The sequence below is a fragment of the Bufo gargarizans genome, chromosome 4 (genome assembly GCF_014858855.1).
Source record: "Bufo gargarizans isolate SCDJY-AF-19 chromosome 4, ASM1485885v1, whole genome shotgun sequence".
Taxonomy (NCBI): domain Eukaryota; kingdom Metazoa; phylum Chordata; class Amphibia; order Anura; family Bufonidae; genus Bufo; species Bufo gargarizans.
In genome coordinates this window covers 88,796,449-89,084,806 of record NC_058083.1, presented here as the reverse complement: position 1 = coordinate 89,084,806, position 288,358 = coordinate 88,796,449, and the positions used below count along the sequence as shown (strand labels likewise).

General features: G+C 45.9%; 1 protein-coding gene across 1 annotated transcript; it reads right to left on the bottom strand.

The window, feature by feature from the left end:
- Positions 1-48,243: 48,243 nt before the first annotated feature.
- On the bottom strand, positions 48,244-173,697 carry LOC122935235 (alpha-1,4-N-acetylglucosaminyltransferase-like). Its single transcript, XM_044290998.1, has 2 exons — positions 173,278-173,697; positions 48,244-48,807 (listed from the first exon to the last, which is right to left on the bottom strand). The coding sequence occupies exons 1-2, from the start codon at positions 173,695-173,697 to the stop codon at positions 48,244-48,246; spliced, it is 984 nt and encodes a 327-aa protein (XP_044146933.1).
- Between the last annotated feature and the right edge of the window lie 114,661 nt (positions 173,698-288,358).

Sequence of the window (288,358 nt, the reverse complement as noted above, 5' to 3'; positions counted from 1 at the left end):
AAACGATCGCTAACTACCTAACCAAGGGGCCTAAACTATCCTAAAACTATCAGTCAATACACTGATCACTTTTTTTCCCTTTCACTAGGTGATTGACAGGGGCGATCAAGGGGTGATCAAGGGGTTAATTGGGGTTATGGGGGGGTGATCTGGGGGCTAAGTGTTGTGTCTGGTGTACTCACTGTGATCTGTGCTCCTCTGCTGAGACCAACTGACGAAAAGGATCAGCAGAGGAGCAGAGAAGCCATTTAACACATTATATTTATAAATATAATGTGTTAACTGGCTTCTGATTCGTTTTTTTGAAAATCATCAGCCTGCCAGCGATGATCATTGGCTGGCAGGCTGATGACGAACTTGTCCTTTAACTTTTGCCGGCCCGCGATACGCATGCGTCTCGGGAGATGACACATAGATGCGTGACTGTACTTATTCCTATATCAGCAATAAACTAAGATATGTAAATCAATACCAATAAGATGGAATCCTTTATTATTCCAGTGCCAGCGTGCCAACCAATACCACCCAGTCTGCACCACTTAGGGTGCCAGATCTTAATGATGACCATCCTCATCTTTGGCTGGCTTTACTTCTTCCAAATTCCCACAAGTCTCCATGTCCTAGAAAAGACAGCAAGATGCAGAGAGAGGAGGAACTGGATGTTCCTGATGACATATTCTCAACAATATTAGATGATCTGGAAAAATAGGAAAATCAGATGGCAGAAGAAGGGCTCCCACCTATAGGGCAGGTTAGCGCTTGGGTTGGAGAAATGTGCTGCATGGCCATAACAATTAAGACCGACTATACAGTGCGGCCTTTATTATTAAATTAAATGGAGCTGCAAGCTAATTGGCCTTGTGGTTCTTCACCTCAGCATAGCCGCAACCCACACACAGCATGGCCTCTCCGTGTTGCCTTACCTTAAGGCAGGCATGTCCAAACTGCGGCCCTCCAGCTGTTCCAAAACTACAACTCCCAGCATGCCTGGATAGCTTACAGCTATTAGGGCATGCTGGGAGTTGTAGTTTTGCAACAGCTGGAGGGCCACAGTTTGGACATGCCTGCCTTAAGGCCTCTTTTACACAGGTGTGTGTGCCCCGTGGTCGTGCTGCGGACCGCAAAATGCTGGCCGCAATGTATGAGCACAGTCCGTGGGGCAGTCACAGAGGATCGCGGACCTATTCACTTTAATGGGTCCGCGATCCAGCCTTCCGCAAAAAGATAATACATGTTCTATCTTTTTGCGGAAGGGAAGTACGGGACGAAACCCCATGGAAGCACTCCGTAGTGCTTCCATAGTGATCCCTGCCGTGCTTCCGTTCCGCACCATTCCGCATCTACGGATTTGCCGGACCCATTGAAGTGAATGGGTCCGCATTCGTGATGTTGACTGCCCACGGAACGGCACCCGTGTATTGCAGATTCGCAAATGTGGTCCGCATTTCACGCCCGTGTGAAAGAGGCCTAAGGCAGAGTGGTCTGGGTAGAATTGATTGAGGCTACTTTCACACTAGCGTTCGATCGGATCCGTTCTGAACGGATCCGATCATAATAATGCAGACGGAGGCTCCGTTCAGAACGGATCGGTCTGCATTATTTTAGCATATAAAAGCTAAGTGTGAAAATAGCCTCGTACGGATCCGTCCAGACTTTCAATGTAAAGTCAATAGGGGACGGATCCGCCTGAAGATTGAGCCATATTGTGTCATCTTCAAACGGATCCGTCCCCATTGACTTACATTGTAAGTCTGGACGGATCCGCACGGATCCGCACGCCTCCGCACGGCCAGGTGGACACCCGAACGCTGCAAGCAGCGTTCAGCTGTCCGCCTGTCCGTGCGGAGGCGAGCGGAGCGGAGGCTGAACGCCGCCAGACTGATGCAGTCTGAGCGGATCCGCATCCATTCAGACTGCATCAGGGCTGGACAGAGGCGTTCGGGTCCGCTCGTGAGCCCCTTCAAACGGAGCTCACGAGCGGACCGACGAACGCTAGTGTGAAAGTAGCCTTATAGTGATAGATGACAAATTAATTTGGAACAAATCAAATTTCTTGGTGAAATTTGGTGACATTTTTCAAAACTTCACTCATCTCTATTAATGATCATCCCTGTGATGCCTGTGGCAGTAGTTTTGGCAGGAAGATTATCCAGAAAGTATTGGAGGTTATTTTTAATAAGGTCAGGCAGGTTGGGGTTAAGGGGTTTTGATTGGTAAAGAGTTTAACCCATGGAAGTGCTATATTGTTTTAGTGAGGAAGTGTGAGGGGGCACATATACTGTGAAGTTATTTAGTGTAGGTTCCTGTTGTAAAGAGATCTCCTTGCCACTGGCACAAATAATTTTGTACAAAATGTATTTGCCAAGAATCTCACATTTATAACGTAACCTTAGCACTAGTACATTGTCTATAGTATGTATGACACTATTGTATTTACTATAATGATCACAGGTCGGCACTGCTTGTTTGAAGTCGCGGTGCACGAGTCTATGGGATGGCGTCCCAATGTAAAATTAGTAGAAAAGACCAGCACTCGCTGTAGACGAATCTTTGTATTTATTCAGTCACATATACAGGCAATGAGTGACGCGTTTCGGTGCTACCGCACCTTCATCAGACTTATCATCATACAAGGAACATCTCATGTTTAAATAAAGCGCCCAAACACAGGGAAATGACATCACACAGAAAACCACACCCACCAATCAGTGTTAAATCAAAAACATATGAACAAAACGAAAACACACTATATAGTGACATTTCTCTGAATTCACTTTATATTATTTCTTCCTTCTTCTTTCCTTAAGTCCGCTGTAAAAAATATATAAGAAAAAAAGACGATCTGTTTTATTTTTATTTTCCCAAAAATATTTTTGTTTTTCCCCCCCAAAAAATTATTAAAAAAAAAAAAATTTCAGTTGCACAATTAAAATATTTATAAAGATTGTTATTACTTATTTTCCAAAAGTAAAATTTTGGAAATTTTTATCAATAAAAAATTATATTTTATTAGTGTTTTTAACAAGGTGATCTATCAAAGGAAGCTTTGTACATTATATTCACGGTTAAGTCCGCGGGGCTCAATCGTTTGTAGTCGGTGTATCCAATAAGCCTCCCTTTGAAGCAATAATTTGTTTCTATCCCACCCCGACGTGGAAGGGGTACACTTTCAATGATCTGATAACGCAACTGTGCCACTGTGTGTCTATGTTCGTGAAAGTGAAATGGTACAGGGAATAATACATTTTGCTTTCTAATGGTAGATTTATGGTTGCTTAATCTATCTTTCATCCTCGTGGAAGTTTCACCCACGTACAATAGACCACAGGGGCACTTCAAGATGTATACAATGAAACGGCTGTCACATGTGAAAAAGCCTTTAATAGGTATGCGTTCACCAGATTGTGGGTGTGTGAAATGTGTGCCCTTAATTACGCTGGAACAGTATACACAGTTTAAACAGGGAAAAGTTCCCATTTTAGGGGTAGCCAATACTCTCTGTACAGGTCCAGTTCTATTGCTGCCAATATCTGCCCGTACTATCCTATCACGTATATTGCTAGCTCTTTTAAAGCACATCATGGGTGGTTGTCTAAATTCCACCACTTGTGGGTAAGATCTTGATACCACATGCCAGTGTTTATTTATGATCCCTCTCAATCTCTGGGTCCATGGATGATACTTGACTACAAGTTGGGTCCGTGGTTGTTTCAAAGGTTTATCCTGCTGTATTGCCTCAACTCTGTTCCTTTGTTCCTGTAGTAAATGATCGGGATAGCCTTTATCCCTAAATTTATGAGTCATCTCATCTAGTCTTACCTTGCATAATTCAGTCTCGCCCACTATGTGTTTAACCCTTTGAAACTGGGAGTAGGAGAGAGATTTTTTTGTAGCTACTGGATGGTTACTCGTGTAGATAAGTAAACTGTTCCTATCTGTGCTTTTTGTGAATTGTATATTCACTATTGTATTTACTTCATTATTCGTATTTGCAGAGTGCTGTTAAATTATTTCTTTTTGCTTTCGTGGTCCCAGCCATGGGGATGTGCACCTGTGCACTGGGATGTGCTGACTAAGCCCAATTTATTATATTTTTTTTCTGTAACCCCTCATATCCAATGGTCATGTGGATCATGACACCTAGCGGTAAGTGTTTTAAAAGAGAGAGGATTCTCCCTTTGCAAATCCATCTGTGCCCCTAGGAGGTGAATGTGTGGTGCTATAGGTTGTCATGGCAGCCATTGTCTTAACAAAGGCCCCAGGTCTTCCATGTACAAGAGCATTTTAGGTTGGTGTGTACCTAAAAATAAAAACTGTTTGTAGTGCTACAAAAAAAGAAATCATAATACAGCTAAGTAAAAAAAAAATTTAGGGAACTTGAAGAATCTTTTTTTATGCAAGGGCAGTAAAACATAAAAAAGCTATAAATGTATTGTTAACAAAAATATACCTTATCAGTACATATTATCAGTATAAAGTTATACTGTAGACCAAGAGTCAGCAACTTGTTGCAATCCAGCTGTGGTGCAACTACAATTCCCAGCATGCTCCATTAACTTCTATAGGAGTTCTAAAAACAGCCAAGCAAGTGTACATGCTGGGAGTCATAGCTTCACCACAACTGCAGGTTGCTGATTCCTGCTGTAGACAAAGCATTAAGCCAACCGTCTGGTCTTCATTGTCTAGCAGGAACATAATCCAGTCAGACAAGGTTCTATATAAAGAGGACCATGTGAACCTCTAAAGCAGGGATGTCAAACTTGTGGCCCTCCAGCTGTTGCAAAACTACAACTCCCATCATGCCTGGGCATACTACAGCTATCAGGGAATGATGGGAGTTGTAGTTTTGCAACATCTGGAGGGCTATAAGTTTGACATCCATGCTCTAAAGGGTCCTTCAGACAATCTGCTCCTAACAGGCTTAGGCCTCATGCACACGACCGTATGTATTTTGCAGTCCGCAAAAAATACAGATGACATCCGTGTGCATTCCATATTTTGTGGAAAGGAACAGCTGATTTTCTGAGACTCGTGTTTTGTTTTGTTTTTTTTATATATCTGTGAATAGTCTTCTGTGAGAGATTATTCGCAGGATGAGTTAAGGTTTTTTATTGGTGTACATACAACTTTTCAACCGCTTGATATTATGTTTTTTTGGGAGGCAAAGTGACAAAATTTCCAGGGCATCTCCTATCAGTGGTCTGATAAGCACAGCACAAGTGCCCACCTGATAATATTAAAGCGCTAGTGAGGAACACATACATGTACGGCACCGGTTCAGATTAAAGGAAAGTGTGATCCCTTTGCCTGCATCACGGTCCATATACGGAACCATTCATTTCAACGGGTCCGCAAGAAAAACTGAATGTACTCCGTATGCATTCTGCTTCCGTGTTTCCGTATCTCCGTTCCATGCAAAGCTAGAACATGTCCAATATTTAGCCGCAAATCACGTTCCGTCGCTCCATTAAAGTCAATGGGTCCGCAAAATAAACAATGCATACGGAAATGCATCCGTATGTTTTCCGTATCCATTCCGTTTTATGCCTAGCCCAATTTGTTCTATGTAATTACTGTATACTGTATATGCCATACGGAAAAACGAAACCGAAACGGAAACACAACGGAAACAAAAAATGGAACAATGGATCTGTGAAAAATGGACCACAAAACACTGAAATAGCCATATGGTAGTGTGAAAGAGGACTAACCGGTAAGTGAATGGAACAACAGCCCGACACCGAATGGGTGTCGGGCAGCACAGTGGCTCAGTGGTTAGCACTGGTGCCTAGCAGCGCTGGGGTCCTAGGTTCGAATCTGACCAAGGGCAACATCTGCATGGAGTTTGTATGTTCTCCCCGTGTTTGCGTGGGTTTCCTCCCACACTCCAAAGACATACTCCATTGGGGACAGTTGGATGATAATGTCTGTAAAGCGCTGCGGAATATAGTAGCGTTATAATAAATAAATAGCTCATGGTACATTTGATATGCCCTTGGTTATGAGGCCCTATGAGATATGGGTAGTTCTCTGATGGATATTCTACATATTTATTTTTCAAAGGGTTTGTCTTATGTAAATGCAGTTTCTTCCGTAGAATGTAGCACATCAGTATAAGTGGTCTGTAATACTGATGCAATATCAACCATAGGACATCTATATAAGACAAGATCTCTGAGAGGTTGCTTATGGAGAAGAGAAGTTCTAAGGCTGGGTTCACATGGGCGTCACGTTTGGCTCAGGATGCGGCCCGGGTGCATTGCGGCAAACCCGCGCGAGTAGGTACCCAATTGCAGTAAGTTTTGACTGCAATTGCGTTTCGTTCTTCAGTTTTTATTGTGCTGGTGCAATGCGTTTTGCACGCGCGTGATAAAAAACTGACTGTGGTACCCAGACCCGAACTTCTTCACTGAAGTTCAGGTTTGGGTTTGGTGTTGTGTAGATGTAATTATTTTCCCTTATAACGTGGTTATAAGGGAAAATAATAGCATTCTTTAATGCAGAATGCTTAGTACAAGGTGTCATGGAACCATGAACCAGACGTACAACAAGAGATAAGTGGAAATAAGAAGGCTTTATTGAAAATCAAGCTGTAAGGCAAAAGTCCAAACGGATGGCTAAACCGAAACAGGGTCTTGCGAAGCCAGAGGTCAGGAACCAGAAGGGTAGTCAGACGAAGCCTGGATCAGGAACCAGCAGGGTAGTCAGACGAAGCCTGGATCAGGAACCAGCAGGGTAGTCAGACGAAGCCAGGATCAGGAACCAGAAGCAGCAGCAGTCTTAGAAGCATGTGAACACAGGAGGACCAAGCAAGGAACTGAAGCCACAGACCTCCTATATATATGAGCTAGGCATCCAGCTCCTCCCAGTGGGAAGGAGAAGCCGCAGGGTGGGAGGCTACAAGAAACCCAGAAACCAAGATGGCCGCCAGCACATGTCAAACGAAGGAGAACAGCAAGAAGGTAAGACCATGACAGTACCTCCCCCTCAAGGGCCCCTCCTCCGCGGAGTAAAGAACGGTTTCTGAGGGAAGCGTGCGTGGAAGGCTCGGAGCAAGGCAGGAGCATGGACATCTGCGGAGGGAACCCAGGAACGCTCCTCTGGACCATAACCACGCCAATGGACCAAAAACTGCACCCGACCGCGGACCAGGCGTGAGTCCAGGATATTGCTCACCTCATACTCCTCACGATTGCCCACTTGGACCGGACGAGGCCGAGGAACCGAGGAAGTGAAACGATTACACACCAGTGGCTTCAACAGGGAGACATGAAACACGTTGGAGATCCGCATGCCAGGAGGAAGCGCAAGGGCATAGGCTACCGGGTTTACCCTGCGAAGCACTCGGAAGGGACCAACAAAGCGAGGCGCCAGATTGGGAGTGGGCACTCGAAGGTTGAGGTTGCGGGTGGACAACCATACGCGGTCTCCGACCTGGTAGGAAGGAGCGGGCGCTCGTCTGCGATCAGCCTGGAGTCTCTGGCGCTGCGCAGAGACCTCAAGGGACCTCTGGATCTGTACCCAAGAAGCACGTAGGACGGAAAGGTGATCCTCCACAGCCGGAATATCCTGGGGAGAGAATACCTCCGGTAACACGGCAGGTTGGAACCCATAATTGGCCATGAAGGGAGACGTCCCAGAGGAAGAGTTCACCGCCGTGTTCCTGGCAAACTCAGCCCAAGGCAGGAGGTCAACCCAATTGTCTTGGTGATCGGAGACATAGCAACGAAGGAATTGCTCCAAGGCCTGATTGGATCGTTCTGCGGCCCCATTGGACTGAGGGTGGTAGGCCGAGGAGAAAGAGAGATGAATCCCCAACTGGGAGCAAAAGGAGCGCCAGAACCTGGACACAAACTGACTCCCCCGATCCGACACAATCTCCTTGGGCAAACCGTGCAACCGGAAGACCTCCCTGGCAAAAATCGTGGCCAACTCTTGTGCAGAGGGTAACTTCTTGAGAGGAACACAGTGGCACATTTTGGAAAACCGATCCACAATCATGAGAATGACCTTATGGCCTCGGGATGCAGGGAGGTCCACAATGAAATCCATCCCCAGGTGTCACCATGGACGCTCCCCGGTGGCTATGGGTTGCAAAAGGCCCAACGGACGGTGCCGAGGGGACTTACTCTGGGCACAAACGGAGCATGCCGCTACATATGCGGCGATGTCGGAACGTAGAGAAGGCCACCAGAACAGACGTGAAACAGCCCAGGACAGCTGATTCTTTCCAGGATGCCCCGCGGCCTTGGAGTTATGGTAGGTTCGCAACAACCGAGTGCGCAACTCCTCAGGCACAAAACATCTGCCGTTGGGTCTCCCAGAGGGAGCACCAGATTGAGCTGCCAAAATCTGCTCACCCAGGGGAGAGGTCAGGCTGGTGCGAATGGCGGCCAGGATCTGATTCGGAGGTATGACCGAAGTCGGAATCGACTCCTCCCCGGGACAGCTCGGAGTACTGCCGTGATAAGGCATCTGCTCTGATGTTCTTGGAACCGGGTAGGTAGGAGACCACGTAATTAAAACGTGACAATAACAGAGCCCCTGGCCTGACGTGGTGTCAATCTCTTGGCCTCAGAGAGGTAGGTCAGATTCTTGTGGTCCATCAGGATGAGAACCGGAACCACCGAGCCCTCGAGCAAGTGCCTCCATTCTTTAAGGGCCTGCACGATGGCCAATAACTCCCTGTCACCAATCTGATAGTTGCTCTCCGCGGAAGACAGTTTCCGGGAGTAAAACCCACAAGGAAGCAGAGGACCCTCTGGTGTTCTACGCTGAGACAGAAGGGCGCCTACTCCCGTCTCAGACGTGTCCACCTCGAGGACAAAAGGCAACCCAGGGTTGGGATGCGACAGAATCGGAGCCGACACAAAGGCGGACTTTAGAGCCTCAAAAGCTCGGATGGCCTCGAGCGGCCAGACCTGGGGATTACTGCCCTTCCTGGTCAGATCCGTGAGAGGCTTGGCTAGCATGAAAAAGTCCCTGATGAACTTCCGATAATAATTGGCGAAGCCCAAAAAGCGCTGCAGGGCACGAAGACCACTGGGCTGGGGCCACTGTAAGACCACCGAAACCTTCTCAGGATCCATGGAGAACCCCTCAGCGGAAATGATGTAACCTAAGAAGGTTACCTGGGATCGGTGAAATTCGCATTTCTCAAGCTTACCGAACAGCTTGTTCTCTCGTAACCGTTGCAACACTCGTCTGACATCCAGAATGTGGGCCTCCATGGATTCAGAATATACCAAGATGTCATCCAAATAGACCACCACACACTGCTGCAACAGGTCACGGAAAACATCGTTGATGAATTCCTGGAAGACTGCGGGCGCATTGCACAACCCAAAGGGCATAACCAAGGATTCATAATGACCGGTCCTGGTGTTAAACGCGGTCTTCCACTCATCGCCCGCCTTGATCCTTACCAGGTTATATGCCGCCCTCAGGTCGAGTTTGGTAAAGACCGTGGCCCCTTTGAGGCGATCGAACAGCTCGGAAATCAAGGGTATCGGGTAAGCGTTCTTGATCGTGATGCGATTGAGACCCCTGTAATCGATGCAAGGCCTCAACTCACCGCCCTTCTTTTTCACAAAGAAAAATCCAGCCCCTGCCGGGGACGAGGATTTGCGAATGTGTCCGCGTGAAAGCGCCTCCCTCACGTACTCCTCCATGGCCTCATTCTCCGCTACCGACAGTGGATAGACTTTGCCACGAGGAGGAACGGCACCAGATTGTAACTCTATGGCACAATCGTATGGGCGGTGCGGAGGTAGGGCAACCGCACGCACCTTATCGAATACATCCCGGTACTCCTCGTATTCAGGAGGCAACAGAGAGTCCGAGGAAGTACACAGCAACTTGACAGACCCATGGATGCAACTAGCCCCACACTGCGGTTACCACGAGAGGATCTCCGCCGATCTCCAATCGAAAGTCGGATTATGCTTCTGGAGCCAGGGGTACCCCAAGACCACCGAGTAGTGTGGAGACGAAATAACCTGGAGACAGACCGACTCTCTGTGAACGGCACCAATGGCCATCCCCACTGGAAGGGTCTCATGAGTCACGTGTGGCGGCAGAAGGGGTCTGCCGTCTATCGCCTCAAGAGCCAGTGGGGAACCTCGAGGCTGCAGAGGAATGGAATTGGCGGCAGCGAACACACTATCAATGAACAAACCACCAGCACCAGAGTCCACCAACGCCTGGGTCGTCACCGAGCCCCCGACCCAGGAGAGCACAACAGTAATCAGTGGTTTGTCAACACGGGAAACCGGGGACGAGGAGACTCCACCCAAGATCTGCCCCCGACAGGATCTCAGGTGCGAGCGTTTCCCGGACGGTTCGGGCATGCCAACCGAAAATGCCCACTGAGACCACAGTACATGCATCGGCCCTCGCGTCTCCGGAGTGCCCTCTCCCCCTCGGACAGGCGAGCAAACCCCAGCTGCATGGGTTCACCCCCAGACAAGTCATCCCCAGGAGGTGTGGGAGGAGAGGGAGGCACGGGTGGGACAGCAAACGTAGGCGCCAATCTGTTAGAAGACCTCCGCAGGTTCTCCTTAAAGGAAGGTCTCTCCCTGAGTCTGGTGTCAATCAAAATCAGGAAAGAAATAAGAGACTCGAGCTCCACTGGTAGGTCCTTAGCTGCAACCTCATCCTTCAAGGCATCCGAGAGACCATGAGAGAAAGCAGCGACCAGAGCCTCATTATTCCAGCCCACCTCTGCTGCCAGGGTACGAAACTCAATGGCGTATTCAGCTACGGATCGTGAACCCTGTCTGATGGACATAAGGAGCTTCGCAGCAGAGGCAGCACGAGCCGGCACATCGAATACCTTCCGAAGAGAAGCAACAAAACTGGAAAACTCGGCAACCACCGGATTGTTGTTCTCCCATAAAGGGCTGGCCCAGGCCAAGGCCTTGTCCGAGAGCAACGAGATCAAGAAGCCCACCTTTGATCTCTCAGTAGGAAAGGCATGTGGCAGCAACTCGAAATAAATGCCCACCTGGTTAAGGAAACCTCGGCACTGAGTTGGCTCTCCCCCAAAGCGCTGTGGAAGGGGGGCAGAACCGGTCATACCCCGAAACACCGCAGGCGCAGCAACAGGTGTCGGGGTAGACTCTGGTGCAACAACCGGAGCGGCAGTAGTAGCGGGCCCAGGAGCGACAACCGACCCATCGGCAACGGAAGCTAAATGAGCCGTGCGTTCAAGCAGGGTTTGCAACGCCACAGCGAACCGACCCAACAGGTGATCCTGCTGATCAAGTCTGGCAACCAGCGTAGGTAGCGAGGATGGCCCTGTACCGTCAGAATTCATGGCTTGGTCCTAATGTCATGGAACCATGAACCAGACGTACAACAAGAGATAAGTGGAAATAAGAAGGCTTTATTGAAAATCAAGCTGTAAGGCAAAAGTACAAACGGATGGCTAAACCGAAGCAGGGTCTTGCGAAGCCAGAGGTCAGGAACCAGAAGGGTAGTCAGACGAAGCCTGGATCAGGAACCAGCAGGGTAGTCAGACGAAGCCTGGATCAGGAACCAGCAGGGTAGTCAGACGAAGCCAGGATCAGGAACCAGAAGCAGCAGCAGTCTTAGAAGCATGTGAACGCAGGAGGACCAAGCAAGGAACTGAAGCCACAGACCTCCTATATATATGAGCTAGGCATCCAGCTCCTCCCAGTGGGAAGGAGAAGCCGCAGGGTGGGAGGCTACAAGAAACCTAGAAACCAAGATGGCCGCCAGCACATGTCAAACGAAGGAGAACAGCAAGAAGGTAAGACCATGACACAAGGTCAATTGAGGGTTATAAAAAAATAAAAAAATAACTCACCTCCTCCAATTGATCGCGTAGCTGACGGTCTCCTGTTCTTTCTTCAGGACCTGTCAAAGGACCCGTGGTGACGTCACTGAGCTAATCACATGGTCCAATCACATGGTCCATCACCACGGTGATGGACCATGTGATTGGACCATGTGATGTGACGTCACCACAGGTCCTTTAGCGGACAGCTCATGATTAAAGAAGTAAGAAGAGATCGACAACTACGCGATCAAGAGGAGGAGGTGAGTTATTTTTTATTTATTTTTTTAACCCTCAATTAACCTTCGACTAAGCATTCTGTATTAAAGAATGCTATTATTTTCCCTTATAACCATGTTATAAGGGAAAATAATACAGTGAATAGACTGTCTTCTTAGCAACCGTGCGTGAAAATCGCACCGCATCCGCACTTGCTTGCGGATGCTTGTGATTTTCACGCAGCCCCATTCACTTCTATGGGGCCTGCGTTGCATGATAAACGCATAATATAGAGCATGATGCGATTTTCACGCTACGCACAAGTGATGCGTGAAAATCACTGCTCATGTGCACATCTCCATAGAAGTGAATGGGTCCGGATGGGTTCACCTCACACATTGCACTTGCGTGGAAATCTCACCCGTGTGAACCCAGCCTAAGGAAGAGTAGATGCCTATTGTATGTGAAAGCAGTATGAGCAGAAAGTCAATGGGGGAGAATTTTCAAAATTTGTGTGAAGGCAAACTGGCTTAGGCCGTGTTCACATCGGCATTATTGAATACCGTTATAGGTTCCGTTATGACAGAGTTATAACAGAATATAACAGAATTCTAGGACGGAATGGAAAACAGAAGCCTTTAAGAGGCATTCCATTTTGCTCCGTCCTAATACATGTCTATGGGGGCTGATAACGGTTCAGTTTGTTTCTATTATACATGATGGAAATAATATTCCTGTCGATAGGAGATCCAAAATGTGGTGAGTACAGAGCCCGGGGAGCGCTGCATTCACTGCTTCCCGGTCCTCCTGTACTAATGAGTGGAATGGAAGCACTCATTGGTATTCGCTCCAAAAGACGCACTGACATTTTACCCCCACTTTGGGGGGATGGGGGGAAAAGGGCGAAAAATACAGTACTTATTCCTATATCAGCCATAAACTAAGATATACTGTATAAACTAAGTGTAGGTTCCTGTTGTAAAGAGATCTCCTTGACACTGGCACAAATAATCTTATAGAAAATGTATAACTAGTACATTGTCTATAGTATGTATGACACTATTGTATTTACTTTATTCATATTTGTAGATTGCTGTTGAATCATTTCTTTTTGCTTTCGTGGTCCCAGCCATGGCGACGTGCACCTGTGCACTGGGATGTTCTGACTAACCCCAATATATTTTTTTTTTTCTGTAACCCCTCATATGCAATGGTCATGTCGATCATGACACCTAGCGGTAAGTGTTTAAAAAGAGAGAGGATTCTCCCTTTGCAAACCCATCTGTGCCCTTAGGAGGTGAATGTGTGGTGCTATAGGTTGTCATGGCAGCCATTGTCTTAACAAAGGCCCCAGGTCTGCCATGTACAAGAGCATTTTAGGTTGGTGGGTACCTTCAAATAAAAACTGTTTGTTTGTAGTGCTACAAAAAAAGAAATCTTAATACAGCTAAGTAAAAAGAAAAATGTTAGGGAATTTGAAGAGTTTTTTTATGCAAGAGCAGTAAAACATAAAAAAGCTATAAATGTATTACCAAAAATATACCTTATCAGGATAAAGGTATACTGTAGACCAAGGGTCAGCAACTTGTTGCAATCCAGCTGTGGTGCAACTACAATTCCTAGCATGCTACATTAACTTCTATAGGAGTTCTAAAAACAGCCAAGCAAGTGTACATGCTGGGAGTCATAGCTTCACCACAACTGCAGGTTGCTGATGCCTGCTGTAGACAAAGCATTAAAGAGGACCTTTCACTTGTATAAACTATGTGAACTGAGTATGCTGCCATATAGAGCGGCGCCCGGGGATCTCACTGCACTTACTATTATCCCCAGGCGCCGCTCCGTTCTCCCGTTATAGGCTCCGGTACCTTTGCTCCTTAAGTTATAGTAGGCAGGTCTTCCCTTGTCCTGTGGGCATCGCCTTCTCCTAGGCTGCAGCGCACAGCTCACAGCCTGGGAGAAGGAGACGCCCACAGGACAAGGGAAGACCCGCCTACTATAACTTAAGGGGCAAAGGTACCGGACCCTATAACGGGAGAACTGGGCAGCGCCTGGGGATAATAGTAAGTGCAGTGAGATCCCCGGGCGCCACTCTATATGGCAGCATACTCAGTTCACATAGTTTATACAAGTGAAAGCTCCTCTTTAAGCCAACCGTCTGGTCTTCATTGTCTAGCAGGAACATAATCCAGTCAGGCAAGGTTCTATATAAAGAGGACCATGTAAACCTCTAAGTGTCCTTCGGATATTCTGCTCCTACAGGCTTAGGCCTCATGTACACTACCGTATGTATTTTGCAGTCCGCAAAAAATACGGATGACATCTGTGTGCCTTCCATATTTTGGGGAATGGAACAGCTGGCCCCTAATAGAACAGTCCTATCCTTTTAGGGATTATCATGAGACAATAGAATGAGGAGCTCCATGGAAATCAGATACTCCACATAGGGGACAAACTGAATGGCTCTAGTTTGTAAGCAATTTGGTTTCTAAGATGATTTGGTAAAGATTTTATTTAGTGGTTTCTGGATCAGCAAATTTTTACATTTTTTTTTTTTTATTTATTTTTTTCAACTTATCAATTTCTGTTATTCAGACAACCAATGTTCGTGTTTGTGTGTTGCCAGAGTGTTTAACGAACAGCATATGGAATAAAAATGAAAACATTATAGTCAAGGGGCTAGTGGAGAGAAACTTGCATCATGCTCTACTTTGGTTTAATTCTCACAGTAGACTCAACCAATGAACTCTATGGGTCCATAAAAATAAAAAAAAAATCACCAGAAGACCAATGTAGAAAACAGATGACATACTGATGCCATATGGACAGAAAAAATGGACACGTGGGATGCAGTCGGAGGCAATGCTGATTACACATGGATGAAAAATTGTCTTGTTTTTAGAGGACAGAACAAAGACCCGTTTTACAATGCTCGTGTGAATAGGCCCTTGTCTGCAGAACAGGTCTTCTAACAATCTCACATGTAAAATCTTTACAGCTCTACAAATGCTTTCATCAAGCCCCATAAATCTGTACACTTCAATTGCAGTAGTGTGCATTTATTCACATTTGTTCACTAAGAGCTGTTCCTAAGGCCTCATGCACACGACCGTTGTGTGCATCGGTGGCCGTTGTTCCGTTTTCCGTTTTTTTCCGTGGACCCATTTACTTTCAATGGGTCCGCGGAAAAATCAGAAAATGCTCCGTTTGGCATCCGCGTCCGTGATCCCTGTTTCCAGTCCGTGAAAAAAATAGGACCTGTCCTATTTTTTTCACGGACAATGGTTCACGGACCCATTCAAGTCAATGGGTCCGTAAAAAATCACGGCTGCACACAAGATTGTCATCCGCGTCCGTGATCCATGTCCGTTTTTTCCTATCATTTCAAAGGCAAACTTGACTTAGGTTTTATTTTCATTTTTTTCATGTCCGTAAATACTCCAAAAATCAAGGAAGACCCACGGAAGAAAAAACGTACACGGATCACGGGACAATGGAAACCGGTTTTGCGGACCGAAAAAAAAAAACGTCTGTGTGCATAAGGCCTAATATAGATATCCTATAATTCAATGTTAAACCTTTTAACTAGGCCTTGAGACACGACTTGGATAATAGAGAAGCCAATACCTCATCTGCAGACAGTTATATCGGGGTGATTGCCCCCTCATCATTACAGAGAGTACTAGCTTCACTGCTGAGAGGCCTAAGTCAGGATTTGGGGGATACTATTTCTCCTTGCGGAGAGAGTGCCCTAATCTGCATGAGGAGACATACAGGCCATACATTCTCCTCTGGAATTCTGGGAAAAATTGGATGCAAATGAGCTCTCAACAAACTCTGCCTCTAATGCCACCAAATGTAAAGCAGCTTTCCTATAAGTCAATGTTCGACCCTTGAAACAGGCCTTGAGTCATGACTTGGATATTAAGTAAGTCAGCACCTCATCTCAAGAGAGCTGTTTCGGGGTGATTGCCCCTCATCAGTGCAGAGAGTACTATCTTAAAGGGGTTATCCGAGTTATGGGGGGGGAATTAAAACCTCATAAAATTTGTCATACATAAACATTGGTTAAACGTAATTTCTTAAGAGCGAAACCCATACTTACACCTTTTCATGGTTCTGTCATTGCTGAGTTTACATGCTTAAGTACATGCTGAGGGGGCGTGTAACAACAATGCCTGAGCTCTGCCTCATGAATATTTGTGGGCGTGAACAATCTGACCTTCCCCCCACCCTGCTCTGTACAACCTAAGTTTGCATTAAAAAAACATGATCATCTCCTAGCTGACACAGGCAGAAGATCTTCCTGTCACATTGCAGATGCAGCTACAGCTCAGATACAGCAACGGCTCTTTCTATAAGATGGACATATAGCTGTATCTAAGCTATCACTGTATCCAAGCTATATCTGTATCTAAGCTATCTCTGTATCTAAGCTATATCTGTATCTAAGCTATCTCTGTACCTAAGCTATCTCTGTATCTAAGCTATAGATTAGATAAAGATATATCTTGGATGCAGATATAGCTTAGATATAGCTATAGCTATAGCTATATCTATATGATGGACAATTATTTCCTTTTTTTCCCCCAGGCCATGACCCAAATGTGAAATGGCAAAATAGCTAATGTAAGTGATTTACAAAATAGTTTACTATAACACTATAAGACTAATTAGCATACATTGATTTATCTCGGATAACCCCTTTAACTGGGTTAGAGGCCTAAGTCAGGATTTGGGGGGGTGGGGGGGGGTACTATTTCTCCTTAGGGAGAAAGATTATTAATAAGAAGCACCCAAGAAGACATAGTACCCCACAAATCCATTCTCTGGGCTGACATAATTACAGTGAAAACTTATAGTTTTATTCTATGGATTAATACAATTAGAGTAATAGAAATGTACCGTATATTATTTTTTAGTTTTACCACATTTACACAATAAAAACAATACTAATGTTGCTCTGTTGCTGCATTAGACAATGTCCACATATGCGGTAGGCATTTTGGAAGTCCGCATGCAGCATATTTTGTACCAGCAGAATGTAGTGTTTAATGCTAGAAACCCAACGCACCATGTTATTGTGAATGGGATCTGGCAATGTTCAGCAATGCTGTATGAAAAATGACAGTGCCCTTTCCTTCTGCCAGAGCAGAATACTGGAATACCGGCTGTCTATGTGAACGTAGCCTTACAAGACCCATTCCATTCATGCCTTTGAGTTGATGGGTTTGTAGGTGGGCCTATTTTTTGAGGGACAATTTGAACTTTTCAGTGCCATTTTATTTTTTTACCTTGTTTTTCGGGAAGCGGGATGAAAATACATTTTGAAGCTTTTTTCACAATAGTTAAAAAAAAAAGTTAATAGCATAATAATGTACAGTTTGGATATCTATGGATACTATTGTATATGAGTGAATTGAAGCATCTGAAGTGGGATTCGATCCAAAGTTTAGGAAAAATTTGATTCGGAACAAATTGTTTTTTTCCTAAATGGCGTCTGTTTGTGGCATGTCCATATTGAATAATAGATAAGCAATTCTATTAGGCCCTGATTCACAAATTGGGGTGATACATCTGTCTCATTCTACTGTTTGTGGTGTGTCCACAATGATTAATAGACGGGGGGGGGGGGGGGGTAGCGTGATCCTGAATCGTTACCTGCAAGGGTGCAGGAAAGCCTAGCTACACCTCTGGAGCAGGGTAATGTGCTGCCGTTACTTGCACAGTGGGTGACTGTGAATATCAATGTCCAAGGAAAACTGTAAATTCTGTGAGAGGGGTCTAATACCTGCCCCAATATTTGGAAGATTTCTTGGGGTCCTGGCAGTCAGAAGTTACCACATCAATCAGATTCTGGAGGTATGTCATTACTTCTAATGGTAAAATAATAATATTCTAAAATTACTAGTAAATACTGATTATGACTTGCCTACTTACTAAGACTGAGCTCACATGTTGTGATAGTACAGTGTTCCGTAAAACTGTTACTAAATCTTGAATATTCAAGTTTTCTGATCCAATGATTTGCTGCATATTTTTAAACAGATTACATATGTTTTAACCCCTTCAAGACCAAGCCAGTTTTCACCATAAGGACCAAGCCACATTTTCTAAATCTGATATGTTTAACTTTATGTAGTAATAACTCTGGAACGCTTTGACTTATATAAGTGATTCTGAGATTGTTTTCTTGTGACAGATTGTACTTCATGTTAGTGGTATATTTGAGTCAATATGCTTCACATTTTTTTATAAAAAAAATCTCATATTTACAGAAAATGGGAAAAATTCACAATTTTTGAAATTTGAATAACTCATATTTTAAATTAGATTGTGATACCTCATAAACAAATTGTTACTGTACATTTCCGAGATGTCTACTTCATGTTGGCATCATTTTGTAAACGTCATTTAATTTTTTTCAGGACGTTAGAAGGCTTAGAATTTTAGAAGAAAATCCACTTTTTAAGGACCAGTTCAGTTATGAAGTCACTTTCTGGGGCTTACATAGTAGAATAAACCCATAAATTACCCCATTTTAGAAACTACACCCTTCAAGTTATGCAATACTGATTTTGCAAACTTTGTTAACCCTTTAGGTGGTCCACAAGAATGAAAGGAAAATGGAGGTGACATTTCTAAATTTCACTTTTTGTGCAGATGTTCCATTTTAATCTATTTTTCCCTGTAACACAGCAAATTTTAGCAGCCAAAGAAAACTCAATATTTGTTAGGGTCCATTCACACGTCCGTAAGTGTTTTGCAGATACGCAAATTGCGGATCCGCAAAACACGGACATCTGCAATGTGCTATCCACAATTTGCGGACAGCACAACACAGACACTATAATAGAAAATGCCTTTTCTGGTCCGCAATTGCGGACAAGAATAGGACATGTTCTATTTTCCGTTCCAGCCCCATTGAAAGTGAATGGGTCCGCAAATTGCAGAACGAATGCGGACCCAAATTACGGACGTGTGAATGAACCCTTACCCTGAATCTGCAGTTTACTGAAACACCCCATTTGTGATCGTAAACTGCTTTATGGGTACATGGCAGGGAGCAGATTTTGGAGGGCAGATTTAACTGGGATAATTTTAGGTTGCCATGTCACATTTGAAGACCCCCTCAATCACCCCTAGAGTAGAAACTCCCAAAAAGTGACTCTTTTGTAAACTACGTGATTAGGTGACATTTTCATTGGTACTATTTTAGAGTACATATGATTTTTGATTGCTCGATATTAACCTTTTTGTGAGGCAAGGTAACCAAAAAATGGATGTTGTGGCCCTTTTTTTTTTTTTTTTTTTTTTTTTTTTACTGAGTTGCTTTTATAGTGCAGGTTGACATATACATAACAATACCAAATATGTGTATTTTATGTTGTTTTCCTGTTTCAATTCAGTACATCAGATGTATTGGATTGAATTGAACTGTCAACCCTCAGGCTGGATCTCCTAGGCTTGTGTTTTTGGCTATCAGTCCCTTGTCAGTGCAGCCCGGGGGTCGATGGAATCAGAGAGAGCCCCCTCTCTCTGTAAACCCTGCACGTGCCACATAATAAAGCATTTTTGAAAAAAAAATTAAAAATGTTTTTGTGTCTTCATTTTCTGAAAGCTACATTTCTTTTATTTTTCTGCTGATCGTCTTGTGCAGGGCCTCTTTATCTATATTGGCACCATCGTTGGGTACATATGAATTTTTGACCATTCAATATGACACTTTTTTGGGGCAAGGTGACCAAATAATTGCTATTTTGGCTTTTTTTTTTTAACAGCATTCAACTGAGGGGGTAGATCATGTGATATTTTTAAAGAGCACATTTTTATGGATGCAGCGATACCTATTATGTCTACTTTTTTACATTTATTTCAGTTTTACACAATAAAAGCATTTTTTAAGAAAAAAAATATGTTTTAGTGTTCTCCATCTTCTGAAAGCCATTTTTTTAAATCGTTTGGGCGATTGTCCTATATAGGGGCAAATTTTTTGTGAGCAGAGATAATGGTTTGATTGGTACTATATTGGGGTATGTATGTCTTTTTGATCACTTGGAATTACATCACGTATGGTGACAAAAAAATTTAATTTTTGGTTCAGTTTTTATTTTTTTATGGTGTTCACCTGAGGAGTTAGGCCATGTGATATTTTTATAGAGATGGTTGTTATGGATGTGGCGATACCTAATATTATACTTTTTTTTTTTATGTATTTCAGTTTTACACTACAAAAGCATTTTTAAAGGAAAAATAAAAAATAAAGCCATATTTTATTTTTATCTTTTGAGCAATTGTCTTAGATAGAATCTAATTTTTTGAGGAAATAAATTACAGTTTTATTTGTACCATCTTGGGGTGTGTATGACTTTTTGCTTGGAATTACACTTTTTGGGATGAAGGTGACAAAAAAAAAAAAATCTTTTTGGCATAGTTGTTATTTTTTATGGCGTTCACCTGAGGGGTTAGATCATGTTATAGCTTCATAAAGCTAGATGATTACAGACGTGGTGATACCTAATATGTCTATGTGTTCCGCGGCCGAGAGCGGTCTGTGGTATGCCGGCTGGATTCCTGTTCAGAGCAGGAGTGCACTGCGTCATTGATTGCTATGACGCCATGTGCTTCATGCCGCCGCTGCACTACAGTAATACACTTGTGTAGTGTATTACTGTAGTGCAGCGGCGGCATGAAGCGCACGGTGTCATAGCAACCAATGACGCCAATGCTGACAGTAATCCAGCCCAGGATACCATGGACCGCTCTCGGCCGCGAAACACGGCCGTGTGCATTCGGCCTAAAAGCATTTTTGAAAAAAATAAAAATAATGTTTTAGTGTCTGTCATATTCTGAAAGCCATATTTTTTTTTTTATCTTTTGGGCATTTATCTTAGGTAGGTTCTCATTTGTTGCGGGAAGAGATGATGTTTTCATTGGCACTATTTTGTGGTACATACAGTTTGTCTTTTTGATTGCTTGGAATTACACTTTTTGTGATGTAAGGTGACCCAAAAATTTTTTTTTTTTTACGGCGTTCACCTGAGGTGGTAGGTTATATGACATTTTTATAGAGCACAGCGTTACGGACGTGGTGATACATAATATGTCTGTTTTTTATTTTATTTTTATTTTTTAAACACTATTTTATGGTGAGGGGGCTTTTTATTATTTGAAACTTTAATATTTTTTTCAATTCAGTACAATTGATTATGTATTGTACTGAAATGAACTGTCAACCCTCAGGCTGGATCTCCTAGGCTTCTGTTGCTGGCAGGCTATGATGCCTGTAGAAGGCATCAGGAATGCCTTGGCAACCATCAGTCCCCTGTCAGCGCAGTGCGGGGGTCGAGGGAATCAGAGGGAGTCCCCTCTCTCTGTAAACCCTGCACGTGCCACGGTCAGCGCTGACGGTGGCATGTGAAAGGGTTAACCCGCCGGCATCACCGCATACAGCAAAGCCTGTGGGTGCAGCAGTGGCCCGGCTATCAGTAACAGCCGGGCCGGTGCTGTGGATCAGGCGTGTGCAGCTCCTTCACTCGCCTGATTACATTACGTACATGCACGTGAGGATGCGGCATGAAGCCGCATTCCCTCACGTACATGTACGTGAAAAAGTGGTTAAAACATTTATAATACCTGTAAAAAAATATATAGCCAATAACCAAACTTCAAAACTATGACAATACATGGTAAAACGTATCTGGTTTGGTTGCACGGTAATTGGTTGCGCAGTGTAATTGCAAATTGTGAACCCAACCTTGTAATAATTTATTTCTAGTCATAGAAAATGTACTTACATTACTTGTTTATAATATGATCCACTTACACAATTACAGAAGAACAGTTACACATTTAAATAGTATTTATTAATATACTAGATACATGTGTTCTAACAATTACACCAGCACTACTTATCAGGCACTGCACATAGAACATAAGTTGCACTTATCTACAACTAGCTTTATAGAAGACAATATTTAAGCACAGATTTACCGAATTTGTTTGCTCCTCTGGTCAAAGTTCAAGGTGAACGGCCTACAGCAATAAATCCACTCGGTGTCTTTTTCACCTTCCAACAAATGTTACCCCTCTATAGAAAGCTTCAACAATTGTCTTTGCTTCTTCCTATGTAACTGAAGAATATAACTGAAACTCAGCTATACTGTCGATTAGCTGGACATTCTCTGGGGTTGTGTTTGACAAACATGCCAAAACTTTGGTTGTCCTACTTAATTTTCTTCATTGTCCACTGATCTGGTCTGACGTCTATTATGGTTCATCCCATTCTTACTATAGCAACCCTCTTTTAAACATTTAGTCACCAGCCTGTTTTGCACATTCGTGACCAAGCTTTTTTTTTTTCATTGTCACTTTCCAAAAGCTATAACTTTTCATTTTTATTTTTTTCGTGGATGTAGCCATATAAGTGCTTGCCGTACCAAGTTGGGGTATCATTTTGGCATAAACATAACTCATTAGGGTAGTTTTACATTAACATTAAATCACTGTCGTTTGGAACGCTATATTTCTGTTAAAACTGTTACTTTATTAATCAGAAAAACAAAGGGAAAGGGGACTAACCTATATTAAAATTCTAGGACGCCATCCACTCAGTATAGGGTCGATAATGAGGACCTATAAACCGCATAAACGGTAAATACAACCGCGGATGGGGTCACCAGAAGTGCCGCAGGCTAGTGCTGTACTGCAGGTTAAAGCAGAGGGCCATGGGGCCGTGCTAATTAGATCCACAGAAGTAAGCACTATGGCGCGGTCAGAGTGCTCTGAATCACTACCAGCTGATGTATCCCTCGACTAAAGTTACGGATAGACTAATCCAGTGATAAACATCTGCCTGCAGAAGCCGATCTCAATTGAATCCATCCGTTCATGTAAAACGGATGTCTGAGAGACGGCCCTGCAAACACGAATCACTGGATCTAAGCTAAGCTGGGTGAAACAGACAGAACTGGATTGCCATTGCTCATTAACTTGCAGAGGGCTGAGAACCGCAGACCTCAACTGCAGTATGAGCGCAATGCAGATGCATATGAACATTAATTCATCCCCACACCACACTCGACGCGTTTCGCCATAAGGCTCGTCAGGAGCGTGTATCTGTGGTAAGCAGGATAAATATTCAAAGCTGCTGAGCCTCCGTTACAGAGACTGCAGCTGTAAGTACGAGGTGGCCGAACGCGGCCGCTCAGGTGCACAGAATATGAGGAGAGTCCTCCTCCCCTCTACTGGGCCCCGCCTACAGAACGGCCAATGAGGATGCAGGAGGCGCGACTTCGCCGCATCATCCATCCCGCCCCCATTGTGCCGCCCCCTCCATGAGACCGGCCCAGATGAATGTAATAACATTCTGCATTAAAGTTAGAGTAAATATACGCGGCGACTTACTATCCTGGCGATATTTCTATAGCACCGATCGGGACGGGGATCATACAGTGGTATGAACTGTTTTATTTCATACCACATGAATGATCCTCTGGATATCCAACTACTGGTATCCCTCATGGAAGAAGGGAGTAGGGAGATTGGTGAGGGTCCATTTACGGACCTCAAATTGTCCTCTACTAAAAACCCGCCCCTTAGTGATGGTACACCACCTGACATCTTTCTTAAGGTCGTCACAGACCAACTGAGAAAGCTCGACACATTGAAGGGGACTGAGTCCAATCTCCGGAAAAGGGAGATTGAGGCCCTAATCTCATTGGAACGCGACAACTCCCTTGTCATTAAACCATCGGACAAGGGAGGGAATATTGTCGTAATGAATTGTGACCAATATAAGACCATGTGTTTGAACATTCTCAGTGATAAATCATGTTATCGTGTGCTGGAATCAAATCCCACTGAGATGTTCAGGAGGCAATTGAAGGACCTCTTGGACACAGCACACGACCATGCCCTTATCAGTAGGTCTGAATTTGAGTTTTTGTTTCCCAAATATCCCCAGACCCCTTGTTTCTATGGGCTACCCAAGGTGCACAAGGGACTTACCCCTCTTAAGGGACGTCCCATTGTGTCAGGGACTGGGAGTTTGACACATCCAATCAGTACATACGTGGATAGGATTTTACGACCATTTGCGGTGTCCCTATCCTCGTATGTACGTGATTCTATGGATGTTATCAAAAAATTGGAAGGTATACATCTTGGTGAGAACGTTATGCTGGCCAGCCTGGACGTTGAGGCCCTGTACAGCTCGATACCCCACGATAGGGGGTGTGGAGTTGTGGCCTCATTTCTCAGTCAACGTGGCACCCACTGCTGGCAGCATAACGAGTTTATCCTTGAACTAATGAAATTTATCCTTGAGCACAACTGCTTTACCTTTGACCACCGCATGTACCACCAGCTCAGGGGAGTGGCGATGGGGAGCCCTTGTGCCCCGACCTTCGCCAATCTCTACCTGGGCTGGTGGGAACGTGAAGTTGTGTTCGCGGATAATCAAAGATGGGCTGACCACATTAATTTGTGGTTACGCTTCATCGATGATGTATTGATTTTATGGTCTGGGAGTGTAGAGGACTTTAATCGGTTTGTTGCAGACCTGAACATAAACACTATGGGATTATTCTTTACATCAGAGATCCAGGAATCTCAAATCAACTTTCTGGATTTGACCATCTTCAGGGACAGGATGGGCAATATTGGCACACGACTGTTCCGCAAGGAGACTGCGACAAACAGCCTCCTTAGTTGGGACAGCTGCCACCCCCTGCCCCTGAAGAGGGGAATTCCAAAAGGGCAATACCTTCGGGTAAGGCGTAACTGCTCCAGTATGTCGGATTTCAGAACGGCATCCAGTGATCTACGAACCAGATTTAGGAGTAGGGGGTACCCACAACACGTACTAACTAAGGCGTACCAGCACTCGCTGGCACAAAACCGGGATGCCCTCCTTACCCCTAGGTCGGGATCGGCTGGAATGGACCAGTTGCGCATCATAGCCACATATGATGAAGCACACAACACAGTGCGTGACCTGCTTAAGACCTACTGGGGTATTCTTAAATCAGACCCAGATATTGGGGATATGATAGGCGATGTACCTCTAATTACATACAGACGTGGACGTAGTTTGAGAGATCGCCTGGTCCACAGCTTCTTTCAGGGCCCGACTACATCTACATGGCTGAGTACCAGCCTTAAAGGGACCTTCCGCTGTGGCAGCTGCGTGGCTTGCCCTGCAATCCAGACTGGCGCCACATTTACTTGTAGCGTCACTGAACAGAGATTTACGATCAGATCATTTGTTAATTGCAAAACAAGAGGCCTGGTATATTTGGCCACATGTGTTTGCGGAAAGCAATATGTGGGTAAAACCACAAGAGAATTCCGTAGAAGAGTAGCAGAACATCTAAATGACATCCGCAAAGGGGCGGATACTCCTATTGCCAGACACATATCGACCATGCACAATGGTGATGTGGATGTCATTAAATTTCAGGCTGTGGAGGTGGTCAGAAGATCACCTAGAGGAGGCGACTTTGATAGGCGTTTATTACAAAAGGAGACACAATGGATTTACCGCCTATGTGCGCTCCAGCCCCAGGGACTGAATGAGTATAATTCCTTTGTGTGTTTCCTCTAGATCCCTGGAGCTGAGGTGCAACAGGGGAACATTAGGGGTGATGACATACAGCCCACGATCCATGTGTCCCAGCGGGATTGACCAGTAATGATCTCATGTTATCAGATCACCTAGGCCAGTGATGGGGCCAGGAGATACCAGGGGGCATGATAGTGCATTTATTGGTTGTGAATATTTATACCACATTATATCACGCACTGCCCCTTTAATTTATGAAGTGATCGTCATGCACATCAACCTGATCACAGTATCGCCATCCAGTAACAAAATGCTGCTGGGTCTTTTTTGATCCCTCTGTGTCGTCTCTACCACTACCGATTGATGTCCTCAATCAATTAAATAAAACAAATAAAATAAAACAGTTCATACCACTGTATGATCCCCGTCCCGATCGGTGCTATAGAAATATCGCCAGGATAGTAAGTCGCCGCGTATATTTACTCTAACTTTAATGCAGAATGTTATTACATTCATCTGGGCCGGTCTCATGGAGGGGGCGGCACAATGGGGGCGGGATGGATGATGCGGCGAAGTCGCGCCTCCTGCATCCTCATTGGCCGTTCTGTAGGCGGGGCCCAGTAGAGGGGAGGAGGACTCTCCTCATATTCTGTGCACCTGAGCGGCCGCGTTCGGCCACCTCGTACTTACAGCTGCAGTCTCTGTAACGGAGGCTCAGCAGCTTTGAATATTTATCCTGCTTACCACAGATACACGCTCCTGACGAGCCTTATGGCGAAACGCGTCGAGTGTGGTGTGGGGATGAATTAATGTTCATATGCATCTGCATTGCGCTCATACTGCAGTTGAGGTCTGCGGTTCTCAGCCCTCTGCAAGTTAATGAGCAATGGCAATCCAGTTCTGTCTGTTTCACCCAGCTTAGCTTAGATCCAGTGATTCGTGTTTGCAGGGCCGTCTCTCAGACATCCGTTTTACATGAACGGATGGATTCAATTGAGATCGGCTTCTGCAGGCAGATGTTTATCACTGGATTAGTCTATCCGTAACTTTAGTCGAGGGATACATCAGCTGGTAGTGATTCAGAGCACTCTGACCGCGCCATAGTGCTTACTTCTGTGGATCTAATTAGCACAGCCCCATGGCCCTCTGCTTTAACCTGCAGTACAGCACTAGCCTGCGGCACTTCTGGTGACCCCATCCGCGGTTGTATTTACCGTTTATGCGGTTTATAGGTCCTCATTATCGACCCTATACTGAGTGGATGGCGTCCTAGAATTTTAATATAGGTTAGTCCCCTTTCCCTTTGTTTTTCTGATTAATAAAGTAACAGTTTTAACAGAAATATAGCGTTCCAAACGACAGTGATTTAATTTTGATAGGTGGAACGTATACCATACATCAGTTATACCAGTGAAATTTTAGTTTTACATTAACTTTCGGGAATATGCAGGACACATAACACTGAGAGGTAACTTTATCCTCTGTGTCAATACTATTATATATATTAACCCGTAGGATACCAGCGCCATACATGTACGGTGCTGGAAAGTGGGTCAGAAATCCCAACGCCATACAGCTATGGCGCTGTGTACACCCGGTCCCTTAGCGAAATCGGTTGGTGACCGGGGTACGATGGCTGCTCTGCACGGCAGGCAGGCAGCCATCTTTCCTATGGGCACAAGGAGTCGTACAGTGGTGACAGGTGTTGAACCAGCCAGCACCTGTTTCCCCCAAGGTGAAGCAGGGGACACCTGTGTTGTAGAGGATTTAAATGGGTGCATTATCACATATTAAAACATATTTAAACTTTGGTTTCTAAGATGATTTGGTAAAGATTTTATTTTGTGGTTTCTGGATCAGCAAGTTTTTTTATTTATTTTTTCAATTTATCAATTTCTGTTATTCAGACAACCAATGTTCGCGTCCGTGTGTTGCCAGAGTGTTTAACGAACAGCATATGGAATAAAAATGAAAACATTATAGTCATGGGGCTAGTGCAGAGAAACTTGCATCATGCTCTACTTTGGTTTAATTCTCACAGTAGACTCAACCAATGAACTCCATGGGTCCATTAAAAAAAAAAAAAAAAAATTGCCAATGGTTACCAGATCACCAACGTAGAAAACAGATGACATACTGATGCCGTATAGACAGAAAAATGGACACGTGGGATGCAGTCGGATGCAATGCTGATTACACATGGATGAAAAATTGTCTTGTTTTTAGAGGACAGAACAAAGACCCGTTTTACAATGCTCGTGTGAATAGACCCTTATCTGCAGAACAGGTCTTCTAACAATCTCACATGTAAAATCTTTGCAGCTCTACAAACGCTTTCATCAAGCCCAATAAATCTGTACACTTCAATTGCAGTAGTGTGCATTTATTCACATTTGTTCACTAAGAGCTGTTTCTAATATAGATATTAAATAGTCATGAAAAAAGTAATACAAATTACCAGTGAAAAATCATAATTTTTTTCCCCCCAATTTTCCCTTAATGTAGCCTTGTGATGGCATGTTTGTTGTGGGATGAGTTGTATTTTTAATAGCACCATTTATTCAGATTTTTTTTTTTTTTTACGGGATGCAATTGAGCTTTTAACAAGCTTTGTCTCTGATGCCACCAGATGTAAGACAGCTAGCCTATAATTCAATGTTAATCCTTTTAAATAGGCCTTGAGACACGACTTGGACAATAAATAAGCCAGTGCCTCATCTGTAGACAGCTATATCGGGTAATTGCCCCTCATCAGTACAGAGAATACTATCTTCACTGCTGAAAGGCCTAAGTCAGGATTTGGGGGATACTATTTCTCCTTGCGGAGAGAGTGACCTAATAGGCGTGAGGAGACATACAGGCCATACATTCTCCTCTTGAATTCTGGGAAAAAAGGACTGCAAATGAGCTCTGCCTCTAATGCCACCAGATGTAAGACAGCTTTCTTATAAGTCAATGTTCGACCCTTGAAACAGGCCTTGAGAGTTGACTCAGATATTAAATGCAAACCAAATTCCCAAAAAGTTGGGACACTATACAAATCATTAATAAAAACTGAATGCAATGATGTGGAGATGGCAAATGTCAATATTTTATTTGCAATAGAACGTAGATGACAGATCAAACGTTTAACCCGAGCAAATGTATCATTTTAAAGGAAAAATATGTTTATTCAAAATTTCACGGTGTCAACAAATCCCCAAAAATTTGGAACAAGTAAGGGTCAAGGCCGTAAAACCATACTGGATGCCCGTGATCTCCAGGCCCTTAAACGACACTGTACCACAAACAGGAATGTTACTGTAAAGCCTCATGCACACGACCGTTGTGTGCATCCGTGGCCGTTGTGCCGTTTTCCGTTTTTTTTCACGGACCCATTGACTTTCAATGGGTCCGTGGAAAAATCGGAAAATGCACCGTTTGGCAGCCGCATCCGTGAGCCGTGTTTCCTGGCCGTGAAAAAAATATGACCTGTCCTATTTTTTTCACGGCCAACGGTTCACGGGCCCATTCAAGTCAATGGGTCCGTGAAAGAACACGGATGCACACAAGATTGGCATCCGTGTCCGTGATCCGTGGCCGTAGGTTTTAGTTTCATACAGACGGATCCGAAGATCCGTCTGCATAAAAGCTTTTTCAGAGCTGAGTTTTCACTTCGTGAAAACTCAGATCCGACAGTATATTCTAACACAGAAGCGTTCCCATGGTGATGGGACGCTTCTAGTTAGAATACACTACAAACTGTGTACAAGACTGCCCCCTGCTGCCTGGCAGCACCCGATCTCTTACAGGGGGATATGATAGTGCGGCACCTGAAGGGGTTAATTGTACTATCATATCCCCCTGTAAGAGATCAGGGCTGCCAGGCAGCAGGGGGCAGACCCCCCCCTCCCCAGTTTGAATATCATTGTGCGGCCCCCCCCCCTCCCCTGTTGTTAACTCGTTGGTGGCCAGTGTGCGCACCCCCCTCCCTCCCTCCCTCTATTGTTTTAATACATTGGGGCCAGTGTGCGCGCGCCCCCCCAACCCCCCCCTCCCTCCCTCTATTGTTTTAATACATTGGGGCCAGTGTGCGCACCCCCCCAACCCCCCCCCCCTCCCTCCCTCTATTGTAATAATAGCATTGGGGCCAGTGTGCGCACAACCCCCCCCCCCCCCCCCGATCATCGGTGGCAGCGGAGTAGAAGATTTTCATACTTACCTGGCTGCTGGCTGCTGCGATGTCTGCGTCCGGCCGGGAGCTCCTCCTACTGGTAAGTGACAGCAATGCGCCGCACAGACCTGTCACTTACCAGTAGGAGGAGCTCCCGGCCGGACACAGAGATCGCAGCAGCCAGCAGCCAGGTAAGTATGAATCTTCTACTCCGCTGCCACCGATGATCGGGGGGGGGGGGGGGCACACTGGCCCCAATGCTATTATTACAATAGAGGGAGGGAGGGGGGGGGGGGTTGGGGGGGCGCGCACACTGGCCCCAATGCTATTATTACAATAGAGGGAGGGAGGGGGGTGCGCACACTGGCCACCAACGAGTTAACAACAGGGGAGGGGGGGCCCACTGGCCACCAATGAGTTAAAAACAGGGGGGGGGGGGGGTCTGCCCCCTGCTGCCTGGCAGCACCTGCCAGGCAGCAGGGGACAGTCATGTACACAGTTTTTTTGTATATTCTAACCTGAAGCGTCTCCATCACCATGGGAACGCCTCTGTGTTAGAATATACTGTCGGAAATGAGTTTCACGATGTAGCTCATGTCCGACAGTATATTCTAACATAGAGGCATTCCCATGGTGATGGGGACGCTACAAGTTAAAATATACCATCGGATTGGAGAAAAATCCAATCCGATGGTATAACAGAACTCCAGACTTTACATTGAAAGTCAATGGGGACAGATCCGTTTGAAATGGCACCATATTGTGTCAACATCAAACGGATCCGTCCCCATTGACTTGCATTGTAATTCAGGACGGATCCGTTTGGCTCCGCACGGCCAGGCGGACACCAAAATGACTTTTTTTTCATGTCCGTGGATCCTCCAAAAATCAAGGAAGACCCACGGACGGAAAAACGGTCACGGATCACGGACCAACGGAACCCCGTTTTGCGGACCGTGAAAAAAAACGTCCGTGTGCATGAGGCCTAAAGGAAATCACAGAATGGGCTCAGGAATACTTCCAGAAACCATTGTCAGTGAACACAATCCACCGTGCCATCCGCCGTTGCCAGCTGAAACTCTACAGTGCAAAGAAGAAGCCATTTCTAAGCAAGATCCACAAGCTCAGGCATTTTCACTGGGCCAGGGATTATTTAAAATGGAGTGTGGCAAAATGGAAGACTGTTCTGTGGTCAGACGAGTCACGATTCAAAGTTCTTTTTGGAAATCTGGGACGCCATGTCATCCGCACTAAAGAGGACAAGGACAACCCAAGTTGTTATCAACGCTCAGTTCAGAAGCCTACATCTCTGATGGTATGGGGTTGCATGAGTGCGTGTGGCAGCTTGCATGTCTGGAAAGGCACCATCCATGCAGAAAAATATTTTCAGGTTCTAGAACAACATATGCTCCCATCCAGACGTCATCTCTTTCAGGGAAAACCCTGCATTTTTCAACAAGATAATGCCAGACCACATTGTGCATCAATCACAACATCATGGCTGCGTAGGAGAAGGATCCGGGTACTGAAATGGTCAGTCTGCAGTCCAGATCTTTCACCTATAGAGAACATTTGGCGCATCATAAAGAGGAAGGTGCAACAAAGAAGGCCCAAGACGATTGAACAGTTAGAGGCCTGTATTAGACAAGAATGCGAGAGCATTCCTATTTCTAAACCTGAGAAACTGGTCTCCTCGGTCCCCAGACATCTGTTGAGTGTTGTAAGAAGAAGGGGAGATGCCACACAGTGGTGAAAATTGCCTTGTCCCAACTTTTTGGGGATTTGTTGACACCATGAAATTCTGATTCAACATATTTTTTACTTAAAATGGTACATTTTCTCAGTTTAAACTTTTGTTCCGTGATTTATGTTCTATTCTGAATAAAATATTAGAAGTTGGCACCTCCACATCATTGCATTCAGTATTTATTCACGATTTGTATAGTGTCCCAACTTTTTGGGAATCAGCACCTCATCTCCAGAGAGCTGTTTCGGGGTGATTGCCCCTCATCAGTGCAGAGAGTACTGGCTTAAAGGGGTTGTCCGAGTTATGAGAAAAAAAACTTAAAACCTCATAAAATTCGTCAGGACATATATATTCATTGGTTAAGCTCAATTTCTTAAGAGAGAAAACCATACTTACACCTTTTCATGGTTCTGTTATTGCTGTGTTTACATGCTGAGGGGGCGTATAAAAACAATGCCTGAGCTCTGCCTCATAAATATTTGTGGGCGTGAACAATCTGACCTTCCCCTCACCCTGCTCTGCACAACCTAAGTTTGCATAAAAAAACTGTCACATGATCATCTCCTAGCTAACATAGGCAGAAGATCTTCCTGTCACATTGCAGATACAGATACGACTCAGATACAGCTACGGCTCAGATACAGCTACAGCTCTATCTATAAGATGGACATATAGCTGTATCTAAGCTATAGATGTATCTAAGCCATCGCTGACTCTAAGCTATCGCTGTACATATTGTTCTGTTGCAGGAAACCCATTTCAAAACAAATCATATCCCACGTTTACGTTCGAGGTCCTATAATATTTGGTATTACAGCACTAATCCTGAGACTAAAGCTAGAGGTGTCTCCACTGCTTTGCATAAATCCTTTTCTTGCTCTGTTTTGGATTTCAGATCTTGTGACAAAGGAAGATTTGTATTCGTCAAGCTAGCAATCCATGGGAGAACGTACACAATTGGTAACATTTATCTGCCAAACTCGGGACAGGGTAAGGCCTTTGCCTCGATAATGTCTGGATTGGACTCCTTCGTTGAGGGGGTTCTCCTCCTTAGGGGCGACTTCAATCTGACGCTAAACCCTAAGATGGACACATCCCTGGGCAGGTCCTTGGTGCCATACTCGGCAATAACCAGGATACGCACTATTCTACACAATAGAAGACTGGTAGATGTATGGAGAACGCTACACCCAAATGATAGAGACTACACATACTTTTCTCTAGCCTACCGCACTTACAGCAGGATTGATTTATTCGCCACCTCTCACCATGCCTTAATGTTCCAACCTAAAGCTAACATTGGCACAGCTTTGTGGTCAGATCATGCACCAATTTTCCTTACTCTGGAGCTGCCTGATTTGGTAGCCAGCCAGGGAGTGGACATGGCGACTTAATGAAACCCTGTTGAGAGATACGGTGTACAATAAGGCGATTGAGGATACGATTCAAGATTTTTTGGTGAACCATGCTTCCGACACCACAGCTCTCCCTTTGCAGTAGGAAGCACTTAAATGTGTAATACGAGGCACAATCATACAACACAGATCTAGACTGAAAAAGGAAGGTGAATCTCATATTAAGAGGTTAACAGAAAACTTACAGGATTTAGAATCACTACACAAGCGACTCCTTACCCCTGCTCTCCTAGTGGAACTAACAACAATAAGAGATAATCTTAAAATAGCTATAGATAAACGCACCACCTTCTATAGGGAAAGGTTTCAGAGTTTCCTATATGGCAAGGCCAACAAATGTTGTAGCGCGTTTGCCAAGCTGTTACACCCTATACCGTCGCAAACATATATCCCTATGATTAAGGACCTTAGGGGTCAATCAGTACATCACCCCTCTCACATTGCCAATACCTTTTGGACATACTATGAATCCTTGTATAATATTAGAACCAGTTTGCAGATACAAACCGGATTCCCAAAAAGTTGGGACACTAAACAAATTGTGAATAAAAACTGAATGCAATGATGTGGAAATGGCAAATGTCAATATTTTATTTGTAATAGAACGTAGATGACAGATCAAACGTTTAATCCGAGTAAATGTATCATTTTAAAGGAAAAATACGTTGATTCAAATTTTCACGGTGTCAACAAATCCCCAAAAAGTTGGGACAAGTAGCAATAAGAGGCTGGAAAAAGTAAATTTGAGCATAACGAAGAGCTGGAAGACCAATTAACACTAATTAGGTCAATTGGCAACATGATTGGGTATAAAAAGAGCTTCTCAGAGTGGCAGTGTCTCTCAGAAGCCAAGATGGGTAGAGGATCACCAATTCCCACAATGTTGCGCAGAAAGATAGTGGAGCAATATCAGAAAGGTGTTACCCAGCGAAAAATTGCAAAGACTTTGCATCTATCATCATCAACTGTGCATAACATCATCCGAAGATTCAGAGAATCTGGAACAATCTCTTTGCGTAAGGGTCAAGGCCGTAAAACCATACTGGATGCCCGTGATCTCCGGGCCCTTAAACGACACTGCACCACAAACAGGAATGCTACTGTAAAGGAAATCACAGAATGGGCTCAGGAATACTTCCAGAAACCATTGTCAGTGAACACAATCCACCATGCCATCCGCCGTTGCCAGCTGAAACTCTACAGTGCAAAGAAGAAGCCATTTCTAAGCAAGATCCACAAGCTCAGGCGTTTTCACTGGGCCAGGGATCATTTAAATGGAGTGTGGCAAAATGGAAGACTGTTCTGTGGTCAGACTAGTCACGATTCAAAGTTATTTTTGGAAATCTGGGACGCCATGTCATCCGGACCAAAGAGGCCAAGGACAATCCAAGTTGTTATCAACGCTCAGTTCAGAAGCCTGCATCTCTGATGGTATGGGGTTGCATGAGTGTGTGTGGCATGAGCAGCTTGCATGTCTAGAAAGGCACCATCAATGCAGAAAAATATATTCAGGTTCTAGAACAACATATGCTCCCATCCAGACGTCATCTCTTTCAGGGAAGACCCTTCATTTTTCAACAAGATAATGCCAGACCACATTGTGCATCAATCACAACATCATGGCTGCGTAGGAGAAGGATCCGGGTACTGAAATGGCCAGTCTGCAGTCCAGATCTTTCACCTATAGAGAACATTTGGCGCATCATAAAGAGGAAGGTGCAACAAAGAAGGCCCAAGACGATTGAACAGTTAGAGGCCTGTATAAGACAAGAATGGGAGAGCATTCCTATTTCTAAACTTGAGAAACTGGTCTCCTCGGTCCCCAGACGTCTATTGAGTGTTGTAAGAAGAAGGGAAGATGCCACACAGTGGTTAAAATTGACTTGTCCCAACTTTTTTAGGATTTGTTGACACCATGAAATTCTGATTCAACATATTTTTCCCTTAAAATGGTAGATTTTCTCAGTTTAAACTTTTGTTCCGTGATTTATGTTCTATTCTGAATAAAATATTAGAAGTTGGCACCTTCACATCATTGCATTCAGTTTTTATTCACGATTTGTATAGTGTCCCAACTTTTTGGGAATCCGGTTTGTATATCCCAACAAGATCTTGACAGCCGTACAGTATATCTACTTACATGTCAGAAACAGCTCTACCAGAGATTTCGGCTGGGCAGAGTACAGATTTGGACCAGCCTTTCACAGAATCAGAAGTTAAAACAGCAATCTCATCTCTTAAAGGGAAGAAAAGTCCTGTCCCAAAAGGTTTTACAGCCATTTTCTTTAAAAGATACCAGGAATCTCTGCTTCCCTTTCTTACTACGACATATAACAGTATATCCCCTTCATGTCCCTTCCCTAAGCAATCCTTAGAAGCTCACATAGTGGTTTTAACTAAACCAAAGATGGAACTACAATACAGATCAAAAGTTTGGACACACCTTCTCATTCAAAGAGTTTTCTTTATTTTCATGACTATGAAAATTGTAGATTCATACTGAAGGCATCAAAACTATGAATTAACGCATGTGGAATTATATACATAACAAAATAGTGTGAAACAACTGAAAATATGTCATATTCTAGGTTCTTCAAAGTAGCCACCATTTGCTTTGATTACTGCTTTGCACACTCTTGGCATTCTCTTGATGAGCTTCAAGAGGTAGTCACCTGAAATGGTCTTCCAACAGTCTTGAAGGAGTTCCCAGAGATGCTTAGCACTTCTTGGCCCTTTTGCCTTCACTCTGTGATCCAGCTCACCCCAAACCATCTCCCTTGGGTTCAGGTCCGGTGACTGTGGAGGCCAGGTCATCTGGCGCAGCACCCCATCACTCTTCTTCATGGTCAAATAGCCCTTACACAGCCTGGAGGTGTGTTTGTGGTCATTGTCCTGTTGAAAAATAAATGATGGTCCAACTAAACGCAAACCGGATGGAATAGCATGCCGCTGCAAGATGCTGTCGTAGCCATACTGGTTCAGTATGCCTTCAATTTTGAATAAATCCCCAACAGTGTCACCAGCAAAGCACCCCCACACCATCACACCTCCTCCTCCATGCTTCACGGTGGGAACCAGGCATGTAGAGTCCATCCGTTCACCTTTTCTGCATTGCACAAAGACACGGTTGTTGGAACCAAAGATCTCAAATTTGAACTCATCAGACCAAAGCACAGATTTCCACTGGTCTAATGTCCATTCCTTGTGTTCTTTAGCCCAAACAAGTCTCTTCTGCTTGTTGCCTGTCCTTAGCAGTGGTTTCCTAGCAGATATTCTACCATGAAGGCCTGATTCACACAGTCTCCTCTTAACAGTTGTGTCTGCTGCTAGAACTCTGTGTGGCATTGACCTGGTCTCTAATCTGAGCTGCTGCTAACCTGCGATTTCTGAGTCTGGTGACTCGGATGAACTTATCCTCCGCAGCAGAGGTGACTCTTGGTCTTCCTTTCCTGGGGACACTTTCCTGGGGACACTTTCAAAGTTTTCCCAATTTTTCGGACTGACTGACCTTCATTTCTTAACGTAATGATGGCCACTCGTTTTTCTTTACTTAGCTGCTTTTTTCTTGCCATAATACAAATTCTAAGTCTATTCAGTAGGACTATCAGCTGTGTATCCACCTGACTTCTCCACAAGGCAACTGATGGTCCCAAACCCATTTTTAAGGCAAGAAATCCCACTTATTAAACCTGACAGGGCACACCTGTGAAGTGAAAACCCTTTCAGGTGACTACCTCTTGAAGCTCAACAAGAGAATGCAAAGAGTGTGCAAAGCAGTAATCAAAGCAAAAGGTGGCTACTTTGAAGAACCTAGAATATGACATATTTTCAGTTGTTTCACACTTTTTTGTTATGTATATAATCCCACATGTGTTAATTCATAGTTTTGATGCCTTCAGTGTGAATCTACAATTTTCATAGTCATGAAAATAAAGAAAACTCTTTGAATGAGAAGGTGTGTCCAAACTTTTGGTCTGTACTGTATATACACTCACCTAAAGAATTATTAGGAACACCTGTTCTATTTCTCATTAATGCGATTATCTAGTCAACCAATCACATGGCAGTTGCTTCAATCCATGTAGGGTTGTGGTCCTGGTCAAGACAATCTCCTGAACTCCAAACTGAATGTCAGAATGGAAAAGAAAGGTGATTTGTGCAATTTTAAGCGTGGCATGGTTGTTGGTGCCAGACGGGCCGGTCTGAGTAGTTCACAATCTGCTCAGTTACTTGGATTTTCACGCACAACCATTTCTAGGGTTTACAAAGAATGGTGTGAAAAGGGAAAAACATCCAGTATGCGGCAGTCTTGTGGGCGAAAATGCCTTGTTGATGCTAGAGGTCAGAGGAGAATGGGCCGACTGATTCAAGCTGATAGAAGAGAGTTGACTGAAATAACCACTCGTTACACTACAAATAGGAAAAAGAGGCTACAATTTGCACGAGCTCACCAAAATTGGACTGTTGAAGACTGGAAAAATGGTTTCTTGAACATGACAATGAGTTCACTGTACTAAAATGGCCCCCACAGTCTCCAGATCTTAACCCAATAGAGAATCTTTGGGATGTGGTGGAACGGGAGCTTCATGCCCTGGATGTGCATTCCTCAAATCTCCTTCAACTGTAAGATGCTATCCTATCAACATGGGCCAACATTTCTAAAGAATGCTATCAGCACCTTGTTGAATCAATGCCACATAGAATTAAGGCAGTTCTGAAGGCAAAAGGGGGTCCAACGCCGTATTAGTGTGGTGTTCCTAATAATTCTTTAGGTGAGTGTATATGTATATATATATATATATATATATATATATGTGTGTGTGTGTGTGTGTGTGTGTGACACATGAAGACACTAAAGACTATGAACAAGATTAAAAAAAAAACTTCTGTGTAATTTGGTGCACAGTAGGGAAAAAATCTCCTGCATAGTGAAAAGAGAGAGAAGAAAGAAAAGTAAGAAAAAAAACACAAAACATAAGGCATGCAAACTCTACACATAGATAGGATATTCGGGTTAGACCTTTTACTGGGCTAACCCCGCCCTCCATGGAACATGACTGCCCAGTAATATTACAGATAGTCAGGTACATTCCACCTCATGCCTTGACCAATAGAAATACTTTTTTAGAACTGGGAGGTACACATTCACACATTTCCTGAGAGTGCCGGTGGGTGGCGCTCAAACAATCACCATCTACTACCACACCCAGAACATGCACAAATTCTCGCAAATGAATAAGCTTTTTTTTAAACAAATGTGGCCCTAATCAGACAACATCTATTTAATCTGGTACAAATATGCTACTGACCCACAGTGAACCTCTGTTAGACATGGTTCGGAAAGGAGGGATCAGTCCCTGAGGAAGGTCTTTTAAAACAGGGTCGACCAAGAAAGGTGATATAGCATTCACATGGACACCAGTCCCACCAACCAATGTTTTATGTTGGGGCACCCATGGTTCAGTGAGATGGCATCAGCGTGCTATACCCCACCGTTGCTGATGAGGACCCGCTGGTAGCCTTCACTAAAAACATTGCTCTCAGAGAAAGCAGCCATTGGATCCCTCTCAAATCAACGGTGGCGGCTTTCACATGGGAAGTAGGGACCAAAGTGCCGATTTATTGAATTTCCCTTGCAACGACCTGACCCGATCACGCTCTCATAACCGTAATCAGGTCAGACCTTACACAGGGAGGCATATACAAAATAAACCTACATACCATTCCTATGCTAAAAAAAAAAGTCTACTATAGTCATCCTATGCTTAATAAAACTTTACACGACAGTTCCTTCTTTTGTAATATGTCCTCTATGTTCTTTGAGTCTCTTGCTGAATCTTCGGTTTCCTCAGCTTGCCCTTGTCGATTGTGATACTCCTTGGGTATCATTGCCTCCATGATGATGCTCCATTCTTTGGTTTGATTCTTTGGGGAGTTGACTCTGAGCGAGGTCCTGATGTGGTAAGGTGTGGTGTGGCGATGAACGTTTAGTTGGACATCCTTTCCATCAAAGACATAGGTTGATCCGTGGTGTATCTGGGAACTGCCATGAGGATGTGATTATCTGCACGTGACTGGGCGATCCGATCGATCAAACAGCAGGAGCATCTCATCAGGATATATGGGATAAAGAGAAAAACAACAACATGAGGATATATACTCCTATTTCCTTAAAACCAGTTACCTATGGAAAACAGGGAATCTAAAAAAAAACACCCAAAGCTGCGAAAGGATTCTATCACTCATTAGTAATTGCCCTAGCTCTGCACTTAAGTACAGTGATCTTATCCATATGGCCTGGACTTTATCACTGGTATCCAAGCACAGCAGTCCTCTCCTATAAACTCACAGAACCCCCCCCCCAGAAGCTAAAAGATAATCCAGCGCCATCTTTTCCTCTAAGATGAGGGTTGGGTTGATGCACCTGTTGGCAAAGGAAACAAGAGAGAAATATCATCAATGTTTAATTTCTCAATCAGTTTTGCCAGATATTCCTCTTGTATCTGCTGCAAGTCTCTAGGCATCAGAATTAATGGCCTCATTGTCCATGGGGTTGGGAAGGGTCTCCTCATCCAAATACTCCTCCTCCTTTTGACCGTAGACCTTTAGCGTCTTTGGTCAACCCTTGAATATTTGGTGCCCTTGCATATATTGTTCTACTGGGCTGTGCAGACTGTACAATAGGCTGATTAGCATGCTCAGACAAAACCTGTTCCTTAGGTTCTGTGAAGCCAGGAACCTGTGGTAGAGTCAAGTGTGTGCATATCTCATCATCTGATTCTGTTGTTAATTTAGTTACTACAAGGTAAAATGGCACATATGGGGGTGGGACAGGAGTTGGAGTCCACAAGTTTTCACATACATTTTATTCCAGTGAGGGTCTCTTTGTACCATGGAAAAGTGTCTATGTCATTCAGACATAGGTCCTTGATCATGGCCATATGAAAGTCTGAAAAAGACCCTTCTTTTGGGAACGGGTCAGTACATTTAATTCCTTCTGTCCATTTACACATGTTATCAACCCAAGGATCAGTCTAAAATGAACCTAAACACCTCTGGACAAACATTTTTGGACTTTATCCCAATTTTTTTTTGTTAGGAGACAGTTTTACCATGCAGTGATTTGCAGCAGATTTAGGGTACATGATTTTCAGGTCTAAATTTAAAATTCAGTTTCTTTTTGGAATTCTTCTTACCATAAGAATTGCCCATCTTAATTTGCTCAAATATACAGAGAAATTAGCTGAATTTATAGGTTTATCAAAGGATGATTATCTTTGTGTTTAGTGCAAAAATACTTACTGGCAAACCTTATGCTTATCAGTTTATGTGTTTTTTTATCCTATTTCTCCTAATTCAGGTTCATAACTACTCCTGAATTTATGGCAGACTTTAAACTATTCTGGATGGCATTACTTCTAATACAGGCTCAAATTACTCCTGAATTTATGGCAGATTTTAAACTATTGATGGCCAATTTTATACCTTCACTTTCAGCATGAACTTGCATACAATCTATACATAATCTATACACAGTCTATACAGTCAAATTTAACCATATATATTTATAATGACTAAAAATGCTTAAGCAACTATACAGACATATACAGGTTTAGCAAAGGATATTCGTTGCACACAATACTGTTTTTCAGATTAGGGGACTGCAGACCCCATTTTTTTTCTTCAGTAATATCAGATTCCTGCGGGACTTCAGATCCCTCTATTTCTTTAGGAATATCAGATTCCTCGGGGAGACGCTTATCAGAAGCGCTTACAGGATTCAAATAATCCACTATTACAGTATAGGGCAGTAATAATATATATAAAAAAATATAGAATCACTTACCCGATACAGTTTTTTGGGTGGATCCCACCTTCTGACACCAAACTGTTAGCGGTTTTTCTCTGGCAGGTTTATGATGGTTATATGATGAGGCATCAGACCTCCAACCCGTGAATATTTCCCTGTTCAATGAATATCCCATATGTGGCGCATATTGTCTCTCAAGATCCAATTGGAACAATCCTGGTAGTTCTTAGGAGGCCTTGGGAAACATGTTTGTCAAGATACAGTTGAAACTTTGTTAAACAATACTGGTATCTGCTATATACAATACATTAAAATGGTTATTTTAAATTGAACAGGTTTACTCTACATGCTAATAAGTTGAATGACTTATCATAGGTTGCTGTCATTGTATGTGCGGTGAGATGTTAAATAGCCTTTTGTTAAGGGAGGCTGCTATTGTGTCCAGCAACTGGCGAAGGATGTGAGATGTGCTAATTCGGGGTACTGTATTCCACAAGAGATGAGGCTTGTATAATCTATGTCTAATCTGTGATATATCAAAAGTAAGATTATGAAAAATCCCTTTCAGGTAACATTTAATTATTTGTGTGTTACTAGTTTAAGCAGATTGTGATTGTCTATTGTTGTGACTTAGATGAAGATCAGATCACATTTTATGACCAATTTGTGCAGAAATCCATATCATCCCAAAGGGTTCACATACTTTTTCTTGCAACTGTACAGTATATTGGTGTGATAGATACATAACACCAATAGGAACACACCTACCAACATCACAATAGTCTATTGCTGAAAGGACGAGTATAATTTTAAGTCATCAACTGTCTAAAGCGGCAACACGTGTAAACATATACTATTTCCTCTGAAGTCCCTGTCGAACCACAGACAGTTGATAATACAACTTGACCAGCTTCTCGGGACAAGGGCTTATATGGTCTTGTGTCCAGATGGACAGCCGTTCCACCCACTGCACAGAGCGGAGGAACAGAAGGGTTATTAGGTAAGATAACTAGTTTTCTTACCTTTCTCGGAGCTGAGCAGTCTCCTCCCTCGGATACGTCCAACCCACCAGTGGATGATTCATGATGCTGCTCAGTCTGAATGATTTCACCCTTGTCCCACTTTGGGCTGTGCTATCTTATCAACTGTCTGCTCCAAATTACAAGCTGTTATTTAGTCGTTCACAACGGACAACATCACACTGACACCTCTTCAAGGATCAAAGCAAAATTCTCTCCTTTATTAGAGGAAGTTAAGCAGTATATATGTACATCAGAGCCTCCCTGAGGCTCGTGGCATTGTTCCATTGGTCATTATACAAAAATACATTTTCACTTTTGAGCAATTAGTATAGCTAAGGAATGTAAACTATAGATAAGTGGGGAGTAGTCCTGCATGCCAGTGCCATCTTGTAATGGCTTCAGATCTTTCAGTCTCATATCCACAACAATAGTAATGCACAGTCATTCCACAGCTGACAGAAGAGATTCAAAAGCATGTGTTTGGAAGATTACAACATGAATTAAAAGAACCTTTTTTATCTTCACTACTTTATTGGAGCTGGTTCCTTATTTTTCTCCACTAAGTAGTCATTGGGAGACAGCTCCTGCAGGGGTGAACAGTATTTTATTTGCTTTACTTTAGGCTGCTGTATGCTTTTCATTTGGTTTAGCTAGGACTGTTGTTGGCCAGCACGATGATGCACATGTCCTTGGTTGAACTTGATGGACTTATGTTTTTTTTCAACCATATTAACTATGTAATTTATGGGACCTGCCTGTAATTCTGACGCACATAGCCTCCAGAATGGACTACGGATGGAGCAAACACTCATGTTTTCTGAGATTTCTGAGCTGTGTTATATAATCTAAGCCAACACCTTCAATTGCTTTTCAATGGCTTTTGTCTCAAGATAACGCAAAGAGTTAAGAAATTTGAGTTAAGAGCTGGTCTTGCTGCACGGTGCAGTGATGTACACCAAGATACATTATCCCTATATTTTACCTGTAGGCCAGGATAGGCCTGATTTAATCAGTGTCATGATGAATTGATTCATAATGAAGTGAATTTCTTGGCAAATTTTGGCAAAGTGACCAAATAGATTTTTGAAAACTTCTCTCATCTCTATTTGCTGGCTTTTGTCTGTAATTTCTTTCTGCCTGAGACACCCCACACACCTCCTCTCACATCACAAGCTAAGCTTATAATGGTGTCTGTGGCTTCTGAGTAGTGATTAGCTGCAGGGGCGTAATTCGAATTTGCGATATTTCATGAATATTTGGGCGAATATTCATCATATATTCGAAAATTCAAGATTATTTTCTTGATTGCGAAAAATAGTTACTGTAATATTTGCTTAATGCGCGCAAAATACATGTGTGTGTCACTTTTGCTACATTTTCCAAGCTACTAGAAGTTTCCTGAGACTAGAGAAAATGGTTGGCATGGCAGAACATTAAAAATGGCTTTATATGCAGTTAGAATGCTCCAATATATTCACGATTGCGCTATTTGGCACTAATGAAGCAAATATTTTGGCGCAATACGTGAAACTTTACATTTCAGCAGGTCTGCATGTATGTATGGACAGCAGAACCTATCACACTGCCTAACACACTGCACTGCAACAGCTACACTATATCAGGAGATAAGCTACACTGACTATCTCCCACTAACTATCTGTATTATATATTAAGGCCCTTAATCATACCCAGTGTCACCCATAGCCAGTCTCCTGCCCCCCTTAATCATACTTTGTCACCTTTGCCCAGTCCCCTGCCCCCCTTAATCCTACCCAGTGTCACCCAGAGCCAGTCCCCTGCCCCCTTAATCATACCCTGTCACCTTTACCTAGTGCCCTGCCCTTTTTAATCATACCCAGTGTCACCCTTACCCAGTCCCTTGCCCCCTCAATTATACCCTGCCCCCCTTAATCATACCCAGTGTCACCCATAGCCGGTCCCGTGTCCCCCTTAATCATACCCTGTCACCTTTACCCAGTCCCCTGCCCCCTTTATCATACCCAGTGTCAACCAAAGCCAGTCCAATGCCCCTTAATCATACCCAGTGACACCCTTATCCAGTCCACTGCCCCCTTAATCATACCCAGTGTCTGTCACCCTTCATTTAAGGGGGCAGGGTCTAATTGAGGGGACAGGGGACTGGGTAAAGGTGACACTGGGTATGATTAAGAAGGGCAGGGGACTGGGTGAAGGTGACAGGTTATGATTAAGGAGGGCAGGAGACTGGCTATGGGTGACACTGGGTATGATTGTACTTGTTTGCACTTAAATTATCTGTAATTAAAAAAAACTGTTACAAAGATTGTTTTTCTCTTTGCGTATGTTTAGGTGAACCGGGGGGGGGGGGGGGGGCACAAGATTAGCTCGCACAGGGCGCCTAAACACCTAAGGCCAGCCCTGATTGCAGCCTTTGCAGCATCTGTCATTGTGAGATACACGCGTTAGATACTGCTGTTCTATTCTGCTATTAAAAAACACCTACTGTATTTTGGGCAAAAGACTTAATTTGCAGCCTTTGCTGCATCTGTCAGTGTGAGATACACACGTTAGATACTGCTGTTCAATTCTGTTATTCTGTTATAAAAAAAACACCTATTTTGAGCAAAGTACTTAATATTGCAGTGCTGATAACGCCGCTCTCAGCGTTACTATCCCATTTCTATGCCTCCTTAAAAAAAACACTTCAGGCAATGTTGGAAGAGGATGTGGCACAGAAGGAGGAGGAGGAAGAGGGATAATTTCATAGGGTTTCCGGCCAGTCAATCGCAAGTGGCTCAGAGGATGGATTCCTGCACCCACAAATGCCAGGTACCCAATTGTCCAGCCAAGGCACAGTTCTGGAGGATGAGGAGATGGAGGCGGAGGAACCGTGTTCACAGCAGGGTGGCACCCAAACCAGCTTATCGCCATCACTGGGGGGATACAGAGTACACAGATGATACACCTCCCACAGAGGACAGATTTTCGTTGCCTCTGGGCAGCCTGGCACACATGAGCGATAACATGCTGCAGTGTCTCCGCAATGACCGCTGAGTTGCCCACATTCTAACTTGTGCTGATTACTGGGTGGTCATGCTGCTGGATCCCAGTTACAAGGACAACGTACCGCACTTAATTCCATCACTGGAGCGTGATCGTAAGTTGCGCAAGTACAGGTGCATGCTGGTAGACGTGCTGTTTGTGGCATTCCCACCTGACAGCGTGGTGACAGTGGAAGCACAAGGCGGAGGTAGAGGAGGAGGAAGAGGTTGCCAACGCACTGGGGCACCGCCACCACTTCAGAAGGCAGAATTAGCATGGCCGAAATGTGGAAAAGCTTTGTCACCACACCTCAACAACCAGCACCCCCAGCTGATATGGAACATTTTAGCAGGAGGCAGCATTTCAGCAACATGGTGGAGCAGTATGTGTGCACAGGCCTACACGTACTGAATGAAAGGTCGGCCCCCTTCAACTTCTGGGTCTCCAAATTGGGCACATGGCCTGAGCTTGCCCTTTACGCCTTGGAGGTGCTGGCCTGCCCTGCAGCCAGTGTATTGTCTGAACGTGTGTTTAGCACGGCAGTGGGCGTCATCACAGATAAGCACAGCCGCCTGTCCACAGCCAATTCATTAAAATGGACCAGGCATGGATCCCACAGGACTTGTCAGTACCATGTTCAGAATAGACATGTATACTGGCCTTACCCAGCCATTGGTATACTACAGCGCCATTGCTCATTGTTGTATTTTGGATATTTCACACTCTTTTGGGGTGTACCCTAATAAAAATTATAATTTAAATTAAAACAAAAAAACAGTGTTGGCTACTTCATCCTCCTCCACCTTTGCTTCCACCTACACCACTGCGTCCACCACGTCCTCAAACTCCTACTCCATATGGACCTCCACCTCATAAATCCATTTTTTTGTTTGTTTGTTTTTTGTACGTATTTTTTTTTAATGTCATTTCACTAATTTGTCTGTTACATATTCGGGTGAAATTAACCAATTTTTGGGTGTGATATACACCTGTTCTACCTAATAGACAGGTAACATTTCACTAATTTGTCTGTAGCATTTTCAGGTAAAATTCACCAATTTTTGGGTGTGATATACCCCAGCTGTACCTAATACACAGGTAAAAACATTTCACTAATTTGTATGTTACATTTTCGGGTGAAATTCACCAATTTTTGGGTGTGATATACCACAGCTATACCTAGTAGACATTTCACTAACTTGTCTGTTACATTCTTGGGTGACATTTGACCATTTTTGCTGTTATTAAACCCCTGCTCTGCATAGGTGATAGTGACATAAATTTCAAAAATTCTTCTTTAGTTGAAGTGCACCCCCTCCTTTCATTTAATGCTTAAACTTTAACAACTTGTCCCACATTTGTGCTTCAATAATTTGTCCCACTTTTCCGCTCGATCATATTTAATTTAAAAAAAATAACCTCCCTTGGATGTGGTATCTCTTTCTCACGCTCCCTCTCTGGCGTGGAACCCTGATTCGCCGATAACCATGATCAACATGGTAGGCTCAGAAAAGAACGACATCGAGGTGGTGGAGAAGGAGGAGGTAGTCTACACTGCTTTTTGGTTTTAAAGTTATTATTTTTTTTTTTTAATTAGGGTACACCCCAAAACATTTGGAAATATAACCTGTGATAACCCCCTCCAGTCGTGCTAAACACACATTCAGACAATTCAGATTTCCACCTACACCGCCACATCCACTGCCTCCTCAACCTCCTACTCCATATGGACCTTGTCCTCTTAGATCAAGATTATTATTTTGTATTACATATTTTATGTTATTTAAAGTCATTTCCCTATCCACATTTGTTTGCAAGGGCACTTGCCATGCTCTTAACCACATTTTGCTGGCATTTGCAGCCATCTTGCCCTTTCCATTACATTTTTAGAGCCATTTTAGTGCTCAAAAGTTCTGTTCCCCATTGACTTCAATGAGGTTTGGGTTCGGGGTCAAGTACGGGTCCTGAACTCGAACATTTTTGTGAAGTTCATCCGAACCCGTCGAACCCGAACATCCAGGTGTCCGCTAAACTCTATATATAAGCTATCTAACTATCTATCTAATGTAGTGTGGAAAGCACAAAGCACAGCAATGAAACTGCTGTTTCGCTCAGAACTTTAAAAAAATGGTAGAAAATGGCTGCTGGGGAGGTTCTTATATAGTAAGGGGTAGGCAACTTTCCTATTGGTTTCTATGTATGTTGCTAAGTTCAGACCAAGACATTGCAGCCATCTCATTGGCCCACAAGAAAAAAAAAAAATCTAGAATATTCTAAATTATGAATATATATATTCTAAATATTAGCAAATTCTCGAAGTGCTGATATTCACGATTAATATTCGCGATTCGAATATCGCGCCCAGCACTACTTTTGAGTAAACCCAGAGACACAAGAACCTTCAAAAATTCTGCCATGTGATTGGTTTACATGCTGTCTGTTACCCCCTGAGCCAATTAAGCTAAAAATTCATGTGATTCTCCATCTTCATTCTCCCTGCTTCGTTTATGCTAATTTTCATAGTAAAATGTTGCCGGCACTGTTTTGAGTAATTTGTCCAATCAAATCACTAAATCTTTGGATTTATCAAATTAATAACTAATCTGATTTGTTTAGAATAGATTTGCTAATCTCTAGTAATAGATAAAGGTGGACATGCAAGATACACATAAGTGTTACAGATGTAGCAAATGTTTACTTGACACTTAAAACATAAAATACATAGTTGCAGTAAACTTATAATGACAATTAACACAATAAAAGCCATAAAAAAAGTCACCATCTTGCAACCACTTTTTTTTAGAAGCATCAGGAAGAAAAAAAAAATGAAAGAAGCCTAGTCTGATACGGTGTAGAATTGTGCTAAGAATTTTAAAAAAAGTAAATTTAGAAGAGACAAATATTCATTGAAACAAATGTTGTAATCATCTGTATCCAATGAATTATCATCTGTAATCTAGTAAGAGTATCTGGAATAGACTTGCTATCAAAGAGCAAAGGTAAATTGTTTCATTTTAGATCAACTTTTTTTAAAGTGTTTTTGCTTTTTGTTGTCCTTCGGCTAGTTTCATATCTGCAGAAAAAGCCTCCATCACTAATTCTGGTAAAAAAAAAGGCTGAAAGGCTGTCTAATAGAATGCCAGTTTTCCTTCTGGAAATGAGACAGACCCCTTTATAGCAAAATGGATTGGTCAGGTTCAGGTAGCATCCTGCACATGCCTGATCTGGAAGCATTTTAGCATTTGAGTTCATATGTAAATCTAGCCTAACATCTTTGTGATAGCCTTTCCTAGAAGGGTTTTATTCCTCAGACCAGGGGCGTTGCTATAGGGGAAGCAGGGGAAGCGGCTGTTTTGGGGCTAGGAGGAAAGAGGAAGAATGAAAGATTTTATTGTCAGGACCTCCTCAACATTATTAAACAATGGCATTATATACAATGACATGTTCAAAAATTTGCTGTGGGGCCGAGTCAGTTCTAGTTATGCCACTGCCTTAGACTGCTCCATAAGACGAAGGGCAGTATTGTTGATAAAGATGTTCTACTAGTGTGTTACTTCCAACCATCATGAACTTTCCCTCTTTATTCATGAAGTTCCATAGGTGAAGAGCATAAGAATTATTGAAAGTTGGCAAATCTTTCCAAACTTTAAAGTAGTCTCTCCAAGATTGGTATGGAATGGGGTAGAAGCGTTCAGGGTGAAAGTAGGAAACATTCGCACAATCAACATGATCCACAGATTTGAACTGAGGAACTCCACAATATTTGGCCACTACACGTGAGAAAACTCCTGGTCCTTGGTGTCCCCATATTTCTCCTCTATAATTTTGGACAAAGTTTTCCATAAACTCCCATGATAATTTATGATGTGGAGATAAACCAAATACACCACCGCTGGTAGATGTAAAGGATTGTGCTGATAGAAAATGGTCTTCAGGAATGGGTTTGATTGAAATGACGTCAGTATCCATGTAAATGCCTCCATACTTCCACATCATTGCAAATCTGCATGCGTCCGATTTAACATGAGTCCAGTACATTTCTTTTGCGGGGTTTACCTAAAGGTTAAGAAAAAATACATAATTGAAAAATATCAACAGTGTATGCTTTGCCATAATTGTAAGCCCATAAATTCATAAATTGTGCTTAGAGTTGAGCGAACACCTGGATGTTCGGGTTCAAGAAGTTCTGCCGAACTTCCCGGAAATGTTCGGGTTCGGGATCCGAACTCGACCCGAACTTCGCCCCGAACCCGAACCCCATTGAAGTCAATGAGGACCCAAACTTTTCAGCAGTAAAAAGGCTGTAAAATAGCCCAGGAAAGGGCTAGAGGGCTGCAAAAGGCAGCAAAATAGAGGTAAATCCCCTGCAAACAAATGTGGATAGGGAAATGAATTGAAAAATAAATATAAAATGAATTCAAATTAACCAATATCAATTGGAGAGAGGTCTCATGGCAGAGAATCAGGCTTCATGTCACACAACACTGGAACAGGCCACTGTCAGATATTTAGGACCCGGCACCCAGACAGAGGAGAGAGGACCCATAGCAGAGATTCAGGCTTCATGTCATAGCAGAGAATCAGGCTTCATATCATAGCAGAGAATCAGGCTTCATGTCATAGCAGAAAATCAGGCTTCACGTCACCCACCACTGGAAGAGGCCATTGTCAGATATTTAGGCCCCGTCACCCAGACAGAGGAGAGAGGGCCCATAGCAGAGAATCAGGCTTCATGTCACAGCAGAGAATCAGGCTTCATGTCAAAGAAGAGAATCAGGCTTCACGTCACCCACCACTGGAACAGGCCATTGTCAGATATTTAGGCCCCGGCACCCAGACAGAGGAGAGAGGTCCCATTGCAGAGAATCAGGCTTCATGTCATAGCAGAGAATCAGGTTTCACGTCACCCACCACTAGAACAGGCCATTGTCAGATATTTAGGCCCCGACAACCAGACAGAGGAGAGAGGTCCCATTGCAGAGAATCAGGCTTCATGTCATAGCAGAGAATCAGGCTTCACATCACCCACCACTGGAACAGGCCACTGTCAGATATTTTTAGGCCCTGGCATACAGACAGAGGAGAGAGGTCCCATAGCAGAGATTCAGGCTTCATGTCATAGCAGAGAATCAGGCTTCATATCATAGCAGAGAATCAGGCTTCACGTCACCCACCACTGGAACAGGCCATTGTCAGATATTTAGGCCCCAGCACCCAGACAGAGGAGAGAGGTCCCATAGCAGAGAATCAGGCTTCATGTCATAGCAGAGAATCAGGCTTCATGTCATAGCAGAGAATCAGGCTTCATGTCACAGCAGAGAATCAGGCTTCATGTCAAAGAAGAGAATCAGGCTTCACGTCACCCACCACTGGAACAGGCCATTGTCAGATATTTAGGCCCCGACACCCAGACAGAGGAGAGAGGTCCCATTGCAGAGAATCAGGCTTCATGTCATAGCAGAGAATCAGGTTTCACGTCACCCACCACTAGAACAGGCCATTGTCAGATATTTAGGCCCCGACAACCAGACAGAGGAGAGAGGTCCCATTGCAGAGAATCAGGCTTCATGTCATAGCAGAGAATCAGGCTTCACATCACCCACCACTGGAACAGGCCACTGTCAGATATTTTTAGGCCCTGGCATACAGACAGAGGAGAGAGGTCCCATAGCAGAGATTCAGGCTTCATGTCATAGCAGAGAATCAGGCTTCATATCATAGCAGAGAATCAGGCTTCACGTCACCCACCACTTGAACAGGCCATTGTCAGATATTTAGGCCCCAGCACCCAGACAGAGGAGAGAGGTCCCATAGCAGAGAATCAGGCTTCATGTCATAGCAGAGAATCAGGCTTCATGTCATAGCAGAGAATCAGGCTTCACGGCACCCACCACTGGAACAGGCCATTGTCAGATATTTAGGCACCGGCACCCAGACAGAGGAGAGAGGTCCCATAGCAGAGAAACAGGCTTCATGTCATAGCAGAGAATCAGGCTTCATGTCATAGCAGAGAATCAGGCTTGAAGTCATAGCAGAGAATCAGGCTTCATGTCATAGCAGAGAATCAGGCTTCATGTCACCCACCACTGGAACAGGCCATTGTCAGATATTTAGGCCCCGGCACCCAGACAGAGGAGAGAGGTCCCATAGCAGAGAATGAGGCTTCATGTCATAGCAGAGAATGAGGCTTCATGTCATAGCAGAGAATCAGGCTTCATGTCATAGCAGAGAATCAGGCTTCGAGTCATAGCAGAGAATCAGGCTTCACGTCACCCACCACTAGTACAGGCCATTGTCAGATATTTAGGCCCCGGCACCCAGACAAAGGAGAGAGGTCCCATTGCAGAGAATTAGGCTTCATGTCATAGCAGAGAATCAGGCTTCATATCATAGCAGAGAATCAGGCTTCACGTCATAGCAGAGTATCAGGCTTCATGTCATAGCAGAGAATCAGGTTTCACGTCACACACCAATGGAACAGGCTATTGTCAGATATTTCGGCCCCGACACCCAGACAGAGGAGAGAGGTCCCATAGCAGAGAATCAGGCTTTATGTCATAGCAGAGAATCAGGCTTCAAGTCATAGCAGAGAATCAGGCTTCAAGTCATAGCAGAGAATCAGGCTTCACGTCACCCACCACTGGAACAGGCCATTGTCAGATATTTAGGCCCCGACACCCAGAGAGATGAGAGAGGTCCCATTGCAGAGAATCAGGCTTCATGTCTTAGCAGAGAATCAGGCTTCATGTCATAGCAGAGAATCAGGCTTCATGTCACCCACCACTAGAACAGGCCATTGTCAGATATTTAGGCCCCGGCAACCAGACAGAGGAGAGAGCTCCTATTGCAGAGAATCAGGCTTCATGTCATAGCAGAGAATCAGGCTTCAAGTTACCCACCACTGGAACAGGCCATTGTCAGATATTGTTCGGCCACGGCAAACAGACAGAGGAGTGATGTCCCATAGTAGAGATTCAGGCTTCATGTCATAGCAGAGAATCAGGCTTCATGTCATAGCAGAGAATCAGGCTTCACGTCACCCACCACTGGAACAGGCCATTGTCAGATATTTAAGCCCCAGCACCCAGACAGAGGACAAAGGTCCCTTAGCAGAAAATCAGGCTTCATGTCATAGCAGAAAATCAGGCTTCATGTCAAAGCAGAGAATCAGGCTTCACATCACCCACCGCTGGAACAGGCCATTGTCAGATATTTAGACCCCGGCACCCAGACAGAGGAGAGAGGTCCCATTGCAGAGAATCAGGCTTCATGTCATAGCAGAGAATCAGGCTTTACGTCACCCACCACTAGAACAGGCCATTGCCAGATATTTAGGCCCCGGCAACCAGACAGAGGAGAGAGGTCCCATTGCAGAGAATCAGGCTTCATGTCATAGAAGAGAATCAGGCTTCACGTCACCCACCACTGGAACAGGCCACTGTCAGATATTTTTAGGCCCCGGCATACAGACAGAGGAGAAAGGTCCCATAGTAGAGATTCAGGCTTCATGTCATAGCAGAGAATCAGGCTTCATGTCATAGCAGAGAATCAGGCTTCTCATCACCCACCACTGGAACAGGCCATTGTCAGATATTTAGGCCCCAGCACCCAGACAGAGGAGAGAGGTCCCATAACAGAGAATCAGGCTTCATGTCATAGCAGAGAATCAGGCTTCACGTCACCCACCACTGGAACAGGCCATTGTCCGATATTTAGGCCCCGGCCCCCAGACAGAGGAGGCACCCAGACAAAGGAGAGAGGTCTCATTGCAGAGAATCAGGCTTCATGTCATAGCAGAGAATCAGGCTTCAAGTCATAGCAGAGAATCAGGCTTCAAGTCATAGCAGAGAATCAGGATTCAAGTCATAGCAGAGAATCAGGCTTCAAGTCACCCACCACTGGAACAGGCCATTGTCAGATATTTAGGCCCCGACACCCAGACAGAGGAGAGAGGTCCCATAGCAGAGAATCAGACTTCATGTCATAGCAGAGAATCAGGCTTCAAGTTATAGCAGAGAATCAGGCTTCAAGTCACCCACCACTGGAACAGGCCATTGTCAGATATTGAGGCCCCGGCACCCAGACAGAGGAGAGAGGTCCCATAGCAGAGAATCAGGCTTCATGTCATAGCAGAGAATCAGGCTTCATGTCATAGCAGAGAATCAGGCTTCACTTCATAGCAGACAATCAGGCTTCACGTCATAGCAGACAATCAGGCTTCACGTCACCCACCACTAGAACAGGCCATTGTCAGATTTTTAGGCCCCGGGACCCAGACAGAGGAGAGAGGTCCCATTGCAGAGAATCAGGCTTCATGTCATAGCAGAGAATCAGGTTTCACGTCACCCACCACTGGAACAGGCTATTGTCAGGTATTTCGGCCTCGGCACCCAGACAGAGGAGAGAGGTCCTATAGCAGAGAATCAGGCTTTATGTCATAGCAGAGAATCAGGCTTCAAGTCATAGCAGAGAATCAGGCTTCAACTCATAGCAGAGAATCAGGCTTCACGTCACCCACCACTGGAACAGGCCAATTATTAGATATTTAGGCCCCAGCACTCAAATAGAGGAGAGAGGTCCCATTGCAGAGAATCAGGCTTCATGGCATAGCAGAGAATCAGGCTTCACGTCACCCACTACAGGAACAGGCCATTTTCAGATATTTAGGCCCCAGCACCCAGGCAGAGGAGAATGGTTCCATAGCAGAGAATCAGGCTTCATGTCATAGCAGAGAATCAGGCTTCATGTCATAGCAGAGAATCAGGCTTCATGTCATAGCAGAGAATTAGGCTTCACGTCACTCAACACTGGAACAGGCCATTGTCAGATATTTAGGCCCCGGCACCCAGACAGAGGAGAGAGGTCCCATAGCAGAGAATCAGGCTTCATATCATAGCAGAGAATCAGGCTTCACGTCACCCAATACTGGAACAGGCCATTGTCAGATATTTAGGCCCTGGCACCCAGACAGAGGAGAGAGGTCCCATAGCAGAGAATCAGGCTTTATGTCATAGCAGTGAATCAGGCTTCATGTCACCCACCACTGGAACAGGCCATTGTCAGATATTTTTAGGCCCCGGCATCCAGACAGAGGAGAGAGGTTCCATAGCAGAGATTCAGGCTTCATGTCATAGTAGAGAATCAGGCTTCACGTCACCCACCACTAGAACAGGCCATTGCCAGATATTTAGGCCCCGGCAACCAGACAGAGGAGAGAGGTCCCATAGTAGAGATTTAGGCTTCATGTCATAGCAGAGAATCAGGCTTCATGTCATAGCAGAGAATAAGGCTTCACGTCACCCACCACTGGAACAGGCCATTGTCAGATATTTAGGCCCCAGCACCAAGACAGAGGAGAGAGGTCCCAAAGCAGAGAATCAGGTTTCATGTCATAGCAGAGAATCAGGCTTCAGTTCACCCACCACTGCAACAGGCCATTGTCAGATATTTAGGCCCCGGCACCCAGACAGAGGAGAGAGGTCCCATTGCAGAGAATCAGGCTTCATGTCATAGCAGAGAATCAGGCTTCACGTCACCCACCACTAGAACAGTCCATTGTCAGATATTTAGGCCCCGGCAACCAGACAGAGGAGAGAGGTCCCATAGCAGAGAATCAGGCTTCATGTCATAGCAGAGAATCAGGCTTCAAGTTACCCACCACTGGAACAGGCCATTGTCAGATATTTTTAGGCCCTGACACACAGACAGAGGAGTGAGGTCCTATAGCAGAGATTCAGGCTTCATGTCATAGCAGAGAATCAGGCTTCATGTCATAGCAGAGAATCAGGCTTCACGTCACCCACCACTGGAACAGGCCATTGTCAGATATTTAAGCCCCGGCACCCAGACAGAGGACAGAGGTCCCTTAGCAGAGAATCAGGCTTCATGTCATAGCAGAGAATCAGGCTTCAAGCCATAGCAGAGAATCAGGCTTCATGTCATAGCAGAGAATCAGGCTTCAAGTTACCCACCACTGGAACAGGCCATTGTCAGATATTTTTAGGCCCCGGCACACAGACAGAGGAGTAAGGTCCCATAGCAGAGATTCAGGCTTCATGTCATAGCAGAGAATCAGGCTTCATGTCATAACAGAGAATCAGGCTTTATGTCATAGCAGAGAATCAGGCTTCACGTCACCCACCACTGGAACAGGCCATTGTCAGATATTTAAGCCCCGGCACTTAGACAGAGGACAGGGGTCCCTTAGCAGAGAATCAGGTTTCATGTCATAGCAGAGAATCAGGCTTCAAGCCATAGCAGAGAATCAGGCTTCATGTCATAGCAGAGAATCAGGCTTCACGTCACCCACCACAGGAACAGGCCATTGTCAGATATTTAGGCCCCGGCACCCAGACAGAGGAGGCACCCAGACAAAGGAGAGAGGTCTTATTGCAGAGATTAAGGCTTCATGTCATAGCAGAGAATCAGGTTTCAATTCAAACACCACTGGAACAGGATATTGTCCGATATTTAGGCCCCGGCACCCAGACAGAGGAGAGAGGTCCCATAGCAGAGAATAAGACTTCATGTCATAGAAGAGAATCAGACTTCATGTCACCCACCACTAGAACAGGCCATTGTCAGATATTTAGGCCCCGGCAACCAGACAGAGGAGAGAGGTCCCATTGCAGAGAATCAGGCTTCATGTCATAGCAGAGAATCAGGCTTCAAGTTACCCACCACTGGAACAGGCCATTGTCAGATATTTTTAGGCCCCGGCACACAGACAGAGGAGTGAGGTCCCATAGCAGAGATTCAGGCTTCATGACATAGCAGAGAATCAGGCTTCATGTCATAGCAGAGAATCAGGCTTCATGTCATAGCAGAGAATCAGGCTTCACCTCACCCACAACTGGAACAGGCCATTTTCAGATATTTTGGCCCCGGCACCCAGACAGAGGAGAGAGGTCCCATAGCAGAGAATCAGGCTTCATGTCATAGCAGAGAATCAGGCTTCATGTCATAGCAGAGAATCAGGCTTCATGTCATAGCAGAGAATCAGGCTTCATGTCATAGCAGAGACTCAGGCTTCATGCCATAGCAGAGAATCAGGCTTCATGTCATAGCAGAGAATCAGGCTTCATGTCATAGCAGAGACTCAGGCTTGAAGTCATAGCAGAGAATCAGGCTTCAAGTCATAGCAGAGAATCAGGCTTCACATCATCCACCACATGAACAGGCCATTGTCAGATATTTAGGCCCTGGCACCCAGACAGAGGAGAGAGGTCTCATTGCAGAGAATCAGGCTTCATGTCATAGCAGAGAATCAGGCTTCATGTCATAGCAGAGAATCAGGCTTGAAGTCATAGCAGAGAATCAGGCTTCATATCATAGCAGAGAATCAGGATTCATGTCACCCACCACTGGAACAGGCCATTGTCAGATATTTAGGCCCCGGCACCCAGACAGAGGAGAGAGGTCCCATAGAAGAGAATCAGGCTTCATGTCATAGCAGAGAATCAGGCTTCATGTCATAGCAGAGAATCAGGCTTGAAGTCATAGCAGAGAATCAGGCTTCATATCATAGCAGAGAATCAGGATTCATGTCACCCACCACTGGAACAGGCCATTGTCAGATATTTAGGCCCCGGCACCCAGACAGAGGAGAGAGGTCCCATAGCAGAGAATCAGGCTTCATGTCATAGCAGAGAATCAGGCTTCATGTCATAGCAGAGAATCAGGCTTCATGTCATAGCAGAGAATCAGGCTTCACGTCATAGCAGAGAATCAGGCTTCAAGTCACCCACCACTAGAACAGGCCATTGTCAGATATTTAGGCCCCGGCACTCAGACAAAGGAGAGAGGTCCCATTGCAGAGAATCAGGCTTCATGTCATAGCAGAGAATCAGGCTTCATATCATAGCAGAGAATCAGGCTTCACGTCATAGCAGAGAATCAGGCTTCACGTCATAGCAGAGAATCAGGCTTCATGTCATAGCAGAGAATCAGGCTTCAAGTCATAGCAGAGAATCAGGCTTCAAGTCATAGCAGAGAATCAGGCTTCATGTCACCCACCACTGGAACAGGCCATTGTCAGATATTTCGGCCTCGGCACCCAGACAGAGGAGAGAGGTCCCATAGCAGAGAATCAGGCTTTATGTCATAGCAGAGAATCAGGCTTCAAGTCATAGCAGAGAATCAGGCTTCATGTCACCCACCACTGGAACAGGCCATTGTCAAATATTTAGGCCCCAGCACCCATACAGAGGAGAGAGGTCCCATTGCAGAGAATCAGGCTTCATGTCATAGCAGAGAATCAGGCTTCATGTCATAGCAGAGAATCAGGCTTCACGTCACCCACCACTGGAACAGGCCATTGTCAGATATTTAGGCCTCGGCACCCAGACAGAGGAGAGAGGTCCCATTGCAGAGAATCAGGCTTCATGTCTTAGCAGAGAATCAGGCTTCATGTCATAGCAGAGAATCAGGCTTCATGTCACCCACCACTAGAACAGGCCATTGTCAGATATTTAGGCCCCGGCAACCAGACAGAGGAGAGAGGTCCCATAGCAGAGAATCAGGTTTCATGTCATAGCAGAGAATCAGACCTCACGTCACCCACCACTGGAATAGGCCATTGTCAGATATTTAAGCCCCGGCACCCAGACAGAGGATAGAGGTCACTTAGCAGAGAATCAGGCTTCATGTCATAGCAGAAAATCAGGCTTCATGTCAAAGCAGAGAATCAGGCTTCACGTCACCCATCGCTGGAACAGGCCATTGTCAGATATTTAGACCCCGGCACCCAGACAGAGGAGAGAGGTCCCATTGCAGAGAATCAGGCTTCATGTCATAGCAGAGAATCAGGCTTCACGTCACCCACCACTAGAACAGGCCATTGCCAGATATTTAGGCCCCGGCAACCAGACAAAGGAGAGGGGTCCCATTGCAGAGAATCAGGCTTCATGTCAAAGCAGAGAATCAGGCTTCACGTCACCCACCACTGGAACAGGCCACTGTCAGATATTTTTAGGCCCCGGCATACAGACAGAGGAGAAAGGTCCCATAGTAGAGATTCAGGCTTCATGTCATAGCAGAGAATCAGGCTTCATGTCATAGCAGAGAATCAGGCTTTACGTCACCCACCACTGGAACAGGCCATTGTCAGATATTTAGGCCCCACCACCCAGACAGAGGAGAGAGGTCCCATAGCAGAGAATCAGGCTTCATGTCATAGCAGAGAATCAGGCTTCACGTCACCCACCACTGGAACAGGCCATTGTCTGATATTTAAGCCCCGGCACCCAGACAGAGGACAGAGGTCCCTTAGCAGAGAATCAGGCTTCATGTCATAGCAGAGAATCAGGCTTCAAGCCATAGCAGAGAATCAGGCTTCATGTCATAGCAGAGAATCAGGCTTCAAGTTGCCCACCACTGGAACAGGCCATTGTCAGATATTTTTAGGCCCCGGCACACAGACAGAGGAGTAAGGTCCCATAGCAGAGATTCAGGCTTCATATCATAGCAGAGAATCAGGCTTCAAGTCATAACAGAGAATCAGGCTTCATGTCATAGCAGAGAATCAGGCTTCACGTCACCCACCACTGGAACAGGCCATTGTCAGATATTTAAGCCCCGGCACCCAGAAAGAGGACAGAGGTCCCTTAGCAGAGAGTCAGGTTTCATGTCATAGTAGAGAATCAGGCTTCATGTCATAGCAGAGAATCAGGCTTTACGTCACCCACCACAGGAACAGGCCATTGTCAGATATTTAGGCCCCGGCACCCAGACAGAGGAGAGAGAGGTCCCATTGCAGAGAATCAGGTTTCACGTCATAGCAGAGAATTAGGTTTCACGTCACCCACCACTGGAACAGGCCATTGTCCGATATTTAGGCCCCAGCACCCAGACAGAGGAGAGAGGTTACCATAGCAGAGAATCAGGCTTCAAGTCATAGCAGAGAATCTGGCTTCAAGTCATAGCAGAGAATCAGGCATCACGTCACCCACCACTGGAACAGGCCATTGTCAGATATTTAGGCCCCAGCACCCAAACAGAGGAGAGAGGTCCCATAGCAGAGAATCAGGCTTCATGTCATAGCAGAGAATCAGGCTTCATGTCATAGCAGAGAATCAGGCTTCACATCACCCAATACTGGAACAGGCCATTGTCAGATATTTAGGCCCCGGCACCCAGATAGAGGAGAGAGGTCCCATAGCAGAGAATCAGGCTTCATGTCATAGCAGTGAATCAGGCCTCATGTCACCCACCACTGGAACAGGCCACTGTCAGATATTTTTAGGCCCCGGCACCCAGACAGTGGAGAGGTTCATTCAACTTTGGGTTGCCCTGCAATATAATGGTAAAATGAAAATAAAAAAAGGATTGAATGAGGTGCCCTGGAGTTCAATAATATATGGTTAAGGGGAGGTTGTTATAAATGTCTAATCTGCAGGGATTGGACAGGTCCTGTGGGATCCATGCCTGGTTCTTTTTTTCTGAACGTCAGCTTGTCCACATTGGCTGTAGACAGGCGGCTGCGTTTGTCTGTAATGACGCCCCCTGCCGTGCTGAATACACGTTCAGACAAAACGCTGGCCGCCGGGCAGGCCAGCACCTCCAAGGCATAAAAGGCTAGCTCTGGCCACGTTGACAATTTGGAGACCCAGAATTTGAATGGTGCCGAACCATCAGTCAGTACGTTTAGGGGGGTGCACATGTACTGTTCCACCATGTTAGTGAAATCTTGCCTCCTGCTAACACGTTCCGTATGAGGTGGTGGTGCAGTTAGCTGTGGTGTGTTGACAAAACGTTTCAACATCTCTGCCATGCTAACCCTGCCCTCAGAGGAGCTGGCCGTGACACAGCTGCGTTGGCGACCTCTTGCTCCTCCTCTGCCTTGGCCTTGGGCTTCCACTTGTTCCCCTGTGACATTTGGGAATGCTCTCAGTAGCGCGTCTACCAATGTGCGCTTGTACTCGCGCATCTTCCTAACACGCTCCAGTGCAGGAAGTAAGTTTTGTCTTTGCACCGGGGATCCAGCAGGGTGGCAACCCAGTAGTCCGCACACGTTAAAATGTGGGCAACTCTGCTGTCGTTGCGCAGGCACTGCAGCATGTAGTCGCTCATGTGTGCCAGGCTGCCCAGAGGTAAGGACAAGCTGTGGGAGGCGTATCGTCATCGTCCTCCGTTTCCCCCCAGCCATGCACCAGTGATGGGCCCAAGCAGCATTGGGTGCCACCCCACTGTGAACATGCTTCATCCTCAGCCTCATCCTCCTCCACCTCCTCCTCATCCTCATCCTCCTTGTCCTCCATTAGTGGGCCCTGGCTGGCCTCATTTGTACCTGGCCTCTGCTGTTGCAAAAAACCTCCCTCTGAGTCACTTCGAAGAGACTGGCCTGAAAGTGCTGAAAATGACCCCTCTTCCACCTCCTCCTCCTCCTCCTGGGCCACCTCCTCTTCCATCATCGCCCTAAGTGTTTTCTCAAGGAGACATAGAAGTGGTATTGTTAAGCTGATAACAGCGTCATCGCCACTGGCCATGTTGGTGGAGTACTCGAAACAGCGCAACAGAGGACACAGGTCTCGCATGGAGGCCCAGTCATTGGTGGTGAAGTGGTGCTTTTCCGCAGTGCGACTGACCTGTGCGTGCTGCGGCTGAAACTCCACTATGGCCTGCTGCTTGCACAGTCTGTCCAGCATGTGCAAGATGGAGTTCCACCTGGTGGGCACGTCGCATATGAGGCGGTGAGCGGGAAGGCCGAAGTTACGCTGTAGCGCAGACAGGCGAGCAGCAGCAGGATGTGAACGCCGGAAGCACACACAGATGGCCCGCACTTTTTGCAGCAGCTCTGACATGTTGGGGTAGTTGTGAATTAACTTCTGCACCACCAAATTCAGCACATGCGCCAGGCAAGGGATGTGCGTCAAACCGGCTAGTCCCAGAGCTGCAACAAGATTTCGCACATTATCGCACACCACCAGGTCGGGCTTGAGGCTCACCGGCAGCAACCACTCGTCCGTCTGTTGTTCTATGCCCCGCCATAACTCCTGTGTGGTGTGGGGCCTGTCCCCCAAACATATGAGTGTCAGAATGGCCTGCTGACGTTTACCCCGGGCTGTGCTGAAGTTGGTGGTGAAGGTGTGTGGCTGACTGGATGAGGAGGTAGAAGAAGAGGAGGAGGAAGCCGAGTAGGAGGAGAAGGCAATAGGAGGCAAAGAATGTTGCCCTGTGATCCTTGGCGGCGAAGGATGTGCACCAAACAGCTCTCCGCCTGGGGCCCAGCCGCCACTACATTTACCCAGTGTGCAGTTAGGGAGATATAGCGTCCCTGGCCGTGCTTACTGGTCCTCGTATCTGTGGTTAGGTGGACCTTGCCACAGATGGCGTTGCGCAGTGCACACTTGATTTTATCGGATACTTGGTTGTGCAGGGAAGGCACGGCTCTCTTGGAGAAGTAGTGGCGGCTGGGAGCAACATACTGTGGGACAGCAAGCGACATGAGCTGATTCAAGCCTTCTGTGTCCACCAGCCTGAATGACAGCATTTCATAGGCCAGTAGTATAGAAATGCTGGCATTCCGGGCCAGGGATCGAGGGTGGCTAGGTGGGAATTTACGCTTTCTCTCAAATGTTTGTGAGATGGAGAGCTGAACGCTGCCGCGTGACATCGTTGAGATGCTTGGTGACGGAGGTGGGGGTGTTGGTGTTACATCCTCTGTTTGCTGGGCGGCAGGTGCCAACGTTCCTCCAGAGGCGGAGGAAGAGGCCGAGGCGGCAGTAGCCGAAGAGGTAGCAGGGGGAGCCTGAGTGAGTTCCTTGTTTTTAAGGTGTTTACTCAACTGCAGTTCATGCTTTGCATGCAGGTGCCTGGTCATGCAGGTTGTGCTAAGGTTCAGAACGTTAATGCCTCGCTTCAGACGCTGATGGCACAGAGTGCAAACCACTCAGGTCTTGTCGTCAGCACATTGTTTGAAGAACTGACACGCCAGGGAACTCCTTGAAGCTGCCTTTGGGGTGCTCGGTCCCAGATGGCGGTGGCCAGTAGCAGACGGACTCTCTTGGCGGTGGGTGTGCTGCTTTTGCCTACTGCTCCCTCTTTTGCTACGCTGTTGGCTCGGTCTCACCACTGCCTCTTCCTCCGAACTGTGAAAGTCAGTGGCACGACCTTCATTCCTTGTGGGGTCTAGGACCTCATCGTCCCCGGCATCGTCTTCCACCCAGTCTTCCTCCCTGACCTCCTGTTCAGTCTGCACACTGCAGAAAGACACAGCAGTTGGCACCTGTGTTTCGTCATCATCAGAGACGTGCTGAGGTGGTATTCCCATGTCCTCATCATCAGGAAACATAAGTGGTTGTGCGTCAGTGCATTCAGTGTCTTCCACAGCTGGGGAAGGGCTAGGTGGAAAACCCTGCCAGCAGAGTCTTCAAACAGCATAAGAGACTGCTGCATAATTTGAGGCTCAGACAGTTTCCCTGATATGCATGGGGGTAATGTGACAGACTGATGAGCTTGGTTTTCAGGCGCCATCTGTGCGCTTTCTGCAGAAGACTGGGTGGGAGAAAATGTGAACGTGCTGGATCCACTGTCGGCCACCCAATTGACTAATGCCTGTACCTGCTCAGGCCTTACCACCCTTAGAACGGCATTGGGCTCCACCAAATATTGCTGTAAATTCTGCCGGCTACTGAGACCTGAGGTAGTTGGTTCACTAGGACGTGTGGCTGTGGCAGAACGGCCACGTCCTCCCCCAGCACCAGAGGGTCCACTATCACCACCACGACCATGACCGCGTCCCTTACTAGATGTTTTCCTCATTGTTACAATTCACCACAATAAGAAAAAAATTATTTGGCTCAATGTATTGAATTCAAATTCAGGCCTTTTTATACAGGCACCTAAGACTATCTGGCTATCTGTTTAGGTACCTAATTACACTAATACAGGCACAGCAGCAACAACAGATTTAGCTGACTATAAATTGCAGGACTAGTATTTAGGCCCTGGATGACAGGTATCCCTTTTACGGACAGAATTTGACTTGGAAATGCACGGTAGCGTGTAAAGTTATTGAGGATGACCCTATCCGCACCTTCAATCTAATATACCCTTTTATGGATAGATTTAAACTTGGCCTGATACAGCAGAAACCACTGATTTAGGGAATTGCTAAGTTGGGAATTTTATTTCAACCCAGAACAAAAACTGTGCTTTGGCGGACACTAAATAAATTGACCAACCACAGCAATAACCACAGATTTAGCTGAATATAAATTGTAGGCCTATTATTTAGGAGCTGGTTGACAGGTATACGTTTACGGACAGAATTAGACTTCGAAATGCGTGGTAGCGTGTAAAGTTATTGAGGATGACCCTATCAGCACCTTCAATGTAATATACCCTTTTATGGATAGATTTAAACTTAGCCTGATACAGCAGAAACCACTGATTTAGGGAATTGCTAAGTTGGGAATTTTATTTCAACCCAGAACAAAAACTGTGCTTTGACGGACACTAAATAACTTGACCAGCCACAGCAATAACCACAGATTTAGCTGAATATAAATTGTAGGCCTAGTATTTAGGCCCTGGATGACAGGTATCCCTTTTAGGGACAGAATTTGACTTGGAAATGCACAGTAGCGTGTGAAGTTATTGAAGATGACCCTATCAGCACCTTCAATGTAATATACCTTATTATGGATAGATTTAAACTTGGCCTGATACAGCAGAAACCACTGATTTAGGGAATTGCTAAGTTGGGAATTGTATTTCAACCCAGAACAAAAACTGTGCTTTGGCGGACACTAAATAAATTGACCAGCCACAGCAGTAACAACAGATTTAGCTGAATATAAATTTTAGGCCTATTATTTAGGCCCTGGATGACAGGTATACCTTTGCGGACAGAATTAAACTTGGAAATGTACGGTAGCGTGTGAAGTTATTGAGGATGGCCCTATCAGCACCTTCAATGTAATATACCCTTTTATGGATAGATTTAAACTTAGCCTGATACAGCAGAAACCACTGATTTAGGGAATTGCTAAGTTGGGAATTGTATTTCAACCCAGAACAAAAATATATCCTTTGCCAGACAGCAGACAGTATTACAATTGGCTGGCCACAGCTGAAACACCAGATTTAGGGTACTGCTATTTTGGCAATTGTATTTCACCCCTCAATAAAATAGCAAGCACAGCCAAGCACCTGACGTAGGATATAAAAAAAACACACTATTGATGGTTAAATGTATTTGTTGGCAGCTTGTGCTGGTGCACCACAAGACACAAAATGGCCGCCGATCACCCCAGAAAAAAGTGACTGAAAAACACTCTGGGCAGCCTAAAAACAGTGAGCAATTAAATAGCAGAAGTTGAATGATTCACAGCTGTAGATCGATCACTTCATTCAAGTGTTTTTGCTGAGTAAATCCCTGCCTAATCTCGCCCAAACAGCAGCAGCTGCATCCGCTCCCTACACTGATCAGAGCAGAGTGACGTACGGCGCTACGTGACTCCAGCTTAAAAAGAGGCTGGGTCACATGCTGCACTGGCCAATTACAGCCATGCCAATAGTAGGCATGGCTGTGATGGCCTCTTGGGGCAAGTAGTATGACACTTGTTGATTGGCTGCTTTTCAGCCTTTCAAAAAGCACCAAGAAAGCGCCGAACACCGAATCCGAACCCGGACTTTTACGAAAATGTTCGGGTTCGGGTCCGTGTCACGGACACCTCAAAATTCGGGTTCGTTCATCCCTAATTGTGCATAAATTGTGCCAATTCTCCCAACCACCTACTCTATCTACACCTGCCCCCTTTCCCTGATGACCATTTATTCTAAATACTATATATACTGTGAATAACAATGGTGTTTATCAAACAATTTTCATGAATTTGCCTATTTTGGCAGAAAAACCCCAAAGTCTTAATTCATACAAAAAAATGATGTTTATTCATAAAATAACAGAAGTCAATATAACTGTTTTTCTAATTTGCACAATTTTCAACTTTAATTTCTAAATAACTTATGATCATTTGTCCTTTTTGTCTTTTAGTCTGGGCATCCTGCACTAATGAAATGTAGAATCAGTCTCTGTGAAGACGTGGTGATAGATTTTAAAACTGGAGCTTACATCACAGACATCGCAGATATTTTTCACCACAGACTGTGAATTTGCCACAAATCCTCAACAAATCCATGGTAAATTCAGCATGAAACATGGAATTTGTAGAGGTGGCTGCTTTCCCGAATTTTACAAAAATATTTGTTTTGTGATGAACTACATCACTGCGTACGTCATTTCATCTGAGATCTTGAAGCAAGATGGCAGTGGTCCATCTGGGAAGGTGGGATCACCCATAATGCCATGCATGCAGTCAATCAGCAGCCAGCCAGCCCTGTGATGTCACAGTCCTATAAATAGCGGCAGCCATCTTAGATTCTGCCATTTACCAGTGTACTTAGTGCAGTATGTGCCTGCAGGCGCTAGGGGAAGTGATAGGAAAGACTTGATTGTGGAAAATAAATTATTTATAAGTGCAGGGAAAGAATAGGGAGGAATCGTTCCTCAGCATTTGTGTAGAACAGGGTTCAGTAGGGGAGGTTACTGACTGGGTAATAGGAACAATCATATTACACCTTGCTGCACTGACTGGGGATCCAGATTGCCATTATACAGCTCTGTCATCACAGCAAACCGTTTTTGTAATTGGGGTGCCAGTGCTGTTTGATACAGCCATTTTATAGGGTTTATTACAAGGACATTTTTTGACAGTATGTCTTATTTGCCTTTGTGCTGTGAAGTTATATGTTGTAAAGCCCTTTTTGCCATTTATTAGTAGCAAAAGACAAATATATTATCAGCGTTGCACTTATCTGTTGAAAAGCTTTTTGTGTAAAATTAGAAAAAAATTAGGGCCTAATTGCAGTTCTGCGGTGCGGTGATATATTCTAAAGCTCTGTTTGCCGTGTATTAGTTGCGAAATAAAAATATATTTGCCATACATCGTTGCACTCATCTGTTGAAAAGCCTTCTGTGTTGTGTAAAAGCAGAAAAAAAATAAGGGCTTGATTGCCGTTCTGTGGTGCAGTGATATATTCTGAAGCCCTGTTTGCCGTGTATTAGTGGTGAAATAAAAATATATTTGACGGTCATCGTTGCACTTATCTGTTAAATAACCTTTTGTGTTCTGTAAAAGTATATAAAAATTAGGGCCTAATTGCCAGTCAGCGGTGCATAGTCATGGACGAACATCTGCTGGGATGGTTCGCGAACGCGATCGTGCGAATGTGATCAAATGTTCACGAACCGCAAGTTCACGGCGGGTCCCATTAATTTTAATGGCAGAAGAACCTGAAAAACCTTCAGCTCATATTTGCAGCCAATAAATAACTACTAGAAGTGCACAAATACTCCCACAACATGGACACTGACATTCCAGATGTATTATTAGAATTAGTGATCTCCATAAAAAAAAAATTCAATGCAAAATATCGGCAATATAATTTTTGCGTACGCGCATGCGCAAATGCACTATACAGTACCCAAATGCACTATAAAGATAGTGCATATTGGTATATAACACCCCGCTTCAATCAGTCTTTTGGGGGGACCACTGAAATATTACACCAGTAGAAATTAATTGTTCCAATAACGCTTGTCCCTCTATATACCTGCAGTATCGCAGCAGAACCGCACACAACTGCCGCACAATACAAATGGACTATAATATACTTTCTAACATAGAAAGTATATTACAACATTGTACAAATAAGGCAATCCATTAGACTATACAGTACAGACCAAAAGTGTGGACACACCTTCTCATTCAAAGAGTTTTCTTTATTTTCATGACTATGAAAATTGTAGATTCACACTGAAGGCATCAAAACTATGAATTAACACATGTGGAATTATATACATAACAAAAAAGTGGGAAACAACTGAAAATATGTCATATTCAAGGTTCTTCAAAGTAGCCACCTTTTGCTTTGATTACTGCTTTGCACACTCTTGGCATTCTCTTGATGAGCTTCAAGAGGTAGTCACCTGAAATGGTTTTCACTTCACAGGTGTGCCCTGTCAGGTTTAATAAGTGGGATTTCTTGCCTTATAAATGGGGTTGGGACCATCAGTTGCGTTGTGGAGAAGTCAGGTGGATACACAGCTGATGTCATCAGAGCACCGACAGTGGGGGTACATCAGGGGGTTCCGGTTTTAGGTGGAGGTATTTATATTATTTTATTTCATTTCTCTTGACAGTGTATTCAGGTGGTATTTAACCACTGCATTGTTGCATATAATGGCCATATACTATGGCATAGATGAAACATCATTGCTTTTATAGGGTCTCAATTCAGGGGGCTGTAGGTAGGACATAGAACATAGAAGGCTTGTGTTTGTTACTATAATTGGTCCCGTATCGAATAACCGTTTATTTGCGCTAACCCCTTTAATCTCCACAGGCTCTTATCACGTTTTCACCTGTATTCACGCTTTCACAGACACGGTTTGGGTATTTCTGTTTCTACTATCCTCTCACTTCCACATCAGTGGTCTTATCACGTTGGTCTCATCTTATCACAAATTTTATTTGCTCCCTTTTATTATTTTTTAGGTCCTCATTAGATCGTTGATCACATATCAGGTTCATTTATTATCATGCACGTATGTTTCTCAACATACGTGTATGTTATTGTTCACATTATTTGAATGTCTATGCCTCTGTGGGGATATGTATTGGGATTGCTGACAGCACCACGTATATAGGTGTGTGTCTCAGATATGCTTAATATATCTGTATATGTATTTTTATATGAGTCAATTGTATATTTTATATATTACCTGTATTTATGTCCTCTTCATATATTGCACATTTGAATTTTGCATATTATGCAGGTATATGTCCAATCCTCTGTTATGCATCTGTCATATTATATTATTATTATTGTTGTTGAACATGACCAGTATGTATGCATATATTAGTGGCTACACATCTACTACTGCAGCTATCGATTGCTGTTCTGTATATTTTCATCACTCCACCCCCATCCTCCTTGTGTGTGCCTCCCCTGTGCCTTTCAGTATGCTGCCGTGCCTCTGGGCATGTGCTGGACGCATCGTGCGCTCCACCATTCATAGTGGAGCGCACTATGCGTTCCACCATGCGTTCCACAGCGGCACGTCACTTCCGGTTTTGCGATCTACTTCCGGTTTGTAAATATCGTCCGGATCATTCACCAGCTTAGGCTACTTTCACACTAGCGTTCGGGCGGATCCGTTCTGAACGGATCCGCCCATAATAATGCAGACGGAGGCTCCGTTCAGAACGGATCCGTCTGCATTATATTAGCTAAAAAAAGCTAAGTGTGAAAATAGCCTGGGACGGATCCGTCCAGACTTTCAATGTAAAGTCAATGGGGGACGGATCCGCTTGAAGATTGAGCCACATTGTGGCATCTTCAAACGGATCCGTCCCCATTGACTTACATTGTAAGTCTGGACGGATCCGCACGCCTCCGCACGGCCAGGCGGACACCCGAACGCTGCAAGCAGCGTTCAGCTGTCCGCCTGTCCGTGCGGAGGCGAGCGGAGCAGAGGCTGAACGCCGCCAGACTGATGCAGTCTGAGCGGATCCGCCTCCATTCAGACTGCATCAGGGCTGGACGGCTGCGTTCGGGTCCGCTCGTGAGCTCCTTCAAACGGAGCTCACGAACGGAAACCCGAACGCTAGTGTGAAAGCAGCCTTACCTGGCACTGCCTATGTTGCTCTAAATAGCTACATTTGTTCATTTGCCCCATTATCTTCTAATGTTGAGTACAAATATGTTTGTCTTCAATGTCTCTTGTGTTATGTGGCTGTTTTTTGGCTGGTGGAGCGCAAACACTTCCGGTTCCTTGTTTTGACTGGAATCTGATATGCTCACGCACTGACCACAGCTCCTGCTGCACAGGTGAACGCAATTATAGTTTATTCAATACCCTATATTAACTGACGCTCCAACACACAGTCCTTTACCCCTGAGGAAGCCGGATTGCTCCGGCGACACGCGTTGGACGCTTGCTATGTTTCCAGGTCCACTGTACCAGCTGGCTATGTAGGTTCGGCTCTTGATATTTGACCCTATGTCTGTCTTATTGCACCTTTAATTCTAGTGGTCTTACCTTACCTTACATTTGCTATATGTGATTTATTGTATTGCTTTATATGCTGGTTGATAACGCATACATTTTCATGTGATAATTCAGTGGACCTGTGTGTGTCGGTTACATATATTTATTGCATACCGCACTTTGTTCTACATTGTATACAATGTTTTAATGCGTGTGTGTTGTTGTGTCCAATAAACTTAAAAAAAATATTTTTTATCCTTCAATAGTTGGATGTGCATTCATGGGGTGGCTCTTTTGACTCTCTCTTGGGTTAGACTATTTGTCATATGTAGTTTTACCACCCCTTGCACTCCTTTAAGCATTTGGTGGCACACTAATACACAGCTGATAGTCCTACTGATAGTCCTACTAATACACAGCTGATAGTCCTACTGAATAGACTGTTAGAATTTGTATTATGGCAAGAAAAAAGCAACTAAGTAAAGAAAAACAAGTGGCCATCATTACCTTAAGAAAAAAATTTCAGTCTGAAAAATTGGGAAAACTTTGAAAGTGTCCCCAAGTGCAGTCACAAAAACCATCAAGCACTACAAAGAAACTGGCTCACATGCGGACCGCCCCAGGAAAGGAAGACCAAGAGTCACCTCTGCTGCGGAGGATAAGTTCATCCGAGTCACCAGCCTCAGAATTTGCAGGTTAACAGCAGCTCAGATTATAGACCAGGTCAATGCCACACAGAGTTCTAGCAGCAGACACATCTCTAGAACAACTGTTAAGAGGAGACTGTGTGAATCAAGCCTTCATGGTAGAATATCTGCTAGGAAACCACTGCTAAGGACAGGCAACAAGCAGAAGAGACTTGTTTGGGCTAAAGAACACAAGGAATGGACATTAGACAAGTGGAAATCTGTGCTTTGGTCTGATGAGTCCAAATTTGAGATCTTTGGTTCCAACCACCGTGTCTTTGTGCGACGCAGAAAAGGTGAACTTATAGACTCTACATGCCTGGTTCCCACCGGGAAGCATGGAGGAGGAGGTGTGATGGTGTGGGGGTGCTTTGCTGGTGACACTGTTGGGGATTTATTCAAAATTGAAAGCATACTGAACCAGCCTGGCTACCACAGCATCTTACAGTGGCATGCTATTCCATCCGGTTTGCGTTTAGTTGGACCATCATTAATTTTTCAACAGGACAATGACCCCAAACACACCTCCAGCACATTCCGGCCCCATTGAAAATGAATGGGTCTGCACCCGTTCCGCAAAATTGCAGAATGCATGCGGACCCATTTTGTGGATGTGTGAATGGAAAAGATATCCCTCAAAATGAAAATAAATTAAATTATTAAAGTTAAGCAAAAGGCATAGATTTGGTAGGCAATAACAAGTGCTCGGCGGCACTAAATCAGGTGCTCGGCTGCACCAAAACAGAAACCATATGTCCTACCACAATCCGGGGGGTTCCAGTGCACATCGATGAATGCAGGAGGGAAAGCAAAAAAACATCCATCCCTGGGCTAGATGATGATGTGGTATTGGAGGACAGGGTGGGCAAAGAACTGTCCCTGGTATTGCCCTACAGGGGGGTGCTATTCTGGCCCTGATAGCCTAACCACAGTCCCACATGCCCTGATAAGAGTGACCCCGTCCGGAAACTTACCCTATATAAAAATGGCCCTAGTAAGCCCCTAGCCCCTAGGCCCCTGACTTCCAGGTGATCACTATATAGATCTAATTGTTTTTGACTCATTATAAAAGTATATTATAAGTATATTGCACCCCTCTGTGTATCACACCTATCAATAGCACACCTATACTAGTGCTTAAAAGGACTTTTGTGGCCCTATTAGCTAGCGTTTGGTGTCCCTAACAGCCTGTCCCTGCTCCACACAGCAACCTCTCTCTACACTGGCAAAACACTGAATGTAAAATGGCGGCCAGATTAGGTTTATTTATAAGGTAGGGGGTATGTCCATGTGCTGAAATGTCTCAATTGGATGTGTTATGGGTCAAAGTTCTTCACAATGTAAAAGAATATGGCGGACACAAATTTCTAGATATGTTCGCATGTTCAGCGAATCGCGAACACGCAAAGTTCGCCGCGAAATGACCGCCGGGAGAACCGCAAGGCCATCTCTAGCGGTGAAGTGATCAGGGCCGGACTGGGGATAAAAAACAGCCCTGAAAAATTTGCATGCCAGCCCCACAGCATTGCATCATTATTTAAATGTTTATAAAAGGGGAAAGCATTTATTTTAAAACACATGTGTAAACAGGAATATGAACTTTGCCCCAGGATAGCTCTTTTGTAGAACTCCCATTGTTCATATTATCACAGTAGACCAGCTTTTCCCAATCAGGATGCCTCCAGCAGTTGCAAAACTACAACTCTCAGCATACCCAGACAGGTGTAGTTTTGCAACAGCTGAAGGTATCATGGTAAGCTGAACATACAGTTGCAAGAAAAAGTATGTGAACCCTTTGGAATGATATGGATTTCTGCACAAATTGGTCATAAAATGTGATCTGATCTTCATCTAAGTCACAACAATAGACAATCACAGTCTGCTTAAACTAATAACAAAATGCAACACTGCGCGCAAAAAATGCGAATAAATAGACCACCAAACGAAACAAACACCTTCCTCCTTATCACGCAAGTACATAAGATCGCTTCCACATATATATCTGTGTCTCCGTCCTACCTTAACCCAAGTATGCGCGTTGCGATAATGTGTCATGCGGCGATCCTCATATCTCTTCTGTGTGTGATGCAGAAAGCAGGGAGAGCGGATCCAAGGGAGGATGGCTGTAGCATAGGCTGTCTAATGTTATTGAAGTATTGGGAGTTCGCCCCGGCCGGTGGCGGTTTGCTCCCGTTACCTGTTTAACTGGCGCTCAAGTCTGAGCGGGTGACGTCACCGCAGGTGAGCTAACAGATAGCAGTGAAGGACAAACTTCCTACGCATTGCGAGTACAAACGGTACTCTTCTTCAGGGAATGTTACACTCACTGCGTTTATTCTCACCATTTATAGTCTATGTTGTCCATCTCTTTATGTACCTCAGTAAAATGTCTAGATAAAGGGTTTCCTATTGATTTTTTCTTTAGATTGCTCATATGTTCACTCATGCGTTTTTTTTTTTTGTTTTTTCTTTGTACGCCCAATATAAAGTTTATTACAGGGGCATTTAATCGTATAGATTACCCCTTCTGTATTACAAGAAATATGTCCCCTTATCTTTTGTTCAAAGCTGCCTTCATGATTTTTTATATGCTGTATTTTTACAGTATTTTTTGCTGTACTTCTAAATGGGGCACAACTTTTACATGGGGAAAAACCTTGTGGGAGGTTTCCTTTAGTATTGTTCTTCTTTTTTACTATTAATCCTGCTTTTTTACTGGTTGAAGTGATCTTATTACCTATATTAGGTGCCTTCTTATATACAGGTCCTTCTAAAAAAATTAGCATATTGTGATAAAGTTCATTATTTTCTGTAATGTACTGATAAACATTAGACTTTCATATATTCTAGATTCATTACACACCAACTGAAGTAGTTCAAGCCTTCTAATGTTTTAATATTGATGATTTTGGCATACAGCTCATGAAAACCCCAAATTCCTATCTAAAAAAATTAGCATATTATGAAAAGGTTCTCTAAACGAGCTATTAACCTAATCATTTGAATCAACTAATTAACTCTAAACACCTGCAAAAGATTCCTGAGGCTTTTAAAAACTCCCAGCCTGGTTCATTACTCAAAACCGCAATCATGGGTAAGACTGCCGACCTGACTGCTGTCCAGAAGGCCATCATTGACACCCTCAAGCAAGAGGCTAAGACACAGAAAGAAATTTCTGAACGAATAGGCTGTTCCCAGAGTGTTGTATCAAGGCACCTCAGTGGGAAGTCTGTGGGAAGGAAAAAGTGTGGCAGAAAACGCTGCACAACGAGAAGAGGTGACCGGACCCTGAGGAAGATTGTGGAGAAGGACCGATTCCAGACCTTGGGGGACCTGCGGAAGCAGTGGACTGAGTCTGGAGTAGAAACATCCAGAGCCACCGTGTACAGGAGTGTGCAGGAAATGGGCTACAGGTGCCGCATTCCCCAGGTCAAGCCACTTTTGAACCAGAAACAGCGGCAGAAGCGCCTGACCTGGGCTACAGAGAAGCAGCACTGGACTGTTGCTCAGTGGTCCATCGTACAAGCAAATTTTGCATGTCATTCGGAAATCAAGGTGCCAGAGTCTGGAGGAAAACTGGGGAGAGGGAAATGCCAAAATGCCTGAAGTCCAGTGTCAAGTACCCACAGTCAGTGATGGTCTGGGGTGCCATGTCAGCTGCTGGTGTTGGTCCAATGTGTTTTATCAAGGGCAGGGTCAATGCAGCTAGCTATCAGGAGATTTTGGAGCACTTCATGCTTCCATCTGCTGAAAAGCTTTATGGAGATGAAGTTTTCATTTTTCAGCATGACCTGGCACCTGCTCACAGTGCCAAAACCACTGGTAAATGGTTTACTGACCATGGTATTACTGTGCTCAATTGGCCTGCCAACTCTCCTGACCTGAACCCCATAGAGAATCTGTGGGATATTGGGAAGAGAAAGTTGAGAGACGCAAGACCCAACACTCTGGATGAGCTTAAGGCCGCTATTGAAGCATCCTGGGCCTCCATAACACCTCAGCAGTGCACAGGCTGATTGCCTCCATGCCACGCCGCATTGAAGCAGTCATTTCTGCAAAAGGATTCCCGACCAAGTATTGAGTGCATAACTGAACATAATTATTTGAAGGTTGACTTTTTTTGTATTAAAAACACTTTTCTTTTATTGGTCGGATGAAATATGCAAATTTTTTGAGATAGGAAATTTGGGTTTTCATGAGCTGTATGCCAAAATCATCAATATTAAAACAATAAAAGGCTTGAACTACTTCAGTTGGTGTGTAATGAATCTAAAATATATGAAAGTCTAATGTTTATCAGTACATTACAGAAAATAATGAACTTTATCTCAATTATTTGAGAAGGACCTGTATAAAAACTGGTGCTGCTGGTATGAGGTTACCTACAATCCTATCTTCCTTCAGTATATCCCAATATTTCCTTACAATTTTTCAAAGGATATAGGTTTGTGTATTATACGGGACTATAATGGGTGGCATTTTATCTTTCATTTCTACATCTTTTAAATTTTTGTTTTCTTTTTTCTGTGTTTTTAATTTTTCTCTTTCTATCATTTTTACTTCTTTATGCTGAGCTTCTACTGTATCCTCATTATATCCCTTTGCTGTAAACTTTTTTCCTAATGTTTCTGCCTCTTTCTCATATTCATTGGTTTCAGTACAGTTTCTTCATAGGCCTCTTTCACACTTGCATTGTCCGGATCCGGCGTGTACTCCACTTGCCGGAATTACACGCCGGATCTGGAAAAACGCAAGTGTACTGAAAGCATTTGAAGACGGATCCGTCTTCAAAATGCTTTCAGTGTTACTATGGCAGCCAGGATGCTATTAAAGTCCTGGTTGCCATAGTAGGAGCGGGGAGCGGGGGAGCGGTATACTTACAGTCCGTGCGGCTCCCGGGGCGCTCCAGAGTGACGTCAGAGCTCCCCATGCGCATGGATCATGTGATCCATGCGATCACGTGATCCATGCGCTTGGGGCGCCCTGACGTCACTCTGGAGCGCCCCGGGAGCCGCACGGACGGTAAGTATACTGCTCCCCCGCTCCCCGCTACACTTTACCATGGCTGCCAGGACTTTAGCGTCCCGGCAGCCATGGTAACCATTGAGAAAAAGCTAACCGTCGCATCCGGCAATGCGCCGAAACGACGTTTAGCTTAAGGCCGGCTCCGGATCAATGCCTTTCAATGGGCATTCATTCCGGATCCGGCCTTGCGGCAAGTGTTCCGGATTTTTGGCCGGAGCAAAAAGCGCAGCATGCTGCGCTATTTGCTGCAGCCAAAAAACATTCCGTTCCGGAACTGAAGACATCCTAATGCATCCTGAAGGACGGACTGTCCATTCAGAATGCATTAGGATAATCCTGATCAGTATTCTTCCGGCATAGAGCCCCGACGACGGAACTCTATGCCGGAAGAAAAGAACGCAGATGTGAAAGAGCCCTTAGGCGGAGGAATTGGCTTCTAGGTATGTTGTCTAACCATCTGGGCAAATGGCAGCTTTCTCTATTAATGTAACTATTTGAATCTGTGGGTTTAGAATAGGTTTTAGTACTGATGCGGTCCCCTGTAGCATAAATATTGAGGTCTAAAAAGTTTATTTCATTTTTACTGTGAACCAAAGTAAAATCCAGATAAAATTTTTATTAGTATCCTCTAAAAATAATTTTAGTGCATGTTCCCTTTATCCCAAATAAAAATAACATCAACAATGAAACGCCGCCAGAGGACGAGGCCTGCCCGGAGCTCGCCGTTGGGGTGTATGTGATCCGCCTCCCACCGACCAACGTATAGATTAGCGAACCCCGTTGCGAACCTCGTCCCCATCACGGCCCCTATGTCTGTAAATAAAACTCATCCTTATATTTAATATAGTTATTTTCTAATATAAATAAAATACATTCCCCTATATACTCAATCTGAACGCTATTTAGTTCCCCTTTTTGGTATAAAAAATATTTCGCTGCTGCGCATCCTTTTTGGTTTTCAATAATAGAATATAAAGATTTCACATCTAGTGTTCCCATTATATATCCATCTTTCCACTCTATATTCTTTCAAATCTGCAGTACATGGTTAGTGTCTTTTATGAATGATGTTAACGTCTGAGAGCATGGTTGTAGAAACTGATCAATATATTTTGATAGTGTGCTGGTCAGGCACTCGATCCCAGACAGTATTGGTCTACCTGGAGGTCTCTGCATATCTTAATGAATTTTTTGGTTTTGATTTAAAAAAAAACGCTATTTGGGGATTTTTTATGTCTATATATGTACTTTCGTTTTTATTTAGAATACCTTCCATTTTTCCTTTTTGTATCAATTGTTTTAGGTCTTTTTTGTATTCTTCTGTGGGGTCCTTCTTTAAAAATGTAGCAAAAATTTTTTTATACCAAAAAGGGGAACTAAATAGCTTTTAGATTGAGTATATAGGGGAATGTATTTTATTTATATTAGAAAATAACTATTTTAAATATAAGGATGAGTTTTATTTACAGACATGGGGGGCAGTGATGAGGAAGAGGTTCGCACCGGGGTTTGCTAATCTATACGTTGGTCATGGGAGGCAGATCACATACACCCCAACGGCGAGCTCCGGGCGGGCCTCGTCCTCTGGCGGTGTTTCATTGATGATGTTATTTTTATTTGGGATAAAGGGGAACATGCGCTAAAATTATTTTTAGAGGATATTAATAAAAATGAATTTTATCTGGATTTTACTTTGGTTCACAGTGAAAATTAAATAAACTTTTTAGACCTCAATATTTATGCTACAGGGGACCGCATCAGTACTAAAACCTATTCTAAACCCACAGATTCAAATAGTTACATTAATAGAGAAAGCTGCCATTTGCCCAGATGGTTAGACAACATACCTAGAAGCCAATTCCTCCGCCTAAGAAGAAACTGTACTGAAAGCAATGAATATGAGAAAGAGGCAGAAACATTAGGAAAAAAGTTTACAGCAAAGGGATATAATGAGGATACAGTAGAAGCTCAGAAAAAAGAAGTAAAAATGATAGAAAGAGAAAAATTAATAACACAGAAAAAAAGAGAACAAAAAACAAAAAGAAGTAGAAATGAAAGATAAAATACCACCCATTATAGTCCCGTATAATACACAAACCTATATCCTTAGAAAAATTGTAAGGAAATATTGGGATATACTGAAGGAAGATAGGATTGTAGGTAACCTCATACCAGCAGCATCAGTTTTTATATATAAGAAGGCACCTAATATAGGTAATAAGATCGCTTCAACCAGTAAAGGAGCAAGATTAATAGTAAAAAAGAAGAACAATACTAAAGGAAACCTCCCACAAGGTTTTTTCCCATGTAAAAGATGTGCCCCATGTAGAAATACAGCAAAAAATACAGTAAAAATGCAGCATATAAAAAATCATGAAGGCAGCTTTGAACAAAAGATTAGGGGACATATTTCTTGTAATACAGAAGGGGTAATCTATGCGATTAAATGCCCCTGTAATAAACTTTATATTGGGCGTACAAAGAGAAAACAAAAAAAAAAAAACGCATGAGTGAACATATGAGCAATATAAAAGAAAAAATCAATAGGACACCCCTTATCTAGACATTTTACTGAGGTACAGAAAGGACAACTAGAAGAAATGGCATTTATGGGTATTGAAAAGGTAGAAATGGATGCCCGGGGTGGAGATTATATAAAGAAACAATCTAAAAAAGAGACAGAGTGGATATTTAATTTAGACACATTGTTGCCAAGAGGCTTGAACTCGGAAATAGAACTATTTGGCTTTGAATAGTAACAATAAAGACAGGGGGAGGGAGAGATGGATAACATAGACTATAAATGGTGAGAATACACGCAGTGAGTGTGACATTCCCTGACGAAGAGTACCGTTTATACTCGAAACGCGTAGGAAGTTTGTCCCTCACTGCTATTCGTTAGCTCGTCACCCGCTCAGACGTGAGCGTCAGTTAAACAGGTAACGGGAGCAAACCGCCACCGGCCGGAGCGAACTCGCACTACTTCAATAACATTAGACAGCCTATGCTACAGCCATCCTCCCTTGGATCCGCTCTCCCTGCTTTCTGCATCACACACAGAAGAGATACGAGGATCGCCGCATGACACAGATATATATGTGGAAGCGATCTTATGTACTTGCGTGATAAGGAGGAGGTGTTTGTTTAGTTTGGTGGTCTATTTATTCACATTTTTAGCACGCAGTGTTGCATTTTGTTATATATTTGTGTCTTGTACAGCTGGTCTGTACATAATCCAGTATAGCAGGATACGGGACTGCTAGAACACTGCTGCGATTTTCATGTGGTGAAGCGCCAGTTGAGAATATTGCATGTATTAAACTAATAACACACAAAGAAGTAAATGTTACCATGTTTTTATTGAACGCACCATGTAAATATTCTCAGTGCAGGTGGAAAAAGTATGTAAACCCCTAGACTAATGACATCTCCAAGAGTTAATTGGAGTGAGGTGTCAGCCAACTGGGGTCCAATCAATGAGATGAGATTGGAGGTGTTGGTTACAGCTGCCCTGCCCTATAAAAAACACACCAGTTCTGGGTTTGCTTTTCACAAGAAGCATTGCCTGATGTGAATGATGCCTCGCACAAAAGAGCTCTCAGAAGACCTACAATTAGGAATTGTTGACTTGCATAAAGCTGGAAAGGGTTATAAAAGTATATCCACAAGCCTTGCTGTTCATCAGTCCACAGTAAGACAAATTGTCTATAAATGGAGAAAGTTCAGCACTGCTGCTACTCTCCCTAGGAGTGTCTGTCCTGTAAAGATGACTGCAAGAGCACAGCGCAGACTGCTCAATGAGGTGAAGAAGAATTCTAGAGTGTCAGCTAAAGACTTACAAAAGTCTCTGGCATATGCTAACATCCCTGTTAGCGAATCTACGATACGTAAAACACTAAACAAGAATTGATTACATGGGAGGATACCACAGAGAAAGCCACTGCTGTCCTAAAAAAACATTGCTGCACGTTTACAGTTTGCACAAGAGCACCTGGATGTTCCACAGCAGTACTGGCAAAATATTTTGTGGACAGATGAAACCAATTGTGAGTTGTTTGGAAGAAACACACAACACTATGTGTGGAGAAAAAGAGGCACAGCACACCAACATCAAAACCTCCTCCCAACTGTGAAGTATGGTGATGAGGGCATCATGGTTTGGGGCTGCTTTGCTGCATCAGGGCCTGGACGGATTGCTATTATCAAAGGGAAAATGAATTCCAAAGTTTATCAAGACATTTTGCAGGAGAACTTAAGGCCATCTGTCCACCAGCTGAGGCTCAATAGAAGATGGGTGTTGCAACATGACAACGACCCAAAGCATAGAAGTAAATCAACAACAGAATGGCTTAAACAGAAGAAAATACGCCTTCTGGAGTGGCCCAGTCAGAGTCCTGACCTCAACCCAATTGAGAAAGCGATTTCTTGAGCATGACCTCAAGAAAGCGATTCACACCAGACATCCGAAGAATATTGCTGAACTGAAACAGTTCTGTAAAGAGGAATGGTCAAGAATTACCCCTGACCGTTGTGCACGTCTGATCTTCAACTACAGGAAACGTTTGGTTGAAGTTATTGCTGCCAAAGGAGGTTCAACCAGTTATTAAATCCAAGGGTTCACATACTTTTCCCGCCTGTACTGTGCATGTTTACATGGTGTGTTCAATAAAAACATAGTAACATTTAATTCTTTGTGTGTTATTAGTTTAAGCAGACTGTGATTGTCTATTGTTGTGATTTAGATTCAAGATCAGATCACATTTTATGACCAATTTGTGCAGAAATCCATATAATTCCAAAGGGTTCACATACTTTTTCTTGCAACTGTATATTATTATATACATGAGGTACCCAGGTTATACCAGCATGGTCCATTAAAGATTTATAATATATACCAGCTGTCAGCTGTACATTTATAATGATGCCTAGGTTATTCCAACATAGTATATTTAAAGGGAATCTTTCACCTAATCAGAGCGTTTTAGACCACTCAGATCAGGTTATAGACTCTTTGACCCTCATTACAATGGTACCTTTGTTTTCTGTGTCCCTCGTCCAGATCATGAAAAGAAAGCACTTTTTAAATGTATGCAAATTAGCTTCTGAAGGTGCCCAGGGGCAGCGTTACTAGGCGATTTGTCCAGAAAAACATACCTCTTTCAGCCCTCTGGCCCGCCCTTCTGTCCTATTACCTCCTCCGCTTCCAGACGGTGAAAGTCACGAGCGGCACCAGAGGCCAGCGGGCCAGTTCCCAGCCTGACTTCTTCTCTTGCCGCTCGTGACGTCCGCCGGCTGGAGGCAGAGGAGGAGGTAATAATAGGACAGAAGGGCGGGCTAGAGGGCTGAAAGAGGTATGTTTTTCTGGGCACATCGCCCAGTAACGCCGCCCCTGGGCACCTTCAGCTCATTTGCATACGTTGAAAATTAGTTTCAGCACGGCCTGTTGCCGCTTCACCACTGCAGTGCTACACTGCTTCCAGCTACTGACTGATAGCTTACTGGTGCTGCAAGATGAGAATTCGGAGATGGAAGTGGAGGAGGAGTTGGAGGAGGAGAAGAGGGGGTTGCAGCCACTAATGTAGGTGGCTGCAGAAATCCTGCTAGAAATAGGGTCCGCAATCCTTGACGGCAGTAGCACCTGTGCCATCCCAGGGTACGACTCGCTCCCAGCCTCCTTCAGGGAAATGTAGCGTTCTTGGCCAAAAGCACTTGTCCATGTGTCAGTCGTTATGTGGACCTTCCCAATAACTGCTTTGGTCAGGGCACGGGTAATGTTACGGGACACATGCTGGTATAAGGCGGGGATGGCACATCGAGAAAAAAAAGTAGCGGCTGGGGACTGAGTAACGAGGGACGACCGAAGCCATCTGGCTGCGGAAGGCCTCAGTTTCCACAAGCCTAAATGGCAACATTTCCAGGGCCAGCAATATGGAAAGTGCGCATTTAGTGCTATAACCTGTGGGTAGGTGGCTAGGTATTTGCGCTTTTGGGGAACAGTTGCGGGCCTGTTTGGTGTGGCCCACCTTTTCCCTTTTTCCACCCCACTGCCTCTTCCAGCCTGTTGCGGTGCTGCGGATCCTTCCCCCTCTGTATTGCTCGGCTTGCCACCTTCCCAGGTCAGTGATTTTAGCATCCACCACCTCCTATTCCACTTCCTCACCCTGGTCATCCTACTGGCCTGTTGACCTAACAAGAACCTCACTTTTTGACATCTGCGTCTCATCCTCATCATTAACCTTTTGAGACACTGATTGCCGTTGACTTATTGGCAACTGTGTCTCATCATCATCATCCACCTTGTGAAACACTAATTGCCGTTCCCCACCGTCCTCTTTTTCTGACTGTGGATGCTCAAGAGTTTGGGAATCAGCGCACAAATTCTCATGTCCCTCCTCAAGCGGGCTTGGCGAGAGGCCCAAATCAAGGAAAGGCGCTGAAAAGAGCTCCTCGGAATATCTGAGTGTGGTATCACTTGCTTGCCAAGATTCTCCATGGTGGGAGCAAGGAGTATCAGACTGCTCTCAAGTTACCACAATCCCGCCCGCAACCACCACCACAACCACCACAGCCAACACAGCTGCTTCACTTGATCCCTCAGAGGAGTTATTTACACATTTGTTGGATGAAATTAGTGATGCACAACCATTATTGCCAGGGGATGTAGATAACAGGGATATGTCTCAGTCAGGCAGCATTACACACATGGACGTACAGTGTGATGATGATGATATTGTACCCGCTGCTGCTTCCTTTGCTGAGGTGTCAGATACAAGTGAAGTGGTTGATGATGACGATGTGTCCGTGGATACCACGTGGGTGCCTGCTCGAAGAGAAGAAGAACAGGGGAATAGTTCAGAAGGGGAGACAGAGAGAAGGAGGAGACGAGTTGGAAGCTGGGGGAGGTCGTCGCAAGGAGCTAGTGGCACAGTCAGACAGCATGTATCGGCACCCGGGGTCAGCCAAACAGCACGCCAAACAACGCATGTTGTTGCCACCACCAGAATGCCGTCATTGAAATGCTCAGCAGTGTGGCATTTTTTTTGTGTGTCTGCCTCTGACAACAGCGATGCCATTTGCAACCTGTGCCAAAAGAAACTGAGTCGTGGGAAATCCAACACCCACCTAGGTACAACTGCTTTGCGAAGGCACATGATTGCACATCACAAACGCCTATGGGATCAACACATGATGACGAGTAGAAGCAGCACACAAGCTCAAAGCCACCATCCTCCTCCTGGTCCAGCATCTTCAGCCACGTCAACCACTGCTGTCCTTCTTGCCTCCTCTCAACCACCCGCCACTCCGCCTCTCACCTTCAGCTGTTCCATCTCATCTGCCCACAGTCAGGTGTCTGTAAAGGAAATGTTTGAGCGTAAGAAGCCAATGTCACAGAGTCACCCCCTTGCCCGGCGTCTGACAGCTGGCTTGACAGAACTCTTAGCCCACCAGCTTTTTCCATACCAGCTGATGGAGTCTGAGGCCTTCAAAAAATTTGTCGCTATTGGGACACCACAGTGGAAAGTACCCGGACAAAATGTTTTTTTCAAATAAGGCAATCCCAAACCTCTACTCAGTAATTGAAAAGGAAGTCATGGCATCTCTGGCATACAGTGTTGGGGCAAGGGTCCATCTGACCACTGATACCTGGTCTGCAAAGCACGGTCAGGGCAGGTATATCTCTACACTGCGCATTGGGACAACCTGCTGACGTCTGCCAAGCATGGAATGTGTGGCTCTGCAGCGGAGTTGGTGACACCGCCGCGACTTGCAGGCAGGCCTACTGCCACCTCCTCTACTCCTCCTACTCCATCCTCTTCCATAACCTCCTCGACTGAGTCCTCTTCTGCTGTGGCGTCTGGCTGCACATCAACTGAATTCCCCCAGCTCCCCAGGAGCTATTCCACATCCCGGATACGACAGTGTCACGCTGTCTTGCGGTTGACTTGCCTGAAAGCAGAGAGCCACACCGAACCAGCACTCCTGTCCGCCCTGAACGCACAGGTGGATCAGTGGCTGACCCCACACAAACTGGAGATTGGCAAAGTGGTGTGTGACAATGGAAGCAATTTGTTGGCGGCATTGAATTTGGGCAAGTTGTAACATGTGTCGAGCATGGCACATGTGTTGAATCTCATCGTACAACGCTTTGTGTCTAAGTACCCAGGCTTACAGGATGTCCTCAAGCAGGCCAGGAAGGTGTGTGGCCATTTCAGGCGTTCCTAAACGGCCATGGCGCACTTTTCAGACATTCAGCGCTGAAACAACATGCCAGTGAGGCGCTTTATTTGCGACAGCCCGACAGGTTGGAATTCAACACTCCTAATGTTCGACCACCTGCTCCAACAAGAAAAAGCCGTCAACGAGTATTTGTATGACCGGGGTGCTAGGACAGCCTCTGCGGAGCTGGGAATTTTTTTGCCACGTTACTGGACGCTCATGCGCAATGCCTGTAGGCTCATGCGTCCTTTTGAGGAGGTGACAAACCTAGTCAGTCGCACCGAAGGCACCATCAGCGACCTCATCCAATTTCTTTTCTTCCTGGAGCGTACCCTGCGAAGAGTGCTGGATCAGGCTGTAGATGAGCATGAAGAGGAAGAGGAAGAGTTGTGGTCACCATCACCACTAGAAACAGCCTTGTCATCATCGCTTGCCGGACCTGGACTGGAAGAGGAGTATGAGGAAGACGAGTCAAAGGAGGAATGTGGCTTTGAGGAGGAGGAAGACCAACCACAGCAGGCATTCCAGGGTGCTCGTTGTTGTCACCTATATGGGACCCGTGTTCTTGTACGTGGCTGGGGGGAAGAACAGACCGTCAATGACATCAGTGAGGATGAGGAACGGGAAATGAGTAGCTCGGCATCCAACCTTGTGCAAATGGAGTTTTTCATGCTGTCATGTCTGTTGAGGGATCCTCGTATAAAAAGGATGAACGAGAACGACCTGGACTGGGTGGCCACGCTACTAGACCCCCGGTATAAGCAGAAAGTGGCGGAAATGTTACCAAATTACCGGAAGTCAGAAAGGATGCAGCAGTTCAAAACCAAACTAAAAAATATGCTTTACACATAAGAGGGATGACACATTCCAGCCAATCAGCATACCCTCCCTCCCAGACCCTCCCACCTCCTATCAAACAGCAAGGACAGCATCCATCTTAGGGACAGCATCCATCTTAGATTCATTCTGAAGCTGCAGTATCACAAATTTGACTAAGTTGTAATTGCAATGCGATTAATACAGGTTATATTAATCGCATTGCGAATTCAACTTAGAGCTGGGTTCCAAATGGTTACAGTGGCGTTGCTATGGCTGGTGTTTTCTCAATGATGATGTATAGGGGCGGGCCGAACATCGCATATGTTCGCCCACCGTGGCAAACGCGAACAAGCTATGTTCGCCGGGAACTATTCGCCGGCGAATAGTTCGGGACATCTCTACTGATGACATGCCTCAGGCTTCAAAATGGTCCCCACGCTGCTGTATTTAATGTCTGCATACCGGATGACTTTCGTGAATTCTCCGCCAGCAACTAGGGTTCAAGCCGCAATGTTTTAGTCACCCTTTTGCCTGGAAAACATCAATTTTTACATCCGCTGCTACAGCAGCGGCTGCAACAACTCCTAATTTTTCAGGCATGTGTACATGCCTAATTTTTCTGGCCTCTAGTACTGCACTGTGGCTGCAAAACAAAACAAAAAAAAGGCACATACATGTGTCAATTCCCCTTTGTGATCGGTACCTTGTTGTGGTGAAGGGGCTTGCGTATCACAATGAAGCGATTATCACCTCTATGAGTGTGTTGGCAATGTTGCCACACCCCAGATAAGGCCGTTGCTTCATTATGATCAGACTAAAAGCGATCGGCTGGATAATTTTTCTAAGAAAAAACATTATTTTATTTTATTTTTTTAAAGTTGTATGGGTTTTTAATACATAAAATAAACTATTAAGAGACTTTATTATGATTTTTTTATTAGAAATAATGCAGACAATTAAAAAAATCCCCATCAATCCAAATACAAAGCAAGTACAGAGCTCAGAACAAAATTATTTCAGGATGTCGTTAATTCGACAATGATTAATCAATTCGACACACGTCCCCGGATAGGGGACGTAACAGGGATTAAACTGATGAGAATAGTACTACAGAAAATACCACTCATTTCGGGGGTGACAGTAAATTGCACGGCGCAGACGCAGTGACCGTGGCGTGGATTCAAACAAAGGGGAGGGAGCCAGCGTTTTTTTAACCATCTCCCCGTTCAAAAAATCAATTTAATAAATGGACCCCAGATTGGGGACGTCACGTAGCAGGGATTAAACTGATGAGAATAGTACTACAGAAAATACCACTCATATCGGGTGTGACAGTAAATTGCACGGCGCAGACGCAGTGACCGTGGCATGGATTCAAACAAAGGGGAGGGAGCAAGCATTTTTTTAACCATCTCCGCGTTTGAAAAATCAATTCAATTCAATTTTCGGGGACCCTTGGTGTTGTACGTAGCTGGGTGGAGGAAGAAACCTTCAATGACATCAACGAGACATGGCTAGCTTGGTATCCAACCTTGTGCAAATGGGAAGTTTGCGGTTGGGCAAATGGACTGTTTGCGGTGCATTAAAAGGGGAGTTTGGTCTGTCAATGTCTGTGAAGCGGGCGTAACCCTTACACTACCTAATCGATACAACATCATACCTGATCGTATACACACACTGGATGTTTTAAACCATGTTGTTCAAAAAAATTTAGGATTGTTAGGTGATTTATACCCTTTATGGATTAAATTCCAACTCTGTGTCAACTATGTAATTTTCCATGGGAGTTTTGCCATGGATCTCCCTCTGGCATGCCACAGTCCAGGTGTTAGTCCCCTTGAAACAACTTTTCCATCACTACTGTGGCTAGAAAGAGTCCCTGCGGGTTTCAAAATTCGCCTGCCTATTGAAGTCAATGTTGGTTCGCCTGGTTCGCCCCTTCGCGAACATTTGCAGAAATCCGCGACATCTCTACTGACCAAATGCTGACCGAATGAAGGCAGTTGCTCCACAGACAGGATCCGTTTATGGTGGGTTATTGTTCTGACGGATCAGAGGAAGGGCAAAATAATCAGTGACATTGACACAAACTTACTGCTGACATGCTTGCCACTCTGTCGTGGGGGCTCTACTTGTTTAAGCGTTTAATAGAACAAGTTCTGTAGACATCTATATGGAATCAGCTGATGATGTTGTAAAAGGAGTGAGCTTCTTCTTGGTGCTAACATCAACCTGTAAGGCTGAGTTCATACTTAAGTTATTTGGTCAGTTGTGGCCCTGTGACTGCCCAAATAAGTGAAGTGTGCATTGATCCTAAGAGCGACGCCTGTCATCTGCATGTCATACAGACTCACAGTATAATTTCACAAAGCAGACTCCATATGCATGTTACTGCAAGGCACAGTGTTCTACACCACTATAAAAGCTCTTTTTCCCCCAAAAATTGTCAAATCAGCGAATCGAATTTTTGAAAAATTTGCTCATCTCTAACCATAATTTTGTGCAGTCAATCCATAGATAGCCATCCCATGTGATGTCACAGCACTATAAAACCCTCATCAAGCGCAAGTCCCATTCATTTGGGAATAAGTATTCCCTTATACTAGGCAAGTCCCATTGTTCTGTAAGAATATAGGAGAGAGGGAGAGTGCAGGGAGAGTGCAGGGAGAGTGTAGGGAGAGTGTAGGGAGACTGCAGGGAGACTTATTCTGCATTTGTTTTATTTATTTATACATTTATGTATTCACCACAATGATTTTTGCCCATTGCTCCTTGCAAAACTGCTCTAGCTCATTCAAGTTGGATGGTTTGCGCTTGTAAACAGCAATCTTTAAGTCTGACCACAGATTTTCCATTGGATTAAGATCTGGGCTTTGACTAGGCCATGCCAACACATTTATATGTTTCACCTTAAACCAGTCAAGTGTTGCTTTAGCAGTGTGTTTGGGGTCATTGTCCTGCTGGAAGGTGAACCTCCGTCCTAGCCTCAATTCACGCACAGAGTGGTACAGGTTTTGCTCAAGAATATCTCTGTATTTAGCACCATCCATCTTTCAACCAACTCTGACCAGTTTCCCAGTCCCGACTGCTGAAAAACATCCCCACATCATGATGCTGCCACCACCATGTTTCACTGTCAGGATGGTGTTTTTTGGGTGATGTAATGTGTTGGGTTTGCTCCAGATATAGCGTTTTCTTTGATGGCCGAAAAAATTATTTTATTCTCATCCGACCAGAGCACCTTCCTCCATACATTTTGGGAGTCTCCCACATGCCTTTTTGAAAACTCACAATGTGCCTTTTTGTTTTTTTGCTGAAAGTAATGGCTTTCTTCTGGTAACTCTGCCATAAAGCCAAACTCTATGAAGTGTACGGCTTATTGTTGTCCTATGTACAGATACTCCAGTCTCTGCTGTGGAACTCTGCAGCTCCTCCAGGGTTATCTTAGGTCTCTGTGCTGCCTCTCTGATTAATGCCGTCCTTGCTCGGTCCATGAGTTTTGGTGGGCATCAGTCTCTTGGCAGGTTTGCTGTTGTGCCATGTTCTTTCCATTTGGTTATGATATATTTGATGGTGCTACTGGGGATCATCAAAGATTTGGATATTTTATTTATAACCTAACCCTGACTTGTACTTCTCAACAACATTGTCCCTTACTTGTTTGGAGAGTTCCTTGGTCTTCATGGCAGTGTTTGGTTAGTGATGCCTATTGCTTAGGTGTTGCAGCCTCTGGAGCCTTTAAAAAAAAGGTGTGTATATGTAATAACAAATCATGTGACAGTTAGACTGCACACAGGTGGACAACATTTCACTAATGATGTGACTACTGAAGGTAATTGGTTGCAGCAGAGCTTTTTATGGGCTTCCTAACAAAGGGGGTGAATACATACGCACATGCCATTTTTTGGTTTTCTATTTCTGAACAATAGTTTTATTTATATATTTTTCTCATTTCAATTCACCAACTTTACTTTACCAACTGAACTTAAGGCTGTAATTTAACAGAATACGAAAAAAAGTCAAGGGGGTGAATACTTTTGCAAGGCACATCCTGTGCAATAGGCCGCTGCGGACAGTTAAATTATACTTGCCACATCTCCTCTCCTTTTTTTTGTTTTTTTACTGAAATTTTTTTATTCTTTCTTTTTACAAATAGATCTTACAAAATCTTGAACAATCCTTAGTCTTAGTTTACATTATAATCGATTTACATACATGTCATTTGCATTCCCCTTCCCTCCCTCCACCCACTGCATGTTTTCCCTCAGGGCCCACAAAGCCAAATCCAATAAGAGACTGGCTATTGTTTTAAAAAACTTTTTAGGAATTATAACAGGTGTGGAATACAATTCAGAGAAAGCAATAAGCACATTTTCACCAAAGAAATACGACCTGCCATCGAGACATAAAATCTTTTCCATACATCTATTTTTGTTCTTAATTTCCTGTATTTTAGGAATCAAATTCATCTGGACATAGTCCTTAGGGTTTGAGGTTATTTGAACTCCTAAGTACTTAACAGGTTAATTTATCGTCTTTATTTCAAGTAGCCTCGGTATTAAGTCCCTCAGAGGATCAATTGGAATGCAGGCCGATTTAGACGAATTTATATTAAGTCCGGCATATTCACTATAATAATCAAAGATCTGAAAGATCCTAGTAAGTGATCCATGGGATCCCACAAACAACATAATATCATCTGCATAAAGAGAAATTTTTTCCTCATGGTCACCAAACCCGAAGCCCACAATTTCTGCATCTTGCCTAATCATATTCGCTAGTCCCCTGTCTGACCCCTCTACCCATATGTATATTCCCGGAATATTCTCCATTCACTATCACCCTTGCTGATATTTCATTATATAATAGCTTGATCCACGAGACAAATTTGTCTCCAAAACCCATTTTTTTCATTGTTGTAATTAAAAATGGCCATTCTATAGTATCAAACGCCCTTGAGACATCTATGGTTATAATCGGTCGTTCGCCACAGTTTGTGGGTTCAAGTTGGGTGTTCATAAAGTATCTCATAATATTATCCGTTTTAGTTTTACCCGGCAAAAATCCCCTCATGGACAAGCACCGGAACCACCCTCCTATGCCTAACTGCCAATGTCTTTACTAATATTTTATTGTAAGTATTGATCAATGAAATGGGGCGGTATGATTCTGGAAAAATTGGATCTTTCCCGGGTTTTAAGATAAGTGTAATCAAAGCTTCTCGCAAAGTTTCTGGCAATTTTCCTGATTCCCCCGAAGCATCCCACATTGCCATTCATTTGGGAATAAGTATTCCCTTATACTAGGCATATACTTCAAACGGGATGCTGTCTGATCCTGGAGTCTTATTCTTAGCAACATTTGATATTATATTTTCTACCTCCAAGGAATTTAAGGGGGTTTCCAGACTTTCCCTTTTGTCTGAGGTTAACTTAGTAATATTAATTTTGTCTAGGAACTGTTGTATTTGCACCAAATTTTATCTTACTAATATATATATCTTCAAGATGTTCCTTAAACACATCCAATTTAGCCGCTTGTTCAACCGTTTTATTTCCTAGTTTGCCCACTAAACAGTGGATATAGTTTTTTTTTTGTCTGAACTGCCACCAGGGCAGCTAACTTTTTACCAGGTATATGTGCGTTAATGTAGTTATCCCTCACGTAATTCTCTTTTTGTTGTTCTGCAGATAAATACAATTCATCTTCCAATTTAGAGACCCTATCTATCCACTCATTATAATTTTGCTCTGTTGGATTTTTAGTATATATATTTTTTTTCACATTTTTCCACCTGTTGTTCTAACGCCAGGATTTTTTCCCTTAACCCTCTCTTATGAATTATTGTGTATTTTGTAAGAATCCCTCTAATATCGGCCTTTGCAGCTTCCCATAACATTTTAACTTCTGCTGATCCATTATTTATCTCAAAATATTCACTTATCTCTTTCATTATCTTATTGTGTATACCCATCATGTTTATCCATCCTAAACTAACATTTTTTTTGTGTGTGTTTATTATAATTGGGTTATTATCCGAGATTCCACGTTGGCCATATCTAGCCCCTTCAATATCAAGTGAACTTGTATTACTTGTAAAAACTATATCAATTTGTGATAAACTCCTGTGCATTTTAGAAAAACATGAGTATTTGTTAGCCTTTGGGTGCATTACCCTCCAAATATCAATCCAACCCAGTTCTTCTGTGATGTTCTTTAATTTGGATACAGCACAGAATTCCAGGGTATTTCCTAATTTAAATCAATCTAATCTACCATCCATAAAATTATTAAAATCTCCTATAACTAAAAGTGATTTATCCCCCGCATTAAGCACAAACTCGTGAATTTTTATTAAAGCTTCTGTCTTAAAGGGTGGCGGTATATAGACATTTGCAATTATCCATGGTCTACTTTCTAATATACAGTCCATCAGGACATACCGTCCTTCTCTATCCATGACCATTTTTTCAACTTTCATGTCTATATCGCAATATATTAATATACTTACTACTCGCGCATATGATGAGTGGACTGAGTGGAAAGAGTGCCGCCACCATGGTCTCATAACCCCGGCTATCGTCTCACTGGTGAGTTTCTTGTGAACAAATTATAGAAGGGAGAAACCTTTGTAATGCATCAAAAACAATGACTCTTTAGACCCCTACTCATATTCTCATAAAGACCTTTTAGACCAGAGAAACCCCTCAAGGTGTTCCTAAAGGCCCAGGGAGGAAAGGGGAGAAGGGGACAAGAGAGGAAAAAGGGAGAGAAGAAATATATATATTTTTTTCGTACCAGAGATCAACATGACAACAAAATAAACCCCCATTACCCCTCCATTGAGTATTTTACATTCTTTAAACGCAGTTTTTTTTTTTCACCGCACTACATTGGTTTCTTTCCTTTGCCGTTTCCTTTGCATAGTCAGAGAATAGCATCACTGTTGTGCCTAAGTACTCTAGCTTCCCTCTCTTCCTTGACCTGCATAGTATCTCCTCCTTGTCTCTAGCTGACAGCAAATTAAGGATTATTGGTCTCGGTCTCGTTCCAGGAGGGGGCAGCTTTGACAATCTATGGGTCCATTCCACAAAATTTTTATGATCAGTGATATCTTGGCCCAGTTGCTCCTTCAGCCAAGTTTGTATAAACACACAAGGGTCTCGCCCCTACGCTTCCTCTGAAATCCCCAAGCATCTCAGATTAGCCCTTCTGGACCTATTTTCTAAATCTACCAATTTATTTTTTAGCTCTCTATTTTCTTCCCTTAAAGTATTATTTTTTTCTTTGACTATTGTCTGTAGGAGATCCTCAGAGTCTGATGTTCTTTTCTCTACCTCAGTCAGCCTATCTTTATAGTTTAGTAGATCCACCCTAAGAAGCCCCACCGACTCCCTAATATTTCCAGTCTGGAGAGAGAGAGGTCTTGTATTGCCGAGCTGCACTTTTTTATTTCTTGGAATATATCCTGCAGGCTGGGCACCTGCTCCTCATATTTTCTTCCACATCTTTTAGCTGTTTACTACCTCTCTCCCCCGACTGGACACCCTCCTTAATTGTTTTTAGTTCAATATTCTCTGCCGAGCAGAAAGACTTGCCCTCCTGGTCCTGAAGTATATCCTCTTTTCTTTTCTTAGGGGGGCTAGTCTGTCCACGCATATTAGTCAGGAATTTTTGTATTAATCCTAAAAAAAGTTACTGACACGAAAAGTCAATGGGGATTATTCAGTTAATCATAGTCGTTCAAACTCCAGCTATTAGTTCTTGCATCCATCTCCATTGTCACTTCATATATTAACAGTTCTCACAGACTATAGCAGGCTCTTATTCCAGTTAACATAGTCAGTACTGTTTTAGTTTATCCCAGTTTTGTCCACAATTGATAGAAGGGCACCAGTCTATCAATCATATGTCTGCCAAAGATCTTCCGGAACAGCAAAGTCCAATATACAGGGTCAAAGTTATAGGGAGAAGGGGAATTTTACCCCAATCCTCAGCCTCCCAATTTGCAGCTCTCCTCTCAGGGAGGCCGTTCTTCTTTGCTTCCCTATCGTCCCAGAAATATTGGGCCAGGGTAGTACTATGTCCAAAATTAATGCCGCAGTAGTATCTTTTAATCCGCAGCCAGCCACCCCCCCCCCCCCCTCTCCAACTACCATAATCAAACTCCTCCATTCTAGATGTAATTTGTCTGGGGAGGTGCTACCTAGTTTCCTTATATATATTCTTTAGGACCAGTTAACGTAGCCGCTTTACTTCTTCTTCACACTGCACCAACCTATTCCACAGTTGGATCCCGAGTGATATACAAACACTATGCATCTCACTTCCGCTTTGAATCTTGCCGGGGAGGAAGGTAGGAGGGGAGAGGGGGGGGGGGCTCACTCAGCTCCACAACAATCTTCCTCCTAGGCTTCCATCCCACACTCAGGGTCCGATCAGCTCCCAGTTCCCCCAGCATCAAGGAGCCATCTGGAAGTATCACAAGAGCCAGGCTGCCACTTGATGTATCAGCGGCGGCACGGCATCGGGAGAGCAGGGCGAGCAATGCAACCAGGCAGAAGCTGAAGCGGCGTCACATCAGGCTAGAAGCGCAGTGCTGGGAGCTCGCAGCCGAGAGGGAGGTGCGCACGTCACCCACGTGCATCCACACGCAAGCCCATCCTCCCCTTGCCACATCTCCTGTTTGAAGTGTGCGCATTCCTAAAATATCAGTGAAATCCAGTGCAGTTTTCTGTAGACAGTTTCTGCTTTGGACTGTTAAATTATCCACGCCACATCTCCTGTCTAAAGTGTGCGCATTCCTAAAATATCAGTGACATCCAGTGCAGTTTTTCTGTAGACACTGTATCCTCATCACAAATACTGTTGTACATTTTTTTGCACATACACTTCCAAATCCTACGCTACTGTGTGTGACATACTTTCAAGAATATATCACATTTAAAATGAAGAAGGCGAGCAGTAGGGGGTGGAGAAGTGGCCATGATTCTGATGGTGCACGCAGAGGCCGTGGCCCTGGGTGCAGAGAAACTGTGCCTGCTGCCAGAGCACAAGAAAAACAATATTCCAAGAAATATAGCTAGCTTCATGTCCTAGTTTGCAGGGGGGCACAGGACACCACTCTTGAAGTCAGTACAGTGCAAGCAGGTGGTCGGTTGGATTGCAGCAGATAATGCTTGCAGACGGTTAAGCACAACCCTGTCTTCCACCAAGTCCAGTCTCAGTAGCCAGGAGTCTGGTCCACACAATCCTCACCCTGATCCTCATTCCTACCACCATTTACAGTCTGGCCAAAGAAGTGATCCCACACTCGAATATTCCGAGGAGCTCTTTTCAGCGAAATTACTTGATTTGGCCCTCTCACCAAGAATGCTTGAAGAGGGACATGAGATCTTGTGCCCTGATTCCCAACCTCTTGAGCATCCACAGTCAAAAGAACATGAGGGTGGTGAACGGCAATTAGAGTTTAATGAGGTGGATCATGATGAGACATAGTTGTCTCAAGAGGTTGATTAGGAGGATGAGACACAAATGGCAATCACTGAGGTTGTGGTTAGGTCAACTAATCAGGAGGATGATCAGAGTGAGGAAATGGAAGAGGAGGTGGTGGACGATGAGGTCACTGACCCAAATGGGAAGTGGAAAGCCGAGCAAGGACAGCAGTACAGAGGGGGAGAAATCTACAGCACCGCAACAGGCTGGAAGAGGCAGTGGGGTGGTGAAAGGGAGAAAGCAGGCCACACCAAACAGGCCCACAACTGTTCCACGGAGCACCCCTTGCGTAAATCTCCCTTGCCAAGAGGTAGATGTTCCACAGTCTGGTGCATTTTTTAAGAAAGTGCTTACAACAAAAGAATAGTAGCTTTCAATCTGTGCCAGACAAAAATCAGCCGGGGCATGAACATTAGCAACCTCTCCACCACCAGCATCATCCGTCACCTGGCATCCACGCACCAAAATAAGTGGTACGAATGCCTGGGTCCACAATCTGTGTCTGCTGGTCGCACCACTGCCACTCCCCTGTCGAAGGTGCATGCCTCCTGTCCTGCACCTGGACCTTTGTTAGCACCATCAGCGACGACATCCACTTCCATGTCCCAGTGCAGCGTCCAAATGTCCTTACCCCAGGCCTTTAAACGCAAGAGAAAATACCCAGCCACCCACCCACAGGCAATAGCACTAAATGTGTAGCTTTCCAGATTACTAGCCCTGGAAATGTTGCCATTTAGGCTAGTGGACACTGAGGCCTTCTGCAGCTTGATGTCGGCTGCTGTCCCGAGTTACACAGTCCCCAGTCGCAAGTATTTTTCAAGTTGCACCATGCGCACCTTACACCAACATGTGTCCCGTAACATCACCCGTGCCCTGACCAATGCAGTTACTGGGAAGGTCCACTTAACCACAGACACATGGACAAGTGCATTCGGCCAGGGATGCAACATTACCCTGAGGGCACACTGGGTGGATGTTGTGGAGGCTGGGAGCGAGTTGTACCCTGGGATGGCACAGGTGCTACCGACGCCAAGGATTGCGGGCCCCAGATCCATCAGGGTTTCCGCCCCCACCTACGTTAGTGGTTCCAACCCCCACTTCTCCTCCTCCGCCTCCTCCTCCACTTCCACCACTGAATTACCCACATGCAGCACCAGTCAGTCATCAGTCGGTAGCTGGAAGCAGTGTAGCACTGCAGTGGGGAAGCGGCAGCATTCCGTGCTGAAGCTGATATGCTTAGGGGACAGAGCTGTGACAGGGGATAAGAGACCAGACTGAGTTGTGGCTCTCGCCACTCAACCTAGAAGCAGGCATGGTTGTGTCTGATAATGGCCGTAACTTGGTAGCGGTTTTGGAGCTTGGCAACTTAACACACATACCACACGTAGCCCACGTGTTCAACCTTGTGGTTCAGCAGTTTCTCAAAACCTACCCCAATTTCCCTAAGCTACTGGTGAAGGTGCGCCGCGTGTTTGCACATTTCCGTAAGTCACCAACAGCTTCAGCTGGTATGTCAATGCTGCAGCAGTGCTTTAAATTGTCAGCTCACCGGCTGTTGTGCGACGTGAGCATGCACTGGAACTCCACATTCCACATGTTGGCCAGGCTTTGTGAGCAGCAGAGGGCAGTAGTGGAATACCAGGTACAACATGGACTACGCATTTCCAGTCAGCTTCTGCTATTCACAAGTGAGAAGCAGGCATGGATGTCTGACCTCTGTGAGGTTTTAAGAAACTTTGAGGAATGGTAAGCAGCGATAACTCTATTATCAGCATAACCATCCCACTTCTGTGTCTACTCAAACGCTCGCTGCTCACGATTAAGGACAACGCTTTGCATGTGGAAGAGGTTGAAATGGGGGAAGACATAACACTGGGTGATAGCCATATCACCCTCAGTTTGTCTTCTCAGCGCAAATTGGACGATGAAGAGGGCTACAGAGGGTAGTACCTGTACCCTCCGCTACAGAGGGTAGCACCAATGGAAGTTTAATTCCATCTGTTCTGCGTGGGTGGACAGAAGAGGAGGAAGAGGATGAGGAGATTGAGAGTGATCCTCCTGATGACGACAGCAAAATCTTGCCTGTTGGTACTCTGGCAGACTTCATGTTAGGCTGCCTATCCCCGCGACCCACGCATTATACGCATTTTAGAAAACACGGATTACTGGTTTGTTCACCCTTCATTTCCACCGATACAAAGAGATCTTCTCATCTCTCATTCCTCTGGTGGATAGGACGAGCAAAACGGTGCAATACCAGAAGATCCTTGTTGAAAAATTGCTCCAAAAATTTCCATCTAACAATGCTGGCGGCAGAGTCTGTAGTTCCTTGGCCAACAAGGAGGGGAGACAAGGGAAAAGACAGCAGTTCCAACAGAGGCAGGGCAACACTCTCCAATGCCTGGGACAGTTTCATGACACCCCGCCAGCACCTTCACCCTGATGCGCAGCCTAGTGTCATAAGGAGGGAAAATTTTTGGAAGATGGTGAAGGAGTATAAAGCAGACTGTGTCAGCATCCTCAATGATCCCTCAGTGCTTTACAACTACTGGGTGTCCAAGCTGGACACGTGGCACGAACTGGCGCTCTACGCCTAGGAGGTGCTGGCCTGCCCTGCCGCCAGTGTTCTGTCTGAGCGGGTATTTAGTGCTTCTGGTGGCATTATAACAGATAAGTGTAGCCGCCTGTCAACTGAAAATGCTGGCAGGTTGACTCTTGAAAAATGAACAAGGCCCGGATTGACCATGACATCTCGACTCCACCAGAGGAAAGCAGCTGAACATAAAGGCACTTTAAATGTGTTGTTTATACTGTACTGAATACACTGTATTCCCATGCATCCCTTCCACCACAAACAATGGTATATGGTTGAATCTTCCTTTTCTCATCCTCCTCTTCTTCCATCATATCAACATGTTTATTTGTCACATATAATGCCCTTGCATATATGCCCTTCAAATATAATGTTTTACAGGGTCAGCTCACCTGCAGGCCCTCACATATACATTTTTTAGAGGGTCAGCTCAGCTGCAGGCCTTCACCTACAATCTTTTACTGGGTCAGCTCGCCAGCAGTCCCGCACATACATTTTTTTACAGGGTCAGCTCACCAGCAGGCCCGCGCATTTAATTTTGTTACAGGTTCAGCTCACCTGAAGGCCCTCGCATATAATTTTTTGGAGGGTCAGCTGACCTGCAGGCCCTTGCATATAAAGTTTTACAGGGTCAGCTCACCAGCAGGCCCACACCTAAAATCTTTTACAGGGTCAGCTCACCTGCAGGCCCGCACCTAAAATCTTTTACTGGGTCAGCTCACCTGCAGGCCCTCACCTAATTATACCTAATAGGTAATTTGCGCGCATGCTGCCTTGCTAGGATGTAATAGCCATAGCCATTTCTCAGGCTCCCTCTCCTGAATCAAACACTGATTCCCCATTCCCTGTAGTTACAATTGTTTGTGCTGACAATAACATCAAAAGTTGATAGGCCAGACATCCGAATGGATCGTTGTTGTCTCAGGGACATGTGAACAGCCCCAGGTTGACTAGAGTCACCAAAGCGGCAGCAGGCCCTCACCTATAAAGTTTTAGATGGTCAGATCAGCATGCCCTTGATCCAAATGTTTTTGAGGGTAACCAGCAGGCCATCGATGATAATTTTTCAGGGGTGTGTATGATGCCCCCCTTTATGTATAATAAAAGGGTGTATTGGAGTGCCGGTTTCTTGTAATTTTGGCAGCTCTTTCACTTAGTGCATAGGTTTTATGAGTGTAGGAGTCTTACAACATGAACAATTGTACCACAATGTAAATGAGACCCTCCTTCATGTGATATACAGGTTGTATCGGAGTGCCTCTTCCTTGAATCTTTTGTCAGCACTTGCACTTTATATATAAGTAAATATACAGGAAAGATTGTTTCCTATAAATCAATTTTTTTATTTGGTTTTGTGCGTATTACTGTAATGTCAATCTGTAAAAGTGGCTTACTAGTCGGACAACATCGTTCCCAGCAGCGACCTGCGAGCCCAAGATGCATCCAGACATCCTCCCCATGCTGCTCCTGAACCATTTAAGTGGTGTTTCCATCAATTTCTGACATTTTTTTCTTCAGAGCAGGGGTTACCTGGTTTAATGCTCTGGTTCTCCCATTGACTTCCATTATACTCGTGTGCTTGGTCAAGCACCCAAACATCCCGATGTGTTCGGCCCGAGCAACCGAGCACTACGGTACTCGATAAACACTAGCATTCACCTGACAGCAAAGAATTTTGGATTATGTGGACTGGGGGTACATTAGGCGGTCACAGGATAAAAATCTAACTGTCAGCCAGTACAGGCCCCAAAAATTAGGCACTAGGCATTCATCTCACAGCAAAGAACTTTGGATTCTGTGGCTGGAGGTATATTAGGCGGTATATTAGGCGGTCACAGGATAAATTTATAACTGTCGGCCAGTACAAGCCCCAAAAATCTGCCAATAGGCATTCACCTTACAGCACAGAACTTTGGATTCTGTGGCTGGAGGTGCATTAGGCGGTCACAGGATAAATATGTAACTGTCGGCCAGTGCAGGCCCCAAAAATTAGACATTCATCTGACCTTTTATGCCGCTGTATATACATAAGGCAAGGACCATTCTTTTTTCTGGCTGGTAGCGGATATGTGTGGGTTGGCATGAGGAAATTCAATTACACGTGGTCATCACAGGTGTTGAATTCCTCCGAGATCCATGCCTCATTCATTTTAAAAAATGTGAGGTAGTCCACACTGTCGTGAGCTAGGCGAGTGCACTTATCGGTCACGATCCCCTCTACTACGCTGAACGTCCTTTTGGACAGGACACTCGACGAGGGGCAAGCCAAGAGTTCCATGGCAAATTGTGCCAGCTCTTTCCACAGGTCAAGCCTGCACACCCAGTAGTCAAGGGGTTCCTCGCTTCTCAGAGAGTCCACATTGGCCGTTAACCCAATGTTGTTGGAGACCTGTCGGTCTCGGTGTTCCCTGAGGCTGGATCCGGAGGGTGGCTGTTGATGGGTTGGATGCAAGAATGATCTAATATCTTAAGTGACCAACACATCTTCAAACCGCCCTCTTTTTGCAGGCACGGTAGGATTGGTACCCGCACCTATTTCGCTGTGGGTGGAAATTCCTCTGCCAGTGCCCGCAACAGCAGAATGCAGCATCTCTCGCAGCAAGGCCTGGAAATGCTGCATTCTGACAGCGTAAGGTACGATGTCACTGATGGCGCCCCTGGCTGCGACTGACTAGTTTGGTGATCTTATCAAATGGCCGCTGAAGTCTGCAAGCGTCGCGCATAAGCAGCCACTGGCTCGGTGAAAAAACAACAAGCTCCCCAGAACCTGTCCTGACGCAGAGTTCGTACAGATAGTCAGTAATGGCACGTCGCTGCTGGAGCAGCCTACTAAGCATGTACAAGTTGGAGTTCCAGCGCATCGGGCAGTCACAAATCAGACGCCTGACCGGCAAGTGGTTTCACCACTGAATGTCAGCAAGGTGAGCCATGGCTGTGTAAGTTTTTCTAAAATGGGCAGAGATTTTCCTGGCTTGCAGCAAATTGTCCTGGACCCCAGGGTGTTTGGCAACGAATCGCTGCACGTCTAAGTTCTGTACGTGTGCCATGCACGGCACGTGTGTCATTTTGCCCTGTTTCAGCGCTCAGCACAATGGCACCGTTTTCGCACACCACTGTACCAACTGTCAAATTGAGCAGGGTTAGCCACTGATCGGCCTGTGACCACAGAGATGAAGGGAGTGAAGGACTGGAGTGGCTCTTGGCTTCCAGGCACAACAGGGACATGTGAACAGCCCCAGGTTGCCCCAGCATGGCAATGTCTCAGTTGGAACGTCGAATAGGTTGTGGGGAGCTTGGGGAATGCAGAGGAAGAGGCGGTAGCAGTGGGAAAGGAGGAGTCAGCTGAAGAGGAGATGGAGGATGGAGTAGGAGGAGGAAAAGAGGCAGGCCTGCATACAATCCATGGCGGTAACACCAAATCCACATGTGTGCCACGGGTTACATGCTTCACAGCCATCAGAAGGTTCACCCAGTGGTCAATAAAAGTTATGTACCTTCCCTGCCCGTGTTTTCTAGACCACGTGTCTGTGGTAAGATGTATCTTGGCACCGACACTGTGTGCCAGAGATATATCAACTTACCGCTGAACGTGGCCATATAGTTCATGGATGCCCTTCTGGGAGAAATATTTCCTTCCGGGGACTTTCCATTGCGGTGTGCCAATAGCCACACATTTTCTAAAGGCCTCCGAGTCCACCAATTTACATAGCAGTAGTTGGCGGGCTAGCAGTTCCGACAAGCCAGCGTTCAGCTGTTGGGCAAGAGGATTATCCAGCGTCATAACTTTATTTGTGGTCGGATCGGCTATCAGAAAGGTGTCCCTAACCTATCTAACCCTATCTTACAACAAGCAGTAGAATTGTGCCATAACTGCTGCGGTAGGGCAGCCTAAAGGGGGCCATCCTAATATGAAGTGACTGTAAGATGGCGTGGGTGGGTGGGTGAAATCAGCTGAATCGTCATCAGCCTAGGCCTACAGGAGCCTATAAATAGCCTAGTACCCAACCAACCTGGCCTCACAGGTGCAAGTAAGTAGCCGTGTAATGAGCCTCTCCTCTCACAAATACAGCAAAATACTTTTGCTTAACACTATGCTCGAACATTTGGGCCACAGAAGCCTGCCTTCTTCCAGATGAATGCGATGACTGCACGGTGGAAGGTGGAGTGGAAGACAAATGGGAAGAAAGAGGAGAAGGAGAAGGAGAAGAAGCAGGACGTGGAGCGCCGGGAGAGTGGCTTTGTGGGTTGTGACGGCATTGCTTCCATTGGGCTTGGTGATGGGAGGCCAGGTGCCTTCTTAAGGCAGTTGTCCATAGGTGAGTGTTAGGCTTACTGCGACTTATGCTTTGACAGCACAGGCTGCAGATGTCAACACTATTATCAGCAGCTGACACGTTAAAAAAGCCCACACTGTGGAGCCATGTGCCGGCTTCCTGTGAGTAGTGATGGATGAACATCTGATTGGACGGTTCGCGAACGCGATCGCTCAAACTCGCTCAAATGTCCCATTCATTATAATGGCAGGCGAACATGAAAACCTTCAGGTCATATTTGCAGCCACAAAATACTTAGTAGATGCACACACATAGTCCCACAACATGGACACTGACATACCAGAAGTATTACGTGAATCTGCGATCAACAAGCATTCTTTTTTTTACCTGTGAACACATGCGCTAGAAAGGTGTGGCCTACATCTACTGGTTTGCACTGACTAGCAATTAGATGGATGCGATGGTTGGAACGAAGTTCAGCGACGAAGAGGAAGAACCCCTGGAGACTGTAAGTGATATGACATTAAAGTAGTGTATTTGATTACATTTCACCTGCATCAAGTATTCCTGTGATATCACACCCACTATGTTAGTAGCATATTTGTATGGAAAGCATAGAAATATATTTAATATGCACATTGCACATCCATTGTCATGCCGCACACTATATTATGCACACACACAGACTATATACCACACACACACACTATATGCCACACACACACACTATATACCACACACACTATATACCGCACACACACACACTATATACGGCACACACACACTATATACTGCACACACACACTATATACTGCACACACACACTATATACCGCACACACACAAACACACACTATATACCGCACACACAGAGTCTGTAGATTATAGTTTGTATCCTGTTGGTCAGGACTCAGGAGAAGCTTTCTTTGTCAGACCGCCAGTATTTGCTGGTTCATTTAGAGTTACCCAGGGTGCATCCCGGGGAGGCGAACCAGCTGTAACACCCCGTACCGTACCGTCACTTCACTAAACAGGTACATATCTGCTTAGCTGGACAATATCTGATAGCTCAGACCCCACCCACGTACAGTCGTAATGCAATCCCATCTTCTAACCGTAACAGTAAGGCTGCATGCACACGAGTGTGTTTTTTCACAACTACGGACCGTAAAAACCCGGGCTGCTGTCCTGCAGAGTGGACGAGCACACGGCGTCATTGGTTGCTAACTCGCTATGACGCCGTGCGCTTCTTGCCACCACCGCTGTACATTAATACACTTGTACAAATCATACAAGTGTATCACAGTATAGCGGTGGTGGCCGGAAGCGCACGTCATCATAGAAACCAATGATGCCGTGCGCTTGTCCACTCTGCAGGACGGGTTTGTACGGTCCGTAGTTGTGAAAAAACACGTCCGTGTGCAGGCTGCCTAAATCTAATATTTCCACTTCAAAGCATTAAATAGTTTTTGCAGTTTACTTGAGTAAATTATTTTCAATACTATTATTGATAAAAATTGGGATTATATGCATTTTTATCTTGCAAGCTGATGTTGGGCGGGGATATGACCGCACCCGGTCCCACGCCGAAAAGCAGCGAATTGTGCAGGAGCTGGCCTTTGACATTTGGCGCCGAACGGGTCTTAAACACAGCTGTCTGGCCATCATAAAAAAATGGTCAGACATGAAGCGAAGACACGCCCGGTTTATAAAAAGAATCCGGGACGAAAAATGCACAGGTACATGCGTAAATAACTTTTCTATGTTTTGCCAACACTCTGTAATGTATACAGGACTAAGCAAAAGTATTTGCCCCCTTGACTTTTTTTCGTTGTCTCACCCCCTGCCATTAACATTGATTGTTTGAGGATTTGCATAATTTAATTTGTAGAACATGCCCTCAACTTAGACTTTTTTTTTTATTGGTTAATTGTAAAGCATACAAAAAGTAGGACAAAATAATAGAAAAGGTCAATGTGCATAACTATTCACCCCCTAAAGTCAATACTTTGTAGAGCCACCTTTTGCGTCAATCACAGCTTCAAGTCGCTTTGGATAAGTCTCTATAAGCAGTTGCCACATGGTACCACTGGGATTTTTGCCCATTTCTCCTTGCAAAATTGATTCAGCTCCTTCCAATTGAATGGTTTGCGCTTGTGAACAGCAATCTTTAAGTCTGACCACAGATTTTCTATTGGATTGAGATCTGGGCTGTGACCCGGCCATACCAAAACACATTTACATGTTTTCCCTTAAACCACTCAAGTGTTGCTTTACAGTGTGTTTGGGGGCATTGTCCTGCTGGAAGGTGAATCTCTGTCTTAGTCTCAAATAACGCACTGAGTGGTACAGGTTTTGCTCAAGAATATCCCTGTCCATGTTTCACTCAACTCTGACCAGTTTCCTAGTTCTGGCTACTGAAAAACATCCCCACAGCATGATGCTGCCACCACCATGTTTCATTGTGAGGATGGTGTTCTTTGGGTGATGTGATGTGTTGGCTTTGTGCCAGACAAGTGACGGACTGAACCATCACTGTGTCTGCAGTAGAAGCCTGAGGGCTAGCCTCCTTCTTACGGGCTATTGACCCAGGACTATAGAGACCCCTACTCTGACTTATTTGTGTTAGAGGGAACTATAAACCATGATATTTTGGTTGAGTTTATAGGCCACATCTTTCTTATTCCCCATTAAAGTTGCATGGTGTGAACCCATAAACATAATAAGGGTTAACTGTGCACTGAGACTCCCAATGAATGTGTTAGTTTATTTGTCCCTTTGTTCTATTGTGTTAGTGATGGAATTAAGAAGTAGCCAAATCTGGTGTAGAGAAGTAGATCATCCTATGATACATTAAGGAGATAATCCCATCCCATGGGTCTCCTCTCGCCCTATTGTTTCATCAAGACACTGTGGAGGGGATGTCTTTTTGCATGCTGTTCATTTTTGATTTGTTTATATGAGTTATGTGTCATAAAGCTGGCAGCCACTGCAATTATATATAGATCCCTCCATATTTGAATTTCTTTATATCTAATGTTGTTAAGATTTCGGAGTTGTTTATCTAAAATCTGAACATTCTGTGATCACAGAAGTTCATATTCCCTCCATTCGGAGAAGGCGATATGCGGAGGCCTTGGAGGTGATGGGGGTTGAGGAGGAAGAGGAGGAGGAGGCTGGACCCTCCCAGACTATTGAGACATTGCCACCAGATGTAGGAGAAGTGAAGGAGGTGGAGGTGGAAAGTGCTGGACCCTCCAGCACCGCCCCATCTCAGGACTCGGAGGAAGAGGAGGCGATCACCAGCCCCCACCAGAATGGCAAATATGTGCACATAGCAATATGATAATGTATCCATAACATGTAAATAAAGATTAAAAGGGCCAACAATGAGGCGACAACATACACTATAGTAATAAATAAAAAAATAAAAAATGGACAATAACTCTTTAATCTACATTAAAACCATTAACTTAACAAATAAATAATATTAAACTCTATAGAACTATCACTAACTAACAAACAAAATAAAATTATACTTTACTGAAATATCACTAACTAATAAACTATATAATCATCATAAATATCACTAACTAACGTATTGAGATTTAAATCGTCAATGTGTATAAAGACTTTAAATTAAAAAAATGTAAAAAAAAATAGACAAACAGACTTATTTTGTACCGCCATATACATATCGACCGTCTCTATAAAAATATCCTATGATCTAACTCCTCAGGTGAACACTGTAAAAAAAAAAAAAACAATAAAAAAAATACTAATTTAGTCACCTAACATCACTAAAAGTACAACACCAAGCTATCAAAAAAGGCATATGCCCCCCAAAATAGTAACAATCGGTCATTTTGTTCTGCCAAAAATGAGACCCTAACATTTGACAATAGTCAAATAAAAATAATAATATGGCTCTCAAACTATGGAGACAGTAAAACATTCAACGGACATAAAAGGCCTTTTATGCCGCTGTATTTACCGAAGACAGGGACCATAAATTGTTATGGGTGGTGGCGAATATTTGTGGGCTGTCATGAGGAATTTGAATCAAACATGGTCTACTTGTCACATGTGTTGAATTCCTCCGAGATCCATGCCTCATTCATTTTTAGAAATGTGAGGTAGTCAACACTGCCGTGAGCTAGGCGAGTGCGCTTATCAGTCATGATCCTCACTGCTGGGCTGAACGTCCTTTCGGACAGAACACTTGACGAGGGGCAAGCCAACAGATCCATTGCAAATTGGCCAAGCTCTGGCCAGAGGTCAAGCCTGCCAACCCAGTAGTCCAGGGGTTCATCACTTTTCAGAGCGTCCACATCGGCCGTTAACTCGATGTAGTCGGACACCTGTTGGTCTAGGCGTTCCCTGATGCTAGATCCAGGAGGACAGCTGTCGATGGGTCGGCTGAAAGAATGATCTCATATCAGAAGTGACCAACACATCTTCAAACCACCCTCTTCTTGCAGCTGCTGTTGGATTGGTACCCGCAACTGTTTCTCTGTGAGTGGAAATTCCTCTGCCAGTGCCCGCAACAGCAGAATGCAGCATCTCTCGCAGCAAGGCCTGGAAATGCTGCATTCTGACAGCTCTCTGTGATGCTGGTAACATTTCCGCCATTTTTTGTTTGTACTAGGGGTCTAAGAACGTTGCCACCCAGTACTGGCCCTTGCACTTTATGCTTTTTATATGGGGGTCCCTCTTAAAACACTGGAACATGAAGGCCCCCATTTGCATTAAACTGGAAGCGGTGTAGTGGCCTGGCTCCTGCTCATCATCCAGGATAATGTCCTCCTCGTTCTCCTGCCCCCATCCACGGACAACTACAGGGATCTTCTTGCTCTTCTTGCTCCTCCTCATCCGCCCCGACACCATCCTCCTCTGACTCCTCTTCAGACTCCTGTTGTTGGATTGGTACCCGCAACTGTTTCTCTGTGAGTGGAAATTCCTCTGCCAGCGCCCACTAAAGCAGAATGCAGCATTTCTCGAAGCAAGGCCTGGAAGTGCTGCATTCTGACAGCCCTCTGGGATGGTGGTAACATTTCCACCATTTTTTGTTTGTACTGGGGGTCTAAGTACGTTGCCACCCAGTATTGGTCCTTTCCCTTTATGCTTTTTATACGGGGGTCCCTCTTAAAACACTGGAGCATGAAAGCCCCCATTTGCATTAAACTGGAAGCTGTGTAGTGGCCTGGCTCCTGCTCATCATCCAGGATAATGTAATCCTCGTTCTCCTGCCCCCATCCACGGAAAACTACAGGGATCTTCTTGCTCTTCTTGCTCCTCCTCATCTGCCCCGCCACCATCCTCCTCTGACTCCTCTTCAGACTCCTGTTGTTGTCTTGTCTGAGATGATGTAGCCCCCCACCTGGGAATTCATCCAGCACTGCAACTTCTTCATCTTCCTGCTTCTGTTCCTCGAAGGCTTGATCAATGACACGACGCAATGCACGCTCCAGAAAGAAGGCGTAAGGTACGATGTCACTGATGCTGCCCTGACCAGTTTGGTGATCTCATCAAATGGCCACATAAGTCTGCATGGCTTCCAGGCACAACAGACGCAGCACAGCATGGCAATGTCTCAGTTGGCATGTCAAATAGGTTCTGGGGATCTTGGGGGGTGCAGCGGAAGAGATGGTAGAAGCGGAAAAGGAGTAGTCAGCCGAGGAGGAGACAGAGGATGGAGGAGGAGGAGGAGAAGAAGAGGCAGGCCTGCATGCAATCCGTGGCTGTAAAACCAAATCTACACGGGTGCCACAGGTTACATGCTTGATGACGGTCGGAAGGTTCACCCAGTGGGCAGTAAAAGTTATATACCTTCCCTGCCTGTGTTTGCTAGACCACGTGTCTGTGGTCAGATGTATCTTGGCACCGACATTGTGTGCCAGAGATACATTCACTTACGACTGAACGTGGCCATATTGCTCTGGGATGCCCTTCTGCAAGAAAAAAATCCTTCCTGGGACCTTCCATTGTGGTGTTCCAATGGCCACAAATTTTTGAAAGGCCTCCAAGTCCACCAGTTTATATGGCAGTAGGTTGGCAGGCTATGAGTTCCTACAATCCAGCGATCAACCGTTGGGCAAGAGGGTTATCAGGTGTCATCATTTTTTTACGCTCGAACATTTGGGCCACGGAAAACTGACTTTTTCCAGACAAACGTGAGGATGGCATGATGGAAGGTGGAGTAGATGACAATTGTGAGGAGAGAGGAGAAGAGGCTGGACAGGTGAGAGTCTGGAGTGTGGCTTTGTGGGTTCTGACGGCATTGCTCCCACTGGGCTCTGTGATGGGAGGCCAGGTGACTTGTGCCATGTGTTGACTGCAAAGGCTGCAGATGGCAACACTATTGTCAGCAGCGGACATGTTAAAAAAAGCCCACACTGCGGAGCCATGTGCCAGCGTCCTGAGAGCGCCAGATGTGACCGTACATGGTTGACGGCTCACTCCTAAAACATTAGCAGTCTAGTTTGTCCCTCCTATGCAATGTAAGTCAGCCTGTTTCTCCTCTCTATCTGCTGGTCCATCTCTCCCTTTGAACTCCCCCCTCTTCCTCTCTTGTGGGCACCCACGTGACGTCCATAGACACATCATCATCGATGTCACCTTCCCCACCACTAACATTAGAGATCTCGGAGTAGGCAGCAACAGTGGGGACCAACCTCCTTGGGCTGATCTGGGTACTATCATCAGACTGCTGAGTGGTGGCTGTTGCTACCTCCTCTTCCTGATCCGATGCCAAGAATGACTGCACATCAGAAATGTCTTGTGGCAGAAAATAATTAATGTGACTAAAGCGGAGGGAATATGGTGGTGGTGTCTTTGGTGGTGCACACAGCAGAGAGTGAAGAGGGTGCAGATAAAGAGGATGAGGACGGTGCAGAAGCGGAAGGCTGAGTGAGCCACTCAACCAAGTCTGGTGCGTTCTTTGACGTAATCGAACGCACCTTCTGCAACTTCCCACTTTGGCTCCAGCCTGGTGCTCCTGCCCTAACCCTACCACCCCTGCGGAGGGCCTGCCTCTTCCTCTGCCTGTCAATTTTTAAATGACCCTGTGACAAAAGTCTCCAGAGATGCACAGTGTATGTGAAAGAAGGTATATAACACCCCGCTTCAATATGTCGTTCTGGGAGGCCACTGGTCTATCACACCATTTATAAAAAAATCGCTGTATCTTTTCTCACTGTGTGTAGCAGAGGTAACACAGCGAAAGAGGATACATTTCTGCAGTACCCAAATGCACCATTAGAAAAGTCTATTCTTATATAATACCCCGCTTCAATATATTGTTTTGGGGGGCCACTGGTCTACCACACCAGTTATAAAAAAAAATTCCTGTAACTTTTATCACTGTGTGTAGCAGAGGTAACGCAGAGAATGAGGATAAATTTTACCAGTACCCAAATATACTATTATGAAAAATATATTCTTATATAACACCACGCTTCAATACGTCGCTTTGGGGGGCCACTGTTCTATCACACCAGTTATAAAAAAAAAAAAATCCTGTAACTTTTCTCACTGTGTGTAGCAGAGGTAACGCAGTGAAAGAGGATACATTTCTGCAGTTTCCAAATACACTATTATAAAAGTATATTCTTATATAACACCCCGCTTCAATACGTCGTTTTTGGGGGCCACTGTTCTATCACACCAGTTATTTAAAAAAAATATTCCTGTAACCTTTTCTCACTGTGTGTAGCAGAGGTAACTCAGAGAAAGAGGAAAAGTTTTGCCAGTACCCAAATACACTAAAATAAAAGTATATTCTTAAATAACACCCTGCTTCAATATGTCGTTTTGGGGGCCACTGGTCTATCATACCAGTTATAAAAAAACATTTCCTGTAACTTTTCTCACTGTGTGTAACGCAGCGAAAGAGGCTAAATTTCTGCAGCACCCAAATACACTATTATAAAAGTATATTCTTATATAACACCCCGCTTCAATATGTCGTTTTGGGGGCCACTGGTGTATTACACCAGTTTAAAAAAAAAATAATCCTGCAATTTTTCTCACTGTGTGTAGCAGAGGTACAGAGGACATTTCTGCAGTACCCAAATACACTTTTACAAAAGTATATCCTTATATAACACCCCGCTTTCACGACTATGTGTTTTATCGTGACGCTTTGTGTCGCATGCAGTTGTCAGCGGTCTGCTTGTTGTCTAACGCAGGTGAGGGCAGTTAGTATGTTGTCTCACGTGTGGTTGCTGCTGGCAACATGATGTTTGTTGGCAGTGTAGAAGCCTGATCTGGTTGCTAGGCGGTTCGCTGTCAAGGCATGCGGTTGCATCTGCAACGTGTGTTTGCATGTGTTCACTTTCTATGTTTGGTGTGCACGGGATTTAGTTGTGTGTGCATTTCCCCTTTAAGTGACACTTACCTTGTCTGGTGTTGGAAGGCTTAACTCCTTTCCTAGTTGTGTGTGTGGGTGTGGCTGCTTGGGCTATTTAGCTCCTGCTGGATGCCTGTAGCTGAGGGGTACTCCAGCCATACTCTATGCTGAAGTCATCCTCCTGGTCTTATATGCCATCTATCCAGTGAGGGCCACCCTTGTGGTCATAAAATATATGTTATGATGTTAAGAAGATGTTTTTATGCTCTCTTTGTTGTTTGCAGTTATGGGTGTCCTGAATACCCGTGTGAGTTGTGTGTGCTGTGTCCTTATTGTTTGTGTGGACATCAGTACTTGTGCACGGGTTCCAGTCAGCGTGTCTGTGGCAGGTAGGTGTTGTACTGGTTTAACTCACCTGCCATATCCATATGCTGAATATGTTTTCCCTCTCCTTGCTTCTTGGCCAGTGAGACTCCTGTTCGTATGTGTCTTGGAGGAACAGGTTTTCTTACCCTGCTCCTAGTCCAGGGATTTCCTGAGGGCTAGTAGGGACCCTAGGTTCCGGAGTATGAGCCCTCCTACCATCTGAGTTGGCTCATATGGTTAGGAGTCAGAGTCAGAATTAGGGATGCGCTAGCAGGTTACCTACTCCCTGATCCAGTGATCCTGGCCTAGCAGCTACCCTTATCCTATTGATACCGCACGGTTGAGGGTTTCCCCCATCCTCAGCCGCGACACCCGCTTCAACATGTCATTTTGGGGGGACATTGGTCTATCACACCAGTTATAAAAAAAAACTCCTGTAACTTTTCTCACTGTGTATAGCAGAGGTAACGCAGCGAAAGAGGATACATGTCACCGCCATATATCTGAGAAGCTCTGACAGACGTTCTTCAGTACCTCCTGCTTGAGGTTCTTTTGTTTTGCTTTGGTTTTGTCATCTCGTTTCCCTCTCTCAGCTGTCATCTAGTTGCACTGATTGCATCCCTTTAAATCATACAGTCGAGGCACGAGGGCATGCAATTTTCTATCATAGAGATCTTTGCATGGGCTGAGAAGACAGGGAGAATTTCAGGGCTTAAATTGGGGTCACCCTTTTGATCCTTAGTCTCGGATCAAGCCAGTCGGATCCTTATTTGTAACTTCTTGTTTTCTGTTACACCATCCGTGACATTATAAACCGCCACAACAGTCTCAAGCATGGATCCGGTTTCAATTTTGACTGAACACATGCAGGGTCTTTCATTGGAGGTAGCAGATCTCCGTAAAACTGTATCTCAGTTTCAGGTGAACGGTTCAGCTTGCGTTCATGGAGTTTGTTCTGAGCCTAAGATCTCGATCCCGGATACGTTCTCCGGGGGTAGTGAGAATTTAGTTCGTTTTAGAGAGGCTTGCAAACGCCTACTTCCCCATTCCTCTGGTGATGAGGAGCAGAAGGTGGGGATCATCACCTCGCTGCTCAGGGATAACACTCAGTCTTGGGCCTTTCCGCTGCCGGTGGGGGCACGACCCCTCTGTTCAGTGGATGATTTTTTTTTTAGCCCTGGGTCAGATATATGATGATCCGTATCGTATTGCTCTGGCTGAGTCTAGACTAGGTCTTTTATGCCAGGGTAAACAGTCCGCATAGATATACTGTTCAGAATTTTGGAGTTGGGCAGCTGATACTGGTTGGAATGATGCTGCACTCCGAAGTCAATTTTGCCATGGTCTTTCAGAGGGATTGAAAGATGCATTTGCCTTTCATGAAAGACCTACCTCCTTGGACTCTTCATGTCATAGCATAGAATCATGCTTCACGTCACCCACCACTGAAACAGTCCATTGTCAGATATTTAGGCCCCGGCATCCAGGCAGAGGAGAGAGGTCCCGTAACAGAGAATATGGCTTCATGTTAGCAGAGAATCAGTCTTCATGTCATAGCAGAGAATCATGCTTCACGTCACCCAACACTGGAACAGTCCATTGTCAGATATTTAGGCCCAGGCACCCAGGCAGAGGAGAGAGGTCCCGTAACAGAGAATCTGACTTCATGTCACCAGAGAATCAGTCTTCATGTCATAGCATAGAATCATGCTTCACGTCACCCACCACTGGAACAGTCCATTGTCAGATATTTAGGCCCAGGCACCCAGGCAGAGGAGAGAGGTCCCGTAACAGAGAATATGGCTTCATGTCACCAGAGTATCAGTCTTCATGTCATAGAAGAGAATCATGCTTCACGTCACCCAACATTGGAGAGGTTCATTCAACTTTGGGTTGCCCCGCAATATAATGGTAAAATGAAAATAAAAATAGGATTGAATGAGGAAGTGCCCTGGAGTACAATAATATATGGTTAAGGGGAGGTAGATAATGTCTAATCTGCACAAGGGATGGACAGGTCCTGTGGGATCCATGCCTGGTTCATTTTTATGAACGTCAGCTTGTCCACATTGGCTGTAGACCGGCGGCTGCATTTGTCTGTAATGACGCCCCCTGCCGTGCTGAATACATGTTCAGACAAAACGCTGGCCACCGGGCAGGCCAGCACCTCCAAGGCATAAAAGGCTAGCTCTGGCCACGTGGACAATTTAGAGACCCAGAAGTTGAATGGGGCCAAACCATCAGACAGTACGTGGAGGGGTGTGCACACGTACTGTTCCACCATGTTAGTGAAATGTTGCCTCCTGCTAACACGTTGCGTATCAGGTGGTGGTGCAGTTAGCTGTGGTGTGTTGACAAAAGTTTTCCACATCTCTGCCATGCTAACCCTGCCCTCAGAGGAGCTGGCCGTGACACAGCTGCCTTGGCGACCTTTGCTCCTCCTCTGCCTTGGCCTTGGGCTTCCACTTGTTCCCCTGTGACATTTGGGAATGCTCTCAGTAGCGCATCTACCAACGTACGCTTGAACTCGTGGATCTTCCTATCACGCTCCAGTGCAGGAAGTAAGGTGGGCACATTGTCTTTGTACCGTGGATCCAGCAGGGTGGCAACCCAGTAGTCCGCACACGTTAAAATGTGGGCAACTCTGCTGTCGTTGCGCAGGCACTGCAGCATGTAGTCGCTCATGTGTGCCAGGCAGCCCAGAGGTAAGGACAAGCTGTCCTTTGAGGGAGGCGTATCCTCATCGTCTTGCGTTTCCCCCCAGCCACACACCAGTGATGGGCCCGAGCTGCGTTTGGTGCCACCCCACTGTGACCATGCTTCATCCTCATACTCCTCCACCTCCACCTCATCCTCGTCCTCCAGTAGTGGGCCCTGGCTGGCCACATTTGTACCTGGCCTCTGCTGTTGCAAAAAACCTCCCTCTGAGTCACTTCGAAGAGACTGGCCTGAAAGTGCTAAAAATGACCCCTCTTCCTCCTCCTCCTCCTCCTCCTGGGCCACCTCCTCTTCCATCATCGCCCTAAGTGTTTTCTCAAGGAGACATAGAAGTGGTATTGTAACGCTGATAACGGCGTCATCGCCGCTGGCCATGTTGGTGGAGTACTCGAAACAGTGCAACAGGGCACACAGGTCTCACATGGAGGCCCAGTCATTGGTGGTGAAGTGGTGCTGTTCCGCAGTGCGACTGACCCGTGCGTGCTGCAGCTGAAACTCCACTATGGCCTGCTGCTGCTCGCACCGTCTGTCCAGCATGTGCAAGGTGGAGATCCACCTGGTGGGCACGTCGCATATGAGGCGGTGAGCGAGAAGGCCGAAGTTACGCTGTAGCGCAGACAGGCGAGCAGCGGTAGGATGTGAACGCCGGAAGCGCGAACAGACGGCCCGCACTTTATGCAGCAGCTCTGACATGTCGGGGTAGTTGTGAATGAACTTCTGCACCACCAAATTCAGCACATGCGCCAAGCAAGGGATGTGCGTCAAACCGGCTAGTACCAGAGCTGCAACGATATTTCGCCCATTATCGCACACAACCAGGCCGGGCTTGAGGCTCACCGGCAGCAACCACTCGTCGGTCTGTTGTTCTATAAACAGCCACAACTCCTGTGCGGTGTGGGGCCTGTCCCCCAAACATATGAGTTTCAGAATGGCCTGCTGACGTTTACCCCGGGCTGTGCTGAAGTTGGTGGTGAAGGTGTGTGGCTGACTGGATGAGCAGGTGGAAGAAGAGGAAGAGGAAGCCGAGTAGGAGGAGGAGGCAACAGGAGGCAAAGAATGTTGCCCTGCGATCCTTGGCGGCAGAAGGACGTGCGCCAAACAGCTCTCCGCCTGGGGCCCAGCCGCCACTACTTTTACCTAGTGTGCAGTTAGGGAGATATAGCGTCCCTGGCCGTGCTTACTGGTCCACGTATCTGTGGTTAGGGGGGCCTTGCCACAGACGCCGTTGCGCAGTGCACACTTGATTTTATCGGATACTTGGTTGTGCAGGGAAGGCACGGCTCTCTTGGAGAAGTAGTGGCGGCTGGGAACAACATACTGTGGGACAGCAAGCGACATGAGCTGTTTGAAGCTGTCTGTGTCCACCAGCCTAAATGACAGCATTTCATAGGCCAGTAGTTTAGAAATGCTGGCATTCAGGGCCAGGGATCGAGGTTGGTTAGGTGGGAATTTACGCTTTCTCTCAAATGTTTGTGAGATGGAGAGCTGAACGCTGCCGTGTGACATGGTTGAGATGCTTGGTGACGGAGGTGGTGGTGTTGGTGGTACATCCCCTGTTTGCTGTGACTTCCTTGTTTTTAAGGTGTTTACTCCACTGCAGTTCATGCTTTGCATTCAGGTGCCTGGTCATGCAGGTTGTGCTAAGGTTCAGAACGTTAATGCCTCGCTTCAGGTTCTGATGGCACAGCGTGCAAACCACTTGGGTCTTGTCGTTAGCACATTGCTTGAAGAAGTGCCATGCCATAGCACATTGTTTGAAGAAGTGCCATGACAGGGAACTCCTTGAAGCTGCCTTTGGGGTGCTTGGTCCCAGATGGCGGCGGTCAGTAGCAGACGGAGTCTCTTGGCGGCGGGTGTTCTGCTTTTGCCCACTGCTCCCTCTTTTGCTACGCTGTTGGCTCGGTCTCACCACTGCCTCTTCCTCCGAACTGTGAAAGTCAGTGGCACGACCTTCATTCCATGTGGGTTCTAGGACCTCATTGTCCCCTGCATCGTCTTCCACCCAGTCTTGATCCCTGACCTCCTTTTCAGTCTGCACGCTACAGAAAGACGCAGCAGTTGGCACCTGTGTTTCGGCATCATCAGAGATGTGCTGAGGTGGTATTCCCATGTCCTCATCATCAGGAAACATAAGTGGTTGTGCGTCAGTGCATTCTATGTCTTCCACCGCTGGGGAAGGGCTAGGTGGATGCCCTTGGGAAACCCTGCCAGTGGAGTCTTCAAACAGCATAAGAGACTGCTGCATAACTTGAGGCTCAGACAGTTTCCTTGGTATGCATGGGGGTAATGTGACAGACTGATGGGCTTGGTTTTCAGGCGCCATCTGTGCGCTTTCTGCAGAAGACTGGGTGGGAGATAATGTGAACGTGCTGGATCCACTGTCGGCCACTCAATTGACTAATGCCTGTACCTGCTCAGGCCTTACCATCCTTAGAACGGCATTGGGCCCCACCAAATATCGCTGTAAATTCTGGCGGCTACTGGGACCTGAGGTTAGTTGGTACACTAGGATGTGTGGATGTGGCAGAACAGCCACGTCCTCTCCCAGCACCAGAGGGTCCACTAACACCACCACGACCATGTCCGCGTCCCTTACTAGATGTTTTCCTCATTGTTTTCGTTCACCACAACAACAAAAATATTATTTGGCCTAATGTATTGAATTCAAATTCAGGCCTTTTTTTACAGACACCTAACACTATCTGGCTATCTATTTAGGTACTGTATTACACTAATACAGGCACAGCAGTAACCACAGATTTAGCTGACTATAAATTTGAGGCCTATTATTTAGGCGCTGAGTGACAGGTATACGTTTACGGACAGAATTAGATTTGGATATGCACAGTAGCGTGTGTGTGTGGTTATTGAGAATGACCCTATCAGCACCATGAATCTAATATACCCTTTTAGGGATAGATTTAAAGTAGGCCTGATACAGCAGAAACCACTAATTTAGAGAATTGCTAAGTTGGGAATTGTATTTCAACCCAGAACAAAAACTGTGCTTTGACGGACACAAAATAACTTGACCAGCCAAAGCAATAATGACAGATTTAGCTGACTATAAATTTGAGTCCTATTATTTAGGCGCTGGGTGACAGGTATACGTTTACAGACAGAATTAGACTTGGAATTGCACAGTAGCGTGTGTGTGAAGTTATTGAGAATGACTCTATCTGCACCTTGAATCTTATATACCCTTTTAATTAATAGATTTAAAGTAGCCCTGATACAGCAGAAACCACTAATTTAGGAAATTGCTAAGTTGGGAATTGTATTTCAACCCTGAAAAAAAAAATGTATCCTTTGCCAGACAGCAGACAGTATTACAATTGGCTGGCCACAGCTGAAACACCAGATTTAGGGTACTGCTATTTTGGCAATTGTATTTCACCCCTCAATAAAATAGCAAGCACAGCCAAGCCCCTGATGTAGGATATAGCCAAAAAATAACCACACTATTGATGGGTAAATGCACTTGGTGACAGCTTGCCCCTGATGTAGGATATAGCCAAAAAATAACCACACTATTGATGGGTAAATGCACTTGGTGACAGCTTGCCCCTGATGTAGGATATTGCAAAAAAATAACCACACTATTGATGGTTAAATGTACTTGGTGGCAGCTTGTGCTGGCGCACCACAAGACACAAATGGCCACCGATCCCCCCAGAAAAAAGTGACTGAAAAACGCTCTGGGCAGCCTAAAAACAGTGAGCAATTGAATAGCAGCAGTTCAATGATCCACAGCTGTAGATTGATCACTGAATTAAGTCTTTTGGAGGAGTTAATCACTGCCTAATCTCGCCCTAACGTCGCAGCTGCAACCTCTCCCTACACTGATCAGAGCAGAGTGACGTGCGGCGCTACACGTGACTCCAGCTTAAATAGAGGCTGGGTCACATGCTGCACTGGCTAATCACAGCAATGCCAATAGTAGGCATGGCTGTGACGGCCTCTTTGGGCAAGTAGTATGACGCTTGTTGATTGGCTGCTTTGCAGCCTTTCAAAAAGCGCCAATAAAGCGACGAACACCAAACCCGAACCCGGACTTTTACGAAAATGTTCGTTTTCGGGTCTGTGTCAAGGACACCCCAAAATTCGGTACGAACCCGAACTATACAGTTCGGGTTCGCTCATCCCTAGTCATGTTTCATCATAAGCGGGTTGCCTACTCCTCTAGTGTTGGGGCTACCCTGGCTCACTAAACATAACCCCACCATTGATTGGCAAGCGAGGCAAATAAATGGTTGGAGTGACTTTTGCAGAGAGAATTGCCTCACAACATCTGTTTCAGAGGTTTCTATTAAGACTGTACCATCTTTTCTCTCAGAATTTTCGGATTTGTTTTCTGAGAGTGGTGTTCAGGAGTTGCCCCCTCACAGGGAGTATGATTGCCCTATTAATCTCATCCCAGGCACCAAGCTGCCTAAATCTTGTTTATACAATCTCTCCCAACCTGAAAGGGTCACTATGCGTGCTTATATCTCTGAGATATAAACCTATAAGTGCTGCTATAAAAACAACCATAGAATGCCCAGTAGAAATATAAATACTTTATTAGATCATCAATTATATCTCTGAGAGCCTGAGAAAGGAACACATACGACCCTCGAAGTCACCTGTTGCTGCTAGTTTTTTCTTTGTTAAAAAAAAAGATTGTTCTTTAAGACCATGTCAGGATTTCAGGGAGCTGAACAGTATCATAATTCGTGACCCTTATCCGCTTCCTCTGATCCCGGACCTGTTTTTCCAAGTTGGATCTAAGAGGGGCATACAACCTGGTCAGGGTCAGAGAAGGAGAAGAATGGAAGACGGCCTTCAACACCCCTGAGGGCCATTTTGAGAATTTGGTTATGCCTTTTGGTTTGATGAATGCTCCAGCCGTCTTTCAGCATTTTGTGAACAGCATTTTTTATCATTTAATGAGGAAATTTGTACTAGTGTATCTAGATGACATTTTTTCCCCTGATTTCAAAACCCACCTACGTCAGGTCTTGCTCATCCGGTGGGAGAATAAATTGTACACTAAACTGGAAAAATGTGTGTTTGCGGTTCCCAAAATTTGATTTCTGGGGTTTCTTCTCTCCACTTATGTTTTCGCATGGACCCCGAGAAGGTCCGCACTGTGCTTGAGTGGGAGCTTCCTGAGAATCGGAAGGCGCTGATGCGTTTTTTGGGCTTTGCCAATTATTACAGGAAGTTTATTTAGAATTATTTTTCTGTTGTTAAACCACTCACTGATATGACTAGAAAGGGGGTAGATTTTTCCTCCTGGTCGGTGGAGGCGCGTAAGGCCTTTTCTAATATCAATGAGAGTTTTGCTTTCGCTCCCATCTTGGTACAACCTGATATCTCTCTGCCCTTTATAGTTGAGGTGGATGCTTCTGAGGTGGGTGTGGGTGCGGTCTTGTCTCAGGGTCCCTCTCCTGCCAAATGGCGACCAGTGTGCCTTTTTCTCGAAGAAACTCTCCTCCGCCAGAGAGAAATTACGATGTGGGAGATAGGGAGTTGTTGGCCATCAAGTTAGCTTTTGAGGAATCGCGCCATTGGCTAAAGGGAGCCAGACACCCTGTTACTGTGTTTCCCGACCATAAGAATCTGGCCTACTTGGAGTCAGCCAAGGGTCTGAACCCGAGACAGGCCAGATGGACTTTGTTCTTTTCAAGGTTTAATTTTGTTGTCACGTTCCGCCCTGGGGTTAAGAATGTGAAGGCGGATGCCCTGTCACGTTGTTTTCCGGGAGGTGGGAATTTTGAAGACCCAGGTCCCATTTTGGCTGAAGGTGTGGTGGTCTCTGCTCTTTATCCTGAATTGGAGGCAGAGGTTCAGGCAGCCCAGGCAGAGGCTCCTGATCTTTGTCCTCCTGGGAGGTTGTTTGTGCCTCTCGCTTTAAGACACAAGGTTTTTAAGGAGCACCACGATACTGTCCTTGCTGGGCACCCGGGGGGTAGAGCCACAGTGGATCTCATCGCTCAGAGATTCTGATGGCCGGCGCTTCGTAAGTCGGTTGAGGGTTTTGTGGCAGCCTGCGAGACCTGCGCTCGTGCCAAAGTCCCTCATTCATGGCCATCAGGTCCTTTTCTTCTCTTACCCATTCCTTCCCGTCCTTGGACACATCTGTCCATGGAGTTCATTATGAACCTGCCTCGTTCCTCGGGGAAGACTGTGATTCTGGTGGTGGTGGACTGTTTTAGCAAAATGGCGCATTTCATTCCTTTTCCTGGGTTGCCCAATGCTAAGACGCTGGCGCAGGCATTTATTGATCACATTGTCAAATTGCATGGTATTCCTTCAGACATAGTCTCTGATAGGGGCACGCAGTTTGTTTCCAGAATCTGGAAGGCTTTCTGTTCTCGCTTGGGGGTTCGGTTGTCATTCTCTTCTGCTTTCCACCCGCAGTCTAATGGCCAGACAGAGCACGTCAATCAGAATCTGGAGACATATCTGTGCTGTTTTGTGGCGGAGAATCAGGAGGATTGGTGTTCTTTTTGAGTTTGCTTTAAACAACCGTCGTCAGGAGTCCTCTGATAAGTCACCATTTTTTGGTGCATATGGGTTTCATCCGCAGTTTGGGACATTCTCTGGAGAGGGGTCTTCTGGTTTTCCTGATGAGGAGAGATTCTCGTCTTTGTCATCTATTTGGCAAAAGATTCAGGATAATCTAAAGAGCATGAGTGAGAGATATAGGCGTGTGGCGTATAAGAGACGTGTGCCTGGTCCAGACCTGAATGTTGGTGATCTGGTGTGGTTGTCTACTAAGAATATCAAATTGAAGGTTCCCTCCTGGAAGTTGGGTCCTAAGTTTATTGGGCCTTACAAAATCTTGTCCGTCATCAATCCTATTGCCTACCGTCTTGATCTTCCTCAGACTTGGAAGATCCATAATGTTTTTCATAAATACCTATTAAAACCTTATGTCCAACCCATTGTACCATCGTCTTTGCCTCCTCCTCAGATTGTGGTTGATGGTAATCTTGAATTTCAGGTCTCTAGGATTATGGATTCTCATAAGAGACGTGTGCCTGGTCCGGACCTGAATGTTGGTGATCTGGTGTGGTTGTCTACTAAGAATATCAAATTGAAGGTTCCCTCCTGGAAGTTGGGTCCTAAGTTTATTGGGCCTTACAAAATCTTGTCCGTCATCAATCCTATTGCCTACCGTCTTGATCTTCCTCAGACTTGGAAGATCCATAATGTTTTTCATAAATACCTATTAAAACCTTATGTCCAACCCATTGTACCATCGTCTTTGCCTCCTCCTCAGATTGTGGTTGATGGTAATCTTGAATTTCAGGTCTCTAGGATTGTGGATTCTCATGTTGTCCGCGGTTCTCTCCAGTACCTCGTTCATTGGGAGGGTTATGGTCCTGAGGAGAGGATGTGGGTACCAGTGACAGACATTAAGGCCACTCGTCTCATCAGGGCTTTCCATAGGTCCCATCCTGAGAAGGTGGGCTCTGAGTGTCCGGAGTCCACTCGTAGAAGGAGGGGTACTGTCACCGCCAGACATCTGAGAAGCTCTGACAGACGTTCTTCAGAACCTCCTGCTTGAGGTTCTTTTGCTTTGCTTTCAGTTTTGTCATCTCGTTTCCCTCTCTCAGCTGTCATCTAGTTGCACTGATTGCATCCCTTTAAATCCCCTCCCATACTGCATCACTTTGCGGTTTATACAACTTCCTGGAGTGTGTACATGCTGGATGCTACAACTGATTCTTCTACAGATAAGTCTGCTCATTTATTTGTGTTTTCCTGTTTGCTTGATCCTAGGTGACCCTGACTCCCTTCGTATTAAGTGTAGGGAGCCGGTGGTCGTGCCCACTCACTATTATAGGGTGTTCAGGTGTCATACAGTCGAGGCACGAGGGCATGCAATTTTCTATCATAGAGATCTTTGCATGGGCTGAGAAGACAGGGAGAGTTTCAGGACTTAAATAGGCGTCACCCTTTTGTTCCTTAGTTTCGGATCAAGCCAGTCGGATCCTTATTTGTAACTTCTTGTTTTCTGTTACACCATCCGTGACAATACATTTCTGCAGTTCCCAAATACACTATTAGAAAAGTCTATTCTTATATAACGCCTCGCTTCATTATGTCGTTTTGGGGGGCCACTGGTCTATCACACCAGTTATAAATAAAAAACTTTTCTCACTGTGTGTAGCAGAGGTAATGCAGCGAAAGAGGATACATTTTGCTAGTACCCAAATACACTATTAAAAAAGTATATTCTTATATAACACCCCGCTTCAATATGTCGTTTTGGGGGGCCACTGGTCTATCACACCAGTTATAATTTTTTTTTCTAATTGCATTTGTCACTCTTTTGTACTTGTAGTATCGATGCAGAACCGATCACCAGTCACAATGCTGCACAATACAAATCCACTATAATATGCTTTCTATATTAGAAAGTATAAGTGCATTAAACCCTTATATACTGCACACCAAACTATAGTACACCGATACCAGTTCTTAAAAGAACTTTTGTGGACCTATTAGCTAGCTAACTAACAGTCTGTGCCTGCTCCACACAGCAACCTCTCCCTACACTGACAAAAGATAGAATGTAAAATGGCAGCCAGATCAGGTCTATTTATAAAATAGGGGGTATGTCCATGTGCTGAAATGTCTCAATTGGCTGTCCTGTACCACCTAATGGATGTGTCATGGGTCAAAGTTCTTCACAATGTAAAAGAATATGGCGGGCACAAATATCGCCACATGTTTGCATGTTCGGCGAACAGCGAACAAGCAAAGTTCGCCTCGAACCGACCGCTGGGCAAACTGCAAAGCCATATCTTCCTGGGAGTGCAAGATGTGACCGTGCATTGTGGTTGGCTCACTCCAGATACATTAGCAGTCTGCTTTTTGCCCCCTGTGCACTGCAAGTTCTGCCTGCTTCTCCTCCTTCTCCTCCATAACTGCTGCTCTGTCTCTCCCTGGAAACTCCCCTCCTCTTCCTCTCTTGTGGGCACCCATGTGACATCTATCGACACGTCATCATCATCACCTACACTACGACTTACATTAGAGATCTCGGAGTAGCAGCAACAGCGGAGGCCACCCTCCTTTGGCTGATCTCAGTACTGACGTCAGACCGCTGGGTGACGGCCGTTGCTACCTCCTGTTCCTCATCCGATGCCAGGAATGGCTGCGCATCGGTAAGGTCTGGGAATGGATGGGCAAATAATTCCTCTGACTCGAGTGGAGGGGCTATGGTGGTGGTGGTGTCTTTGGGGGTGCACATAGCAGAGAGTGATGATGGTGCAGATACAGAGTATGAGGAGGGTGCAGAAGCGGAATGGCTGAGTGAGCCACTCAACCAACTGGTGCGCCCTTCGAAGTTATTGCACGCGCCTTCTTCAACTTCCCACTTAGGCTCCGGCCTGGTGCACCTGCCCGAGCCCTACCATCCTTGTGGAACGGTCTGCCTCTTCTTCTACCTTTCATTTTTTAAATGACCCTCTGCCTAAGACCTTTCATCTGGCAAAACATTGTGAACTAAGTGCCATGATCTGTACAGCGGCGCCCAGGGTTTTCACTGCACTTACTATTATCCCTGGGCATGGCTCCTTTCTCCCGCTATGCCCTCCAGTATGTTCGGTCACTTGGTTATAGTAGGCGGAGACTTAGGGGACTTGGTTATAGTAGGAGGAGACTGCCCTTGTTCTCCTGGGCATCTCCTTCTCCTAGGCTGTAGCGCTGGCCAATCGCAGTGCAGAGCTCACAGCCTGGAGAATGGAGCAGCGCCCAGGGATAATAGTAAGTGCAGTGAGATCCCTGGGGGCCGCTGTACAGATCATGACACTAGTCACAATGTTTTGCCAGATGGAAGGTCCACTTTAAATCACTGAAACAGGAGGGTAGTGAGGAAGCACTGAAAAACTATAAGGAAAAATATAGAATATGTGAAAAAACTAATAAAAGTGGCCAAACTAGAGACCAAGAGATTAATTGCCAAAAAGAGCAAAACTAACCCTAAAATGTTCTTGAATTATATAAATGGTAAAAAGTTTAAATCTGAAGGTGTCTGCCCTTTACAGAGTAATGAGGGGGGAGTTGCAGAGAGCGATGAGGGGAAAGCAAAGCTATTAAATATTTTTTCTCTCCACTGTATTCACTGAAGAAAATAAACTGAAATGCAGAATGTAAAAGTAAATTCCCCATTAAAAGTGCCCTGTCTGAACCAAGAAGAAGTACAGCGGCGTCTTAAAAAGATTAAAATAGACAAATCGCCAGGACCGGATGGCATACACTCCTGTATCCTAAGAGAATTAAGTAATGTCATAGCCAGACCCTTATTTCTGTTATCTAAGGACTCTATACTGACAGGGAGTGTTCCACAGGATTGGCGCATAGCAAATGTGGTGCCAATATTCAAAAAGGGGCCAAAAACAGAGCCCAGAAACTATAGGCCGGTAAGTTTAACATCCGTCGTGGGTAAACTGTTTGGAGGTTTTCTAAGAGATGCTATCTTGGAGCACCTCAATGAAAATAAGCAAATAATGCCATATCTGCATGGCTTCTGTAACGGGGTTCCGAAGGTGCACTCGGTCTCCCATTAGCCACAGACCTGCTGCTTAGCTTTAGGAGCGAGGATCTGTGCTTGACCTCGTTCCCAGGGCGGCTTTGCTAGCTGGGAGGTTCCCTGCTCCTAAGTCTGCCTTGAGCGCCGAGCTGATCACTCGCTGCTCGACTGGTTGGTCTGTTGGTCATGTGACGCTGGCCACGTCACATGACCCTCACTCCCCACTATAAATACAGGCAGCCTGCTGGCCACAGGTTGCCTGTTAATTTAGGTTCCACCTGTGATGTTGTATTTCCTGGCGTACTTACCTCCTGCTGTTTCCTGACGATCCTCTGCCTGCTCCTTGTGTACTTTGCTGCTCTCCTAGTATTCTGACCCCGGCCTAAATTTAGTTCCCTGTCATCAATGCAGAGCATGAGTTTTTCACTGGCAAAAATGGTAAAATGTCACCCAAGAATGTAACAGACAATTTTTTTAAATTTAGGTCCCTGTCACCTATGCAGAGCAGGGGTTTATTCATGTCAAAACTGGGTTCATGTTACCCACCAATGGAACAGATGATTTAACAAAATGTATTTCCCTGTCACCTATGCAGAGCAGGGGTTTATTCATGGCAAACTGGGTTCATGTTACCTACCAATGGAACAGATGATTTTTCAAAATTTAGGTCCCTGTCACCTATGCAGAGCAGGGGTTTGTATACGGCAAAAATTGTAAAATGTCACCAGAGAATGTAACAGATGCTTTTGCACCCTGCTCCCTCTTCTGCTGTGCTGGTGCCTCTGTGCGACCACCGCCTCTTCCTCCAAACTGCACACGCCACTCGCATGACCTTGATTCCATGTGGGGTTTAGTACCTCATCATCCTCCACATCATCTTCCACCCACTCTTTACCCCTGCCCTCCTTGTCAGTCTGCAGACTACAGAAAGCCTCAGCAGTTGGCACCTATGTTTTGTCATCATCAGAGACGTGCTGCGGTGGTCTTCCCATGTCCTCATCCTGAAACATAAGTGTTTGGGCATCAGTGCACTCAATCTCTTCCACTTCTGGGGCAGGGCTATGTGGATGGCCCACGGAAACCCTGCCAGCAGAGTCATCAAAAAGCATAAGAAACTGCTGCATGACTTGGGGCTCAGACTGCTTGCCTGATTTGCAAGAGGGTGAGTTGAAAGACAGATGGCCATGGGCAGTAGGTGCCAACACTGAGCTTTCAGCAGGGGACTGGGTGGGAGAAAATGTGAAGGAACTGGAGGCACTGTTAGCCACCCAATCTACTATCACCTGTACTTGTTCTGGCCTCACTATCCGTAGAGCCGCATTTGGGCCTACCAAACAATGCTGAAGGTTCTGTCGCCTACACGCACCTGAGGAAGGTGTTTTACTTGGGCTTGTAGCTTGCACAGATCGACCACATCCTCTACCTGCAACAGGAGCTCCACAAACACCAGCAGCACCACGACCAGGGCCACGTCCCTTGTTTGATGCTCTCCTAATTTTTTGCGGTCACCCACCAAAGTAACATACATTTTTTCTAAATTAAGATCCTTGTGAACAATGCAGAGCAGGGTTTTTTTTGATGGTCAAAATGGGTTAATGTCACCCAACAATGGAACAGACGAAGTTTGGAAATTTAGGTCCCTGTCACCTAGACAGAGCGGTTTTATTGGACTGTCAGAAATGCAGTACAGGGCAAAAAGGTACTTTATTGCCCCCCAAAGAGTTATTTTGTTTGATCCCTAAATGAAACAGATAGATTTAACTGAGCTTATATTGCACTCTCACAAAAGAAGCACAGAGTTTTTTTACATAAAAAAAATGGTGGTTTTGTCACCCCTACAATGGAACAGATGGATTTGATGAATGTATGTGCGTGCCTGTCACATATGCAGGCCTCAGAGGTACTTTACAACCAAAAATGGGAATTTGAAGCCCAAAAATGTAACAGCGGTATTTACTGGTTTTATTTGACTGACAGGAATGCAGAGCAGGCCACAAATGTACTTTCTAGCAACAAAAAAATTGAATTTTTCAACAGAAAATGTAACAGCAGTATTTGGCGGTTTTATTGGACTGTCAGAAATGCAGTAATGGGCAAAAAGGTACTTTATTGCCCCCAAAAAAGGTTTCTTTAACCATAAATGAAACAGATGGATTTAACTGAAATTACTTTTTATTCTCACAAATTAAGCACAGGGTTTTTTTACATAAAAAATGGAGGATATGTCACTTCCCCCTACAATGGGACAGATGGATTTGCTGAATTTATGTGCCTGCCTGTCACATGTGCAATGCAGGCCTCAGAAGTACTTTGCAAAAAAAAAATAATGTAAACATGTCACCCCACAATGGAACAGATGAATTTAACTGATTATATATGGCCGCTGACGCCGACCTCACTAACAGACGGATTAAAACTTTTTTTTCAGTCTCACAGGGCTCAGGGCAGGGTACAAAAATGTTGCATTGCACCCCCAAACAAAAAATGCTGTAGATCGCAGACTTCACACCAAGTGCCTATATCAGAGTCTTTCCTAATCTCTCCCTCACAGCAGCTGCATCCTATCCCTACAACTAGTAAGAGCAGAGTGATGTGCAGTGCTACGTGACTCCAGCTTATATAGAGGCTGGGTCACATTCTGCACTTGACCAATAACAGCCATGCCATTAGTAGGCATGGCTGTGATGGCTTCTAAGGGCACACAAGATAAACACTTGTTGATTGGCTGCCCTGCACCCTATCAACAAGTGCCATTAAATCTCTGAGGCTTGCACAGTAAAATATACATTTTCGCAGATGACATTAAACTGTGTAAAGTAATTGACATGGAAGAGGACAGTATACTGCTACAAATGGATCTGGATAGATTGGAGGCTTGGGCAGAGAACTGGCAGATGAGGTTTAACACTGACAAATGTAAGGTTATGCACATGGGTCGGAATAATACAAGTCACCCGTACATACTAAATGGTAAAACACTGGGTAACACTGACATTGAAAAGGACCTAGGAATTTTAGTGAACAGCAAACTAAGCTATAAAAACCAGTGTTAGGCAACTGCTGCCAAGTCCAATAAGATAATGGGTTGCATCAAAATGGGCATAGATGCCTGTGATGAGAACATAGCTTACCACTTTACAAATTACTGGTCAGACCACACATGGAGTGCTGTGTACAGTTCTGGGCTCCTTTGAACAAGGCAGACATAGCAGAGCTGGAGAGGGTTCAGAGGAGGGCAACTAAAGTAATTATGGGAATGAGGGAACTACAGTACCCTGAAAGATTATCAAAATTAGGGTTATTCACTTTAGAAAAAAGAGGACTGAGGGGAGATTGAATTACTATGTATAAATATATCAGGGGTCAGTACAGAGATCTCTACCATCATCTATTTATCCCCAGGACTGTGACTGTAACGAGGGGACATCCTTTGCGCCTTGAGAAAATAAGGTTTGTACACAAACATAGAAAAGGATTCTTTACGGTAAGAGCAGTGAGACTATGGAACTCTCTGCCTGAGGAGGTGGTGATGGTGAGTACAATACAGGAATTCAAGAGGGGCCTGGGTGTATTTCTGGAGTGTAATAATATTACAGGCTATAGCTACTAGAGAGGGGTTGTTTATCCAGGGAGTTATTCTGATTGGCTGAATGGAGTCGGGAAGGAATTTGTTTTCCTCTTAAGTGGGGAAAATTGGCTTTTACCTCACAGTTTTTTTTTTTTGCCTTCCTCTGGATCAACTGGCAGGATAACAGGCCAAACTGGATGAACAAATGTATTTTTTTTGGCCTTATATACTATGTTACTATTTTACAGAGGTTAAGTGTCAGATTTGTTTGTATTTGTTATATTCCCTGATGTTGTATCTGGGCCTTAGACAGAGACTTCCATTTGTCCATCTGGGGAGGAATGGGTTGTCTCTGGTCTCAAACTTATTCCAGGGCCATAATAGGAAAATCAGGGCCTAGGAATACTGCATATGAATATTCCTACATTCAAGGTCTATTGCATAGAAACATAGAAACATAGAATGTGTCGGCAGATAAGAATCATTTGGCCCATCTAGTCTGCCCAATATACTGAATACTATGAATAGCCCTTGGCCCTATGTTATATGAAGGATGGCCTTATGCCTATCCCATGCATGCTTAAACTCCTTCACTGTATTTGCAGCTACCACCTCTGCAGGAAGGCTATTCCATGCATCCACTACTCTCTAAGTAATACTTGCTGATATTACTTTTAAACCTTTGCCCCTCTAATTTAAAACTATGTCCTCTTGTAGCAGTTTTTCTTCTATTAAATATTTTCTTCTCTTTTACCTTGTTGATTCCCTTAATGTATTTAAAAGTTTCTATCATATCCCCTCCGTCTCGTCTTTCTTCCAAGCTATGTATGTTAAGGTCCTTTAATCTTTCCTGGTAAGTTTTATCCTGCAATCCATGTACTAGTTTAGTAGCTCTTCTCTGAACTCTCTCCAAAGTATCAATATCAATGGTCTCCGGTACTGTGCACAATATTCCAAATGAGGTCTCACTAGTTCTCTGTAGAGCGGCACGAGCACCTCCCTCTTTCTACTGGTAATGCCTCTCCCTATACACCCAAGCATTCTGCTAGCATTTCCTGCTGCTCTATGACATTGTATGCCTACCTTTAAGTCTTCTGAAATAATTGACCCCTAAATCCCTTTCCTCAGATACTGAGGTCAGGACTGTATCACTGATATATTCTGCTCTTGGGTTTTTACGCCCCAGGTGCATTATCTTGCACTTATCAACATTAAATTTTAGTTGCCAGATTTCTGACCATTCCTCTAGTTTTCCTAAATCCTTTTCCATTTGGTGTATCCCTCCAGGAACATCAACCCTGTTACAAATCTTTGTGTCATCAGCAAAAAGACACACCTTACCATCGAGGCCTTCTGCAATTTCACTGATTAAAGATATTAAACAATATGGGTCCCAGAACAGATCCCTCAGGTGCCCCACTGGTGACAAGACCATGGTCTGAATATTCATAGGTAGTCAGGGCCCAGATTAGGGTTGTCTAGGACTGGAATGATCCTGCTCTCCATAGCCATTTCTGTCATGGTTTAGCTGAGAGGCTGCAGGCTGCAGGCTGCATTGGCCTTTCATGAAAATCCTGAGTTATTTAGAGCAGCTATGTCTCTTGCTGTACGTCTGGATAGACGCCTGAGGGGGAGATCTAAGGGTCCTCACCCTCAGGTTGCACTGTCAAATAAGGTGGCGTCTTTCTTTGACACTTATTGTAAAGAGACACCTGTTGTTACGTCTTGTGAAGAGCCTATGCAGTTGGGGGGAGCTACTCCTGGGACTGCTGGTAAGAGCTCTGATCAAATGAAGAGAGTCTGTTTTTGTTGTGGAAAAAAAGGGACATTTCGTGAATATTTGTCCGTACATTCAGCGTCAAGGTGCAAACAAAGCAAAAATGCGTAATCCCCAAATTAATATTGGTGGTGTGGGTAGGGAACAAGAAAACGTACTTTTGTCATTTACTGGTAGTACCCGATTTCTCCTGTCTGCCGCAGTGGCGCTAGAGTCCAAAACGTTGGAAATCGTGGTATTTATCGACACTGGGACTGGGGTTTTCCTGATCGATGGACAGTTTGTTCATATTCATGGGTTGACTACTAGTGCACTAGAGAAAAGCATTTCTGTCTTTGCTATTGATTCTGCACCTCTTAACCAAAAATGCCTGTCGCAGGTGGTAAATGACATCCATTTAAGAGTGGGTGATTTCCATCAGGAATCTATCTCATGTTACGTATTGGAAGGTATGCCTGCTCCGATGGTTTTGGGTTTGCCATGGTTAAGCAAACATAACCCTCTCATCGACTGGCAAGTGAGACAGATTCTTGATTGGAGTGATTTTTGCATGGACAACTGTATTTCTCTATGGTCACCACTAAAACTGTACCTTCGTTCATTTCCGAATTTTCTGATGTGTTTTTCTGAGAGTCGTAACCAGGAGTTACCCCCACATCGGGAGTATGATTGTCCTGTCAATCTTATTCCTGGAGCTAAACTGCCCAAATCTTGGTTGTATAGTCTTTCAGTGCCCGAAAGAAAGGCCATGCGAGAGTATATCACTGAGAGATTGGCGAATGGTCATATCAAACCATCCAAATCTCCAGTGGCGGCTGGGTTTTTCTTTGTAGAAAAAAAAAAAGATGGTACTCTTAGACCATGTCTGGGCGTGAGCTCAACTGTATTTCTGTCCGTGATCCATACCCCCTTCCTTTGATTCTGGATTTGTTTGATCAAATTGTCGGTGCCAAGGTGATCTTTAAATTGGATCTGAGGGGGGCATATAATTTGGTAAGGATCAAAGAGGGGGACGAATGGAAGATGGCCTTTAATACCCCTGAGGGTCATTTAGAGAATCTGGTCATGCCTTTTGGGTTAACCAATGCTCCAGCGTTTTTTCAACACTTTATCAATTACATCTTTCATCATCTGGTGGGGAGATTTGTTGTTGTATATCTGGATAACATACTCATTTATTCTCCAGATATAGAGACTCATCAGGATCATGTGAGACAGGTGTTACAGATCCTAAGAGAGAATAAATTGTATGCGAAGATGGAAAATTGTGTTTTTGCTGTTCAGGAAGTACAATTCCTGGGTTACCTGCTCTCATCCTCAGGTTTTCATATTGATCCCGAGAAAGTCTGTGCGGTGTTGGACTGGGATCGACCTGAAAATCTGAAAGCACTTATGCGGTTTTTGGTATTCACCAACTACTACCGTAAATTCATCTTGAACTATTCCACTGTGGTTACACCTTTAACAGAAATTACTATGAAGATGGTCGATTTGTCTGTTTGGTCTGAGGCAGCATTACAAGCCTTTTCTGCTGTGAAGGAATGATTTGCTTCAGCCCCTGGTGCAACCGGACATGTCTCAGCCATTCATTGTAGAGGTTGACGTATTCGAGGTAGGGGTGGGAGCAGTTTTGTTGCAAGGTCCTTCACCTAGTAAATGGCGCCCCTGTAATTTCTAAAAAAAACTCTCGACTGCTGAAAGAAATTATGACATGGGTAATAGGGAATTGCTGGCCATTAAGTTTGCTTTTGAAGAATGGAGCCATTGGTTGGAAGGAGCAATTCATCCTATTATGGTAATTACTGATCACAAAAATCTGGCTTACCTTGAATCGGCTAAATGACTGGATGCAAGGCAGGCCAGATGGTTGCTGTTTTTCACCAGATTTAACTTCATTGTCATCTACTGCCCTGCGGTTTAGAACGTCAAGGTGGATGCTTTGTCGTGCAGCTTTCCTGTGGAGGGTGATTCTAAAGATCCTATTTTGTCTGAAGGGGTAGTCATATCTGCCCTATATCCTGATCTTGAGACTAAGGTGTTGGAGGCCCAAGAGGATGCACCTGATTTTTGTCCTCCAGGGAAATAAATTTTTCCTTCAGACTTACAGTACGTCATAAGGTATTTGGGGACCATCACTGTACTGTCCCTAGGAGTAGATCCACTGTCGATCTCATCTCGCACAGATTTTGTTTGCCGGGGCTGCGTAAGTGTGTTGAGGACTATGTATCAGCCTGTTGTACCTGTGCTCGTGCTAAGTTGACAAATACTCGGCCTTCTGGATCTCTTCTTCCGTTACCCATCCCGTCAAGATCTTGGACGCATTTATCCATGGACTTTATCATGGATTTACTGAATTCTTCGGGAAAAACCATGATCCCGGTGGTAGTTGATCGGTTTAGCAAAATGGGCATTTTATAGCATTGCCTGCTCTACCTAATGCCATAACTCTTGCACAGGTGTTTGTCGATAACATTGTGAAACTACATGGCATTCCCTCTGATGTGGTATCTGATTGGGGGAATCAGTTTGTTTCCAGATTCTGGAAAGCGTTCTGTACTCGATTGGGGGTACAATTGTCCTTTTCTTCGGCTTTTCATCCACAGTCGAATGGCCAGACAGAGCACACCAATCAGAATCTGGAGACTTACTTTGCACTTGAGATGTTTTGTTTCGGAGAATCAGGAGGAGTGGTCTTCGTTCTTGTCATTAGCTGAGTTTGCCATTAATAACTATAGACAGGAGTTCACTGATAAGTCACCGTTTTTTGGGGCATATGGATTCCATCCACAGTTTGGCATATTTTCTGGTTCTCAAACTTCCAAAATAACCGGAGAGAGATGGGCAACAGATATAACCGTGTGGCTGACAGGAAACATATGAATGGTCCGGACCTGAGAGTGGGTGATTCTGTTTGGCTGTCCACAAGAAACATTAAGCTTAAAGAGGACCTTTCACCAGGAAAAAGTATGTAAACTGACTATACCGACGTGTAGAGCGGCGCCCAGGGATCCCCCTGCACTTACTGTTATCCCCGGGCACCGCTCTGTTCTCCGGTTATAGCCTCCGGTATGTTCCTAGTTAGGCTCCACCCAGGGGAACTTAGGCTCCACCCAGGGGAACCTGCCACGGTCTCTTTTTCCTATGCTGTAGCGCCAGGCAATGAGCTGAGCGCTGCGATTGGCCAGCGCTACAGCATAGGAGAAAGAGACCGCCGGCAGGTTCCCCTGGGTGGAGCCTAACTAGGAACATACCGGAGGCTATAACCGGAGAACGGAGCGGCGCCCGAGGATAACAGTAAGTGCAGGGGGATCCCTGGGCGCCGCTCAACACGTCGGTATAGTCAGTTTACATACTTTTTTCTGATGAAAGGTCCTCTTTAACCACCTCCCGACCGCTGTACGCAGATATGCGTCCGGGAGGTGGTTGCTTTACTCCTCCTGGACGCATATACGCGTCATCTCGCGAGACGCGAGATTTCCTGTGAACGCGCGCAGCGCGCTCACAGGAACGGAAGGTAAGCGAGTGGATCTCCAGCCTGCCAGCGGCGATCGCTCGCTGGCAGGCTGGAGATCCGAATTTTTTAACCCCTAACAGGTATATTAGACGCTGTTTTCATAACAGCGTCTAATATACCTCCTACCTGGTCCTCTGGTGGTCCCTTTTGTTAGGATCGACCACCAGAGGACACAGGTAGGTCAGTAAAGTCGCACCAAACACTACACTACACTACACCCCCCCGTCACTTATTAACCCTTTATGAACCCCTGATCACCCATAATCACCCCATATAAACTCCCTGATCACCCCCCTGTCATTGATCACCCCCCTGTCATTGATCACCCCCCTGTCAGGCTCCGTTCAGACGTCCGTATGATTTTTACGGATACATGGATCGGATCCGCAAAACGCATACGGATGTCTGAATGGAGCCTTACAGGGGGGTGATCAATGACAGGCGGGTGATCACCCATATACACTCCCTGATCACCCCCCTGTCATTGATCACCCCCTGTCATTGATCACCCCCCTGTAAGGCTCCATTCAGACGTCCGCATGTGTTTTGTGGATCCGATCCATGTATCCATGGATCCGTAAAAATCATGCGGACATCTGAATGGAGCCTTACAGGGGGGGTGATCAGTGACAGGGGGGTGATCACCCTGATCACCCCCTGTCATTGATAACCCCCCTGTAAGGCTCCATTCAGACGTCCGCATGTGTTTTGTGGATCCGATCCATGTATCCATGTATCCGTAAAAATCATGCGGATGTCTGAATGGAGCCTTACAGGGGGGGGGTGATCAGTGACGGGGGGGGGGGTGATCACCCTGATCACCCTGATCACCCCCTGTCATTGATAACCCCCCTGTAAGGCTCCATTCAGACGTCCGCATGTGTTTTGTGGATCCGATCCATGTATCCATGGATCCGTAAAAAATCATGCGGATGTCTGAATGGAGCCTTACAGGGAGGGTGATCAGTGACGGGGGGGTGATCACCCTGATCACAACTGTCATTGATAACCCCCCTGTAAGGCTCCATTCAGACCTCCGCATGTGTTTTGTGGATCCGATCCATGGATCCGTAAAAAATCATGCGGATGTCTGAATGGAGCCTTACAGGGGGGGTGATCAGTGACGGGGGGGGTGATCACCCTGATCACCCCCTGTCATTGATAACCCCCCTGTAAGGCTCCATTCAGACGTCCGCATGTGTTTTGTGGATCCGATCCATGTATCCATGGATCCGTAAAAATCATGCGGACGTCTGAATGGAGCCTTACAGGGGGGGTGATCAGTGACAGGGAGGTGATCAGGGAGTCTATATGGGTGATCACCCCCCTGTCATTGATCACCCCCCTGTCATTGATCACCCCCCTGTCATTGATCACCCCCTGTAAGGCTCCATTCAGACATTTTTTTGGCCCAAGTTAGCAGAAATTTTTTGTTTGTTTTAGTTTTTTCTTACTAAGTCTCATATTCCACTAACTTGTGTCAAAAAATAAAATCTCACATGGACGCACCATACCCCTCACGGAATCCAAATGCGTAAACATTTTTAGACATTTATATTCCAGACTTCTTCTCACGCTTTAGGGCCCCTAAAAAGCCAGGGCAGTATAAATACCCCACATGTGACCCCATTTCGGAAAGAAGACACCCCAAGGTATTCCGTGAGGGGCATATTGAGTCCATGAAAGATTGAAATTTTTGTCCTAAGTTAGCGGAACGTGAGACTTTGTGAGAAAAAACATAAAAAATCAATATCCGCTAACTTATGCAAAAAAAAAAAAAATTCTAGGAACTCGCCAGGCCCCTCATTGAATACCTTGGGGAGTCTTCTTTCCAAAGTGGGGTCACATGTGGGGTATTTATACTGCCCTGGCTTTTTAGGGGCCCGAAAGTCTGGGATCCAAATGTCTAAAAATGCCCTCCTAAAAGGAATTTGGGCCCCTTTGCGCATCTAGGCTGCAAAAAAATGTCACACATGTGGTATCGCCGTACTCAAGAGAAGTTGGGGAATGTGTTTTGGGGTGTCATTTTACATATACCCATGCTGGGTGAGAAAAATATCTTGGTCAAATGCCAACTTTGTATAAAAAAAATGGGAAAAGTTTTCTTTTGCCAAGATATTTCTCTCACCCAGCATGGGTATATGCAACATGACACCCCAAAACACATTCCCCAACTTCTCCTGAGTACGGCGATACCAGATGTGTGACACTTTTTTGCAGCCAAGGTGGGCAAAGGGGCACATATTTCAAAGTGCACCTTTCGGATTTCACAGGCCATTTTTTACAGATTTTGATTGCAAGGTACTTCTTACACATTTGGGCCCCTAAATTGCCAGGGCTGTATAACTACGCCACAAGTGACCCCTATTTTGGAAAGAAGACACCCCAAGGTATTCCGTCAGGGGCACGGCGAGTTCCTAGAATTTTTTATTTTTTGTCACAAGTTAGCGGAAAATGATGATTTTTCTTTTTATTCTTTTTTCCTTACAAAGTCTCATATTCCACTAACTTGCGACAAAAAATAAAAAAATTCTAGGAACTCGCCGTGCCCCTCACGGAATACCTTGGGGTGTCTTCTTTCCAAAATGGGGTCACTTGTGGGGTAGTTATACTGCCCTGGCAATTTAGGGGCCCAAATGTGTGAGAAGAACTTTGCAATCGAAATGTGTAAAAAATGACCGGTGAAATCTGAAAGGTGCACTTTGGAATATGTGCCCCTTTGCCCTCCTTGGCAGCAAAAAAGTGTGACACATCTGGTATCGGCGTACTCAGGAGAAGTTGGGGAATGTGTTTTGGGGTGTCATTTTACATATACCCATGCTGGGTGAGAAAAATATCTTGGTCAAATGCCAACTTTGTATAAAAAAATTGGAAAAGTTGTCTTTTACCAAGATATTTCTCTCACCCAGCATGGGTATATGCAAAATGACATGCCAAAAAACATTCCCCAACTTCTCCTGAGTACGGCGATACCAGATGTGTCACACTTTTTTGCTGCCAAGGTGGGCAAAGGGGCACATATTCCAAAGTGCACCTTTCGGATTTCACCGGTCATTTTTTACACATTTCGATTGCAAAGTTCTTCTCACACATTTGGGCCCCTAAATTGCCAGGGCAGTATAACTACCCCACAAGTGACCCCATTTTGGAAAGAAGACACCCCAAGGTATTCCGTGAGGGGCATGGCGAGTTCCTAGAATTTTTTATTTTTTGTCGCAAGTTAGTGGAATATGAGACTTTGTAAGAAAAAAATAAAAATAAAAAATCATCATCATTTTCCGCTAACTTGTGACAAAAAATAAAAAGTTCTATGAACTCACTATGCCCCTCAGCGAATACCTTAGGGTGTCTACTTTCCGAAATGGGGTCATTTGTGGGGTTTTTCTACTGTCTGGGCATTGTAGAACCTCAGGAAACATGACAGGTGCTCAGAAAGTCAGAGCTGCTTCAAAAAGCGGAAATTAACATTTTTGTACCATAGTTTGTAAATGCTATAACTTTTACCCAAACCATTTTTTTTTTTTGCCCAAACATTTTTTTTTTATCAAAGACATGTAGAACTATAAAGTTAGCAAAAAATGTATATATGGATGTCGTTTTTTTTGCAAAATTTTACAGCTGAAAGTGAAAAATGTCATTTTTTTGCAAAAAAATCGTTACATTTCGATTAATAACAAAAAAAGTAAAAATGTCAGCAGCAATAAAATACCACCCAATGAAAGCTCCATTAGTGAGAAGAAAAGGAGGTAAAATTCATTTGGGTGGTAAGTTGCATGACCGAGCGATAAACGGTGAAAGTAGTGTAGTGCCGAAGTGTAAAAAGTGCTCTGCTCATGAAGGGGGTTTCAGCTAGCGGGGCTGAAGTGGTTAAGGTACCTTCTTGGAATTTGGGCCAAGATTTATTGGTCCATATAAGATCACTGTCATTGTTAACCCTGTAGCCTTCTGTCTTGAACTTCCTCAGGCTTTGAAAATTCATAACGTATTTCATAAGTCGTTGTTGAAGAAATGTTTGGAACCTTTTGAGTCGTCCTCCTTGCCTCCCGCTCATGTCATGGTGAACGGTAATTTAGAATTTCAAATCAGCAGGATTGTGGCCTCCCGAGCTCTCCGTAGATCACTCCAGTATCTTGTCCACTGGAAGGGTTATGGACCAGAGGAGAGGATGTGGGTTCCAGTGGCCGATGTTAATGCAAATCGTCTGGTGAAGGCCTTTCACAGAGCCCATCCTGACAAGGTCAGTCCTGGGTGCCCGGAGGTTACCTGTAGAAGGGGGGGAGGGGTACTATCATGATCCTTCAGGTGACTGGTGTCAGGAGATCAGAGAGACTGTCTCAGCGTGGAGGAATCTAAAGGCCTCCTTGATTTCATTAAGTTTGCTTTTGAAGAATGGAGCCATTGGTTGGAAGGAGCAATTCATCCTATTATGGTAATTACTGATCACAAAAATCTGGCTTACCTTGAATCGGCTAAATGACTGGATGCAAGGCAGGCCAGATGGTTGCTGTTTTTCACCAGATTTAACTTCATTGTCATCTACTGCCCTGCGGTTTAGAACGTCAAGGTGGATGCTTTGTCGTGCAGCTTTCCTGTGGAGGGTGATTCTAAAGATCCTATTTTGTCTGAAGGGGTAGTCATATCTGCCCTATATCCTGATCTTGAGACTAAGGTGTTGGAGGCCCAAGAGGATGCACCTGATTTTTGTCCTCCAGGGAAATACATTTTTCCTTCAGACTTACAGTACGTCATAAGGTATTTGGGGGCCATCACTGTACTGTCCCTAGGAGTAGATCCACTGTCGATCTCATCTCGCACAGATTTTGTTTGCCGGGGCTGCGTAAGTGTGTTGAGGACTATGTATCAGCCTGTTGTACCTGTGCTCGTGCTAAGTTGACAAATACTCGGCCTTCTGGATCTCTTCTTCCGTTACCCATCCTGTCAAGATCTTGGACGCATTTATCCATGGACTTTATCATGGATTTACTGAATTCTTCGGGAAAAACCATGATCCCGGTGGTAGTTGATCGGTTTAGCAAAATGGGCATTTTATAGCATTGCCTGCTCTACCTAATGCCATAACTCTTGCACAGGTGTTTGTCGATAACATTGTGAAACTACATGGCATTCCCTCTGATGTGGTATCTGATTGGGGGAATCAGTTTGTTTCCAGATTCTGGAAAGCGTTCTGTACTCGATTGGGGGTACAATTGTCCTTTTCTTCGGCTTTTCATCCACAGTCGAATGGCCAGACAGAGCACACCAATCAGAATCTGGAGACTTACTTTGCACTTGAGATGTTTTGTTTCGGAGAATCAGGAGGAGTGGTCTTCGTTCTTGTCATTAGCTGAGTTTGCCATTAATAACTATAGACAGGAGTTCACTGATAAGTCACCGTTTTTTGGGGCATATGGATTCCATCCACAGTTTGGCATATTTTCTGGTTCTCAAACTTCCAAAATAACCGGAGAGAGATGGGCAACAGATATAACCGTGTGGCTGACAGGAAACATATGAATGGTCCGGACCTGAGAGTGGGTGATTCTGTTTGGCTGTCCACAAGAAACATTAAGCTTAAAGAGGACCTTTCACCAGGAAAAAGTATGTAAACTGACTATACCGACGTGTAGAGCGGCGCCCAGGGATCCCCCTGCACTTACTGTTATCCCCGGGCACCGCTCTGTTCTCCGGTTATAGCCTCCGGTATGTTCCTAGTTAGGCTCCACCCAGGGGAACTTAGGCTCCACCCAGGGGAACCTGCCACGGTCTCTTTTTCCTATGCTGTAGCGCCAGGCAATGAGCTGAGCGCTGCGATTGGCCAGCGCTACAGCATAGGAGAAAGAGACCGCCGGCAGGTTCCCCTGGGTGGAGCCTAACTAGGAACATACCGGAGGCTATAACCGGAGAACGGAGCGGCGCCCGAGGATAACAGTAAGTGCAGGGGGATCCCTGGGCGCCGCTCAACACGTCGGTATAGTCAGTTTACATACTTTTTTCTGATGAAAGGTCCTCTTTAACCACCTCCCGACCGCTGTACGCAGATATGCGTCCGGGAGGTGGTTGCTTTACTCCTCCTGGACGCATATACGCGTCATCTCGCGAGACGCGAGATTTCCTGTGAACGCGCGCGCGCGCTCACAGGAACGGAAGGTAAGCGAGTGGATCTCCAGCCTGCCAGCGGCGATCGCTCGCTGGCAGGCTGGAGATCCGAATTTTTTAACCCCTAACAGGTATATTAGACGCTGTTTTCATAACAGCGTCTAATATACCTCCTACCTGGTCCTCTGGTGGTCCCTTTTGTTAGGATCGACCACCAGAGGACACAGGTAGGTCAGTAAAGTCGCACCAAACACTACACTACACTACACCCCCCCGTCACTTATTAACCCTTTATGAACCCCTGATCACCCATAATCACCCCATATAAACTCCCTGATCACCCCCCTGTCATTGATCACCCCCCTGTCATTGATCACCCCCCTGTCAGGCTCCGTTCAGACGTCCGTATGATTTTTACGGATACATGGATCGGATCCGCAAAACGCATACGGATGTCTGAATGGAGCCTTACAGGGGGGTGATCAATGACAGGCGGGTGATCACCCATATACACTCCCTGATCACCCCCCTGTCATTGATCACCCCCTGTCATTGATCACCCCCCTGTAAGGCTCCATTCAGACGTCCGCATGTGTTTTGTGGATCCGATCCATGTATCCATGGATCCGTAAAAATCATGCGGACATCTGAATGGAGCCTTACAGGGGGGGGTGATCAGTGACAGGGGGGTGATCACCCTGATCACCCCCTGTCATTGATAACCCCCCTGTAAGGCTCCATTCAGACGTCCGCATGTGTTTTGTGGATCCGATCCATGTATCCATGGATCCGTAAAAATCATGCGGATGTCTGAATGGAGCCTTACAGGGGGGGGGTGATCAGTGACGGGGGGGGGGGGGGTGATCACCCTGATCACCCCCTGTCATTGATAACCCCCCTGTAAGGCTCCATTCAGACGTCCGCATGTGTTTTGTGGATCCGATCCATGTATCCATGGATCCGTAAAAAATCATGCGGATGTCTGAATGGAGCCTTACAGGGAGGGTGATCAGTGACGGGGGGGTGATCACCCTGATCACCCCCTGTCATTGATAACCCCCCTGTAAGGCTCCATTCAGACGTCCGCATGTGTTTTGTGGATCCGATCCATGTATCCATGGATCCGTAAAAAATCATGCGGATGTCTGAATGGAGCCTTACAGGGGGGGGTGATCAGTGACGGGGGGGGGGGGGGTGATCACCCTGATCACCCTGATCACCCCCTGTCATTGATAACCCCCCTGTAAGGCTCCATTCAGACGTCCGCATGTGTTTTGTGGATCCGATCCATGTATCCATGGATCCGTAAAAAATCATGCGGATGTCTGAATGGAGCCTTACAGGGGGGGGTGATCAGTGACGGGGGGGGGGGGGTGATCACCCTGATAACCCTGATCACCCCCTGTCATTGATAACCCCCCTGTAAGGCTCCATTCAGACGTCCGCATGTGTTTTGTGGATCCGATCCATGGATCCGTAAAAAATCATGCGGATGTCTGAATGGAGCCTTACAGGGGGGGTGATCAGTGACGGGGGGGGTGATCACCCTGATCACCCCCTGTCATTGATAACCCCCCTGTAAGGCTCCATTCAGACGTCCGCATGTGTTTTGTGGATCCGATCCATGGATCCGTAAAAAATCATGCGGATGTCTGAATGGAGCCTTACAGGGGGGGTGATCAGTGACGGGGGGGGTGATCACCCTGATCACCCCCTGTCATTGATAACCCCCCTGTAAGGCTCCATTCAGACGTCCGCATGTGTTTTGTGGATCCGATCCATGTATCCATGGATCCGTAAAAATCATGCGGACGTCTGAATGGAGCCTTACAGGGGGGGTGATCAGTGACAGGGAGGTGATCAGGGAGTCTATATGGGTGATCACCCCCCTGTGATTGTTGTCCCCCCTGTCATTGATCACCCCCCTGTCATTGATCACCCCCTGTAAGGCTCCATTCAGACATTTTTTTGGCCCAAGTTAGCAGAAATTTTTTGTTTGTTTTTGTTTTTTCTTACTAAGTCTCCTATTCCACTAACTTGTGTCAAAAAATAAAATCTCACATGGACGCACCATACCCCTCACGGAATCCAAATGCGTAAACATTTTTAGACATTTATATTCCAGACTTCTTCTCACGCTTTAGGGCCCCTAAAAAGCCAGGGCAGTATAAATACCCCACATGTGACCCCATTTCGGAAAGAAGACACCCCAAGGTATTCCGTGAGGGGCATATTGAGTCCATGAAAGATTGAAATTTTTGTCCTAAGTTAGCGGAAAGTGAGACTTTGTGAGGAAAAACATAAAAAATCAATATCCGCTAACTTATGCAAAAAAAAAAAAAATTCTAGGAACTCGCCAGGCCCCTCATTGAATACCTTGGGGAGTCTTCTTTCCAAAGTGGGGTCACATGTGGGGTATTTATACTGCCCTGGCTTTTTAGGGGCCCGAAAGTGTGAGAAGAAGTCTGGGATCCAAATGTCTAAAAATGCCCTCCTAAAAGGAATTTGGGCCCCTTTGCGCATCTAGGCTGCAAAAAAGTGTCACACATGTGGTATCGCCGTACTCAAGAGAAGTTGGGGAATGTGTTTTGGGGTGTCATTTTACATATACCCATGCTGGGTGAGAAAAATATCTTGGTCAAATGCCAACTTTGTATAAAAAAAATGGGAAAAGTTTTCTTTTGCCAAGATATTTCTCTCACCCAGCATGGGTATATGTAACATGACACCCCAAAACACATTCCCCAACTTCTCCTGAGTACGGCGATACCAGATGTGTGACACTTTTTTGCAGCCAAGGTGGGCAAAGGGGCACATATTTCAAAGTGCACCTTTCGGATTTCACAGGCCATTTTTTACAGATTTTGATTGCAAGGTACTTCTTACACATTTGGGCCCCTAAATTGCCAGGGCTGTATAACTACGCCACAAGTGACCCCATTTTGGAAAGAAGACACCCCAAGGTATTCCGTCAGGGGCACGGCGAGTTCCTAGAATTTTTTATTTTTTGTCACAAGTTAGCGGAAAATGATGATTTTTCTTTTTATTCTTTTTTCCTTACAAAGTCTCATATTCCACTAACTTGCGACAAAAAATAAAAAATTCTAGGAACTCGCCGTGCCCCTCACGGAATACCTTGGGGTGTCTTCTTTCCAAAATGGGGTCACTTGTGGGGTAGTTATACTGCCCTGGCAATTTAGGGGCCCAAATGTGTGAGAAGAACTTTGCAATCGAAATGTGTAAAAAATGACCGGTGAAATCCGAAAGGTGCACTTTGGAATATGTGCCCCTTTGCCCACCTTGGCAGCAAAAAAGTGTGACACATCTGGTATCGCCGTACTCAGGAGAAGTTGGGGAATGTTTTTTGGCATGTCATTTTGCATATACCCATGCTGGGTGAGAGAAATATCTTGGTAAAAGACAACTTTTCCAATTTTTTTATACAAAGTTGGCATTTGACCAAGATATTTTTCTCACCCAGCATGGGTATATGTAAAATGACACCCCAAAACACATTCCCCAACTTCTCCTGAGTACGGCGATACCAGATGTGTCACACTTTTTTGCTGCCAAGGAGGGCAAAGGGGCACATATTCCAAAGTGCACCTTTCGGATTTCACCGGTCATTTTTTACACATTTCGATTGCAAAGTTCTTCTCACACATTTGGGCCCCTAAATTGCCAGGGCAGTATAACTACCCCACAAGTGACCCCATTTTGGAAAGAAGACACCCCAAGGTATTCCGTGAGGGGCATGGCGAGTTCCTAGAATTTTTTATTTTTTGTCGCAAGTTAGTGGAATATGAGACTTTGTAAGAAAAAAATAAAAATAAAAAATCATCATCATTTTCCGCTAACTTGTGACAAAAAATAAAAAGTTCTATGAACTCACTATGCCCCTCAGCGAATACCTTAGGGTGTCTACTTTCCGAAATGGGGTCATTTGTGGGGTTTTTCTACTGTCTGGGCATTGTAGAACCTCAGGAAACATGACAGGTGCTCAGAAAGTCAGAGCTGCTTCAAAAAGCGGAAATTCACATTTTTGTACCATAGTTTGTAAATGCTATAACTTTTACCCAAACCATTTTTTTTTTGCCCAAACATTTTTTTTTTTATCAAAGACATGTAGAACTATAAAGTTAGCAAAAAATGTATATATGGATGTCGTTTTTTTTGCAAAATTTTACAGCTGAAAGTGAAAAATGTCATTTTTTTGCAAAAAAATCGTTACATTTCGATTAATAACAAAAAAAGTAAAAATGTCAGCAGCAATAAAATACCACCCAATGAAAGCTCCATTAGTGAGAAGAAAAGGAGGTAAAATTCATTTGGGTGGTAAGTTGCATGACCGAGCGATAAACGGTGAAAGTAGTGTAGTGCCGAAGTGTAAAAAGTGCTCTGCTCATGAAGGGGGTTTCAGCTAGCGGGGCTGAAGTGGTTAAGGTACCTTCTTGGAATTTGGGCCCAAGATTTATTGGTCCATATAAGATCACTGTCATTGTTAACCCTGTAGCCTTCTGTCTTGAACTTCCTCAGGCTTTGAAAATTCATAACGTATTTCATAAGTCGTTGTTGAAGAAATGTTTGGAACCTTTTGAGTCGTCCTCCTTGCCTCCCGCTCATGTCATGGTGAACGGTAATTTAGAATTTCAAATCAGCAGGATTGTGGCCTCCCAAGCTCTCCGTAGATCACTCCAGTATCTTGTCCACTGGAAGGGTTATGGACCAGAGGAGAGGATGTGGGTTCCAGTGGCCGATGTTAATGCAAATCGTCTGGTGAAGGCCTTTCACAGAGCCCATCCTGACAAGGTCAGTCCTGGGTGCCCGGAGGTTACCCGTAGAAGGGGGGGAGGGGTACTATCATGATCCTTCAGGTGACTGGTGTCAGGAGATCAGAGAGACTGTCTCAGCGTGGAGGAATCTAAAGGCCTCCTTGATTTCATTAAGTTTGCTTTTGAAGAATGGAGCCATTGGTTGGAAGGAGCAATTCATCCTATTATGGTAATTACTGATCACAAAAATCTGGCTTACCTTGAATCGGCTAAATGACTGGATGCAAGGCAGGCCAGATGGTTGCTGTTTTTCACCAGATTTAACTTCATTGTCATCTACTGCCCTGCGGTTTAGAACGTCAAGGTGGATGCTTTGTCGTGCAGCTTTCCTGTGGAGGGTGATTCTAAAGATCCTATTTTGTCTGAAGGGGTAGTCATATCTGCCCTATATCCTGATCTTGAGACTAAGGTGTTGGAGGCCCAAGAGGATGCACCTGATTTTTGTCCTCCAGGGAAATAAATTTTTCCTTCAGACTTACAGTACGTCATAAGGTATTTGGGGACCATCACTGTACTGTCCCTAGGAGTAGATCCACTTTCACAGAGCCCATCCTGACAAGGTCAGTCCTGGGTGCCCGGAGGTTACCCGTAGAAGGGGGGAGGGGTACTATCATGATCCTTCAGGTGACTGGTGTCAGGAGATCAGAGAGACTGTCTCAGCGTGGAGGAATCTAAAGGCCTCCTTGATTTCTCTTTATTCAGTGTTGATAGGGTTAATGACAGCTTCCCTTTTCTCAGCTGTTGCTCAGTGGTCATCACTTCTACCCTTTATAGTCTGATCCCACCCTTCTGCCTATGTGGTAGATAGCTTCATTTAGGTTTGGTTGAGCTGGTGTGAGGTCATCTCTGGTTGCTGTTCTTCCATCTCTACAGGAGTTAAGTGTCAGATTTGTTTGTATTTGTTATATTCCCTATTGTTGTATCTGGGCCTGAGACGGAGACTTCCATTCGTCCATCTGGGGAGGAATGGGTTGTCTCTGGTCCTAAACTTATTCCAGGGCCTTATAGGGAAATCAGGGCCTAGGTATCCTGCATATGAATATTCCTACCTTCAAGGTCTATTCATATTAATAGGTAGTCAGGGCCCGGATTAGGGTTGTCTAGGAGGTGACCTGTTTCTTTCCTAGTTTACAGCCCAGTTCCTGTTCCCCTTCCCTCCTGTGTTCAGTGTGGAGTTCACCCCCCCTTCCCCACACACACACACACACACACACACACACACTGATAGTGACAATATCGCAGCCCTCAATTAGTATTTGGTGGAAGAAGGTATATAGCAATAGCACCCCTCAATCAGTATTTTGTGGAAGAAGGTATATGGCACCCCTCAATCAGTATCTGGCAAAAACTGGTATATAGCACCCCTTAATCAGTATTTGATGGAAACAGGTATATAGCATCCCTCAATCAGGATTTTGTGGAAGAAGGTATATATCACCCCTTAATCAGTATTTGGTGGAAACAGGTATATGGTACCCCTCGATCAGTATTTTGTGGAAGCAGGTGTATCTCAGCCCTCAATCAGTATTAGGTGGAAGAAGGTAGATAGCAATAGCACCCCTCAATTAGTTTTTAGTGGAAGCAAAATCGCACTAATGATGCGAATATTTGGCGCAATACGTTCAACTTCAGATTTTAACAGGTCTGACTACTTATTAGTGATTGGTGCACTAAGTATTATTGTGAACTTGTGACATCATTAGCACTATATATGAATGTATGTAGCGTACATACATACATATAGCACTATGTATGTAGCATGTATGTATGGACAGCAGAACCGCTACACTATATCACTATCTAACCTACACTGACTATCTCCCACTAACTATCTGTATAATATATATATAAGCTAACTAACTAACTATCTAATGTAATGAAACAGTAAAGCAGAGAGACAGGAGTGTTATTGCTGTGCTATCTCAGATCTGTAAAATACTGCATACAAGGGCTGCTGGGAAGGTTCTTATATAGTAAGGGGTACGCAACTTTCCTATTGGTTGCTAGGGATGTTGCTAAGCACAGACAAAGACATTGCAGCCGTCTTATTGGCCCACAAGCAAGAAGGGAGGTTATTGATGAAAAAAATATCTAGAATATTCGAAATTACGAATATGTATCACTATATTCTAAATATTCGCAAATTCTCGAAATGCCGATATTTGTGATTAATATTCGCTATTTGAATATTCACGCCCAAAACTATATAGCACCCCTCACTCAGTATTTGGCGGAAACAGGTACCGCATTTTTTGCCCTATAAGACGCCCCGGCCCATAAGATGCACCTAGGTTTTAGAGTAGGACAATAAGAATAAAAACATTTTTGAACCAAAAGGTGTGCTTTTGGTGGGTTTTGAACTAATGGTGATCTGTGGATGACACTGTTATGGGGGATCTGTGGATTACACTGTTATGGGGGATCTGTGGATGACACTGTTCTGGGGGATCTATGGATGGCACTGTTATGTGGGGATCTGTGGAAGACACTGTTGGGGTGATCTGTGGATGACACTGTTATGGAAGATCTGTGGATGGCACTGCAATGGGGGGATCTGTGGAGGACACTGCTATGGGGGGATCTGTGGATGACACATATATAGCATCTTTTGCTATATATGTGTCATCCACAGTTTCCCCCCCCCCCCCCCATAACAGTGTCATCCACAGATTCCCCCCATATCAGTGTCCATGTGTAAAATAGTAAATGACCCCCAATACAGGGGGTGGGGGCCGGCATCTGGTGTTGTAATGGCAGCAGGGCCCGGTGCAGTCACTGTATTCTATTAGACCGGGCCCCGCTCACTGTAGCATTAATAGGTAACGTGTAGGCATAGGCGCTGTTTTAAATTATAGTAATCCTCTGCAGCAAAAAAATATATATGTGGTAACCCTTTAAAACATAACATTTATTCAATAAATTAATAAAATAAGCCCCACCACTGTGAATGGTGAATTTGAATACCAGTAGCATACAAGGTGCGTATACACTGTTAATTAGAGACCAAAGGAGGCATAAGAGGTGAAAATGGAAAAGATACAGGATCGGGTTTCTCAGACCTATAGTTGCCCTGCATCTACCTTATAAACAAACCCCTCAATCTCACCCTCAGGCTGTCCCTGCGTGCGGCACCAAGGTGGGCTGCCCGATCATTCGCCCAAAGCACCTGTCCTCAACCTGCCTCTGTCCTTTCCTCCACTAGGTGGGCAATTAGTGATGAGGAGAGTGGCGTGAGAGCTGGTGTTGCGAGCGTTCCTGACCCAGAGACCATTGAGTAGGACATCAGTGACGTGCAGACAGTACTCAATGATGATGATGTAGCTGATCGCACTTGAGAGCCGGGTGATAAAGGGGCTTCATTTTTTTTCTTTTTCTTTCTTTATATAATAATGTAATATTATAAAATCTGGTGTCTTGATGATAAATCCCCGTGTGGCTTCTACACACTTTCAAAATACACTTTCAATCCTTTAGCGGGGCGAAAAGATGACCGATGATCGGGACGCTCCATGATAATCCCAGAAGCTGCTGTCGGGAGCAGAGGTTTATTTCTGAGACGTCTGTATAGTGAGGGGGATTCTGAAAACCCTCTCCATCTCCGTGCACCACAGGATGTCCTCCTTCCCATCCATGATGACTGGGAACTTGTGATGTTTTCCCTGACGTAGAGACCAGGGGCTGATAGTTAGGGTTTGAATCTTGATGAACTTCGCAATTCTTCTGGGCTCCAGGCAATTTTGAAGCTTTGTCTTCTCATTTTCTGTAGCTACTAGAGGCCTATTCATGCCAGGCAGGTTCCCCCAGAAGTATCTGGCTCAATAAGCAGCCGATACCGCACCTGCATCAATCTTGACAGGATTCATCTCCAGGTGGAAAGAAATAATATTTTGGAATGCTTTATCCATCGCAACCACGTCGCAACCAAATCTTTGAGGGAAATTTCCGAAACAATCAATTTTCCGAGCCTTTTCTACTGGAAAACGTGTATTATTAAATTGTGCTTTAAGCAAAAATTTTGAAAGTTGAGAAATTTTAACATTCTGTTATGTCCCATATTCCCTATAAATGAATAGACAAAGCGGCTGCTCTGTGGACTCCAAATGCTGCTGCCACCTCCACGATCTCTCGTCATCGTGCCACTCTGTATCCTCCTCATGTTGTTGCCACCTCCGCAATCTCTCGTCATTGTGCCACTCTGTGGCCTCCTCATGCTTCTGCCACCTCCACACTGTCATCGTGCCACTCTGTGGCTTCCTCATGCTGCCGCCACCTCCAGACTCTGTCTTTGTGCCACTCTGTGGCTTCCTCATGCTGCTGCCACCTCCAAACTCTGTCATTGTGTAACACCCCAGAGTTGTGTTACTACACTCCTCTACCCTGCTACTATCTTCTAAGCGCCTCTTATATTGAGATCTGATGTAGTTTATATTATGTCCTCCAGAAATGTGCATAAAACTATGTTAAATGTAATGGTTGGGAAGTCTGTGTGATAGTGTTCAGGAGAACCCCTTCTTAGGGAAGACAGCAAGGACATAGTCTTGGCTAAGACATGTCCATATATATTCCCCAGCTAGAGCAACTTTAGCTCTGCTGGACGAAGAAGCAAAATCTACAGAGTTCCAGAAAGGAAGCATTCCCTGAGAACCCATCTGTGAGAGAAGTCCAGTTCCTAGGAGAAGCCTATTCCTCAGCTAGTCTGTCCCCACACAGTAGAAGGTACCAAGTCAGTGCAGAAGATTGATTCCTGCCACAGTTACAGAGCTAGAAGCAGACGCTTATCCTGAAAGCTCCACATAGAGAGCAGAAGTGTACATTCCTGCCAAATATTGCCTACACCTGCTGGGACCAAGAGACCAAAGCTGTATACTGTTTGAATGCAAGTTATTTCAAGTAAAGCAACGTTTGAACTTCATCTAAAGGTCTGGACATCATTTATTCTGCAAAGTTCTCCAATTACTCCTACTATCACTACACTCAAATTTATTACAAGTGAGCCAGGAGCCAGGAGTCCGGCCGTACCCAGGTAGGAGACACCGTGACACAACTACCACAATACTACAGAGACATTAAGGGCCATTACCCCACTCTGGCATTCCTAACCTGGGACATGCGTTATAACACCTTGGAAGGGCTCTGCGATAGTACCCTGCACACGCTGCAATTGGCATCACAACAAATACAGAATATTATCCACCCGTACCTGGCCACTGCAATTCTGCCAGTCTGTTGCCTCCTGATGATGCTGCTGCCACCTCCACACTGTAATTGTGTCACCCTGTGGCATCCTCATGCTGCCGCCACCTCCACACTCTGTCGTCGTGCCACTCTGTGGCTGTCATGCCCCACTCTGACCATGTGCGGAGGTCAGCCAGGATAGCAGCACGAGTTTAGTGATTGCTTTGGAGCTGTGCTGGATCCGCCTCTCTCAGGTGCACTGGGTGGGGTCTTTAGGTTAAATAGCACACTGCCCATTTTTCTGAGCGGATTATACTGTTCATTCTGTCTGGGAAATTTGGAGAGAAGGTTGGCTGTCTGTTCCTGCTCTCAGAAATAAGTGTCATTGCTTGTTCGGTAGTTTGTGTCTTTTTGTCCATCCAGGTTCTGTGCGAGCAGACTGCTCCCATCTCCCCACTTCACCATCTTAGGGAATTCAGGGTTTTTGTTAGCCTAGGCTGGAGGACACTAGTATACCTACCTTTAAGGTCTGCTGTGGGCTGAGCAGTGCAGGGAAAGAGGTCAGGGATAAGCTAGGAGGTGACCCTTCCCCTGTCTCTCATCCAGAGCCCGGTTGGTGTGTTATCTTTGATACTAAGTGTACGTCCCCTGTGACAGTGGCCTCCTCATGCTGCTGCCACCTCCGCAATCTCTTGTCATCGTGCCACTCTGGCCTCCTCATGCTGCTGCCACCTCCACATTCTGTCGTCATGCAACTCTATGGTCACCTCATGCTGCTGCCACCTCCAGACTGTTTTTGTGCCACTCTGTGGCCTCCTTATGCTGCTGCCACCTCTACACTGTCATTGTGCCACTCTGTGGCCTCCTGATGATGCTTCTGTCACCTCCACACTCTATCATTGTGCCACCCTTTGGCCTCTTCATGTTGCTGCTACCTCCACACTCTGTAATTGTGCTACCCTGTGGCCTCCTCCTGATGCTGCTGCTGCAGCCACCTGTTATCGTGCCACTCTGTTGCCGTCTCATGCTGCTTCCATTTCACCATTATGTCATAGGGCCACTCTGTGGACTTCTCATGCTGTTCCCACCCTCCCCACTTCATGACTGGGCCACTATTTAGCCTTTTTGGCTTGGCTGACATCATCTTTTATTTGACCTTTTTCTGATCTGTCAGAAGGAAGGAAAAATGAGACGCACAACGAATCCTCTCTGTGTAGCAGCTGTAAGGCCTGTATGGTCCCATTAGAATTGGCTTGTGATTTGGTATTCAAGTGGGTACAAAACACATAAGACATGCAAATATTCTGTTGGGGACTCTACTTGTTTAAGCGTTTAATAGAACAGGTTCTGTAGACATATATGTGGAATCAGCTGACAATGGTGTAAAAGTAGCGCACTTCTTCTTGGCGCTAACATCCACCTGTAAGGCTGAGTTCATACTTGAATTATTTGGTCAGTTTTGGCCACGTGACTGCCCAAATTAGTGAAGTGTGCAGTGATTCTAAGCCCCCTTGCAGACGAGCGTGAGCGGATTAGGTCCGAGTGTGTTTTGGATGTGTTTCGTGAAAAATGCGCGATTTCGCAAGCAAGTTCCTTCAGTTTTGCCTAAGATTGCATTCAGTTGTTTAGTTTTTATTGCGCGGCTGCAATGTGCATTGATGCGTTTTTCACACACGTGATAAAAAACGGAAGTTTTTCAAACCACATCTCTTATCACGCAGCCCCATTCACTTCTATTGGGCCAGCGTTGCGCGAAAAACACAGAATATAGAACATGCTGCGATTTTCACGCAAAGCACAAGTGATACGTGAAAACCAACGCTCATGTACACAGACCCATTGAATGAGTCCGAATTCAGTGCAGGCGCAATGCATTCCATCACGCATTGCACCTGCACGGAATACTCGTTCGTGTGAAATAGGCTTAAGAGTGATGCATGTCATCTGCATTTCATACTGACTCACAGTATTTCACTATCAAAGCAGACTCCCTATGCATGTTACTGCAAGGTACAGTGTTCTACACCACTATAAAGTTAAATAATATGGTTGCATAAGTGTGCACACCCTTAAACTAATACTTTGTTGAAGCACCTTTTGATTTTATTACAGCACTCAGTCTTTTTGGGTATGAGTCTATCAGCATGGCACGACTTGGCATGATTTGCCTACTCTTTGCAAAAAAACTCCAAATATGTCAGATTGTGAGGGCATCTCCTGTGCACAGCCCTCTTCAGATCACCCCACAGATTTTTCATCAGATTCAGGTCTGGGCTCTGGCTGGGCCATTCTAAAACTTAAATCTTCTTCTGGTGAAACCATTCCATTGTTAATTTGGATGTATGCTTTCGGTTGTTGTCATGCTGAAAGATGAAGTCATCTTCATGTTCAGCTTTCTAGCAGAAGCCTAAAGGTTTTGTGCCAATATTGACTGGTATTTGGAACTGTTCATAATTCCCTCCAGCTTAACTAAGGCCCCAGTTCCAGCGGAAGAAAAACAGCCCCAAAGCTTGATGCTGCCACCACCATGCTTCACTGTGTGTATGGTGTTCTTTTGGTGATATGCAGTGTTGTTTTGGCGCCAAACATATCTTTTGGAATTATGGCCAAAAAGTTCAACCTTGGTTTCATCAGACCATAACACCTTTTCCCATATGCTTTTGGGAGACTTCAGATGTGTTTTTGCTAAATGTAGTCTGGCTTGGATGTTTTTCTTGGTAAGAAAAGGCTTTCGTCTTGCCACTCTACCCCAAAGCCCAGACATATGAAGAATACGGAAGATTGTTGTCACATGTACCACACAACCAGTACTTGCCAGATATTCCTGCAGCTCCTTTAATGTTGCTGTAGGCCTCTTGGTAGCCTCCCAGACCATTTTTCTTCTCGTCTTTTCATAAATTTTGGAGGGACGTCCAGTTCTTGGTAATGTCACAGTTGTGCCATATTTTCTCCACTTGATGTGTTCCATGGTATATCTAATGTCTTGGAAATTCTTTTGTACCCTTCTCCTGACTGATACCTTTTAACAATTAGGTCCATCTGATGCTTTGGAAGCTCTCTGTGGACCATGGCTTTTGCTGTTGGATGCAACTAAGAAAATTTCAGGAAAGACCAACTAGAGCAGCTTAACTTTATTTGGGGTTAATTAGAGGCACTCTAAATGATGGCAGGTGTATGCTGACTCCTATTTAACATGATTTTGAATGTGATTGCTTAATTCTGAACACAGCTACATCCCCAGTTATCAGAGTGTGCATACCTATGCAACCACATTATTATTTTTTGTTTTTGTTTTCTTCCCTCCACCTAAAAGATTTCAGTTTGTTTTTCAATTGAGTGGTACAGTTTATAGGTCACATTAAAGGTGGAAAAAGTTCTAAAAAGATGTATCTTTGTCTTATTTATTTTTTTACAACACAGAAACCTGACACTTTAACAGGGGTGTGCAGACTTTTTATATCTACTGTATGTAATTCAATACTAATAAGATGGAAACCTCTATTATTCCACTGCCAGCATGCCAATCAATACCATCCAGTCTGCACACATTAGGGGGCCAGGTCTTAATGATGGCCATCCTCATCTTTTACTAGCTTTACTTCTTCCAAATCATCCTTCAAAGTCTCCATTTCCTAGGAAAGTCTGCAAGATGCAGAGAAAGGAGGAGCTGGATGTTCCTGATGACATATTCTCATCAACAGTAGACAAAGGGCTCCCACCTGTAGGCTGGGGTTGGAGAAGTGGGTACAGCCCCTGATTAAGCCCTCATTAACATGTCCATGGTACAGGGTCCGTGAGATACCGGACTGGCATCCTGCTTAGTGCAGGTGCGCACGGCATCATTGGTTGCTTTGACGCCGTGCGCTTTGTGCTGCCGTCGCATTTCAGTAATACACTCGTATAGCTCATACGAGTGTATTACTGTTCTACGGTGGCACAAAGCGCACAGCGTCATAGCAACCAATGACGCTGTGCGCTCCTGCACTAAGCAGGATACCAATCCGTGTTCTACGGACGTGTGAATGAAGCCTAAAGGTGCATTAAAGGCAGACATTAACAATGAAGAATGACTATACAGTGCAGTCTCCATTATTAAATGAAAGGTAGCTGAAGGCTAATTGGCCACATGGTTCTTCACACCAGCATGGCTGCAACCTGCCCGCAGCAAAGTAGTCTGGAAATATCTGATTTATAATAATTCATGATGAATTGATTCCTGACATATCACATTTCTTGTAGAACTTCAGCAAAGCTGCCCAAATCAAATTTTTCAAAACTCTAATCTCTAATAAGTATAGCACTCTATCGACAAGGTGGGGGATTTTTATGCTTAATTTATCCTTTAGAGTCCCCACAATCCTTTGAATATATCATAAATGTGTAAGATAGGAATATCTATTTATCCCCTTCCTGACACCTGCCAAAAATCGACAGAAACCAAGTAGCTTGATGGATACCCTGGATCAAAATCCATGGAAGATGTTAAAACTAGACATTTTTATCACACTACAAAAATCACAGTGAAATCTAAGTGACTGTCTATACGGAGTACACTAAGTAGCTTGAAAATCTCTTCCAAAAGAAATGGTGTTACATCAGAAGTTTGAGTTGGGAAGAGGTACACTTCAGGGATGCCCACTGTCCCCTCTTCTATTCACCATTGCAATTGAGCCACTTGCATGCTTATTTCGATCTTCAGATAGAATTGTGGGATTCCCCATGGGAACAAGAGAAGAACGCGGGTTCCTGTATGCAGATGGCATGCTCATATACGTGGGAGATGTGGAAGGATCGTTGGGCCCCATAATGTCTCTTCTAAAGGACTTTGGTGACAGGTCTGGTTTTCGTATAAATTGGGACAAGTCCATTCTGTTTCCGGCCCCTGCTGGCTTAGACCCGGCCCCTGCTGGCTTCTCTCTCCCATCCACTCCTGGGGATAACGCATCTGTGCGGCTAATAGCACACATTCTAGAAGATTAATCTCCTGTAGCCCTATTGGAGCACAGTGGCCTCTCTGCTAAGTTGGTGGGATATCTTACACTTAATTTGATATATAAGGTTTAGCATGAGTGTTGATACTTGCTGTCTATACGGGGCTTTACTCAGGTCACTTCTCTGTGGAGAAACCCTCAGTTGTCTGAAATATTTCGCATGGAAGGGTTCTTTCCATGGGAACGGAAGGGTGTGAGGTTTTTGTATTAGAAGCAAAGAGATGGTGTATTTAAATCATTTGATCAATTCAGGAATAAGTTTGCCCTTCCCCATACGGCCTTTTATCAATTTTTATCAGTTACAACACGCATTACAGGCTCAGGAAAAGTCTATGTTGCTTACATGCACAACAGTTCCACTGTTACAACAGATTTTCAAAAGTGACTACTCGAGTGGACTAATATCATCCATATATAGGAATTTATTTGTGAAATCTGTGCAGCATGATCCCTTGGTGGTCAAACAAAAATGGTAGGGGGAGGTGGGTTCTATTTCAGAGGATCAATGGAAAGCAGTAACATAGTAACATAGTAACATAGTACATAAGGCCGAAAAAAGACATCTGTCCATCCAGTTCGGCCTGTTATCCCGCAAGTTGATCCAGAGGAAGGCAAAAAAAAATATGGCACTGACACCTCAGTTATCACTGTGCGAGGGTCAGCTTATGTCCCAATTATTTCTTATTCACCTCATCCTTTCTGTTCAAGATCGGGGTTAGGAACAATGCTTCCTGCCCTAGATGTGGGGCGAGTCCTTCATGTCTGATGCACATGTTCTGGGACTGTAGAGAGCTTAGGAATTTTTGGACAGGTGTGTTAACCAGTTTTAAAGAAGCATATCAAATTGTGGTCCCGTCTGGACTGAGGACATGTGTGCTGGGAATATTGGACATTAAAAAACAAAATTCACGCTTGGGAGTGCAGTGTCTGTTCTTCCAGGCCAGGAAATTATTTGATAAATACTGGCTTAGACCCCAGCCTCCATCTGGGGCTGAATATTTGAACAGAATGGCTGAGATCCTCCGCCTGGAAAAAGGTGCATATATTAAAAGATAATGCTTGCCAGGTGTACCAAAATATGGGACAAATGGGTAGCATATAGGACCGCTGCGGGCAATTATATCCAAATTTAAAACACTGTGCCTTGCAGGGACATGCATAGGAAGTCCGCTGTAGTAGTGAAATAGTTACTTTGCGTCTGTATTACTGGCAGATTAAAGGTGTCACTCTTAAAATCGCTTCATAGTTAATTTCTTGAGTCAGTTAAGGGGCCAATGTTAGCATCAGGTATAAAGAAACATGCAGAGGCCCAAGTTTCAACTTTTACACCGTCGTCAGCTGATTCCACATAGATTTCAACAGAACCTTTTCTGTTACATCCTGATACAAGTAAGTAGTGCCTTTATAGCCGAGTGGACAGGGCATCGGCAGTAAGTTTGTGTGGAAGTCACTGTTTAGTTTGCTCTTCTTCTCATCTGTCATAAGAACAACCTAAATGGAAAAATAAAGGATTCTGTCTTTTTGAGCATCCGCCTCACATGGTCAGCATTTGGTCAGTAATCCATCAATATTGCTAAGGCCAAAAAACCAAAAACCAAAACAGAGATGACACGTGATTTGAAAGTTTGCATCTTGTACTCACTCCTGCTTTTGGCTTCCAATTCATGAGCGTATCCTCATTCAAAATAGGGACTGTGTGATACAGGCCTTATGGCTACTTCAAAGACAGGATCCATTGTGTTTCTTATTTTTCTGTCCTTCTGGCAGACCAGAAAAGGTTAAAATAAATGATAATCTCAACAAGGCCAAACAGGGAAAATGATGGCCCCATCATAGAGTGGGGAGGGTGGCAACCACATGAGGAGTCAACACAGTGGCCCAGTTACATTATTGGGGGGTGGCAACCACATAAGGCGTCAATACAGTGGCCCAGTGGCACAGTGGTGAGGTGACAACCACTTGAGAAGTCAACATAGTAACCCAGTTACACAGTTGAAGTGGCAGCCGCAAGAGGAGTCAACACAGTGGCCCAGTTACAAAGTGTTGAAGTGGCAGCCGCAAGAGGAGTCAATACAGTGGCCCAGTTAGAGAGTGGTGATGGTTGCAACCGCATAAGGAGTTAACAAAGTGGCTTAGTTTCAGAGTGTGAGGGTGGGAATTGCATAAAAAAATCTCATAAGGAGTCAACATAGTGGTCAGTCACAGAGTGGTGAGGGTGGGAATCGCATGAGGCTTGATTAAAAATTCCCACATTACTGAGTATGGCATTTTCACCCCACCAACCCATGCTGACTGTCTGCTACCGCTGCCTCCGTGAACCTGTGCACTGCTATTTCTTTCCAGACAGGTAGGCTCCTGCGTAGCAGGCAGGGCCGGTTCTAGGTGAAATGGGGCCCTGGGGCGAAAAACAATGACTTTAACGTCCCGTATTGTGAACAAATGCAAGTGGCAAAGCAACATGTACAAGTAAAAAATTCTTTAATATTTATTATTACAATAAATAAATGCAACAAAAAAGGAACTAAATATCAAAATTTCCAAGTACCAAAGTATTTTTCCAAATAAACAGTGCAGTTAGATTTTTCGGGTAGGCTTAAAACCCCACTGTAGGGAAAATTTAGGCATTTTCTTTCAAATGGGGACATAACACACTACAAACAAAAACACAATGTAAACCATACCATGCAATAGTCAAATTAAAATGATGCCTGAAACTGGTCTCTAACAAATGTTCGGATAAATATAAGTTTGCTAATTTAAAATTAACCTATGGCATGTGAACAAACATTTTTACAGTGGCCTAGAAATAAGTAAAGTACGCTTAAATTATGTGCAATTACATCAACTATGACATGGGAATTAAAAAAATAAGTAATCCCAGGTAAGTAAATGCAACATCAACATAAGCTATAACCAAATTGTTTCCATCAAAATAATTAGAATGACCATATAGAAATAAATATTATTATTATAAACAAATATAAATAAATAGAATTATTATAAACAAATAATTTAACATGAATTGTTTTAACTTAACGTTTAAAAAAATACTGCAACATCAAGCAAAAATAAATACTTTAAAGTGCAATGGTTTGAGAACCAACATAATTATTGCTTTGAAATAAAGTTTTATGACTTCTTAAAAGTGAAACTTTCTGGCTTTTGCTGACGCAAACTCTTCTATCAATTTTGAGAAATCTAGATTTCTGCAAATGTCTTGCTCAATTGCAATCTCCGCCAAGCCATTTAGCCGATCTTGTGACATTGAGGATCGCAAATAGTTCTTGATTAGCTTTAAACGTGAGAAGCTTCTCTCTCCAGATGTCACTGTAACTGGCACACTCAGGAGGATACGAAAGGCCACACTGAGATTTGGGTACAGATCCAAAAGGTTGGCTCTGTATATGTGATTTAACATATTCAGGGTGGAATCGGATACGTCATCAGGCATGCTTCTTATGGCAGTAATTATTTATAGCTTCAAGTCATTAGCATCAATGTCCCCCATTTCTTCTGAGAAGTGTTTACAACAATCTTCCAGTCTTTGTTGATCTTTAGCAGCCTTCATCTCCTTTGTACTGAACAGGAAACCGAAAAGATTGTAGAAAGTGTTTACTTGAGTAAATCTTTTTTTTTTATGCTTGTCAGGGCAACATCAATCAGGGGTAGTAAGAAAAATCATTTTATATATTCTTCTGGGGTGCAGTTCACCTTATCTATTCCCTCATAGTCAAATTTTTTTTTTTCTTTTTCTCTTGATGGGCAACACAAATTCCACACCTATTTCTTCTCCCAAGTCTTTAGCAATGGAATGGGCTTATTCAAAACCAGTATCTCTGTATTCTTGCAAGAATTCCAGTGCTGCTTCAATTTCTTTTGTTAGGACATCCATCCCAATACTTGGACTCTGGAAGAGCTTGCTGGCACCATTAATGTGGTACAAAACATCATACCATACCATAGTGCAGAGAGTGAATTGACCTGAAGATATCTCCTTTGAAAGGCTCTTAGCCGCTGCAGCTGTCACGTCATCTTTCTTTGTTGTTGCATGGATGACAAGATCTTCAAGTGCAGAAACAACATTCCTTAGGTTAAAACGCAGAATCTTAACACTTTCAATCCGACACTCCCATTGAGTGTCAGAGAGGGGTATGACAGTGAGACGAGGGCAGTTCTGCTTCAAGATAGCCCACCGCTGTGTAGAGGAACTAAAAAGAACATAGATTCTCTGTAAAACGCCAAAAAAGTCACCGAAAAAACTGAAGATTTGGCAGCATCCAGTATTGCTAAATTCAAAGTATGACTGCTGAAGCGCATAAACAATGCTCGTTTATTAATGGCCAAAATCCTTGTTTGGACACCCTGTTTCTTCCCCTTCATGTTACTGCCATTATCATAGCTCTGACCTCTGCAGTTATCAATACTTATGTTCAGTTCATCCTGGTGTTTTAACCCCTTAAGGACTCAGCCCTATTTCACCTTAAGGACTTGGCCATTTTTTGCAAATCTGACCAAGTGTCCCTTTAAGTGCTCATAACTTTAAAATGCTTTGACTTACCCAGGCCATTCTGAGATAGTTTTTTCGTCACATATTGTACTTCATGACACTGATAAAATTGGGTGAAAAAAGTTATTTTTTTTGGACAAAAAAATACAACTTTTACAATTGTTTTTAAAAAAATAGCAAATTTCAAAGTTTCAGTTTCTCTACTTCTGTAATACATAGTAATACCCCCCAAAATTGTGACAACTTTACATTCCCCATATGTCTACTTCATGTTTGTAGCATTTTGGGAATGATATTTTATTTTTTGGGGATGTTACAAGGCTTAGAAGTTTAGAAGCAAATTTTGAAATATTTCAGAAATCTTCAAAATCCCACTTTTTATGGACCAGTTCAGGTTTGAAGTCATATTGTGAGGCTTAGATAATATAAACCTAATAAGAGTAAATGGCAGATGGAGAAACAATTTAGAAATTTCTATTTTTTTTAAAAAAAATTTCCAATATAATCATTTTTTTTCCAGGAGTAAAACAAGGGTTAACTGCCAAACAAAACTCAAAATTGGTTGCCCTGATTCTGTAGTTTGCAGAAACACCCCATATGTGGTCGTAAACTACTGTTTGGCCGAACGGGAGCACATAGAAGGAGGGGAACGCCATATGGGCTTTGGAAGGCAGATTTTGCAGGACTGGTTTTGTTTATACCATGTCCCATTTGCAGCCCCCTGTTGCACCCCATGAATAGAAATTTCAAAAAAGTGACTCCATCTAAGAAAGTACACCCCTCAAGGTATTCAAAACTGGGTTTACAAACTTTGTTAACCCTTTAGGTGTTCCACAAGCGTTAATGACAGATGGAGAAACAATTTAGACATTTCAATTTTTTAGAAAATTTTCCATTTTAACCCTTCCTTTATTACTGGAAAAAATTGGTTAACAGCCAAACAAAACTCAAAATGGGTTGTCCTGATTCTGTAGTTTGCAGAAACACCCCATATGTGGTCGTAAACTACTATTTGGCTAAACGGCAGGACATAGAAGAAGGGGAACACCATATGGTTTTTGGAAGGCAGATTTTGCTGGACTGGTTTATTTACACCATGTACCATTTCAAGCCCCCTGATGCACCCCTAGAATAGAAACTCCATAAAAGGGACCCCATCTAGGAAACTACAGGATAAGGTGGTTGTTGTTTTGGGACTATTTTAGGGGTAAATATGATTTTTGAGGCAATGTAAAAAAAAAAATTAAATTCTAAAATTGTTTCTACATTCGCTATTTAGTTTTATGGAACACCTAAAGGGTTAACATAGTTTGTAAAGTAACTTTTGAATACCTTGAGGGGTGTGGTTTCTTAGATGGGGTCACTTTTTTGGAGTTTCTAGTCTAGACTACATCACGGGGGTATCTAATGGGACATGGTGTAAAAAAACAAAAAACTGTCCATCAAAATCTGCCTTCCAGAAACAGTATGGCGTTCCCTTCGTTCTATGCCCTGCCGTGCGGCAATATAGCCATTTACGACCACATATGGGGTGTTTCTGCAAACTACAGAATCAGGGCCATAAATATTGAGTTTTGTTTGGCTGTTAACCCTTGCTTTATTACCGGCAAAAAATTGGTGTTATTGGCACCGTTTTTATTTTATATTTTTAACACCGTTCATCCGAGGCGTTTGGTCAAAAGTTATTTTTATAGTGACGACTTTTATGCACGCGACGATGCCCAATATGTATGGCTCTCAGACTTTGGAGACACTAAGCAGGCATCCTAAAAACTGCGGTCCTCCAGATGTTGTAAAACTACAATTCCCACCATGCCCTACTGATGGCTGTAGGTTGTCTGGGCATGCTGGGAGTTATAGTTTTACAACATCTGGAGGGCCGCAGTTTGAGGATGCCTGCTCTAAAACTAATATTGTTTTGGGGGGAAAAAATTGTTTCTGTGTCTCCAAAGTCTGAGAGCCATAGTGTTTTATGTTCTCTAGTGGACTGTATGGGATTATAAAAATTTAGTACTCCATGGAAGCGTGATACTCCCTGAAGCAATCGATAACGCAGAGGCCCGGATGATCGGGGCACGTGTCACATTGAGTAGTGGTGTCCTTCCGTATCCCCCTCTTGTGACACACTCTGCATCTTTTTTGGGTTCGTCCCTTCTTTCCAATATGGGGGACCACACCTGGAAAGTGTTGGCTAGGGACGATCCGGGCGCCTCCAGTTCCCGAGGTACTCCGGCCTGCTCTTTCCCGGTCTTTGAGGACTGCCTCATAGAACTGGAGGAATGTCCCTGTGCTGCCAGCGCTTTGGGATAGTACAAAAGAGTTGTGCATGGCAACCTGTACCAAGTAGACCGCAACTTTTTTGTACCATGCCCGGGTTTTGCGCATGGCATTATATGGCTTGAGGACTTGATCAGAGAGATCAACTCCTCCCATATACTGATTGTAGTAGACGATACAATCAGTCTTGAGGACCGTTGCCGTGGTACCTCGCACAGGGACAGGGGTGGTGCTGTTACCGTGGATTGTGGACAGCATAAGGACATCCCTCTTGTCCTTATACCTGACCAGCAACAGGTTTGCACTGGTAAGTGCACGGGTCTCACCCCTTGGGATAGGTACCTGGAGGGGGTGGGCAGGGAGGCCGCGTTGATTTTTCCGCACGGTCCCACAAGCAAACGTGGATCTGGCGGCAAGGGACCTGAACAAGGGAATGCTGGTATAAAAGTTATCCACGTACAAGTGGTAACCTTTATCCAGCAGTGGGTACATAAGGTCCCACACGAGTTTCCCGCTAACACCCAGAGTGGGGGGACATTTTGGGGTTCAATACGGGAATCTCGCCCCTCGTACACATAAAATTTGTAAGTGTACCCTGAGGTACTCTCACAAATTTTGTATAGCTTCACGCCATATCTCGCCCGCTTTGTGGGAATATATTGGCGGAAACCGAGTCTCCCCTTGATTGCAACGAGAGACTCATCAACCGCGACCTCCCTTCCAGGTATGTAGGCCTGTTCAACTTTGGCCCCAAAGTGATCGATGACCGGCCGTATCTTATACAGCCGGTCATAGGCAGGATCACCTCGGGGTGGACATGCTGCATTATCGGAATAATGCAGACATTTCCGGATGGCCTCAAACCGGAAACGTGTCATGGCCATACTGTACAGTGGGGTCTGGTATAGGACGTCCCCACTCCAGTATTGCCTGACACTGGATTTTTGGACTAGACCATTATGCAGCACGAGGCCCCATAATGTCCTCATCTCGGCTGCACTGACCGGCGTCCAGCCAAAAATGAGCCTGTGTTTTTAGCGACGAACTGTTGGGCGTACAGATTCGTCTGCTCCACCATCAGATTCACCAGTGGGTTACTGAAAAAAAAACTTAAATAGTCAATTTCAGTAAACCCCACTGTGGGAATCTGGATTCCAGGATTGCCAGCAAAATCCGAAATCTCAGGCTCAAAGTCCACTGGGGGACACTAGCTAAGTTCATCGGCAGGGGGCTCCGGTGAACTTATTTGGTGGGCCGGGCAAGTGGCAGGGGGGGGGGGGGGGGTCTGGGGTCTGATAGATGGATCAAAGAAAGTTTTGTGTAAAAGTAATATTTTTTTTTTTCCTAACTTTTCCCTTCTTTCCCTTCCTAATGGTACCTCTCCCTCACTGACCCTAACCTACCTGGGTGGGGATGGGTGCAGGAGCATGATGGATTACGATTAGGGGGACGCAGGAGCTGGTGCTGAATGGTGCTGCATGTTCAGGGTGCTGGACAGGAAGAGGAAGGGAGAGAGGAGTGCAGGAAGTTTGAATCTCGCGCCTCTCTCCCCTGCACCAATCAGCACCCTGGACAGCAGAGTTCAGTACCAGGGCCAGCACTGCCTCTGCAAATCTTCGCACTGCGATTATTGGTGTGTAATCACGCCACAGATCGCAGTCTTTTTCCGGTTCATCGGGTCACAGGACACCCGAATGGACCGGAAACGCAGAAATGACCCCCCCCCCCTGCATTGTTACGGGATACCGGCTGAATGATTTCAGCTGGCATCCCGTTGCGATTAACCCCCGCGGCGCTGGAATCGCGAATTAAAGCCATGAGGTACCGGTACGTCATGGGTCCTTAAGGATTTGGGATCCATGCCGTACCGGTATGTCATGGGTCCCTAAGGGGTTAAAAACACATCACACAAGGCCTCCTCAGTTGTTTCTTCCACAGCATGGAAACCAGCAAAGTGCTCAAAAACTGATGCTCCAACTGACATTTCACATTTCACAATGCGAATGGTTATTGAAAGTTGTTCAACGTGGCTTGTAAACAGCAGAATTAGTGCTTTCTGCAGCAGGTTTAGTGGTGACTGGTTCACTTCCACATTGCATCTGTGCATCCACAGAAGAGACTGTGTCCTTGGATCCGTGACCTTGAGCTTCCTCTCCCATTTATGTGGCTGGTGGTAAAGGAGTTTCATCACTGGATGTTGAAGCTTCAACTTGCTATGATTCTCAATGTGGTTGAAAGAATGATGTTAGTTTTGGATAGGTCTCCAACTTCCCTTTTTTTTTCTTCTGCTTTTTTCCTTTTCTGAGAACCGCTGTGATAGAATCGCTTCATCTTGGCCCAGTAATCTTACAATATACTTAAAAATATATATATAGTTATGTTCAAGTCTATTTTTATATTTAAGTATTAAAGTGAATTTAATAATACAGAGTTTCAGTTTACCCTATATCACTCCAAGAGTACAGGAGGGAGACCCCAGTGGCTGCATGCAGCTCCTCCCTCACTAGGAGTGTCACGTCGGTGATATCGATAAAACCATAAAACAGTACTGGGTGTCATCAATAAATAGGTTTAATCATGGCTGGCCCACACATCTCGTTCATCAATCAGTCTGGAGATTTAATTTGTGGACGTTTATACAGAAGAAACAATATATTGTGTGGCACAGTGTAGGCTATATGTGTATAACAAACATATTCCACATGAACACTTACAATTACTTGGCTTAGCCCTTGGGGATCTCGGACGCCACTTCAACACTTTGGCTGGGGGGCTCGGTGGAGCTGATGTTGTGTTTTATCCTAATGATAGAGATTTCATAATCTGATTTGGAGAAGGGGCAGAGGAATAGCAGAGCAGGGAGAGGATGGTGCTGCTACTAGGGGGTCATACCATGGGGGAGTAATAAAACCCATCATAATGCCCCCCCCCCAGTAGAAATAATTCTCCTTATAATAGACAGTAAAAAATACCCCCTTGTAATGCCCCCAGTTGAGCTAATGTCCCCATAGTGCCCCCATAATGTGCTAGTATAAAATATCCCTATATAGTGCCCCCAGTAAATGCCCCCAGAGTGCTCCTCTCCACCCTCTCTCCTAGTACCCCATAATGTACCAGTATAAAATGCCCCTATATAGTGCCCCAGTAAATGCCCTCAGTGTCCCCCATAATTTGCAAGTATAAAATACACCTTCTTAGAGCCCCCCGTAGATGACCCCATAGTATTCCTCTCCCCCCTTCCCCATAGTACCCACTATAATGTGTTCCTGTATAAAATGCCACTGTACAGAGCCCTCCATATAACATACCACTTCTTTGTATGCCCCAAAAGTGCCTACACATAATGTGCCGGCAAGAAGTGCCCCCATAGTGCCACCTAATAATGTGCCACTAAAAAGTGCCCCCAATGATGCCCCCCGGCCTCAATGTCACATTTCTCCCCATCAATGTCACGTCATCACCCCCTCCTTTTTACATCACCCCCTTCGTGTCACATTATTTCCCCCCTTCCATCATGGCAGCACACTTCCCACCCTCCATCCACCCCCAATGGCACATTTCTCCCACTCCATGGGCCAGTGGCACTTGGCAGCACCACATCTCTCCTCCCCCCCAATGGCACATTTCTCCCACCCCATGGTCCAGTGGCACTTGGCAGCAGCACATCTCTCCTTTCCTCCCCCCATGGCACATTTCTTCCACTCCAGTCTCCATGGGCCAATGGCAGTGCCTTCGCAGCCTCACATCTCTCCTCCCCCTACCACCGTGGCAGATTACTCCCACAGGACACACCTTCTCATTCAAAGAGTTTTCTTTATTTTCATGACTATGAAAATTGTAGATTAACACGGAAGGCATCAAAACTATGAATTAACACATGTGGAATTATATACATAACAAAAAAGTGTGAAACAACTGAAAATATGTCATATTCTAGGTTCTTCAAAGTAGCCACCTTTTGCTTTGACTACTGCTTTGCACACTCTTGGCATTCTCTTGATGAGCTTCAAGAGGTAGTCACCTGAAATAGTCTTCCAACAGTCTTGAAGGAGTTCCCAGAGATGCTTAGCACTTGTTTGCCCTTTTGCCTTCACTCTGCGATCCAGCTCACCCCAAACCATCTCGATTGGGTTCAGGTCCGGTGACTGTGGAGGCCAGGTCATCTGGCGCAGCACCCCATCACTCTCCTTCATGGTCAAATAGCCCTTACACAGCGTGAAGGTGTGTTTGGGGTCATTGTCCTGTTGAAAAATAAATGATGGTCCAACTGAACGCAAACCGGATGGAATAGCATGCCGCTGCAAGATGCTGTCATAGCCATGCTGGTTCAGTATGCCTTCAATTTTGAATAAATCTCCAACAGTGTCACCAGCAAAGCACCCCCCCACACCATCACACCATCACACCTCCTCCCCCATGCTTCCCGGTGGGAACCAGGCATGTAGAGTCCATCCGTTCACCTTTTCTGCATCACACAAAGACACGGTGGTTGGAACCAAAAATCTCAAATTTGGACTCATCAGACCAAAGCACAGATTTCCACTGGTCTATTGTCCATTCCTTGTGTTCTTTAGCCCAAAAAAGTCTCTTCTGCTTGTCACCTGTCCTTAGCAGTGGTTTCTTAGCAGATATTCTACCATTAAGACCTGATTCACACAGTCTCCTCTTAACAGTTGGCAGATAAGGAGGCGAAACGAGTGGCCAAATGCAACCCCACAGGTCAATGTAACCATTGGGAGATGCCATGTCTGGCACCTCTAACCCCTCAGATGTCACAAATGCTTACTGATCTTCAAAGATATGCCACTGAACAGGAACGGCAAGACTGGTGTTATCCAGTATTGCAGAAAAATCCTAAGACAGGGTTAGTCTGCAAAGAGGGGAAGGCCTTTCCCCATCCCCTGGGCCAGACGCCCAATGATATTGCAGGAAGGAGACCTTGATTTAATAAGGGAATAATATGTCACCAAATTGATACAGGCACTTAACAAAACTGAGGAAAAAGTTGCTTGTGAGTCTCCCTCTCTTCCACAGGAACCCACCCACCCATACAGGGTGGGGGATGAGGTGGTGGTCGAAACACTGAAGAAAGGAAGAGCTCAAGGTGATTTTGCATATGGCCCACCTACTACTGTGGTCGCAGTAACCAGAACAGCCATGCTGACTGAACAATCTCCAACTTGGATCCACGCCACCCGAGTGAAGCTTGTGAGAGCAAGAGAGGAGGCAGGAACGGAGGCAGACAGCCTTGGCCTTGAAGAAGGACAAGATATACTAACAGGGGATGACAGCCCTAACCTCCAACGAGGCCCAGGGGTACTAACGGGGGCAGAGAGCCCTGACCTCCAACATGATGAGCTCCTCACTCTTTTCTGGGAAATGGTTGAATGTACTGACTAAGATTGCTTCAATAATCTTGTTGATTTTACCAATTAGTAGTATGGGAGAAGTAGCCGCAACTAGTAAGGGCGGTGTCATCACCTTTTGGTATAATTCATCTAACACTCACGTAGCCACCTGCACCTTTTGTCTTTGTGATATACTAAAAACATGTTATTACTATAATTACTGCTCTAAAGCCTATATACAAGGACAGGCCTATGTTTGCGCAACAGACTCATATTAGGGAAAAAATTGTGGATACCGGGGATCAGTGGGATGGAATACCGGGATAGAATGGGGATATAAACCAGAAAAGCGCCCTCAAGAGAAAGGATAGATATTCTAAGTCCCTTCTAACTAGAATGACACTCCTTGAGGGAGGGACATGCTATATGGACACTTCTTCATTCTCCGGTGTATGATATTGCCCCCCAAAAAAATCACAGGAAATGAAACTTAAACTAACCATAGAAAATCCTGGTAAACATCACCCCCTGAAGGAGATTATGTACTAGGATGGTACTTCCATAAAATGTGGGGATCTGTAACACAGACTTAGAGATATGTATAAATCTAAAGAATATCAACCCATTACAAATGTCCCTAAAAACCCACTGGCCCCACATATAGTTTCTCCAAAAAACCTAAGGACCATATCTGATCCCACATATGAGGATACTTTAGCCATGAAGACAGGTTTTTCTGATCCTAATTTGTGGCTAGAGTGGATGAAGTATAGTGCAGCCTCTGTGAATAAAAGTAACTGTTACATATGCGGTGCACTGCCAAGCCGCACCTAGGTACCGTACCCCTAGTGTTACTAGAAAGTGTTGAAGAATGTTTTTTGACTCTTTTTGTTAATATGTCTTATAACCACAGTGCATGTACAGAATGGAAGTCAAAATACCCTCTGGTGTTGAAAAATCCTCGCCATGGGGCAGGTATTCAGGTATATCCAAGTAACTGCACATGTTACAAAGGGAGTACACATGGGAGGAATGTACAGAATTTCACCAAAGGCTATTGTTATAAATACAGCAATCTGAATATATCCCTCACTCAGAACCAAGTATACTCCATAGGAGATGTGTACTGGATCTGTGGAGATGGAAAAATAAGATCCAGTCTGGAAGGTGCCTGGAAAGGTGAATGTGCGCTTGCCAAAGTTATAATGAACATGCACATTTTTACTGAATCAGATATTACAGACAAAGGGGTGCTAAAGATAAATAAAAGAAGCATCCCCCTTTCAAGTTTTGATCCCCATGTGTATATAGATGCAATAGGTGTTCCAAGAGGGGTCCCAGATGAGTTCAAAGCTAGAGATCAAGTAGCCGCAGGATTTGAATCAATATTTCCCATCATTACTGTGAATAAAAATGTGGATTGGATAAATTACATATACTACAATCAGCAATGGTTTGCAAAAAATACCAGAAATGCATTACAAGGGGTAGCAGAAGAACTACAAGCAGACTCAATCATGACATTCCAGAATCAAATGGTGTTGGATATGATTCTTGCAGAGAAGGGTGGAGTGTGCCGAGTATTGACTGATCCAACCGCCTGTTGCACATACATACCAAATAATACTGGCCCCAGCGTGACTTCAGCTGAGTGAATGACAGCCAAGACCCGCTGCGGACAGAAGAAGCACGGAGCATTAACATGATTGATTATGCCCCATGCCTCACTATGATCTCTTTACTACAAAGTCACAGTGAGATAAAGTTGTCACCGTGATTTTGTAGTAAAGAGATCACAGAGAGGCACGGGGCATTATCAATCATGTTTATGCTCTGTGCTTCTGCTGTCCGCAGCGGGTCTTGTCTCTCATTCACGCAGCGGATGTCACACACGGCATCCGCTCGTGTGAAACAGCCCTAAAGGTTCTAAGAGGGGATTTGAAAGGAATCCATGTTTTTGTATGTTAAAACGAATTCTGATTTTTGCTAAGTGTGACGAAACCAACCTCGCCACGGTGTTTTGGAGGGGGCTGGTTGCCAGCCTCCTGCCTCAGGATTATGGCCCATACTAACTTTAAAGAAGACAGGCCGGCCGCACAGCTTAAATCTGTCTTTGGAATTGTATTTTGTTATGTGAGGGTACCCAGATGGCTAGTTTAATTGTATTTGTGTGGTCTGAGTGCCATTCGCCTAATGATATGCACTCAGACTTGAGCTATCTGGGAATATGTTAAATGTCTGTGGTTGCTGGGAGGGTGTGACATTGTGTGTTTAAATGATGATTTATGTCCTGTTGTCCCCACGTGTGTATTGGCGATCTCCCCTTTGTCCTGAGAGATAATTGGATTATTCCTCGGTTGTCTCTGGGGCAGAGAGGAGGAAACCATGATGCATTGTGGGGATCTGTTCGGTGTGTTGCAGTCTCCATTCTGGTCCCCTGGGGGCGTGTCCACCAGATGGAGACCTGCATAAATACAGGCGGGTAGCCCTCAATAAAGTGTTCCTGTTTTATCCTTCATCATGTTGAGACTGGTGTTTGGATAACTGATCAAAACTGGGGGATTGCTATACGCTGACGATTTGCTATACTCCCCTGGCATAACTACTAGCTCTTGTAAGAGCTGTTCCTGCTCTCTGGCTGTAGGAGAGGTTCACCCACTGGAGCCTGGAGCCTTGTCGTAGGTCCAGCGTGGGTGGAGGACGGTGAGACCCCAACCAAGCTGCGGCGGTTCGTGGGGTCTGCAGGGCGTACAGTGTCAAGTGGAGTGCTTGGAGTCCTCGGAAAGCACTAGGAGCATCTATCGACGGAGGTACCCGGTCGGGGTGCTAGGAGATCCGTTACACTAAGTTTCTGTTCTCTGTAACAATGACTCTTATCTCTTTGGCAGTTGGCACTACTCCCGGACAATATCCCTTATATGGGAGTTCTGTTTTTGTTGCTCTTTTTTGCCTGTGGAATAGAACGTGTTAATATATGATAAGTTGAATACATAACTTATGTTGATATGCTAATAAAGGGGGTAAAACCCCCTCTATGTAACCTGTGTGCATTAAAAATAAACTTCAGAGCGTTCATTTAGTACATCATTGTTGTGTCTGTTAATCCCTACTAAGTGAAGCACTCTCCTGACGTCAGAACAAGACTCAAACCAAGCCGATACTAGAAGTTTGGTGCCAGGGGTACCAGAGGGACGTTTAGATTTCTTAACAGGTACTTCTTTTAATTCCTTTATTGTGATGAACAACAGGTAGAGCTCTGCCAGGCGAGGGAGGCAGTTCTATAGGTGTCTTGAGCTTTATCCTACAGAACCCCTACCTAGTGAAGTGAGTAGATGTGTATTTCTATCTCTGTTTCACCTCCCACTGTTTTTAATGTTCTACTTAGACAATGTTGAATAGTGCGGACTGACGGTCTGCTATTGTCATGCTGATACTTTGAAGGGAACTGTAGACACCATTATAGGTTTATATACCCATGACCTTATCTCTGTCTCTGATGCACCAGATGCTCTAAGGTGGGAATTTCCACCCCCGACTAGAAAATTATAGTTGGAATATAGCACTACATATCCGATTGGTGCCTCTAGTGGAGTCACCATTTAAGGTATATATATATATATATATATATATATATATATATATACCTTACCTCTCCTGTTTCTTCACTCCCGATGTAGTGGGTCCTCCACACATGGGTGACCACCCCCGACAGCCTCTCTTGAGCCGAACACCCTATTCTTGCTACCTTCTCCTATTTTTCTTACTAATTTTCATTTTAACTTCCTATAGATCCATCCTTTGGCGCCCCGCCAGTTACTCTTTGACTCCACCTGAATTCCATTCAGGGGTGTCTCGGACTAACCCTCTAAATGTTTTCCCCCATCCATAACCCACATTTCTCCCACTCCAGTCTCCATGACCATGGACCAGTGCCACTGGCCCAGTGGCAGTGCACTAGCAGCAAATCTATCCTTCCCACGCCCCCCCATGGCACATTTCTCCAACAGTGCCAGCACATGCACATCATGAGTCATTTGTGCGTCCCTTCCCCCCAAATGCACATTTCTCCAGTCCAAACAGAACCAGGGTGGGCTAGTGCACTGGGACAGGTGAGATGGTGGGAATGGGATACAGTTGCTATAATTAACCAACCTACCAGTAACTGGCCCCCTCCCCCCCAAATGCACATTTCTCCAGTCCAACTGTCCAAACAGAACCAGGGCGGGCTAGTACACTGGCACTGGGATGGGTGAGATGGTGGGAATGGAATGGATCCAGTTGTTATAATTAACCTACCTACCAGTAACTGGCCCCCTCTTCCCCAAATGCACATTTCTCCAGTCCAAATGTCCAAACAGAACCAGGGCGGGCTAGTACACTGGCACTTGGATGAGTCGAGGTTAGGAAAGAAAAGGAGAGGGTTAATCCTGTGAAAGGAGATGCAGTATATACACGCAGGGCGCCAGGGGTGGAGACCAAGGTAGAGAGAGGTGTATAACAACTAGGGAATAATCCTGGGTCCAGATGACCCCGACACGGTAGAATGCTAGGACAAAGCAGGGCAGCCGTAGGTGATGAACTATAAGCAGAAGTGCTATATAGTGACAATACAGTAAAGAAAAAGGAAAAAAATCACCAAGTGGGCCTAGCTGCTACCGAAATATATGTATATTTAAAATAAAGTATATAAAAGATGCATACAGTAAGGTAGGGGACTTTAGTACGCTTAAAAATAAGAACTGAAAGTAAGTAAATACCCCTTACCAATAAAAGGGAGAACCCTTAGTATTCAGTAACCATATGATTAAACCATCTGACATTTGGTAGATAGTATTAAATGGGGAAACGCTAGAAAATATTCAGAAAAACGTATAAAAGGTGATATACGCCACACTCACTTCACCAGGGAGGGGTGTGAAGAGATAAAGCTCAAAACACCCTAAACAACCACCTCCCTTGCCTGGCTCTCTTGTAGAATAGCTGGAAGATACGACAGTCCAATACTTTGTACTTCTGGTATATTCATTTAATAGTCAGGTAGGCTCAACGCGTTTCGGGGAATGACAGACCCCTTCCTCAGGAGCAGAGAAGGAATTAAGCATATACAGAGTATTTTATGAAACATACATCTAAATATAGCATAGGGCACTCATTCAAACAGAAGGCGTTTTTGGCGCCAGAAAAATCATCACTGTCACTTCCGGTCCCGGAAGTGACGTCAGTAGTAAGATAAAAAAGATAACAGAACAGACACATGATTGTATGCACAGAATATATAATATATAGTGGATGGTACGAATGTCGGCCCTATTTGGAAATGTAGGGAGAACAGGAGAATGTTACCTCCTGGGGCGCGGGCAGGCGGAGACTGTAGTTCCGGTATGTGGAACGCATCAGCCGGTAGTGCGTTCCACCTCAGGTTATGTCAGGGTTTCTGGCAAATGAGCCGCAGATACCAGTAGGAAATACTCTGTATATGCTTAATACCTTCTCTGCTCCCGAGGAAGGGGTTTGTCATTCCCCGAAACGTGTTGAGCCTACCTGAGTGATTTATTAAAGGAATATACCAGAAGTATAAAGCATTGGACTGCTGTATCTTCCAGCTATTCTACAAGAGAGCCAGGCGAGGGAGGTGGTTGTTTTTGGTGTCTTGAGCTTTATCCCATCACACCCCTCCCTGGTGAAGTGAGTGTTGTGCATATCACCTTTTATACATTTTTCTGAATATTTTCTAGCGTTCCCCATTTAATACTATCTACCAGATATCAGATGGTTTAATCATATAGTTACTGAATACTAAAGGTTTTTCCTTTCATTGGTAAGGGGTATTTACTTGCTTTCAGTTCTTATTTTTAAGCGTACTAAAGTCCCCTACCTTACTGTATGCATCTTTAATATACCTTATTTTAAACTTTGTGCATATCTCATATACATACAGTACAGACCAAAAGTTTGGACACACCTTCTCATTCAAAGAGTTTTCTTTATTTTCATGACTATGAAAATTGTAGAGTCACACTGAAGGCATCAAAACTATGAATTAACACATGTGGAATTATATGCATAACAAAAAAGTGTGAAACAACTGAAAATATGTCATATTCTAGGTTCTTTAAAGTAGCCACCTTTTGCTTTGATTACTGGTTTGCACACTCTTGGCATTCTCTTGATGAGCTTCAAGAGGTAGTCACCTGAAATGGTTTTCACTTCACAGGTGTGCCCTGTCAGATTTAATAAGTGGGATTTCTTGCCTTATAAATGGGGTTGGGACCATCAGTTGCGTTGTGGAGAAGTCAGGTGGATACACAGCTGCTAGTCCTACTGAATAGACTGTTAGAATTTGCATTATGGCAAGAAAAAAGCAGCTAAGTAAAGATAAACGAGTGGCCATCATTACTTTAAGAAATTAAGGTCAGTCAGTCCGGAAAATTGGGAAAACTTTGAAAGTGTCCCCAAGTGCAGTCACAAAAACCATCAAGCGCTACAAAGAAACTGGCTCACATGCGGACCGGCCCAGGAAAGGAAGACCAAGAGTCACCTCTGCTGCGGAGGATAAGTTAATCTGAGTCCCCAGCCTCAGAAATCGCAGGTTAACAGCAGCTCAGATTAGAGACCAGGTCAATGCCACACAGAGTTCTAGCAGCAGACACATCTCTAGAACAACTGTTAAGAGGAGACTGTGTGAATCAGGCCTTCATGGTAGAATATCTGCTAGGAAACCACTGCTAAGGACAGGCAACAAGCAGAAGAGACTTGTTTGGGCTAAAGAACACAAGGAATGGACATTAGACTAGTGTAAATCTGTGCTTTGGTCTGATGAGTCCAAATTTGAGATCTTTGGTTCCAACCACCGTGTCTTTGTGCGATGCAGAAAAGGTGAACGTATGGACTCTACATGCCTGGTTCCCACTGGGAAGCATGGAGGAGGAGGTGTGATGGTGTGGGGGTGCTTTGCTGGTGACACTGTTGGGGATTTATTCAAAATTGAAGGCATACTGAACCAGCATGGCTACCACAGCATCCTGCAGCGGCATGCTATTCCATCCGGTTTGCGTTTAGTTGGACCATCATTTATTTTTCAACAGGACAATGACCCCAAACACACCTCCAGGCTGTGTAAGGGCTATTTGACCATGAAGGAGAGTGATAGGGTGCTGCGCCAGATGACCTGGCCTCCACAGTCACCGGACCTGAACCCAATCGTGATGGTTTGGGGTGAGGTGGACCGCAGAGTGAAGGCATAACGGCCAACAAGTACTAAGCATCTCTGGGAACTCCCTCAAGACTGTTGGAAGACCATTTCAGGTGACTACCTCTTGAAGCTCATCAAGAGAATGCCAAGAGTGTGTAAAGCAGTAATCAAAGCAAAAGGTGGCTACTTTGAAGAACCTAGAGTATGACATATTTTCAGTTGTTTCACACTTTTTTGTTATGTATATAATTCCACATGTGTTAATTCAATAGTTTTGATGCCTTCATAGTCATGAAAATAAAGAAAACTCTTTGAATGAGAAGGTGTGTCCAAACTTTTGGTCTGTACAGTATATTTCGGTAGCAGCTAGGCGGTGATTTTTTTCCTTTTTCTTTACTTGGACGGGTGAGATGGTGGGAATGGGATGGATCCAGTTGTTATAATTAACCAACCTACAAGTAACTGGCCCCCTCCCCCCAAAATGCACATTTCTCCAGTCCAACTGTCCAGAACCAGGGCGGGCTAGTACACTGGCACTGGGACGGGTGAGATGGTGGGAACGGGATGGATCCAGTTGTTATAAATAACCAACCTGCCAGTAACTGTTCTGAACTTTTACTTAGAAGTGGAACTTGGTTGCCTGTCTTGACTCTTCTGTGTGTGGGCGGCGGGCCTTCCCTGGCAGAGTCTGTAGGCTGTGGCTGGCTGGCTGGCGTTTGCTCCTTCTTCTCTGCTCTGGGGGAGGAGCTGTGGCAACGTCAGACAGACACAAAGTCGTGTCTGCCTTTGTCATGCGGCAGCAGCGACACGCTCACAGCCACTGCTCTCAGTCTCAAGTCTCTTAAAGAGGCAGGCAGCCGCAGGCAGAGCGGGGCTCACAGCGGCCGCTGGAGGGGGACCCCTCCTTTACATTACTCTGGACCAGACTGCCTGCCGCCCGGGACTCCTGCGCAGAGTTAGTAGTGCCGCCACAGTGTCCCACACAGAAAGAATTATAGAGTAGACTTTTAGTTAGTTGTGGGCCGGCTCTGGGGGCCCCTCCTTTACATTACTCTGGACCAGACTGCCTGCCGCCCGGGACTCCTGCGCAGAGTTAGTAGTGCCGCCACACTGTCCCACACAGAAAGAATTATAGAATAGACTTTAAGTTAGTTGCGGGCCGGCTCTGGGGGCCCCTAAGGACTCGGGGACCCGGGGGAAATTGCCCCCCCGTGCCTCTATGAAAGCACTGGCCCTGGTAGCAGGTGATCTATTTAGGGCACATTTGGCTACAGATCTCACACTGCTGCCAACCTGCTGTCTCACGGCCACGCTACCACCCTGATGGCACAGCTGCTGCCTCACGCACAAGCTGCCACACTCTTCTACTGATGATGACAAAGCCCCCTCTTCACCCATCTCCCACGTACGCTTGGCTACATAATGATCCACTACTGTTTGCACGTTACTGACGTCACCCTCACCATCTCAGGGCCACGTGCCTGAGTGCCATTTTTTGTCGCTTCAACTCCCCAAATTTTTCTTATAAAACATGATAAAAAAAGTTACACACACTTCAAATTAGTACAGCTCCGTACACATTACTACAAAACAGTTATAGGGGTCAGAATATGGTGATGAAAAAAAACATATTTTTGCAAGGTGTTTCATTTTATTTTCAGTATTAAAACGTACAAAAAAAACGATGCAAGTATTGTATCATCGTAATCGTACTGACCTGGAGAATAAGGGTAACAGGTAAATTTAATCACACATTCCCATTTGGAATTTTTTTATGCTTCCCACTAAATTGTGTGCAACCATAAATGGTGTCTTTAGAAAGTACAACTTGTCTCAGAACAAATAAGCCCTCATAAGGCTATGTGAACAGAAAACCCCTGTTCTATTAAAATATAAAACATATTTATCCCATGTGGCAAATAAATGAAAGGTGTAAAAAGTTTAAAATTGCTCATTCGCCATTTTTTGGTCACCACCTCCCGCAAAAGATTGAATAAAAAGTGATTAAAATGTCAGCAGAATCTGTCAGAGAAACACTCTTACATATAAGATGCAAGTTCATAGAATATTATTATCCTTTGTGTGTAACATTCACATTTTTTAGTAGCATCTACATACCTTTTCATACCATGACTGAAGAGGTGTATTATTAAACAATTCCTCAAGTCTCAGAGGCAGTATATAGACATTATCAAAAGACGAGAGAGACGGAAAAAGATTCCTGCTTCTATTTATATCTTCTTCGGTTTCTATATCATGCAGCCCCTTCATAAAGTAGAGTATTGGTCGATCATGATACACTCGAGCTGCTGATTCAATTGCACATAAGACCAAGGATGGTGGCTCCATTCTGTCTGTTGTTTCTACAAAAAGGATTCCATTTCCACCACTGAGTATATTTGTGAGGGGATGAACAGACATAACAGATGCATCACTTATATCATTTTCTTTTCGATGTGATCTGCTGACTGCTTTCATGAGAAATCCTACAACTGCACACGTAAAAACGAAACAAGCGATCTTCAGGACTTTCAACATGTCTTGTTATTATGAGAACAATCCTAAAAACATAAGAGAAACAGACTAGTTAAGTTGTGTGATTTGCATACTGTATTACAATGTGAACATTTTTGCAACAATCTATAAAAAATGCAAGGAACCCAAGTTGTTCAGAGAAGCAGGGCCCCAATGCAAAATCTGCATCAGGGCCCTATTTCTCATGTGCTTTTTAAGGACCATAATTGAGTAACAAAGAGATTTGACCACAAGGTATAAAAGAGACAAGACAACTGTAACTAGTTATGCTCCCATAGACTTCTATTACTACGGAATGCAAAATGAAAGGTCCCTAAAGTGTCCCTTTTGCATTACAACTTAAGTTTTATGTTGTTTTCCAATATTACCATGTTATAACGGAAAATAATAACATGTACGTGATTTCTGTCTGGGATTAAAGACCCGTGACGCACATGTACTTCATGGTGATCGGACGGGTGCAGGAGCTGTGCCCGCCCGATCAGCGGCAGGGGTCCAGGAGTCACTGATAGCTAGACCCCTGCTGCATGCACCGGCATCGTTGAAATCACTGATGCCGGCGCATTAACCCTTGATGTGCCGCGGTCAGCGCTGACTGCGGCACGTGCGATGTCGGGCGAGGATCGGAGCTGCCATTGGGTTCCCGTGCTGCTGTGACAGGGACCTGATAGTAGGGAAGGCAGTGCGATGCCTTACTTAGGCATCAGGGCTGCCTTCCAGGGGAGAGCCTGTGAGATCCAGCCCCCTGAATCTCACAAGCAGGAAGCTGTATGTGTAAAGCACACTGTATTACAAATACAGCCAATGCATTCCAATACAGAAATATTGGAATGCATTGTAAAGGGGATCAGACCCCCAAAAGTTGAAGTCCCAAAGTGGGACAAAAAAATTAAGTGAAATAAAAGTTGAAAAAATAACCCCCCCCCTTAAAAAAAAATTAAGTTTAAAGCAAAAAAAAAAACATTTTCCCCAAATAAAGTAAAACAATTGTAAAAAATAGGGAATTTTTTTGACATATTAGGTATTGCCGCATCCGTATCGACTGGTTCTATAAACATATCACATGAACTAACCCCTCAGATGAACACTGTCAAAAAAATAAAATAAAACTGTGCTAAATAAACCATTTTTTTGTCACCTTACATCACTAAAGGTTCAACACCAAGCGATCAAAAAGGTGTATGCCCCCCAAAATTGTGCCAATCTAACTGTCACATCATCATCAAAAAATGAGCCCCCACCTAGGACAAATGCCCCCAAAAAATAAAAATAAATAAACCTATGGCTCTCAGACTAAAATATTTTTTTGGTTTAAAAAATGCTTTTTATGCTAAATGGAAAAAAATAATAATAATAATAGTAGACATATTAGGTATAGCTGCGTCCATAAGAACTTGCTCTATAAAAATACCACATGACATAACCCCTTAGTTGAACACCGTAATAAAAATAAAATAAAAACGGTGTCAAAAAAGCCAAAAAGTGTAATAGCAAGCGATCAAAAAGTAATTTGCACCCCAAAATAGTGCCACTCAACCGTCATATCATCCCTCAAAAAAATGATCTCCTACCTACACTAAAACATGATTTGTTTTGTTTCAAAAATTATATTATTGTGTAAAACTTAAATAAATAAAAGAAAGTTTACATATTAGATATTGCCACGTCCGTAACAACTGGCTCGATAAAAATATTTTATTACCTAACCCTTCAGGGGAACAAAAAATAAAATAAAAACTGTGCTAAAAAAAATGTTTTGGTCACCTTACATCACTAAAAGTGCAACACCAAGCGATCAAAAAGCATATGCCACCCAAAATAGTACCAATCTATACATCACCTCATACTGAAAATAAATTAGCCCCTACCTAATACAATCACCCAAAAAATAAATAAAAAATATGGCTCTCAGACTATGGAGACACTAACATGATTTTATTTTTATTTTTCAAAAATGATATTATTGTGTAAAACTAAAAAAGTAGACATATTAGGTATCCCTGCATCAGTAAGAACCTGTTCTATAAAAATACCACATGACCTAACCCCTCAGGTTAAAACCATAAAAAAATGTAAGTATAAACGGTGTCAAAAAAGCCTTTTTTTTGTCACCTTACATCACAAAAAGTGTAATAGCAAGCGATCAAAAAGTCATATTTACACCAAAATAGTGGCAATCAAAACGTCACCTCATCCAGCAAAAAATGAGCCAAAAATGCTTTATTATGTAAAATTGAAACAAAAAAACTAAAGTAGTAGTCATATTTGGTATTGTCGGGTCCGTAACAACCTGCTCTATAAAATAGCACATAATTTAACTTGTCAGATGAACGTTGTAAATAACAAAAAATAAAAACAATGCCAAAACAGCAATTTTTTGGCAAATTTTCTATTTTAATCCATTTTTCCAGTAACAAAGCAAGAGTTAACAGGCAAATAAAACTCAATATTTATTGCACTGATTCTGTAGTTTACAGAAACATGCCATATGTGGTCTTAAAACTGCTGTATGGCCACACAGCAGGGCGCAGAACAAATGGAACGCCATATGGTTTTTGGAAGGCAGATTTTGCTGGATTGGTTTTTTGACACCATGCCTCATTTGAAGCCACTCTGATGCACCCCTAGAGTAGAATCTCCAAAAAAGTGACCCCATTTAAGAAACTACACCCCTCAAGGTATTCAAAACTGATTTTTACAAATGTTGTTAATCCTTTAGATGTCCCACAAGATTTAATGGCAAATGGAGGTGAAATTTCAGAAATTTATTACCCTGATTCTATGTAAACTACAGAATCAGGGTAATACATATTGAGTTTTATTTGACTGCTAACCCTTGCTTTGTTACTGGAAAAAATGTATTAAAATGAACAATTTGCCCAAAAAAAGAAATTCTGAAATGTAATTTCCATTTGCCATTAACTCTTGTGGAACACCTAAAGGGTTAACAAAGTTTGTAAAATGAGTTTTGAATACCTTGAGGGGTGTAATTTCTTAAATGGGGTCACTTTTTTGGAGTTTCTACTCTAGGGGTGCATCAGGGGGGCTTCAAATGGGACACAGAGTCAAAAACCAGTCCAGCAATATCTGCCTTCCAAAAACCATATGGCATTACTTTCCGTCTGCGCCCTGCCGTGTGCCTGTACAGCAATTTAAGACCACATATGGGGTGTTTCTGTAAACAACAGAATCAGGGCAATAAATATTGAGTTTTGTTTCGCTGTTAACCCTTGCTTTGCTAGTGGAAAAAAATGATTAAAATGGAACCAATTTTACCACTGTCATGAAGTACGGTACAATATGTGACAAGAAAACAATCTCAGAAAGGCAGAATAAATAAAAGCGTTTTAAAGTTATCACCACATAAAGTGACACATGTCAGATTTGCAAAAAATAGCCGGGTCCTTAAGGTGAAATATGGAGGGGTCCTTAAGGGGTTAATTCATAAATTGCCCAAACCCCAAACACGGACTTTAGTGAAAAAGTTTACAGTTCGGGTTTGCTCATCCCTATTCTTAACCAACTCTACCAATGGCTTAAGAATCTTTCCAAAGGAAGGTAGCAGTACCTTTCAGTTAGAGTGGAATAGACGGCTCTACCACTTGGGTAAATGCTAGAGGTGCGGGCTGCTTGGACTGACTCACCCAGTCAGGGGCATGTAATTATAGAAAGAAAGAGATTAAGCAGGCACACTCTATTTGGGTTCAATTAAATATTTATTTAAATTAGTAATAGGATAATTAGGTTATTTTATGTTTGGGTATATATGGTTATGAGGGTACTGTGTGAGTAATGTCACTCTGAGGTACATGTCCTGGAGATGAGGTGACAATATATAATGATGTAGATAAAAATGCAAATAAAGATAAAATACTAGTAAAAATGCTCTGTGGTGAGTATCTTGGAGACAAAGTCACAGTATATAATAGTCTGGAATAAAAATTTTTTTTGCAATAAAAACTGCTGCAATAAAAAGACAGCTATGGTAAAAAAGGCAAAAAGTCTGTTAGGTCTTTAAAGTGCTGTTTTTTGTCACAGTGACTGCTATTTAGAGGACAGAGATAATTCAAGTGGTTATTGAGGATGTCCTGAGTGCAGTATTAATCCTTTATAGAGATAGTCCGGCGGCAACATTATTGATGGACTATCTCTATAAAGGATTAATACTGCACTCAGGACATCCTCAATAACCACTTGAATTATCTTTTTTATTCCAGACTATTATATACTGTGACTTTGTCTCCAAGATACTCACCACAGAGCATTTTTACTAGTATTTTATCTTTATTTGCATTTTTATCTACATCATTATATATTGTCACCTCATCTCCAGGACATTTACCTCAGAGTGACATTACTCACACAGTACCCTCATAACCATATATACCCAAACATAAAATAACCTAATTATCCTATTACTAATTTAAATAAATATTTAATTGAACCCAAATAGAGTGTGCCTGCTTAATCTCTTTCTTTCTAGCAGTACCTTTCAACCTATGTCAGCATGGTTCGGGCACATAGCAACTGGTTAGCTGTGGTGGCTTTCTCTCTCTGTCTCTCTCTCTCTCCCTCTCTCTTTCTCTCTCTAATACATGATTAGTAAATCACTGCTGTTTTCTTTCTGAAACAGTGCCTCACCTGTCCATAGATTGTGCCTGGTATTTCAACTAAACACCATTGACGTGACTAGGACTGATTGCATTATCCAACAAAATCTGTGGACAGGTGTGGCTCCGTTTTTGGAATAAAAAAGCCATATTTATTTTAATCTATTTTGTCCAGTAACAAAGCAAAGGTTAACAGCCAAACAAAACTCAATATTTATTACCCTGATTCTGTAGTTTACAGAAACATCCCATTTGTGATCGCAAATTGCTGTATGGGCACACGGCAGGGTGCAGAAAGAAGAGAGCGCCATGTGGTTTTTGGAGGGCAAATTTCACTGGGAAAATTCTATGTTGCCATGTCACATTTGAAGACCCCCTGATGCACCCCTAGAGTAGAAACTCCAAAAAAGTGTCCCCATTTTGGAAACTATGGGATAAGGTGGCAGTTTTGTTGGTACTATTTTAGGGTGCATATGATTTTTGGTTGCTTCATATTACACTTTTTGTGAGGCAAGGTAACAAAAAAATGCTGTCTTTTATTTTTTGTTATTTACAATGTTCATCTGAAAGGTTAGCTCATGTGGTATTTTTATAGAGCAGGTTTTTACTGATGCAACAATACCAAATATGACTTGAAAAAATGTATTTTTTATATATATCTCCTGTCTCCATATTCTGGGGGGCATATTTTTTTACATTTTTTTGGGCGATTGTCTTAGCTAGGGTCTCATTTTTTGAGGGATGTGATGACGGTTTGATTGGTACTATTTTGGGGTGTGTATGAATTTTTGATCACTTGGTATTACACTTTTTGTGATGTAAGGTGACAAAAATGGCTTTTTTGACACCATTTTAATATATATTGTGTGAGGCAGTGGCAGGCCTCATGGTTGTTAGGGGAGATATATGGCAAGATTTGCTGTGTCTTCCCCACAATCACCAGGTCTGAAGAAAGACCAGGTGTAGTTATCACCTGGGGATAAAGGAATCCTTAGAAAGAGAGGGGGTGGGGACTTGCACACAGAAGGCTGCAGTGGCTCTGTGTGGTCTGAACCGGGAGGGCTAAGAGACCAATATCCCCCAAGAGACACTAGTGTGGGAGCGCCCTGGAGACTGCTGGAGGTTGGGCTGGGAAAGCTGCATCTCATCACGGGTGTGAACTGTGTTATGCTTTAGGTGAGTCAGGTAAACCTATGTGTTTAGGTAGAGCCCAGACGGGCAAGGTATGTTATTTTGGCTTTGTATGTTTTTTTTGTTATGCCATGTGCCACAATAAAGCACAGTTTGGCCCCTAAATCCTGGTGTCCGTGAAGAAGTGTGTGGTTGCAACCCCCGAAAAAGAGCTAACCCCCCCCACAATTGCTTTTACGGGGTTCACCTAACGGGTTATGCCATGTGATATTTTTATACAGAAGGTTGTTACAGATGTGGCTATACCTACTATGTATACCTTTTTTATTTAAGTTTTACACAATAAAAGCATTTTTGAAACAAAACAAAATCATGTTTTAGTGTCTCCATATTCTGAGAGCCAAAGTTTTTTTTTGCCCGATGTTTTTATAGAGGCTAATTTTTTTGCAGGATGAGGTGACGGTTTGATTGGTACTATTTTGGGAGGCATACACCTTTTTGATCGCTTGGTGTTGCACTCTTTGTGATGTAAGATGACAAAAAAATCATTGTTGCACAGTTTTTATTTTATTTTTTCTACGGCGTTCAGGAGAGGGGGTGGATCATGTGATATTTGCATAGAGCCAATTGTTATGGACGCGGCAATACCCAATATGTCTGCTTTTTATTTTATTTTTATTTATTTTTTACAAATTTTTGTGTTTATTTGGGGATTATTTGTTTGCTTTTTTATTATCAAAAACACCTTTATTTTTATTTTATTTTTTGTTCCACTCTGGGACTTCAACTTCCTGTGTCTGAACCCCTCTGTATTGTAATGCACTGGCTGCTAGCTTTTATGCTGACAGCCTGCCTGTGAGACCCAGCCTAAGGGCTAGATATCACAGGTTTTTGTAGAAGGCAAGCCCCAATGGGAATGCAGAGGTCACCCGTACCCTCCACAAACCCTCTGCATGCCACAGTCAGCTTTGACAGCTGCATACAAGGGGTTAACTGATGCAGGGGCCCAGATGTCAGTGACTTCCGGTTCCGTGCCGCTGATCGGGCGGGTGCAGCTCCTGCACCCACTCGATCAGCGTGCCATACATGTACGGCGCAGATTTTTAAAGGGGGTTGTCCCACAAAAAATATTCTAGTTTTCAGACGGGCACCTGGTCTGCATACTTTTGTAATTACATGTAATTAAAAATTTGTCATAGCTACTGAGTTAATTAATAAAATGTATCTGTATAGTACCACTTAATTTCTAATTTCTTTGACTGACTCATTAAGAAGGCTGCACATGCTCAGTTTCATATTTCAACTGACTCTTAAATTGTTAGAGGGAGAGATGAGACACACCCCCTTAGCTGCAGCACTCCTCTTGAGCTGTCAGCTTGATATAAATCTACCAGAGCAATGAATGGGGAGATCTCTGGGTCTATGAGAGGTACATGTCTGGTTCCAGCTTTGTTAGAAAGGTATTTTCATGTACTATATCATGTCTGATTTTCATTTTTAACATGATTCATTGTATAACCCCTTTAAGTCACGTCCACCAGCGCCGTACATGTACGGCAAAGGTCCTCTATGGGTTAAGTACCATGGCAGAATTAATATTTTTAAGAATATATGTAGCTAGTGTGATAGCACTGGTATAGTTGATTTATTTTAGCATTATATCCTGTATTTGCATGGACGATAGGACCTCCTGGTCAAGAAAAAAAAAAAAACAGGCTTGGCTTGCTGCTGACCTGAATGGCTGCATGCTAGAGGAGCTTTGAGAACACCTCAGTTACTTTCCAGCGCAAACCTCTCAAAAAGGCAATTTCTTCACCTCTGACACCATTCAGCTAGACCCCATGATGACTAGAGGCAAAAAAGACAAGTTGGACCTTTATTTTGAGAGACACCGGGACAAACATGGAGCCAATCCTAATATAGGTTCGCGCTCACAAGCCTCCTCGTCCACATCCCTGCCTCATGCCTCTTCAAGAGCACTCAATCATCGCCGCAGGGGATCAAACGGCTCTCCTACTTCTCAGGATTTGCCCTGAGCATCACCATGGGTTCCCAATTTGTCCCATGACTGCATGAAGGAACAGACTACGATTATTCAGCAAGATAAGGAGATGGGACACCATCTTCCCCATCAGACAGTCCCACCAAACAAAAATTGAGGGTGGATATTTCTGCTTTGCTGCAGGAGGTATGCCCTATACAGGGGATTTCTGCTATTTGGCTACCAGACTCCCACATAGAGTCATTTGCCACCATTCAAGCATCAGATAAGCTAGCCTCTGGCTCCCTTATTAAATAACTTTTATTGGCTTTCATTCACTAAGCTGTATACCCCACTTCAAGTTAATATTCAAGACCTAGATGGTCGAGTTGACCACCTCATAGACTCTAACAATGATATGGCAGAGGAAGTTGGGTTAGTGAGGGAAAAGGTCACTGATTTAGAGAACCGGTCACGTAGAAATACTATTAAATTCCATGGCATAGCTGAGGATATTTCCCCATTAGATCTGTTGTCATTCGTGCAATCCCTCCTGCAAGCCATTCTACCTACAATAAATTTTCCAGAGATAGAAATTAGTAATGTCCACAGAGTGGTCCATCCTAAACATCTCCCTGACTCAGTCCCCAGAGACGTGTTGGCACTTAGCAACATCCCTAGCAACCAATAGGAAAGTTGCCTACCCCTTAGTGTTGATCGCGAATATTCTAAATGCAAATTTTGCTCGTTCGCGGTTCACCAAACGGGAGAATGTATGATGATGTCCACCGGCGCCATATTCTTTTAAATTGTGAAGAACTTTGACCCATGACATTTCCATCAAGTGGTACAGCATAGCCAATTGAGACGTTTCAGCACATGGACATAACTCCTACCATATAAATAAACCCAATCTGGCCCCCATTTTACATTCATTATTTTGCCAGTGGAGGCAGAGGTGTGGAGAAGGGACAGATTGTTAGGGACACCAAACGATAGCTAATAGGGCCACAAAAGTCCTTTTAAGGACTGGTATAGGTGTGCTATCGATAGGTGTGACTTAGAGAGGGGTGTGATATAATATACTTTTTAACATAGAAAATAAATTATAGTGCCATTGTATTGTGCAGCAGTTGTGTGATTTTCTGCAGCTATACAGCGGGACAAACGCACTTGGGACAAATAATTTCAACTGGTGTGATATACCAGTTGCCCCCCCCCCCCCCCCAAGGAAAGGGTGTGATATACCAATAATACAATTTCTATATAGTGCATTTGGTTAGTGCAGCATTTGTTTGCGGTTCTGCTGCGTTACCGCAGCTACACACAGTGACAAACGCCATTGGAACAAATAATTTCAACTCGTGTGATATACCAGTTTCCCCCGAAAAAAAATATGATTGAGGCAGGAGTGTGAAATACCAATAATATACTTTCTAAATAGTGCATTTAGGTAGTGCAGCATTTGTTTGCGGTTTTGCTGCGTTACCGCAGCTGCACAGAGTGACGAACGCTATTGTAACAAATTATTTCTACTGGTATGATATACCAGTTGCCCCCTAAAAAACTGATTTGAGGCAAGGGTGTAAAATACCAATAATATACTTTCTATATAGTGCATTTGGGAAGTGCAGCATTTGTTTGCGGTTTTGCTGTGTTACCGCAGCTACACAGAGTGACAAACACTATTGGAACCAATAATTTCTACTGGTGTGATATACCAGTTGCCCCCCCAAAAAACTGATTGAGGCAGGGGTGTGAAATACCAATAGATGCTTTATATATACCGTATTTTTCGCCCTATAAGACGCACCGGCCCATAAGACGCACCTAGGTTTTTGGGGAGGAAAATAAGAAAAAAAAATTTTTTAACCAAAAGGTGTGCTGTGTGTTTGGTGGGTTTGGAACTAATGGTGGTCTGTGGATGGCACTATTACTGGGGATCTGTGGATGACTGACACTGTTATGGGGGGGATCTGTGGATGACGGACACTGTTATGGGGGGGATCTGTGGATGACGGACACTGTTATGGGGGGATCTGTGGATGACTGACACTTATGGGGGGGATCTGTGGATGACGGACACTTATGGGGGGGATCTGTGGATGACGGACACTGTTATGGGGGGGATCTGTGGATGGCGGACACTGTTATGGGGGGGATCTGTGGATGACGGACACTGTTATGGGGGGGATCTGTGGATGACGGACACTGTTATGGGGGGGATCTGTGGATGACGGACACTGTTATGGGGGGGGATCTGTGGATGATGGACACTGTTATGGGGGGGATCTGTGGATGACGGACACTGTTATGGGGGGGGATCTGTGGATGACAGACACTGTTATATACCGTATGTGCCATCCACAGACCCCCCAGCCCATAACAGTGCCATTCATAGACCCCCCCAGCCATAACAGTGCCATCCACAGACCCCCCCATCTCATACCTGTACCATCCACAGAACTCACCCGATATGACCCCCCCCCCCCGCCGCCGCCGCCGCCAGTATACAAATATGAGATGTTATATTCAATTAATGGTTATTAAACATGCCCCCTCAGTCCTATTACGGTACTACCTTACATCCTAATTGCTTGTGTAAAATTCAGGCAGGTCGGGCGGCCGGCGCGTCTCTCACTGACGTCACTTGCCTGCGCCGCCTGCTTCATTCATAAAGTAGGCGGCGCAGACACGTGACAAGAGTTACGCTGCCGCCCGCCTGGCCTGAATACTACAGATGCGATTAGGATGTAAGATAGCAATAGGACTGGGGGGGCATGTTTAATAACCATTAATTGAATATGAGATCTTATTTTAGTATATCGGAGCGGCGGGGCGGTGCTATAGTACAGTGACTGCACCGCCCCGCCGCTATTGCCGGCCCCAGCTCCTCCTCCCAGTCCCTCCCCGAGTCCCCGCTTGCTCCTACATCGCAGCATGCGATGTAAAACGGCAAGCATTCGCCCCATAAGACGCAGGGGCATTTCTCCCCTGTTTTGGGGGAAGAAAAAGTGCGTCTTATGGGGCGAAAAATACGGTAGTGTATTTGGGTAGTGCAGCATTTGTTTGCGGTTTTACTGCGTTACCGCAGCTACATAGAGTGACAAACGGTATTGGAACAAATAATTTCTACTTGTGTGATATACCAGTTGCCCCCTAAAAAACTGATTGAGGCAGGTGTGTAAAATACCAATAATATACTTTCTATATAGTGCATTTGGGTAGTGCAGCATTTGTTTGCGGTTTTGCTGTGTTACCGCCGCTACACAGAGTGACAAACTCTATTGGAACCAATAATTTCTACTGGTGTGATATACCAGTGTTATGGACTATTGATACAAAATGGATACTTACTTGTTGAGAACTATACTGTAGTTAAAATGGCGGTCAGGTACCCAGCCAATGCCTATAACAAGAATCTTGCTATCATCTTTATCATGTGTAACAAGACGGTTTCCGTTAAGCTCAAGCAGCAGCTTCAAAGAAAGAAGTAACGGCTTCACCCACAAGCAAGGGGGGGGGGGGGGGGACTTCCTCTTGTCATCGATGTGACCAAAAATACAGAGTTTATAGCCAATAGAAAAGATACACGCCACCTTACACCCCCCACTCCTTTCCGTTCTATATACTGTCTACTGTTCTGCAATAAACCAGAGATCCTGTTATAACCCAGCTGTATTTTGTCTCAGTACTGATCTCTCAGTATACGTAAACTTAACATTAATTAATTTGAAGAAGTACATCAACCAAACTGGCAGCTTGGCCAGAACCAGAACAAATTTGGAGCCCAGCATGGGGCTCGAGGATTGGACCCTCTGTTCCCGTACCCCTGAAGACTAGACGAGGAGAGGCACAATAACGGACACCGCGATCGTGACCCATAATACGAGGTAGGAAAATTGAGTCATCTTGCCTATAAAGCGTCCCCTGGTGTAGCCTCTTGGTGTTCGTCTGAGGGAGGGGTGCGGCAGCAGTCTGGGACATCCTCGAGGGCATGAAAATAAGAACTAGAGATGTTGCGAACATAAATTAAATTGTTTGGAATAACGTGCTTTAAAACATCCAGTGTGTGTATACGATCAGGTATGATGTTGTATCGATCAGGTAGTGTAAGGGTTACGCCCTGCTTCACAGTGACAGACCAAACTCTGACAGTGTCATGGAACCATGAACCAGACATACAGCAAGAGATAAGTGGAAATAAGAAGGCTTTATTGAAAATCAAGCTGTAAGGCAAAAGTCCAAACGGATGGCTAAACCGAAGCAGGGTCTTGCGAAGCCAGAGGTCAGGAACCAGAAGGGTAGTCAGACGAAGCCTGGATCAGGAACCAGCAGGGTAGTCAGACGAAGCCTGGATCAGGAACCAGCAGGGTAGTCAGACGAAGCCAGGATCAGGAACCAGAAGCAGCAGCAGTCTTAGAAGCATGTGAACACAGGAGGACCAAGCAAGGAACTGAAGCCACAGACCTCCTATATATATGAGCTAGGCATCCAGCTCCTCCCAGTGGGAAGGAGAAGCCGCAGGGTCGAAGGCTACAAGAAACCCAGAAACCAAGATAGCCGCCAGCACATGTCAAAGGAGGGAGAGCAGCAAGAAGGTAAGACCATGACAGTACCTCCCCCTCAAGGGCCCCTCCTCCGCGGAGTAAAGAACGGTTTCTGAAGGAAGCGTGCGTGGAAGGCTCGGAGCAAGGCAGGAGCATGGACATCTGCGGAGGGAACCCAGGAACGCTCCTCTGGACCATAACCACGCCAATGGACCAAAAACTGCAACCGACCGCGGACCAGGCGTGAGTCCAGGATATTGCTCACCTCATACTCCTCACGATTGCCCACTTGGACCGGACGAGGCCGAGGAACCGAGGAAGTGAAACGATTACACACCAGTGGCTTCAACAGGGAGACATGAAACACGTTGGAGATCCGCATGCCAGGAGGAAGCGCAAGGGCATAGGCTACCGGGTTTACCCTGCGAAGCACTCGGAAGGGACCAACAAAGCGAGGCGCCAGCTTGGGAGTGGGCACTCGAAGGTTGAGGTTGCGGGTGGACAACCATACGCGGTCTCCGACCTGGTAGGAAGGAGCGGGCGCTTGTCTGCGATCAGCCTGGAGTCTCTGGCGCTGCGCAGAGACCTCAAGGGACCTCTGGATCTGTACCCAAGAAGCACGTAGGACGGAAAGGTGATCCTCCACAGCCGGAATATCCTGGGGAGAGAATACCTCCGGTAACACGGCAGGTTGGAACCCATAATTGGCCATGAAGGGAGACGTCCCAGAGGAAGAGTTCACCGCCGTGTTCCTGGCAAACTCAGCCCAAGGCAGGAGGTCAACCCAATTGTCTTGGTGATCGGAGACATAGCAACGAAGGAATTGCTCCAAGGCCTGATTGGATCGTTCTGCGGCCCCATTGGACTGAGGGTGGTAGGCCGAGGAGAAAGAGAGATGAATCCCCAACTGGGAGCAAAAGGAGCGCCAGAACCTGGACACAAACTGACTCCCCCGATCCGACACAATCTCCTTGGGCAAACTGTGCAACCGGAAGACCTCCCTGGCAAAAATCGTGGCCAACTCTTGTGCAGAGGGTAACTTCTTGAGAGGAACACAGTGGCACATTTTGGAAAACCGATCCACAATCATGAGAATGACCGTATGGCCTCGGGATGCAGGGAGGTCCACAATGAAATCCATCCCCAGGTGTGACCATGGACGCTCCCCGGTGGCTATGGGTTGCAAAAGGCCCAACGGACGGTGCCGAGGGGACTTACTCTGGGCACAAACAGAGCATGCCGCTACATATGCGGCGATGTCGGAACGTAGAGAAGGCCACCAGAACAGACGTGAAACAGCCCAGGACAGCTGATTCTTTCCAGGATGCCCCGCGGCCTTGGAGTTATGGTAGGTTCGCAACAACCGAGTGCGCAACTCCTCAGGCACAAAACATCTGCCGTTGGGTCTCCCAGAGGGAGCACCAGATTGAGCCGCCAAAATCTGCTCACCCAGGGGAGAGGTCAGGCTGGTGCGAATGGCGGCCAGGATCTGATTCGGCGGTATGACCGAAGTCGGAATCGACTCCTCCCCGGACAGCTCGGAGTACTGCCGTGATAAGGCATCCGCTCTGATGTTCTTGGAACCGGGTAGGTAGGAGACCACGTAATTAAAACGTGACAAGAACAGAGCCCATCTGGCCTGACGTGGTGTCAATCTCTTGGCCTCAGAGAGGTAGGTCAGATTCTTGTGGTCCGTCAGGATGAGAACCGGAACCACCGAGCCCTCGAGCAAGTGCCTCCATTCTTTAAGGGCCTGCACGATGGCCAATAACTCCCTGTCACCAATCTGATAGTTGCACTCCGCGGAAGACAGTTTCCGGGAGTAAAACCCACAAGGAAGCAGAGGACCCTCTGGTGTTCTACACTGAGACAGAAGGGCGCCTACTCCCGTCTCAGATGCGTCCACCTCGAGGACAAAAGGCAACCCAGGGTTGGGATGCGACAGAATCGGAGCCGACACAAAGGCGGACTTTAGAGCCTCAAAAGCTCGGATGGCCTCGAGCGGCCAGACCTGGGGATTACTGCCCTTCCTGGTCAGATCCGTGAGAGGCTTGGCTAGCATGGAAAAGTCCCTGATGAACTTCCGATAATAATTGGCGAAGCCCAAAAAGCGCTGCAGGGCACGAAGACCACTGGGCTGGGGCCACTGTAAGACAGCCGAAACCTTCTCAGGATCCATGGAGAACCCCTCAGCGGAAATGATGTAACCTAAGAAGGTTACCTGGGATCGGTGAAATTCGCATTTCTCAAGCTTACCGAACAGCTTGTTCTCTCGTAACCGTTGCAACACTCGTCTGACATCCAGAATGTGGGCCTCCATGGATTCAGAATATACCAAGATGTCATCCAAATAGACCACCACACACTGCTGCAACAGGTCACGGAAAACATCGTTGATGAATTCCTGGAAGACTGCGGGCGCATTGCACAACCCAAAGGGCATAACCAAGGATTCATAATGACCAGTCCTGGTGTTAAACGCGGTCTTCCACTCATCGCCCGCCTTGATCCTTACCAGGTTATATGCCGCCCTCAGGTCGGGTTTGGTAAAGACTGTGGCCCCTTTGAGGCGATCGAACAGCTCGGAAATCAAGGGTATCGGGTAAGCGTTCTTGATCGTGATGCGATTGAGACCCCTGTAGTCGATGCAAGGCCTCAACTCACCGCCCTTCTTTTTCACAAAGAAAAATCCAGCCCCTGCCGGGGACGAGGATTTGCGAATGTGTCCGCGTGAAAGTGCCTCCCTCACGTACTCCTCCATGGCCTCATTCTCCGCTACCGACAGTGGATAGACTTTGCCACGAGGAGGAACGGCACCAGATTGTAACTCTATGGCACAATCGTATGGGCGGTGCGGAGGTAGGGCAACCGCACGCACCTTATCGAATACATCCCGGTACTCCTCGTATTCAGGAGGCAACAGAGAGTCCGAGGAAGTACACAGCAACTTGACAGACCCATGGATGCAACTAGCCCCACACTGCGGTGACCACGAGAGGATCTCGGCCGATCTCCAATCGAAAGTCGGATTATGCTTCTGGAGCCAGGGGTACCCCAAGACCACCGAGTAGTGTGGAGACGAAATAACCTGGAGACAGACCGACTCTCTGTGAACGGCACCAATGGCCATCCCCACTGGAAGGGTCTCATGAGTCACGTGTGGCGGCAGAAGGGGTCTGCCAGTCTATCGCCTCAAGAGCCAGTGGGGAACCTCGAGGCTGCAGAGGAATGGAATTGGCGGCAGCGAACACACTATCAATGAACAAACCACCAGCACCAGAGTCCACCAACGCCTGGGTCGTCACCGAGCCCCCGACCCAGGAGAGGACAACAGTAATCAGTGGTTTGTCAACACGGGAAACCGGGGACGAGGAGACTCCACCCAAGATCTGCCCCCGACAGGATCTCAGGTGCGAGCGTTTCCCGGACGGTTCGGGCATGCCAACCGAAAATGCCCAGCGAGACCACAGTACATGCATCGGCCCTCGCGTCTCCGGAGTACCCTCTCCCCCTCGGACAGGCGAGCAAACCCCAGCTGCATGGGTTCACCCCCAGACAAGTCATCCCCAGGAGGCGTGGGAGGAGAGGGAGGCACGGGTGGGACAGCAAACGTAGGCGCCAATCTGTTAGAATACCTCCGCAGGCTCTCCTTAAAGGAAGGTCTCTCCCTGAGTCTGGTGTCAATCAAAATCAGGAAAGAAATAAGAGACTCGAGCTCCACTGGTAGGTCCTTAGCTGCAACCTCATCCTTCAAGGCATCCGAGAGACCTATGAGAGAAAGCAGCGACCAGAGCCTCATTATTCCAGCCCACCTCTGCTGCCAGGGTACGAAACTCAATGGCGTATTCAGCTACGGATCGTGAACCCTGTCTGATGGACATAAGGAGCTTCGCAGCAGAGGCAGCACGAGCCGGCACATCGAATACCTTCCGAAGAGAAGCAACAAAACCGGAAAACTCGGCAACCACCGGATTGTTGTTCTCCCATAAAGGGCTGGCCCAGGCCAAGGCCTTGTCCGAGAGCAGCGAGATCAAGAAGCCCACCTTTGATCTCTCAGTAGGAAAGGCATGTGGCAGCAACTCGAAATAAATGCCCACCTGGTTAAGGAAACCTCGGCACTGAGTTGGCTCTCCCCCAAAGCGCTGTGGAAGGGGGGCAGAACCGGTCATACCCCGAAACACCGCAGGCGCAGCAACAGGTGTCGGGGTAGACTCTGGCGCAACAACCGGAGCGGCAGTAGGAGCGGGCCCAGGAGCGACAACCGACCCATCGGCAACGGAGGCTAAATGAGCCGTGCGTTCAAGCAGGGTTTGCAACGCCACAGCGAACCGACCCAACAGGTGATCCTGCTGATCAAGTCTGGCAACCAGCGTAGGTAGCGAGGATGGCCCTGTACCGTCAGAATTCATGGCTTGGTCCTAATGTCATGGAACCATGAACCAGACGTACAGCAAGAGATAAGTGGAAATAAGAAGGCTTTATTGAAAATCAAGCTGTAAGGCAAAAGTCCAAACGGATGGCTAAACCGAAGCAGGGTCTTGCGAAGCCAGAGGTCAGGAACCAGAAGGGTAGTCAGACGAAGCCTGGATCAGGAACCAGCAGGGTAGTCAGACGAAGCCTGGATCAGGAACCAGCAGGGTAGTCAGACGAAGCCAGGATCAGGATCTAGAAGCAGCAGCAGTCTTAGAAGCATGTGAACACAGGAGGACCAAGCAAGGAACTGAAGCCACAGACCTCCTATATATATGAGCTAGGCATCCAGCTCCTCCCAGTGGGAAGGAGAAGCCGCAGGGTGGAAGGCTACAAGAAACCCAGAAACCAAGATGGCCGCCAGCACATGTCAAAGGAGGGAGAGCAGCAAGAAGGTAAGACCATGACAGACAGGCCAAACTCCCCGTTTAACGCACCGCATTTGCACAACCGCAAACTCCCCATTTGCACAAGGTTGGATACCAAGCTAGCCATGTCCCGTTCCTTGTCCTCACTGACGTCATTGGAGGTCTCTTCCTCCACCCAGCCACATACAACACCAAGGGTCCCCGAAAGGTGACAATAAGCCCCCTGGGACGCCTGCTGTGGTTGGTCTTCCACCTCCTCAAAGCCACCTTCCTCCTCTGACTCCTCTTCTTCAGACTACTCTCTCTGCGTTGCCGCAGGACCAGCAATCGACGACGACAAGGCTGCTTCTGGTGGTGATGGTGACCACAACTCTTCCTCTTCATGTTCATCTACGGCCTGATCCAGCACTCTTCGCAGGGCATGCTCCAGAAAAAACGCATATGGGATGAGGTCGATGATGTTGCCTTGGGTTTGACTGACCAGGTTTGTCACCTCCGCAAAAGGACACATGAGCTTAAAGCCATTGTGCATGAGCGTTCAGTAACGCGGCCAAAAAATACCCAGCTCCGCAGAGGCTGTCCTCTTTTTTTTTTTTATATACATTTTTTTCTTTCTTGCCAGTTTAATCTCTGTTTTGTCCCCCATCAGGGGCCGGTGTATAAAATATACATTTTAGGAACCGGGAGATGGAAAAAGATGGTTGGTCGGTCCTCTTACTTCCAATTTGAGGCACTGCGCATGTGCCGTTCAATGTACTGTGCCACCCTATATGAGTGGTGTGTTAAGTAGTACTATTCCTATCAGTTTAATCCCTGTCAGGTGACGTGTATCAAATAGATTTTAGACAACCGCAAAGAGTTGTCAATAGCTATGAGTTGTGCGCTGCGATTGGCCAGTGCTGCAGCAAGGGACACGCCTCCTACAAAAAATCAGTCCAGTACAACAGACGGAGCTGAGACACCGGAGCCTATACCAGGCGAACGGAGCGGCACCCAGGCATACTAGTAAGTGCAGGGGGACCCCTGGGCGCCGCTCTGCCCACAGATAGAGTTAGTTTTTAGTGTGTATACTAGTGAAAGCCGATCGCTTTTGGTCTGTTCACAATGAAGCAACGACCATATCATCTGGGGTGTGCCAACATTGCCAACACACTCATGGAGGTGGTCGCTTCATTGTGATACGAAAGCCCCTTCACTATAACAAGGTAACGATCACGAAGGGGAATTGACACATGTATGTGCCTTTTTTTTTTTTTTTTTTGCAGCCACAGTGCAGCACCAGAGGCCAGAAAAATTAGGCATGCACACATGCCTGAAAAACGAGGTATTGTTGCAGCCGCTGCTGTAGCACGGGCTGGAAAAAATGATGTTTTCCAGGCAGAAAGTGCATTAAAACATTGAGGCTTGAACCCTAGTTGGTGGCGGAGAAGTCACGCAAGTCATCCGGCATGCAGAGATTAAATACAGCGTGTGGACCATTTTTAGCCCAAGGCATCTCATCAGGCCTTTTTTAGTCAAATGCATCCCCCACTGTCAGTCCCTTCGGGATTCATGCCTCATTCATGTTAATAAAGGTGAGGTAATCTAGACTTTTTTGACCTAGGTGACTTCTCTTCTCTGTGACAATACCTCCTGCTGCGCTGAAGGTCCTTTCTGACAGGACACTTGAAGCGGAGCAGTCCAGAAGTTCTATCGCAAATTGGAATAGCTCAGGCCACAGGTCAAGCCTGCACACCCAGTAGTCAAAGGGTTCATCGCTCCTCAGAGTGTCGATATCTGCAGTTAAGGCGAGGTAGTCTGCTACCTGTCATTCTCTGAGGGTGGACCCCGAAGGGCTGTGGCGATGCATAGAACTTAAAAAGCTTGTCATGTCCTCCATCAACAACACCTCTGTAAAGCGCCCTGTCCTTGCCGTCGTGATCGTGGTAGGAGGAGGAATACTTTCACCTCTTCCTCTGTTAGATTCCCATTGTACTGTGACATCACCCTGATAAGCTGTGTAAAGCCTACCTTTTAACTTGTTTTGGAACTGCTGCATCCTTTCTGACTTCCGATAATTCGGTAACATTTCAGCCACTTTCTGCTTATACCGGGGGATCTAGTAGCGTGGCCACCCAGTACAGGTCGTTCTCCTTCAGCCTTTTTATACGAGGGTCCCTCAACAGGCACGACAGCATGAAAGACCCCATTTGCATGCCGAGCTACTCATGTCCCCTTCCTCATCCTCACTGATCTCATTGAAGGTCTGTTCTTCCCCCCAGCCACGTACAAGACTATGGGTAGGTACCAGATAGGTGACAACGAGCACCCTGGGATGCCTGCTGTGGTTGGTCTTCCTCCTCCTCAAAGCCACATTCCTCCTCTGACTCCTCTTCCTCAGACTTCTCTTCCAGCGTTGTGGCAGGTCCAGCAAGTGATGATAAGGTGGTGATGGTGACCACAACTCTTCCTCTTCACGCTCATCTATGGCCTGATCCAGCACTCTTCGCAGGGCACGCTCCAGGAAGAAAACAAATGGGATGATGTCGCTGATGGTGCCTTCGGTGCGACTGACTAGGTTTGTCACCTCATCAAAAGGATGCATGAGCCTACAAGCATTGCGCATGAGCATCCAGTAATATGGCAAAAAAATACCCAGCTTCGCAGAGGCTGTCCTAGCACCCCGGTCATACAAATACTCGTTGACGGCTTTTTCTTGTTGGAGCAGGCGGTCTAACATTACGAGTGTTGAATTCCAACGTCTCCGGCTGTCACAAATCAAGTGCCTCACTGGCATGTTGTTTCGCCGCTGAATTTCGGAAAAGTGTGCCATGGCCGTGCGCCTGAAATGGCCACACACCTTCCTGGCCTGCTTGTGGATGTCCTGTAAGCCTGAGTACTTATGCACACAGTGTTGTACGATCAGATTCAACACATGTGCCATGCACGGCACATGTGTCAACTTGCACAAATTCAATGCCGACAACAAATTGCTTCCGTTGTCACACAACACTTTGCCGATCTCCAGTTGGTGCGGGGTCAGCCACTGATTCACCTGTGCGTTCAGGGCGGACAGGAGTGATGGTCCGGTGTGACTCTCTGCTTTTAGGCAAGTCAACCCAAAGACTGCGTGACACTGTCGTATCTGGGATGTGGAATAGCCCCTGGGGAGCTTGGGGGTGCAGTTGATGTGGAGCAAGACGCAGCAGCAGAAGAGGACTCAGCCGAGGAGGTTAGCGAAGAGGATGGAGTAGGAGAAGTAGAGGAGGTGGCAGCAGGCCTGCCTGCAAGTCGTGGCGGTGTCACCAACTCCTCTGCAGAGCCTTGAATTCCATGCTTGGCAGCGGTCAGCAGGTTTACCCAATGCGCAGTGTACGTGATATGCCTGTCCTGACCGTGCTTTGCAGACCAGTTATCAGTGGTCAGGTGGACACTTGCCCCAGCAATGTGTGCCAGACATGCCATGACTTCCTTTTCCACAATAGAGTAGAGGTTGGGGATTGCCTTTTGTGAAAAAAAATTTGACTGGGTACCTTCCACTGCGGTGTCCCATAGCGACAAATTTTTTGAAGGCCTCAGACTCCACCAGCTTGTATGGTAAAAGCTGGCGGGCTAAGAGTTCCGAGAAGCCAGCTGTCAGATGCCGGGCAAGTTGGTAACTCTGTGACATTAGCTTCTTACACTCAAACTTTTCCTTGACAGACACCTGACTGTGGGCAGATGAGCAGGAACTGCTGAAGATGCGAGGCGGAGTGGCGGGTGGTTGAGAGGGGGCAAGGAGGTCAGCAGTGGTTGACGTGGCTGAAGATGCTGGACCAAGAGGAGGATGGTGGCTTTGAGTTTGTGTGCAGCTTGTACTTATCATGTGTTGATTCCATAGGCGTTTGTGATGTGAGATAATGTGCCTTCGCAAAGCAGTTGTACCTAGGTGGGTGTTGTACTTCCCACGACTCAGTTTCTTTTGGCACAGGTTGCAAATGGCATTGCTGTTATCAGAGGCAGACACACAAAAAAAGCCACACTGCTGTGCTTTGCAATGACGGCATTCTGGTGGTGGCAACAGCATGCGTTGATTGGCGTGCTGTCTGGCTGACCCCGGGTGCCGATACATGCTGTCTGACTGTGCCACTAGCTCCTTGCAATGCCTCCCCTGCTTCCAACTCGTCCCCTCCTCCTCTCTGTCTCCCCATCTGAACTTTCCCCCTGTTCTTCTTCTCTTCGAGCGGGACCCACGTGAAATCCAAGGACACATCGTCATCATCAACCGCTTTACTTGTAACTGACAACTCAGCAAAGGAAGCAGCAGTGGATACATCATCATCATCACATTGTACGTCCATGTGTGTAATGCTGCCTGACTGAGACATATCCCTGTATTATCTACACCCTCTGGCAATAATGATTGCACATCACTCATTTCTTCCAACTGATGTGTAAATAACTCCTCTGGCAGATCAAGTGAAGCGGCTGTGGTGCTAGTGTTGGTGGTGGCGGCGGGCGAGTGTTAACTTGAGAGGTGCCCAAAGCTGAGCTGGAGGAGGATGGTGTGCCAAGTTTCCGAGCGGAAGCTGTAGAAGATTGGGTGTCCTGTGTAAGCTAGTCAACTATGTCCTCAGAATTTTTTCAAGTTCAGGGTACGTGACCTCTGAACACTGGGCATTATTCTAGGGCCAAAGGAAATCACAGCACCACGACCACGACAGACCCTGCGGGGTGGCCTGCCTCTGCCTGTCATTTATTTTTTGATTAGTGGTACTATGCGTGCGAGGTACTGTGCCACCCTATATGAGTAATGGGCAGTGGGCACAGTACAGTCTGTGGGCCTGACACTCATTGCCAGGCAACTGCAATTATATTACAGATGAAAAATTAAATTAATTTTTTATCTGCAAGGTTCTGTGCCACCCTATATGAGTGGTGGGCAGTGGGCACAGTACAGTCTGTTCGCCTGACACACACTGGCAGGCAACTGCAATTATATTAAAGGGTAAAAATTAAATTACTTTTTTATCTGCAAGGTACTGTGCCACCCGATATGAGTGGTGTGCACAAAGTACAGTCTGTGGGCCTGTGGCCTCTCACACACGGGCAGGCAACTGCAATATATATCTATATATATATATATATATATATATATATATATAGATATATATAAAAAATAAAATAAAAGCAGACTGATGTACCAGCCCTAAAAAGTGTTTTTTGGGTGCTGTCAGGACGCTGTCCCTACAGCAGATGAGTCTTTGAGGACTAGAGTGGACACAGAACACTGGCCTAGCTAACGATTTCCCTATTAATTCAGCAGCAGCACTCTCCCTGCTCTAACTAACACTGCAGCTTCAGAATCAATCTAAGATGGATGCTGTCCTTGCTTTTTGATAGGAGGTGGGAGGGTCTGGGAGGGAGGGTATGCTGATTGGCTGGAATGTGTCTACTGACTGTGAGATACAGGGTCAAAGTTTGCTTAATGATGACGTATAGGGGGCGGACCGAACATCGCATATGTTCGCCCGCCGTGGCAAGCGCGAACAAGCGATGTTCGCCGGGAACTGTTCGCCGGCGAATAGTTCGGGACATCTCTAGTAAGAACCCCATATGTTTTTTAACGAATTTGAACAGACGGGGGGGGAGAATAAAATTTTGATGAGAAAAGACAGAGATATTTCTGTAAACCTGGTGTTGCATTAATACATGACTTGCCACCGCCCTATAATGGCAGGTCGGTGGACCTGAAAAACATCCCTCCTCCCGTGATACGTGCCTTGCCTGTGGGGCTCCCCACCCACAAAACCACACCTTGGTAACTACTCCCTGGCACTTCCCATCACTTCCCATGTTAGCTACAGCGCCATCTTGTCCCCAGCCAACGCCCATGAACAGACCTTTAATATCATTCGGTCTGGACGCCCCCGTCACTCCTATGTCACCCCTAGTGTCCCAGTGATCTCTATGCCCGTACCCGATGATAAACCCGGATGGCACTTTTTTGACTCCCCGTTAGATCATGACCCCCCCCCCCCACACCCATAATGGTGGGAGGTCAAACAGAAGAGCCTGATCAAACGCAGTCTAACGAGGCGGTAGAATCTGTGTCGGGCACAAGGACTCCCACCCTTCCCCAATTGGCACCATGGAACGGGGGAAGTTCTGATGCACAGAAGCCAAACACCACCAGTCTCAGATTACTGCATTGCAAAGAAACATGCACGATCTAGAGAGGGGCAATTACAAAACCTTTAGGAAAGCCCTGGCACTAACACATCCCCAGGGCCTGCCCAAATATGTGTCTTTTACTCCACAGCAGTTATTCACCATAGTGAATTTACTGCTTGACCCTGATGCCATTTTATAGGAAATTGTCTCAAGTGCACCAAACCTATGGATGTGCATGGTCTGATTTGCAAAGTATAGTAGAGAATAAGACCGGTGAATACTGTTCACTGATAATTTTTTTTTTTTTTTTATGCACTTATATAGCACTACTATATTTCACAGCACTTTACAGACATTGGCAGACCAACTATCCCCAATGGAGCTCACAATCTAAGTTCCCTATCAGTATGTCTTTAGAGTGTGGAAGGAAACCCACGGAGAACATACAAACTCCATGCAGATGTTGTCCTTGGTCGGATTTGAACCTTGGAGTGTGGAAGGAAACACACAGAGAACATACAAACTCCATGCAGATGTTGTCCTTGGTCGGATTTTAACCTAGGACCCCAGCGCTGCAAGACACCAGTGCTAACCACTGAGCCACCATGCTGCCCACTATAATGGACCACATTCCCATCCTTGAGCTGAGGGGTCAGAACTTTGACCCCTGGGATCATGAGTCTGTGAAATACTTTATAGAGAAATGGGCAAAAGCTAAATTAGCAGATCATTCCACCACATTGCAGGACAGCTACTGTGGATCAGTTGACCCCCACTTTTTTATTTTCACAGAAATGTTAGTTTCTGCTGTGTTAGTTTAAGATCCTCTTTCTGATAAGGAACTGTCTTGCTTCTTGGTCTTTGTGGTTTTCACTCAAATTATGTGACACCCGCGGCTGCCGGATGTCTGACAATAAAATTATGCACTGATTCATATGAGCAAGGTGATTCACTGGAAACCATTTTGCACCTCATCCCCGATACTCTCTGGGCCAGAGGACCCCTGGATATCAGATGCCTCAATGTCCCACCAGTCACTGTGACCCTGAAGTACCCCAAAGTCCTACCATACAAAGAGACTGGACCCAGTAGCCAGGGCAGCCCCTTCCTGTGTCAGAGCTGTGCATACAGCCAGTGCCCTGCTGGCCACCACTTCTGATGTGGTACTAGGCCACCCCCTCACTATCCTAGCACCACATGACATTTCTGCCATTCTCCAACAAACACAACCTAGGCATCTGACTAATCAATGTCACCTACGGTTGCAAGGTAGCCTGCTCCTACCTGATAATGTCACTATTCAAAGATGTCACATCCTCAATCCTGCTGCTCTTCTCCCTCTTCCAAGGGGGGAGTATACTGGAGAATCTGAAAACTTTATTGATCTACAGCCACACTCGAGCTGACACCTCTGAAGCCAGAGGAAAAGCCCTAGCTGATCAAGCAACAAAGCAAGCACCAGTGAAAGAGGAAGAAGAACAGACCTCACAAGTCTTGATGTCAACAGAGTCCACAACAGACCTAACACAGAAACCATAACTGGGACCTGCTAGTCCAGTTACAGAAGCAGGCCACGCCATGCAGCCCAAGAAGAGAAAGAATCTGGACTGGTGACCCAGAGAAAGAGAGTATGTCTGCCCAAAGCTCTCTATCCTGATAGCTTCAATATCTCATGGGCCCACTCACCAATCTAAGACCATCATTAAAGAACTAATTGACAAAATATGGGTGGCCCCAGGGATAAACCCTGTCCTGGTGAGGCATACTCAGTCTTGCCTCGTCTGTGCGCAGTGCAACCTGGCAAGAAATGAGCCTACACCAACCAAATGTCTCCCCAAAGCCCAGTAACCGTTCCAACGGATTCAAATTGAACACATCCAGATGCCAATGTGCCAAGGGTTTCAATATGTGCTAGTAGTGGTAGGCTTGTTCTCTGGGTGGCCAGAAGCCTACTCCGTCCAAAATCAGACAGCCACAACAACTACTAAGAAACAAATTCAGGAAACTGTTTGTAGGTTCGGAGTACCTGAGGTCATTGAAAGTGATCAGGGCCCAGCATTCACTGCTAGCTTAACCCAAGAAGTCTGGAGGATGGTAGGGTCACACTTAGCCTATCACACGCCCTACAGACCCCAAAGCAGCGACAAAGTCAAATGACTGAACGGGGTACAGAAGTCCAAAATGCTGAAAATGACTAGGGAGACAGGGCTCAGTTGGGTACAATGCCTGCCAATAGCACTATTTTCAGTTAGAAATGTTTTGGGGAACAGGGCCTAGGATGGGGCAGTACTTCCCACAGCAATTACAAATGAATTATGAATCTGTTGCAAAATATGTGATTGCCCTGAGTAAACAATTGTCTAACATATGTGCACAGGTTTTCTCTTCCATTCCAGATCCTGACTCCCTAGATGGAAGCCACCCTCAAACATGGAAAGTGGGTGGTGGTAAAGAAACACGTCAGAAACACCATCGAACCACGATACGAGGGGCTGTACCAGGTGTTGCTGACTACCCCGACCTCTGTGAAACTCGAAGGGAGGCCTACCTTGATCCACGCCTCACATTGTAAAAAAGAGTAAAGGCTGTCCCGACGACCCTGGAGCAATAAGCCATCAGGGTCCATCTACTTATCATGACTTTGACTGTAGGCATATCAGCAGTGTTCACGCCACTGGGTGATGAATGGAATAATTCACTCATACGGCACCATCAAATTCTAGTCATGGGGTTTAATGAGACTGAATGTCCGAGATTGTTGGATCTGTACCCACAGTCCCTTGAGCTCAGCCAGTATGCCTTATGTTGCAATACCCCTGGACCTTTCTGAACTGATTGACCTGTCTAACTCTACTATCTTTCTCACTACCATATACCGAGTTAAATCCAGTACACACAAGGACAGAGAAGTGTCCTTACCTGTCGCAGGGTGGGCAGATGCCCCATGGCTCATGATAAACAGATCAGGACCCCCAATAGATTATAGCTTTACCCCCTGGCAAGAGGGACACTGGGCTAATGTCACATATTTTCCTAGCTGGACACACTGTTATTGTCTCCAAGTACAAACCAAAGGTATGACATTTAGTCCACACATACACTCAGGTTGCAATGACTCAAAAACAGCCATGTGCAGTGTATTAGTGTAGATGCTGTGAACGGAAAAGACCTATCCTGTAACCACCGTACTGTACAGGACCTTATCACAGGTATATTAGCTGACATCGAAGGTCAGTTAAAAGGATATGAGCTGGTGAAAGTGATACAATTAGCCAAATTAATTACCCAATTATTCAATCACAGCAGTGGCAGTTCCAGAGGACATATACTTAGTTTGTGGACACAAAGTGTACAAATGGTTATCCCAGAATGTCACAGGACTGTGCACCATCGCCAGGCTTACTCATGCCAGCTTTATAGTACCACCCTCTGAAATTGACATAAATGCTATTCCTAAAAACACCTTGCACCGCAGGGCCAAAGATCACAAACCCAGACCAAACGATAAGCCACATGTTGTAGAAATTAGCATTTCCAATAAAATTCTTAGTAGCCTTTTCATATATCCCATGATAGTGCAGATGTGGGATCATTTGGTGGTGGCTAGAGTTGAGCGAACACCTGGATGTTCGGGTTCGAGAAGTTCGGCCGAACTTCCCGAAAATGTTCGGGTTCGGGATCCGAACCCGATCCGAACTTCGTCCCGAACCCGAACCCCATTGAAGTCAGTGGGGACCCAAACTTTTCGGCACTAAAAAGGCTGTAAAACAGCCCAGGAAAGGGCTAGAGGGCTGCAAAAGGCAGCAACATGTAGGTAAATCCCCTGCAAACAAATGTGGATAGGGAAATGAATAAAAATCAAAATTAAATAAACAAAAATTAACCAAAATCAATTGGAGAGAGGTCCCATAGCAGAGAATCTGGCTTCCCGTCACCCACCACTGGAACAGTCCATTCTCAGATATTTAGGCCCCGGAACCCAGGCAGAGGAGAGAGGTCCCGTAACAGAGAATCTGCCTTCATGTCAGCAGAGAATTAGTCTGCATGTCATAGCAGAGAATGAGGCTTCACGTCACCCACCACTGCAACAGTCCATTGGCATATATTTAGGCCCAGCACCCAGGCAGAGGAGAGAGGTCCCGTAACAGACAATCTGGCTTCATGTCAGCAGAGAATCAGTCTTCATGTCATAGCAGAGAATCAGGCTTCACGTCACCCACCACTGTAAGAGTCCATTTTCATAAATTTAGGCCCAGCACCCAGGCAGAGGAGAGAGGTCCCGTAACAGAGGATCTGGCTTCATGTCAGCAGAGAATTAGTCTGCATGTCATAGCAGAGAATGAGGCTTCACGTCAGCCACCACTGCAACAGTCCATTGGCATATATTTAGGCCCAGCACACAGGCAGAGGAGAGAGGTCCCGTAACAGACAATCTGGCTTCATGTCAGCAGAGAATCAGTCTGCATGTCATAGCAGAGAATCAGGCTTCACGTCACGCACCACTGTAAGAGTCCATTTTCATAAATTTAGGCCCAGCACCCAGGCAGAGGAGAGAGGTCCCGTAACAGACAATCTGGCTTCATGTCAGCAGAGAATTAGTCTGCATGTCATAGCATAGAATGAGGCTTCACGTCAGCCACCACTGCAACAGTCCATTGGCATATATTTAGGCCCAGCACCCAGGCAGAGGAGAGAGGTCCCGTAACAGACAATCTGGCTTCATGTCAGCAGAGAATTAGTCTGCATGTCATAGCAGAGAATGAGGCTTCACGTCACCCACCACTGCAACAGTCCATTGGCATATATTTAGGCCCAGCACCCAGGCAGAGGAGAGAGGTCCAGTAACAGACAATATGGCTTCATGTCAGCAGAGAATCAGTCTGCATGTCATAGCAGAGAATGAGGCTTCACGTCACCCACCACTGCAACAGTCCATTGGCATATATTTAGGCCCAGCACCCAGGCAGAGGAGAGAGGTCCCGTAACAGACAATATGGCTTCATGTCAGCAGAGAATCAGTCTGCATGTCATAGCAGAGAATGAGGCTTCACGTCAGCCACCACTGCAACAGTCCATTGGCATATATTTAGGCCCAGCACACAGGCAGAGGAGAGAGGTCCCGTAACAGACAATCTGGCTTCATGTCAGCAGAGAATCAGTCTGCATGTCATAGCAGAGAATCAGGCTTCACGTCACCCACCACTGTAAGAGTCCATTTTTATAAATTTAGGCCCAGCACCCAGGCAGAGGAGAGAGGTCCCGTAACAGACAATCTGGCTTCATGTCAGCAGAGAATTAGTCTGCATGTCATAGCATAGAATGAGGCTTCACGTCACCCACCACTGCAACAGTCCATTGGCATATATTTAGGCCCAGCACCCAGGCAGAGGAGAGAGGTCCTGTAACAGACAATCTGGCTTCATGTCAGCAGAGAATTAGTCTGCATGTCATAGCAGAGAATGAGGCTTTACGTCAGCCACCACTGTAAGAGTCCATTTTCATAAGTTTAGGCCCAGCACCCAGGCAGAGGAGAGAGGTCCCGTAACAGACAATCTGGCTTCATGTCAGCAGAGAATTAGTCTGCATGTCATAGCAGAGAATGAGGCTTCACGTCAGCCACCACTGTAAGAGTCCATTTTCATAAGTTTAGGCCCAGCACCCAGGCAGAGGAGAGAGGTCCCGTAACAGACAATCTGGCTTCATGTCAGCAGAGAATTAGTCTGCATGTCATAGCAGAGAATGAGGCTTCACGTCACCCACCACTGCAACAGTCCATTGGCATATATTTAGGCCCAGCACCCAGGCAGAGGAGAGAGGTCCCGTAACAGACAATATGGCTTCATGTCAGCAGAGAATCAGTCTGCATGTCATAGCAGAGAATGAGGCTTCACGTCACCCACCACTGCAACAGTCCATTGGCATATATTTAGGCCCAGCACCCAGGCAGAGGAGAGAGGTCCCGTAACAGACAATATGGCTTCAAGTCAGCAGAGAATCAGTCTGCATGTCATAGCAGAAAATGAGGCTTCACGTCAGCCACCACTGCAACAGTCCATTGGCATATATTTAGGCCCAGCACACAGGCAGAGGAGAGAGGTCCCGTAACAGACAATCTGGCTTCATGTCAGCAGAGAATCAGTCTGCATGTCATAGCAGAGAATCAGGCTTCACGTCACCCACCACTGTAAGAGTCCATTTTCATAAATTTAGGCCCAGCACACAGGCAGAGGAGAGAGGTCCCGTAACAGACAATCTGGCTTCATGTCAGCAGAGAATTAGTCTGCATGTCATAGCATAGAATGAGGCTTCACGTCACCCACCACTGCAACAGTCCATTGGCATATATTTAGGCCCAGCACCCAGGCAGAGGAGAGAGGTCCCGTAACAGACAATCTGGCTTCATGTCAGCAGAGAATTAGTCTGCATGTCATAGCAGAGAATGAGGCTTCACGTCAGCCACCACTGTAAGAGTCCATTTTCACAAGTTTAGGCCCAGTACCCAGGCAGAGGAGAGAGGTCCCGTAACAGACAATCTGGCTTCATGTCAGCAGAGAATCAGTCTGCATGTCATAGCAGAGAATCAGGCTTCACGTCAGCCACCACTGCAACAGTCCATTGGCATATATTTAGGCCCAGCACACAGGCAGAGGAGAGAGGTCCCGTAACAGACAATCTGGCTTCATGTCAGCAGAGAATCATTCTGCATGTCATAGCAGAGAATCAGGCTTCACGTCACCCAACATTGGAACAGTCCATTGGCATATATTTAGGCCCCGGCACCCAGACAGAGGAGAGGTTCATTCAACTTTGGGTAGCCTCGCAATATAATGGTAAAATGAAAATAAAAATAGGATTGAATGAGGAAGTGCCCTGGAGTCCAATAATATATGGTTAAGGGGAGGTAGTTAATGTCTAATCTGGACAAGGGACGGACAGATCCTGTGGGATCCATGCCTGGTTCATTTTTATGAACGTCAGCTTGTCCACATTGGCTGTAGACAGGCGGCTGCGTTTGTCTGTAATGACGCCCCCTGCTGTGCTGAATACACGTTCAGACAAAACGCTGGCCGCCGGGCAGGCCAGCACCTTCAAGGCATAAAAGGCTAGCTCTGGCCACGTGGACAATTTAGAGACCCAGAAGTTGAATGGGGCCGAACCATCAGTCAGTACGTGGAGGGGTGTGCACATGTACTGTTCCACCATGTTAGTGAAATGTTGCCTCCTGCTAACACGTTGCGTATCAGGTGGTGGTGCAGTTAGCTGTGGCGTGTTGACAAAACTTTTCCACATCTCTGCCATGCTAACCCTGCCCTCAAAGGAGCTGGCATTGACACAGCTGCCTTGGCAACCTCCTGCTCCTCCTCTGCCTTGGCCTTGGGATTCCACTTGTTCCCCTGTGACATTTGGGAATGCTCTCAGTAGCGCGTCTACCAACGTGCGCTTGTACTCGCGCATCTTCCTATCACGCTCCAGTGCAGGAAGTAAGGTGGGCACATTGTCTTTGTAGCGTGGATCCAGCAGGGTGGCAACCCAGTAGTCCGCACAGGTTAAAATGTGGGCAACTCTGCTGTCGTTGCGCAGGCACTGCAGCATGTAGTCGCTCATGTGTGCCAGGCTGCCCAGGGGTAAGGACAAGCTGTCCTCTGTGGGAGGCGTATCGTCATCGTCCTGCCTTTCCCCCCAGCCACGCACCAGTGATGGACCCGAGCTGCGTTGGGTGCCACCCCGCTGTGACCATGCTTCATCCTCATCCTCCTCCACCTCCTCCTCATCCTCGTCCTCCTCGTCCTCCAGTAGTGGGCCCTGGCTGGTGACATTTGTACCTGGCCTCTGCTGTTGCCAAAAACCTCCCTCTGAGTCACATCGAAGAGACTGGCCTGAAATTGCTAAAAATGACCCCTCTTCCTCCTCCTCCTCCTCCTCCTGGGCCACCTCCTCTTCCATCATCGCCCTAAGTGTTTTCTCAAGGAGACATAGAAGTGGCATTGTAACGCTGATAACGGCGTCATCGCCACTGGCCATGTTGGTGGAGTACTCGAAACAGCGCAACAGGGCACACAGGTCTCGCATGGAGGCCCAGTCATTGGTGGTGAAGTGGTGTTGTTCTGTAGTGCGACTGACCCGTGCGTGCTGCAGCTGAAACTCCACTATGGCCTGCTGCTGCTCGCACAGTCTGTCCAGCATGTGCAAGGTGGAGTTCCACCTGGTGGGCACGTCGCATATGAGGCGGTGAGCGGGAAGGCCGAAGTTACGCTGTAGCGCAGACAGGCGAGCAGCAGCAGGATGTGAACGCCGGAAGCGCGAACAGACGGCCCGCACTTTATGCAGCAGCTCTGACATGTCGGGGTAGTTGTGTATGAACTTCTGCACCACCAAATTCAGCACATGCGCCAAGCAAGGGATGTGCGTCAAATTGGCTAGTCCCAGAGCTGCAACGAGATTTCGCCCATTATCACACACCACCAGGCCGGGCTTGAGGCTCACCGGCAGCAACCACTCGTCGGTCTGTTGTTCTATACCCCGCCACAACTCCTGTGCGGTGTGGGGCCTGTCCCCCAAACATATGAGTTTCAGAATGGCCTGCTGACGTTAAACCCGGGCTGTGCTGAAGTTGGTGGTGAAGGTGTGTGGCTGACTGGATGAGCAGGTGGAAGAAGAGGAGGAGGAAGCCGAGAAGGAGGAGGTGGCAACAGGAGGCAAAGAATGTTGCCCTGCGATCCTTGGCGGCGGAAAGACGTGCGCCAAACAGCTCTCCGCCTGGGGCCCAGCTGCCACTACATTTACCCAGTGTGCAGTTAGGGAGATATAGCGTCCCTGGCCGTGCTTACTGTTCCACGTATCTGTGGTTAGGTGGACCTTGCTACAGATGGCGTTGCGCAGTGCACACTTGATTTTATCGGATACTTGGTTGTGCAGGGAAGGCACGGCTCTCTTGGAGAAGTAGTGGCGGCTGGGAACAACATACTGTGGGACAGCAAGCGACATGAGCTGTTTGAAGCTGTCTGTGTCCACCAGCCTAAATGACAGCATTTCATAGGCCAGTAGTTTAGAAATGCTGGCATTCAGGGCCAGGGATCGAGGGTGGCTAGGTGGGAATTTACGCTTTCTCTCAAATGTTTGTGAGATGGAGAGCTGAACGCTGCTGTGTGACATGGTTGAGACGCTTGGTGACGGAGGTGATGGTGGTGGTGTTGGTGGTACATCCCCTGTTTGCTGGGCGGCAGGTGCCAACGTTCCTCCAGAGGCGGAGGAAGAGGCCGAGGCGGCAGCAGCAGAAGAGGTAGCAGGGGGAGCCTGAGTGACTTCCTTGGTTTTAAGGTGTTTACTCCACTGCAGTTCATGCTTTGCATGCAGGTGCCTGGTCATGCAGGTTGTGCTCAGGTTCAGAACGTTAATGCCTCGCTTCAGGCTCTGATGGCACAGCGTGCAAACCACTCGGGTCTTGTCGTCAGCACATTGTTTGAAGAAGTGCCATGCCAGGGAACTCCTTGAAGCTGCCTTTGGGGTGCTCGGTCCCAGATGGCGGCGGTCAGTAGCAGGCGGAGTCTCTTGGCGGCGGGTGTTCTGCTTTTGCCCACTGCTCCCTCTTTTGCTACGCTGTTGGCTCGGTCTCACCACTGCCTCTTCCTCCGAACTGTGAAAGTCAGTGGCACGACCTTCATTCCATGTGGGGTCTAGGACCTCATCGTCCCCTGCATCGTCTTCCACCCAGTCTTGATCCCTGACCTCCTGTTCAGTCTGCACACTGCAGAAAGACGCAGCAGTTGGCACCTGTGTTTCGTCATCATCAGAGACATGCTGAGGTGGTATTCCCATGTCCTCATCATCAGGAAACATAAGTGGTTGTGCGTCAGTGCATTCTATGTCTTTCACCACTGGGGAAGGGCTAGGTGGATGCCCTTGGGAAACCCTGCCAGCGGAGTCTTCAAACAGCATAAGAGACTGCTGCATAACTTGAGGCTGAGACAGTTTCCCTGGTATGCATGGGGGTGATGTGACAGACTGATGGGGTTGGTTTTCAGGCGCCATCTGTGCGCTTTCTGCAGAAGACTGGGTGGGAGATAATGTGAACGTGCTGGATCCACTGTCGGCCACCCAATTGACTAATGCCTGTACCTGCTCAGGCCTTACCATCCTTAGAACGGCATTGGGCCCCACCATATATCGCTGTAAATTCTGGCGGCTACTGGGACCTGAGGTAGTTGGTACACTAGGACGTGTGGATGTGGCAGAACGGCCACGTCCTCTCCCAGCACCAGAGGGTCCACTAACACCACCACGACCATGTCCACATCCGCGTCCCTTACTAGATGTTTTACTCATTGTTATGGTTCACCACAACAACAAAAATATTATTTGGCCCAATGTATTGTATTCAAATTCAGCGGGATATAAATGTGAGGCCTACTATTTAGGCGCTGGGTGACCGGTATGGATTTAGTGACAGAATTAGACTTGGAAATGCACAGTAGCGTGTGTGTGAAGTTATTCTGAATGACCCTATGTGCACCTTGAATATTATATACCCTTTTAGGGATAGATTTCAAATAGCTCTGATATAGCAGAAACCACTAAATTATGAAATTGCTAAATTGGGAATTATATTTCAACCCAGAACAAAAAATGTGCTTTGACGGACACTAAATAACTTTCCCAGCCACAACAGGACAGCGGTAACGAGAGATTTAGCGGGATATAAATTTGAGGCCTAGTATTTAGGCGCTGGGTGACCGGTATGGATTTACTAACAGAATTGGACTTGGAAACGCACAGTAGCGTGTGTGTGAAGTTATTCTGAATGACCCTATGTGCACCTTGAATATTATATACCCTTTTAGGGATAGATTTCAAATAGCTCTGATATAGCAGAAACCACTAAATTATGAAATTGCTAAATTGGGAATTGTATTTCAACCCAGAACAAAAAATTTGCTTTGACGGACACTAAATAACTTTCCCTGCCACAACAGGACAGCGGTAACGAGAGATTTAGCGGGATATAAATTTGAGGCCTAGTATTTAGGCGCTGGGTGACCGGTATGGATTTAGTGACAGAATTGGACTTGGAAATGCACAGTAGCGTGTGTGTGAAGTTATTCTGAATGACCCTATGTGCACCTTGAATATTATATACTCTTTTAGGGATAGATTTCAAATAGCTCTGATATAGCAGAAACCACTAAATTATGAAATTGCTAAATTGGGAATTGTATTTCAACCCAGAACAAAAAATGTGCTTTGACGGACACTAAATAACGTTCCCAGCCACAACAGGACAGCGGTAACGAGAGATTTAGCGGGATATAAATTTGAGGCCTAGTATTTAGGCGCTGGGTGACCGGTATGGATTTACTAACAGAATTGGACTTGGAAATGCACAGTAGCGTGTGTGTCAAGTTATTCTGAATGACCCTATGTGCACCTTGAATATTATAAACCCTTTTAGGGATAGATTTCAAATAGCTCTGATATAGCAGAAACCACTAAATTATGAAATTGCTAAATTGGGAATTGTATTTCAACCCTGAACAAAAAATGTGCTTTGACGGACACTAAATAACTTGCCCAGCCACAACAGTACAGCGGTAACGACAGATTTAGCGTGATATAAATTTGAGGCCTAGTATTTAGGCGCTGGGTGACCGGTATGGATTTAGTGACAGAATTAGACTGGGATATGGCCAAAAAATAACCACACTATTGCTGGTTAAATGCACTTGGTGACGGGCGCAGCTTGCCCCTGATGTAGTATATGGCCAAAAAATGAACAGACTATTGCTGGTTAAATGCACTTGGTGTGATAGCTTGACCAACCACACTACTGAGGGTTAAATGCACTTGGTGACGGGCGCAGCTTGCCCCTGATGTAGTATATGGCCAAAAAATGAACAGACTATTGCTGGTTAAATGCACTTGGTGTGATAGCTTGACCAACCACACTAATGAGGGTTAAATGCACTTGGTGACGGGCGCAGCTTGCCCCTGATGTAGTATATGGCCAAAAAATGAACAGACTATTGCTGGTTAAATGCACTTGGTGTCACAGCTTGACCAACCACACTACTGAGGGTTAAATGCACTTGGTGACGGGCGCAGCTTGCCCCTGATGTAGTATATGGCCAAAAAATGAACAGACTATTGCTGGTTAAATGCACTTGGTGTCATAGCTTGACCAACCACACTACTGAGGGTTAAATGCACTTGGTGACGGGCGTAGCTTGCCCCTGATGTAGTATATGGCCAAAAAATGAACAGGCTATTGCTGGTTAAATGCACTTGGTGACGGGCGCAGCTTGCCCCTGATGTAGTATATGGCCAAAAAATGAACAGACTATTGCTGGTTAAATGCACTTGGTGTGATAGCTTGACCAACCACACTACTGAGGGTTAAATGCACTTGGTGACGGGCGCAGCTTGCCCCTGATGTAGTATATGGCCAAAAAATGAACAGACTATTGCTGGTTAAATGCACTTGGTGTGATAGCTTGACCAACCACACTACTGAGGGTTAAATGCACTTGGTGACGGGCGCAGCTTGCCCCTGATGTAGTATATGGCCAAAAAATGAACAGACTATTGCTGGTTAAATGCACTTGGTGTGACAGCTTGACCAACCACACTACTGAGGGTTAAATGCACTTGGTGACGGGCGCAGCTTGCCCCTGATGTAGTATATGGCCAAAAAATAAACAGACTGTTGCTGGTTAAATGCACTTGGTGTGACAGCTTCACCCTGATGTAGGCTTTAGCCAAAAAACAACCACACCATTGAGGGTTAAATGCACTTGGTGACAGGCGCAGCTTGCCCCTGATGTAGTATATGGCCAAAAAATAAACAGACTATTGCTGGTTAAATGCACTTGGTGTGACAGCTTCACCCTGATGTAGGCTTTAGCCAAAAAAACAACCACACCATTGAGGGTTAAATGCACTTGGTGACAGGCGCAGCTTGCCCCTGATGTAGTATATGGCCAAAAAATAAACAGACTATGGCTGGTTAAATGCACTTGGTGTGACAGCTTCACCCTGATGTAGGCTTTAGCCAAAAAAACAACCACACCATTGAGGGTTAAATGCACTTGGTCGCAGCTTGTGCTGGCGCCCCACAAGACACAAAATGGCCACCGATCACCCCAGAAAAATGTGACTGACAAACGGTCTGGGCAGCCTAAAAACAGTGAGCAATTGAGTATCAGCAGCTCAATGATGCACAGCTGCAGATCGATCAATTAATCAAGTCCTTTGGAGGAGTTAATCTGCCTAATCTCGCCCTACTGTCGCAGCCGCAACCTCTCCCTACGCTAATCAAAGCAGAGTGACGGGCGGCGCTATGTGACTCCAGCTTAAATAGAGGCTGGGTCACATGGTTCTCTGGCCAATCACAGCCATGCCAATAGTAGGCATGGCTGTGACGGCCTCTTGGGGCAAGTAGTATGACGCTTGTTGATTGGCTGCTTTGCAGCCTTTCAAAAAGCGCCAAGAAAGCGTCACAAAAGCGCCAAGAAAGCGACGAACACCGAACCCGAACCCAGACTTTTTACGAAAATGTCCGGGTTCGGGTCCGTGTCACGGACACCCCCACGGACACCCCAAAAAAACTATACAGTTCGAGTTCGCTCATCCCTAGTGGTGGCAACTGATTATCTAGATTATCAAATATGGGAAGTGATCAGATTTATGAACACCTCGAACAGTGTGCAAAACCAGTTGATCATTTTCCCCAACCAACACACATTAATTATAGACTATGTTACAGCTAAAGGTGGAGGTATGTGCCAGGTTGTGGGACCCGCTTGTTGCCATTACATAGGGTAATTTGCAAGTTAAGGTGGGTCTAGAGAAAATGTCAGATCTAACGGATAGATGGATGGACGCACATAAAGCTGATAAAGATACATGGTGGTGGTCTGATACCTTCTCCTTCCTTAACCCCACCAACTGGTTTAAAGGTATTGGGGGTTGGATCATGGGAATTGTCCAAGGAATATTACAGGTAGCCCTAATACTATTGGTGATATATATAGTAGTTAAGCTTGTTCTTACTTGTGTGACCCACCTTTTAAAAATGAATGAAGAAAACTGATGAACATCCTATCATGCTTCTCTACGATGAGGAAGAACAGAAGGAAACATCGCTCAACACAGCTCCCCCTCCTCACTAAGATGCCTGGCTGAGATAGGGTGAGATGAATCCCAGGGTATTACCACAAGTCCGATTAACCAGGAACTTAACCATTAGGGATAGGTTGTCGCCACTGTGGGTGAAGAGGATACAAATGGTATGCCAGGGAATTCATTAGGTAAGGGAAAGTCTACAATCAAGTTTCCAAGGGGGGACTGTTATGGACTATTGATACAAAATGGATACTTGCTTGTTGAGAACTATACTGTAGTTAAAATGGTGGTCAGGTACCCAGCCAATGCCTATAACAAGAATCTTGCTCTTTGCTTTATCATGTGTCACAAGACGGTTTCCATTCAGCTCAAGCAAGCAGCTTCAAAGAAAGAAGAAGCAACGGCTTCACCCACCAGCAACGGGGAGGGAGGAACTTCCTCTTATCATCGATGTCACAGAAAATACAGAGTTTATAGCCAATAGAAAAGATACACGCCACCTTACACCCCCCACTCCTTTCCGTCCTATATACTGTCTACTGTTCCGCAATAAACTAGAGATCCTGTTATAACCCAGCTGTGTGTTGTCTCAGTACTGATCTCTCAGTATACGTATACTTAACATTGGAAAAAAGAAGTTGAGAAAATCCAGCTCCACTTAGATAAAGGAATATGTGTTTATTCAGCTTGCGGTTAAAAACTCATCCACGGATTACAAAATAGCAGTCTTGTCTAAGCTTTTCGGGCTACCAGAGACAATTCCAGCCCTTCTTCATTAATTAATTTGGAGCAGTACATCAACCGAACTGGCAGCTTGGCCAGAACCAGAACACCAGTTGCCCCCCAAAAAAACTAATTGAGGCAGGTGTGTGCAATACCAATAATATGCTTTCTATATAGTGCATTTGTGCAATGCAGCATTTATTGCGGTTTTGCTTTGTTACCACAGCTACACAGAGTGACAAACGCTATTGTAACAAATAATTTGTACTGGTGTGATATACCAGTTGCCCCCCTAAAAAAATTGATTGAGACAGGGGTAGGATATATCTTCTTCCAAATACTGTTCTTCTATAGGGACTTTTGTCACAGGATTCTTTTGAAAATGACAGGCAGAGGAAGAGGCAGGCCATTCCACAGGGGTGTTAGGGGTCGGGCAGGTGCACCAGACGGGAGCCTAAGTAGGAAGTTGGAGAAGGTGTGTGCGATTATGTCAAAGGGCACACCAGTGTTGGTTGAGTGGCTCACTTACCCTTCCGCTTATACACCCTCCTCATCTTCTTAATCTGCACCCTCTTCACTCTCTGCTGTGTGCACCCCCAAAGAAACCACCCCCACCACCATATTCCCTCTGCTCAAGTCAGAGGAATTATTTTTCCATCCATTCCAAGACCTTATTTATGTGCAGCCATTATTGGCATTGGATCAGGAAGAGGAGGTATCAACGGTTGCCACACAGCAGTCTGACAACAGTACCCTGATCAGCCCAAGGAGGGTGAGCCCCGCTGTTGCTGACTACTCTGAGATCTCTAATGTCAGTGGTGGTGAAGTTGACGATGCTGACGTGTCGATGGACGTCACGTGGGTGCCTACAAGAGAGGAAGAGGAGGGGAGTTCAGAGCGAGAGAAGGAGCAGCATATAGGGAGGAGAAGAAGGAGAAGCAGGCAGAACTTACAGTGCACAGGAGGCAAAAAGCAGACTGCTAATGTATCTGGAACAAGCCATTCACCATGCACAGTCACATCTGGCACTCCCAGGACGCCGGCACATGGCTTCTCAGTATGGGCTTTTTTTTAATGTGTCCGCTGCTGACAATAATGTTGCCATCTGCAGACTGTGCTGTCAACGCATAAGTCGCGGTAAGCCCAACACTCACCTAGGGACAACCTTAGGAAGGCACCTTGCCTCTCATAACCGAGCCCAGTGGGAGCAACACCGTTAGAGCCCACAAAGCCACACTCCCGGCACCCCACATCCTGCCTCTTCTCCTCTCTCTTCCTATTTGTCCTCCACTCCACCGTGCCATCGTCGTGTTCATCTGGCAAAAGGCAGGCTTTAGTGGCCCAAATGTTCGAGCGTAAAAAGATGATGACGATGGATGACCCTCCTGCCCAACTGCTGACTGTCGGCTTGTAGGAACTGCTAGCTCGCCAACTACTGCCATATAAACTGGTGGACTCAGAGGCCTTTAGAAAATTTGTGGCCATTGGCACACCGCAATAGAAGGTCCCCGGAAAGAAATATTTCTCCCAGAAGGGAATCCTGGAGCTATATGGCCACATTCAGCAGAAAGTGAATGTATCTCTGGCACACAGTGTCGGTGCCATGATACATCTGATCACAGACACGTGGTCTAGCAAACACTGGCAGGGAAGGTACATAACTTTTACTGTCCACTGGATGAACTTTTTGATGGCCGTCAATCATGCAACCCATGGCACCTGTGTGGATTTGGTGTGACCGCCACAGATTGCATGCAGGCCTGCCTCTTCTCCTCCTCCTACTCCATCCTCTGTCTCCTCGGCTAACTCCTCCTTTTCCACTGCTACCAACTCTTCCACTGCGCCCCCCCCCCCCCCCCAAGCTCCCCGGAACCTATTTGTCGTGCCAGGTGAGACGTTGCCATGCTGTGCTGCGGCTGTTGTGCTTGGAAGCCAAAAGCCACACCGGTCCTGCACTCCTTTCATCTCTGCGGTCACAAGCCGATCAGTGGTTAACCCCACTCATTTTCACAATTGGTAAAGTGGTGTGCGACAACGGTGCCAATCTGCTGAGCGTGCTGAAACAGAGCAAAATGACACACTTGCTCTGCATAGCACAGGTCCTGAACTTAGTCGTGCAGCGATTTGTTACCAAATACCCCGGGTCCAGGACGTCTTGCGGCAGGTAAGGAAAATCTCTGGCCATTTTAGAAGATCTTACACGGCCATGGCTTGCTTTGTTGACGTTCATCGGCGACACCACCTGCCCGTCAGACGTCTGATTTGTGACTGTCCGACAAGCTGGAACTCAACCTTGTATATGCTTGATAGACTGCTCCAGCAGCAATGTGCAGTTAACGACTACCTGTACGAACTCTGCAGCAGGACAGGTTCTGGGGAGCTTTTTTTTTTTCACCGCGCCAGTGGCTGCTAATACGCGAAGTATGCAGACTTCTGCGGCCATTTGATGAGATCACCAAACTGGTCAGTCGCAGTCAGGGCCCCATCAGTGATATTGTACCTTACGTCTTCTTTCTGGAGCATTCATTGCATCATTTCAATGATCAAGCCATTGAGGAGCAGAAGCAGCAAGATGAGGAAGTTGCAATGCTGGATGAATTCCCAGGGGGGCTACTCCATCTGAGACAGGAATCTGAAGAAGAGTAAGAGAAGGATGGTGCTAGGGCAGAGGAGGAGGAGGAGCAAGAAGAGTATTCTGGGATCCCTGGTGTTGTCCGTGGCTGGTGGGAGAAGACCGAGGACGGCATTATCCTGTACCATGAGCAGGAAACAGGCCACTTCACTGCTTCCATTTTAGTGAAAATGGGGGCCGTCATTCTCCAGTGTTTGAAGAGGGACCCCCGTATAAAAAGGATAAAGGGCAAGGACTAGTACTGGGTGGCAATGTACTTAGATCCCCGGTACAAAAACAAAATGGCGGACATGTTACCAGCATTACAGAGGGATGTCAGAATGCAGCACTTCCAGGCCTTGCTTAGAGAAATGCTGCATTCTGCTTTTGTGGGCGCTGGCAGGGGAATTTCCACTCACAGAGAAACAGTTGCGGGTACCAATCCAACAGCGCATGCAAGAAGAGGGCGGTTTTAAGATGTGTTGGTCACTTCGGATATTAGATTATTCTTGCAGCCAACCCATCGACAGTCCCCCTCCAAATCCAGCCTCAGGGAACGCCTAGACCGACAGGTGTCCTACTACATCGGGTTAACGGCTGATGTGGATGCTCTGAGAAGCGAGGAACCCATGGACTACTGGGTGTGCAGGCTTGACCTGTGGCCAGAGCTGGCACAATTTGCCATGAAACTCTTGGCTTGCCCCTCGTCCAGTGTCCTGTCTGAAAGGACGTTCAGCACAGCAGGGGGGATCGTGACCGATAAGCGCACTCGCCTAGCTCATGACAGTGTGGACTACCTCACATTTATAAAAATGAATGAGGCATGAATCTCGGATGAATTCAATACCTGTGACAACCACGTTTAATTGAATTTCCTCATGCTAGCCCACACATATCCTACAACACCAAGAACAAAGTATGGTCCCTGTCTTATGTAAATAATGAGGCATAAAAGGCCTTTTCTATCCATTGAATGCCAAATGTTTTGTGCCTCAGAGGAATTCAACACCTGTGATGACTATGTGTTTCAACTGTTATCATTTGTTTTGTTTTTTCAAGAGGGGGGATTTTGTTAGCCATGTTTTTAATCCAATTTAAAATTTTTAGTTCTTTTAAACATATGTATTTGACCTGTATTTGTACTGGCCTTCAGTAAAATTGATAACCATTGACCGTCTAATATACCTCCAGCCACATAATCACTTGAGTTTTTATGTACGGTAAATGCATAATTTTTGGGACCTGTAAATTCACTGGCCTGCAGTAAAATTGATATCCAATGACCATGTAATCTACCTCCAGCCAAATACTTCCTTGCTCTTTTCTGTCTGCTAAATGCAGAATTTTTGGGGCCGATAGTCCACTGGTAGGGATGAGCGAACTCGAACTGTATAATTCGGGTTCGTACCGAATTTTGGGGTGTCCGTGACACGGACCCGAACCCGGACATTTTCGTAAAAGTCCGGGTTCGGGTTCGGTGTTCGTCGCTTTCTTGTCGCTTTTTGACGCTTTCTTGGCGCTTTTTTAAAGGCTGCAAAGCAGCCAATCAACAAGCGTCATACTACTTGCCCCAAGAGGCCATCACAGCCATGCCTACTATTGGCATGGCTGTGATTGGCCAGAGCACCATGTGACCCAGCCTCTATTTAAGCTGGAGTCACATAGCGCCGCCCGTCACTCTGCTCTGATTAGCGTAGGGAGAGGTTGCGGCTGCGACAGTAGGGCGAGATTAGGCAGATTAACTCCTCCAAAGGACTTGATTATTGATCGATCTGCAGCTGTGGGTCATTGAGCTGCTGATACTCAATTTCTCACAGTTTTTAGGCTGCCCAGACCGTTTGTCAGTCACTTTTTCCTGGGGTGATCGGCTGCCATTTTGTGTCTTGTGGTGCGCCAGCACAAGCTGCGACCAAGTGCATTTAACCCTCAATGGTGTGGTTGTTTTTTGGCTAAAGCCTACATCAGGGTGAAGCTGTCACACCAAGTGCATTTAACCAGCAATAGTCTGTTTATTTTTTGGCCATATACTACATCGGGGGCAAGCTGCGCCTGTCACCAAGTGCATTTAACCCTCAATGGTGTGGTTGTTTTTTGGCTAAAGCCTACATCAGGGTGAAGCTGTCACACCAAGTGCATTTAACCAGCAATAGTCTGTTTATTTTTTGGCCATATACTACTTCAGGGGCAAGCTGCGCCTGTCATCAAGTGCATTTAACCCTCAGTAGTGTGGTTGGTCAAGCTGTCACACCAAGTGCATTTAACCAGCAATAGTGTGGTTATTTTTTGGCCATATCCCAGTCTAATTCTGTTGGTAAATCTATACCTGTCACCCAGCGCCTAAATACTAGGCCTCAAATTTATATCCCGCTAAATCTGTCGTTACCGCTGTACTGTTCTGGCTGGGCAAGTTATTTAGTGTCCGTCAAAGCAGCTTTTTTTGTTCTGGGTTGAAATACAATTCCCAATTTAGCAATTTCCTAATTTAGTGGTTTCTGCTGTATCAGAGCTATTTGAAATCTATCCCTAAAAGGGTATATAATATTCAAGGTGCACATAGGGTCATTCAGAATAACTTGACACACACGCTACTGTGCATTTCCAAGTCTAATTCCGTCAGTAAATCTATACCTGTCACCCAGCGCCTAAATACTAGGCCTCAAATTTATATCCCGCTAAATCTGTCGTTACTGCTGTACTGTTCTGGCTGGGCAAGTTATTTAGTGTCCGTCAAAGCAGCTTTTTTTGTTCTGGGTTGAAATACAATTCCCAATTTAGCAATTTCCTAATTTAGTGGTTTCTGCTGTATCAGAGCTATTTGAAATCTATCCCTAAAAGGGTATATAATATTCAAGGTGCACATAGGGTCATTCAGAATAACTTGACACACACGCTACTGTGCATTTCCAAGTCTAATTCCGTCAGTAAATCTATACCTGTCACCCAGCGCCTAAATACTAGGCCTCAAATTTATATCCCGCTAAATCTGTCGTTACTGCTGTACTGTTCTGGCTGGGCAAGTTATTTAGTGTCCGTCAAAGCACATTTTTTGTTCTGGGTTGAAATACAATTCCCAATTTAGCAATTTCCTAATTTAGTGGTTTCTGCTGTATCAGAGCTATTTTAAATCTATCCCTAAAAGGGTATATCAGATTCAAGGTGCACATAGGGTCATTCAGAATAACTTCACACACACGCTACTGTGCATTTCCAAGTCTAATTCTGTCAGTAAATCTATACCTGTCACCCAGCGCCTAAATACTAGGCCTCAAATTTATATTCAGCTGAATTTGAATACAATACATTGGGCCAAAAAATATTTTTGTTGTTGTGGTGAACGATAACAATGAGGAAAACATCTAGTAAGGGACGCGGACGTGGACATGGTCATGGTGGTGTTAGTGGACCCTCTGGTGCTGGGAGAGGACGTGGCCGTTCTGCCACATCCACACGTCCTAGTGTACCAACTACCTCAGGTCCCAGTAGCCGCCAGAATTTACAGCGATATATGGTGGGGCCCAATGCCGTTCTAAGGATGGTAAGGCCTGAGCAGGTACAGGCATTAGTCAATTGGGTGGCCGACAGTGGATCCAGCACGTTTACATTATCTCCCACCCAGTCTTCTGCAGAAAGCGCACAGATGGCGCCTGAAAACCAACCCCATCAGTCTGTCACATCACCCCCATGCATATCAGGGAAACTGTCTGAGCCTCAAGTTATGCAGCAGTCTCTTATGCTGTTTGAAGACTCTGCTGGCAGGGTTTCCCAAGGGCATCCACCTAGCCCTTCCCCAGTGGTGGAAGACATAGACTGCACTGACGCACAACCACTTATGTTTCCTGATGATGAGGACATGGGAATACCTTCTCAGCATGTCTATGATGATGACGAAACACAGGTGCCAACTGCTGCGTCTTTCTGCAGTGTGCAGACTGAACAGGAGGTCAGGGATCAAGACTGGGTGGAAGACGATGCAGGGGACGATGAGGTCCTAGACCCCACATGGAATGAAGGTCGTGCCACTGACTTTTACAGTTCGGAGGAAGAGGCAGTGGTGAGACCGAGCCAACAGCGTAGCAAAAGAGGGAGCAGTGGGCAAAAGCAGCCGCCAAGAGACTCCGCCTGCTACTGACCGCCGCCATCTTGGACCGAGCACCCCAAAGGCTGCTTCAAGGAGTTCCCTGGCATGGCACTTCTTCAAACAATGTGCTGACGACAAGAACCGAGTGGTTTGCACGCTGTGCCATCAGAGCCTGAAGCAAGGCATTAACGTTCTGAACCTTAGCACAACCTGCATGACCAGGCACCTGCATGCAAAGCATGAACTGCAGTGGAGTAAAGACCTTAAAAACAAGGAAGTCGCTCAGGCTCCCCCTGCTACCTCTTCTGCTGCTGCCGCCTCGGCCTCTTCTGCTGCTGCCGCCTCGGCCTCTTCCTCCGCCTCTGGAGGAACGTTGGCACCTGCCGCCCAGCAAACAGGGGATGTACCACCAACACCACCACCACCTCCGTCACCAAGCGTCTCAACCATGTCACACGGCAGCGTTCAGCTCTCCATCTCACAAACATTTGAGAGAAAGCATAAATTCACACCTAGCCACCCTCGATCCCTGGCCCTGAATGCCAGCATTTCTAAACTACTGGCCTATGAAATGCTGTTATTTAGGTTGGTGGACACAGACAGCTTCAAACAGATCATGTCGCTTGCTGTCCCACAGTATGTTGTTCCCAGCCGCCACTACTTCTCCAAGAGAGCCGTGCCTTCCCTGCACAACCAAGTATCCGATAAAATCAAGTGTGCACTGCGCAACGCCGTCTGTAGCAAGGACCACCTATCCACAGATACGTGGACCAGTAAGCACGGCCAGGGACGCTATATCTCCCTAACTGCACACTGGGTAAATGTAGTGGCAGCTGGGCCCCAGGCGGAGAGCTGTTTGGCGCATATCCTTCCGCCGCCAAGCTTTGCAGGGCAACATTCTTTGCCTCCTGTTGCCACCTCCTCCTTCTCGGCTTCCTCCTCCTCCTCTTCTTCCACCTGTTCATCCAGTCAGCCACACACCTTCACCACCAACTTCAGCACAGCCCGGGGTAAACGTCAGCAGGCCATTCTGAAACTCCTATGTTTGGGGGACAGGCCCCACACCGCACAGGAGTTGTGGCGGGGTATAGAACAACAGACCGACGAGTGGTTGCTGCCGGTGAGCCTCAAGCCCGGCCTGGTGGTGTGCGATAATGGACGAAATCTCGTTGCAGCTCTGGGACTAGCCGGTTTGACGCACATCCCTTGACTGGCGCATGTGCTGAATTTGGTGGTGCAGAAGTTCATTCACAACTACCCCGACATGTCAGAGCTGCTGCATAAAGTGCGGGCCCTCTGTTCGCGCTTCCGGCGTTCACATCCTGCCGCTGCTCGCCTGTCTGCGCTACAGCGTAACTTCGGCCTTACCGCTCACCGCCTCATATGCGACGTGCCCACCAGGTGGAACTCCACTTTGCACATGCTGGACAGACTGTGCGAGCAGCAGCAGGCCATAGTGGAGTTTCAGCTGCAGCACGCACGGGTCAGTCGCACTGCGGAACAGCACCACTTCACCACCAATGACTGGGCCTCCATGCGAGACCTGTGTGCCCTGTTGCGCTGTTTCGAGTACTCCACCAACATGGCCAGTGGCGATGACGCCGTTATCAGCGTTACATTACCACTTCTATGTCTCCTTGAGAAAACACTTAGGGCGATGATGGAAGAGGAGGTGGCCCAGGAGGAGGAGGAAGAGGGGTCATTTTTAGCACTTTCAGGCCAGTCTCTTCGAAGTGACTCAGAGGCAGGTTTTTTGCAACAGCAGAGGCCAGGTACAAATGTGGCCAGCCAGGGCCCACTACTGGAGGACGAGGAGGACGAGGATGAGGAGGAGGTGGAGGAGGATGAGGATGAAGCATGGTCACAGCGGGGTGGCACCCAACGCAGCTCGGGTCCATCACTGGTGCGTGGCTGGGGGGAAAGGCAGGACGATGACGATACGCCTCCCACAGAGGACAGCTTGTCCTTACCCCTGGGCAGCCTGGCACACATGAGCGACTACATGCTGCAGTGCCTGCGCAACGACAGCAGAGTTGCCCACATTTTAACCTGTGCGGACTACTGGGTTGCCACCCTGCTGGATCCACGCTACAAAGACAATGTGCCCACCTTACTTCCTACACTGGAGCGTGATAGGAAGATGCGCGAGTACAAGCGCACGTTGGTAGACGCGCTACTTAGAGCATTCCCAAATGTCACAGGGGAACAAGTGGAAGCCCAAGGCCAAGGCAGAGGAGGAGCAAGAGGTCGCCAAGGCAGCTGTGTCACGGCCAGCTCCTCTGAGGGCAGGGTTAGCATGGCAGAGATGTGAAAAAGTGTTGTCAACACGCCACAGCTAACTACACCACCACCTGATACGCAACGTGTTAGCAGGAGGCAACATTTCACTAACATGGTGGAACAGTACGTGTGCACACCCCTCCACGTACTGACTGATGGTTCGGCCCTATTCAACTTCTGGGTCTCTAAAATGTCCACGTGGCCAGAGCTTGCCTTTTATGCCTTGGAGGTGCTGGCCTGCCCGGCGGCCAGCGTTTTGTCTGAACGTGTATTCAGCATGGCAGGGGGCGTCATTACAGACAAACGCAGCCGTCTGTCTACAGCCAATGTGGACAAGCGGACGTTCATAAAAATGAACCAGGCATGGATCTCACAGGACCTGTCCGTCACTTGTCCAGATTAGACATTAACTACCTCCCCTTAACCATATATTATTGTACTCCAGGGCACTTCCTCATTCAATCCTATTTTTATTTTCATTTTACTATTATATTGCAAGGCTACCCAAAGTTGAATGAACCTCTCCTCTGTCTGGGTGCCGGGGCCTAAATATATGCCAATGGACTGTTCCAATGTTGGTTGACGTGAAGCCTGATTCTTTGCTATGACATGCAGACTGATTCTCTGCTGACATGAAGCCAGATTGTCTGTTACGGGACCTCCCTCCTCTGCCTGGGTGCTGGGCCTAAATTTATGAAAATGGACTGTTGCATTGGTGGCTGACGTGAAGCCTGATTCTCTGCTATGATATGAAGACTGATTCTCTGCTGACATGAAGCCAGATTGTCTGTTACGGGACCTCTCTCCTCTGCCTGGGTGCCGGGCCTAAATATCTGACAATGGACTGTTGCATTGGTGGCTGACGTGAAGCCTGATTCTCTGCTATGATATGAAGACTGATTCTCTGCTGACATGAAGCCAGATTGTCTGTTACGGGACCTCTCTCCTCTGCCTGGGTGCCGGGCCTAAATATCTGACAATGGACTGTTGCATTGGTGGCTGACGTGAAGCCTCATTCTCTGCTATGACATGCAGACTGATTCTCTGCTGACATGAAGCCAGATTGTCTGTTACGGGACCTCTCTCCTCTGCCTGGGTGCCGGGCCTAAATATCTGACAATGGACTGTTGCATTGGTGGCTGACGTGAAGCCTCATTCTCTGCTATGACATGCAGACTGATTCTCTGCTGACATGAAGCCAGATTCTCTGTCACGGGACCTCTCTCCTCTGCCTGGGTGCCGGGGCCTAAATATCTGAGAATGGACTGTTGCAGTGGTGGGTGACGTGAAGCCTGATTCTCTGCTATGACATGCAGACTGATTCTCTGCTGACATGAAGCCAGATTCTCTGTTACGGGACCTCTCTCCTCTGCCTGGGTGCTAGGGCCTAAATATCTGAGAATGGACTGTTCTAGTGGTGGGTGACCTGAAGCCAGATTCTCTGCTATGGGACCTCTCTCCAATTGATTTTGGTTAATTGTTACTTATTTAATTTTTATTTTAATTCATTTCCCTATCCACATTTGTTTGCAGGGGATTTACTTACATGTTGCTGCCTTTTGCAGTCATCTAGCCCTTTTCCTGGGCTGTTTTACGGCCTTTTTAGTGCCGAAAAGTTCGGGTCCCCATTGATTTCAATGGGGTTCGGGTTCGGGACGAAGTTCGGATCGGGTTCGGATCCCGAACCCGAACATTTTCGGGAAGTTCGGCCGAACTTCTCGAACCCGAACATCCAGGTGTCCGCTCAACTCTACAGATGATACTAAACTATGTAGAGTTGTACAGTCTATGGAAGATGTACATATACTACAAGCTGACTTGAACACTCTGAGTGACTGAGCATCAACTTGGCAAATGAGGTTTTAATTTGGACAAATGTACAGTTCTGCATCTTGGTAGTAATAATCTCCATATTCATCATATGTCCTAGGTGATGTAGCACTGGGAGAGTCACTTATAGAGAAGGATTTGGGTGTCCTTGTGGATGGTAGATTAAATTAAACCATACAATGTCAATTAGCTGCTTCTAAGGCCACCGGGATATTGTCAAGCATTAAACAAGGCATGGACTCGCGGGGCAGAGATGTAATATTACCACTTTAAAATGCTTTGGTGCGGCCTCATCTGGAATATGCAGTTCAGTTCTGGGGACCAAAGGAAACATTACAGCTGGAAAAAGTACAGAGGAGAGCGACCAAAATGATAAGATGCATGGAGGCTCTTAGTTATGAAGAAAGATTTAAAAAATGTAATTTATTTAGTTTTGAGAAGAGACGTCTAAGGGCTTTTTCACACCTGCTTTATTGTCTTCCGGCATAGAGTTCCGTCGTCGGGGCTCTATGCCGGAAGAATCATGATCAGGATTATCCTAATGCATTCTGAATGGATAGAAATCCGTTCAGGATGCATCAGGATGTCTTTAGTTCCGTAACGGAACGTTTTTTGGCCGGAGAAAATACCGCAGCATGCTCCGCTTTTTGCTCCGGCCAAAAAAACTGAAGACTTGCCGCAAGGCTGGATCCGGAATGAATGTTAATTGAAAGGCATTGATCCGGATCCGGCCTTAAGCTAAACGTCGTTTTGGCGCATTTCCGGATACGACGTTTAGCTTTTTTAGAGTGGTTACCATGGCTGCCGGGACGCTAAAGTCCTGGCAGCCATGGTAAAGTGTAGCGGGGAGCAGTATACTTACCATCCGTGCGGCTCCCGGGGCGCTCCAGAGTGACGTCAGGGCACCCAAGGCGCATGGATGACGCGATCGCATGGCACGTCATCCTTGCGTATGGGGCGCTCTGACGTCACTCTGGAGCGCCCCGGGAGCCGCACGGATGATAAGTATACCACTCCCCCGCTCCTACTATGGCAACCAGGACTTTAATAACGTCCTGGGTGCCATAGTAACACTGAAAGCATTTTGAAGACGTCTTCAAATGCTTTCAGTACACTTGAGTTTTTCCGGATCCGGCGTGTAATTCCGGCAAGTGGAGAACACGCCGGATCCGGACAACGCAAGTGTGAAAGAGGCCTAAGGGGGGACATGATTGACCTATACAAATATATAAATGAGCCATACAGAAAATACGGTGAAACACTGTTCCATGTAAAATGCGCTCAAAAGATAAGGGGGCACTGCCTCCAATTGGAGATGAAAAATTTCAGTTCCCGGAAGCGTCAAAGCTTCTTTACTGAAAGAACTGTGAAGCTGTGGAACACAGCAGGAACAGTGGACAGTTTTAAAAAGGATTTAGATGAATTCTTAAAAGTAAACAACATTAACGCTTATGAAAATGCTTATGTAGAGTCTTAATTCCTTCTGGGATTCACATCCCCACCTATTCCTTGGTTGAACTCAATTGACTTATGTCATTTTTCAACTGTATTAACTTTGTAACTATGTAACCTCTGGAGCAGGGTAATGTGCTGCAGTTTCTTGCACAGTGGGTGACTGTGAATATCAATGTTCAAGGAAAACTGTAAATTCTGTTGCTGGGGTCTAATACCTGCCCCAGCATTCGGAAGATTGCTTGGGGTCCTGGCAGTCAGAACCACATCAATCAGATTCTAGAGGTATGTCATTGCTTTTAATGGTAAAAAATAATATTCTTAAATGATAAATAAATACTAATTATGACTTGTGTAATCACTAAGACTGGGATCACATGTTGTGATCGTACGGTGTTCGTAAAACTGTTACTAAATCTTCTATTGTCAAGTTTTCTGTTCCAGTGATTCACTGCACATTTTTTAACAGGTGATATATGTTTTAAAACTTTTGTTATACCTGTAAAAAATATATAGCCAATAACCAAATTTCAAAACTATGACGATACATAGTGAAATATATGTGGTTTGGTTGCACGGCAATTGGTTGTGCAGTATAATTGCAAATTGTGAACCCAACCTTGTAATTAGAGATGAGCGAATTTTTCAATAATTGGATTTGCCGGTTTGCCGATTTTTTGGGGAAAATTCACAGCGAATTACAGTACAATAAAAAACTGCTATTTCCTGGCTGTAGAGAGCCTTTACAGTGGTGTAAAACACTGTGCCTTGCAGTAACAGGCGTAGGGAGTCTGCTTTGGTAGTGAAATAATAATGTGAGTCCATATGACATGCAGATGACAGGCGTCACACTTAGAATCACAACACACTTCACTTATTTGGGCAGTCACTGGGCCAAAACGGACAGAAAAAATCAAGCATGACATCAGCCTTACAGGTCAATGTTAGCACCAAGAAGAAACACACTCCTTTTACACCGTCGCCAGCTGATTCCACATAGATGTCAACAGAACCTGTTCTATTAAACGCTTATACAAGTAGAGCCCCCCTGACAGAGTGGAGAGGGTGTCAGCAGTAGGTTTGTGTTGACGTCACTGATTATTTTGCCCTCCCTCTGATCTGTCAGAACAATAACCCACAAAAAACGAATCCTGTCTGTGGAGCATCTGCCTTCACTCAGTCAGCATTTGGTCAATAATCCATCAGTATTGCTAATGCGCAAAAAAACTGGAGTGGATCCAAAACAGAGATGACACGTTAACGGAATAGTTGCATGTCTTCTGTGTTACATATTACTCTAGACAAGTGAACAGCCTCATAATATTGTTTCCAGTCTGGCAAAGACATACATCCTCTTCGTTTGTGTTGTATCAGAAGGTTATTGCATTGTATAGGTATACTGTCATGCCAAAGAAAGTTGTTAATTAATCTCATGACATTTTTAAAATATTGCGCCGGGAGGGGGATTGGAAGAGTTTGAAATAGGTATAATAATTTGGGGAGTAGTATTGCTTTTATGAGATTCTTCCGTCCCATCCAAGATAAAAAAGGGAGAGACCAGGACTCTAGTATTCTTTTAACCACCTCCCGACCGCCTAACGCAGGGATGCGTCCTGCGTGCTGCCGGGTTATTCCTCCTTGACGCATCTACGTGTCTTCTCGCGAGAGCGCGCATGCAGCTAAGAAGTTGATCTATAGTCTGCCAGCAGCGATCATTCGCTGGCAGGATGTAGATGCGATTTTTTTAACCCCAAAAAGGTATAACTAACGCTGTTTTGTTAACAGCATCAAATATACCTGCTACCTGGTCCTCTGGTGGTCCCTTTTGCTTGGATCGACCACCAGAGGACACAGGCAGCTCTGTAAGTAGCACCAATCACCACATTACACTACACCCCCCCCCCCGTCACTTATTAACCCCTTATTAACCCCTGATCACCCCATATAGACTCCCTGATCACCCCCCTGTCATTGATCATACCCCTGTAAGGCTCCATTCAGACGTCCGTATGTGTTTTGCGGATCCCCACATTACCAGAACTATATAGAAAATGCCTTTTCTTGTCCGCAATTGAAGACAAGAATAGGACATGTTCTATAGGCTCTACAAAAAACGCAGTGTTCGCCCGATCAGGCCTGATCTTGTGCGCACAGTTGCGTTCAGTCCGCCCCACCACAATGACAGAATTATTTTTTTTCTGATCACTGCAAAAGCACAGTAAAACCGCTGCAGCGCTATAAAGATCACTTTTGAGGGGCATGGCAAGTTCATAGAAGATTTTTTATTTTTGGGCACAAGTTAGCAGAATTATTATTATTTTTTTCTTACAAAGTCTCATATTCCACTAACTTGTGCCAAAAATACAATCTTAAATTAACTCACCATAGCCCTAACAGAATCCAAATGCGTAAAAATGCCCTGGGAAATCCTAAAGGTACTCATTGGAATTTTGGCCCCTTTGCGCATCTTGGCTGCAAAAAGTGTCACACATGTGGTATCACCGTAGTCAGGAGAAGTAGGGCAATGTGTTTTGGGGTGTATTATTACATATACCCATGCTGGGTGAGAGAAATATCTCTGTAAATTGACAACTTTGTATAAAAAAATGTAAACAATTGTCATTTACAGAGATATTTCTCACACACAGTATGGGTATATGTAAAAATACACCCAAAACACATTGCCCTACTTCTCCTGAGTACGGCGATACCACAGGTGTGACACTTTTTTGCAGCCTAGGTGTGCTGCATAAAATGCGTAAAAACGCCCTGTGAAATCCTAAAGGTACTCATTGGAATTTGGGCCCATTTGCGCACCTTGGCTGCAAAAAATGGTCACACATGTGGTATCGCCGTACTCAGGAGAAGTAGGGCAATGTGTTTTGGGGTGTCTTTTTACATATACCCATGCTGGGTGAGAGAAATATCTTTGTAAAATGACAACTTTGTATAAAAAAATGGGAAAAGTTGTCTTTTACAGAGATATTTCTCTCACCCAGCATGGGTGTATGTAAAAATACACCCCAAAACACATTGCCCTACTTCTTCTGAGTACGGCGATACCATATGTGTGACAATTTTTTGCAGCCTAGATGCGCAAAGGGGCCCAAATTCCAATGAGTACCTTTACGAATTCACAGGGCATTTTTTTCCGCATTTGGATTCCAAACTACTTCTCACGCTTTAGGTCCCCTAAAATGCCAGGGCAGTATAAATACCCCACAAGTGACCCCATTTTGGAAAGAAGACACCCCAAGGTATTCTTTGAGGGGCATGGCGAGTTCCTAGAATATTTTTTTTTTGCCACAAGTTAGGCCCAAATGGAATTTGGGCCCATTTGCGCACCTTGGCTGCAAAAAATGGTCAAACATGTGGTATCGCCGTACTCAGGAGAAGTAGGGCAATGTGTTTTGGGGTGTCTTTTTACATATACCCATGCTGGGTGAGAGAAATATCTTTGTAAAATGACAACTTTGTATAAAAAAATGGGAAAGGTTGTCTTTTACAGAGATATTTCTCTCACCCAGCATGGGTATATTGTCATGGAACCATGAACCAGACGTACAACAGAGATAGGTGGAATAAGAAGGCTTTATTAAAAATCAAGCCGTAGCTAAAGTCCAAACGGATGGCTAAACCGAAGCAGGGTCTTGCGTAGACGGAGGTCAGGAACCAGGAGGGTAGTCAGACGTAGCCAGGATCAGGAACCAACGGGGTAGTCAGACGAAGCCAGGATCAGGAACCAACGGGGTAGTCAGACGAGGCCAGGATCAGGAACCAGAAGCAGCAGCAGTCTTTGAAGCATGTGCACACAGGAGGACCAAGCAAGGAACTGAAGCCACAGACCTTCTATATATATGAGCTAGGCATCCAGCTCCTCCCAGTGGGAAGGAGGAGCCGCAGGGTGGGAGGCTACAAGAAACCCAGAAACCAAGATGGCCGCCAGCACATGTCAAACGAAGGAGAACAGTGAGAAGGTAAGACCATGACAGTACCTCCCCCTCAAGGGCCCCTCCTCCGCGGAGTAAGGAACGGTTTCAGAGGGAAGCGTGCGTGGAAGGCTCGGAGCAACGCAGGAGCATGGACATCTGTGGAGGGAACCCAGGAACGCTCCTCTGGACCATAACCACGCCAATGGACCAAAAACTGCAACCGACCGCGGACCAGGCGTGAGTCCAGGATATTGCTCACCTCATATTCCTCACGATTGCCCACTTGGACCGGACGGGGCCGAGGAACCGAGGAAGTGAAACAATTACACACCAATGGCTTCAACAGGGAGACATGAAACACGTTGGAGATCCGCATGCCAGGAGGAAGCGCAAGGGCATAGGCTACCGGGTTTACCCTGTGAAGCACTCGGAAGGGACCAACAAAGCGAGGCGCCAGCTTGGGAGTGGGCACTCGAAGGTTGAGGTTGCGGGTGGACAACCATACACGGTCTCCGACCTGGTAGGAAGGAGCGGGCGCTCGTCTGCGATTAGCCTGGAGTCTCTGGCGTTGCGCAGAGACCTCAAGGGACCTCTGGATCTGTACCCAAGAAGTACGTAGGACGGAAAGGTGATCCTCCACAGCCGGAGTATCCTGGGGAGAGAATACCTCCGGTAACACGGCAGGTTGGAACCCATAATTGGCCATGAAGGGAGACGTCCCAGAGGAAGAGTTCACCGCCGTGTTCCTGGCAAACTCAGCCCAAGGCAGGAGGTCAACCCAATTGTCTTGGTGATCGGAGACATAGCAACGAAGGAATTGCTCCAAGGCCTGATTGGATCGTTCTGCGGCCCCATTGGACTGAGGGTGGTAGGCCGAGGAGAAAGAGAGATGAATCCCCAACTGGGAGCAAAAGGCGCGCCAGAACCTGGACACAAACTGACTCCCCCGATCCGACACAATCTCCTTGGGCAAACCGTGCAACCGGAAGACCTCCCTGGCAAAAATCGAGGCCAACTCTTGTGCAGAGGGTAACTTCTTGAGAGGAACACAGTGGCACATTTTGGAAAACCGATCCACAATCATGAGAATGACCGTATGGCCTCGGGATGCAGGAAGGTCCACAATGAAATCCATCCCCAGGTGTGACCATGGACGCTCCCCGGTGGCTATGGGTTGCAAAAGGCCCAACGGAAGGTGCCGAGGGGACTTACTCTGGGCACAAACGGAGCATGCCGCTACATATGCGGCGATGTCGGAACGTAGAGAAGGCCACCAGAACAGACGTGAAACCGCCCAGGACAGCTGATTCTTTCCAGGGTGCCCCGCGGCCTTGGAGTTATGGTAGGTTCGCAACAACCGAGTGCGCAACTCCTCAGGCACAAAACATCTGCCGTTGGGTCTCCCAGAGGGAGCACCAGATTGAGCCGCCAAAATCTGCTCACCCAGAGGAGAGGTCAGGCTGGTGCGAATAGCAGCCAGGATCTGATTCGGGGGTATGACCGTAGTCGGAATCGACTCCTCCCCGGACAGCTCGGAGTACTGCCGTGATAAGGCATCCGCTCTGATGTTCTTGGAGCCGGGTAGGTAGGAGACCACGTAATTAAAACGTGACAAGAACAGAGCCCATCTGGCCTGACGTGGTGTCAATCTCTTGGCCTCAGAGAGGTAGGTCAGATTCTTGTGGTCCGTCAGGATGAGAACCGGAACCACCGAGCCCTCGAGCAAGTGCCTCCATTCTTTAAGGGCCTGCACGATGGCCAATAACTCCCTGTCACCAATCTGATAGTTGCACTCCGCGGAAGACAGTTTCCGGGAGTAAAACCCACAAGGAAGCAGAGGACCCTCTGGTGTTCTACGCTGAGACAGGAGGGCGCCTACTCCCGTCTCAGACGCGTCCACCTCGAGGACAAAAGGCAACCCAGGGTTGGGATGCGACAGAATCGGAGCCGACACAAAGGCGGACTTTAGAGCCTCAAAAGCTCGGATGGCCTCGAGCGGCCAGACCTGAGGATTACTGCCCTTCCTGGTCAGATCCGTGAGAGGCTTGGCTAGCATGGAAAAGTCCCTGATGAACTTCCGATAATAATTGGCGAAGCCCAAAAAGCGCTGCAGGGCACGAAGCCCACTGGGCTGGGGCCACTGTAAGACAGCCGAAACCTTCTCAGGATCCATGGAGAACCCCTCAGCGGAAATGATGTAACCTAAGAAGGTTACCTGGGATCGGTGAAATTCGCATTTCTCAAGCTTACCGAACAGCTTGTTCTCTCGTAAGCGTTGCAACACTCGTCTGACATCCAGAATGTGGGCCTCCATGGATGCAGAATATACCAAGATGTCATCCAAATAGACCACCACACACTGCTGCAACAGGTCACGGAAAACATCGTTGATGAATTCCTGGAAGACTGCGGGCGCATTGCACAACCCAAAGGGCATAACCAAGGATTCATAATGACCGGTCCTGGTGTTAAACGCGGTCTTCCACTCATCGCCCGCCTTGATCCTTACCAGGTTATATGTCGCCCTCAGGTCGAGTTTGGTAAAGACCGTGGCCCCTTTGAGGCGATCGAACAGCTCGGAAATCAAGGGTATCGGGTAAGCGTTCTTGATCGTGATGCGATTGAGACCCCTGTAGTCGATGCAAGGCCTCAACTCACCGCCCTTCTTTTTCACAAAGAAAAATCCAGCCCCTGCCGGGGACGAGGATTTGCGAATGTGTCCGCGTGAAAGTGCCTCCCTCACGTACTCCTCCATGGCCTCATTCTCCGCTACCGACAGTGGATAGACTTTGCCACGAGGAGGAACGGCACCAGATTGTAACTCTATGGCACAATCGTATGGGCGGTGCGGAGGTAGGGCAACCGCACGCACCTTATCGAATACATCCCGGTACTCCTCGTATTCAGGAGGCAACAGAGAGTCCGAGGAAGTACACAGCAACTTGACAGGCCCATGGATGCAACTAGCCCCACACTGCGGTGACCACGAGAGGATCTCGGCCGATCTCCAATCGAAAGTCGGATTATGCTTCTGGAGCCAGGGGTACCCCAAGACCACCGAGTAGTGTGGAGACGAAATAACCTGGAGACAGACCGACTCTCTGTGAACGGCACCAATGGCCATTCCCACTGGAAGGGTCTCCTGAGTCACGTGTGGCGGCAGAAGGGGTCTGCCGTCTATCGCCTCAAGAGCCAGTGGGGAACCTCGAGGCTGCAGAGGAATGGAATTGGCGGCGGCGAACACACTATCAATGAACAAGCCACCAGCACCAGAGTCCACCAACGCCTGGGTCGTCACCGAGCCCCCGACCCAGGAGAGGACAACAGTAATCAGTGGTTTGTCAACACGGGAAACCGGGGACGAGGAGACTCCACCCAAGATCTGCCCCCGACAGGATCTCAGGTGCGAGCGTTTCCCGGACGGTTCGGGCATGCCAACCGAAAATGCCCACCGAGACCACAGTACATGCATCGGCCCTCGCGTCTCCGGAGTACCCTCTCCCCCTCGGACAGGCGAGCAACCCCCAGCTGCATGGGTTGACCCCCAGACCAGTCATCCCCAGGAGGCGTGGGAGGAGAGGGAGGCACGGGTGGGACAGCAAACGTAGGCGCCAATCTGTTAGAAGGCCTCCGCAGGCTCTCCTTAAAGGAAGGTCTCTCCCTGAGTCTGGTGTCAATCAAAATCAGGAAAGAAATAAGGGACTCGAGCTCCACTGGTAGGTCCTTGGCTGCAATCTCATCCTTCAAGGCATCCGAGAGACCATGAGAGAAAGCAGCGACCAGAGCCTCATTATTCCAGCCCACCTCTGCTGCCAGGGTACGAAACTCAATGGCGTATTCAGCTACGGATCGTGAACCCTGTCTGATGGACATAAGGAGCTTCGCAGCAGAGGCAGCACGAGCCGGCACATCGAATACCTTCCGAAGAGAAGCAACAAAACCGGAAAACTCGGCAACCACCGGATTGTTGTTCTCCCATAAAGGGCTGGCCCAGGCCAAGGCCTTGTCCGAGAGCAGCGAGATCAAGAAGCCCACCTTTGATCTCTCAGTAGGAAAGGCATGTGGCAGCAACTCGAAATAAATGGCCACCTGGTTAAGGAAACCTCGGCACTGAGTTGGCTCTCCCCCAAAGCGCTGTGGAAGGGGGGCAGAACCGGTCATACCCCGAAACACCGCAGGTGCAGCAACAGGTGTCGGGGTAGACTCTGGCGCAACAACCGGAGCGGCAGTAGGAGCGGGCCCAGGAGCGACAACCGACCCATCGGCAACGGAAGCTAAATGAGCCGTGCGTTCAAGCAGGGTTTGTAACGCCACAGCGAACCGACCCAACAGGTGATCCTGCTGATCAAGTCTGGCAACCAGCGTAGGTAGCGAGGATGGCCCTGTACCGTCAGAATTCATGGCTTGGTCCTAATGTCATGGAACCATGAACCAGACGTACAACAGAGATAGGTGGAATAAGAAGGCTTTATTGAAAATCAAGCCGTAGCTAAAGTCCAAACGGATGGCTAAACCGAAGCAGGGTCTTGCGTAGACGGAGGTCAGGAACCAGGAGGGTAGTCAGACGTAGCCAGGATCAGGAACCAACGGGGTATTCAGACGAAGCCAGGATCAGGAACCAACGGGGTAGTCAGACGAGGCCAGGATCAGGAACCAGAAGCAGCAGCAGTCTTTGAAGCATGTGCACACAGGAGGACCAAGCAAGGAACTGAAGCCACAGACCTTCTATATATATGAGCTAGGCATCCAGCTCCTCCCAGTGGGAAGGAGGAGCCGCAGGGTGGGAGGCTACAAGAAACCCAGAAACCAAGATGGCCGCCAGCACATGTCAAACGAAGGAGAACAGTGAGAAGGTAAGACCATGACATATATGTAAAAATACACCCCAAAACACATTGCCCTACTTCTTCTGAGTACGGCGATACCATATGTGTGACAATTTTTTGCAGCCTAGATGCGCAAAGGGGCCCAAATTCCAATGAGTACCTTTACGATTTCACAGGGAATTTTTTTCCGCATTTGGATTCCAAACTACTTCTCACGCTTTAGGTCCCCTAAAATGCCAGAGCAGTATAAATACCCCACAAGTGACCCCATTTTGGAAAGAAGACACCCCAAGGAATTTTGTGAGGGGCATGTCGAGTTCATGTAAAATATTATTTTTTGTCACAAGTTAGTGGAATATGAGACTTTGTAAGAAAAAAAATATATACATAATTTTCCACTAACTTGTGCCAAAAAAATATATATTCTAGGAACTCGCCATGCCCCTCAAAGAATACCTTGGGGTGTCTTCTTTCCAAAATGGGGTCACTTGTGGGGTATTTATACTGACCTGGCATTTTAGGGGACCTAAAGCGTGAGAAGTAGTTTGGAATCCAAATGCGTAAAAAATGTCCTGTGAAATCCTAAAGATACTCATTGGAATTTGGGCCTTTTTGTGCACCTAGGCTGCAAAAAAGTGTCACACATGTGGTATCGCCGTACTCAGGAGAAGTAGGGCAATGTGTTTTGGGGTGTATTTTTACATATACTTATGCTGGGTGAGAGAAATATCTCTGTAAAATGACAAATTTGAATAAAAAAAATGGGAAAAGTTGTCTTTTACAGAGATAGTTTTCTCACCCAGCATGCCCTACTTCTCCTGAGTACGGCGATACCACATGTGTGACACTTTTTTACAGCCTAGGTGCGCAAAGGGGCCGAAAGTCCAACAAGTACCTTTATGCTTTACAGGCTTGCTCACAATTTAGCCCCGCCCAAAATGCCAGAACAGTAAACACACCCCACAAATGACCTCATTTCGGAAAGTAGACACCCCAAGGTATTCACTGAGGGGCATAGTGAGTTCGTGGGAGATTTTATTTTATTTTTTGCCAGAAGTTAGCAGAAATTGAAACTTTTTTTTTCCACAAAAAGTGTCATTTTCCACTAACTTGTGAAAAAAAAAAATCATACATGAACTCACCATGCCCCTCCGCAAATACTTTGTCTTCTTTCTAAAATGGGGTCATTTGGGGGTATTTATACTATCCTGGCATTCTAGCACCTCAAGAAACATGACAGGCGCTCAGAAAGTCAGAGCTGCTTCGAAATGCGGAAATTCACATTTTTGCACCATAGTTTTTAAACGCTATAACTTTTGCGCAAACTAATAAATATACACTTATTGGATTTTTTTTATCAAAGACATGTAGTACAATACATTCTGACACAAACTTGTATAGAAATGTAATTATATTTGAACAATTTTACCAGAAAAGTTTAAAAATACACTTTTTTTTTGAAAATTGAGGACTATTTTGATTAATATCAGAAAAATTAAAAATTTCAGCAGCAATGAAATACCATCAAATGAAAGCTCTATTAGTGAGAAGAAAAGGAGGCAAAATTCATTTGGGTGGTAAGTTGTATGACCGAGCAATAAACCGTAAAAATTGTATAGTGCAGAATTGTAAAACGTGGTCTAGTTATTAAGGAGGTTTAAGCTAGGGGAGCTGAGGTGGTTAAACAACTGCAGGATGGGGGCATAGTTAAGGGAGTACAGTTCATTCCAGACAGTGCTGAGCTTAAGTCCTAAGTAAGTGATGTGCGATTTCGGCCAATGGTATGGGTAATGTTACTGTAGGAGGTTTAGTTCTATTCCATCTATATTGAAGCCTAAAGCTTCTGACATAGAAGCATTTATTTTAAAATTTGAGATAGCTCCGTAATCCCGAAGGAGAGATTGCAGCGCAGGGAATGCTGAGGATGGGTTAGATATTATTAGTAAAATGTCATCAGCGTAGACAGCTGAGCTATGTATGTATTTCCCATCGTCGAACCCAGTGATGTCCGGGTGAGCTCTGATCGAGGCTAAGAGGGGTTCTAATGAGAGGACAAATAGGATATGTGAAAGGGGGCATACCTGACGAGTACCATTTTTTATCTGAAAAGGGGTTGATTGGGATTGATTTATGCGTAGTCTAGCCGCGGGGCGTGAATACATGATGAAAATAGCATCTATAAAAGCTTGTGGGAAGTCGAAGTGTAGTAAAACCTGTTTCATGTAGGTCCAATCTACCCTGTCAAAGGCCTTTTCTGCGTCTGCCCCCGGCAGCACCAGTGGTGATTTGCTGTGTGATGCTATTTGTATCAGAGACAAGACCCTCATAGTATTGTCCTTTCCCTCTCTGCCAGACACAAATCCTACCTGTTCCGGTGAAATTAATTTAGGAATTAGAGGTTTAAGTCTATCAGCGAGGAGACTAGCGTTTATTTTCAAATCTACATTAAGTAGCGAAATAGGTCTGTAGCTGCCACATTGGGTGTGGTCTTTACCCTCTTTATGCATGAGGGTAATATACGCCTCCAGTGATTGTTGTGGTAGTTCAGTGCCTGACAGATAAGCATTATATGTGTCTGTCAATTGAGGGAGGAGAGTTGAAGAGAAAGTCTCATAATATGAGCATGAAAGGCCATCTGGGCCTGGAGTCTTACTTTTAGGGCTTCTTCGCAGGGCAGATCGGACCTCTTCTAATGAGAACGGCTTCAGTAGGGAAGGAAATGTCTTAGGGTGTAGCCATGGGAGATTTGCTCATGTTAGAAAGTCTGAGATGTGTTCTGATGAATCTGGTTTTCGGTCAGGGTGATGTATTTGATTAAGAGAAGAGTAGAATTTTATGAACTCATTTTTTCTGTCAGAACTGATGTGATGTTACCTGAACTTGACCTAATCTCAGTGATATGTGTTTTTTTTCTTTTTAATGAGCGACATCATTAATTTTGAGGCTTTATCGCCGTGTGCATAAAATTAGTGTTTGACCGACATGAAAATCTTAGCAGAGGATTTGTTTAGAATGTCTTTTAATTGAAGTCGGGCCTCAGTGAGTTGTTGAAGATGGGAAGCGATTAGCGATTTCTTGTGGAGCTTCTCTAATCGTAAGAGCTAATTTTGTAATAACTGTGTTTGTAATTCCCTTAGTTTTTTATGATATGTGCCTGTTGATATAAATTTGCCCCTTATTGTGGATTTCTGGGCCTCCCAGGCCAATGGAACGGAGTCACCATTGTTTACATTTTGTTGAAAGTATGCTTCAAAGCGAGTAGAGATCTTGTTGAGTACAGTGGGGATAGACAAAAGAGTCTCATTTAATCTCTAAGGTGATTTAGCTGGGGGAGAATCCGAAAGTTGTAGGACCAGTTCTAGTGGAAAGTGGTCTGAGTGGGTGCTTGGGCTGATTGTCACAGATCAAATCTTGTAAAGGCAAGAATGTTGTACAAAGAAATAATCAACCCTGTGATATGAGTTGTGAGGGGCTGAGAACACTGTATAGTCCTTCTCTGAGGGGTGTGCAAAGCGCCAAACGCCTCTCAGTGCTAGAAGTTGTAGAGATTCTTTAATATGCCTAAGCCGGTAGACGTATCTAGGAGTGGGTCTAAAGCCACATTAAAGTCTCTTCCAACCACAAACTTACCCTGCTTAATGCCACTGAATAGCGACATTGTGTCGCGGATCCTGGGTGTTTGTTGAATGTATTGGGGGCGTAGAAGTTAGCTAGTGTGACTAAGGAGCCATTTCGTTTACCTACTAGAATCAGTATTCTACCCTCTCCATCTTTCTGTATATGGTAAGCTCGAACGAAATATGTTTCAGGAAGGCAATAGCTACCCCCTGGAGTTTTTAGTGGGAGTGTGAGAGTGAAACCATTTATCATAGAAGTGTTTACGCAGGGTCGGAGTTTTAGCTTCGAGGAAGTGGGTCTCTTGGAGGAAAATTATGTCTGCGTGTGCTTTTTTTAATGTTGTGCAGTATTTGGCTGCGTTTGATTGCTGAATTAAGGCCTCTGACGTTAAGGGAGATAAGCTTTATGGTGGACATAATAAAAGGAGAAAGAACAGTGTCCAATCTATATGTACCATTATATCTATTGATGGGAGAGAGTGTGGTGAGCCCATGAAGATTAGGTAAGAAAGAGAAGTAAGAGGGGGTGGAGTGGTGGGGTAAGTTCAAAATATAACATTAAACAAATGTAAGGACTGGTGAGTACCATCAGTTAGTAAACACATCCTAAAAAATTAAGAAATTTAACGGTTTAACTATCATGAACCGATAGCCTTAAGGGCCGTTTCTCAGCAAAAAGTGGGATGCAAATAAAGAGGAGAGCTGAAGAAACTTTGGTCTGCTTGTTAAACAAAGAGTGATGTGATTACTCCTTATTAGAGTGGAGAGGGGGAGACGGGGAGGACCAGGACACACGGCCACACCCTTAAGGTCAGGGGGGTATGTTGGAACAAGGGTGGAAATCCTGTATAAGAAAGCAGTGGCACTCCATGCGTCGTGGCTCAACCCGCCAACAATCTGTATAAATCACTATTGACCATAAGTGAAACAAAACCTCAAAACGTCCTAACAAATAGGCATAGTGAATTCCACGGAGTCTTATATCACCCTGTCCTTGGGTTCGACATTGATTCTTCTAGGAGTCATCTTCCCCTAACGTCTTCGGTTACGGTTGCGTTTCTCGGAGTTGACTGTTTCCCAAGGTGTAGGCGGTGGGATCGCTGGCAGCCCTGTTAGAACTTGTATTGGGGACCAATCAGGAATATCTAAGTCTGTGATTTGGAGTGATGCTAGGATATCTGGAAGCTCCATATGATCACGCAAGACGTATCTTTTCCCTTCAGAGGAGAAGGATAGCCCAAGCGGGAATAGCCATTTGTAAGGGATGTTTCTTTTCCTTAGAACTTCGGTCAGGGGTCTCAGAATATTTCTCTTGGATAAAGTGACTCTCGCTAAGTCCTGAAATATTGAGATTGTCGAGCCTTCTATTTTGGCAGGTGAATTTGTGCATGCAAGACACAAGATGTCGTCTCTCACCCTTGAATAGAAAAGTCGGCATATAACGTCTCTGGGAGTCTCATTTGGTGATGGTTTAGCTCTTAGAGACCTATGTGCTCTTTCAATGATTATCTCAAGGTGGTAGTTTTCACCTAAGATTGCAGAGAAGATCTGTTTAGCTGTATCAGGAAGGGCCTCTGGGGTGAGCGATTCTGGAATGCCTTTGAGGTGCAGATTATTACGTCTGGCTTGGTTCTCTTGGTCTTCCATCCAGTTGACCATCTTGTTCATGTGGGTTTGGCATGATGCAAAGGTGGAGGATGCGGCTTCTGTGTATGAGACAAGCTGTGTCTGTACATTTTCAAGCTGTTCCACTCTACCTCCGATATTCCTCACATCTTGTTTGATATCTTTGATTACTGGTTCAAGTGCTTTGGAGAGGGCCTTGCCTAGAAAGCCTCTCGAGATTGGTAGGTTACGTTCTTCCTGTGCATCTTCTAGGTCACTATCCATCTCTGGAAGATTGTGGGGTGTAGAATCACGTACTGATTCTTCAGTCTGTGGAGATCTGTGTAGTTCATTTAGTTTGGTTGGTACAGCTACTTTTTCTTCTGTACAAAGGAATCCAAGGAGCCTGCAATACGTATGGTAGAAGAGGGTCTTGACTTGCCAGGACCAATTTTAACCATAGCGAGAGAGATGATACTTTTTTTTTTTTTCATAAGCAGGAGCAGAAAATAGGGTGAGGGTAGAGTAGTTGACCCCTCGGCTTGTGACCCTTGTCGGCTGGAGTGGCAGTTTACAGCATTATTATAGCACCTCTACCTTGCACTAAGGAGATTGAAAAATTGGGTCAGTGGCCCTATGTATTTTGGACGAGAACCTTGTAGATCCTGGTGATTTCACCAAGGATCTAAAAATGGGATAAGGTAGTGTGGGGAAGTATTCCTCTATATCAGGTAGATGTTATTTTATGATAGTTCAGACAGCTTGAGGGTGCCTCTGTTGTATCTGAGAGCAGAGTTGCCCCTAGATTTGCACTGGGGGGGTACAGGCTTGAGGAGTGTAGGATTAGTGGTCCCCGATTGCCGCGTGACCAGACTGAAGTAGTAATAGAGATACAAAAGCAAAAACACAAATGCAATCGCACTCTGCAACCAGCACTCTGCCCTGCCTGTGCGGGCTGAATCCCCCATATTTTTTCTTTGAAGTAGTAATAGGTCTGCAGGTGGGGGACAAACAGGTCCGATATAGCCTTTATTGCGCAGCAGGTTCACACACTTATGCAGGGCTGAGCAGGAGTGGAGGCGCCAGGTAGAATTGAGCACCTCGGCGTGTAAACGAGCACAGGTCGGATTGCGGAGGCCGACCGCTCAGTGTTATAACAGCTGTGATTTAAGTACCTGGTATACAGCACAAAGGGCAGCGTTCGAATGATGAAGGGATCCGAGTTACTCCAAGCCCTATACCCGATGATCGTCCCGCCTCCCTCGCAGCCGCTCAAGAGAACAGCCGGAGCTCCACACCTCCCGTCTGACTCTGGTGGTTATCGGTGACTTACCCACAAATTATTGAGTCTGTCTCTCGCGGTGCTGGGTTCTTGGGAGGTTAGTGGTGTGTCCGCAATCGGGTGTCTTTATGAAGATAGATGAGATCCGCTTTCGGTACCTGTACTCGAGGTCGGGGATCTTAATCGTGAAGTAGGCTGCAGTTAGGAACTAGGGTCCCCCTTGACGTATCAGACCCAGAATTGGCTTGAACTGCAGCTTGAGAGGAGAAGAGAAGATTAGGCAGGATCCAGGGTTCTGGAACCCAAAATAACATTGGGATGGAAAAGGATTCTTCTCCTGTGTGCAGAGACTGGTTAGAAGCCGTCTTCCCTGTTCGGCAGCAGGCCATGCCCCCCAGTCTAGCGGGTCTTCAATGTGGGTTGGCAGGGTGCTGTCCAAGTATGCTACCACCTGCTGGTTTAGGTCCTTCTCTACGTATAGCTGCTGGTGAGTAGTGAAGCTGCTCATCAGCGACTCGACTAAGGCTGCTGCTGATGGAGCTGGTACTGCTCCTACCACCCCACCCCTCCCCAGCAGCCATGGCAGTGTAACGTGAGCGCAGAGAGCCCCCCCCCCCCCCCCCGGTCAGATCTACGAGAGGATGGACTATGGCACAGATAATCAGCGGCCAATTGACTAAAACGATGAAACAATGTCTCTATAGTAGTTCAGTTTGTCCTCCCTCTCAGTGGGTGTAAAAAAAGGCCCCCATTTTGGACCGGTAGCAAGGGTCCAAAAAAGTGGAGAGACAGAAGTCATCCCTCTGCCGAATGGTGACAATTCAGCTGTCACTACCCAAGCAACTAAGCATGCAGAGGGCTATTTGCACAAGTGACTCTGAGGGACTCCCTGCCTCCATCCTGACTGCATACTGCCATGGTGTGCCTGGGTCATCTGCCTAGTCTTCCTCATCTCCCTCTTGCTCCTCCGGCTGCTCCTGCTCCTCCTCTCCTGTCACATGTGTCGAAAAACTACCCATTTCACTACACATTGCTTCTGCTCCAATGTCCTCCTCCTCCTCCTTCAGACCCCACAGTGCTCAGGTGGCCTTGAGATCTAGGCACCACGTATCCAGTCCCCTGACCAGCCATATTTAGCAGCATCTGTTCCAGGACATGAAGCAGTGGAATGACATCGTTGACAAATAACGTGGCATCATCAAAGGGCCTGAGCAAATGGCAGGTGTCACACATGAGCTGCCACTGGCTGACATCAAAGTTACACAGGGGAGTACTCCTGTCCTCTTGGATCATCAGGAAATCGTTGATGGCCTTTCTCTGTTCGTACAGTCGGTTCAACATATTGAGGGTGGCATTCCAACAGGTGGAAACGTTGCATATCAGCCTATGTTGGGGGATGGTGTTCTGCCGCTGCAGCTCAAGGAGGGTGTGCTTCAAGGTGTACGAGTGGCTGACATGCATGCAAAGTTTCCTGGCCATTTTTATGATGTCTTGCAGATGGGTGGAAGACTTCAGGAAATGCTTGACAACCAGATTGAACACATGGGCTATGCAGGGTGCATAGCTCAGCCCAACTTGACGCAGCGCTGACACAATGTTCTTCCCGTTGTCAGTCACCACTGTTCCGATTTTGCGTAGTCGCGGAAACAGACAGGATTTGATTTCTTGCTGAAGGGCACGGAGCAGTTCCTCCCCTATGTGACTCCGTTCGCCAAGGCAAACCAGGTGCAGAACAGAGTGACACCGCCGTGCCCTGCACATGTGGTATGCTGGAGGGGCACTGTGAATTGTCCCTGCAGTGGAAGCTGAGGACACAGTGGAGGATGAGGAGGCAGAGGCGGACATTGTCGCTGGACCAACAGCGTGGCAACGTGGAGGAGGAAGTGGCATAACCTGCCCAGGTTGTTGGTATGGCTGTGCAGGAACCACATTCACCCAGTGGGCCTTAAAGGACTTGTACTGTCCCTGACAGTAGTTACAGCTCTACACGTTGGCACTGCCATACACTTTGGCAGACACTGACAGGCTCAATTACTAGCCCACCTTCTGTTCTACATATTTGTGCATGGCTGGTACTGCCTTTTTGGCAAAGAAATAATGGCTTGGGACTCTCCACCTCGGCTTGGCACAAGCCATCAGTTCTCTGAAAGGCACAGAGTCCACAACTTGGAAAGGGAGGGACTGTAGCAACAGCAACTTGGGCAGGAGCACGTTCAGCTTCTGTGCCGTTGGATGAGTGCACGCATACTGTTGTCTCTTGGCAATCGCTTCAGTGATTGATTGCTGATGGAATGACTGACGAAGAGTAGGAGGAGGAGCAGGAGCATCAGGACCAGCAGATGATGGGAATGACAGACAGCTCCCTTTGGCGGAGGTGGTGGAGCCTTGACTGCCTGAAGCAGGGTGCCTGCCACTGGGTGATGCAGCGTTTGCTGCAGCAAGCTGGACCACCCCATGGGAGCCATGGTTTTCCCAGGCCACTGCATGGCGATGTTGCATATGTTGGTGCAGGGCCATAGTGCCAACATTGGCACCCTGGCCACACTTCACCTCCTGCCCACAGATTCTACATATAGCCATGTTTACCTCTTCCGGCGGCTTAAGAAAAACTGCCACACCACCGAGTAGGTGATTTTACCACCAACACTATCCACTGGCTGACTGCTACCGCCACTGCCTCCTTGAACCCCTGCATGGCTACTTCCTGGGCAGGTAGGCTCCCATGAAGCAGGTGGTCTACCCCTGGCACATTTGGCTCCTGACCTCCCACTGCTGCCACCCTGCTGACTCCCTCAATAGCGACTTGCTGGCTTCGACGCTGGCTCACAGGCAAGCTGCCACCCTCTTCTCCTGATGATGAAGCCCCTTCGTCACCCGGCTCCCAAGTGCGTCAGCGACATCATCATCATGGAGTACTGTCTGCACGTCACTGATGTCCTACTTAAATGTCTCTGGGTCAGGAGTAATGTTGATCGAGCACCAAAGTGCTCAGGTGTTCGGGTGCTTGGGTTGAACACCTCGGGATGTTAGGGTGCTCTACCAAGCACAATGGAAGTCAATAGGAGAACCAGAGGGTGTCTGGTTAATATGAAAAGGTCAGAAATTGATGGAAACACCACAGAAATCGTTCGGGAACAGCATGGGGAGGATGTCTGGATGCATCTTAAACTCCCAGGTCGCTGCTGGGAACGATGTTGTCCGAGTAGTACACCACTTTTACAGACTGACACTAATACGCACAAAACTGAAGATAAAATCAATTTTGGAGGAAAAATTGTTAGGAAACATTCTTTCCTGTATATTTAATTGTATATAAAGTGCAAGTGCTGCCAAAAATTGCAAGGAAGAGGCATTCCGATACAACCTGTATATCACATAAAGGAGGGCCTCATTCACATTATGGTACAATTGTTCAGGTAGTGGGACGCCTACACTCATAAAGCCTATGCACTAAGTGAAAGGACTTCCAAAAATTACAAGGAACCGGCACTCCAATACATCCTTTATTACACATAATAGGAGGGCATCATACACCCTTGGAAAATTACGACTGATGGTCTGCTGGTGAGTCTCAAAAACATTAGGAGCAAGGGCCTGCTGGTGACCCTATAAAACTTTAGGGGCGAGGGCCTGCTTCTGAGCTGACCCTCTTAAACATTAGGGGTGAGGGACTGCTGCATAGCTGACCATCTAAAACATTAGGGGTGAGGGTCTGCTGCAGAGCTGACTCTCTAAAACATTAAATGTGAGGGCCTGCTGCTGATCTGAGCATCGAAAAAATTATGGACGAGTGCCTGCTGCTGAGCTAACCATTGAACAAATTATGGGCGAGGGCCTGCTGGTGAGCTGACCTTGTAAAACATTATGGTTGAGGGCCTGCTGGTGAGCTGACCCTCTAACACATTACATGGAAGGTCCTGCAGGTGAGCTGACCCTTTAAAAGATTGTAGGTGAGGGCCTGCTGGTGAGCTGACCCTCTAAAACATTTGTTATGATTAGCAATAAATTATTACAAGTAAAGATGAGCGACTCAAAGCTGATGAAGTGGAATTACGAATTTCAGAATAAATTTGATTTGTACCGATTGCGAATTTCCTCGTGCTTCGTAGTAACGAATCGCATTTTTCCTAAAATGGCTTGTGCACGTGTGAGGACATGCTGGTGAGCTGACCCTCAAAAACATTAGATGTGAGGGCCTGCAGGTGAGCTGACCCTCTATAAGATTGTAGGTGAGGTCCTGATGGTGAGCTGACACTCTAAAACATTAGATGTGAGCACCTGCAGGTGAGCTGACCAGCTAAAAGATTGTAGGTGATGGCCTGCTGGTTAGCTGACCCTCTAAAACAATATATGCAAGTGCCTGCAGTTGAGCTGACCCTCTACAACATTACGAGTGAGGGCAGACTAATAAGCATGTTGATATGATGGAAGAGGAGGAAGAGTCCTCTGTAAAGACTGTAAAGTTTTAGTAATTTAGCGCAGGTTGCGCTAAAAATATATACTGCTACTGCCACACACAATAGTCCATAAAAGGACTTTTAGTATTCTGAAAAGGTTTTCTATTTTTAAAAAAATTTCACTCGCTACACTATCTTTCCCTTCCTCAGCACAGCTCTCCCTGACTAATACTGAGCCGAACACGTGTCATCGGGTTCTATATAGCACCCGAAGATGAGGTCCGGCCAGCCAACCAGTAACCAACATGGCTACGGCATTACATGGAAGGCCAGTATTTACCTGCGTGTTTTTTGGCTGTGTAGCAGCCAACAAATGTGCGGGGAGGAGACTCGAGCATTGCGCTCGAGCACATGCGGTATTCGGCTTAATACCACCATGTGCCGAGCATCGAGATGCTCGAGCCGAACTGGTGTTCGGCCGAGCATGCTCGATCAACACTAGTCAGGAGCCTGACTGCTCGCCACACCAGCTCCCACTCCACTCTCCTCATCAGTACTTACTTGCCTAGCGGAGGAAGCAGCAGATGTCTCCTCCAGATCTTGGCTGGGCAGTAGCTGCTGACTGTCATCTAGTACTTCGCTCAAGCTGTATAGTGGAGCTGAGCCCACAGCATACAATACTTATGTGCCTCTGGGAACAGAAAAGGACCAAGGCAGGTTGAGGACAGGTGAGGGTGCAGAACCTGCTCCAGGGCCATGCCAACTAGGGGTTGTGTCTGACGAACCCACTGACACTTAGCTGGGGGTGTCTGATGTCACTTGTGACGAGGTCGAAGATGGAGTCAACCACTCAAGTGCCGCTGGGTTGCTGGTCACGACACTACCGCTAGCTGACATTGGGAGCTCAGGCCTCTTGAAGTGACCCCTGCTGCCACGGCCCCTTACTTTGCTGCAACCTCTGCCTGCGCCACAAACATTTAGGCCTCTGTCACTCCCCTGTGCAGGGCCTGGCACTCTGCCTGACATACTGTTAGATCAAATAAATAAAAAGGAAATTAAAACACCCCACAAAAGCCTTTACTACAGATAAGTGCACCTCAAAGCGGTAAATGTAATTTTTCTTTTTGCGCTAATAAACATCACAAAAGGCTTTACAAGAAATAACTACACCACTGAGCGGCAAATATATTTTTTCTTTTTGTGCTACTACACATCACAAAAGGCATAGCAAGAAATAACTACACTGCAGAGTGGCAAATGTATTTTTTCTTTTAAAACACACCACCAAAGCCTTTACTACAGATAAGCGCACCCCAGAGCGGTAAATGTAATTTTTCTTTTTGCGCTAATACATATCGCAAAAGGCTTTACAAGAAATAACTACACCTCTGAGCAGCAAATATATATATATATATTCCGCCAAAACACCCCACAACAGCCTTTACTACAGATAGGTGCACCGAACAAGGGCACATAAGATAAATAAATATTGCTTTGCAATAACCCCTGTTAATGCCTGCATCAAACACTTGCACCCCAATAAGAACGGTTTGCTGGAATTACAGAGCTGTATAATGGCAATTTGGGTGCCCAGTCAGTGCTGCAAGGTCTAATAGGAATGTCCCTATTACCCAGGCCGTCGCCTCCCCAAATAAACCCAGTTCAACAGAAATGCAATGGAATGATTCCTCCTAGAAACTTGTTTCTAATGGCCCCTGCGTCTAAATACAGTATATGTGTTCTAACAATTACATCAGCACTAATTATCAGATACTGCACATAGTACATAAGTTGCACTCAACTACAACTAGCTTTATAAAAGACAATATTTAAGCACAGATTTACCAAATTTGCTTGTTCCTCTGGTCAAAGTTCAAGGTGAACGGCCCACAGCAATAAATCCACTCGGTGTCTTTTTCACCTTCCAACAAATGTTACCCCTTAAAAAATCTGTCATCTATGGAAAGCTCCAAAAATGCCTTTGCTTCTTCCTATGAAACTGAAGATTTTAACTGAAACTCAGCCATACAGTTGAGTAGCTAGAAATAGGTCATTCTCGGGGGTTGTGTTTGACAAACATGCCAAATCTGGTTGTCCCACCTTCATAATTGCTTAATTGTATACTGATCTGGTCTGACTTCTTTTATAATTCATCCCATTCTTACTATAGTACTATAGCAACCCTGTATTAAGCATTTAGTTACCAGCCTGTTTTGCACATTGGTGACCAAGCATTTTTTATTCATTGCCACTTTTCAAAAGCTTTAACTTTTTTTTTCTTCCGTGAATGTAGTCATATAAGTGCTTGCAGTACCAAGTTGGGGTATCATGTTGGCATAAACATAACTCATTAGGCTAGTTAACATTAACTTTTGTGAAACTGCTGGACATATAACACTGAACGGTAACTTTTTCTCTGCATCAATACCTTAATATATTTATATATATATATATATATATTAATCCATAGGATACTAGCGCCGTACATGTACAGTGCTGGAAAGTGGGTCAGAAATCCCAACGCCGTACAGCTATGGTGCTGTGTACACCCGGTCTCTGAGCAAAATAGCTTGCTGACCGTGGTATGATGGCTGCTCTGCACGGCAGGCAGCCATCTTTCCTACGGGCACAGGGAGGTTTTTCCGGCCCCTGCAGCCCCGATCACTGCTATAGACCGGTTTATGCAGACTGGCCAATCACAGCTTCGGATGGAGTTTTATCCATTTATAGAGCTGCAGGGGAGTCGTACAGGGATGACAGGTGTTGAACCAGCCAGCACCTGTCTCCCCCGAGGTGAAGCAGGGGTCACCCGTGTGTGGCGTTCCCTGCCTGCACTGCGATTTGTTGGATCAATGGAAATTGGACTGGCCCACTCACTTTTGGACTCCTCAATGACATCTAGTTGCAGCATTAGCTGCACTTCTTTCGAGATGGCTTCAGCCTCAGGTACCCGGTATGGCTTCAACCGAATTTTGGCCTGAGGCTCAGTGACAATATCATGCTGGATTATGGAAGTGCATCCAGGGAGGTCTGAGAACATGTCTGTGTTCCTGTTGATAAACTCCCTGGCCTCCTGAGTCAGTTTAGAGGAGAGGCTGTCAGCCATCTTCACTGTGGCAACTGCTTCCCTTACATCAGACTGAGGGTCCGGAACCTCTCCTCCTAGGAAACTCAGCCACGGGCTATTGTCAGTACTGGTCTCCCTTTCTTGCCTAGTGGAGGAAGCAGCAGATGTCTCCTCCAGATCTTGGCTGGGCAGTAGCTGCTGACTGTCGTCTAGTACTTTGCACAAGCTGTATAGCGGAGCTGAGTCCACAACATACAATACTTCTGTGGCTCTGGGAAAAGAAAAGGACAGAGGCAGGTTGAGGACAAGTGAGGGTGCAGGACCTGATCCAGGGCCATGCCAACTAAGGGTTGTGTCTGATGAACCCACTGACTCTTAGCTGGGGGTGTCTGATGTCACTTGCGACGAGGTCGAAGATCGAGTCAACCACTCAAGTGCCGCTGGGTTCTTGGTCACGACACGACCGCTAGCTGACATTGGGAGCTCAGGCCTCTCAAAGTGACCCCTGCTGTCATGGCCCCTTACTCTGCTGCAACCTCTGCCTGCGCCAGAAACATATAGGTCTCTGCCACTCCCCTGTGCAGGGCCTGGCACTTCTCTGCCTCTTAGAGGAGCGTATTGTGTGTATCTTCTGCTATTATAAGTCCTGGGATGTCCAAGACTGTTCCTAGTAGCCCCTGCTATATCGTAGATTGAGCAGGCATGAATCAAATACAAACAGTAAACAAGAACAATTTAAGAAGGTGGGTAGACACAGGAAGTAGAGTAAGGGATAATGAGGGAATAGGAAATAATTGTAATGAGGCTCAGGAGAGGGGTGGTATAAGTCATCTTGAGTGTCCATAGATGTTTACCTAGAGAGCTCTTTATTAACTCCACTCTGACTCATTTAGATAACTATGAGTCTCAGGGTCTCATGGATAAGGTAGAGAGGAGTCACACAGGGGTAATCATGCATGAGAAAGCCAATATCAAGCTTTGCTGTTGTTTCTCCATTTTGTCCAAACAGTAAATAGTTGTGTATTTATGATGGGATCTTTGCTCCCAGTGCATGAGTTCCTCCAGTGCAGATAAGGATTCAACCCTGCCAAGCCAATATGTGATGGAAGGGGTCACCTTAGATTTCAAGTTTGAGGCAATCAAAAGTCTTGCTGCTGCTAGCAAAGTCCTCAACAAACTCTTCTGTGTATATGTGAGGGTATCCGGAATAAAATTTAGTAGTAGTATTTTTGGGCATACTGTAGGTATTTTGTTAGTCTCTAATTTAAGTATGTTATTTATATTTTCAAATATTTGTTTCCAAATATCGCCGGCAGGACCACCATATATGTATGATGGAGTCCTTTATGGTTTGGCATCTCCAACAGAGGTTGGATGTAGACCCATACATCATCATAAGCTTGGCAGGCATCAAATACCATCTGGATATTACTTTGTATGCATTCTCCAGTATAGTTATGCATCTCGATGAGAGTTTGGGAGATGTTAGAATGTTATTGATTTCTGTTACGGAGATTTTAATCTCTATGTCTCTTTCACACTCTCTTAGGCTACTTTCACACTAGCGTTCGGGTGTCCGCTTGTGAGCTCCGTTTGAAGGGGCTCACAAGCAGCCCCGAACGCATCCGTACTGCCCTAATGCATTCTGAGTGGACGCGGATCCGCTCAGAATGCATCAGTCTGGCAGCGTTCAGCCTCCGTTCCGCTCAGCAGGCGGACACCTGAACGCTGCTTGCAGCGTTCGGGTGTCCGCCTGGCCGTGCGGAGGCGTGCGGATCCGTCCAGACTTACAATGTAAGTCAATGGGGACGGATCCGTTTGAAGATGACACACTATGGCTCAATCTTCAAATGGATCCGTCCCCCATTGACTTTACATTGAAAGTCTGGACGGATCCGTCTGAGGCTACTTTCACACTTAGAAATTTTTTAACATTATAATGCAGGCGGATCCGTACTGAACGGAGCCACCATCTGCATTATATGAGCGGATCCGTCTCAGACGGATCCGCTCTGAACGCAAGTGTGAAAGTAGCCTTTGAAAGTATCGGGAGGTTGGAGATTCTATTGTAAGTAAATTCTTGAAATAACAGAAACCAATTTGGTAGGGTGTTTTGATTGTGTCAATAATTCTTCAAACCAAGTGTGCTTGTTCAACCTATTCTCATGCGATAGGGCTTTCTTAATTGAGTTACGAATGTTTGCGTGTTGAAGATCATTCAAGGTTGATAAACAAAACTTGTTTCTAATGGCCCTTGCATCTAAATACAGTATATGTGTTCTAACAATTACATCAGCACTAATTATCAGACACTGCACATAGAACATAAGTTGCACTCAACTACAACTAGCTTTATAAAAGACAATATTTAAGCACAGATTTACCATAGTTGCTTGTTCCTCTGTTCAAAGTTCAGGGTGAACGGCCCACAGCAATAAATCCACTCAGTGTCTTTATCACCTTCCAACAAATGTTACCCCTTAAAAAATCTGTCATCTATGGAAAGCTCCAAAAATGCCTTTGCTTCTTCCTATGAAACTAAAGATTTTAACTGAAACTCAGCCATACAGTTGAGTAGCTAGAAATAGGTCATTCTCAGGAGTTGTGTTTGACAAACATGCCAAATCTAGTTGTCCCACGGTCATAATTGCTTAATTGTATACTGATCTGGTCAGCCTGTTTTGCACATTGGTGACCAAGCATTTTTTATTCATTGCCACTTTCCAAATACTTTAACTTTTTTTGGGGATCAACGGAAATGGCCCACTCACTTTTGGACTCCTCAATGACATCTAGTTGCAGCATTAGCTGCACTTCCTTCGAGATGGCTTGAGCCTCAGGTACCCGGTATGGTTTCAACCGAATTTTGGCCTGAGGCTCAGTGACAATGTCATGCTGGATTATTGAAGTGCATCCAGGGAGGTCTGAGAACATGTTTGTGTTTCTGCTGATGAACTCCCACGTCTCCTGAGTCAATTTAGAGGAGAGGCTTTCAGCCATTTTCACTATGGCAACTGCTTCCTTTACATGAGACTGAAGGGCCAGAACCTCTCCTCCTAGGAAACTTAGCCACAGGCTATCGTCAGTACTGGTCTCCCTTTCTTTCCAAGGTTTCAGCAAATTCACATGGTACACCTGCCGCCGCCCTGGCTGGTGTACCTTGTAGTTTACTTCTCCAACCTTTTCAAGCACATCTAGCCAATAACCTACTGTCCACTCTCAGTATCAGAACCAAAACCCGATCTCTCGGGTCAAAGATCTGGACCCGAGCATGCTGATTATACACCCGACTTTGAGCTCACTGAGCTGCCTCCATCTGTTCCTTTACCAGCATCAACACGGTTTCCATACGTTTCTGCATCTGGGTAACATATTCAATAACACTTTTATATGGTGTGGGTTATTGCTCCTACGCCTCTTTGGCTATATCCAACAGACCACGTGGATGTCTGTCATATTGAAGTTCGAAGGGCGAGAACCAAGGAGAGGCCTGGGGCACTTCTCGCACTGCAAACATAAGATAGGGCAGAAGGAGGTCCCAGACCTTCCCATCCTAAGACACTACTCATTTTAACATGGTTTTTAACGTTTTGTTAAACCTTTCTACTAATCCGTCAGTTTTGTGGGTGATAGACGGATGTCCGTATCTGCTTGATGTTCAGCAACTTACAGATTTCCCACATGACCTTGGACATAAAATGGGTACCCTGGTCAGTCAGGATAACATCTCCCGTAATTCATTTTCTATGATTTTGGCTGATGTACAGGATGGAATAGCATGCCGCTGCAAGATGCTGTGGTAGCCATGCTGGTTCAGTATGCCTTCAATTTTGAATAAATCCCCAACAGTGTCACCAGCAAAGCACCCCCACACCATCACACCTCCTACTCCATGCTTCCCGGTGGGAACCAGGCATGTAGAGTCCATCCGTTCACCTTTTCTGCATCGCACAAAGACACGGTGGTTGGAACCAAAGATCTTAAATTTGGACTCATCAGACCAAAGCACAGATTTCCACTGGTCTAATGTCCATTCCTTGTGTTCTTTAGCCCAAACAAGTCTCTTCTGCTTGTTGCATGTCCTTAGCAGTGGTTTCCTAGCAGATATTCTACCATGAAGGTCTGATTCACACAGTCTCCTCTTAACAGTTGTTCTAGAGATGTGTCTGCTGCTAGAACTCTGTGTGGCATTGACCTGGTCTCTAATCTGAGCTGCTGTTAACCTGAACTTATCCTCCACAGCAGAGGCGACTCTTGGTCTTCCTTTCCTGGGGCGGTCCGCATGTGAGCCAGTTTCTTTGTAGCGCTTGATGGTTTTTGTGACTGCACTTAGGGACACTTTCAAAGTTTTCCCAATTTTTCAGACTGACTGACCTTCATTTCTTAAAGTAATGATGGTCACTTGTTTTTCTTTACTTAGCTGCTTTTTTCTTGCCATAATACAAATTCTAACAGTCTATTCGGACTATCAGCTGTGTATCCACCTGACTTCTCCACAACGCAACTGATGGTCCCAACCCCATTTATAAGGCAAGAAATCCCACTTATTAAACCTGACATGGCACACCTGTGAAGTGAAAACTATTTCAGGTGACTACCTCTTGAAGCTCATCAAGAGAATGCCAAGAGTGTGCAAAGCAGTAATCAAAGAAAAAGGTGGCTACTTTGAAGAACCATGAAAAAAAAGAAAACTCTTTGAGTGAGAAGGTGTGTCCAAACTTTTGGTCTGTACTGTGTGTCACAGTGGCACCGCCTCCAGGTACCGAGTTGCATAGTGTAGGACTACCAAGATATGTTGGTGCCCTCTAGCGGACTTCGGTACTGGGCCTACGAGATCCATAGCGATTCTTTCAAATGGAGTCTCGATAATTGGGAGAGGCACTAAGGAACTATGGAACAGGTGGTGGGGGCTAGTCGTTTGGCAGGTCGGGCAAGACTTACAAAAGTCATCCTCCTCTCTAAGCACAGTCGGCCAGTAAAACCGTTGTAGTATCCGGTCCTTTGTCTTCTGTAGTCCCAGATGACCCCTGAGAACATGTTGGTGGGCTAACTCTAACATGAGTTTTCGATAAGCCCGGGGCACCACCAACTGTTCAGTGTGTTCACCCTGCAGCTGGTTTAACCGATATAGCATATTAGCATATTCTGTTTGACCACAAAATGGGGAAACACTGACTCGGCCCCAGGTTGTTGGGGTACCCCATCAACTATTACTACATTCTCCCAGGCTCGGGATAGGGTTGGGTCCTGACATTGAGTGGTACCAAATTTATCCCCGGAGACATTGAGGTCTGCCAATTCAGTACCCGGCAGCAAGTCCTCCATGCCTCCCACCATCACACTTAGCGGGGTTGTCTCTATCTCTTCCACCAAAGTGGCGGTCACTGCTACCGCTGTCCTTTCGGTCTCAGGTTCCCAGGGTTCTGGACTCCCCCCTGGGCTGGACCACTCTGCTAGGGTTACCCCTGTCTCATGGGTATCAGCCACTGTCATAGCAGGCCACAGTTCCGGGAAGCCCGGGAGGTCTCTCCCTATTATGAGTTCATAATGTAAATTTGTGGAGACAGCTACTTCATGGGTCCGCCACAGTGGTTAGAGACACCAGCATGGTAGGGTAGACTTTTAAGTCTCCATGGATGCACATCACTCCAACTTTCCGGCCAGTATACTCAGTGGACCGCACCAGGGTAGCCCTAAAATCACCAGACTCCCTGAATCCAGCAGAGCCTACGCTGGAGTGTCTCCCACTTCCACCTGGCACAAGTGATCTATAGTCTCTGGGGTAACTGTTCCACACAGCCTCCTGGCATATAGAGACTGACAGTAACCACAATTAGTGTCAATGGGCTCAACCCGATGGGGACACTCAGCCCTTGTATGGCCAGGTTCCTGACACCGCCAGCAGATTACTTGGGTCGGACCCATAGTGGGAACCTCCCAGGTGGGTTTTACCGGCTAATACCGTTGGGCCTGGGTGGGGAGTTCTGGGGTTTACCTGCCCCCCGCCGAAAGAACACTTCTTTAGATTCCTGGTAGCTTCATAGCATTCCACCAGGTCCACCATCTCAAGAGCATTGTCATGAGACACCTGACCGATCCAGTGCTGGAGAGGATATGACAAAGCCCTCCAGAACATATTGGCTAATAGTCTATCCAGCATGGCCAGGGGACTCGGAACATCAGGCTGTAGCCACTTTTGCAAGAGGTGGAGTAAGTCATAATAGTGGGTCCTTGCAGGCTTAAACCGCCACTGATGTACCCGCTGGGCCTTGACCAACACATTCACCCCCAGTCTTGCCAAAATCTCACCCTCTACTTTTTGGTAGTCGGCCGCTTGATCATCCAGCATGTAAAAATACACCCACTGGGAATTGGATGCCGTCACGGGGTAGCTTTTCCCTGATGGACACTTTCTCATACACCGCCAGGTAGGTTTTGATGTCGTCTGCGGGTGTCATCTTAGGAATCACGGCACGGACTGCTTTCCGGGCATCATGGACACTCGGGGTTGCTCCTGCTGTCTGCAAAGCCATCACGTGTTTTAGCAGCAACTGGTTATTCTCCTGCTGCTGCTTATTAGCCTCACGTTTCTGCAGGTTTGTCTCTCGCTGCTGCATATTAGCCTCCACTGGTTGCAATACAGCTGGCTTAATGTACGACATACAATCATGCCTGAAAAATGCAGAAACCAAAAATATTGGTGTTCACACTAGCCTCACTGCTCTTGCCTGCGTCCTCCACCAATTGTGGGGACTCGCTCTGGTAGACAGGATTAGTGGACGCAGTATAGAGGCAACAAAAGTTCTTTGGATCAAACAGTTCAGTGTTTTATTCACACTTTAGGCAAGTGACAAAACAAGCAGTCATATTCAAACCAAAAGTCACCTTGCGGTGTTGGAAATTCACACCATGCGGCAATTCTGTCTCAAAGAGTCCTTGCTGATAGCAGCACCAACCTGTTTTCATACCAAACAGGTAGCAAGCCTTCATCTAGACACAAGGCTCCCAAATCCCAACACAGAGACGTGGCTTCTGAGCCCAGCTGCCTATTTAAGGACAGCCAGGTGCTGCCAAAACCCGGAACGGCATTTAAAATCTGGTCCAGTATTTGACCTCACCTGTCTGTAAATCAGCCCAGCAGCACATGCTGGGAGGAAAATACCTGTTTTCCCAGACCTCTCACCGTGTCACTCTATATATATGGATTTATTTATATACAGTGGATATAAAAAGTCTACACACCCCTGTTAAAATGTCAGGTTTCTGTGATGTAAAAAAATGTGACAAAGATAAATCATTTCAGAACTTTCCACCTTTAATGTGACCTATAAACTGAACAACTCAATTAAAAAACAAATTGAAATCTTTTAGGTAGAGGGAAGAAAAAACATAATAATAATATGGTTGCATAAGTGTGTACACCTTTAAACTAATACTTTGTTGAAGCACCTTTTGATTTTATTACAGCACTCAGTCTTTTTGGGTATGAGTCTATCAGCATGGCCCTTTTTCACTTGGCAAGATTTGCCCACTTTTCTTTGCAAAAACACTCCAAATCTGTCAGATTGCGAGGACATCTCCTGTGCACAGCACTCTTCAGATCACCCCACAGATTTTCAATCGAATTCAGGTCTGGGCTCTGGATGGGCCATTCCAAAACTTTAATCTTCTTCTGGTGAAGCCATTCCTTTGTTAATTTGGATGTATGCTTTGGGTCATTGTCATGCTGAAAGATGAAGTTCCTCTTTCACACACATGAAAAGTTCATATACAAAACAGTCACCTTTTCTCCTGGGTGTTACTTCACACCCTGTTGGAAGTTCTGCTTTTTCAAGTTTACAGGCAGGCGTTAGGCGGCCTGTTCACCCACACAGAGGTCTGAGCCCTCCAGCCCGGCTCAAGCCGCGGATACCAACACAGCCCTCAGATCACTGCATACAGACCTGATGAGCTCCACTGTCAGATGGAGGTAATCTTTCCCACCTGGCAGTGCAGGCTGTTTATTATGCCTGGCAAAACCCGGCCTGGAACATGGGGAGTAGTCAACCACCCAGCACGTTGACTACTCCCAGTAAGAGCCATACCAGATCAGCTACTACAGCCATACTAAGTATCAAGGTGTCAAACAGCAACTGTTGCTGACACATAACGGACTCTTACTCCACCGAGGCCCTGAACCTTGGTGACACATACCTATCATCCATGATGATTCCTTGTACCTTCTTACTATATATATACATACATATATATATATATATATATATATATATATATATATTCAAGAGAACAGGACTGCGCTCCAAGTTGTGATGACAAATCAAAGCAGTTTTATTCACCCATATTATGGCAAAACTTGCGACGTTTCAGCTCTTGCGAGCCTTTCTCAAGCATAGAGGCAGTGAAAGTGAGCACATATAAAACGTTACAAAAAGTGTTACACCCAACAGGGTGTGGTTGCAATCAACTTAAATTGCGGACATGTGTTACAATTATAAAGTGCATGTTTAACATAGTGACTCGTGTAATACAGTCCATCATACCAGGATATAATCCCTTTTATATAGAACAAAACTTATACAGAACTTATGTTCCAATTAGAATAATAAAATAGTGAAAACATACTGAATAGGGATCCCAGGAGTGAAACTAGGAAAGCCATGGAGTCCACATATACCATCACGTACCCTGGGCGTCTCAATCTCCTCAATGCGCATGCCCAGAGTGACGACATCGTGTGAAACACAGTGTGAAAATGGTGCGCATGAGTTCTATAGAGTAACATCTAACCGCACCATCTTAGTTCAGGGAAGATTGCCCTAAGTGTCCGTTCTACATTCATCACATAGATAATGACTAAACAGAGTATATACTCAAAGCCGTGACTGTAGAACGGAACTCAGAGAGTGTATAACAGGCCGCAGCAGGGATCTCCTACAGATACCAGCATCAGGACCGGGATCCCCACCTCTCAGGAGGGACACCGGGCCATGGGGCCGTGTAAGTCGGAGGGGGACATCTCCATGAACCCCGCCGACCTACGTAACCCACTTGCTGGAAAAAAGCGGTCCTAGAGGGGTAATCCCTCACCATTACAGAGAGCAACATCACACTAAGACTTGAAAATATGTCTGGAATAGCGCATAGACGATAGGACGCTGTAGTTGGTACTGGGCTGCATCGCTTCCAACAGGTTAAAGTCCAGGGACCCGTGTCCAGCATTGTGAAGGTTAAAAATTCTAAAAGGCAAGAAAAAACATATTAGTTTCCAAATTCATATTCTGTTACATTTGCAATGGCATATAATACTTTCACAATTCTCCTGCACTATTACATATGTGGGGAAAGTGCATCACATACATGCGTGGAAGGCGGGGGCGAGCAGCAGATCACCAGACCCCTATCTGAACTCTACATTTAATCCCCTAGGATGCAAGCTGTCCAATTCATAAATCCACCGCAATTCTCTTTTCTTGAGAATTGCTAGACGGTCTCCGCCTCTCCTGGGAAGCTCAACATGGTCCAGAATCCAGCATCTTAGATCCCGCTCAGAATGCCCAAGGGATCCAAAATGCCTGGAAACCGGTAAATCAACACGTTTTTTTCTTATTGAATTCCTATGATTGTTCAATCTTAGTTTTAATTCTGTGGACGTTTCCCCAATATATATCAGGTTACACGGGCATGCTAGCACATAGATTACAAAAGATGATGAACAATTTAGGTGAAATTTGATAGGATATTCTTTATGTGTAGAGGTACCCCCAAATAAATAAATCAGAAGTGCTCAGGGTCCCCCAAATAAATAAATCAGAAGTGCTCAGGGTCCCCCAAATAAATAAATCAGTGGTGCTTCATGCCCCCCCAAATAAATTAGCCAGGCTCAATTAAATCATTGGTGGCAGTGGTGCCCAGCGGCGGTGTCATTAACGAAAAAAACTCGGACCTCAGCAGACAGGCGGCCCGACTTACCCGTCCAGACGTCAGGCTCCTTCAAGCACAGGCAGTGATAGGACATCACTTCCTGTGCGCGAGGATAAGGGGCCACTGCTGTTGTGCGGGCGACCCACAATAGGAAGCCTCAGGCGACAACCCGGAAAGGGCCGATCGACCCCCAAAGGGGTCGCGACCCCCAGGTTGAGAACTGCTGCAATAGAGCATATTTGGGATGTGGTGGAACGGGAGCTTTGTGCCCTGGATGTGCATCCCTCAAATCTCCATCAACTGCAAGATGCTATCCTATCAATATGGGCCAACATTTCTAAAGAATGCTATCAGCACCTTGTTGAATCATAGAATTAAGGCAGTTCTGAAGGCAAAAGGGGGTCCAACACCATATTAGTATGGTGTTCCTAATAATTCTTTAGGTATATATATATATACAGACGTGGACAAAATTGTTGGTACCCTTTGGTCAATGAAAGAAAAAGTCACAATGGTCACAGAAATAACTTTAATCTGACAAAAGTAATAATAAATTAAAATTCTATAAATGTTAACCAATGAAAGTCAGACATTGTTTTTCAACCATGCTTCAACAGAATTATGTAAAAAAATAAACTCATGAAACAGGCATGGACAAAAATGATGGTACCCCTAGAAAACACAGAACATAATGTGACCAAAGGGACATGTTAATTCAAGGTGTGTCCACTAATTAGCATCACAGGTGTCTACAACCTTGTAATCAGCCATTGGGCCTATATATATGGCTCCAGGTAATCACTGTGTTGTTTGGTGATATGGTGTGTACCACACTCGACATGGACCAGAGGAAGCAAAGGAAAGAGCTGTCTCAAGAGATCAGAAAGAAAATTATAGACAAGCATGTTAAAGGTAAAGGCTATAAGACCATCTCCAAGCAACTAGATGTTCCTGTGAGTACAGTTGCACATATTATTCATAAGTTTAAGATCCATGGGACTGTAGCCAACCTCCCTGGACGTGGCCGCAGGAGGAAAATTGATGACAAATCTAAGAGACGGATAATCCGAATGGTAACAAAAGAGCCTAGAAAGACTTCTAAAGAGATTCAAGGTGAACTTCATGCTCAAGGAACATCAGTGTCAGATCGCACCATCCGTCGTTGTTTGAGCCAAAGTGGACTACATGGGAGACGACCAAGGAGGACACCATTGTTGAAAACGAATCATAAAAAAGCAAGACTGGAATATGCCAAACTACATGTTGACAAGCCACAAAGCTTCTGGGAGAATGTCCTGTGGACAGATGAGACAAAAATCGAAGTTTTTGCCAAGGCACATCAGCTGTATGTTCACAGACGAAAAAATGAAGCATATCAAGAAAAGAACACTGTCCCTACTGTGAAACATGGAGGAGGCTCTGTTATGTTCTGGGGCTGCTTTGCTGCGTCTGGCACAGGGTGTCTTGAATCTGTGCAGGGTACAATGAAATCTCAAGACTATCAAGGAATTCTAGAGAGAAATGTACTAGCCAGTGTCAGAAAGCTTGGTCTCAGTCGCAGGTCATGGGTCTTGCAACAGGACAATGACCCAAAACACACCGCTAAAAACACCCAAGAATGGCTAAGAGGAAAAAATTGGACTATTCTAAAGTGGCCTTCTATGAGCCCTGACCTCAATCCTATTGAGCATCTTTGGAAGGAGCTGAAACATGCAGTCTGGAAAAGGCACCCTTCAAACCGGACACAACTGGAGCAGTTTGCTCATGAGGAGTGGGCCAAAATACCTGCTGAGAGGTGCAGATGTCTCATTGACAGTTACAGGAAGCGTTTGATTGCAGTGATTGCCTCAAAAGGTTGCGCAACAAAATATTAAGTTAGGGGTACCATCATTTTTGTCCATGCCTGTTTCATGAGTTTATTTTTTTACATAATTCTGTTGAAGCATGGTTGAAAAACAATGTCTGACTTTCATTGGTTAACATTTATAGAATTTTAATTTATTATTACTTTTGTCAGATTAAAGTTATTTCTGTGACCATTGTGACTTTTTCTTTCATTGACCAAAGGGTACCAACAATTTTGTCCACGTCTGTATATATTGTGGGGATTCGCTTTGGTAGGCAGGGTAAGCGGACGCAGTACAGAGGCAAAAAACAAGGTTCAAATCAAAGTTCAGTGTTTATTCACACATAGCAAGAAAACAAGCCAAAAGAAAGTGTTCAGTTTTGGTGCCTGTTCACACCACACAAAGTTCACAGTGCAAAAAGACGTCACCTGGTCAGCAGATGATTTTCACCCAGAGTCCGCAGCAGTCTTTAGTGGCCTGTTTCCCCAGCCTATGGCTCACACAAACAGATGACTCAGTGTCTCAAACCACAGACTCCTCAGCTCCTCTGACATGGAGGATAATCCACCACCTGAACATGCTGGCTGGGTTTTTTTTATTCCAGCCAAAACCCGGCCTGGAACCGTGGGGAACAGCCACCCACCCTGCTCTTTGGCTGCTCCCAATAAGAACCGGCCCGGATTGGCTTTACAGCCATTCTAACAGTTGAAGTGTCAGATTGCACTACAGACCTGACACTTCAGGAAAAAACCCGGTTCTTACCTCACCGAGGCCAGGAACCTCGGTGACACGTATCTTCCGTCAAAGACGGCTCCTTGTTCCTTCTTACAATATATATATATATATATATATGTAGTGAGACAGTGACAGGTCTCACTCAGGTTGGAGGCAAGGAAGGGGTGGATAGTGCGGTCCACACCCCTGTTCCACCACAGGTGAGACAAGCTGGAGGTAATCAGCCTGACATAAGGCACCTCCCAAAGTGTAAGAAAGGGGGGAGTGTGTTACCTGTAGACAGAGGCCCAGGGCTGCTGGGCTAGCTGAGAAAGCCGTAGGTTATGACCGTGTCTGAACAGCACTCTATAGGCGAGTCAGGGATTCTACCCTATGTTTGATTAGAGCCCAGCCGGGCAGGTATTTGTTTTGTATTATGTTTGTTTTGCTAAAGTGCCAAATAAAAGCGAAGTTTGGACCTTAAACTTGGTGTCTGGCAAAGATATTTGTGTGAATGACCCCTGGAGAAGAGCTAACCCCCCACAATATATATATATATATGTATTGAAGGCTGCTTGCAGCCTGTATTTGTGGGAGGGGTGCGCTTACCCCATTTAAACCCCCTCCCACAAGCAGAAGGGCGCCCGGCTTCTTGCTTCTGCAGTATCCAGCGCCTTCACGTCATTTCCGGTCGCGGCTCCGACGGTTCGTCGTCCCGTTCGTGCGTTTCCCCATTCTCACCTCGTGAGTATCACCGCTCTGCGGCCTGGCCAGACGCGCCTTGCCACCAGCACCTCGTATCACCAGCAGCCACCGTCGGACCCGGCGCATCCGGGGGGGGGGAGAACTGACAGCGCGGCGGCTGCCGGTTCCGCCTTGCGGCTGCGGCAGCGCCTCTAGGCTCACGGGAGCCACCTGGTATCCATGGGGACATGCCGCGGGGGAGGGGGCCGGCAGCGGCTGCGGTCCTCCTCTGGCTGGCGGTGTGTGTGTCAGGGGGATCAGATGTTGAGCCAGTAGGCCTGATCTCCCTGGGTCATACACCTCAGTCTGCAAGTTCAAGGTGCCGCTCCAAAAGTATAAGCATGTAAATCTGAGAAATGGTGCAGGGTCAGTATGTAACACATGGGTAAACCAGGAAATGATAATTAATGGTGACACGTGCAGGTTACTTCCAAAGAACAGTTACAGTAATAAACTCTGTTTCAAAGCCCCAAAGACTAGGATGGCAGAACATGTAGAGACAGGAATGCACTTTATCCATCTTGTTCAAGCACTGGGTCATCAAAAAATAAAAATAAATTATTTTTTTTTTTTTTAAAGAACTATCCCCTTGAGTACAATGGCTTCCGCAATCAGTCAGGCGCTATCTTCCCTGAATCGCTCAGGCACAAATTGTTTCCCTAAATCACCCAGACGTGTCTTCCCTAAAATCGCTCAGGCGCAGATGTCTTCCCTGAATCACGCAGGCGCTAATGTCTTCCCTGAATCGCTCAGGTGCAAGGTCTTCACCGGAAGTGCTCAGGCACAATGTTCTTCCCTGCATCACTCAGGTGCAATATCTTCCCTGTACCATTCAGGCGCCATGTCTGCCCTGAATCGCTCAGGGACAATGCCTTCAGGTATCACCCAGGGATGTCCCTTCCATTCACCCATGTGCAATGTTCCTGATTCACTGATATGCAATGTTTCCTTGTTTCTCACGTGCAATGTTTTCGGAGTCGCTCAGGTGCAAATGTTCCGTAAGTCGGTCTGGTGCTATGGTGCCCTGTAGCACTCAGATGCAAATGGTTCCTTGAATCACTCAGGCGCAAATGGTTCCCTGAATCGCTCAGGTGCAATGGTCCCCTGAATCGCTCAGGCGCAATGGTCGCCTGAGTCGCTCAGGTGCAATGGTTCCCTGAAGTCGCTCGGGTGCAATGGTTCCCTGGGTCGCTCAGGTGCAATGGTTCCCTGATTCACTCAGGTGCAATGGTTCCCTGAATCGCTCAGGTGCAATGGTTCCCTGATCCGCTCAGGTGCAAAGGTTCCCTGATTCGCTCAAGTGCAGTGGTTCCCTGAAACACTCAGGTGCAATGGTTCCCTGAATCTCTCAGGTGCAATGGTTCCCTGAATCGCTCAGGTGCAATGGTTCCCTGAATCGCTCAGGTGCAATGGTTCCCTGAATCGCTCAGGTGCAATGGTTCCCTGAATCGCTCAGGTGCAATGGTTCCCTGAATCGCTCAGGTGCAATGGTTCCCTGAATCGCTCAGGTGCAATGGTTCCCTGAATCGCTCAGGTGCAATGGTTCCCTGAATCGCTCAGGTGCAATGGTTCCCGGAATCGCTCAGGTGCAATGGTTCCCGGAATCGCTCAGGGGCAATGGTTCCCGGAATCGCTCAGGGGCAACGGTTCCCTGAATCGCTCAGGTGTTTGGTTGGTTCACTGACCAGCAGGTCGCGGCCCTCGCCGTGCAACGGTAAAACACGGCTTATCTTTTTCGTAAGCAGGGCCGCAACCACCAGAGCTACTAGCAAACCACGGTCGTTGCGCCTGTTTTCCCGGTTCAGGTAAGATACAGCCGCAAGGCTGTGCTACGACCTATCACCGCATTTAGCTATTCGTTGTCATAAGCTCCCGTTCATAGGTCTCTGCCTCAATACAGAAGTCTGTAGCGTGGTCCCTTTCATTCAAGGTAAGTAGCAGGCAACGCCATTCGGTCAGGAGAACTATTTCCCCTGTAGCTCTCGGTCGGGCTCCCGGGGGGGGGGAAGGAAGTCTCATATGTCACCTTCATCATACCTCCTCCATGCAGCTTGAAGATGTCGCAGGTCCCTGAGTCGGAGGAGAATCTGTCCTTGGCCTGAACCTCCGTGTCAGGCCGCGCCAGCAACCCCTCCCTGAGGAGCTGGACCATTCCGAAACTGATAGCGGAGCTCAGACAGAGAGGGATTCACCATCCTGCCACCGCGAGAAAAGCGGAGCTGTACCGGCTCCTGATGACGGCTCCATCAGGGTCAAGCGAGGAGCCTTCTCCCTCATCGATCCAGCTGACCCTCCTGCAGCTGCAGGCCACCATCGCCAGTCTGGCAGGCTCGGTGGCAGATATCCAGACTAGGATGGGGGAATGGGAGTCCCAGCCTCCTCCGGCCCTGCCTTCTCCAGCACGTCCGGTCTTGCCGTCCACGTCCCAAGAGTTGACGCCAGGTACGGTCCGTGTCAGACCCCAGATTGCCCCCTCGCATTACATTCCGGAAAACCTTAAAAAGGACATCCTGGCGGGGAGGGACGTCAACCTGGCGTCCATTCTCATTGCGTCACAAGACGTATCGGAGAATAAAGTCATCAACTGCGGGGAGGTCTCGGTGGTCATGCGGGCCAAGGATTCCCGCCTGAACCGGAAACTGTCGGTCCCCGAGTTCGTCCTGGCATTCAGCCTCTACCGAGATACCATCTGCAGCGTCCGGCCACACAGACGTGAGGAGCTGGACTCCTACCTATACCAAGTCACCGACTTAGGATACAAATACGGGGGAAAGAACTTCTACGACTATCACAGGTCTTTTTCAGCCAAAGCGGCAGCCGCCCTCGCTCAGTTCCAGTTCACCACGGACTGGGCGAGCTTGGACATGGAGCTATTCTGCCGTCATTTTGCTGGGTTGCAGGCCCCCACGTGCGCTTCATGCCAATCCATCCAGCACACGGCCGACTGGTGCCCTAATCTTCCCACCCCGGCCGAGAAAGCTCCCAGCCAGGCCCCTCTGGCGCGCAACGGTTTCAGGGTTCCACCGACAAGCTGGGCAGGCCCATCACCTTCTTAGGCCAGAGTCAGGTCTGCAACAACTTTAATGCCGGGGGCTGTGGTTTCAACAGTTGTAGAGCTTTGCATGTGTGTTCCCTCTGCTTCAGGGCCCACCTTCGCTCCAGCTGCCCGAAGAGGCAACGTAAGGCTCTATGACTGTCCGACATCAACGTCGAGCTCTTGGGCGTCCTGTTACGGGATCACCCGGATCGCCAGTCAGTGGAGTTCCTCATCACCGGTTTCGAGAAGGGTTTCAACACAGGATTCATTTCCCTCCCGCAAAGTTCCTGGGAAGGAGGGAACCTGCAGTCAGCCATACAGGATCCAGAGGCGGTGGCCACTCTGTTGCGGGACGAGGTCCGCAAAGGGTTCCTGCTAGGCCCGTTTGAAACCATTTCCTTTTCCGAGTGGAGAATCAACCCCATTGGTCTAGTCTCCAAACAAGCATCAAATAAAAAGCGTCTGATATACGACCTGTCTGCTCCACACATGTCGCCGATCCCCAGTCTCAACTCCCTGATCCCATCGGGGGAATTCTCAATGTCCTATTCGTCCATTGATGAGGCCATTCAGTTCATCCTGCTGGCTGGGGAGGGGGCTTGGTTGGCCAAGGCCGACATCGCGGATGCCTTCAAGCTACTCCCCATCCTTCCTCGGTTATGGCAGTACTATGTGTTGCAGTGGGCAGACAGGTTTTATTTTGCTAACCGCCTTTCATTTGGGTCTAAAAGCAGCCCGTAGTTGTTCAACAAGTTTGCCTGTGCCCTACATTGGATCCTTGTCCATCATGGGGGGATGGAAATGGTCATTCATTACTTAGATGACTTCCTAATCATCGAGAGGCCCCAGAGCCCCCCATCAGGTTTGGGGAGCTTGCTCCAGCTATTCGCCAGGCTCAAGGTCCCGGTGGCAGCCGCCAAGACAGAGGGTCCAGGCACGGGGGTTACCTTCTTGGGCATTACTCTGGACTCGGTCTGCATGGAGGCCAGCCTCCCCGCGGCCAAGTTGGCCAAGATCAAGTCCGCCGTTTCCTCCGCGGCCTCTTCTGGAGTTTTGTCCAGGCAGGAGCTCCAGTCCCTGTTAGGATTCCTTACATGTACCTTCAAGATCATGCCACAGGGGAGGTCCTTCATCTCGCGGCTTCTCAATCTCCTCCCGGCTGCTCCTGATCAGGACTCCACCGTCCGGCTGGACGGTCCCGCCATGGCGGATCTTAAGATATGGCGAACCTTCCTGACCGGGTGGAATGGCATTTCTTTGTTCGTGCCATCCCCGAATGCGGCTTACACCGATGCCGTGGGCTCCCGCGGGTTCGCGGCAATCTTCTATCCGCACTGGTTGGTCGGCAGTTGGCCGGTGGAGCTCCTGTCCGAGGCGGGGGCCATGAGGTCCTCGCCACTATTGGAGCTATACCCCATTGTGGCGGCAGCCCACGTCTGGGGTCCGCTCTGGGCAAACAAATCGGTCATCTTGAGGACGGACAGTCAGGTTCTGGTGGAAGTGATCTCCAAGGGGAGGGCTAAAAATCTCAGAATTATGTCTATGTTGCGTAGGCTTGTCTGGCTGTCCTTGGAGTGTAACTTCCACATCTTCGCGGTCCATATTCAGGGAGCGCAGAATGTGGCAGCTGACGCCCTGTCCCGCTTTAATCTCAATATTTTCTTCCAGGAACTCCCAGAGGCGGATCCCGTCGGCGTTCCAGCTCCACCTTGCAGCGCCCTCCTGCTGGACTAGAGCCCCTGGTCGCAACCGCGCAGTCATTGATCTGGCAGTCGCTAGCCACCAGCACTGCCAGGAATTATGATACCGGGTTCAGCATGTTTAGACGCTTTGCTGACACTCACCCGCAGGGGAACGTAGACGAGGTCACTTTCATCATGGCGTTCATAGCCCATTGCCACTCCCACCGCCACCTCTCATACAATACCATCAGGCTGTATTTGGCAGGCATCCAGCACCACCGGATGCTCAGCGACCCCTCTGCCAGATCCATCTTTTCAAATCAGGCCATCAAAGCCACCCTCAGGGGCGTTCAGGAGGTCAGCACGGCAGTCCAGGTGCGCAGGCAGCCGGTCTCAGGTGAGCTTTTCCGCAGGTTATCCATAGCCCTGGATGGGCTTCCTTTTGGCCAATTTGCAAGCATCGTTACGAAGGCAGCCATGTATCTCGGGTTCTATGGGTTCCTCAGGCCCGGGGAATTCACCTGCAACACCATCTCCCGAACGACTCTGCTAAGACGGCATCTCGCATGGCACTCCGACCACTTTGTCTTGTCCATTCCGTTCTCCAAGACCAGTCAAACCGGTCCCCCCACGGAGGTGGAATTTTACCCTATGTCTAACTGTTGGTGTCCTATCAAGGTGCTCCAGGAGCTCCTGGCCTCCCTTCAATCTCCCGCTTTGGACGGCCTGTTACTCCCAGTTAACGGGAAGCCCCTGTCTTCCACCATGTTCATCTCCAATATCCGCACCCTGGCCGCAGGTTTGGGTTACAACCCTAGCGCAATATCCGGGCACTCATTTCGAATAGGGGCGGCGTCGGCAGCATCCAGTCACCAGGTACCAGCGCACATCATCCGTAAGATGGGTCGGTGGAGATCATCCTGCTTTTCAAGGTACATCCCAAATCCACGGGCGGAAGTATCCCGAGCCTTCTGTTCCTTGGCATTATAGGCTGCACAATACTTCAATAAATACTTCATACCCTGCAACTTGCCGATTTCTCTTGCCCACTTATTCAGGCCTTACCTCGTCACTGGCATCGGGCACACTCCAGCCAGTCGGGTAGGGACGGTCCATAGGCATGCCTATCCTGGCTCTAGCAGCTCCTCCCACAAGTATTGAAGGCTGCTTGCAGCCTGTATTTGTGGGAGGGGCGCGCTTACCCCATTTAAACCCCCTCCCACAAGCAGAAGGGCGCCCGGCTTCTTGCCCTCCCTCCCATCCCATTCTTAAATACCTTCCTCTTGGGCTTGGGTGGCCCACTTATTCAGGCCTTACCTCGTCACTGGCATCGGGCACACTCCAGCCAGTCGGGTAGGGACGGTCCATAGGCATGCCTATCCTGGCTCTAGCAGCTCCTCCCACAAATATATATATATATATATATATATATATATATATACATAGTAACTGCAGGTCTTTTTTCACACAAAAAATGTAAAAAAAAAAAATATGTGCAGATGCAAATGAGCACACTATTAATTGGTGCTCTGCAGCACACACACACAGCGACTATTGAACAGTTGGTGGTCCCCAAATCTTATCGCAAGCTTGTGTTAGATCTAGCCCACTAACACGTTCTTGGGGGTCACCTGGGGCTGCAGAAAAAACTCAGGATCATATTCTACAGCAGTCTTACTGGCCCAGCGAGTATGTGTAGTGCACACTATCACCCCAAAAAAAATATTGTAACCTACAAAAAAAGGGTTAAGCAGTAGATCCCCTAGATTTTGTGTATAAAGTGAAATAACATAGCTTGTTCGCGTTCGCCGCGGAGGGCGAACATATGTGATGTTCGGTCCGCCCCAATTCGTCATCATTGTGTAAACTTTGACCGTGTACCTCACAGTCAGCAGACACATTCCAGCCAATCAGCAGCAGACCCTCCCTCCCAGACCCTCCCACCTCCTGGACAGCAACCATTTTAGATTCATTCAGAAGCTGCATTGTCACAAATTTGACTAAGTTGTAATCGCAATGCGATTAATACAGGTTATATTAATCATATTGCGAATTCAACTTAGAGCTGGGTTCCTAATGGTTGTTGTATTGCTAGAATATAACGAAGATTGAGAATATAGTGCTATATTCGTTATATTCGTCAATTCTAGCAATACAACCATTAGGAACTCAGTTCTAAGTTGTAATCGCAATGCGATTAATACAGGTTATATTAATTGCATTGCGATTTCAACTTAGAGCTGGGTTCCTAATGACTAGTGATGAGCGACAGGTGCCATATTCGACTTCAACAAAATTCATGACTATTCAATATAATATTTGTTTTATATTTGTCTAAATCGAATATTCGTCATTATTATAGTTATCGTGATTAATATGCGATTTAAATAATTGTGTATTGCGATTTTAACTTACTAGGCTACTCTGCCTGAAAGCAGAGAGTCACACCAGACCAGCACTCCTGTCCGCCCTGAACGCACAGGTGGATCAGTGGCTGACTCCGCACCAACTGGAGATCGGCAAAGTGGTGTTGACAACGGAAGCAATTTGTTGGCGGCAATGAATTTGGGCAAGTTGACACATGTGCCGTGCATGGCACATGTGTGTAATCTGATCGTACAACGCTTTGTGCATAAATACCCAGGCTTACAGGACGTCCTTAAGCAGGCCAGGAAGGTGTGTGGCCATTTCAGGCGTTCCTACACGGCCATGGTGCACTTTTCAGACATTCAGCGCCAAAACAACATGCCAGTTAGGCGCTTGATTTGCGACAGCCCGACACGCATGGAATTCAACACTCCTAATGTTCGACCACCTGCTCCAACAAGAAAATGTCGTCAACGAGTATTTGTATGACCGCAGGTGCTAGGACAGCCTCTGCGGAGCTGGGAATTTTTTTGCCACTTTACTGGACGCTCATGCGCAATGCCTGTAGGCTCATGCGTCCTTTTGAGGAGGTGACAAACCTAATCAGTCGCACTGAAGGCACCATCAGTGACATCATCCCATTTGTCTTCTTCCTGGAGCGTGCCCTGCAAAGAGTGCTGGATCAGGCTGTAGATGAGCGTGAAGAGGAAGAGTTGTGGTCACCATCTTCACCACCCGAAACAGCCTTATCAGCATCGGTTGCTGGACCTGCGGCAACGCTGGAAGAGGAGTCTGAGGAAGAGGAGTCAGAGGAGGAATGTGGCTTTGAGGAGGAGGAAGACCAACCACAGCAGGCATCCCAGGGTGCTCGTTGCCACCTATCTGGTACCCATGGTGTTGTACGTGGCTGGAGGGAAGAACAGACCTTCAGTGAGATTAGTGAGTACGAGGAACGGGACATAAGGAGCTCGGCATCCAACCTTGTGCAAATGGGGTCTTTCATGCCATTGTACCTGTTGAGGGACCCTCGTATAAAAAGGCTGAAGGAGAACGACCTGTACTGGGTGGCCATGCTACTAGACCCCCGGTATAAGTAGAAAGTGCCTAAAATATTACCGAATTACCGGAAGTCGGAAACGATGCAGCAGTTCCAAAATTAATTAAAAAGGATGCTTTACACAGCGTATAAGGGTAATGTCACAGCACAACGGGAATCTAACAGGGGAAGAGGTGAAAGTAATCCTCCTCCTACCACGACCACGCCGGCAAGGACAGGACGCTTTACAGACGTGTTGTTGATTGAGGACATGCAGAGCTTTTTTAGTCCTACGCATCGCCACCGCCCTTCGGGGTCCACTCTCCGAGAACGACTTGAACGACGGGTAGCAGACTACCTTGCCTTAACTGCAGATATCGACACTCTGAGGAGCGATGAACCCCTTGACTACTGGGTGTGCAGGCTTGACCTGTGGCCTGAGCTATCCCAATTTGCGATAGAACTTCTGGCCTGCCCCACTTCAAGTGTCCTGTCAGAGAGGACCTTCAGTGCAGCAGGAGGTATTGTCACTGAGAAGAGAAGTTGCCTAGGTCAAAAAAGTCTAGATTACCTCACATTTATTAAGATGAATGAGGGATGGATCCCAAAGGGACTGACAGTGGGCGATACATTCGACTAAAAAAGGCCTGATGACTGAAATGAGCTGCCTTGGGCTAAAAATGGCCCACACGCTGCTGCATTTTATCTCTGAATGCCAGATGACTTGCGTGACTTTTCCGCCACCAACTAGTTCAAGTTGCAATGTTTTAGGGCACTTTCTGCCTGGGAAACATGAATTTTTCTGGCCGCTGCTATAGCAGCTGCTGCAACAATACCTAATTTTTCAGGCATGTGTACATGCCTAATTTTTCTGGCCTCTGGTGCTGCACTGTGGCTTTAAAAAACAAACAAAAAAAAAGGCACATACATGTGTCAATTCCCCTTCGTGATCGTTACCTTGTTGTGGTGAAGGGGCTTGCGTATCACAATGAAGCGACCACCTCTATGAGTGTGTTGGCAATGGCAATGTAGGCACACCCCAGATGATCAGGTTGTTGCTTCATTGTGAAAAGACCAAAAGCGGTCGGCTGGATAATTTTGCATAGAAAACACATACATTTTCTTTGTGATCATCTAAGGTGATCATTAACCACCTAAGCTCCTCTAACTTAAACCCTCTTAATGACCGGACCACTTACAATTCTGCACTACACTACTTTCACCGTTTATTGCTCGGTCATACAACTTACCACTAGAGTTGAGCGAACACCTGGATGTTCGGGTTCGAGAAGTTCGGCCGAACATCCCGGAAATGTTCGGGTTCGGGATCCGAACCCGATCCGAACTTCGTCCCGAACCCGAACCCCATTGAAGTCAATGGGGACCCGAACTTTTCGGCACTAAAACGGCTGTAAAACAGCCCAGGAAAGGGCTAGAGGGCTGCAAAAGGCAGCAACATGTAGGTAAATCCCCTGCAAACAAATGTGGATAGGGAAATTAATTAAAATAAAAATTAAATAAATAAAAATTAACCAAAATCAATTGGAGAGAGGTTCCATAGCAGAGAATCTGGCTTCCCGTCACCCACCACTGGAACAGTCCATTCTCAGATATTTAGGCCCCGGCACCCAGGCAGAGGAGAGAGGTCCCGTAACAGACAATCTGGCTTCATGTCAGCAGAGAATCAGTCTTCATGTCATAGCAGAGAATCAGGCTTCACGTCACCCACCACTGTAAGAGTCCATTTTCATAAATTTAGGCCCAGCACCCAGGCAGAGGAGAGAGGTCCCGTAACAGAGGATCTGGCTTCATGTCAGCAGAGAATCAGTCTGCATGTCATAGCAGAGAATCAGGCTTCACGTCAGCCACCACTGCAACAGTCCATTGTCATAAATTTAGGCCCAGCACCCAGGCAGAGGAGAGAGGTCCCGTAACAGAGGATCTGGCTTCATGTCAGCAGAGAATCAGTCTGCATGTCATAGCAGAGAATCAGGCTTCACGTCAGCCACCACTGCAACAGTCCATTGTCATAAATTTAGGCCCAGCACCCAGGCAGAGGAGAGAGGTCCCGTAACAGACAATCTGGCTTCATGTCAGCAGAGAATTAGTCTGCATGTCATAGCAGAGAATGAGGCTTCACGTCAGCCACCACTGCAACAGTCCATTGGCATATATTTAGGCCTAGCACACAGGCAGAGGAGAGAGGTCCCGTAACAGACAATCTGGCTTCATGTCAGCAGAGAATCAGTCTGCATGTCATAGCAGAGAATGAGGCTTCACGTCACCCACCACTGCAACAGTCCATTGGCATATATTTAGGCCTAGCACAAAGGCAGAGCAGAGAGGTCCCGTAACAGACAATCTGGCTTCATGTCAGCAGAGAATCAGTCTGCATGTCATAGCAGAGAATGAGGCTTCACGTCACCCACCACTGCAACAGTCCATTGGCATATATTTAGGCCTAGCACACAGGCAGAGCAGAGAGGTCCCGTAACAGACGATCTGGCTTCATGTCAGCAGAGAATCAGTCTGCATGTCATAGCAGAGAATCAGGCTTCACGTCAGCCACCACTGCAACAGTCCATTGTCATAAATTTAGGCCCAGCACCCAGGCAGAGGAGAGAGGTCCCGTAACAGACAATCTGGCTTCATGTCAGCAGAGAATTAGTCTGCATGTCATAGCAGAGAATCAGGCTTCATGTCAGCCACCACTGCAACAGTCCATTGGCATATATTTAGGCCTAGCACACAGGCAGAGGAGAGGTTCATTCAACTTTGGGTAGCCTCGCAATATAATGGTAAAATGAAAATAAAAATAGGATTGAATGAGGAAGTGCCCTGGAGTCCAATAATATATGGTTATGGGGAGGTAGTTAATGTCTAATCTGGACAAGGGACGGACAGGTCCTGTGGGATCCATGCCTGGTTCATTTTTATGAACGTCAGCTTGTCCACATTGGCTGTAGACAGGCGGCTGCGTTTGTCTGTAATGACGCCCCCTGCCGTGCTGAATACACGTTCAGACAAAACGCTGGCTGCCGGGCAGGCCAGCACCTCCAAGGCATAAAAGGCTAGCTCTGGCCACGTGGACTTTTTAGAGACCCAGAAGTTGAATGGGGCCGAACCATCAGTCAGTACGTGGAGGGGTGTGCACACGTACTGTTCCACCATGTTAGTGAAATGTTGCCTCCTGCTAACACGTTGCGTATCAGGTGGTGGTGCAGTTAGCTGTGGCGTGTTGACAAAAGTTTTCCACATCTCTGCCATGCTAACCCTGCCCTCAGAGGAGCTGGCCGTGACACAGCTGCCTTGGCGACCTCTTGCTCCTCCTCTGCCTTGGCCTTGGGCTTCCACTTGTTCCCCTGTGACATTTGGGAATGCTCTCAGTAGCGCGTCTACCAACGTGCGCTTGTACTCGCGCATCTTCCTATCACGCTCCAGTGCAGGAAGTAAGGTGGGCACATTGTCTTTGTAGCGTGGATCCAGCAGGGTGGCAACCCAGTAGTCCGCACAGGTTAAAATGTGGGCAACTCTGCTGTCGTTGCGCAGGCACTGCAGCATGTAGTCGCTCATGTGTGCCAGGCTGCCCAGGGGTAAGGACAAGCTGTCCTCTGTGGGAGGCGTATCGTCATCGTCCTGCCTTTCCCCCCAGCCACGCACCAGTGATGGACCCGAGCTGCGTTGGGTGCCACCCCGCTGTGACCATGCTTCATCCTCATCCTCCTCCACCTCCTCCTCATCCTCGTCCTCCTCGTCCTCCAGTAGTGGGCCCTGGCTGGCCACATTTGTACCTGGCCTCTGCTGTTGCCAAAAACCTCCCTCTGAGTCACTTCGAAGAGACTGGCCTGAAAGTGCTAAAAATGACCCCTCTTCCTCCTCCTCCTCCTGGGCCACCTCCTCTTCCATCATCGCCCTAAGTGTTTTCTCAAGGAGACATAGAAGTGGTATTGTAACGCTGATAACGGTGTCATCGCCACTGGCCATGTTGGTGGAGTACTCGAAACAGCGCAACAGGGCACACAGGTCTCGCATGGAGGCCCAGTCATTGGTGGTGAAGTGGTGCTGTTCTGTAGTGCGACTGACCCGTGCGTGCTGCAGCTGAAACTCCACTATGGCCTGCTGCTGCTCGCACAGTCTGTCCAGCATGTGCAAGGTGGAGTTCCACCTGGTGGGCACGTCGCATATGAGGCGGTGAGCGGGAAGGCCGAAGTTACGCTGTAGCGCAGACAGGCGAGCAGCAGCAGGATGTGAACGCCGGAAGCGCGAACAGACGGCCCGCACTTTATGCAGCATCTCTGACATGTCGGGGTAGTTGTGAATGAACTTCTGCACCACCAAATTCAGCACATGCGCCAAGCAAGGGATGTGCGTCAAATTGGCTAGTCCCAGAGCTGCAACGAGATTTCGCCCATTATCACACACCACCAGGCCGGGCTTGAGGCTCACCGGCAGCAACCACTCGTCGGTCTGTTGTTCAATACCCCGCCACAACTCCTGTGCGGTGTGGGGCCTGTCCCCCAAACATATGAGTTTCAGAATGGCCTGCTGACGTTTACCCCGGGCTGTGCTGAAGTTGGTGGTGAAGGTGTGTGGCTGACTGGATGAGCAGGTGGAAGAAGAGGAGGAGGAAGCCGAGAAGGAGGAGGTGGCAACAGGAGGCAAAGAATGTTGCCCTGCGATCCTTGGCGGCGGAAGGACGTGCGCCAAACAGCTCTCCGCCTGGGGCCCAGCTGCCACTACATTTACCCAGTGTGCAGTTAGGGAGATATAGCGTCCCTGGCCGTGCTTACTGGTCCACGTATCTGTGGTTAGGTGGACCTTGCTACAGATGGCGTTGCGCAGTGCACACTTGATTTTATCGGATACTTGGTTGTGCAGGGAAGGCACGGCTCTCTTGGAGAAGTAGTGCCGGCTGGGAACAACATACTGTGGGACAGCAAGCGACATGAGCTGTTTGAAGCTGTCTGTGTCCACCAGCCTAAATGACAGCATTTCATAGGCCAGTAGTTTAGAAATGCTGGCATTCAGGGCCAGGGATCGAGGGTGGCTAGGTGGGAATTTACGCTTTCTATCAAATGTTTGTGAGATGGAGAGCTGAACGCTGGCGTGTGACATGGTTGAGACGCTTGGTGACGGAGGTGGTGGTGGTGGTGTTGGTGGTACATCCCCTGTTTGCTGGGCGGCAGGTGCCAACGTTCCTCCAGAGGCGGAGGAAGAGGCCGAGGCGGCAGCAGCAGAATAGGCCGAGGCGGCAGCAGCAGAAGAGGTAGCAGGGGGAGCCTGAGTGACTTCCTTGGTTTTAAGGTGTTTACTCCACTGCAGTTCATGCTTTGCATGCAGGTGCCTGGTCATGCAGGTTGTGCTCAGGTTCAGAACGTTAATGCCTCGCTTCAGGCTCTGATGGCACAGCGTGCAAACCACTCGGGTCTTGTCGTCAGCACATTGTTTGAAGAAGTGCCATGCCAGGGAACTCCTTGAAGCTGCCTTTGGGGTGCTCGGTCCCAGATGGCGGCGGTCAGTAGCAGGCGGAGTCTCTTGGCGGCGGGTGTTCTGCTTTTGCCCACTGCTCCCTCTTTTGCTACGCTGTTGGCTCGGTCTCACCACTGCCTCTTCCTCCGAACTGTGAAAGTCAGTGGCACGACCTTCATTCCATGTGGGGTCTAGGACCTCATCGTCCCCTGCATCGTCTTCCACCCAGTCTTGATCCCTGACCTCCTGTTCAGTCTGCACACTGCAGAAAGACGCAGCAGTTGGCACCTGTGTTTCGTCATCATCAGAGACATGCTGAGGTGGTATTCCCATGTCCTCATCATCAGGAAACATAAGTGGTTGTGCGTCAGTGCATTCTATGTCTTTCACCGCTGGGGAAGGGCTAGGTGGATGCCCTTGGGAAACCCTGCCAGCGGAGTCTTCAAACAGCATAAGAGACTGCTGCATAACTTGAGGCTGAGACAGTTTCCCTGGTATGCATGGGGGTGATGTGACAGACTGATGGGGTTGGTTTTCAGGCGCCATCTGTGCGCTTTCTGCAGAAGACTGGGTGGGAGATAATGTGAACGTGCTGGATCCACTGTCGGCCACCCAATTGACTAATGCCTGTACCTGCTCAGGCCTTACCATCCTTAGAACGGCATTGGGCCCCACCATATATCGCTGTAAATTCTGGCGGCTACTGGGACCTGAGGTAGTTGGTACACTAGGACGTGTGGATGTGGCAGAACGGCCACGTCCTCTCCCAGCACCAGAGGGTCCACTAACACCACCACGACCATGTCCACGTCCGCGTCCCTTACTAGATGTTTTTCTCATTGTTATGGTTCACCACAACAACAAATATATTATTTGGCCCAATGTATTGTATTCAAATTCAGCGGGATATAAATTTGAGGCCTAGTATTTAGGCGCTGGGTGACCGGTATGGATTTAGTGACAGAATTAGACTTGGAAATGCACAGAAGCGTGTGTGTGTGAAGTTATTCTGAATGACCCAATGTGCACCTTGAATATTATATACCCTTTTAGGGATAGATTTCAAATAGCTCTGATATAGCAGGAACCACTAAATTATGAAATTGCTAAATTGGGAATTGTATTTAAACCCAGAACAAAAAATGTGCTTTGACGGACACTAAATAACTTTCCCAGCCACAACAGGACAGCGGTAACGAGAGATTTAGCAGGATATAAATTTGAGGCCTAGTATTTAGGCGCTGGGTGACAGGTATGGGTTTAGTGACAGAATTAGACTTGGAAATACACAGTAGCGGGTGTGTGTGAAGTTATTCTGAATGACCCAATGTGCACCTTGAATATTATATACCCTTTTAGGGATAGATTTCAAATAGCTCTGATATAGCAGAAACCACTAAATTATGAAATTGCTAAATTGGGAATTGTATTTCAACCCAGAACAAAAAATGTGCTTTGACGGACACTAAATAACTTTCCCAGCCACAACAGGACAGCGTTAACGAGAGATTTAGCAGGATATAAATTTGAGGCCTAGTATTTAGGCGCTGGGTGACAGGTATGGGTTTAGTGACAGAATTAGACTTGGAAATACACAGTAGCGGGTGTGTGTGAAGTTATTCTGAATGACCCAATGTGCACCTTGAATATTATATACCCTTTTAGGGATAGATTTCAAATAGCTCTGATATAGCAGAAACCACTAAATTATGAAATTGTTAAATTGGGAATTGTATTTAAACCCAGAACAAAAAATGTGCTTTGACGGACACTAAATAACTTTCCCAGCCACAACAGGACAGCGTTAACGAGAGATTTAGCAGGATATAAATTTGAGGCCTAGTATTTAGGCGCTGGGTGACAGGTATGGGTTTAGTGACAGAATTAGACTTAGAAATACACAGTAGCGGGTGTGTGTGAAGTTATTCTGAATGACCCAATGTGCACCTTGAATATTATATACCCTTTTAGGGATAGATTTCAAATAGCTCTGATATAGCAGAAACCACTAAATTATGAAATTGCTAAATTGGGAATTGTATTTCAACCCAGAACAAAAAATGTGCTTTGACGGACACTAAATAACTTTCCCAGCCACAACAGGACAGCGGTAACGAGAGATTTAGCAGGATATAAATTTGAGGCCTAGTATTTAGGCGCTGGGTGACAGGTATGGGTTTAGTGACAGAATTAGACTTGGAAATACACAGTAGCGGGTGTGTGTGAAGTTATTCTGAATGACCCAATGTGCACCTTGAATATTATATACCCTTTTAGGGATAGATTTCAAATAGCTCTGATATAGCAGGAACCACTAAATTATGAAATTGCTAAATTGGGAATTGTACTTCAACCCAGAACAAAAAATGTGCTTTGACGGACACTAAATAACTTTCCCAGCCACAACAGGACAGCGGTAACGAGAGATTTAGCGGGATATAAATTTGAGGCCTAGTATTTAGGCGCTGGGTGACCGGTATGGATTTAGTGACAGAATTAGACTGGGATATGGCCAAAAAATAACCACACTATTGCTGGTTAAATGCACTTGGTGACGGGCGCAGCTTGCCCCTGATTTAGTATATGGCCAAAAAATGAACAGACTATTGCTGGTTAAATGCACTTGGTGTCACAGCTTGACGCACCACACTACTGAGGGTTAAATGCACTTGGTGACGGGCGCAGCTTGCCCCTGATGTAGCATATGGCCAAAAAATGAACAGACTATTGCTGGTTAAATGCACTTGGTGTGACAGCTTCACCCTGATGTAGGCTTTAGCCAAAAAACAACCACACCATTGAGGGTTAAATGCACTTGGTGACAGGCGCAGCTTGCCCCTGATTTAGTATATGGCCAAAAAAATGAACAGACTATTGCTGGTTAAATGCACTTGGTGTGACAGCTTCACCCTGATGTAGGCTTTAGCCAAAAAACAACCACACCATTGAGGGTTAAATGCACTTGGTCGCAGCTTGGATGCACTTGGTCGCAGCACCGCACAAGACACAAAATGGCCGCCGATCACCCCAGAAAAAAGTGACTGACAAACGGTCTGGGCAGCCTAAAAACAGTGAGTGAGCATTTGAATTTCAGCAGCTCAATGATGCACAGCTGCAGATCGATCGATTAATCAAGTGAAGTCCTTTGGAGGAGTTAATCTGCCTAATCTCGCCCTACTGTCGCATCCGCAACCTCTCCCTACGCTAATCAGAGCAGAGTGACGGGCGGCGCTATGTGACTCCAGCTTAAATAGAGGCTGGGTCACATGGTGCTCTGGCCAATCACAGCCATGCCAATAGTAGGCATGGCTGTGACGGCCTCTTGGGGCAAGTAGTATGACGCTTGTTGATTGGCTGCTTTGCAGCCTTTCAAAAAGCGCCAAGAAAGCGTCACAAAAGCGCCAAGAAAGCGACGAACACCGAACCCGAACCCGGACTTTTACGAAAATGTCCGGGTTCGGGTCCGTGTCACGGACACCCCAAAATTCGGTACGAACCCGAACTATACAGTTCGAGTTCGCTCATCCCTACTTACCACCCAAATGAATTTTACCTCCTTTTCTCCTCACTAATAGAGCTTTCATTTGGTGGTATTTCATTGCTGCTGACATTTTTACTTTTTTGTTATTAATCGAAATTTATCGATTTTTTTTTTTTTTAATGACAATTTTCACTTTCAGTTCTAAATTTTTTCAAATAAAACTACATTTATATATATAAATTTGTATCTAAAATTATTGTTCTACATGTCTTTGATAAAAAAAAATGCAATAAGTGTATATTTATTGGTTTGGGTAAAAGTTATAGCGTTGACAAACTATGGTACAAAAATGTGAATTTCCGCATTTTGAAGCAGCTCTGACTTTCTGAGCACCTGTCATGTTTCCTGAGGTTCTACAATGCCCAGACAGAAGAAAAAACCCACAAATGACCCCATTTCGCTGATGGGCATAGTGAGTGCATAGAACTTTTTATTTTTTGTCACAAGTTAGCGGAAAATGATGATTTTTTTTTATCTATTTCTTACAAAGTCTCATATTCCACTAACGTGTGACAAAAAATAAAAACGTCCATGAACTCATTATGCCCATCACAAAATACCTTGGGGTGTCTTCTTTCCAAAATGGGGTTACTTGTGGGGTAGTTATACTGCAATGGCATTTTAGGGGCCCTAATGCGTGAGAAGTAGTTTGAAATCAAAATGTGTAAAAATGCCCTGTGAAATCCTAAAGGTGCTCTTTTGAATGTGGGCCCCTTTGCCCACCTAGGCTGCAAAAAAGTGTCACACATGTGGTATCGCCATACTAAGGAGAAGTTGGGTGTCTTTTTACATATAACCATGCTGGGTGAGAGAAATATCTCTCTAAAAGACAACTTTTCCAATTTTTTTATACAAAGTTGGCATTTGACTGAGATATTTATCTCACCCAGCATGGGTATATGTAAGAAGACACCCCAAAACACATTTACCAACTATTCCTGAGTACGGTGATACCACATGTGTGAGACTTTTTTGCAGCCTAGATGCGCAAAGGGGCCCAAATTCCTTTTAGGAGGGCATTTTTAGACATTTGGATTCCAGACTTCTTCTCGCGCTTTAGGGCCCCTAAAATGCCAGGGCAGTATAAATACCCCACACGTGACCCCATTTTGGAAAGAAGACACCCCAAGTTATTCCATGAGGGGCATGGAGAGTTCATAGAAGGTTGTTTTTTTTTTATTGGCACAATAGGAGCTCCGCCCAACATCCCTATCCACTTAGCTCGTATGCCCTGGCAAACCCGATTTCTCCATTCACATCAATCGATGTGGATGAAAAAATCATTACCTTTTTTTTTTATATACAAAGTATTTGCCAAAGCATATGAACACCTCTGCCCCCTCAGCTCATAAGCCTCAGTAAACGTATCTTTTTTTACTGCAGAGGAGAAATCTCGTCCTGCAGTGCCGCATACACAGACTTTTGTGTAATCTGACAGCTGCGCAATGCTTCTGTCAGAATGTCTGTGAAGGTTCTCATTTATCCAGGTCATGGTATATATCTGTAAAGAATAAATCAAGGCAACTGGACGTACTGTAGATTTCTTGAAAACGTTTCACTCGTTCTTCCAACGAGCTTTCTCAATTCTGAGTGATTGTACAAAAAATTCTGGGAATAAATATGTAACTGAATCCACATCTGGTAATTAGACCCAGCATTGGGTCAAAGGTGTTGATTTCATTATTCTAATTGGAGTCAGTAGGTGATAAAGACTTCCCAGAAAAAGGTGTCAAGACAGCATTATACGTGGCAGACAATAGATGTCTAACCCCCCCACCTCTATTCAAGCTTGGCTGCTCCATTTTTACATAGATGGCCTCCTTCACGCCTCATTTTTACCAATCAGCCTCCTTATCCAAAACACGTACTTGACTGTCTTCAAAGGTGTGACCTGTTCCTTTTAGATGTAAGTACACGGCTGACTCTTGACCAGAGGTTTTGGCTCTTCTATGCTGGGCCATACGCTGATGTAGTTGTTGTTTTGTTTCGCCGATATACAGTTCTGAGCATTTCTCATTGCACTGGACTGCGTACACAATGTTGTCCATCTTGTGTTTAGGCGTTGGGTCTTTGGGGTGAACCAGTTGTTGCCTCAGTGTGTTGCTGGGTTTAAAGCAAACAGGAATGTGATGTTTATAAAAAATCCTTTTGAGTTTCTCAGACACCACAGCTATATATGGGATAACCATATTCTTGTGTCTGTCATGCTTCTCGCCCTTACTGGTAGTCTTGGTGGTCTTTCTTTTCCTTCCTTTTGTTTTGACAAAGACCCAAACTGGATACCCACAAGTTTTAAGTGCCTCTCTGCGGTGTTTGAGTTCCTTCGCCTTGGCCTCTGTACTTTTTTGTACAATCACTCAGAATTGAGAAAGCTCATTGGAAGAACGAGTGAAATGTTTTCAAGAAATCTACAGTACGTCCAGTTGCCTTGATTTATTCTTTACAGATATTCTGTCAGAATGCACATCAGTGCTGCAGCTGGTTCATCGTTGGTCCACCTAGAAGGTAAAAAAAAAAAAAAAAACAGGCCGCAACGCAATACATTTATTAACATGAACTTTATAATAACATTTGAACAGAACATTAACTTTATTGAACTTTTGGAACAGAACATTAACTTTTTTGGTTACCGGTGATTTTTTTTTTGTTTTGCTATTTTTACCTTTTTTTTATAGGACAAACCTCTCCTTCCCCATGGGACAATGTGTAAAGCGCAAATCGCCCAGACATGTGGCGAAGTACATTATGCACTTTCTCCCAGGTGAAAGGAGAGGTTTGCAGCAGCTGTGAGTGAAAGCGCCCTAACAGCTCTGTGTGCCTGTCCTGTGTAATGTAATCCCTATGCTAATAGTGTACCTGTGTGTGGTACTTCTGGAAACACTCCCCTAAGCATAGGGCAGGGTGGTCAGAGCAGTCAGGACAGAAATAGCGGGTGTCACGCCTTATTCCACTCCTGCTACAGACACAACATCTTTTTCGGGGTGGCGCTTGGGTTGAAGTACCAGCAACGACATTGGTGAAATGTCGCTCGTGTAGATGGCTCACTACACTGGTGGATGGGGCCACGGAACCTCCTTGATACAGGAGGTTCTCGATGATCTCTTCCTGAAATTTGAGGAATGATCCTGTTCTCCCAGCCTTACTGTAGAGAACAAAACTATTATATACAGCCAATTGAATTAAATATACAGACACCTTCTTATACGAGCGTCTGGTGTGGCGGGACACTAAATAAGGAGCCAACATCAGGTCATTGAAGTCCACCCCTTTCCATGAGCAAATTATAGTCGTGGACCGAGAGGGTCTTTTCAATGACACTGTGTGTAGAAATTGTCCACATAAAGATGGTACCCCTTGCCAAATAAGGGTGACACCAAGTCCCAGACTGTCTTCCCACTGCTCCCCAGGTAGTCAGGGCAACCGACCAGCTCCAGGGTCTGATCTTTACCCTCATAGACACAAAATTTGTGCATATAGCCTGTGGCCCTTTCACAGAGCTTATACAATTTGACCCCATACCGGGCACGCTTGCTTAAGATGTATTGTTTGCAGCCAAGGCGCCCGGTAAAATGTATAAGGGACTCGTCTATGCAGATGTTTTTCTCTGGGGTATACAAATCGGCAAATTTGGTGTTAAGGTGGTCTATGAGGGGCCGAATTTTGTGGAGCCGGTCAAAAGCTGGGTGGCCTCTGGAACGAGAGGTGCTAAAGTGTAGGAAACGCAGGATGGCCTCAAATCGTGCCCTGGACATGGCAGCAGAGAACATGGGCATGTGATGAATTGGGTTCGTGGACCAATATGACCGCAATTCATGCTTTTTGGTTATGCACATGTTGAGGAGAAGGCCCAGAATTTTTTTTAATTTGGAAACCTGGATGGGTTTCCACCGGAAAGACTGGGTATAATAGCTTCCCGAGTTGGCGGCTATAAGATGAGTGGCATGCCGATTTGTTTCTGCCACAACTAAGTTCAAGAGCTCTGAAGCCAAGAACAGCTCAACAAATCCCAGTGCCGAACCGATCTGAGCTGTCTCAACCCGAACTCCAGACTGGGCGGTAAAAGGGGGAACTACTGGTGCGGCTGAAGTTGGGGGCTGCCAATCATGGTTTGCCAGCACCTCAGGGACTCTAGGGGCTCTACAGGTCTGTCTGTGCAGTGGCTGCGATGGGGGAACTTCTGCATGTGCCACCGTACCAGCTTCAACTGCCCTTCTGGTGCTCGCCACTTCACCATGTTGTATGGCAGTGCTGGTACTAGGTCCAGGATGGGCTGCGCTGCTGGTGTATGCCTCACCACGTAATCCGACAGCGCCAGCCCCACTCTGCTGCCCTTAAAGCGGATCCTGCGCAACCTGTGGTCTAGAAACACGGGGCCGGGTACGCCTGGTGGTATCAGGGACCTATCAGGGACCTCAACCTCCTCGTCCGAACTTTGGGTAGGCTGCCACTGCTTTCTACAGGTTCATATTCTGACCCGCTGGATTCATCAGATGAGTGTTCCCATTCCTCATCCGACTGGGTCAGAAGCCTGTGGGCCTCTTCAGAAGAATTCCCCTTATTTACCATTTGGTCAACTAAATTAAGGGGGTATTCCCTGAGACTACCCAAGAAAAAAAGCAAGCCTGTCTTACAAATGGGAGGCTAGCAAAGTACCGGAAGCTGCTGTGATTGATAAAAAATATCAAAACTGATTTTTTTTTAATCGCGGGGCGGGCGTGGGTGAACGCACGTGTGGGCGACCGATCAAGCCTGATCGGGCAAACACTGCGTTTTGGGTGAAGGGCGAGCTAAGGTGACACTAATACTATTATAAATCTGACTGTGATCAGTTATGACCACTTACAGATACTATAAAAGTACCAATGCTGATTAGCGATATGCTAATCAGCGAATCAGTAACTGCGGTGCGGTGGGCTGGGCGCTAAATGACGCTAACTGCCTAACAAATGGGCCTAAACTATCCTAAACCTAACAGTTAATACTAGAGTTGATCGAACACATGGATGTGCGGGTTCGAGAAGTTCGGCCAAACTTCCTGGAAATGTTCGGGTTCGGGATCCGAACCCGACCCGAACTTCGTCCCGAACCAGAACCCCATTGAAGTCAATGGGGACCCAAACTTTTCGGCACTAAAAAGGCTGTAAAACAGCCCAGGAAAAGGCTAGAGGGCTGCAAAAGGCAGCAAAATGTAGTTAAATCCCCTGCAAACAAATGTGGATAGGGAAATGAATAAAAATAAAAATGAAATAAATAAAAATTAACCAATATCAATTGGAGAGAGGTCCCATAGCAGAGAATCAGGCTTCATGTCACCCACCACTGGAACAGGCCAGTTCATGTCAGCAGAGAATCAGTCTTCATGTCATAGCAGAGAATCAGGCTTCACGTCAGCCAAAACTGGAACAGTCCATTGTTATATATTTAGGCCCCGACACCCAGACAGAGGAGAGAGGTCCCATAACAGAGATTCAGGCTTCATGTCAGCAGAGAATCAGTCTTGATGTCATAGCAGAGAATCAGGCTTCACGTCAGCCAAAACTGGTACAGTCCATTGTTATATATTTAGGCCCCGGCACCCAGACAGAGGAGAGAGGTCCCATAACAGAGATTCAGGCTTCATGTCAGCAGAGAATCAGTCTTCATGTCATAGCAGAGAATCAGGCTTCACGTCACCCAACACTGGGACAGGCCACTGTCAGATATTTTTAGGCCCCGGCACCCAGATAGAGGAGAGAGGTCCCATAACAGAGATTCAGGCTTCATGTCAGCAGAGAATCAGTCTTCATGTCATAGCAGAGAATCAGGCTTCACGTCAGCCAAAACTGGAACGGTCCATTGTCATATATTTAGGCCCCGGCACCCAGACAGAGGAGAGAGGTCCCATAGCAGAGATTCAGGCTTCATGTCATAAGCAGAGAATCATGCTTCACGTCACCAACACTGGAACAGGCCACTGTCAGATATTTTTAGGCCCTGGCACCCAGATAGAGGAGAGGTTCATTCAACTTTGGGTTGCCCCGCAATATAATGGTAAAATGAAAATAAAAATAGGATTGAATGAGGAAGTGCCCTGGAGTACAATAATATATGGTTAAGGGGAGGTAGTTATAAATGTCTAATCTGCACAAGGGATGGACAGGTCCTGTGGGATCCATGCCTGGTTCAGTTTTATGAACGTAAGCTTGTCCACATTGGCTGTAGACAGGCGGCTGTGTTTGTCTGTAATGACGCCCCCTGCCGTGCTGAATTCACGTTCAGACAAAACGCTGGCCACCGGGCAGGCCAGCACCTCTAAGGCATAAAAGGCTAGCTCTGGCCACGTGGACAATTTAGAGACCCAGAAGTTGAATGGGGCCGAACCATCAGTCAGTACGTGGAGGGGTGTGCACACGTACTGTTCCACCATGTTAGTGAAATGCTGCCTCCTGCTAACACATTCCGTATCAGGTGGTGGTGCAGTTAGCTGTGGCATGCTGACAAAACTTTTCCACATCTCTGACATGCTAACCCTGCCCTCAGAGGAGCTGGCCATGACACAGCTGCGTTGGCGACCTCTTGCTCCTCTGCCTTGGTCTTGGGCTTCCACTTGTTCCCCTGTGACATTTGGGAATGCTCTCAGTAGCGCGTCTACCAACGTGCGCTTGTACTCTTCCTATCACGCTCCAGTGCAGGAAGTAAGGTGGGCACATTGTCTTTTTACCGTTAAAATGTGGGCAACAAGGTAAACACGTTAAAATGTGGGCAACTCTGCTGTCGTTGCGCAGGCACTGCAGCATGTAGTCGCTCATGTGTGCCAGGCTGCCCAGAGGTAAGGACAAGCTGTCCTCTGTAGGAGGCGTATCGTCATCGCCCTGCGTTTCCCCCCAGCCACGCACCAGTGATGGGCCCGAGCTGTGTTGGGTGCCACCCCGCTGTGACCATGCTTTATCCTCCTCCACCTCCTCCTCATCCTCGTCCTCCTCGTCCTCCAGTAGTGGGCCCTGGCTGGCCACATTTGTACCTAGCTGTCTCAAAAAACCTCCCTCTGCGGGGGCGTGGCCAACTGCCGACTGGAGAGGACGCATCTTCCCTCTGCTCTGCTTCTGAGGGCACAATCCTCTTCAATCCTTGGCTAATTAAGCCTCAAAAGACCCCAAATTATCCACAGTGGGATTACCCACATTCCACTCTTCACAGAGAGACCGAATTTGGGCCAAAAAACGGTCCTGTGACTGATCTGCCGCCGAGGCCTAGCAGCGGGTACATCCACGGCTTGGACGGAGGTTTGCGGTGGCTGGAGCGGCCAGAAAGTCAGGACGAGCCGTGTCCTCTAAAAGACTAAGAAGCCGTTGGAACTATTGCTGCACAGGACCAGAGGCCAGAGAGACGCCGTCGGCAAATTCTATCAAGCGGGCGCCATCTTGTGATAAGGACAACTTCAAACAAGGTACCGCTCTGCTTCCATCGCACCCCAGCCACACACAGAGCTGAGGAACCCAGCGCTGACACCCACAGCAGTAACGCTGACACACCGGGTCACAGCAGCGGCGGTCTGACACATCCCTCCCGACTCTTACCTGGCCCTCTGCACTGGAAATAGCTCCGGTCCTGTCTGCTGGCAGCCCCGATCCGGACGCCAGCCCGCCATCAAGTCGGTGAGTCTGCCTGTAGCAGGTGATAGAACCTGTAGCAAGCCCGGCCAAGCCCTGTGCAGGACAACAAGTTAACCCCTGGTGAGGGAGCTAGATAGCTGCAGCGGCTGTGTGCTCAGACCGGCACTTGTTTATTAAGCGGTCCTATAACAACTGAGAAGATATATCCTCAAGAAGGGCCCAGCTTCTGACTAGCTCTGGGGACACAAGTTTTCCTCTCCCCCACTGGCCCTCCAGGAGTCAAATTAAAGGGTTGAAGTTCATTTAACGCTTATCCCACTTCTTCACCTACATTTAAAGAGACAGTACCATATTTGTTTTGTTATAATAAAGCGCCAGAAGATAACTAATTAAACTGCTTACTGTTATACGCGTTGTGAAATAGAGAAAACTCAACAGTGGGGAATGAAGCTAGCGTAATGACATAACCAGTATCACCCTTACAGCGTGGCATTACAGCTTGGTTTAACCAAAATGGTGAAAATTGGTGGGTCTAAAGCTGGAGAACCAGCCAGTCAGCAGAAATTGAACACAGCGAGAGGAGAAATGGACAAATTTATTAAAAAAGCAGCAGCCACGGTTGCAGCCAGAGAACATAAAATGGCGCCAGACACTCCAAAAGCCGCAGGCCGTAAACAAGCGGAATCCTCTGCTCATGAATGGGAAAGTGGGGAAGATACAGACAATATGCCCATCTCCAGATCCTTCTTGAAGGAAGCTTTAGCATCTTCGCTCTCATCTGCTTTGGACCCCATCAGCTCTGATCTAACGACCATCAAGCTCGACGTCAAGCAGATAGGAAGAAGAGTTGAGACTTTAGAAGAAAATCAAGAGAACATAATTCAACACCAGCAGGCAGTTACAAACAGTGTCTCCCTAATCCAGAAAAACATCAACAGTTTATTTAGTGCAATTGAAGATCAGGAGAACAGAGGAAGACGAAACAACCTCCGCTTTCGTGGCATTCCTGAATCAGTCGCTGCCAGTGACCTTCCTTACACAGTGGTTCAAATTTGCCTTATGCTCCTTGGCCCTGACACCGCTCACGAAGTTATACTGGAAAGGGCCCACAGAGCTCTAAAACCTAAGCCTGCACCTTCAGAACCTCCAAGAGACGTGATATGCAAATTTCTGGCGTTCCCGGTGAAGGAAGCGATCATGTTTAAAGCGAGGTCCGGGAGTCCCATACAATGGGAGGGGAAAGACATCCTTATTTTTCAAGATCTGGCTCAGTCAACCCTGAGAAAGCGGAGAGCGCTTAAACCCCTCACAGACTGGCTTAGATCTAAGAAGATCCTCTACCGCTGGTCGTTTCCCTTCGGAATATCCTTCATGTTTGACGGCCACAGACTGTCCATCACCTCATTTCAGGACTTAGAACCTATATATGACCTCCTGGGATGTGGCCCCTTAAACATCCAGAACTGGGACCCCGTCCAAAACCTTCTAGATCTCCCGGAACTACCTAAGCCGGAACCCTGGGAAAAATTACGCACACCTAAGTCTCACAGACATAGGAGACATGCGCAAGGTCCTTCTCCCAGACGTCTACAAGTGGACGATTAAAACATGCTCATCACCACCAAGAAGTAGCTGTATGCTTTTACCTTCTAACTCTATCCCTCTGCCTCTTCTTCCTCTCATGTTACTCCGCCTACCTAGAGGTATAGAACGATCAAAAAAAAAAAAAAAAAAAAAGGAAAAAATAGACCTTTACTGTCTATGATTGGTTTATTATCCTCTACTTAGGGTGACCTAACTGTCGCTAACTTTTCTCCCCTCTCTCTAAATACTCCCTTTACCCAATTCACTTGGGTTACACTTTAACTAATTACTTTCATTTTTTGGCTATGAAAGTTAATGTGTTATATTTCTTAGCAATGGCCCGTCCTCTGATCCGGGCATATTGCTCGTTATATGTTTATGTTACTATTAGTTTACTAGGAAACTGTACTGTAAGTCTGAGTCTGAGTAATGAGAAAATCAATTGTCATATGGATAGGTTTGCGGCTCCCCTGGTGGCTGGAAACTTGGGTTCCATTAGCTTCCAATCACAAATAGCGAGTCTACAATCCTCCAACATTTTCAAGCCATGACAGATCTTCAAATATCCTCATATAATGTCAAAGGCTTCAGAACGCCCTCCAAAAGATCTCAAATCCTATCTTTATTACGAAAAGAGAAATGTTCTGTTATATTTCTTCAGGAAACACATTTTAAAATCGACCATTATCCTAACCTCTCATTCTCTAGTTTTCCAGAGTGGTACCACAGTGGATCCGATTCTTCAGCCGCCAGGGGAGTAAGCATTGGTTTCAAGAAAGGTTGTCCATTCCAATATACCTCCCATATACAAGATCCTGAAGGCCGGTACATAATGGTAAAAGGTACCTTTGCAAATCAAATATACACCTTTATCAACGTCTATGCCCCTAACACTCAACAACACAAATGGTTCTCCTCCTTAACCCCACTGGTGGAAGAATTTAAGGATGGAATTGTTATCATGGGTGGAGACTTTAATATAACAATGGACCCCACTCTAGATTCCTCATCACAAAAATCCTCTCTCTCCCAAACAAAACTCAAAGGTGTCCTTAAAGGACTCCACTCTCTCCAATTGGTCGATGTGTGGAGAATCTTAAACCCTTTAAATAGGGACTACACCTTTTACTCTAATATGCATCACTCCTATCATAGACTGGATTACTTATTAGTTTCTAGGGAACACCTCCAGTTTTGCACTAAAGCTAGGATGGGGTCTATACACCTCTCAGACCACTCTCCCATCTTCCTATCGATCTCTAACCCACAAAATATTCCTAAAACATTCAAATGGAGGTTAAATGAACAATTAGTCACTTTCCCGGATTACAAAACACAAATACAGAGCTCCCTGGAAGAATATTTTTCTCTAAATGCCATTCCCGAAACATCCCCCCAAACTGTGTGGGATGCACACAAAGCCTACATAAGAGGACAATTTATTAAATTGGGATCCATATTAAAGAAAAAGAGAATGGCAAAAATGGATCAGCTTCTCTTGGAAATCCAGAAGCTGGAGGTGTCTCATAAAAAATCTCTTTTAGCCTCGGATTTATCCCAACTTAACAAACTAAGATCAGAACTAAAAAACCTCCTTAACACTAACTCTGCCAAATTTTATTTACACTCACAGTTTAAATACTTTGCCCATGGCAACAAGGCTTCAAAATTAATGATGAATCTCATAAAAAAGAGGAAGGTCCAAAACCACATCAGTAAAATTAATAGGAGAGATGGGGGGGTGGCTATCACCTCCAAGGACATTGCTCTTCAATTTCAAGAGTATTACCAAACCTTATACAACATTCCACAAAGTACGCCATATGCCCAAGACTCATCTAGCCCAAATACTATTGACTCTTTCCTAGATGCCATTATTCTTCCCAAATTGACGGAAGAACAAAAACAGATCCTCATTACCCCTTTCAGCACTGAAGAACTCGACAAAACGATAAAAAACCTCCCAAACGGCAAGGCACCTGGCCCAGACGGCCTCCCGGCCCTTTACTATCGCTCCTTTAGTACCACCCTTATCCCACACTTACTTCAGGTATGTAATAGATCACTCTTAGG

What these genes read in the sequence shown, in the direction of transcription:
- LOC122935235 (XM_044290998.1), bottom strand. Translation starts at nt 173,697, where the DNA reads ATGTTGAAAGTCCTGAAGATCGCTTGTTTCGTTTTTACGTGTGCAGTT. An exon ending in TTCAGTCATGGTATGAAAAG is followed by an intron (nt 48,808 to 173,277) that starts GTATGTAGATGC and finishes CTTAACCTTTAG; the next exon opens with GTAAACCCCGCAAAAGAAAT.